The 234,996-nt window shown below is 37.2% G+C and overlaps 1 protein-coding gene across 2 annotated transcripts; it reads left to right on the forward strand.

Annotated features, from left to right (window-relative positions):
• The first annotated feature begins 64,476 nt into the window (after positions 1-64,476).
• DMXL2 (Dmx like 2) lies at positions 64,477-222,396 on the forward strand. Of its 2 annotated transcripts, none has more exons than XM_047075109.1 (44): positions 64,477-64,810; positions 100,396-100,521; positions 103,605-103,676; positions 105,930-106,008; positions 106,793-106,928; positions 107,569-107,635; positions 130,309-130,487; positions 132,370-132,553; positions 135,897-136,071; positions 141,146-141,385; positions 141,894-142,165; positions 142,807-143,503; positions 143,845-143,966; positions 161,646-161,735; positions 163,880-163,997; positions 169,685-169,804; positions 172,865-173,092; positions 175,227-176,903; positions 179,830-179,940; positions 183,753-183,922; positions 187,101-187,198; positions 187,641-187,806; positions 189,139-189,403; positions 193,388-194,466; positions 195,237-195,428; positions 196,991-197,067; positions 198,427-198,557; positions 200,324-200,572; positions 203,984-204,162; positions 206,367-206,497; positions 207,065-207,150; positions 207,553-207,754; positions 208,830-208,947; positions 212,430-212,492; positions 213,294-213,380; positions 213,463-213,584; positions 214,712-214,850; positions 215,509-215,569; positions 215,703-215,830; positions 216,336-216,413; positions 218,070-218,161; positions 218,813-218,865; positions 220,086-220,303; positions 220,980-222,396. In XM_047075109.1, exons 1-44 carry the CDS (start codon positions 64,724-64,726, stop codon positions 221,187-221,189), a joined length of 9,174 nt encoding a protein of 3,057 aa, XP_046931065.1. In that variant the 5' UTR covers positions 64,477-64,723; the 3' UTR covers positions 221,190-222,396. The 2 variants fall into 2 exon arrangements, with proteins under 2 accessions (XP_046931065.1, XP_046931066.1); XM_047075110.1 differs by having other exon boundaries at positions 198,430-198,557.
• The last annotated feature ends 12,600 nt before the right edge of the window (positions 222,397-234,996 follow it).

Raw genomic sequence — 234,996 nt, forward strand, 5'->3', positions numbered from 1 at the left:
ATGAGCTCCTCAAAGGAAAGGATCTTGTTTTACTTATCTTTCATTTCTCAGCCATCCTTACAGCATCTGGAAATCTATTTGTATAAATAAATGAATAAAATGACAAGGATTACCAGCTCATCTTTTGTCTTCAGTGGAGTATTAAAGTCACCTACAATTACTATATTATTATCAATAAAATTACTTAGGTTTGTGATTAACTGATTTATATATTTGGGTGTTCAAGTTGGGGGCATAAACATTTATAATTGTTAGCTCTTCTTGATGGATAGATGCCTTAATTATGATATAATGCCCTTCTTCACCTCTTGTTACAATATTTACTTTAAAATCTAGTTTGTCTGATATACGTCTAGCTACTCCAGCTTTCTTTTGACTTCCAGTAGCATGATAGATAGTTCTCCATCCCCTCACTTTCAATCTGAAAGTGTCCTCAGGTCTAAAATGAGTCTCTTAGGGGCGCCTGGGTGGCTCAGTTGGTTAAGCGTCCGACTTCAGCTCAGGTCAGGATCTCGCGGTCCGTGAGTTCGAGCCCCGCATCTGGCTCTGGGCTGATGGCTCAGAGCCTGGAGCCTGCTTCGGATTCTGTGTCTCCCTCTGTCTCTGACCCTCCCCCGTTCATGCTCTGTCTCTCTCTGTATCAAAAATAAATAAACGTTAAAAAAATTTTTAAATGAGTCTCTTATAGACAGTATATAGATGGATCTTGGTTTTTTTTTTTATATATATGAAATTTATTGACAAATTGGTTTCCATACAACACCCAGTGCTCATCCCAAAAGGTGCCCTCCTCAATACCCATCACCCACCCTCCCCTCCCTCCCACCCCCCATCAACCCTCAGTTTGTTCTCAGTTTTTAACAGTCTCTTATGCTTTGGCTCTCTCCCACTCTAACCTCTTTTTTTTTTTTTTTCCTTCCTCTCCCCCATGGGTTCCTGTTAAGTTTCTCAGGATCCACATAAGAGTGAAACCATATGGTATCTGTCTTTCTCTGTATGGCTTATTTCACTTAGCATTACACTCTCCAGTTCCATCCACGTTGCTACAAAAGGCCATATTTCATTTTTTCTCATTGCCACGTAGTATTCCATTGTGTATATATACCACAATTTCTTTATCCATTCATCAGTTGATGGACATTTAGGCTCTTTCCATAATTTGGCTATTGTTGAGAGTGCTGCTATGAACATTGGGGTACAAGTGCCCCTATGCATCAGTACTCCTGTATCCCTTGGGTAAATTCCTAGCAGTGCTATTGCTGGGTCATAGGGTAGGTCTATTTTTAATTTTCTGAGGAACCTCCACACTGCTTTCCAGAGCGGCTGCACCAATTTACATTCCCACCAACAGTGCAAGAGGGTTCCCGTTTCTCCACATCCTCTCCAGCATCTATAGTCTCCTGATTTGTTCATTTTGGCCACTCTGACTGGCGTGAGGTGATACCTGAGTGTGGTTTTGATTTGTATTTCCCTGATAAGGAGCGATGCTGAACATCTTTTCATGTGCCTGTTGGCCATCTGGATGTCTTCTTTAGAGAAGTGTCTATTCATGTTTTCTGCCCATTTCTTCACTGGGTTATTTGTTTTTCAGGTGTGGAGTTTGATGAGCTCTTTATAGATTTTAGATACTAGCCCTTTGTCCGATATGTCATTTGCAAATATCTTTTCCCATTCCATTGGTTGCCTTTTAGTTTTGTTGGTTGTTTCCTTTGCTGTGCAGAAGCTTTTTATCTTCATAAGGTCCCAGTAATTCACTTTTGCTTTTAATTCCCTTGCCTTTGGGGATGTGTCGAGTAAGAGATTGCTACGGCTGAGGTCAGAGAGGTCTTTTCCTGCTTTCTCCTCTAAGGTTTTGATGGTTTCCTGTCTCACATTTAGGTCCTTTATCCATTTTGAGTTTATTTTTGTGAATGGTGTGAGAAAGTGGTCTAGTTTCAACCTTCTGCATGTTGCTGTCCAGTTCTCCCAGCACCATTTGTTAAAGAGGCTATCTTTTTTCCATTGGATGTTCTTTCCTGCTTTGTCAAAGATGAGTTGGCCATACGTTTGTGGGTCTAGTTCTGGGGTTTCTATTCTATTCCATTGGTCTGTGTGTCTGTTTTTGTGCCAATACCATGCTGTCTTGATGATGACAGCTTTGTAGTAGAGGCTAAAGTCTGGGATTGTGATGCCTCCTGCTTTGGTCTTCTTCTTCAAAATTCCTTTGGCTATTCGGGGCCTTTTGTGGTTCCATATGAATTTTAGGATTGCTTGTTCTAGTTTCGAGAAGAATGCTGGTGCAATTTTGATTGGGATTGCATTGAATGTGTAGATAGCTTTGGGTAGTATTGACATTTTGACAATATTTATTTTTCCAATCCATGAGCAGGGAATGTCTTTCCATTTCTTTAAATCTTCTTCAATTACCTTCATAAGTTTTCTATAGTTTTCAGCATACAGATCCTTTACATCTTTGGTTAGATTTATTCCTAGGTATTTTATGCTTCTTGGTGCAATTGTGAATGGGATCAGTTTCTTTATTTGTCTTTCTGTTGCTTCGTTGTTAGTGTATAAGAATGCAACTGATTTCTGTACATTGATTATGTATCCTGCAACTTTGCTGAATTCATGTATCAGTTCTAGCAGACTTTTGGTGGAGTCTATCGGATTTTCCATGTATAATATCATGTCATCTGCAAAAAGCGAAAGCTTGACTTCATTTTTGCCAATTTTGATGCCTTTGATTTCCTTTTGTTGTCTGATTGCTGATGCTAGAACTTCCAGCACTATGTTAAACAACAGCGGTGAGAGTAGGCATCCCTGTCGTGTTCCTGATCTCAGGGAAAAAGCTCTCAGTTTTTCCCCGTTGAGGATGATGTTAGCTGTGGGCTTTTCATAAATGGCTTTTATGATCTTTAAGTATGTTCCTTCTATCCCGACTTTCTCAAGGGTTTTTATTAAGAAAGGGTGCTGGATTTTGTCAAAGGCCTTTTCTGCATCGATTGACAGGATCATATGGTTCTTCTCTTTTTTTTTGTTAATGTGATGTATCACGTTGATTGATTTGCGAATGTTGAACCAGCCCTGCATCCCAGGAATGCATCCCACTTGATCATGGTGAATAATTCTTTTTATATGCTGTTGAATTCGATTTGCTAGTGTCTTATTGAAAATTTTTGCATCCATATTCATCAGGGATATTGGCCTGTAGTTCTCTTTTTTTACTGGGTCTCTGTCTGGTTTAGGAATCAAAGTAATACTGGCTTCATAGAATGAGTCTGGAAGTTTTCCTTCCCTTTCTATTTCTTGGAATAGCTTGAGAAGGATAGGTATTATCTCTGCTTTAAACGTCTGGTAGAACTCCCCTGGGAAGCCATCTGGTCCTGGACTCTTATTTGTTGGGAGATTTTTGATAACCGATTCAATTTCTTCACTGGTTATGGGTCTGTTCAAGCTTTCTCTTTCCTCCTGATTGAGTTTTGGAAGAGTGTGGGTGTTCAGGAATTTGTCCATTTCTTCCAGGTTGTCCAATTTGTTGGCATATAATTTTTCATAGTATTCCCTGATAATTGTTTGTATCTCTGAGGGATTGGTTGTAATAATTCCATTTTCATTCATGATGTTATCTATTTGGGTCATCTCCCTTTTCTTTTTGAGAAGCCTGACTAGAGGTTTGTCAATTTTGTTTATTTTTTCAAAAAACCAACTCTTGGTTTCGTTGATCTGCTCTACAGTTTTTTTAGATTCTATATTGTTTATTTCTGCTCTGATCTTTATTATTTCTCTTCTTCTGCTGGGTTTAGGCTGTCTTTGCTGTTCTGCTTCTAGTTCCTTTAGGTGTGCTGTTAGATTTTGTATTTGGGATTTTTCTTGTTTCTTGAGATAGGCCTGGATTGCAATGTATTTTCCTCTCAGGACTGCCTTCGCTGCGTCCCAAAGCGTTTGGATTGTTGTATTTTCATTTTCGTTTGTTTCCATATATTTTTAAATTTCTTCTCTAATTGCCTGGTTGACCCACTCATTCGTTAGTAGGGTGTTCTTTAACCTCCATGGTTTTGGAGGTTTTCCAGACTTTTTCCTGTGGTTGATTTCAAGCTTCATAGCATTGTGGTCTGAAAGTATGCATGGTATCATTTCAATTCTTGTAAACTTATGAAGGGCTGTTTTGTGACCCAGTATATGATCTATCTTGGAGAATGTTCCATGTGCACTCGAGAAGAAAGTATATTCTGTTGCTTTGGGATGCAGAGTTCTAAATATATCTGTCAAGTCCATCTGATCCAATGTCTCATTCAGGGCCCTTGTTTCTTTATTGACCGTGTGTCTAGATGATCTCTCCATTTCTGTAAGTGGGGTGTTAAAGTCCCCAGCAATTACCACATTCTTATCAATAGGGTTGCTTATGTTTATGAGTAATTGTTTTATATATTTGGGGGCTCCGGTATTCGGTGCATAGACATTTATAATTGTTAGTTCTTCCTGATGGATAGACCCTGTAACTATTATATAATGTCCTTCTTCATCTCTTGTTACAGCCTTTAATTTAAAGTCTAGTTTGTCTGATATAAGTATGGCTACTCCAGCTTTCTTTTGGCTTCCAGTAGCATGATAAATAGTTCTCCATCCCCTCACTCTGAATCTAAAGGTGTCCTCAGGTCTAAAATGAGTCTCTTGTAGACAGCAAATAGATGGGTCTTGTTTTTTTTATCCATTCTGATACCCTATGTCTTTTGGTTGGCGCATTTAATCCATTTACATTCAGTGTTATTATAGAAAGATATGGGTTTAGAGTCATTGTGATGTCTGTATGTTTTATGCTTGTAGTGATGTCTCTGGTACTTTGTCTCACAGGGTCCCCCTTAGGATCTCTTGTAGGGCCGGTTTAGTGGTGACAAATTCCTTCAGTTTTTGTTTGTTTGGGAAGACCTTTATCTCTCCTTCTATTCTAAATGACAGACTTGCTGGATAAAGGATTCTCGGCTGCATATTTTTTTTGTCTAGCACACTGAAAATCTCGTGCCAATTCTTTCTGGCCTGCCAAGTTTCAAAAGAGAGATCAGTCACGAGTCTTATAGGTCTCCCTTTATATGTGAGGGCACGTTTACCCCTTGCTGCTTTCAGAATTTTCTCTTTATCCTTGTATTTTGCCAGTTTCACTATGATATGTCGTGCAGAAGATCGATTCAAGTTACGTCTGAAGGGAGTTCTCTGTGCCTCTTGGATTTCAATGCCTTTTTCCTTCCCCAGATCAGGGAAGTTCTCAGCTATTATTTCTTCAAGTACCCCTTCAGCACCTTTCCCTCTCTCTTCCTCCTCTGGGATACCAATTATGCGTATATTATTTCTTTTTAGTGTATCACTTAGTTCTCTAATTTTCCCCTCATACTCATGGATTTTTTTATCTCTCTTTTTCTCAGCTTCCTCTTTTTCCATAACTTTATCTTCTAGTTCACCTATTCTCTCCTCTGCCTCTTCCATCCGAGCCGTGGTGGTTTCCATTTTGTTTTGCATTTCCTTTAAAGCGTTTTTCAGCTCCTCGTGACTGTTCCTTAGTCCCTTGATCTCTGTAGCAAGAGATTCTCTGCTGTCCTGTATACTGTTTTCAAGCCCAGCGATTAATTTTATGACTATTATTCTAAATTCACTTTCTGTTATATTATTTAAATCCTTTTTGATCAGCTCATTAGCTGTTGTTATTTCCTGGAGATTCTTCTGAGGGGAATTCTTCCGCTTGGTCATTTTGGATAGTTCCTGGTGTGGTGAGGACCTGCAGGGCACTTCCCCTGTGCTGTGGTGTATAACTGGAGTTGGTGGGCGGGGCCGCAGTCAGTCCTGATGTCTGCCCCCAGCCCACCGCTGGGGCCACAGTCAGGCTGGTGTGTGCCTTCTCTTCCCCTCTCCTAGGGGCGGGATTCACTGTGGGGTGGCGTGGCCCATCTGGGCTACTTGCACACTGCCAGGCTTGTGATGCTGGGGATGGGTAGGCAAGGTGCACGGTGGCAGGGGGGGCAGGCTTAGCTTGCTTCTCCTTAGGTGATCCACTTCAGGAGGGGCCCTGTGGCAGCCGGAGGGAGTCAGATCCGCTGCCAGAGGTTTGGCTCCGCAGAAGCACAGAGTTGGGTGTTTGCGCGGAGCGAGCAATTTCCCTGGCCAGAACCGGTTCCCTTTGGGATTTTGGCTGGGGGATGAGCAGGGGAGATGGCGCTGGCGAGCGCCTTTGTTCCCCACCAAACTGAGCTCTGTCGTCCGGGGGCTCCGCAGCTCTCCCTCCCTTTGTCCTCCAGCCTTCCCGCTTTCCGAGCAGAGCTGTTAACTTATGACCTCCCAGACGCTAAGTCGCGCTTGCTGTCGGAACACAGTCTGTCAGGCCCCTCCACTTTTGCAAGCCAGACTCAGGGACTCTGCTTGGCCAGCGAGCCGCCCCTCCGCCCCGGCTCCCTCCCGCCAGTCCGTGGAGCGCGCACCGCCTCGCCGCCCTTCCTACCCTCTTCCGTGGGCCTCTCGTCTGCGCTTGGGTCTGGCGACTCCGTTCTGCTAATCCTCTGGCGGTTTTCTGGGTTATTTAGGCAGGTGTAGGTGGAATCTAAGTGATCAGCAGGACGCGCGGTGAGCCCAGCGTCCTCCTACGCCGCCATCTTCCCCTCGAGCTCGGATCTTGGTTTTTTTAATCCATTATGATACCCTATGTCTTTTGATTGGGGCATTTAGTCCATTTACATTCAGAGTGATTATTGAGAGATATGGATTTAGTGTCATTGTGTTATCTGTAGGTTTCGTGCTTGTGGTGATGTCTCTGGTCCTTTGTAGTCTTTGCTGCTTTCCATTCACAGAGTCCCCTTTAGGATCTCCTGCAGGCCTGGTTTAGTGGTCATGAACTCCTTCAGTTTTTGTTTGTCTGGGAAAGCCTTTGTCTCTCCTTGTATTTTGAATGACAGCCTTGCTGGATAAAGGATTCTTGGCTGCATATTTTTCCTGTTCAGTCCATTGAATATTTCCTACCACTCCCCTCCCCAAGTTTCAGTGGACAGGTCTGCTATTACCCTTATGTGTCTACCTTTGTAGGTTAAGTCCTGTTTGTATCTAGCTGCTTTCAGAATTCTCTCTTTATCTTTGTATTTTGCCAGTTTCACCGTGATATGCCATGGGATTGACCTGTTCTTGTTGATTCTGAAGGGAGTTCTCTGTGTCTTCTGGACTTGGATATCTGCTTCCTTCCCCAGATTAGGGAAGTTTTCAGCTATAATTTGTTCAAATAAACTTTCTGCCCCTTTCTCTCTCTTTTTCTTCTTCTGGAACTCCTATGATATGGATATCATTACATTTCAGTGAATCACTTAAGTCTCTAAATCTCCCCTCATGGTCTAGTATTGTCTTATCTCTCTTTTTTTCAGCTTCATCATTTTCCAGAATTTTATCTTCCATTTCACTTATTCTCCTCTTGTCTCCTCTATCCTTGCTGTCACTGCATCTAGTTTATTTTGCATCTCATTCACAACATTTCTTAATTTGTCGTGACTATTTCTTAGGTCCTTGATCTCTGCAGCAATAGATTCTCTGCTATCTTCTATGTTGTTTTCAAGCCCAGCTGTTAGTCTTATAACAACTTTTCTAAATTCTTGCTCAGATATATTGTTTATGTCTCTTTTGAGCAATTCTCTGGCTGTCATTTCTTCCTGGAATTTCTTTTGAGGATAATTCTTCCATTTCATCATTTTGGTTAGTTTTCTTTCACATGTTTTATTTTTTTTTTATTTAAAAAAATTTTTTTTTCAACGTTTATTTATTTTTGGGACAGAGAGAGACAGAGCATGAATGGGGGAGGGGCAGAGAGAGAGGGAGACACAGAATCGGAAACAGGCTCCAGGCTCTGAGCCATCAGCCCAGAGCCCGACGCGGGGCTCGAACTCCCGGACCGCGAGATCGTGACCTGGGTGAAGTCGGACGCTTAACCGACTGCGCCACCCAGGCGCCCCTCTTTCACATGTTTTAATAGCAAGTTATGTGTCCTGCACCTGTGAGCACTACTATATTAAAAATGGGTAATACGCTACCCAGGGCCTGGCCCTTCATGAAGTGTTTTTGGAGTATGTTGCATGCTCTCTGTAATTGTGACTCTGGTTGCTGTATCTCCCTACCCATAGTGGTGGTTTGGACCTTCCACCAGATGTGCTTTGATTTGTTCGTTGAAGTAACCCTGGAAAAAATTAAAAAGGGAGGGTCACCTTTCATCTTCAAATGCTGAGACTATAATGGCTGTCTCACACTGGAAGTTTGTAATGGTCTTACAGTGCCAGGAGCTTCAAGTTCCTTAAAGAGCTGTTAGCCCCTCTATCAGTATGATTTTCCACTCAGCATTTTTTTTTTTTTTTTTTACAAAAGAGTAGTCTTGCAGAAGAGGTGTTCATGAAAGGCCTAAGAATAGAGAGGCAGAGCTGGCATAGGCCGTCATAGCTACATAGCTATAGGCATTAATCTGTTGCAGTTAAAGAGACTGACATAGGATACCAGCACTAGAGGTGGCTGCTGGTATAGCTCAATAGAGAAGTAGATGTGAATCTGGAAATTCACTATCAGAGGAAAATTAAAACAACCAAGGGTAAGGGACATGGGCTAATAAAAAGACTAAAACAACCAAGGAAAATTAAGGCATGGAAATGAAAAAAAAAAAAGTATACAAAGAAAATGAGCCCAGATGACAAGATCTTATAGGTCACCTACAGAGTGTAAAGTGCCAGAACTAAACCTGAGAGTGGAAAGGAGAAGATTGCTGAATGGCAAACTATTCATGTTATTTACTCACATTGGTTGTTCCATGACTGAGCCAGATTGGGTCAATCGCTGCACAAGGTGCCATGGAAGAAATGTATGAGATGCTATAATTGAGGGCTCCCTTCAGAACTACAAGGGTAGAGCAGTTTCCTAGAAGGAATGAGGATGAGGGTATAAGACAAACACTACTCACTACATTGTGGAATATAATAATATGAATTAGAGATTATTGAGTGAAAAATATTAGGTTCCCTACTAGCTGTATGATTCCTACTGTAAAAATTGTGTGTGTTATGTGTGTGTGCATAAATAGAGAATTATCTGAAAATTTTATTCTCCATAATATGTATAGTAGTTGCCAGGTAAGAGGTTTTTCTTTGTTAATTAGGCAATTCTGAATTCTTTAAATTTTCAACATGAGTATGTATTGGTTTTATAATTAGAAAAAATAAAACAATACAATCTATACAAGTAATTTTATATACTATAAATATATTTCATGATGTTTCAGATGATTGTAATGAATTATTTTCTTCTAGGATGTAAGAATAAATTATGATGGGGTGCCCGGGTGGCTCAGTCAATTGAGCATCCACCTCCTGATTTTGACTCAGGTCACGATCCCAGTGTCATAGGATCGAGCCCCACATTGTGCTCTGTACTGAACATGAAGTCTGATTAAGATTTTCTCTCTCTCTCCTTCTGCCCCTCGCTCATGCTAGCTCTCTCAAAAGAATAAGTAAGTAAGTAAGTAAATAAATAAATGATAAAATCTTATGATAAGATAGAGAAAATTAAAATCTGTTGGAAGAGGTGGCATTTTTTTTTTGCCTTCTCTGACACTACCACTTGAATGCAATAGTATACAATTTCTACAGTGCAGTGTCATTAGTTATATGTCTTTTTATCGTGACCCTCCCCTTGAGAGAAGAGGCTGGTCAGGATTCATCTTTTTAACTCAGTGCCTGGAAAGAGTATGGTAAAGAGGTCAATAAATGTTGAATGGAATTTTATCATCTTATAAATATATCTATAGTAGCTCTCTTTTTTATTAAAAATTTTTAAATGTTTATTAATTTATTCTGAGAAAGAGAGAAAGAGCTCAAGCAGGGGAGGGGCAGAGAGAGGGCGAGAGGGAGAAAGAATCCCAAGCAGACTGCACTGCCAGTGAGAGCCCGATTCAGGCTCTAAGTCACAAACTGTGAGACCATGACCTGAGCTGAAATCAAGAGTTGGGCATTTAACCAACTGAGCCACCTATAACAGCTCTCTTACATGATACTTAACACCTTTTCCAAGTACCTCAAGTAGCCAAACTGCCCCATTTCTCCCCATCAACCCTGCCCATGTCCTCCCTTTCCAGGGGCAAAGTTACTAGGTGGTCAAGGGCATGAGAGGGCTAAGACTTCCCAAGGACTCCTTATGTTAGTACACACTCTCTACCCTCCTAGACCCTGCAGCTGGCCTTTTGGGCACTGGGAATTAGGAAAAGGGGATTATTCCAGTTCTTCCTGTGCAATGGTGGAGGTATGGGGGTTGGGGGCAAGGGAGATAAAGGGTACAAACTGGGATTCCTTTATGTAGGGTCAAGTCTTGGAGGATTTGTTAAAATACTAATGACATGGGCTCCCATGTGGATCTTCACAAAATACCAGCCATGCAAGGTGTGTTCAGCTTGCGTGAGTCAAGGCCATTCTTGACTTTCTTAGCTTAGTGTGGTAGTCAGGCTGGCCTTGAGTGAGCTACTCCAAATCCTTAGAAAAGTTGGGTATGGTCATCTAGGTTTCCCAGGAAGAGGAGGTATACATCAGAAGCTGGACATCTAACTGCTGGAAGACACTCTTCCCAAGTTTGTGCAGAACAGTAGGTATATCAGAGTCATCCTACCTGGGCCTCTGAAGTCAGGTACAGGACAAGGTTGAGATGGGTACTCCCTAATCCCCTCATGCATGTCCAGGAGGCTGTGCAGGATGTACACTACTAGCATAGGAGTATGGCACTAAAGGAGTCAGTGGCTCTGTCCTAGGTAACTGAGCTTCATAAAATTGTCACCATCTGGGTCTCTTGTGACTGTCCAGTATGACAAAAATTAGGATCCCTCTCTCATTAGGTGTGGTGGGCTTGAATGTGAGTTGTTTCTGACCACAGTTCCCATGAAGGGAGATGATGGGCAAGTACCAAGAATCATGCCTTAAAGGAGGACATGATTAGAGTTGTGGTAAATAGTAGAAACCAAGTCACCAAAGTAAAGGATCCAGAAACAGGAACTAGAGCTCAGAGATGAAAGGAGTAGGGAAACTCAGAGAACTGATGAATCAGAGTACGAAGAAGAGGGCCAGTCCAGAAGAATTTCTGACATGGTCTATAGGAAGCTACAGTAGCTTTTTATGGAGTTCTTCTGGTTTGCTATGTTGTGCCAGGTGAATTATAGGAACTGAAATGGACTGGCCAGGGATATGTGGAAATGGAAACTAATCTTAACTGTCACCGCAGAACTCATGGCAGGCCTTAGCTCTCCATTCTTCTTCTTTATGGACAAGATGAGAGGGATCCACAGGGCAGAAGAATTTCCATTTTAAATTCTCATCTATGGATTCTAAGAAGATCTAAATGTTCTAAATGTTCTAAATGTCAGGCTCTGTGGTGGAGTTTATCTTTTAGGTCTTTATCTGGGGCCTGAATGAAAAGATTCCGAGAGATCTCTCTGTAGATCAGCCTAACCATGGACAGTAGAAGCAGTTTCTACTTAGTTGTGTCATCCTCTGTTTGACTATGAGCTATGCCAAGGGACTAAGGAGTCAACGTCCACATGTAGGTGGTCCACTCTCCAATGAATTAAAGGGACAGTCAGTTCTGTTTGTTCCTTGCCTTGATGCATGTTCGGTTGCCCTAGAGGGGGCTTCTTAAGACTTCCTCTAAGAAAAATGATGGCCTAGAGACTGATGGGACCCAGGCCTACTGGAAATAAGCATCACCTACAGCTGGGTTATTATATATTTGGTAATGACGGGTTAGGGGTCCCTTCTAGGTATGGTCGGGGGCTTCCTTGCTGCATGTGGTTTAATCCATTTATGTGGCTCATGCATCTGGAAGGAGATGAGAAATAACTAGAGAGAGAGACAGGGAATGAGAAAGGTCATTTAGGAAATTCTCAAGCTTTCTATTTTACTCTGAGAAACAGGCAGTTCCTTAAATGGCTTATATATATGTCTCTGCAGTATTTGGCTCCCCACTACACCTTTGATTTCTTCTTTTATTACTCTCCCTTTACTTTTTCTAATTTAGGAGCATTAAATTCCTTGCTTTTCCTTAAACACAGCAGGCCCACTTCTGCTTCAGGGCCTGCTGAAGCATCTGCTCTTCTTTCTTCCTGGAATTTTCTTCCTTCAGATGTTCCCAGGGCTCATTCACTTACATATATCATAGTTTTGCTAAGAAGTTATGTTCTTAGAAAGGTGTACTGTCTCAGATTGGGTTCCCTAAGAAGGAGACTCTGAAATGGACATTAGCAGTAGGAAGTTTATTAGGGTAGAGGTTTCCCCTGCTATCTGAAAGTAGAGCATTCTTATGAAATCTTTCATAAGCTGAAATGGCATAAAGCAAAGAAGCAGTTACTATTAATTTATATGGAAAATTTTTTGGACATTCCCAGACCACCCAAACAACATCTTTTGGGGTTTTCTGATACTTTAGGACGTATCTTGCTAAAGAATATGCAAAATAGAGATAAAGCACAGATGCTCACAGACACAGTTCAAAGCTATGGCGGCTTGATGCTGAGATGTTGACTGTAATTTCTGGGAAAAGAGCTTGATGGTGCCCTGCTCAAATGGTGCTGCCTCTGTACTTGATCTGCAAAATAAATGCTGAATGATAGTTTCACTTTTCAGCTTTTTTTTTTTTTTTTTTTTTTGTAAAAGCAAAAATCCTCCTTGGATTCTTTTCAGGTAGGGAAAACAGATATAAATGTAGGTCTTTAATTTTATTTATTTATTTTTAAATAAATAAAAGTTTATTTATTTATTATGGGAGAGAAAGAGAAAGCATGAGTGGGGTAGGAGCACAGAGACAGGGAGAGAGAATTCCAAATAGGCTCTGCACTGTGTCTGCTCGAACTCACAAACTGTGAGATCATGACCTAAGAAATCAAGAATCAGGTGCTTAACCGACTGAGCCACCTGGGCACCCCTAAATGTAGGTCTTTTATAAAAGTGAACTGGCATAATGTGGACTTTCAAAAGCAGGGCATACCTGTATGCTTTTGAATCAATATCCATGGAAGGGAAGGAATGGGGGGGAATTTGCCAGAGGGAGAAGTTGAGCTGCAATGGTCTCAGTGGAAGCTTTAGTCAATTCTACAAAGAGTTCTAAAGTTCTACAGGAGGTGATCCTTCAGAGCTGTTCTGAGTTGGGGAGAGAAGTGTAGTCCTTTATAATCCTGCATAGATTAGTCATTGGGTGTAGGCATCCGTAGAAGCAGTCATGACCCTGGATGAGATGGTTCTTTCCAGCATCTGTGAGAATAAGTCCTTTGGTCCTAAAATGGGATCTGAGCAGTGCATCCCAATGTTCACCACATGCACCCTGACCCGCTTATTTAAAGTTGTTACCCCTGCTCCTGGACTCTCTCTCCCTCTCCCCTGCCTTATATTTCTCCATTCCACTCATCACTTAACATACCATAGATTTCACTTATTGATTTTAATTATTATCTCTCTCCCCCATCTAAACTGTGAGAGATGTTCGCAGACAGGGATTTTTATCCTATACTTTTTATTCATTGCTATATTGAGAGTATCTAGAATAGTTTCTAAGTGCACATTGATATATGGACTATGCTATAAAATACCCCAGGAAAAATATATAGCTAGATAAATTGAAAAAATAAGATTGGCCATTAGTAGATAATTATTGAATCTGGGTAATGACTATACAGAGATTCAATACATTATCCTCTAATTTTGTATATGCTTAAAATTTTTCATAATGAGAAGCTTTAAAAGAAAAGGTTTATTTTTAATTTACTGACCACTGGTAGAGAGAGTAATAAGAGAAACTGTTTTCCTTTCTTATTTCTTCCAAAGGTATTCCGAAAACACAATTAAACATCTTCCTCTGTGAAGCAGAAAATCAATAGCTTTTCTCTAATGCTCCAAAGTCAGTCCTCCAGTCATCCCTGTAGGCATACTGTGGCCTTGGAGACCCCACTGACTTAGCTACAAATGCCCCTGCGGGGTTAGTGGTACAATTTCCGTTTTCTTCTCCTAGGATGCCAACATTTTACAGATATTGGAGAAGTAGGCCAGCATTTCTTGCTAGACACTGCATGGAAAAATTAGACAGGAATAACGCATTCTGAGAAACTAATTGCAATTACTAGATTTCCCATTCCATCAGTTTTGGAAGAGTGGATAGGAGGAGGCTGTGTGAGAATGCTTCAGCACACACTACTCCCCAGAGTGGAGCATGGGTTGACCCACAGTTCCCTCTTCTCTACCACATTTACTCCAAACAAATCCCCTAAGAGGCCTCACATGGCATGTGTCCTATGGCCTCTCTGACTTCATTTCCCCCACTTGCTCCAGGCCCCTGAGCTCATTACACTGGCCTCTGCTGTTCCTGACACAACCAGACATGCCCTCCTATTGGTTCTTTTACAGTGGCTTCCTTCTCTGCCTGGAATGTACAAATGAACCACCTCCTCCAAACCTTAGCCCAAATGTCACCTTTTCAGTGATGGATTATTTAAAACTGTACCTACTGCTACTCCCATACTTCCAACCCTATTACCTTACTCTGTCATTATTCCTTGCCAATTATCTCTTTTAAACGCACTAGGTAATCTAGTTTGTTATCTATCCTGTCTGGCACATAAATAGTTATCGAAAAAAATTGAATGAATGGAACTCAGAGTCCTGTGTTTCTCAGACAGTGTCCATGCACTCAAAGTTTTCAAGTCTGTCCTAATTTTAACTCTGTTGCTGTCAATATCTCTCTGCTCCCTTCTTCTTGCCCTAGATCTCCATCCCTCCATTTTATACTTTATTTCTTTTTAAGTTTATTTATTTATTTTGAGAGAGAGAGTGCAGGAGAGGGGCAGAGAGAGAGAGAGAGAGAGAGAGAGAGAGAGAGTGAGAGAGAGAATCGCAAGCAGGCTTTACGCTGCCTGTTGTGGGACAGGCCTCAATCCCACCAACTGTGAGATCATGACCTGAGCCAAAATTGAGTCTCCACTGATTGAATCACCCAGGTGCCCCCTTCTAGTTTATGCTTTAAAGCAACCAGATCTTTTAAAAATGTAAACCTGATCAAAGGTAAGGGTGGAGCTTAGACAAAGGTGGGAACCATTACCACCCAGCCTGAGCCTGGTGTGAGCTCCACAAGAGGTGTGGCTGACAGGAGGTGTAGCCTTCAGTAGAGGATGCAACGAAACAAGAGACAAACTAATAAAAGGGAGCCAAGGAAATAAATCTCCTTGCTCCACTCTCCTCTCTTCCTCTCATCTCCTGCCAGTAGCCCCTTGTGCTGAATTCAGCCAGAAACCAGAGGACAAGAGAGCCATTCACACAGTCCTTCAAATTCATCCTTCTTGGGTCGAGTGGACAGGGGATGTGGCAGGATGGAGAAAATGGAAGATATCCACTTTCTCTCTTCCTTCCTGTGGCTCCACTCTCACATCCCTTCCTATCATTCACAGGACATGACAAACTTTCTCCCCACTTAGGGCTTTTGCACTTGCTCTTCCTTCTGTCCTTTCCTTAGACAGGACTTCTCTGATCACTGTCCTTCCTCATTATCTTCTATTACATTACTTCCCTCCCTTTTTCTTTCTTTCTTTTTCTTTCTTTCTTTCTTTCTCTTTCTTTCTTTCTTTCTTTCCATTTATCATAATCTTTAATAAATTCATTTTATTGTCCATCTCCTTCTCCAGATTATGCAAGCACTCTAAGAGCGGCAACTTTCTCTCTCCTTTTTTTTTTTTTTAAATTTCAACACCCGGTACAGGGTCTGGCATCTAGTAGGCATTCAGTAATATTTTTTGAATAAAGGAACAAATACGTGAATAACCAAGACAATTCTAAAATAAAAAGAAAGGGAATTTCTTACTAGATATTATAAATATATGGTAACTAAAATATTTTGATCCTGCACAGGAATAGAATACTATAGTCCAGAAGTAGAACTACTACAATAGCTTCCTAATTGGTTTCCGTGCAGTATGGTGATTTAGTATATGATAAAAGTGGCACTTGAAATCAGTAGGGATTAGATAATTAATACCTAAATGATGTTGGGATATTGGCTAGCAGTTTTGTTTAATAATGGACGTATTCCTCATACCTTCATTGAAATAAACTACATATGGATCAAAGGTTTAAATATGAAACCATGATAAGCTGTATGAACACTTTTATGATTCTGAAAAAATATTGTAAACATTATAGACAAAGCAGAAAACATAAAGGAAAAGAGTTGTATGTTAACTACCCAAAATTTATATTTTAAAAAATGATGCAATGTTATAACAAGTTTGAAAAACTGGGAAAATGCTTGCAAAAACTGATTTCCATAATATATAAAAAGCTGTTATAAATCAATAATAAAATAGAATAGTCTAAAAGAAAAATAGGCAAAGGATAGAAACAGAAACTAAAAATAGGAAGAAAATCCCGGACACCTGGCTGGCTCTGTTGGTAGAGCATGTCATTCCTGATCTCAGGGTGGTGAGTTCAAGTCCCATGCTGGGTGTGCAGCCTACTTAAAAAAAAAGTTAAACCTGGTTTCTGTCCTTAAAGAGTTCACAATTTGGTATATTATGTGCTTCAAAAGTATATGCCTGGCTTATGGTAGAGATTTTATATTTACTGAACAGATTAATATAAATGCCTAAAAAACTATGGAAGAGATGTAAAGCTGCAAAACCACAGGCACACCGTGAAGCCTGTTAAACCTCACTTATCAGCAACAGATCCCATAATGGATAAAACTGAGGACCTGGAAGTATAAATATAATATATATATATATATGTAGCTGGGGTGCCTGGGTGGCTCAGTCGATTAAACATCTGACTTCAGCTCAGGTCATGATCTCAAGGTTTGTGGGTTTGAGTCCTGTGTCAGGCTCTGTGCTGACAGCTAAGAGTCTGGAGCCTGTTTCAGATTCTGTGTCTCCCTCTCCCTCTTTGCCTCTCCCCTGCTAGCACTCTGTCTCTCTCAGAAATAAACAATAAAAAAATAAAAAATATGTACATATATGAAGAAAATCCAATAAATACATGAAAAAATGTTCACAACCACCACTAATCAAGAATGCAAGTAAAATGACTATAAAATATCATTTTTGATCTTTCAAATTAGCAAAGATGAAAAAGATTGACAACACTGAATGTTGACGGCTGTGGTTTCTTATTGCTACTGTAAGAAATTACCACAAACTTACTGGCTTAAAACTTCACAAAATTTATTATCTTATAGTTCTTTAGGTCAGAGTGATGCCATGGGTTCCACTGGGCTAAAATCAAGATATAAGCAGAGTTGTATTCTTTTTGGAGGCTCTAGGGGAGAATTCACTTCCCTGCCTTTTCCCGTTTTAGAGGCCATCACATTCTTTGGCTCATGGCCCCACTTCTTCCATCTTCAAGGCCAGCAAGATTGCTTCTCCCTCTGACCCTTCTTCAGTAGTCAGTATGCAGTTTTACAAGGCGAGAATCAGGACATCACCACATATTGTGTGATTCCATGGATATTCATGCAACATACAGAATAGACATATCCATAGAGACAGAAAGTAGATTAGTGTTTGCCTGGGTCTCATGGGGGTGGTGGTTGGGAACTGGGGGTAACTGGTAACAGGTACGAGATTTCTTTTTGGAAGGGGAAATTTCTAAAAATGATTATGGTGATGGTTTACAACTCTGTGAATATATTAAAACTACTGAATTATATACTTTAAATAAGTAAATTGTATGATATGTGAATTATGTTTCAATGAAGCTATTATAAAGCAAAAAAACTAGGCTGACACTATCCAAACCTAGGAATCAATCTTAATATCATAAGTAGTGGAACAACCAGCCATCTGGACATTCTGTTATGATGCAATTTGAAGTACCTCTGAAGTAGTCTTGCCAAAAAAAAAAAAAATGCTTATTTGAATCTAATCAAGCCTTTAGACCTAAATTCCAGGGCACCTTTAATTCCAAGAATAAATTCTGCTTCCATGAAGAGGCAATGAGACAAATCCAGAAGGTGGCACATCCTACTAGACAACTCCTCTAGCCTCCTCAAGAAATCACTGTAATGGGAGGAAAAATGTGGATGGAAACGGTTCCAGATTTCACAAGACTTAAGAGATGTAACAAATGCAATGTGTGGGCCTTGAGAAGATGTTATTTTGAACAAACCAACCAGAGAGGACATTTTTAATACAACTGGAAAATTTAGATATGGAATCAGTATTTCATGATACAAAGGAATATTGTTGATTTTTTTAGAGATTGTGGTTATATATCCTTAATTTTTAGGGATCTCCCCTGAAGCTTTTTAAGAAATGAAATAGCGTAATGTCTGCAACCTGCTTTTAAAAATTCAGGGGGCACGTGGCTGGCTCAATTGGTGGAATGCGTGACTGTTGTTCTCAGGGTTGTGAGTTCAAGTCCCACGTTGGATGGTAGAGATTTCTTTAAAAAAGTAAAATATTGAAAAAATAAAATAAAAATAGGAAGAATATAGACAAAGCATATATGGCAAAATGTTGACTATTGTCAAATCTGGGTGTGTATATGAGGATCCATTTTACTAGTTCCTCTCTTTTCCATATGAAAATTTTTGTCATATAAACTTTTAGAGCCAGGAAATTGTAATAATAACTGTAATAATAACTGAAAAGAATTATCCAGAGTTTTCCAATAGATGTTGAAATAAATTAAAGGGTATAAATAATTTTTAGCAATTCTGAGTTCTATATTAAACTTCAGGTGCTATCAACATCTACAGTAGAAGTGTATATCACAAAATGACAATCCAAATGCTATTGAATTTTGTATTGCATTTTATAGAACATTATTCTTTTTTAAATAAAGGGAATTGAAAATATATGTATAACTGGGGTGCCTGGGTGGGTCAGTCAGTTAATCATCCGACTTCGGCTCAGGTCGTGATCTCAACGTTTGTGGCTTTGAGCCCCACGTCGGGCTCTGTGCTGACAGCTTGGATTCTGTGTCTCCCTCTCTCTCTCTGCTCCTCCCCTGCTCATGCTCTGTCTCTCTCAAAAATAAATAAAGAAATAAAGAAAAAGAAAACATATATATAACTAAATAATATATATACCTATATAAAACTTTTCAAGCACATAAATTTAAAAACCAGGAAAAATTCTTTATCATATTATGATCCCTACATTGCATTCACAAAATATGGCAATTTTAACCACATATATAAAAGTCAGAAACATTATGTTCTGGAATTCCAGCAGAAGTCAACAGCTAACAGTAGGAAAAAAAGGAACTTGTTCTGAAATTCCTGACATATTGATCGTGTTACACAGTCCAATTGCCTCTCTTGTCCTGTCAACTCAAAGATCTCTATCTCATTTCTGGAATTTCTTATCATTCAGCTGATGTAGGAAACAGAGGTACATAGTCAGAATCTCTCAACAGGATCAGCAGCAAAACATAAAGGAAAAGCTATTTTATCCTACTTCTGGTCAAGCCATTGTTTGCTACTTTCAAAGACAGATTTACTGTGAAACTAATGAAATCTGCTTGTCCAAACCCCTTCCAAGTGCCCAGGAAAAGTCCTAGCTATCATTCACATAGCCATATGCTTTTGTAAAATTTGAAGAAGTTTTATTTTTTACTTTTTAAATGTTTATTTATTTATTTTTGAGAGGAGGGGCAGAGAGAGAGGGTGAGAGAGAGAACCCCAAGCAAGCTCTGCACTGTCAGGGGAGAGCCTGATGTGGTGCTTGAACTCATGAACTGCTTGAACTCATGAATCATGACCTGAGCCGAAATCAAGAGTGGGATGCTTAACTGACTGAGCCCCTCAAGTGCCCCTACTTTTGCAAAATTTGAAGAAGTTTTGACACACAATTGGTGAAGACCTTGTTTTTGTACTCCAACCTCCCACCAAACTTCCCTTCACATTAAATGTTGGATGAAAAGCCACTGGCATTTCTGGAAGTCAAACCAAGGGAAGTTGAGTTGTGGGTACGTTGGGTTTGGTGGTATAATTTAAGTGGTTAATAATCATGTCTGGACAAAGTTATTGCTAGTCTATAGGACATAGGAATGGGTTCCAGGAACACATCTACTGCCAGCTCTGCCAACTCATGTCCTGGCATGAAAGTGCAGAGCTAGAGGTCCCATCACAATATGAACATGGCCTGAATTCATGGCACCAAATATGTCAACAGTGGATGAGAAACAAAGTCAAGGGTGTGATGGAGTAACTGAGAAATGATCAATACGTCTGCAGAACAGAAGAACGTGCAAATGGACTAAATACTTCAATAGAAACACAAAGATTATCAGACGGGATTAAAAAACACCCCAACTATTAGCTACTCACAAGTACATACCTTAAGTAAAGACCTAGAAAGTTTGAAAGTTAAAAAAGATAGATCCAAACTGAGCCAGAGTTGGTATGTGGAAAATTCTTGTAGTCATCAGAAGTGTAAAATTGTAAATGGAAAATTTCCCCCAAGGTGGGAAGGAGCTTGGTGAGTTTGAAAAGGAGAAAGGAGGCCAGTGTGGCTGGAGCAGAGTGAACAATAGGGAAAGTGCTAAGAGATGAGATTGAAGAAGTTGTCAGGGAACAGATTATTCAAGGCCATGTAGGCCATGGCAAGGAGTTTGTATTTTATTCTAAAAAATATGGGAAGGTTTATAGTGTTTTTAAGTTAAAGAGAGACAAAAATCTGTTAACTACCTTGAGCTATTAGTTAGCACCAGCTCTGCACCAAGGTGCCCAACAAAATTCACAGGATATTTTAAATTTTAAATAAAATATAGCAATGCATCTGTCAGATACCACAGTAACCGGTAGTTCCAGATGGCTAACAATTTCGACATTAAATTGAGCTATATTCATTTTGGGGGTGTCATATCCTTGGAAATCTGGGTTTTCAGCACAGCTGTGATAAAAACCAAGTACCACATGAAAATCATCATGAAATAGGAAATAACAGTGGCAGTGTGCAATCTACTTGCAAAGTTTGAGAAATTGTGCAGTGCCCAACAGGTGCACACATCTCAGTAATTATTTGCAAATACTTAAAAATGAAGTAAAAATATTTTTCTTTTGACATATGTTTATTGTGTTCTCAAAGAACTACTAAGTTGTTAGAATTAAAACTTATGAAGTTATTTGAACCTAACTACTTTTTAAAAAGATTTTATTTTTAAATAATCTTTACACCCACTGTGGGGCTCGAACCTACAATCCTGAGATCAAGAGTCACATGCTCTACTGACTGAGCCAAGCAGGCACCTCTGAACCTAATTACTTAATAAATGGAACTATTCACTATTTTCAGAGTCATTGTGAAAAAGTCCCTGAGATACCAGGGCACCATAAACCAAGTAAATTTGGGAACCTTTCTCTTAAGCCCATTTTTAGATTCATGAAGGAGGCCAAGGAAACTCAAGAGTTGGGGCTAGAAGGGATGGAATCATTTTCACAAAGGAATTAGCTGTGGAAAGGAAGAAGTATGTTATTTTCCTCTAAGGCAGGAATAGTTAGATAAATAAACAAGAAGTGAAGATGAAGGTACAAGGGTATAGACAAAAATGTGATAGACAAAAGAAAGAAATTGAAGGAGTTTCCTCTGTAGGGCCATGGTTTTCTTGGGCTTTTCTGCAAAGAACGAGGGAGTTCCTGAGGGCTTTAGAGCATGGGGGGGATTGGAGAGAGAAGATAGAGAAATCTCCGCATTTGAAGTGCCACATGGTTTGAGTTAATTTTCTCTGATTATTTATTAAATATAAAAATTGAACTGGACAATGCTAGTTTTTCTTTCTTTTGTTCTTATTTTTTTTCTAGAAAGGAGATATGCCCATTTTCAACAAGTGTTTTCTATTATGAAAATTTTCATACATACAGAAATTTGAGGAGAATAGTAGTAATGAATCCTGATACACCCATTATCTAGATTTAACTATTGATATTTTGCCATATTTGCTTTTTTTTTTTTGCTAGAGTATATCAAAGTAAACAACAGTTATCATTTTATTTTGTATCTAGGCAGTTCAGTAAGCATCTCTGAAACATGAAGACATTTTCTTATGCACTGTCAAAGGATGAGACCATTACTCAACATTTGAAAGCTTTATCTATTACTTAAGTAAACAAGTGGTATACTGGGTGGGCCAGGACAGTCTATCAGGGTAGAACAGATTGCTGATCTTATGGAGGGTTTAGAGGAGGGTGGAGTTCAGACATTGGTGGATGTTTTGTAGGCAGGGTTGGGTTTTCAGAGCTGTGAAAGTCACCCCAGTGAGCCTGTTGCTTATTGGTTGGCATCTGGAACCCTGTTCTTTGGAGTTACTCAATTAACTGACTTTCCGAAGCAAGAGACTGTGCAGATGAATTAGATTATAAATTGGATTGAGGCACATGGTCATTGATTGACTAAATGGACTTACAGCTAGTTCAGGTGGTTGTTACCATAGTTATACAACTACCATTTATTGATCAAGAAGGTGTAAAAGCAGTTGTGGTGGCTACTTGTTACAATAGTTTTGGTGTAATAGGTCTTTTCTATTCTCGGAGCACAGGAAGTTTTTCTATTCTCAGTATGGTTATCACACCTAATATAAATGACAATGATTTCTTAATATCATCTAATGCAGTGCTACATAAAAATGTGATCCATAGAGTAAATGGTGCTAGTCCAGAAACTGTTACTTGACTGTAAAGAATTGAGTAGAGAAATCGAAAGTAAGCATTTGTAAGTATAATACTGTCACAGGATAAATTTTTCTATTGACCCTAAGAATAATCATAGTCTTTGTTTGTTGTACATTTTCCTTTTTCAGTTGATCCTTGAACAACACAAGGATGAGGTTGGGTTGAACAGCACCAACCCTCAGCGTGCACAGTCAAAAATCCATGTTTAATTTTTGACTCCTCCAAAACTTAATAGCCTGATGTTGACTGGAAGCCTCACGTGTCAATGAACACATGTTTTGTATGTTATAGGTATTATATACTATATTCTTACAATAAAATAAGTTAAACAAAAGAAAATGTTATGAAGAAAATTATTAAAAAATACACTTACAGTACTGTATTTACTAAAAAAAAAATCTGTGTATAAGAGGACCCACACAGTTCAAAGCTGTGTTGTTCAAGGATCAACTGTAGTTCATTTTTCTAGCTATTTTATTTTATTTTATTTTATTTTATTTTATTTTATTTTATTTTTAATGTTTATTTATTTTTGAGACAGAGATAGACAGAGCACAAATGGGGGAGGAGCAGAGAGAGGAAGACAATCTGAAGGAGGCTCCAGGCTCTGAGCTGTCAGCACAGAGCCCCACACAGGCTGGAACCTATGAACCGCAAGATCAAAACCTGAGCTGAAGTCAATGCTTAACCAACTGAGCCACCCAGGTGCCCCTTATTTTATTTTTAAAATGTAGTGGTCTTCAATAAATTAGGTGAAAAAAACTTTCACTACACTTGAAGGAACACTGATTTCATACCCAGCCCATATTTAAATTTTCCCAGTTGCTCTCAGGATGTTTCTTCCTTAATTTTTTTAATGTTTGTTTACTTTTGAGAGAGTTCAGGATGGTTTTTAAGGTTGGTTTGCTCAAACCATCTGCTTAGTATGTCGCTTAAGACTCATAATCTAGGGGTACCTGGCTGGCTCAGTTGGAAGAGCATGTGGCTCTTAATCAAGCCTCATGTTGGGCATAGAGATTAGTCAAATAAATAAAAAAACTAAAAGAAAAAAAAAAGACTCATAATCTAGAGAATTCTTCTTATACTGCTTCTTTTTTCATGCCTTTGACTTGCAAAGAAACTAGGCCAATTGTCTTGTAAAATTACCCACCCCTGCTTTGTGGTTTGATTGCTTCCTCAATGTATTTTTTTTTCCAGTCAGTAGCTTGCTTTTTCATTTTCTTAATAGTGTCTCTTGAAAAGCAAGACCCTTCACCCCTTTAATCCACCCCCCACTCCCCGCCTCTGGCAACCACCAATCTGTTCTCTGTCTGTGAGCTTGCTTGGCGGGGAGGGGTTGTTTTGTTTGTTTCTTTCTTTTATAAGATTCCACATGTAAATGACATTATACAGTATTTCTCTTTCTCCTGACTTATTTCGCTCAACATAATACCTCAAGGTTGTTGGAAGTAGCAAGATTTCATTCTTTTTTATGGCTAATATCCCACTGTGTATTTTCTTTATCCATTCATCCATTGACAGACACATTTATTTCCATATCTTGGTGATTATAAATAATGCTGCAATGAACATGCGGGTGCAGATATCTTTTCAAGTTAGTATTTTCATTTTGTCATATAAATACACAGAAGTAGGGGCGCCTGGGTGGCTCAGTCGGTTGAGCATCCGACTTTGGCTCAGGTCATGATCTCACAGCTCGTGAGTTCAAGCCCCGCGTCAGGCTCTGTGCTGACATCTCGGAGCCTGGAGACTGCTTCGGATTCTGTGTCTCCCTCTCTCTCTGCCCCAACCCACTCGCATTCTGTCTCTGTCTCTCTCAAAAATAAACATTAAAAAAAATAAAAATAAAATAAAAGAATGAATCTTACAGTATGTAAATTACATCTCAATTTATTAAAAAGTTTTTTTTAAATGTCTGGCCCCATTTTAGCCAACTAAAAATAAGCTTTGGGGGTAGGCCCCAGGTATCTGTATTTTTAAAAATCTCCTTCCAGTAGTTCTAACGTGCGATTAAAAATGAGACCAAGCAGTTTAGAACAAAACATTCACCATCAGAGCACTTGAGTTAAAAAACAAAACAAAATAAAACAAAAAACCAAAGCGGTTTGCCAGCAAAGAAATTGGGGGAGTAATGCCTGCCAGAAGGCAACCAACAGTATCTGCCACACTGTCTGGTAACTTGGATTATGTTTCAGATATAATCTCTCTCTCCACAGGATTATCTGAATATTTACTGAGCACCTAGTATGTGTTGGTGCTAAGTATATGGTGGTCAATAAAACATGGTCCCTGTCCAGCTTAGTCATGGGGATTGGCTATTCTGTACAGAAGTGTTGCTAAGGTAAAGAGGCAGGAAAAATTCAAGAAGTGAGGGAGTGGGGGGTGGGTATGTCCAAGGCAGTGAAAAAGGGATGGTTTGGGCATTCCTGAGGCTTTAGGACCTTCAAATCCCAGGCTATCTTCCCTTAGTATGCATATGCAAGGAAGTCCTGAGATGGTACTATAACTCAGATTACAAAATTAAGATCTAACCTTCTATAGTACTCATGGACATTATCTTTAATTCTATAGGGAAATGTTTAATTAAAGGAGTTTTACAGCTTTTTGTTGATAAATAGAGCTCTATGTGTTGTATGTTTTTATTCTTAGAAAGCTTATAATGATAGCTACATATATAGGATTAGGCATCCTGAGCAATTTCCCAGAAAGATCTCATTTCACTCACCAAATATTTATTAAGATTCTGCAATGGAAACATGCTCTGGGTAAATATGTAACATATTGTTTATTGATGTTATATTACATGATATAATTTATTTATATTTCTAGACTTTAAGGTTATCTTCTGTATCTCCATTCCTGACCACTTACCTGAACTCATTTCCAGATGCCTACTTGCACCTGAATGACACACAAGCATCGCAGATCCCAAATGAAACTACTCAAGCTCCTTCCACCCTCATTCCTCCTTTATCTCAGAGCATGTTATCCAAGTGCCCCTTGAGGCACTGAGGGTCATATGTGACTCCATCCTCATACCCCACAGCCTACCAATCATTTTAGTTCTCTTTGTGCAACCCATCTCCTTCCTCTACATTCTGCCACTGCCCGCTTCATGCATTTGTTAATTTAATGAGTATTTCTGGAGCTTATATCATATGCCATCAATGTTCTAGGCTTTGGAACAAAGTCTCAGTGAACAAAACAGTCAGTGAACAAAACCAACAAAGATCCTGTCTGCGTGGAGCCTACATTCAACTGGAGAGAGAAGATAAATAAATTAGCAAAATATACATTATTAGAAAGTAACTGGTACTTAGGAGAAAAAAGAAAGCAGGAAGAGGGATATGATGTTTTGGGGTGGGATTGAAAGACTTCAAAGAGAAGGTGACTTTTGAATAAAGACTTGAGAAAGAAGTAAGGGAGCTAGCCCTGTGGATATCTGGAGGATACCTCCAGAGAAAGAATACATGAAAAGGTCCTGGGGTACTGGGGTAGGATTGTACCTGGTCCTACCCCATGGCTGGAGGAGAATAAAGGAGAGAGGAGTTGAAGGGATGGAAAGAAGTGAGAGAGTTAATAAAGACAAGATCCTGTAGGTCACAGCAAGGAGTTGGGGTTTTGTTCCAAATGGGGAACCATCAGAAAGTTTTGAGTGACAGAATCTGACTTACTATTTTAAAATAAAAATTTTTTATGTTTATTTATTTCTGAGACAGAGAGAGACAGAGCATGAGTGGGGGAGGGGCAGAGAGAGGGAGACACAGAATCAGAAGCAGCCTCCAGGCTCTGAGCTGTCAGCACAGAGCTGGATGCAGGGCTCAAACTCACAAACTGTGAGATCATGACCTGAGCTGAAGTCGGTCACTCAACTGACTGAGCCACCCAGGTGCCCCAATGACTTACTATTTTAAAATAAAGGATCACTTCAGTTGCTGTCTGGAAAACAAACTGAAGTGGGGAAAGAATAGAAAGAGGAAGAGAAGTGAAGCTATTCCAGTAATCTAATAGGGAGCTGATGGTGGCTTGCACCAGGGTGGGAGCAGTGGAAGTTATGAGAAGTGACCAAATTCTAGAGCTAACAAAAAGTGATGATTAACCAGATGTGGGGTGTGAGAGAGAAGTCAAAATGACTTAAGCACCTGGAAGGATGGAATTGTCATTAGTGGAGATAGGAAAAACTGCAAGAGAAACAGATGTGTGTGTGTGTGTGTGTGTGTGTGTGTGTGTGCGCGCGCGCACGCACGTGCATGCATGTGTGTTAGTGGTGGTGAGTGGCTTTCAGAAGCTCATGAGTCTTGAGTTCAGGGGAAAAGCCTCAGCTGGAAACTTAAATTTGGAAGTCCATTAAATACAGATGGCAGTTAAAGCCATGAAACTAAATGAAATCATCATCTCAGTGAGTGTTGGCTGAAAAGAGGAGACCCAACTAAGCCCTGGGGCCCTTGAACGGTTAGAAGTAAAATAAGGGAGAACAACAAAAAGAGATTCTAGTCCAAGGAAGAAAGACAGTGATCATCTACAACAAATGTTCATAGGTCAAATAAGATCATGTCAGAAAAACTAACTTAGGGTTTAGTAGCATCGGGGCTTTGGTGACCTTGAGGACAGCCTCAGTTTGAGTGCTGGGGTCAAACCTGACTGGATAGGTTTAAGAGGGAACAGGAGGAGAGAAATGGGAAACAATGAGTGCAGGCATATATTCCGCTGAGTTTTCTTGTAAAGGGATGGAGGAAAAGGAGTAGAAGCTGGAGAAGGAGTTTGGGTCAAGGGAGATTCTTTTAAGATGGGGCAAATACCACATGTTTATTTGTATATTGATGGGGACAATCCAGTGGAAAGCAAAAAAAAAAAAAAAAAAAAGAAAGAAAGAAAAAAAAGAAAAGATGTAGGACAGAGGGGAAAGAATTGCCAAAGCCCATGCTCTTGAATATGTGTGAGGGTTAAGATCTAGCTAGGGTACAGCAGACAGGCTGGCCATAGCATGATCCCTCCATTCACGGTAACAGGGGGAAGGCCCAGCATGTGTGTGCAGTTGCCGGTGGATGGGAGGTGGTAGATAGCTTGTGGAAGTGCTCTTGCGATTGCATAAGTTTTCTCAATGAATAGGAAGCAAGGTCATCAATTGACAGTGGAAATAATATTGCTATAAACAATTTAGTTCCTGCCTTATGAAACACGTTTCTATGCCTTTCTGTTGGGGATATATCTGGAGGTAGAAATGTTGGGTTAGGGGTGCGTGGGTAGCTCATCTGACTCTTGATTTTGGCTCAGGTCATTATCTCATGGTCCTGAGATGGAGCCCCACATTGGGCTCCTGACTGGGCATAGAGCCTGCTTAAGATTCTCTCTCCCTTTCTCTCTGCCTCTCCCTCTCTTCTTTTCTCCCTCTATCCCTCTCTCCCCCCTCTCTCTTTCTCAGTACATACATATATACATAAATACATACATAAAAGAAATGTTGGGTTATATAGAATGCAAATGGAACCAAATAGAATTTTTAGGACTAATTTCTTTCTGATTTTAAAAGGAGAAAATACAAAATTGTTTAAAGAAGCAAATAACCAATAAAGCCCATAACTTCTCCTGGAAATAAGTACCATTAACATTTTAATATATTTTATTTCAATATATTAATTTTTCAATGTGATTAATATTTGGAGGAAAGTAGAAGTCAATTTTATGTACAGTTTGATTGCAACTATAAAAATATGCTTAGAGGAAAAAGGACCAGAAAGAAACTTAATAACATGCTAATGGGTTATGTTACTAAAAATAAATGTGATTTCTTCTCTCTATTTCAAAACATTTTTGTTATCTGCTATTTTTTAGTGAGAAAAATTAACATACAAATTTTGAAAGAAGCTATTTGTTGAAGCAACCCTCAAAGAAAACTTCTAGAATTACCATACAGCTGTACTGACCTAATAAGTATTTCCTGTAGCAATCCTACCTCTTTCCATTCATGTGACATTGGACATCACTTTGTAGGATTGGGTTTACATGGAAAGTACTCTTCAAATAACAGAAAGTACTTATTTTCTCCCGGACATTCTACCCAATATTTAGGAAATACTGCCACCAAGTGGATGCTTGGAATTTAGTTTTGGTTCCTGTTTTAATTCTATATGGAAAGTCAGAGTAGACCAGATAAAAGGTGTGTGCAGGTGGATTTGAGGTAACTTTGGGTAGTTGGATTGAATCAGGAGGGTTAGACAGTTGCTCATGTATATATGATCCAAGAAATAAAGATGAAATCCCAAATATGAAGGAAACTGAAATGGAAATTTCAGAATCTAATTTAGAATCTAATTTTAGAATCTATCCTAAGGAAATAATCATGGATGTAAAAAAAATATAACAATGTTGTATATATTTAATGCTGGAGTTTAAATGTTTGTTTGTTTGTTTTATAATAAAAAACCAAAAATGTAAATTTCCAACGATTGAGGATTAATTGAATAAATAATGATACATCTTTACAATGAACAGTTCCACGTATTTTCGCCTTAAGCATCCTTTGTTGTAGCCATCTTTGCTGCAAGCATATTTGCTGCGAACATTTTTGTCATGTAACTAATTGGCCGTAAGGCAAGTTTAACATAAATGGTAAAATCACGAAAAATAAAAAAGCCTTGTACTGCATTGTGAAGGCTTCACACACTGTTATTTGTTTTTGGCATATTGTCACATGTCTGTTGATAGACATTCCAAAGTTCTATGGGAAATGTGGAAGAAATGCTAATGCTGTAGTGCCTTTGTAACGGAGGCTTGTAATCATTGTAATTGACATGTTAGCATCTTCTAGTATTGTGTGTGCTCTAGCTTTACATTCTTAATTCACACTTTCAGTACGTTTTTATCGCAGTGTTTTCTGTCAAGCCAATAAACATACTTGTTTCATCCACTATCTTAAGACCCCCATTACTCATCACTTCATTATGTTTTTTAACGTTTATTCATTTTTCAGAGACACAGAGAGAGAGTGCAAGCAGGAGTGGGGCAGAGAAACAGGGAACACAGAATCCGAAGTAGGTTCCAGAGTCTGAGCTGTCAGCACAGAGCCCCAACGGGGCTCGAACTCATGAACTGTGAAATCGTGACCTGAGCTGAAGTCAGACACCCAGACTGAGCCACCCAGATGCCCCATTTTGTTACTTTTAATGTTTATTTATTTTCAAGAGCATGAGAGAGAGTGCGCATGTGCACCAGCTTGGAGAAGAGCAAAGAAAGAGGGGGACAGAGGATCTGAAGTAGGCTCTGCACTGACAGCAGAGAGCCCCATGCTGGGCTCGAACCCACGAACCATGAGATCATGACCTGAACTAGTCAGTTACTTAACTAATTGGGCCATCCAGGCGCCCCTACCCATCACTTTTTATAGACCATTATGAGGGCTGGCTAATATTTACATACTGTTAATTATGAGGGCTAGTTAAGATTTGTATAATACAAAAATGGGAACTTTGTTAATGGAGAAATGAAACTGAACTGACAGCTAGTTTTAATACATTAACTCTGTCAAGGAAGATTTGCCAATGAAGAATTGACACCAAATTGTCAACCAGTTATTTTACCTTTTATGGCAAAATTGCCTTATGGCCAATAGTTATACAGCAAAGATGTCTACTGCAAAGGTGCCTATTGCAGTGACACCAGATACAGTTAACTACACTTTGACCATTAAAGTGATATTAAAAAAACGTAGTGACAAGGGACGTTGTTTGCAATATATTTTTTCAGGAAAAAGTCAAATCACAAAGTAGCATATATCACACACAGCTAAAAGACCATAACAGTATACACTAATATGTTAATAGTAGCAATAATAATTAACATATATTCAGTGCTTGCTCTGTACTGGGCAGGTTAAAACAGCTATCCTAGACCCACCTAGTACTGTCTTCTCTAATTTAGTCCTTCTAATGCTTCCTTCTGCTTCCATTCCTTTCTTGGGCCCTGGACCGCTTTGGCAGTCTGGTAAGCATATGGAATCCAGAAGGGTGTTTTTAAATACATAAAGTAAAACACAATGCATTAACCAGGAAACGAATTACATTGAAGAAACTGAATTTGTGATATAATAATGCTATGTATCTCTATATAATATAGAGATAACATATATCTATTTATTTCTTCATTAATGCATTAAATAAGATACAGAAGAGGTGTAGTAAAGATTTCTCTGTGCTATTAATACATGATATTTCAAGATAATTGCAATAACTGTGGTATGAAAATATTTATGATTCCTATTATTGACAAAGTCACTGTGTTTTGTTGGCTAATTCATAACTGAATTAATTATGTTAGTAGTGTTAAATTACAGCTACAGTGTGGTGACAATAAAGATGCATGTTTTTCCTATCCATGGGCCACAGGTTAAGTAAGAACCACTGCTCTCCGGTCTATTATGCAGACAGCTGTCAAATCATGCCATTCTCTTTTAGAACCCCTTCAGTGGCTTCCCATGTCAGTTACTTCTATACCTCATGAATATCTGGCCTACAGTTCCCTTTCTGATCTCATTTCTACCATTTCCTGCCAGCCCCCTTTTGCTCCCTGCCTGTCAGCCACACTGTCTTCTGTGCAGTTCTTTGAACACAGGCCAATCAGAGTCCTGGCCTTTCCTCTTGCCATTGTCTCTGCCAGAGCATCCCCCTCCCCCCGGATATTGGCAGGGCTTGCTCTCGTATATAAGGGGTCAACATTTTCCATAAAGGATCAAACAGTAAATATTTCAGGCTTTGTGGGCCATATCATCTCTGTTGCAACCAATCAACGCTACTGTGATAGTGCAACAGTGATCACAGATGATATATAAAGGAGTGGGTGTGGATGTGCTCCAACAAATATTTTTGAACACTGGAATTTGAATTGCATATAATTTTTCAAATGTCATGAAATATTACTCTTCCTTCAAAAAATTTTAAGCTATTTATAAATGTAAACGCCATTCTTACCTCTTGATGCTTTGCATCACTTAAGTCTCTGTTCAAATGTCACTGTTTGGAGAGGTCTTCTTTGGACACTCTATCTCAAATTGCCTTTCCCTTTTCTCTCTTTTCTCCTTTACCTTACTTAGTTTTTCTTCATCAAACTTCTCTGGAATATATATATATATATATATATACACACACACACACATATACATACATATATATGTAGATATATATACTTATATTTATAAATAAATATACATGTATAAGCACATACATATACATATATAAATACGTATTTATATACATATAAATACATATTTATACATATACACACATATATATGCATATATAAACATATGTGTGTGTATATATGTATATATATGTATATATGTGTGTGTGTGTGTGTGTATATATATATATTTATTTATTTATTTATTTATTATTTTTTTTAAGTAGGCTTCATGTGGGGCCTGAACTCACAACCCTGAGATCAAGACCTGAGCTGAGAGGTGCCTGGGTAGCTCAGTTGGTTGAGCATCAGATTCTTGATTTTGGCTCAGGTCATGATCTCATGGTTTGTGAGTTTGAGCCCTGTGTCAGGCTCTGTGCTGACAGTGCAGAACCTGCTTGGGATTCTCTCTCTCCCTCTCTTTGCCCCTCCCCCACTTGTGCACATACATTCTCTAGATAAATAAATAAACAAACAAACTTTAAAAAAAGACTGGAGCTGAGATCAAGAGTCAGATGCTTAACCAAATGACCCACCCAGGCACTCCTCCCCCCGCCAACGTATATTTTTATTTGCCTATTTTCTATCTTCTTTCTGGAATGTAAGAACCATAAAACAGAGCCTTAGTCTTTTTCTTCACTGCTGTACTCCCACCAGTTGACAGTGCCTGGAATAAAATAAATACTTGAATATGTGTTGAATGAATAATTTACTGCTGGTGGGTTAGAGTGATTTGTAATAAGAAATATATATTTGGGATTCATTCCTATTTCTGGCACAAAGCTTTTAAAACTCTTGGAATTTATTAAGTGATAAGAGTGACAGAGAAACCCAAAGCAATCTACATATTTAATGCAATCCCTATCAAAATACGAACAGCATTTTTCGCAGAACCGGAACAAACAATCCTAAAATTTGTATGGAAACATGAAAGAGCCCAAATAGCCAAAGAAACCTTGAAAAAGAAAAGCAAAGCTGGAGGCATCACACTTCCAGACTTTATGTTATATTACAAAGCTGCAGTGATCAGAACAGTATGGTATTGGCACAAAAATAGACATACAGATCAATGGAACAGAATAGAAAACCACAACTATATGGTCAATTAATCTTCATCAAAGCAGGAAAGAATATCCAATGGGAAAAAGACAGTCTCTTCAACAAATGGTATTGGGAAAACCGAACAGCAACATGCAGCAGAATGAAACTGGACCACTTTATTACACCTTACACAAAAATAAATTCAAAATGAATTAAAGACCTACATATGAGGCTTGAAACCATAACAGTCCTAGAGAGGAACAAAGATAGTAACCTCTTTGACATTGGCTGTAGCAACTTCTTTCCAGATACATCTCAGAAGGCAAGGGAAACAAAAGTAAAACCAAAGTTTTGAACTTTCATAAAAAGCTTCTGCAGAGTAAAGGAAACCATCAGTAAAACTAAAAAGCAGCCTATGGAATGGGAGAAGATATTTGCAAATGACATATCGAACAAAGGGTTAGTATCCGAAATATATTAAGAACTTATAAAACTCAAAAATTAATAATCCAATTAAAAAATGGGCAGAAGAGGGGCGCCTGGGTGGCTCAGTTGGTTAAACGTCTGACTTTGGCTCAGGTCATTCTCTCATGGCTTGTGAGTTCTAGCCTGCATCAGGCTCTATGCTGACAGCTCAGAGCCTGAAGCCCGCTTTGGATTCTGTGTCTCCTTCTCTCTCTGTCCCTTTCTCGCTCGCACTCTGTCTCTCTCAAAAACAAATAAACATTAAAAGTTTTTTTTAAATGGGCACAAGACATGAATAGACATTTTTCCAAAGAAGACCTATAGATGGCCAACAGACACATGAAAAGATGCTCAACATCACGGATCATCAAGGAAATGTAAATCAAAAGCACCATGAGATATCATCTTACACCTGTCCAAATGCCTAAAACTAACAATAAAATGTGAGGACGTGGAGAAAGGGGAACCCTCCTGCACTGTTGGGAATGCAAACTAGTGCAGCCACTGTGGAAAACAATATGGAGGTTCCTCAAAAAGTTAAAAATAGAACTACCCTACAACCCATCAATTGTACTACCAGGTATTTACCCAAAGAATACAAAGATACTAATTCAAAGGAATACATGTACCATAATGTTTATAGCAGCATTATCTACAATAGCCAAATTATGGAAACAGCCCAAGGGTCCATTGGCTGATGAGTGGATAAAGAAGATGCAGTGTGTGTGTACAGATAGATAGATATAGATATAATGGAATATATATATATATATATATATATATATAATGGGATATTACTCAGTCATAAAAAAGAATAAAATCTTGCCATTTGCAATGATGTAGATGGAGCTAGAGAGTATTATGCTAAGTAAAGTAAGTCAGTCAGAGAAAGACAAATAACATACTATTTCACTCATATGTGGAATTTAAGAAACAAAGCAAATGAGCAAAGGGAGAAAAAAAGAGAGAGGGAGGCAAACCAAGAAACAAATTCTCAACTATAGAGAACAAACTGGTGGTTACCAGAGGAGAGGTGGGTGGGGATGGGTGAAGTAGGTGATGGGTATTAATGAACGTGCTTATTGTGATGAGCACCGGGTGTGGTATGTAAGTGTTGAATCACTATATTGTACACCTGAAACTATTATTATTCTGTATGCTAAATAACTGGAATTTAATTTAAAAAATAAAAAAATAGTAAAGCATTTTGATAAACTAAAAAAAAAAAAGAGTGACAGAGGTGTCTTTTGTGATGTTAATGAAGTAACTTTTGGACATAATCTAAGGATAGGGGCAGATTGCCAGGGGCTCCAGTCATGTGATTAGAGGGTGGGAACTTTTAGTTTCAACCCCCCTGACTTCTGGGCTGGAGTTTGAATCTAATGCTAATTGCCAGTGAAACCTCCATAAAGGCCAGAAGGACAGAGTTCAGAGAGCTTCTGGTTTGATGAAATGTGGAGATTGGGAAGAGTGGTGGTACTGAGAGAGGGCATGGAATCTCGGCACCTTTTCCTTATACCTTGCCCTATGCATCTCTTCCATCTGGCTGTCCCTGAGTTATAATCCCTTTATAAAAAACTGGTAATGTAGTGAGCAAGCTGCTTTTTTAGGCCCTGTGAATGGCTCTAGCAAATTAATAGAACCCAAGGAGGGGGTTGTGGGAACCTCTGATTTATAGCCATTCAGTCAGAAGCACAGGTGACAACCTGAAGTTGCAATTAGCATCTGAAGTGCGCTGGGAGGCATAGTTTTGTAGCACCGAGCCCTTAACCTGTGGGATATGCCACTATCTGGAGTAGATAGTGTCAGAATTGAGCTGAATTGTAGGACAGGCAGCCAGTGTCAGGGAATTGCTTGATGGTGTGGGAAAAAGTCTCCATAAACATCAGAATTGGATGCAGAACACTTAGCTGGTCATTTCTTTATGAATTTACTTATTAGAATTATAATTTCTCTTAAATTACAGTAGCTAGGACTGAAAATTATTCCCTGGATCAATGCAGAGTAAAATAAAATTATGCTCCTATTAATACTGCAGTTTTTATAAACCTTTGTATTCAAGTGGAAATGTTCACAAATCAGGGTTTTCCAAAACTATACTTGTGGTTGATTTCTTTTGAACCTATATCTAATTCTCTATATTTACATTGTTGGTTTGGCTCTGTGCTTTAGTCTGTTTAAATCATTTTGCATTTGATTCCGTTATTTCCTTCATAGGCTATCCTGGACATCTACACATTTGACAACTTTTAATGTCTTCCTCCAAACCTTTCAGAGTAAGGCAGAGAGGACTGACTCCCCATGATTCCTCCAGGTAGCTGGAGCACCATTAACCCACACATGGGCTGTATCCTGTAGGTGATCCTTTTGGCCAAGGTAACAGGCAAGTCTGCCATGCAAGAACTGAGAGTTGCAGGAAAAGGGGACTTCAGAGAATTCATTTGAAAATCAAAAGCTGAGATACTCAAAGCATTTTTTTTTTTTTTAAGAGAGAGTGCAAGCAGGGGAGAGGGGCAGAGGGAGAGAATCTTAAGAAGGCTCGATGCTCAGTGCAGAGCCCAACACAGGGCTCGATCCCGTGACCCTGGGATCATGATCTGAGTCAAAATCAAGAGTTGGACCCTCAACTGGCTGAGCCACCCATGCACCCCTCAGAGCATATTCTTAAAGAGTAAATGCCTAAGATGGAATTGTCTTAAGAGAGGATATATCAATCTTAAGGGTATGGAATCAGCTGTGCAGAAACAAAGGAAAATCACTGAGGTAAAATACTGGTCCTAGTCATCTAGCTTTATGTCAAGCCTCTTGATAGAATGGCTCTGTTGAGGGGCGCCTGGGTGGCTCAGTTGGTTAAGCATCTGACTTCGGCTCAGGTCATGATCTCATGGTTTGTGGGTTTGAGCCCCGCGATGGGCTCTGTGCTGACAGCGTGGAGCCATGAGCCTGCTTCAGATTTTGTGTCTCCCTCTCTCTGCCCCTCCCTTGCCTGAATTGTTTCTCTCTCTCTCTCTCTCAAAAATAAACATTTACAAAATTAAAAAAAAAAGAGAATAGCTCTGTTGAGAGTTAGATATTTGAATCATCTAGCAAACTCCCTTTGTTCTATTTTATTCCAGACTCCTACAGACACTTTCTGAAGATTTAGCTGCCCATCTCATGAACCTACAAGGAGAAAACAGGTTGGTCAGATTGACCCCACTGTCTGGGCCACCAGCCTATTACATTTCTCACTGAAAATTAATAAAATGGTGTCTGTTTCAACAAGATATATGGCCATTGATGTTCCAACAAAGGATATGTTCATCAATAAATTATATAAACTGTTATATTCATATAGTGGAGCACCACTTAGCAGTAAAAAAAAAGACTATTGATATATGCAACATTATGAATTTCAAAACATAATGTACATAAGAAGCCAGATACAAAAGAAAACACATTATATAATCCCTTTTATGTAAAGTTCAAAAATAGGTAAAATTAACCTATCTTGTTCCCATTCAGTAGGTTGTCTTTTTGTTTTGTGCTTTTTCTTTTGTTGTGCATAAGCTTTTTATTTTGATGTTGTCCCAACAGTTTAATTTTGCTTTGGTTTCCCTTGCCTCAGGAGGCCTATCTAGAAAAATGTTGCTATAGCCGATGTCAAAGAAATTATTGCCTGTGCCCTCTTCTAGGGTTTTCATGGCTTCAGACATTTCAGTCTTCAACCTATTTTTAATGTATTTTCATGTATGGTGTAGGAAAGTGGTTCAGTTTCATTCTTCTGCATGTAGCTGTCCCATTTTCTCAACTCCATTTGCTGAAAAGAATGCCTCTTTCCCATTGCATATTCTTGCCTCCTTTGTCATAGATTAACTGATCATATAATCTTGGGTTTATTTCTGGGTTCTATTCTGTTCCATTGATCTATGTGTCTATTTTTGTGCCAGTACCATATGTTTTGATTATTATCGCTTTCTGGTATATCTTGAAATCTGGGATTGTGATACCTCCAGCTTTCTTCTTTTTCAAGGTTGCTTTGGCTATTTGGGTCTTATGTGTTCCATGCATATTTTAGGATTATTTGTTCTAGTTCTGTGAAAAATGTTGTTGCTATTTTGATAGGGATTGTATTGAATCTGTAGATAGCTTTGTGTACTACCAACATTTTACCATTATCTATTCTCCTAATCCATGAGCATGGAGTATCTTTCCATTTGTTTGTGTCTTTTTCAATTTCTTTTCTCAGTGTTTTATAGTTTTCAGTGTACAAGTCTTCACCTCTTTTGTTAAGATTTTTCCTAGGTATTTTATTCTTTTTGATGTGATTGTAAATGGGATTGCTTTCTTAATTTTTCTTTCTGCTGCTTCATCATTTGTGTATAGAAATGCAACAGATTTCTGTATATTGATTTTGTATCTTACAACTTTACTGAATTCATTTATCAGTTCTAGTAATTTTTGGTGGAGTCTTTAGAGTTTTCTACATACAGTATCATGTCATCTGCAAATAGTGAAAGTTTTACTTCCTCCTTACCAATTTGGATGCATGTTATTCCTTTTTTTTGCCTAATTTCTGTGACTAGGACTTTCAGTACTGTGTTGAATAAAAGTGGTGAGGGTAGTAATGAGAGTTGTCTTCTTCCTGATCTTGGGGGAAAAGCTCTGTTTTTCACCATTGAGTATGTGGTTAGCTCTGGGTTTTTCAAAGATGGCCTTTATGGTGAGGCATCTTCCTTCTAAACCTGTTTTGCTGAGGGTTTATATCATAAATGGATCTTTTACTCTGTCAAATGCTTTTCTTGCATCTATTGAAATGACCATATGGTGTTTATCATTTCTCTTATTGATGTGATGTATCACATTGATTGATTTGCAAATATTAAACCACTTTTGCATCCCAGGAATGAATCCTACTTGATCATGGTGAATGATTTTTTAAATGTATTGTTGGATTCAGTTTGCTAATATTTTGTTGAATATTTTTGCATCTATGTTCATCAGAGACAATGTCCTATAGTATCAGAGTAATGCTGTAGTATCAGGGTAATTCTGGCCTCATATAATGGATTTGGAAGATTTCCTTCTACTTTTTGGGATGGTTTGAGAAGAATAGGTATTAACTGTTCTTTAAATGTTTATTAGAATTCACCTGTGAAGCCATCTGGTCCTTGACTTTTGTTTGCGGGAGTTTTTTGATTACTGATTCAATTTCATTGCTGGTAATCAGTCTGTTCAAATTTCCTATTTCTTCCTAATTCAGTTTTGGTAGTTTATATGTTTCTAGAAATTGATCCATTTCTTTTAGGTTGTCGATTTGTTGACATATAATTTTTCATAATATTTTTTTATAACCCTTTGTATGTCTGAGGTGTCAGTTGTTATTTCTACTGTTAAATTTCTAATTTTGTTTGAGTTCTTTTTTTTATAAGTCTGATAAATGTTTATCAATTTTGTTGATATTTTCAAAGAAACAGCTTCTAGTTTCATTGATATATTCTCTCTATTTTTTTAGTTTCTATTTTGTTTATTTCTGCTTTAATTCTTATTATTTCCTTCTACTGGTTTTGGGTTTTGCTTGTTCTTTTTCTAGCTCCTTTAGGTATAAGGTTAGGTTGTTTCTTTGAGATTAGACTTTTTCTTGCTTCTTAATGTAGGCGTGTACTGCTGTGAACTGCTCTCTTCGAAAAACTTTTGCTGCATCCCAAAGATTTTGGACCATTGTGTTTTCATTTTCATCTGTCTCCCTATGTTTAAAAACATTTTTTTTAATGTTTACTTATTTTTGAGAGAGACAGACAGACAGACAGAACATGAGTGGGGGAGGGACTGAGAGAGAGGGAGACACAGAATCCGAAGCAGGCTCCAGGCTCTGAGCTGTCAGCACAAAGCCTGATGTGGGGCTTGAGCCCACAAACTGTAAGATCATGACCTGAGCCAAAGTCAGACGCTTAACCGACTGAGCCACCCAGGCGCCCCTGTCTTCCTTTTTTTTTTTTTTTTTTTTGATTATCTCTTTGATTTCTTTTTTTTTTTAATTTTTTTTTCAACGTTTATTTTTTTTGGGGGGACAGAGAGAGACAGAGCATGAACGGGTGAGGGGCAGAGAGAGAGGGAGACACAGAATCGGAAACAGGCTCCAGGCTCTGAGCCATCAGCCCAGAGCCCGACGCGGGGCTCGAACTCACGGACCGCGAGATCGCGACCTGGCTGAAGTCGGACGCTTAACCGACTGCGCCACCCAGGCGCCCCAATCTCTTTGATTTCTTGGTTGACACATTCACTGTTTAGTAGCCTGTTATTTAATCTCAATATAATTGCGTTCTTTCCAGATTTTTTCTTGTGGTTGATTTTTTTTTGTTTGTTTATTTTTTGAGAGAGAGAGAGAGAAAGAGAGAAAGAGACAGAGTGCGAGCGGGGGAGTGGCAGAGAGAGAGGGGAGACACAGAATCTGAAGCAGGCTCCAGGCTCTGAGCTGTCAGCACAGACCCCGACGGGGTCAAACTCACAAACTGGGAGATCATGACTGACTGAGCCACCCATGCGCCCCTCATGTGGTTGATTTTTAGTTTTGTAGCGTCGTGGTCAGAAAAGATGCATGGCATGATTTCAATCTTTTAGAATTTGTTAAGCCTTGTTTTGTGGTCTAATATGTGATCTGTTCTGGAGAATGTTCCATGTGCACTTGAAAAGAATGTGTGTTCTGGTTTAGGATGGAATGTTCTGAATATATCTGTTAGAACCATCTAGTTCAATATGTTATTCAAAACCACTGTCCCTTGCTGATTTTGTGTAGATGATTTGTCCATCAATGTAAGTGGGGTGTTAATGTCCCCTACTGTTACTGTATTACTATTGATTACTTCCTTTATATTTGTTAACAGGTACTTTATGTATTTAGGTGGTCTCATATTGGGTACATAAATATTTACAATTGTCATATTTTCTTGTTGGATTGTTTGCTTTTTGGTTATGTATTTAGGTGCTCTCATATTGGGTACATAAATATTTACAATTGTCATATTTTCTTGTTGGATTGTTCGCTTTTTGGTTATGTAGTGTCCTTCTTTGTCTTTTGTTACATTCTTTGTTTTAAAGTCGATTTTGTCTGATATAATTATTGCTACTCTGGCTTTCTTTTCACTTCCATTTGCATGATAAATGTTTTTCCATCCCTTCATTTTCAACCTGCATGTGTCTGTAGGTCTGAAATTAGTCTCTTGTAGGCAGCATATAGATGAGTCTTGCTTTTTTGTCTATTCCATTACCCTAGATCTTTTGATTGGAGCATTTAGTCTATTGACATTCAAAAATAATTATTGCCATTTTGTTACTTGTTTTATGGTTGTTTTTGTAATTCTTCTCCATTCCTTTTTTCTCTTGCTCTCTTCTCTCCTGGTTTGCTGGCTTTCTTTATTCATATAGTTGAATACCTTTTCTTTATTATTATTATTATTATTATTATTATTATTATTATTTTGTATACCTATTACTGGTTTTTTGATTTGTGGCCACTATTAGATTTATATATAATATCTTGTGTATATAATAGTCTATATTAAGTTGGTTAAGTTTGAACCTGTACTAAAAGCACTGGATTTTTATTTCTCTTCCCCTGGACTTCTAGGCATATTGTGGCATACTTTACATCGTTTTATTTTGTGAATCCCTTGACTGATTTTTTTAAAGATTTTATTTTTTAAATAATCTCCACACTCAATGTGAGGCTCCAACTCACATCCCCAAGATCAAGAGTCACACACTCTACCAACTGAGCCAGCCAGATGCCCCTCTCTTGACTGATTTTTATAGACAGACTTAATTTTACTGTTTTTGTGTTTTCTGCTTACTTACTTCTGCTTATGGTCTTTCCTTTCCACTCAAAGAATCCTTTAACATTTCAAAGAATCCCTTTCAACATTTCTTGTGAAACTGATTTAGTGGGAAACTTGTGTTTATTTGGAAAACTTTTTATCTCTTTCTTTATTCTGAATGATAGCCTTGATGGATAGAGTATTCTTGGTTGTAGGTTTTTTTTTTCTTTCAGCTCTTTGAACATATGCCACTCTTTTCTGGTCTGCAAAGTTTCTGCTGAAAAATCAGCTGATAGCCTTATGGAATTTCCCTTGCATGTAACTTTTCTCTTTTCTTTTGCTTCTTTTAAAAGTCCCTGTTTATGGGGCACCTGGGTGGGTTAGTCAGTTAAACATCTGAATCCTGGTTTTGGCTCAGGTCATGATCTCATGATTTCATGAGTTCGAGCCCCACATTGGGTTCTGTGCTGACAGTGCAGAACCTGCTTGGGATTCTTTCTCCCTCTCTCTCTGCTCCTCCCCTGCTCATGCTGTCTCTGTCTCTCTCAAAATAAATAAATTTAAAAAATTTTTAAAAACTTCTCTGTTTATTACTACTCTTTGCTATTTTAATTACTATGTGTCTTAGTGTGGACCTTCTTTGGTGATTATTTTGGGAGCTCTCTGTGCCTCCTGGCACTAGACTGTTTCCTTCCCTAGTTGAGGGAAGTTTTCAGCTATTTTTTTCTTCACATACATTTTCTGCTCCCTTTTCTCTTTCTTTCTTTCTGGCATTCTTATAATGAGAATGTTGTATTTGGTGGTGTTGTTGAGTTTCCTTAATCTATTCTCATTCTTTATTAATCTTTTTTCTCTCTCCTGTTCAGCTTGATTGCTTTCTGTTATTCTGTCATCCAGGTTGCTGATCCATTTTTCTGCTTCCTCTGGTATACTGTTTATTCTCTCTAGTGTATTTTTAATTTCAGTTATTGAATTCTTCATATTTGACTGATTTTTTTAAATATTTTCTATCTCTTTACTGAGGATCTCACTGAGATCCTCCACTTTTTTCTCAAGTCCAGTGAGTAACTTTATGACCATTACTTTAAATTCTCTATCAGGCATATTACTTATCTCTGTTTCATTTGACTCTCTTGCTGTGATTTTGTCCTTTTGTTTCATTTGAGACATCGTGCTCTGTCTCCCCTTTTTGTCTAACTCTCTGTGTCTGTTTCTATGTGTTAGGAAAGTCAACTATGTCTCCTGCTTTTGTGAGTAGTGACCTTATGAAGAAGAGGTCCTGTGGTGCCCTGCAGTGCGATGTTCCCTGTTCACCATAATCTGGTCCTTCAGGGGTGTCTCCTATATATGTTGCATCTACCCTTCTATGGCACATTTGCCTTCAGTTCAGTCATCTGCAATGGCTCTCTGCCTATTGTGGGCAGGGCTTGGTCCCTGTGTTTTTAAGGGGAAAGTCTGGGGTCATCTTGGGCTTGAGTTGTGTAAGATCAGGCATTTGCCAGAGCTGTGGTCACACTGAACTGCAGGGCGCTCTCCCTCTGTTATTTCCTGGGAGGCTTTTGTTGGGGGGGGGTGGGGCTGCACTCAGACCAGATGTCTGCCACCAGCGCACTGCTGGGGCCATAGTCAAACTGGTGTGTGTGGTTATCTTCCCTCTTCCCAAGGCAAGAGTCACTTTGGGCCGGTTACACAATGCCATGATTGTGGTTCTGCGTTGGATGTACAGCTGTTGAGGCCTCATTAGAGGGGGCAGGTCTGCAGGAGAATGCAGAGGCAGGGCAGGTGGTGTTAGCAAGGTTTGCACAGGTCTGCTATGGGAGCAGGCCTGACACTGATTTGGAGAGCTACTAATGCCAGGTTGGAGAAGGAAAGTCTGCAGAGAGAGTGGGGGAAGGGCACGCTGTTAGAAAGCTAGGTGGAGACTGTTGGCAATGTTCCTGCAGGTGTCCACGTATCTAGGCTGGGGGATGAGGGAAGGCAATAGTGCCAGCCCGTTCTTTTGTTCCTGGAGAAGTCTCCCAAAAATCTCTGTCTCTTCAGTACATGCTCTGAGATTAGTAAAAAAATCTCCTTCATGTATACCCTGGGTGTTTTTCAAACCGCTGCTTCCATGCTGTATCTCAGAGGGACTGTTTGTAGTGCTGTTTTTATAAGAGTAGGGATTCTATTTCCTATTGCTCTCTGGCTCTCCCAGAGCCTTGCCAGCTGATTTTTAAAGTTCCAGGTGTTAAACTGCACTGATTATAAGAACTTGCAAAGTGAAGCCCCTCTAGTTTTCAAAGCCAAATCTTACAGGGATTCATTTTCCCAGTGTGGGTCTCCCACACTGGGGTGCTGGTGTGGGCTCTGCTCCTCTTCCTCCTCCACACTTGTGGTGGCCCTCCCTCCCATGACAGTCTTGTGGGTCAGCTTGGTTCCCAACCATGTCTCTACCCTTCCTACTGTTTTCAATGTGGCCTCTCCTCTATGTGTAGCTGTGGAGAGTCTGTTCTGCAGGTCTTTGGCTCATTTTCTGGATGAATCACACTGATGTGAGTGTTACTCAGTTGTATCTGTGGGATGAGGTACGTTTAGGATCATCCTACTCTGCCATCTTCCCCAGCAGTCTTTGGAAAACAGTATTAAAAACGAAACACCTACATGTCATTCCAAAAATTAACTAGGAGATTTTATGCCTAACAATAAAGTGGTATGATTTCTGTGGAGAGAAATGTTTGGATTTTTTAAAAAAGAAGTCAAATATATAAGGCTAAAATAGGTCTTTACCTACAACATAATTTATAAGGCATAGAATATCTCAAGATAGAATATATATGTGAAAAGTCCATTTTGAATTTGTCCTGCATTGATCTGACATAACCAGTAGTGAGTTATTTGCTTTCATTATTATAGTTCTCCAACATTCTTTTCTGAATGCATCCAGATGGAAATGTCTCTCTTCTGGTTCTCTGTTATTTGCAAGTCTAGCAACCACTAATCTGTTCTCTGTATATGACCTTGGGTTTTTGTTTTTAGATTTCGTATATAAGAAAGATCACATGGTATTTGTGTTTCTCTGACTTATTTCACTTAGCATAATGCCCCCAAGGTCCATCCATGTTGTTGCAAATAGTAAGATTTCATCCTTTTTATGGTTGAATAATATTTGTGTGTGTGTATGTGTATGTGTGTGTGTATTACAATTTACCTATTCGTCCATCAATAGACACAGGTTGTTTCACTATCTTGGCTATTGTAAATAATGCTGCAATGAACATGGGGGTGCAAAAATCTGTTCAAATTAGTGTTTTCTTCAGATAAATACCCAGAAGTGAACTGCTGAATCATATGGTTATTCTATTTTTGTTCATACTTTACTTGACCAATTTTAATGATTTCTTACCTGAAGACTGGCTTTGAAACACCATGCATTATAAGATCACATTACTTTTATGAAACCAAAACATAGTAGAGCTTTGGCCATTGGCCTGTGGATAATAAGTTCTGTGGCACAAATATTTTTTTATATTTATTTATTTACTTATTTTGAGAGAGAGTCGTTGTGAGCAGGGGAGGGGCAGAAAAAGAGGGAGAGAGAGGGAATCCCAAGTAGGCTCCACACTATCAGAGCCCAACTTGGGGTTCAGTCTCAAAAACCTGAACCGAAATCAAGAGTCAGCTGTTTAACTGACTAAGCCACCCAGACCCCCTTAAGATTTTACTTTTAAGTAATCTCTCCACCCAATGTGGGGCTCAAATTTACAACCCTGAGATTAGGAGTCACATGCTCTACCCACCGAGACAGTCAGGTTCCCCGAGGATACTTTAAAACTGTGAGAATAGAAGTTAAATTTTAGAGAACTGATAGCAATACAGATAATTCATGGTCATAGCAATGCAAATGAGCTTTGTCAGAGAATATAAATCTGTATGTCAAATTCTCATTTGAACTAGTTTTAACATCTTATTGGTTCCTTCATTAATGAGTTGAATAAAATTTGGCATAATTTTTTTATATTTGCATGGAAGTAGTGCTTTTTAACTTTTCTTGTCTTTTTTTTTTTAAGATTTATTTATTTTTGAGAGGGAGCGGGGGACAGAAGTTCTGAAGCAGGCTCTGCACTGACAGCAGCGAGCCCAATGTAGGGCTTGAAATCATGAACTGTGAGATCATGACCTGAGCCAAAGTCAGACATTCAACCGACTAAGCCACCAAGGCTTAACTTTTCAAAAAGTACAGTTTAATAGAAATAATGTGATTAATCCTATAATGGAGGCACAAAGACTTATGGGATCATAAGGTGGGATCAATGTATTTGATTGATATCACCGGGGAGGGAAGATTTTACCCAGGAGGTGATTTTTAAGCTGGATTTTGAAAAGTTGAATTGAGGTGCAGTTGTGGTGGGGGCGGGGAGAGGAGTGAGCAAAGAAAAAACCGACAAGCAAAATCAACTGTAGATATGGTGGATCTGTCTCTGGCCCCTACTGCTAAAGAGGTATGAGCCTTAGAGCTCCCATTGGCTCCTCAACCACTTTTCAAAGATGGTGAGATCTTGGGGTTAGGCCTCCTGATGCTGTTGTAGGGCTATGGAAGTCATCATTAGCTCCAAGATCAAAGGCCCAGTGGGTATCTGATCCCCTTAGGTATCTCAACACATACTCTGTGTAGATTTACTCAGAGTATAGAACCTACTGACATTTTAAAACAAATTTAGATGTGGCATTTGTATTCATATTTGAAATTCTATGTACAAGTGTATGCAAATGATTATATTTTAAAAATAGTAAAATATATTCCATCAACTCCTTATATTCTCATTTAAGATCTAATTCTGCAATAAGAAAACTGACATAGATTACATATTAATCACGAACATGGTTTTCTAGTTTTTAAATTTAACCTCTTTGTAGACTTGAAAGGCCACCCTTTGTTTAAAATTTTAGGGGCGCCTGGGTGGCTCAGTCGGTTGAGCGTCCGACTTCATCTCAGGTCATGATCTCGCGGTTTGTGAGTTTGAGCCCCACGTCGGGCTCTGTGCTGACAGCTCAGAGTCTGGAGCCTGCATCAGATTCTGTGTCCCCCTCTCTCTCCGCCCCACCCCTGCTTGTGTTCTGTCTCTCTCTGTCTTTCAAAAAATGAATAAACATAAAAAACAAAATTAAAAAAAAATTTTAATCATTACATGTTTTCTCAATATAAAAGCAATGTATATATGTTTAATGTGGAAAAATTGGAAACAAATATGCAAAAAGATTAAAATCAAACTTGTTCATAATTCTGCCAACTAGAATATAAGACCTGTTAAAACACCTTCCAGATTTTTTTTGTACTAGTTTGTTTTTAATCCAGAAAATATATGGCTGTCTCTTTTCTTTCTTTCTTTCTTTCTTTCTTTCTTTCTTTCTTTCTTTCTTTCTTTCTTTCCTTATCTTTCTTTCTTTCCTTATCTTTCTTTCTTTCTTTCCTTATCTTTCTTTCTTTCCTTTTTTACTTCTTCTTTCTTTTGAGAGAGCATGTGTGAGCGGGGGAGGGGCTGAGAGAGAGCGAAAGAGAGAATCTGAAGCAGGCTCCACACTGTCAGCACAGAGCCTGATGCAGAACTCAGTCTCATGACCACGAGATCATGACCTGAGCCAATATCAAGAGTCAGATGCTTAATGGAGTGAACCACCCAGGTGCCCCTGTTTCTTTTCTTTTTTTTTTTTAATTGAAGTGAAACTCACATAACATAAAATTAGTCATTTAAAAGTGAATAGTCAAGGGCATATAGCTCAAAAACATTTTCATCATCATGTAAGGAGATCCAGTACCCATTAAACATTTACTACCTATTCCTCCATTCTCGTCTCCTGGAAACCATTAATCTGTTTTCTGTCTCTATGGGTTTATATATTGTTGTTATTTCATACAAATGGAATCATACAATATGCAACCTTTGTGTCTGGCTTCTTTCACTGAGCATACTTTGAGGTTCACTCACATTATAGCATGTATCAGTACTTCATTCCTCATTATGGCTAAGTAATATTTTATATATATGTATATATATTATATCATGTATATTATATATATATATTATATATATAATTATATATATATACAATATATATACCATGGTTTATTTATCCATTTATCCATTGGTAGACAGTGATTTCTTTTTATAATCTGTTTTTTAAGAACACAATAAAACCTTAACATATCCTGACACATTTTTAAATTAATTAATTTATTTTTAATATGAAAATTATTGTAAAATTGGTTTCCATACAACACCCAGTGCTCATCCCAAAAGGTGTCCTCCTCAATACCCATAACCCACCCTCCCCTCCCTCCCACCCCTCATCAACCCTCAGTTTGTTCTCAGTTTTTAAGAGTCTCTTATGCTTTGGCTCTCTCCCTCTCTAACCTCTTTTTTTTTTTTTTCCTTCCCCTCCCCATGGGTTTCTGTTAAGTTTCTCAGGATCCACATAAGAGTGAAAACATATAGTATCTGTCTTTCTCTGTATGACTTATTTCACTTAGCATAACACTCTCCGGTTCCATCCATGTTGCTACAAAAGGCCATATTTCATTCTTTCTCATTGCCACGTAGTAATTCCATTGTGTATATAAACCACAATTTCTTTATCCATTCATCAGTTGATGGACATTTAGGCTCTTTCCATAATTTGGCTATTGTTGAGAGTGCTGCTATAAACATTGGGGTACAAGTGCCCCTATGCATCAGCACTCCTGTATCCCTTGGGTAAATTCCAAGCAGTGCTACTGCTGGGTCATAGGGTAGATCTATTTTTAATTTTTTGAGGAACCTCCACACTGCTTTCCAGAGTGGCTGCACCAGTTTGCATTCCCACCAACAGTGCAAGAGGGTTCCCGTTTCTCCACATCCTCTCCAGCATCTATAGTCTTCTGATTTGTTCATTTTAGCCACTCTGACTGGCGTGAGGTGATATCTCAGTGTGGTTTTGATTTGTATTTCCCTGATGAGGAGGGATGTTGAGGATCTTTTCATGTGCCTGTTGGCCATCTGGACGTCTTCTTTAGAGAAGTATCTATTCAGGTTTTCTGCCCATTTCTTCACTGGATTATTTGTTTTTTGGGTGTGAAGTTTGGTGAGCTCTGTATAGATTCTGGATACGAGCACTTTGTCCGATATGTCATTTGCAAATATCTCTTCCCATTCCGTTGGTTGCCTTTTAGTTTTGTTGATTGTTTCCTTTGCTGTGCAGAAGCTTTTTATCTTCATGAGGTCCCAATAGTTCATTTTTGCTTTTAATTCCCTTGCCTTTGGGGATGTGTCAAGTAAGAAATTGCTGCGGCTGAGGTCAGAGAGGTCTTTTCCTGCTTTTTCCTCTAGGGTTTGGATGGTTTCCTGTCTCACATTCAGGTCCTTTATCCATTTTGAGTTTGTTTTTGTGAATGGTGTAAGAAAGTGGTCTAGTTTCATTCTTCTGCATGTTGCTGTCCAGTTCTCCCAGCACCATTTAAAGAGACTGTCTTTTTTCCATTGGATATTCTTTCCTGCTTTGTCAAAGATTAGTTGGCCATACCTTTGTGGGTCCAATTCTGGAGTCTCTATTCTATTCCATTGGGCTATGTGTCTGTTTTTGTGCCAATACCATGCTGTCTTGATGATACAGCTTTGTAGTAGAGGCTACAGTCTGGGATTGTGATGCCTCCTGCTTTGGTCTTCTTCTTCAATATTACTTTGGCTATTTGGGGTCTTTTGTGGTTCCATACAAATTTTAGGATTGCTTGTTATAGCTTCGAGAAGAATGCTGGTGCAATTTTGATTGGGATTGCATTGAATGTGTAGATAGCTTTGGGTAGTATTGACATTTTAACAATATTTATTCTTCCAATCCATGAGCACGGAATGTTTTTCCATTTCTTTATATCTTCTTCTATTTCCTTCATAAGCTTTCTATAGTTTTCAGCATACAGATCTTTTTACATCTTTGGTTAGGGTTACTCCTAGATATTTTATGATTCTTGGTGCAGTTGTGAATGGGATCAGTTTCTTTATTTGTCTTTCTCTTGCTTCGTTATTAGTGTATAACAATGCAACTGATTTCTGTACATTGATTTTGTATCCTGCAAATTTGCTAAATTCATGTATCATTTCTAGCAGACTTTTGGTGGAGTCTATCAGGTTTTCCATGTATAATATCATGTCATCTGCAAAAAGTGAAAGCTTGACTTCATCTTTGCCAATTTTGATGCCTTTGATTTCCTTTTGTTGTCTGATGGCTGATGCTAGAACTTCCAACAGTATGTTAAACAACAGTGGTGAGAGCGGACACCCCTGTCATGTTCCTGATCTCAGGGGGAAAGCTCTCAGTTTTTCCCCATTGAGGATGCTGTTATCTGTGAGCTTTTCATAAATGGCTTTTATGATATTTAAATATGTTCCTTCTATCCCAACTTTCTCCAGGGTTTTTATTAAGAAAGGATGCTGAATTTCGTCAAATTCTTTTTCTGCATCAATTGACAGGATCATATGGTTCTTATCTTTTCTTTTATTAATGTGATGTATCACGTTGATTGATTTGCGAATGTTGAACCAGCCCTGCAGCCCAGGAATGAATCCCACTTGATCATGGTGAACAATTCTTTTTATACGCTGTTGAATTCGATTTGCTAGTATCTTGTTGAGAATTTTTGCATCCATATTCATCAGGGATATTGGCCTGTAGTTCTCTTTTTTTGCTGGGTCTCTGTCTGGTTTGGGAGTCAAAGCAATGCTAGCTTCATAGAATGAGTGGAAGTTTTCCTTCCCTTTCTATTTTTTGGAATAGCTTGAGAAGGATAGGTATTATCTCTGCTTTCAATGTCTGGTAGAATTCCCCAGAGAAGCCATCTGGTCCTGGACTCTTATTTGTTGGGAGATTTTTGATAACTGATTCAATTTCTTTGCTGGTTATGGGTCTGTTCAAGCTTTCTATTTCTTCCTGTTTGAGTTTCGGAAGTGTGTGGGTGTTTACGAATTTGTCCATTTCTTCCAGGTTGTCCAATTTGTTGGCATATAATTTTTCATAGTATTCCCTGATAATTGTTTGTATCTCTGAGGCATTGGTTGTAATAATTCCATTTTCATTCATGATGTTATCTATTTGGGTCATCTCCCTTTTCTTTTTGAGAAGCCTGGCTAGAGGTTTATCAATTTTGTTTATTTTTTCAAAAAACCAACTCTTGGTTTCATTGATCTGCTCTACAATTTTTTTAGATTCTATATTATTTCTGCTCTGATCTTTATTATTTCTCTTCTTCTGCTGGGTTTGGGGTAACTTTGTTGTTCTGCTTCTATTTCCTTTAGGTGTGCTGTTAGATTTTGTATTTGGGATTTTTCTTGTTTCTTGAGATAGGCCTGGATTGCAATGTATTTTCCTCTCAGAACTGCCTTCTCTGCATCCCAAAGCATTTGGATTGTTGTATTTTCATTTTCATTTGTTTCCATATATTTTTAAATTTCTTCTCTAATTGCCTGGTTGACCCACTCATTCGTTAGTAGGGTGTTCTTTAACCTCCATGCTTTTGGAGGTTTTCCAGGCTTTTTCCTGTGCTTGATTATAAGCTTCACAGCATTGTGGTCTGGAAGTGTGCATGGTATGATCTCAATTCTTTTATACTCATGAAGGACTGTTTTGTGACCCAGTATGTGATCTATCTGGGAGAATGTTCCATGTGCACTCGAGAAGAAAGTATATTCTGTTGCTTTGGGATGCGGAGTTCTAAATATATCTGTCAAGTCCGTCTGATCCAATGTATCATTCAGGGCCCTTGTTTCTTTATGGATCCTGTGTCTAGATGATCTATCCATTGTTGTAAGTGGGGTATTAAAGTCCCCTGCAATTACCACATTCTTGTCAACAAGGTTGCTTATGTTTGTGAGTAATTGTTTTATATATTTGGGGGCTCCCGTATTCAGCTCATAGACATTTATAATTGTTAGTTCTTCCTGATGGATAGACCCTGTAATTATTATATAATGCCCTTCTTCATCTCTTGTTACAGCCTTTAATTTGAAGTCTAGTTTGTCTGATATAAGTATGGCTACTCCAGCTTTCTTTTGACTTCTGGTAGCATGATAGATAGTTCTCCATCCCCTCACTTTCAATCTGAAGGGTCCTCAGGTCTAAAATGAGTCTCTTGTAGACAGCAAATAGATGGGTCTTGTTTTTTTATCCATTCTGATACCCTATGTCTTTTGGTTGGAGCATTTAGTCCATTTACATTCAGTGTTATTATAGAAAGATATGGGTTTAGAGTCATTGTGATGTCTGTAGGTTTCATGCTTGTAGTGACGTCTCTGGTACTTTGTCTCACAGGATCCCCCTTAGGATCACTTGTACGGCTGGTTTAGTGGTGACAAATTCCTTCAGTTTTTGTTTGTTTGGGAAGACCTTTATCTCTCCTTCTATTCTAAATGACAGCCTTGCTGGATAAAGGATTCTCGGCTGTGTATTTTTTCTGTTCCTCACATTGAAGATTTCCTGCCATTCCTTTTTGGCCTGCCAAGTTTCACTAGATAGATCCATCACTAGTCTTATTGGTCTCCCTTTATATGTTAGAGCACATTTATCCCTAGCTGCTTTCAGAATTTTCTCTTAATCCTTGTATTTTGCCAGTTTTACTACGATATGTCATGCAGAAGACCAATTCAAGTTAAGTCTGAAGGGAGTTCTCTGTGCCTCTTGGATTTCAATGCCTTTTTCCTTCCCCAGATCAGGGAAGTTCTCAGCTGTGATTTCTTCAAGTATACCTTCAGCACCTTTCTCTCTCTCTGCCTCCTCTGGAATCCCAATTATGCATATATTATTACATTTTATCGCATCACTTAATTCTCTAATTATCCCCTCATACTCCTGGATTTTTTTATCTCTCTTTTTCTCAGCTTCCTCTTTTTTCATAATTTTATCTTCTAATTCACCTATTCTCTCCTCTGCCTCTTCAATCCGGGCTGTGGTTACCTCCATTTTATTTTACAGCTCATTTACAACATTTTTTAGCTCCTCCTGACTGTTTCTAAGTCCCTTGATCTCTGTAGTAATAGATTCTCTGCTGTCCTCTATACTTTTTTCTTTTTTTTTATATATATATGAAATTTATTGACAAATTGGTTTCCATACAACACCCAGTGCTCATCCCAAAAGGTGCCCTCCTCAATACCCATCACCCACCCTCCCCTCCCTCCCACCCCCCATCAACCCTCAGTTTGTTCTCAGTTTTTAACAGTCTCTTATGCTTTGGCTCTCTCCCACTCTAACCTCTTTTTTTTTTTTTCCTTCCCCTCCCCCATGGGTTCCTGTTAAGTTTCTCAGGATCCACATAAGAGTGAAACCATATGGTATCTGTCTTTCTCTGTATGGCTTATTTCACTTAGCATTACACTCTCCAGTTCCATCCACGTTGCTACAAAAGGCCATATTTCATTTTTTCTCATTGCCACGTAGTATTCCATTGTGTATATATACCACAATTTCTTTATCCATTCATCAGTTGATGGACATTTAGGCTCTTTCCATAATTTGGCTATTGTTGAGAGTGCTGCTATGAACATTGGGGTACAAGTGCCCTTATGCATCAGTATTCCTGTATCCCTTGGGTAAATTCCTAGCAGTGCTATTGCTGGGTCATAGGGTAGGTCTATTTTTAATTTTCTGAGGAACCTCCACACTGCTTTCCAGAGCGGCTGCACCAATTTGCATTCCCACCAACAGTGCAAGAGGGTTCCCGTTTCTCCACATCCTCTCCAGCATCTATAGTCTCCTGATTTGTTCATTTTGGCCACTCTGACTGGCGTGAGGTGATACCTGAGTGTGGTTTTGATTTGTATTTCCCTGATAAGGAGCGACGCTGAACATCTTTTCATGTGCCTGTTGGCCATCTGGATGTCTTCTTTAGAGAAGTGTCTATTCATGTTTTCTGCCCATTTCTTCACTGGGTTATTTGTTTTTCGGGTGTGGAGTTTGGTGAGCTCTTTATAGATTTTAGATACTAGCCCTTTGTCCGATATGTCATTTGCAAATATCTTTTCCCATTCCGTTGGTTGCCTTTTAGTTTTGTTGGTTGTTTCCTTTGCTGTGCTCTATACTTTTTTCAAGCCCAACAATTCATTTTATGACTATTATTTTAAATTCATTTTCTGTTATATAGTTTAAATCGTTTTTGATCAGTTCGTTAGCTGTCGCTACTTCCTGGAGTTTCTTTTGAGGACAATTCTTCTGTTTCATCATTTTGGATAGTCCCTGGAGTGGCGCGGAACTGCAGGGCTCTTCCCCTGTGCTGTCTGGAGTAACTTGCATTGGTAGGCGGGGCTGCAGTCAGACCTGATGTCTGCCCCCAGCCCACCACTGGGGCCACAGTCAGACTGGTGTGTACCTTATCTTCCCCTCTCCCAGAGGCAGGACTCTCTGTGGAGTGGTGTGGCCCCTGTCTGGGCTACTTGCACACTGACAGGCTTGTGGTGCTGCTTCTATGGGATCTGGTGTATTAGCCGGGGTGGATTGGCAAGGTGCACAGGGGCTGGAGGAGCAGACTCAGCTTGCTTTGCCTCCGGTGGTCTGCTTCGGGAGGGGCCCTGTGGCACCGGGAGGGAGGCAGACCCTCGGAGGGATGGATCCACAGAAGCACAGCATCCGTGTTTGCACGGTGCAAGCAAGTTCTGTGATGGGAACTGGTTCCCTTTGGGATTTTGGCTGGGGGATGGGCGAGGGAGATGGCGCTTCCCAGCACCTTTGTTCCCTGCCAAGCTGAGCTCTGTCCTCCAGGGCTCCACAACTCTCCCTCCCATTGTCCTCTAGCCCTCCAGCTCTCCGAGCAGAGCTGTGGACTTATAACATTCCAGATGTTAAGCCCCGCTGGCTGTCAGAACACACCCCGTCTGGCCACTCAGCTTTTGCAAGCCAGACTTTGGGGGCTCTGCCTTGCCGGGCAGGCTACCCCTACACCGCCCTGGCTCCCTCCTGCCAGTCCGTGTATTGCGCACCACCTCTCTGCCCCACCTACCCTCTTCCGTGGGTCTCTTGTCTATGCTTGGCTCTAGAGAATCCATTCTACTAGTCTTCTGGCAGTTTTCTGGATTATTTAGGCCGATGTGGGTGGAATCTAAGTGATCAGCAGGACGCGGTGCACCCAGCGTCCTCCTACGCCGCCATTTTCCCTGCTCTTCTTCCTGAACATTTTGTAATAATTTTGTTTCATACATGGTCACAGAAATATGCCTATACAAACGTGCTTGCAACATTTAGAACTAGATTAAAAGGAGTCAGTTTAGAACTTCAGTTTTTTGGGGGTACCTGGGTGGGTCAGTCAGTTAAACATCCGACTTCAGCTCACAGTGTGTGGGTTCGAGCTCTGCGTCGGGCTCTGCACTGACAGCTCAGAGCCTGGAGAATGCTTCTGTTTCTGTCTCCCTCTCTCTCTGCCCCTCTCCTGTTCATGCTCTCTCTCTCTCTCTGTCTCAAAAATAACAGACATTAAAAAAAGGGAAAAAAAGAACTTTAGTTTTTTTTGTTAACCCATAACACATATCAGCACACCCTCATACATGTACATACACGCCATCACTACCATCACTGTTGGAGCCAGACCCCCTAAGAGCTTTCTTGTTTCTGCCCCCAGATACGAATTCTTTATTACAGGAGGGGATACCATGAGGAAGTGTTGATTTCTGTCTCCTGTCACCTCTCTATGGGCATGTGATGTTGGGGGGGCCAGTCCTCTGACCATCTCAGCCATCCGTAAGAGTACTATACAGTACTTGGTGATCTGAATACCATAGTGCCTGCTCTCTTGGCAGTAAGAACACTATGTTCATTTTATTCTGTAAGTCTAGGGCCAGGTTAACTTATTGCTCCCTATTTAAAATTTTATTTTTTCAAGAACTATGCCAGCAAAACTAATTCATTTCTCCAGAGGCATAGAATGGTCTGTTTACCACTCAGCAGGCCATACCTAGCTTTGATAACTAATTCCAACTATTGTTTAGTTCTTATCCCTTATCTCAATGCCACTAGCCTTCTATCCCCATAACCACCATCTGCCACTCCCCCAGAGGATGTGGTTTTTTGTTTTCCGAGGCTTTGGGAAGATATGTAAGTTCTAAAATATTGGTGATTTTTACTAACTCAATTTACATAATGTACCCCCAATACAGTTAATAACTATTTGGCTTAATAAACATTTCTTGAGTTCTTACTATGTTCTAGGCACTTTGCCAGGCTTTAAAATAAAAAAAAAAAAACTAAAAATGAATTAGAATTAGGTACAGCTCTAACAGAGGCACAAAAAACAGTGGCTTAAACAAGACAGGGGTTTATTTCTCTTTCATGTAAAAATCTAGATGTAGAAGTCCATGGCTGGCGAGGGGGCTCCATGATTGTCTGGGACTCAGTGGAAAGCTTCCAACTTTCTACTCTGCCATCCCTAGGGATGAAGCTCATCCTCATGTTCCAAAATGTTGTTCCAGCCATCACATCTATATTTTAGGGAAATAGGATAAAGGAAGGATGAGGCATAGAGGGTATGATAGCTACCCTTTAAAAAAAAAGTTCCAGAAACTGCTGTGTATTTCACCTTCAGCTAACATCTCATTAGCAACACTATTTCCCAGCTGAAAACTCAAGATTCTAATGAGGAGAGAGCAGATAAGGGAGAAGGCAATCAACAATTGGCATCAAGACACAGTCCCTGCCCTCTGGACAGGAAAGGTAAGGAAATACCTATCAGAATGCATAACAGGGGATCTAATTAACAGTGGGCAAAGCTTCCCAGAGATGGGGGCTTCTGAAGTGAACTTTCAATGAAGAGTAGGAATTAGTCAGGCAAAGGGTGTGGTGGAAGTGGTGCTGATAGTGGTTAGGGAAGTCCTACATAGGATAAGTAGCAAGTTTCCAGAGGCTGAAAGATCAAAGGAACTACTAGCACTGTAGGGTGGTTGCAATATATATTTAGAGGTCAGGAATCCTGAAAGATGAAGTTGGAAAGATAAGCAGGGGTCAGTTCATATCTAGTCTACTCTGCATAACAATTATTTATAGTGACAAAATATTTTGGATAAAATTAGTTTCCGTTTAAGCTCTCACTTAAATGTTTATCAACCATTAAACATTGATATTTAAGAAAATCAATAATATTTGTAGAGCATCTTACTTTTCACAGTACAATCATAAATAGCGCCTGCAAAGATAGGAGCCATTTGCTACAATTCTTCTAAGATGATCAGTCTTCTCAGATCCTGGCAACAAAGAATCTAACTAGATCAAAACTTACCTGGGGCACCTGCGTGGCTCCGTCAGTTGAGCGACCAACTTCGGCTCAGGTCATGATCTCATAGCTTGTGAGTTCGAGCCCCGCCTCCGGCTCTGTGCTGACAGCTCAGAGCCTGGAGCCTGATTCAGATTCTGTGTCTCCCTCTCTCTCTGCCCCTAACCCACTCACATTCTGTCTCTGTCTCTCTCAAAAATAAATAAAAATTAAAAAAAATTAAAAAAAAAACCAATTTACCTTATTCACTTGCTTATAAGATTCATCTCTGCCTCCTCAAAAAGGTGTTTGAAAATTGCCCTGTGTTCAGTGTATCCATATTAGAGACAAAAAGCTAAAAAGTTTAAGGTGTGAGTTAAGTAGTGAAAATTCTGAGGTGTAGTCACCAAGAAGATAGTAATTTGATGCTGTCTCTAGCAGAGAAGGACATTCTTTTAGGGTTCTGGACTCAATTTCAATGCCCCACCTCCCCGCCAACATCAAGCAATTCTCAGAGACCAGCAGGGTCTCCAAGAATTCAACTCAATTCTGATACTATCTATGCAGAGATAGTATCAGATTCTCAGATTAAGGGTTGTCCTGAAAGACAGCCTTTCACTCCCCACTTCAGATGCTAGTTGCAAGCCCCAGGCTGTTACCTGTGCCTCTGAACCAACCAGCTACTGATTAAAGGTTCCAGTGACCTCCTCCTTAGGTTAGATTCATTTGTTAGAGGAGCTCACAGAATTCAGGGAAACATTTACTTACATTTACCAGTTTATTAAAGGATATGACAAAAGATACAAACCAATAGTTAGATGAAGAGATACATAGGGCATGGTCACAAATGAAAGAGCCTCTGTCTTCATGGAGCCTGGGGCCCAGTTTGGTGGCATGTAGAAGTGTTCTGGTTTCTCAAACATGGGAGCTCTTCAAAAAAGGACCAGTACTTTGCCTTCTTGAGTTTTTAATGGAGGCTTCATTAATTGTCATGACTGATTAAGTCATTGGCCTTAGGCTAGTTCAAACTTGAGCCCCTCTCTCCTCCCTGGAAGTGAGGTGGGAGCAGGGTGGGACTGAAAGTACCAATCCTCTAGTCACTGGCTTGTTTCTCTGGCAACCAGCCTCCATTCTTAGGTGAGGTCCAAAAGTCACCTCCTCAAGAGACACTTTTTATCACTCTCGACACTTAGGAAATTCCAAGGGTTTGGGGGGCTGTGAGGGTGGAACTGCAGATGAAGACAAAATATATATAAGAAATATATTTTGGTCATCTGAATGACCAAATATATATGTCTTATAAATCGCAAAACTGCAAGGATCATTGCAAATACATAAAAATTTTCATCCTATAAGGGCATTCTTAATTCAAACAAAGCAAAAATGATAAATCAGTGGTCATAGAAATGATCAGAGGTAGAATTTGGGTCTGTAATAAAGACTGTTTGCAAAAATGGCTATAATAATTCCTCCTATATCCCATTGTAACATGACTTTTCTGTTCCTCCCATCAAAAGATGGGATTTATTGCCCTCTCTCTTGAATCGGGTTGACCCTGTGACTTGTTTTGACCAAGGAACATGGTGGAAGGAACTCTGTGTATGATCTTCAAGCCTGGGCCTGAGACTGGTATGGAAGTCTGTCTAGCCTAGGGCGGGACCGTGGTGAGGGAAAACAAGGCACCCCAGCTAACAACTAGCATCAACTCTCAGCCATGAAGCCATCTTGGACCTTCTATCCCAGGTGATGCCTCCAGCTGAATGCAAATCCACGAGTGAGCCCAAGTGAAACCAGCAGAACTCTTTGCCCAATCCATAGAGTGTAAGAAATGATAAATCATTGTTGTTTTAAACCACTAAGTTTCAGAGTAGTTTGTTACACAGTAATAGATAACTGAAATAGGATCATTCCCTCTATATTTTAGATTAAAATACGTTACCACTACATCTTGTGACTCAAAAACAATGAAGGCATTGCTATTACATCAATTTCAGGCTGCATAATAGACTTCGCAAAATGAATTGGTAATAGGGAGTCAGGGCGTTCATTACCATCAACTGAAGAAAATAGCAGCTTAAACTGTTAGACATCTCTAAGAAAACTATAAGGTCTCTACAACTAGAAGAAACATTTAGAAACATGGGTATTAGAAATAGAAAGTAGATGGGGCACCTGGGTGACTCAGTTGGTTAAGCATCCGACTTCAGCTCAGGTCATGATCTTACTGTTCGTGGGTTTGAGCCCCACGTTGGGCTCTGTGCTGACAGCTCAGAGCCTGGAACCTGCTTCAGATTCTGGGTCTTCCTCTCTCTCTGCCCCTCCCCAGCTCATGCTCTGTCTCTGTCTCTCTCAAAAAAAAAAAAAAGTTAAAAAAAATTTAAAAAAAGAAATGGAAAGCAGAATCAGACTTATACAATATGATCTCATATGTAGAATGTAAAAATTAAAACAAATGAATAAATAAACAAAAATATGGGTATTAGATCCCTGAAACAAATTACTCACTTGGGAAACTCAATATTAAACTCAATATTAAAACTCAATATTTAAAACATATAGATAGTTCACCAGTAAAGAACAGATAATCACAGATATATCAAAGATCAACATTATAGCACCTATATTTGTGAGTAGAAATTCATTCACCTCTGTAGATAGGAATAAGATATACAAAAATGATGCCTCTTGATACTTGAAGATAAAATCCCTGAGTTGTGTGGTGTGGCAGTTACCCTGCAAGAAGGCCCCCAGTGATTCCCATTTCCTAGTATTCACTCTCTTGGGAAATATTCTCCATAAATCATGGCTAGCCTGTGTATCCAGCAGAATGTGGTGGAAGAGGTGGTAAGTGACTTCTGAGGCTAGGTTATAAAAGATATTGCAGTTTCTACCTTGATCTCTCCCTTGGATCACTTGCTCTTGGGAAGCCAACTGCTAGGTCTTGAATACACTCATGCAGCCCTGAGGAGAGGACACAGTGAGGAACTGAGGCCACTAGTATCATCTTGCCAGCCACGACAGTGTGTCATCTTGAAAAGTCTTTTAGTCTCAGTCAAGCCTCTAGATGACTGTAGTTCTGGCTGACACTCCTTTTAAAGATAGGTTTATTGAGGTTATAGATTATTTACCATAACATTCAGTAATCTTAAGTGTAAAATTCAATGATTTCTAGTAAATGTATAGACTTGAGCAATTATGACCACAATCTAAATTTAGAATATTTCCATCATGCCAAAATAAACCCCATGCCCATTAGCAGTTACTTCCCTCTCCTCTACCAGCCCCAGGCATCCACTAATGTATTTTCTGTGTCTATATATTTGTCTTTTCAGAAAACTCAATCTAAATGGAATCATGAAATATGTGGTCTTTATGTCTAGCTTTTTTTTATTAAGAAATTTTTTTAAGTTTGTTTATTTATTTTGAGAGAGACAGAGACTCTCTGTGAGCAGAGGAGGGGCAGAGAGAGAGGGCGACCAAGAATCCCAAGTAGGCTCTGCACTGTTAGCACAGAGCCCCATTCAGGGCTTGAACTCACAAAACCATGAGATCGTGACCTGAACCAAGAGCCAGATGTTTAACCAACTGAGACACAGGCATCCCTGTGTCTAGCTTCTTTTTAAGTGTCTAGCTGACATTTTGAGAGACTCTGTACTAGAACCTCCCAACTAAGCCACTACTGAATTCTTGATGTGCAGAAACTGTAGGTCTATTGTTGAAGTTAGCCACTAACTTTGGGGATAATTCATTACATAGGATAGATATCTAGTACACATGAGTATGTGATTACTGCTGGGAAACTGAGTCCCTCTGACATCCGGTGTTCCATTAAACCCAGTCCCAGAGGTACAACATTTCTTACCATTAAAACTTGCGGACATGAGAAATTATACCTTACAGTTGTTTTGGCAGGTTCTGTTAATGACACAAAATTGATACTTTTAAACTGATACTTGTTCTAATTTTTAGAAGAAAGCCATTTCCAGATCAGAAGAAAGTATCCCCACTTTATTTTTAGGTCTATGCAAAAGGTTAGATGAATGAAGAAGAAATGAATTGTGGGCAATTAAAATGTGGTGGGTGGGCTGCTAAGGAAACTTGCCTGGAAGGAGTTTTGGTTGGTCGGATTGGACAACAAAAGGTTTGGCTGTAATTCCAGGAGACTTAGCCAGTTGCATCCCTGAAATGTTGCTATCAAGAAGTCATTTAAAGGATTCAAGAGGGTAGAGAGGAACAAGTAGACGCAAGCTTCAGATTTTGAGTTGATACCAAAAGGAAGAAGGAAGAGGTTTACAGTTTTACAACTGTGCAATGGGTCAAAACTTCACGGAATGCTGTAAAACAAGAGCCAATTGTGAAATGGTTTAAATAATATGGAGTTAGTAACGTTCTTGACAATATCAGCATAGTTTATTGTTTGATGATGGTTTTGACTCAGTTTCTATGTAGCGAAAGTTGAAGATTAAGAGATTCTTCTAGAATCTAGTAGTAGCAATGGCTTTAAAGCTTTGAAAATATTTCTCTGATTCTCTGAGGGTGAAGATCAAAATCTTCACAATGTTCATTTCTTGTTATGCAGGTATTATTCACTAAAATACTAGCCTCTGTAACACATATTCAATTTTTCCCTGCTATTCAAAGTGCATTATTATTTAATAAAATACTTGCCTTAACCCTAAGTATGAGCATGATGTTGAAATTTCTTCAAATTTATTATTTTACTGTATGTTTTGTTCTGGTTTTTACTGAAATGTTTGTCTATATGTATTAAACCTTCTTATAAAAATTTATTTAAATTTGTTTTATTTAACCCTGCTTGCTTTATACCAATATATACTGATATACTGATATGTGCTACATATATATATATATATATACATATACACACACACATATAAGACATATATACACATATATGCACACACATATATATATAAGAATTCTCTCAAATTTATTTGATACTGTGGCATACTTTTCAGTTGCTAGTACTAAGACATAGCACCAGTTTTTGCCTTTATGATACTTCAAGTATAACGTTGGTCTTCATTAAATGAATATTTTTGTGTGTGTTTTGTTGTCTACTATATTTTCACCATTTTTTTTTAGCTATGTGACTTAGTTCCTTTATTCATGTTTGTGGTATATAATTAAATATACAAAATCTGTGATTCCCTAGAACTTAGTATACTACACTACACTATATATGTAGTACTTTCCTCCACGAAACTACTGTAAAATATTTTAAACACTTTCATAAACACAAATAAATATGTGTACAATGAAAGGTACTTATCTACCCCATAAATTTTTCTTGCAAGACTGGGTGCTCTTATTCAAATCTTGACTTTCAGCAAATAAAGTAGAGTTGATCCTTAAACAATGGGTTTGAAATGTGCAGGTCCACTTATACACAGAATTTTTTTGATACAGTTCAGTACAGTAGATGTATTTCTCCTTACGATTTTCTTAAAAACACCTTTTTTTCTCTAGCTTACTTTATTGTAATGCATATAACATACAAAATATGTGTTAATAAACTTTTTTTGTTATCTGTAAGGCTTCCTGTCAATAGTAGTCTATTAGTAAAGTTTGGGGAGAGTCAAAAGTAATATGTGGATTTTTTACTGCACTGGGGGTTGACTCCCCTAACCCCGGCATTGCTCAAGGATCAGCTGTGCTATGATTCAGGTGCTGGGAAACAGAGAAAATAAGATATTGATCCTGACATAAAATATCTAAGACTCTAGTTGAAGAAACGGACACAAAACAATAAGTGATATATATGTGTGCTTCAAGAGGAGGAAGCCTAAAGTATTGGGGGGGGGATAAGGAAGGCTTTACTGAATAGGTGACTTTTTAAAAACTTTTAAAAATGTTTTATTTATTTTTGAGAGACAGGGTATGAGCGGGGGAGGGGCAGAGAAAGAGAGGGAGACACAGAATCTGAAGCAGGCTCCAGGCTCTGAGTGTTCAGCCCAGAACCCAACGACTCGGGGCTTGAACTGGTGAACCACAAGATCATGACCTGAGCTAAAGTCGGGTGCTTAACAGACTCAGTGAGCCACCCAGGTGCTCCTAATAGGTGACTTTTAAACTAAACTGGGTTTATAGGGTCAATAAGAGGAGGAAGGGCATTCCAGACAAAGCAAAGAGCATGAACCAAGACAAGCATAAAAGAACATAGTATGCTCTGAAAACAGCAAATAGCTCAGTGGGGCTGGAGAATAGTGGATGTGAAGGAATATCCTGAGATAAAACAGGAAGATTCCACAGAAGCCAGAATGAATGGGTTTGTCAGCCAAACTAAGGAGGTTAGACTTTAACCAGCAAGGGGTGGAGATTTTAAGTGGAGGAATTTTTTCCTTTAAAAAGGTTTCTCTGGCTGCATTGTGTTGGATAGCAAAGAAATGGAAGGCAGTCAAACTAGTTAGGAAGCCATTATGGCAACTGAATGAGAAAAGATGAGGTCAGAAATGAAAGTAAATAGTAGTGGGGAATGCTCAGGGTCATGAATTAGGAACCTCGGCATGGGACCCTTAGATATGGGCTGGAGCAGAAGGAGCCCAAAGTGGCTCTGTGGTTTCTAGTCTGGGTGACTGGAGGAAGTTATGCCACTAAATGAAAAATAAAAGGGAAATGCCCTAGGTTGCTGGGAACTATCTTTGACTCCTCCTTCTCTTTTCCAGGAAACACACTGCCAATCTCTGCCAGGCCTTTGCTTCTTATCTTCACACCCCTCTCCTCTCCCCCACCCCACTTCTAATTATTTTTCACAGTGCTACAAAGTCATCTTCCTAAAGCAGCTCTGATTGTAGAAATTTCTGCGCAGAAACATTTGATGGAGTCCCCACTGCATTCAGAATGAAATCTAAACTTCTTAACGGAGCATTCAAGACATCCTTGTTCAGGCAGGCCACAAGCTACCTCTTGGATACCCTTATCTTGCTAAGTATCATTTCCTTTTCCCGCTCTATATATCATCTGCCCCAAACATTAATCTTTGTTCTCTAATACATCCTGTCATTTTATACCTCTAGATCACGCTATTTTCTCTATTTGAATGCAGTTTCTTGTCCATTCCAACCTGCCAAAATTCTACCCAGAGTTTACGTCACTGTCTCTGTAACACTTTACTCATTCATCCCCTTAGTCAGAAGTGTTCTTCCTTTTCAGTGGTGCATAGACTATTGTGTCTCAATCCCAACACTTTGGGCATTCTGCCTTTTTAGATAGTTGTGTCTTGGAATCCCTTCTATTCCCTTGCCCATACCTTTACACAGTATAGGTTCAAAAATTGGTGATGAATTTACCTGGAGCAGGGATCTGATTCCTGTATCAACCACCCAAAGTTTGGCATACAGTGGAAAAATCAGGTGATTCTGTGAATCCATGACATCACGCACGAAAAAGAGTCTAGAGGAGTCACCTGTCTCTAGGGGGCCTTTTCGCTATCTAGAACATCCGTGACAAACGGTGGGAGCAAAATAATTTGCTGTCAGGAGAGTACGGCTTCTCCAATAAGTTGCAAGATGCCTTTATTGTTTATGTAAAATTAAATACCTTACGTACTTAAGTGTAAAAAAGCCCTACAGGATCTAAGATTTTCCGAGGTGGAATTTCCCGGTGACAGGCGTCCTCCTGAGGTCAATTGCCCAGACCATCACACAGTGTACCAGGGAGTGGATTAAACACAGAGGCGTGTCCCCAGAGAATTGCTGCGTGGCCCTGAGCGGCCTCTGCTCCGCCCCGCCCCCATTGGCCGCAGCCGGGAGGCTCCGAGGGAACTCCCGCAGGTCTGCGCGCGCAATCCCGGGACAAGGGTCCACGCGGTGCGCGCAATTGCCCTGGAAACCACTGCGCGCGCACGCGCAAATGCGCGGCGGGGAGCGGGACTGAGCTAAAAGCCTAGCAGCGGGAGGAGGGGTTTGCCCTCCTACTCTACTGTCGCTCCCTTGGGGGTGGGCGCGCGCACCGCCCTTCTCTTTCGGGCGGAGCGTCCTTTCCGGCACGCTCCCGGCTCACGCGCTACCTCGGCACCACCCCCCCCCCCACTCCCGCCCCCGCCCCCGCCCCCGCCCCCGCCGTACACGCACCCTTGCGCTCCTCCCGCATTTGTGCGCCGGTGCAGCAGGCAGTGGGAGCATCCGGGCATTTCCGCAGCCGAGCGGCGATCCGGGCGGCGGCACCGGTCGAGGAGCTCCCATGGCAGGGACGAAAAAGGGGGAAGGCAAGAGGGGGGCGAGGCGTTAAGCCGGAGCCGCCGCCTGGTGGGTCCCCAGGGAGGCGGAGGGGGAAGCGCTCTCGCAGCCGGGCGCGTGGCTCGTTGCTCCTCTCGCGCAGTCCCTTGTCAGCCCGGGCTTCGGAGATGCATCTGCATCAGGTCCTCACCGGGGCTGTCAACCCTGGAGACAACTGCTACTCTGTGGGCAGCGTCGGGGATGTCCCCTTCACGGTGAGCGGCGTCCGGGTACTCGAGAGGGAGAGACCGGGGGTTGAGAGCCCCTGTCCCGGCCCACGCCTCCCAGGGGAGGCTGTGAGGTGCTGGTGGGCCCCAGTTGCGCCCCCTTTGCAGCCCAATTTCGGGGGGCGGGCGTGGGACTGTGAATCCCTGGGCTGGTGTAGGAAATTACCCGTCAGGGGAAAGGATTAGGAATCCACCGCGCCGTCTGCCCTCAGCAAACGGGCCCCCAGGGGTGACTGGACTAGAAGGTTCCTCTCCTAGGGCGGCCCTGGGTCTGCGGTGGAGGAAGATGGTTGCAGTAGCTGAAACCCCAGAGTGTCCTTTTCGCACCTGCTCTCGGCGTGGAGGCGAAGACTTGGGCTTGTCTCGGAGCATGAAGGCGATGCTGCACCTGGCTCCCCTTGCCCGCCTGTGGCTTAAAACCTGATACGACCCGATCTTCTGTATCTCCTGATATGCAGAATCTTAATTCGAACAAGGAAATAGGGCATTTCATTCTTTGCCCCCGAAAAAAATCTAAATGGAAGGGTTAGAGTGACAGTGGCTTGGAGAGCTTTTTATCACGAGATCAGTTTGGTAACCTTCCTAGGTAATATTTAATCCGTTTGCAAGGTAGGCTGGTTTATTTGTTTTTAAACTAAGGCAATGCGAAAATTTTATAACCGTTTTTTTGTTTGTGCGGGTAAAGTGTGTGTAAACAATAATGTATTCGAACATCTTTAATATCTCGATGGAAAAGACATGTTTTCTCAATGAGCTTGGACCATCAGTCCTTTTGGAGAATGGATGTTGTTATTACAGCTAATTCCAACTAAGCCCTAGAACCTCTTTTTACCCATAGACGGACTCCCAGGGATCAAAACGAGTTCCTTTTCTTTATTAAATTTATTCAAGATCCTTCTTTGAAGACACTGTAGTCATAAGATCTTGATCAAATACACATCGTTATTGATAGCTTGTGCTTGATAAAATTGGAAATAGCTTAATGGTATGTTTTTTACACAAGGAAAACACTTTGATGTCTGCTTTCCAATAGCATGTGTTTAAAGCTGCAGAAATAAGAAAAGCTCCAGCAAAACTGCAGAATCATTATGTAGCACAGTGCATTCTGGAACAGAATTTATCTATCGTTACGATACATTAAAAATAACCCCATAAGATTGCCTTTTGGCCATTTTAATTTTTAAATGTAATCAACTTCGCTTTGTTTCAGTTTAGAATGAACCTTTATGGATATAATTTGGCTGACTTATTTTGTTACACATGACCTATCAGTGGTGTCATCTGTGTTTTGTATCTAAAAATCTGTGTAGAATTGAGCTGGACTTCAAGTGTATAGAGACAGTTTGGGGCATCGAGAGAGGAAATTCCCCTCTCCCCAGTTCTGTACGTGGGGAGAAAGTTCCCTAGCCTTAGAAGAGTAGACTTCCTTCATCAAGAAATCTGGAGCCTTGGATTATAGGGTATTTCCACACTATCATGGTGGTGGTAGTTTTCTGTTTCCATCTAAAGTGGAGCAGTGTCTCATTGTGGGAACAGTGCAAAGAGCTAAAGAGGTTCAGATGCAGTCTGGAAAAGCCAGTGCAAGAACTGTTAGCATTGCACAGGTGTGGTTATGATGTAGGCCACCCATGACCAGGACCTTGAGATCATTTTCAAGTCTTTTACCACCTCCCTAATTCAACCTGTCACCAAGGGTGGCTGACTCCTTACAGTGTCTATCAGATTTATCCCTTTTCATCTTCTTAGTTACCATCTTATTGTAGTACTTAAATTGTATTACTTAAACACTTGTAAACTAGTTTTCCTGACACTCCTCTCTGATAAGTTCATCCTCCACACAGCTGCTGGGATAATTTTCTTCAAATACCATTTCACCATATCATTTTTGGCTCAAGAATATTAAGAGTTCCTGTTAGATGTGTTATGAGATTTCAACTTGTCAGATATTCTTTTGTCATCTTTGACTTTATTTTTGATTATATGTACTCCTCACCTTGGCCCCTCTGCTGTAGACCTACTAATCTTTCTTACTCTGTCCTACGTTTTTATGTTGCAATATAAGAACCCTTTTTATTTTCCTAAATATAACTAAAAATTTACTTCGTTTTGGATGCCTGCTTAGGAGTCTGATTATTTTGGCACTTTGGCATTTACAGATACATGCTGCGCACCATATCATTTTAATATCTTAGTTTTGAATGAACTGATCCGGTTATAATTTCATCATGAAGTAGAAATGACCTTTTGGACTCTAAGAAGAACAGATTTGCTTAAAAAAAATTGAGAACAAGCTGTTTTCGCGTATTCTAGAATCAACTAACAATCAACTGAATGCCTACATTAGTATAGTAAAAATAAATAATAAAAAAACAAAAGTAAAGCTCTTTTACATAGAGTGTGCCATTTGCTTTGTATAGCAGTCAGATGAAAAACTTTAGTTCTGGGTCAGATGACTAAAAAGGGGACTGGCCAGGACTGGAATGGAGGTCCTGTGACTTCTCATCTGGAAGGATTTTTTCTGTAGTATGTTTCTTTCCTATCAGAGTACTTGCTTTGAAGGGTATGTGTATGTTTGAAAGGCACAAACGTGGCCAATGTGGAAAGAAAGACTGTCTTGCAAGTAGACAGTGGGTTTTAGCTAATGATATCTTTCATGATAACCTGAGGATCTTTTCAAAATAGAGTAGATCATTTATTTCAGAGTTTATAAACTGCAAGTTTGTAAGAAAGAATTGTTCTAAAAGAATTTTGAAGTGTTCGTAACATTGTAGTTGAAAAACAGTGTGTTATATATATTGCACTGTGCGTGGTGGGTAGTGGGTGGTGTGATCAACTGGATTGTGAATGACTGCTCATGTCACCATGGCCCAATCTGTGCTATGTTGTCATGGTGGTGCAGTTTGTAGTGGACAGTCCCAGTGATGTGTGTATCTGTAGTGCTAACATGTGCTAGGATGGTTTTTCACTTGTGTTTGGGCAGTTAGTGGTTTTTAAAAGCAATTATGATTTCATAAGTGTGGTTGTATATATATTATCTTTTGATCATTCAAGATCTAAGTTCTGGAAATACTGTTAATCCTGTAGTAAATCAGGTACCGGCTAGTCCAAGGAGATGATTTTGCCATGTATGAGCTTTGTTGTCTGTATTTGGTCAGTGAGACATTCCCAGCTACCTTCTTATAAGTGAATGTTTTAGAGCTTAATGTAACAGATAGTGTTAATTTTCCTTAATTATGTTTTTATTGCTTTCCTGAAAAATAGTCTTTAGGTTTTTAAAATTTTTTCTGTAAGCATTAAGATATCAATTAAAATAATGATGGTGCATGATTATTAATACAGTTTAACTTTTTTTCACATTTTGGCCTTAAGGGGTACAGACTGTATTTTCAGTTATATAGGACAGTTGATGTTACTCCAGTCTGATATGAATTCAACACACTAATCAAAGTTTAAAAAAATTAGTCATTTTCACTCCCTACCAGGGTCATATACTGGTAGAGATTAAAAATGATATACATAATTATAATGTAAGGCAGATGAAAGAGATCACATATAGTTGGGAAGATAAAAGATTTCATGTTAAGATTGACAGTTGTAAAGACAGAAAGGTATTAGGCCTTTTTGAATGGCAAGAACAACAAAAGCCAAGGAATGGTGTGATATAACAGGTAAATTATTGGGTGACTATTCCTTCACAAAACAATTAAAAAAGCCCCCACAAGACTACCTTAGTAAATAAGAAAACACCCTCAGAATGTTGAAAAATATAATTAGCAAATGTTACCTATAGATTTTTAGCTTTTGTTTTGTTTTTTTTTTCTTCAAGTACCACCAGAAAGTTAGTAATGAATGCAAAAACATTCATTTAAACGTTAGAAGTTACTGTTATATGACCTTTTCCCCCCTGGCATTTAGATATATTTTAATTCTACTGTGGTATAATAACATTCCAGTCCTAGAATTATGTCAACACCAAATTTGGAAAATGATCAGCCTGTTTATATCCATTTAGCAAATATTTGTTGAGCACATAGGTCTATGAGGCTCTCTGGAGATTAACAGCAACAGCAATATCAAGAGAACAAAAACACATAGTACTGATTTCGGGGAGTTTATTGAAGAAGTATGGGAACGTGCTATCTACTTAGAGTTAAGACATGTACTTAACCACAGCTGGCTGGCTGTGTGGTGTTGTGAGGCACTTACATTCTTGTGGGAATTCAAGAATAAGAGATCACATTTGGCCGGGAGAGTGGGGAAGTTGGACAGAAGAATGCTTCTTTAGCTGGTGGGTTATCAGTGTCTATAACAACTTTTACAGCTATTGACAGCCTGTGCTGATAGTAAAGGGAAAGACAGCAGTCAAGAATTTAGAGTGGAGTTGTTTTCCAAGACAGCTGGTTTATTCCTGGAGAGTAGCTTCTTGTTTATGTACATTGATACCTTTCAGAGTTTTTTGTGGGCATGTGTTTGGTGTGAACCTGTAGGTAGATAGGAGGTTATATAAGTTCTTACTTATGTCCCTGTGTAGATTGTTAGTTAGCCTTCCTGCTTATAGCAGCTACTGAGAAACCATGGTACAAGTCCCAAATAATGCCCCCTTAGAAATGAGTGGTCAGAGACCAACAACTTAAGTGACCTTGGATAAAGTATTGAAACTTTTTCTAGGGTTTTCATCTGTAAAATGAGGTTCTTAAATTAGGTTCTTTTTAAGTATTCAGACCTTGAATGAGCATTGTATGGATTTCTTTAGAAATTTGTAAGAGGCGAAAGGGAAAATGGACCAGAACTATAATGCGGTTGTGGTGAAGTTATAGTCTCTTGTATATTGCCTCTCCACTTATAAGACAGTTGGTCTGACTTTACAGTTAGGGACGTCCTTTCTGGCTCAAGGAATAAGCTACGCAGAGTGTTTATGAAATCGTGTGTCTTCTTTGGGCTCACAGTGGAGAAGATGGCTCTTGTTTATGATTGTACCCTCAGTGGATGGTAGATAATAGTTGCCCCGGACTGTCACAGTGCAAAATGAAGTGGGAGATGGGGCCAATGTGATTGTATTCAGGTTTTTGACCCTGTAGATATACTTACTTCTCTACTTTATGTTCTTAGGATTTGAGGTATTTATAAGATGACTTTTGAAATTACAATCAGTACCTTACCTTGGGTCTTGGGAAGTTTTTAGAACGAATCAAAGTCTCAGTATTTAATTATCAAAAAGAGCACAGGGTGTTGGGTTACAACCGCAGTGGCACAGTGGAAAAACAAGTCATGCCTGACCAACTTAATTTCCTTGTATGACAGAAAGCAAAGCAGTATTTAAAAGGGGATAATGATAGAAAATATCTGTAATTCACATTTAATAAGGCTTTTCAAGCTTGTGGGTTATTTTTTAAAGAAAGTTTGGAAGTCAAATATTTTAATAGAAATGTTAGTGTTTTCAGTCTTTTTGACTTTGTAGAATCCTTTTGTATTATATTTTTGCTCTGAAACCCTAATTCATTATGTAACAGGATATAGAACCTGTTATTGAGGAAGCAGGTGCAACTTACACAGGTGGTATGACTGTATTTTCTTTCTCTTAGATATAGCTCATTGTTACCCTGGGACTTGATGCATATATGTGAACCCAGTTGCCTGTGCTTTTTCTTCTCAAAACTTCTCATTTCATGATTGCTAATGGCTTGTTTAATGCTCTCCTCTCCTCCCATTCTAAGTGCCTGCAAAATAAGATGTTTATCTCCTATCCCTCTGATAGAGAAGTCAGTAGGTATAAAAGGGCCAGTGCATAGAGGGAGACTCCTTTAAACACTAAGTACATGATAAGTTGGTGGAATGATTTGAAAACTATAAATAATACCTTCTTAGATTATCAGTGAAGACATTCCTTTAGGGCCACTTTCTCTAGAAAGTCAGGCTTCTCAGGATTTAATTTAATTTGTACTAAGTCATGATGTCTTCATCCTGTGGCTTTAAGAAAAACCGGGAAAGGGCACCTGGGTGGCTCAGTTGGTTAAGCGTCCAGCTTCGTCTCAGGTCATGATCTCATGGTTCGAGCCCTGTGTTGGGCTCTGTGCTGACAACTCAGAGCCTGGAGTCTGCTTTAGATTTTGTGTCTCCCCCTCTCTGCTCCTCCCCTGCTTGCACTCTGTCTCTCTCTCAAAAATAAATAAACCTTAAAAAATTAAAAACCCAGGAAACTTGAGACCATATGGGCATTTTGCAAGGTGGCATGGATGGACCCAAAAAATATATAGAAGTTTTGGCTTAGACTCAGTTCAAAGATACACGTAGCTTATATGGTAGTTGTAGTTCAGGAACAAAATAGTAACATTTTCCTAGGAGTAATGACCTTGGTTTTATGATATGCTAGCTGTGTGTATATTTTGGAGGATCTAATCAGAAGGAGATATTCAAATTATACTGTACTCTACCCATAGCATCTTCTGTCATGCCTTTAATGTACATAAATTGTCAGTATTTCCAGCAAAGGCCATTTCTTCCATTTATACTTGTGATTTTAAACTGGGAGCAGTTTTGCCCCCTAGGGGGCATTGGCAATATCTGGAGACATTTTTGATTGTTGTGACAGGGTTGTGGGGGGAGGACAGACATTTCCTGGGGAGAGGCCAGAGAGCCTGATAAATGTCATACAGTGCAAAGGACAGCCCCCCACAGTGTCAATATTATAGAAGTTTTGAGAAATCCTCATTAATAACCTAGTTCTTATCCCCTTTAATCTACTCAAGGGCATTGTGTCAGTTTCTCCTTTTCTCTCCCGTAAAATTGCTTTTTCTTCTTTATTGAAATACTTTCTTCAATAGCTCTCTTGGTTTTCCTCTACTTCCCTTACCTGCTCCTTCTCAGCCTGATTCCAAACTTCTGTATCCAGCTGTTTCTTTGATATATCCCTCTTGAATGTGGTTGGTATATATTAAAAAATAAATTTTCTTTTTGAAATGGTAGTATTAATGTTGATCTTGTATTTTAAATTTATTTTATTTTTTAAGTTTATTTATTTATTTTTAGTGAGAGAGGGGCAGAGAGGAGAGGAGAGAGAATCCCAAGCCTGCTCTGCACTGACAGGACAGAGCCTGAAGTGGGGCTTGAACTCAGGAACTGTGAGATCATGACTTAAGCCGAGATCAAGAGTGGGATGCTTAACCAACTGAGCCATCCAGGTGCCCCTATTTTTTATTTTACAGAGAGAGAGAATGAGAGAGAGGGGGGACAGGGGAGAGAACATGGGTCGGGGAGAGGGGCAGAGGGAGAGAGAAAGAATGTTAAGCAGGGTCCACACTTAGCATGGAGCCTGATGCAGGGCTTGATACCACGACCCTAGGATCATGACCTGAGCTGAAATCAAGAGTTGGTCGCTCATGTGACTGAGCCACCCAGGCGCCCCAGTGTCGATCTCCTATGTTAAATTGGCACATAAAATGAAATGTTTTTAGTTTAGACCTAGTACAGGAATTTTAGATCTGAGAATTAAAGGATTTAATCAAAGACACAGCTAGACCTGTGGCATAATTAACACTGAAATCCAAGTTTATTCATATGGCCTTGTAGGTAATATGAAAAATGCAGGAGAAAGATAAAATCATTTGTATTAGTATAACCAGAGATAACCCCTCTTAACATTTTGGTAAATTGGACATAGGCCTCATGGAGGAAGCTTATATTATTGATTTGAGAATGTTTATCTGTACTTTTTTCTTGAATAAGTTTTAGATAGTTATTTTTCTAAGAATTTATTCTTCTGTGTAGATTTTCAAATTTCTTCCTATAAAATTGTTCACAGCAACTTATTATCTTTTTAAGGTCTGCAGCATCTGTTGTATTGCTTCTTTATTCTCCTTACTGCCATTTATTGTGACTTCTCTTTTTCTTCAGAAGTTTATCAGCTTTATTAATGTTTTATAATAACTTGCTTCTGAGTTTACTGTTTTTTTTTTATTTTATTTTATTTATTTTGAGAGGGAGAGCATGCATGAGCAGGGAAGAGACAGAGAGAGGGGGAGAGAGAGAATTCCAAGCAGGTTCCTTGCTGTGAGCACAGAGCCGGATGTGGGGCTGGATCACACAAACCAAGAGATCATGACCTGAGCTTAAATCAAGAGGTGGACATTTAACCAATTGAGCCATCCAGCAAGTCGGATGCTTAACCAGCTGAGCCACTAGGCGCCTCCTAAGTTTACTAGTTTTATTACATGTTTATTTTCTATTTCATTAATTCTTATTTTTAATTATTTCCTTCTATTCGGATTAATTTTGCTCTTTTCTCCCTAACTTGTTGAGATAAATGCTTAGCTCATTTCAGTCTTTCTTTCTAATAAATACATTTAAGAATGTAAGTTTTGGGCCACCTGGGTGGCTCAGTTGGTTAAGCATCTGACTTCGCCGCTCAGGTCATGATCTCGCTGTCAGTGAGTTTGGGCCCCTCGTTGGGCTCTGTGCAGAGAGCTTAGAGCCTGGAGCCTGTTTCAGATTCTGTGTCTCCCTCTCTCTCTGCCCCTCCCCCACTCGTGCTCTGTCTCCCTCTGTCTTTGAAAAATGAATGAACCTTAAAAAAAAAAAACATAAGTTTTAGGGGTGCCTGGGTGGCTTGGTTGGTTAAGCATTCAATTTTGGCCCAGGTTGAGTTTGAGCCCTGCGTTGGGCTCTGTGCTGACAGCTTAGAGCCTGGAGCCTGCTTCAGATTCTGTGTCTCCTTCTCACTCTCTGCCCTGCTTGTTTTTTTTTTTTTCTCACTCTCTGCCCTGCTTGTTTTTTTTTTTTCTCTCTCTCTCTCTCCTCTCTTTCTCTCTCCCTCTCTCAGAAATAATAAATGAATAAACTTAAAAAAAAAGTTCAGCGGTGCCTGGGTGGCTCATTCAGTTAAGTGTCTGGCTCTTGGTTTTGGCTCAGGTCATGATCTCATGGTTCGTGAGTTCGAGTCCTGAGTTGGGCTCTGTGCTGGCAGTGCGGGATTTTCTCTTACTCTCTCTCTGCCCCTTCCCCAGTTGTGCATGCTCTCTCTCTCTCTCAAAATAAATAAACATTTTTTTAAGTTTAAAAAATGTAAGTTTTATATTCTTAAGACCTACTGTATCTTCATACCACAAAGCTGTGTTTTAATTGGTAACTCAAATAACTTGGAAGTATGTTTCTAAATTTCCAGGTACATATATGGAACTTTTCTAGTTGTGATTCTGCTTACTAATTTCTAGCACAGCTGTATTGTTTAAACAGCATATGACATATACTTACAATCTTTTTAAGTTTGTCGAAATTTAAATTGGTCAATTTTTATGAATGTTCCATGTATGCTTAGATGTGTGCTCTGCAGTTGTTAGGTAGAGTGTTCTACACGTGTCCTTTAGGTCATTTGTTAATCATATTATTGAAATCTCCTGAAACTTTACTGGTCTGCTTATTCATTTTCTTACTGAGAGATGTATTAAAATCTATGAGTTATAGATTTAAATCCCTGTTTTCTTGTAGATTTGTCAAATTTTGCTTTATTTATTTGTGCTTACAAATTTAAAGTAATTATATCTTCCTGGTGAGTTGACCTGTTTATCATTATGAAATAAACCCTCCCCCCCCTTTTTTTTTATTTGTGGTAACTTTCTGTAGTCTACTTTATCTGATATTAAAATAGCTGTCTTGAGTTTCTTTTGGTTAGCATTTTCCAAGCTTATCTTTTTCCATCCTTTTACTTTGAATTTTTCTGTGTAGTTGCATTTCAGAATTGTGTCTTCTAAATATCCTATGCTTGGATTTAAAAATTTTTTGTGTTAACTAGAACTTAAAATTTTTCTAATGCTTATTTATTTTTGAAAGAGAGAAAGAGCACGCTCAGGGGAGGGACGGAGAGAGAGAGGGAGACACAGAATCTGAAGCAGGCTCCAGCTTCTGAGCTGTTAGCACAGAGCCTGACACGGGACTCGAGCCCATGAACCATGAGATCATGACCTGAGCCAAAGTCAGACGTTTAACCGACTGAGCCACCCAGGCACCCCCGAACTTTTAATTCACTTATATTTAACGTTATTACTGACATATTCATGTTTAACTTTCCCATCTCATATTTGTCCCCTTTGCTCTTAGCACCCCTTTTTCTCCTTCCTTCCCTCTTTTGAAATGATTTTGTTTTCATTCCCTTTTTTCCCTGTAGTAGTCCTAAAGTTGTATACTCTGCTTCTATCCTAGAAATTACAACATGTATTCTTAAATTGCCATTAACTTGCCAAAGTCTGCTCAGGCATGACAGTCCTTCAGGCAATACAGGGACCCTTTATAACGTTTTTACTCTTTTCCTGCTTATGATCTCTCCTTCAGTGATAAGTCTTCATGTTTATAAATCCTGTAAGATCTTATTATTATTTGACATAGTAGGTGCTTATTTACATTTACCTATGTATTTATTATCACTTTATTCTTTATTCCCTCCTGTGTCTTTCACATTCCATTTGGGATCATTTTCTTTCTTCCTGGAGAGGCTTCTATAGAATTTCCTTTGGTGTGGATCTGTTGGTGTTGTAATGTCATCTTTTGTTTGCATGAACATGTCTTCATTTTGTTTCATTCTTGGGAAGGTATTTTTGCTAAGTAGAGAATGACAGTATTTTCTTTTCTGCACCGTAAAGATGTCAGTCCTTTGTCTTCTGGCCTCTGATGTTTCTGATGAGAAGTCGGGTATCAGCCTACTGCTTCTTTAAAAGTTGTATTTTTCCTCTAGCTTCTTTTAGATTTTTTTGTCTTTCTGAAGTTTTACTATGTTGTGTCATAGTAAAATCTTGTGAATTTGTCAATCCTGTTTGCGACTTTTGAGATTTTTGAATCGTGAATTGATGTTTTTTTTATCAAATCTGGAAAAATTTCAGGTAATATCTGTTTAAAAATTGCCTCTTCCCCATTGACCTTATGAGAGTAATATATCAAACATATATTGGACCTAATCACTTTATTTCTATATCTAATATCCTTTCTCTTCTGTTTTCTTTTTTATCCTTCTTTGTGGCATTCTGGATGGTTTCTTCTAATCCATTTGCTAATCCTATTTCAGTCATGTCTAATTTGCTTTATTGCAGTTACTGCACTGACTAGTACTAGGTTTTATTTGTTTTTGTAATGTCCTATAAGATGGAGCAAATTTCCTTCTATTCCATTTTTGCTGGAAATTTTTATCATGAAGGGATCTTGAATATTGTCATATGTTTTTCCTTCACTGATTAATATGATCATGTGATTTTTCTTCTTTAGACTGTTCATATGGTGGATTACATTGATTTTTGTGAGTTGAATTAGCTTTGTATTACTTGTATATTATCCTTTTTCTTTATGGCTAGATTCAGTTTGCTAGTATTTTATTGAGTCGTTTTGCATCTCTGTTCATTAAAGATATTGATCTATAGTTCCCCCCCCCCACCCCTTTGTATTGTTTTTGTTTGGTTTGGTATTGTACTGCTGATTTCATAAGATGAGTTTGGAGGTATTCATTTTCTATTTTCTGTCAGGGGTCATGTAGAGTTGTTGTCATTTATTCTTTAAATCTACTAAAATTTCTTTAACAGTTAAAGGACTATTCAGGTAATATATTTCATCTTGGGTGAGTTTTTGTAGTTTCTTGTTTTAGAGGAATTAGCATTTTTGATCCATTTCTTTGTCATATTTATGTGTATAGAATTGTTTATAGTGTTTTAGTATTACCTCTTTAATGTGTGCAAGATTAGTGCTGGTATTCCTTCCTTTATTTCTCATATTCATAATTTGTTTCTTCTCGCTTTTTCTTTGTCTTCCTGGAAGTTTATGCATTTTATTGTTCTTTTTCAAAAAACCAGATTTTTTAAAAGTTTATTTATTTAGTAATCTCTACACCCATGTGGGGCTTGAGCTCACAACCCTAAGATCAAGAGTCACATGCTCTTCTGACTGAGCCAGTCAGGCACTCCTCAAAGAACCAGATTTTTATTTCATTCATATTTTCTATTATTTTTCTCTTGTCATTTTCATTGATTTCTGGTCTTTATTATTTCCTTTCTTCAGCATGCTTTGAATTTGTTTTGCTTTCCTTTTCTGATTGATTAAGATGGAAGCTTAGATTACTGATTTGAGAGTGTTCACCTGTACCTCTTCAAGCATTTTATTGTAGCCACTTTAATGTTTTTTTTCTGATAATTTTAACATCTAGGTGTGTTGATTGTTTTTTTCCTTTACCTTGTGAGTTGAGATTCTCTTAGTTCTTTGTATTGCTGAATAATTTTGGATTGTAACCTGGACTTTTACTTATTTTTAAAGTTTATTTATTTATTTTGACAGAGACAGCGAGCTGGAGGGGGCAGAGGGAGAGGAGAACTCCCAAGTAGGCTCTGCACACGTGGTCAGAGCAGAACTCAATGCAGGGCTCAAACCCATGAAACTGTGAGATCATGACCTGAGCTGAAATCAAGAGTGGGGCATTCAACTGACTGAGCCACCCAGGCATCTCTGTAAACTGGACTTTTAAAAACATTATATTATGAAACTCTGGATCTTGTGTAAATCCTACAGAGAATGCTGATATTTTTGTTTTAGCAGACAGTCTACTTGTTTGGATTTAGGCTGGAAGTTCTCACACCAGCCTTCTATGGGTCGTTGTTTCAATGTCAGTTCCATTTTTAAAGCCTTTGAGTCCCAGTAAGATATATCCTGTGTATGTTCCTCCTAGTGGCCAGTAAAGGACCTGGTCAGTGGCCTTTCCTGTAGTTCAGTTCTCAGAGGTTTTTGCTCTTCTTTTTAAGGCGTGATCTATGCATGTGTAGCCTGGGATGGAGCCCAGGAGTTTATAAACAGTTTATTGGATTGTTGTTCTGAGCTCTTCCTTTTCTGTGGTTTCCCTAGCACTTTCTGGTTTCTAGGGCTCCCCTTTGTGGTTCCCTAGCTGCAGAGTTGAGACTTCAGTTACTCTGCACTATACTCCCTGGGTGTGTACCTGTGTTCAGTGCCAAGTAGCAGTACGATAGGGAAAGAAAAAAAGCAGTGGGGGTTCACCTCACTTTCTTGGAATCATAGCTCCTTTTATGGGAGCTGTGGGATTGCTTGGGGGCTGGAATGTGAGAAAATGGAGAAAGGAAAGGATAAATGGAGAATTCTCCATTCCTTTCTTTGAAAACTAAGACTATTTTTCCCACTTCTTCAGCCAAAAATAAATGGTTTCTCTTGGAGCTCTCTGTTTTTGCTTCTTGGTTTTGTACTAACTTTAGTTAAACTCAGTGCTGGTATGGTAGACTTCAAATTTTGATCTTTTTTCGTAGTTCACCTGCTACCATTTACTTTTCAGAGTCCTCAAATAGCAGCTTCATGCATTCTGTTCATGTTTTATGGCTGCATTCAGTGGGAGAGACATAATTTATTGTGGTTCTATTTAGAACTGGAACTATGATACTATTTTTCATGCCATTAAAAAATATCAGGGACCTAGCAGTAAGTCTAATGATGCATGTAGAACACTTCTATGGTCAAAATTTGTAAAACTTTAGAGAGATAAATTCCATATTTATGGACTGGAAGATTCATTACTGTAAATTTATCAATTCTTTCCAAATGTATTCATAGCTTTGATATATTGCCAGTCAAAATCTTACGAGGATTCTGTGGAATTTGACAGAATGATGCTAAATTTTATAGGAATAGTTGGGGCCAGGAATAGATAAGGCAGTCTTAAAGAACAGTCAAATGAGAGGACTGCTTTGTCCAGCTCAAGACTTGAAAGTCGTGAACATCAAGATAGTGTGGTAGCCTCCTCAGAACAAATACATCAGAGTAATAAAACAGAGCACCAGAAACAGACTCACACATTTATTCATGTTTGATTTATGTCAAGGATGACATGGTAGAGCAGTACAGAATGATTGATCTTTTTGTGGGACATCTTATCTATATAGGAAAGAAATAAAACTTGGCCCTGTGTCATCCCATTTACCAAAAAAAAAAAAAAAAAAAAAAAAAACACAAAACAAAACAAAACAAAAAAAAAACAACAAAACAAAAAAAAACTCCAGGCAGATTACAGATGTAGATATGAAATACGGAATGATAAAGATTTTAGAAGGAATATAGAAAATTTATTGCTGTTGAGTTGTATAAGTTCTTTATATATTTTGGATATTAATACCTTGTCAGATATATCATTTGCAAATCTTTTACTTAGCAGGTTGTCTTTTTGTTTTGTTGACGGTTTCCTTTGCTGTGCAGAAGCCTTTTATTTTGATGTAGTTCAATAGTTTATTTTTGTTTTTGTTTCCCTTACCTTAGGAGACAAATTTTTTAAAATGTTGCTAAGGCAGGGGCGCCTGGGTGGCTCAGTTGGTTATGTGTCCAACTCTTGATTTTTGCTCAGGACATGATCTCACAATTTTGTGAGCTCAAGCCTCACATTGGGCTCTGTGCTGACAGTGTGGAGCCTGCTTGGGATTCTCTCCATTTTTCCCGCTCTCTCTACCCCTCTGCCACTCACACTGTCTCTGTCTCTCTCAAAATAAATAAATAAACTTAAAAAAAAGTTGCTAAGGCTGATGTCAAAGAAATTACTGCTTAATGTTCTTTTCTAGGCTTTGATGGTATCAGGTATCACATTTAGGTCTTTAACCCTTTTGAGTTTATTTTTGTGTATTGTGTGAAAAAGTGGTCTTGGTTTCCTTCTTTTGCATCTAGTTGTCCCATTTTCTTTTTTTTTTTTTAAAAATTTTTTTTCAACGTTTTTATTTATTTTTGGGACAGAGAGAGACAGAGCATGAACGGGGGAGGGGCAGAGAGAGAGGGAGACACAGAATCGGAAACAGGCTCCAGGCTCCGAGCCATCAGCCCAGAGCCTGACGCGGGGCTCGAACTCCCGGACCGCGAGATCGTGACCTGGCTGAAGTCGGACGCTTAACCAACTGCGCCACCCAGGCGCCCCTAGTTGTCCCATTTTCTAAATACCATTTGTTGAAGAGACTGTCTTCCCCATTGTATATTCTTGCCTTCTTTGTCGTAGATTAATTGAGCATGTAAGTGTGGGTTTATTTTTGGGCTTCCTATTCTGTTTCATTGATCTATGTGCCTGTTTTTGTGCCAGTACCATACTGTTTTGATTACTATACCTTTGTAGTATATCTTGAAATCTGGGATTGTGATACTTCCAGATTTTTTCTTCTTCAAGATTGCTTTGGCTATTTGGGGTCTTTCCATATGCATTTTAGAATTATTCTAATTCTGTGAAATACGTTGTTGATATTTTGATGGGGATTACATTGAATCTGTAGATTGCTTTGGGTGGTATAGACATTTTAACAATATTAATTCTTCTAATCCATGAGCATGGAGTATATTTCTATTTATTTGTGTCATCTCCAATTTTTTTCAACAGTGTTTTATAGTTTTCAGAGTACAGGTCTTTTAACTTGGTTAGACTATTCCTAGATATTTTATTGTCTTTGGTACACTTGTAAATGGGGTTGTTTCCTTAATTTCCCTTTCTACTACCTAGTGTATAGAAACAGAGCTATGATAATTCTGGGTATTAATTTTATGTTCTGTAATTTTACTGAATTTGTTTACCATTTCTAATAACTTAAAGAGTTCCTATTCGCCCAATCAGGGACAATTAGAGCATATAGATAAGTGATAATAATAGATTATAACCCTTTGTATGAGGTAAGAATCCATGACCCTTACTAATATAAATAAGTACAGAAATAAAGAAAACTCTTCCTTACAGAAGAAAGCCAGCTAATAACTAACTAACTTTCTTTCTTTCTTTCTTTCTGTCTTTCTGTCTTTCTGTCTTTCTGTCTTTCTTTCTTTCTTAGAGACAGAGCATGAGCAGGGAAGGGGCAGGGAGAGAGGGATACACAGAATCTAAAGCAGGCTCCAGGCTCTGAGCTGTCAGTACAGAGCCTGATGCAGGGCTTGAACCCACAAAGGCGAGGTTATGACCTGAGCCGAAGTCGGGCATTCAACTGACTGAGTCATCCAGGTGCCCCATAAAGCCAACTAACAAATAATGAAATAACAGAATTAGATAATTGCCATTTGGCAACCATCTTAGTAGTAACTTTAGGCAAGAAATGTCCAGTAGATACTAAAACTAGTGGGTAAAAGTTTGATAAGTCACAAGTTATTTACATAGCCTCAAAATATCTTTCTACAAGGTACTTATTAATTATAAAGGAAAAAATAATTTTATAGAGGAGAAACCTGGCATACACCACCTTTATCAACTGATCAAAGTTAACTGCCAGGAATGGGGTAAATTGACAATTGTGCCTCTTGAAAAAATGCAATGAGAAGAACACTGTGATGTTTCTGTGATAATCCTTCTCAGAATCTAATCATGAGGAAACATCAGACAAACTAACTTTTGAGACATTTTACAAAATCTTTTCTAGAAAGCTTTAAATTTACTTGACCCAGATCTGTCATGGTAGTTGTAGCCTTATGAAATGCATTTTTCTTTTTTTTAAAATCAAAATATATTTATTACAGGAATAGAATTTAGTGATTCATCACTTATATATAACACCCAGTGGTCATCCGAACTGAACTGTATTTCTTAAATAATGGGACTTGGAAGTTGAAATTACTCCTTGACCCATGGGCTGCAGAATAGATGTTGTGGGAGAAGGCATGAAAATAACACCAATCTCATTGTACTTCTTTGTCACAGCTCCAGGATGACCAGGTGTGTTGACAGTGAGCAGTAATATTTTGAAAGGAATCTTTTTTTCTGAGCAGCAAGACTCAACAGTGAGCTTAAAATGTACAGTGAACCATGTTGTAAGCAGATGTGCTGTCATCCAAACTGTGTTGTTCCATTGGTAAAGCAGAGGCAAAATATATTGAACATCGTTTTTTGAGAAATATAATTTATTGTCAAATTGGCTTACCCATAGATTGAGCATCATTTTTAAGGGCCCTAGGATTTTCAGAATAGTTGAGTATTGGCTTCAGTCACCAACTACATCAGCCCCTAACAAGAGAGTCAGCCTATCCTTTGAACCCTTGAAGCCGGGCATTGACTTCTCCTCTGTAGCTATGAAAGTCCTAGATGGCATCTTCTTCCAACATAAGGCTCTTTTATCTACTTGAAAATTTGTTGCTTGGTGTAGCCATTTTCATTAATTATTTTAGCTAGATCTTATGGATGATTTGTTGCAACTTCTACATCATTACTTGCATACTTTGCCTTTTATGTCATGGAGGTGGCTTCTTTCCTTAAACCTCATGACTCAACCTCTGCTAGCTTCAAACTTTTCTTCTGAAGCTTCTCAACCTTCATAGAATTAAAGTAGGGACCTTCCTTTTGATTAGGCTTTGGCTCAAGGGAAGGTTATTGCTGGTTTGATCTTCTGTCTAGACCACTAAAACTTTCTCTATGTCAGCAGTGAGGCTGTTTCACTTCCTTATCATTTCGTGTGTTCACTGGAGTAGCGCTTGTAGTTTCCTTCAAGAACTCTTCCTTTGCATTCACAACTTGGCCAGCTGTTTGACACAAGAGGCCTAGATTTTGGACTGTCTTAACTCTAGACATGCCTTTTTTTTTTTTTTTTTTTTTTTTTTTTTTTAACTAAGCTTAATCTTTTCTAGTTTTTGATTTTAAGTGAGAGACATGCAGGGCTGCCTGGGTGGCTCAGTCAGTTAAGCATCTGACTCTTGATTTTGGCTCAGGTTGTGATCTTACCATTCCTGAGATTGAGCCCTGCCTCAAGCTTTTGTGCTGACAGCATGGAGCCTGCTTGGATTCTCTCTCCCCACCTCTCTCTCTGCCTCTCCCCTGCTTGTGTGCATGTGCACCTGGCTGCATACTCACTCGCTCTGTCTGAATAAATAAATACGTTAAAAAAAAAAGAAGTGAGACACATGCAACTCTTTCATTTGAACACTTAGAGGTCATCATAGGGTTATTCATTGGCCTATTTTTAAATATTGTGTCTCAGGGAATAGGGAGGCTCAAGGAGTGGGGTGGGGGGAATGGCTGGTCAGTGGAGCAGTCAGAACACATACAACGTTTATTAAGTGTGCCGTCTTCTATGGGTATGGTTTGTGGTACTCCCAAACAATTACAATAATAACATTAAAGATCACTGATAAAAGGTCACCATACCAAATATAATCATGAAAAAGTTTGAAATATTGTGAGAACTGCCAAATGTGACACAGCTACAAGTGAGCAAATGCTCTTGGAAAAATGGCACTGATAGACTGCTTGATGGGGGTTGCCACAAGCCTTCAATTTGTAAAAACACAGTATCTATGAAGTACAGTAAGCAAAGCATAAAAAGGGAGGTATGCCTGACATATTCTAGGTCCCAAAGAATCACATATGACTATTTTGGTAACTGTATCTCTTTTATACATCCTGTTTTGCTAGCTTTCCAGTCTGTCTTCCTCATTGCATTCTCTACTCTAATTCTATAATCTAATCATAGCCAATTCCACATTTTCTTTGAAGCCCTGTTCTATGCAGTCCCAATCTTTGTATCAGTATTGGTTTTAGCACAAGGGACAGATGAACTGAAGTAAAAGCTAGGTTTATTTCAGGATGCACAAAGAACTTAGGAGGTGCAGTTGGGCTTCAGGGTGATTGGAACTAAAAAGCTGGTAGAATCAAGACTGCCTTCTCTTAGGGATTTTATGTACTTGTTTTTTTCATGAGTTTTTTGTTTTTAGATATCCAATCCATTTACTTTTTAAACTGGTGGTTTCAGTTTCAAATTGCTGACTTATCCCTGAACATGTATGACTTGTCTGCTTAGCCCTTCCTTCTAACTCTGGGTCTTATGGTTTGAATTCCTGAGTGGACTTTGCCTGGCTTAGCCCATCTCTTTCATCTGGCTGATAGCTACTGGTCATTAGTCTGGACCATCCTCACATCCTGTCAGCTGTGAGTAGGGGAAAGAGTTACAACACAAAGACCATTTAGCTGGGTTTCTATGTAAAATAGTGCACACTGGATTATTTAATCTTTTTATCAGGACTTTTTGAAGCAAATTTGTGCACTCATAGGATTACAGCTTAAAAATTGAAAGGAGTCTCAGAAGTGATCTAGTCACAATCTTTCATTTGACTGATAAAGGAAATATTACAGAGAGATTGTTATAGTTAGTATTAATACCTCTGGATTCTCAGGAATATGTTCTTTCCATCATATTGATGGTATTATATTGGGAGTTTAATTATAATTTAATATTTTAATCAATTATTTGGGAAATGATTTTTGGAACACTGTCAGGACCATCTCCCTCAAAATATCAGTATTTAGGTTAACTGAATATCTGGAAATTTCCAGTAGTTGCAAAATTGGAAGTTGTCAAACATTATGTATTAATATTGGTACATATTAGATAATGTACTGTTAAGGTTCTTTGAAATGTAAAATTTATTAACAAATTAAGGAACAAAATATCGAGTCACTTATTGTCTGTATTTGTAATAATTAAATATAAAAAAATATTGTGTTTCTTTAGAAGTAACCATTTAAAAAAGTAGTATTTTACTACATTATTCTTTGTGAGGCCAAATTGTTATATATCTCAAGCTTTAGAGAACAGATCTGAAGCTGAAAGGTGGGTAGGTTTTTATGCATGTTGGCCAGTCCATGAGACTTACTTTTACCAATACTGCTGTGATTTCCCTTAGAAATTTTTGTTAAGTAATACTTTGAGTGATTTATTCTCAGCACTGACATAAAATAGTTATTTAGAAGAGATGATTTTTGATTTCTACTTCCACACTTACTTTTTAGTGAGAATGCATGCAAGCTGGAGATAGAGCAGTATTTGTAATATTTAATTAGGACAAATTAATTAATTATTGCATATTTCTCTTTTCAAGGTCTCCTTTGCTTATCAGATATGATTTAGCATCAGTAAATTTTAAAAAAACCCATGTTTTGTTCTGTGTTCAGGGTTATAGAAATAAGTTTAGTTTGTACTGTGGGTATCTGTGTTTCTCTTTAGCTTAGTATTTAGAAGTTTGTTGTAGCTCCATCTATTTTGTCAGTAAATTATCAAAATTGGTTGCTTTTTGACTAATACTAAAGATTGTTCTTTTTTTAATTTAAAGTTTTAATTTTAATTGAAGGAAGTTCTTTCAGATCTGTTGCTTGTTTGGGGTTGTTACGAAGAAATTAAAACAAAAATCATTTTGTCTCTTACTATTTAATCACAAACACTGTAATATTTCTTTTTTTTCCCACTTGTAGTATTTCTTGCGTTTTTATTTTTTTCAGCCATAGATTTTTGTTTTTATATATTATTAAAAATTTGTTTTAATATTTATTTATTTTTGAGAGAGAGCGAGCGTGTGAGCAAGGGAGGGAGGGCAGAGAGAGGGAGGCACAGAATCCGAAGCAGGCTCCAGGCTCTGAGCTGTCCGCATAGAGCCTGATGCAGGCTGGAACTCACAAGCCATGAGAGAATGACCTGAGCCAAAGTCGGACGCTTAACCAACTGAGCCACTCAGGCACCCCTGTTTTTATATATTATTAAGTTTTGTCTTATGTTTCACTCAGTATACCACTTGCAGCTTAGCTTTTTCCTACTTTTATAAGTAGTCTGTTAATTTTGCATATCCTGATGTGAGCTGTGTTGTTTCTAAAAGTAACAAACCTTTGGTTACCACACATACAGTCATTATTATATTATTTCTGATATTGCTTCACTTGTCGTTGACTTGGGGTAATTTTTGTGCTCTTAGCTTTTTGCATGCTATTTAGTTTCTTTCTCATTTATTTATTCTGTTCATTCAGCATTCTTGAGTGGACTTTAGGCTGTTAGAATGATTGAATCATATTAGTAAAGTCCGTTCTTAGTCATGTGGAGAGAAGAGCTGTTTGTTCAAATACTACCCTTTCCCCCTTTTCTAACTGTATGATGGACTTAACATCTGACTGGCAAGAAGCTTATCTATTTTGGGGGTGCTGATGGTAGGCAGTAGTTGATAAAGGTTAAGGGTTTGATTTTAGGTGTAGAAACCTGTAGAAAGACGTATGAGGCTGATTGAATGTATTGCTGGTAAGTACTCTTATTTGTAGACTTAAATTTCATTTTGAGAACTCTATATTTTTATACATAAATTTATAAACTTTCCTGGTACTTCATAAATTGGGCCTTTAAACTAGTCCATGGCCTACTGTGATCTATATATATATATATAACTTTTCAAATTGAAATTGTGTATTATATAAATACACTATTTCAATTAAAAAATAATGATTTGCCCTTTGCTTAGTCTATCTTTAGTTCAGGCATTTAAAAAAATCTTATTAGCTATATAGACAAAGGATGGATTTCCTTAATCTGTAAAGAGCTCTTATAAGTCATTCAGAACAGACCCAGTTAAAAAATTGACCAATAACAGGAATAGTCAGTTTTCAGAGAAAGAAATATAAATGATTGATAAATATATGAAAAGATGCTCAACTTTCCTCCTAATAAAAATAGAAATTAAGACAACAGGGAGAAGCTAGGTTTTGTTGGATTAGATTATCAGGGTTAGTGAGGAAGTGGAGAAACAGGCACTTTTATACATATGGGAAATACAGTGTTTTTGGAGGGCATTTTGCAGTACTTACTGATTTTAATCACTCGCCCAGTAAATTATGTCTTAGAATTTATCCTTTGGGTATACTTGCACACATATGTGTAATACCATAAATACATAGGTGTTATACTGAAGCACGTTTTATGGTAGTGAAAGACTGGAAACAACCTAAAGTAATTATGGCAAAGCCACAAAATGGAAGATTATGCAACTATTAAGAAGAATAAAATAATTCCTTCTGTGCTAAGGAAAGTTCTTCAAGACAAATTGTTAATTAAGTGGAAAAGAAGTTGCAGAATTGTGTATAGCATAATCTCTTTATATAAAAAATGTTTATACATATATATACACTAAACATTTCAGGAAGGGTTCATGGGTAACTGTCAGGTAATCACTCCTTAAGTGGTCAAGGGTAAGGTGAACTAATTTTTGTATCCAGTTTTTAATTTTTAGTTTATTTATTTTGTGTTTTTTTTTTTTTTTTTTTTAATATGAAGTTTATTGACAAATTGGTTTCCATACAACACCCAGTGCTCATCCCAAAAGGTGCCCTCCTCAATACCCATCACCCACCCGCCCCTCCCTCCCACCCCCCATTAACCCTCAGTTTGTTCTCAGTTTTTAAGAGTCTCTTATGCTTTGGCTCTCTCCCACTCTAACCTCTTTTTTTTTTTTTCCTTCCCCTCCCCCATGAGTTCCTGTTAAGTTTCTCAGGATCCACATAAGAGTGAAACCATATGGTATCTGTCTTTCTCTGTATGGCTTATTTCACTTAGCATCACACTCTCCAGTTCCATCCACGTTGCTACAAAAGGCCATATTTCATTTTTTCTCATTGCCACGTAGTATTCCATTGTGTATATAAACCACAATTTCTTTATCCATTCATCAGTTGATGGACATTTAGGCTCTTTCCATAATTTGGCTATTGTTGAGAGTGCTGCTATGAACATTGGGGTACAAGTGCCCCTATGCATCAGTACTCCTGTATCCCTTGGGTAGATTCCTAGCAGTGCTATTGCTGGGTCATAGGGTAGGTCTATTTTTAATTTTCTGAGGAACCTCCACACTGCTTTCCAGAGCGGCTGCACCAATTTGCATTCCCACCAACAGTGCAAGAGGGTTCCCGTTTCTCCACATCCTCTCCAGCATCTATAGTCTCCTGATTTGTTCATTTTGGCCACTCTGACTGGCGTGAGGTGATACCTGAGTGTGGTTTTGATTTGTATTTCCCTGATGAGGAGCGACGCTGAACATCTTTTCATGTGCCTGTTGGCCATCTGGATGTCTTCTTTAGAGAAGTGTCTATTCATGTTTTCTGCCCATTTCTTCACTGGGTTATTTGTTTTTCGGGTGTGGAGTTTGGTGAGCTCTTTATAGATTTTAGATACTAGCCCTTTGTCCGATATGTCATTTGCAAATATCTTTTCCCATTCCGTTGGTTGCCTTTTAGTTTTGTTGGTTGTTTCCTTGGCTGTGCAGAAGCTTTTTATCTTCATAAGGTCCCAGTAATTCACTTTTGCTTTTAATTCCCTTGCCTTTGGGGATGTGTCGAGTAAGAGATTGCTACGGCTGAGGTCAGAGAGGTCTTTTCCTGCTTTCTCCTCTAAGGTTCTGATGGTTTCCTGTCTCACATTTAGGTCCTTTATCCATTTTGAGTTTATTTTTGTAAATGGTGTGAGAAAGTGGTCTAGTTTCAACCTTCTGCATGTTGCTGTCCAGTTCTCCCAGCACCATTTGTTAAAGAGGCTGTCTTTTTTCCATTGGATGTTCTTTCCTGCTTTGTCAAAGATGAGTTGGCCATACGTTTGTGGGTCTAGTTCTGGGGTTTCTATTCTATTCCATTGGTCTGTGTGTCTGTTTTTGTGCCAATACCATGCTGTCTTGATGATGACAGCTTTGTAGTAGAGGCTGAAGTCTGGGATTGTGATGCCTCCTGCTTTGGTCTTCTTCTTCAAAATTCCTTTGGCTATTCGGGGCCTTTTGTGGTTCCATATGAATTTTAGGATTGCTTGTTCTAGTTTCGAGAAGAATGCTGGTGCAATTTTGATTGGGATTGCATTGAATGTGTAGATAGCTTTGGGTAGTATTGACATTTTGACAATATTTATTTTTCCAATCCATGAGCAGGGAATGTCTTTCCATTTCTTTAAATCTTCTTCAATTACCTTCATAAGCTTTCTATAGTTTTCAGCATACAGATCCTTTACATCTTTGGTTAGATTTATTCCTAGGTATTTTATGCTTCTTGGTGCAATTGTGAATGGGATCAGTTTCTTTATTTGTCTTTCTGTTGCTTCATTGTTAGTGTATAAGAATGCAACTGATTTCTGTACATTGATTTTGTATCCTGCAACTTTGCTGAATTCATGTATCAGTTCTAGCAGACTTTTGGTGGAGTCTATCGGATTTTCCATGTATAATATCATGTCATCTGCAAAAAGCGAAAGCTTGACTTCATCTTTGCCAATTTTGATGCCTTTGATTTCCTTTTGTTGTCTGATTGCTGATGCTAGAACTTCCAGCACTATGTTAAACAACAACGGTGAGAGTGGGCATCCCTGTCGTGTTCCTGATCTCAGGGAAAAAGCTCTCAGTTTTTCCCCGTTGAGGATGATGTTAGCTGTGGGCTTTTCATAAATGGCTTTTATGATCTTTAAGTATGTTCCTTCTATCCCGACTTTCTCAAGGGTTTTTATTAAGAAAGGGTGCTGGATTTTGTCAAAGGCCTTTTCTGCATCGATTGACAGTATCATATGGTTCTTCTCTTTTTTTTTGTTAATGTGATGTATCACGTTGATTGATTTGCGAATGTTGAACCAGCCCTGCATCCCAGGAATGAATCCCACTTGATCATGGTGAATAATTCTTTTTATATGCTGTTGAATTCGATTTGCTAGTATCTTATTGAGAATTTTGGCATCCATATTCATCAGGGATATTGGCCTGTAGTTCTCTTTTTTTACTGGGTCTCTGTCTGGTTTAGGAATCAAAGTAATACTGGCTTCATAGAATGAGTCTGGAAGTTTTCCTTCCCTTTCTATTTCTTGGAATAGCTTGAGAAGGATAGGTATTATCTCTGCTTTAAACGTCTGGTAGAACTCCCCTGGGAAGCCATCTGGTCCTGGACTCTTATTTGTTGGGAGATTTTTGATAACCGATTCAATTTCTTCGCTGGTTATGGGTCTGTTCAAGCTTTCTATTTCCTCCTGATTGAGTTTTGGAAGAGTGTGGGTGTTCAGGAATTTGTCCATTTCTTCCAGGTTGTCCAATTTGTTGGCATATAATTTTTCATAGTATTCCCTGATAATTGTTTGTATCTCTGAGGGATTGGTTGTAATAATTCCATTTTCATTCATGATTTTATCTATTTGGGTCATCTCCCTTTTCTTTTTGAGAAGCCTGGCTAGAGGTTTGTCAATTTTGTTTATTTTTTCAAAAAACCAACTCTTGGTTTCGTTGATCTGCTCTACAGTTTTTTTAGATTCTATATTGTTTATTTCTGCTCTGATCTTTATTATTTCTCTTCTTCTGCTGGGTTTAGGCTGCCTTTGCTGTTCTGCTTCTAGTTCCTTTAGGTGTGCTGTTAGATTTTGTATTTGGGATTTTTCTTGTTTCTTGAGATAGGCCTGGATTGCAATGTATTTTCCTCTCAGGACTACCTTCGCTGCGTCCCAAAGCGTTTGGATTGTTGTATTTTCATTTTCGTTTGTTTCCATATATTTTTTGATTTCTTCTCTAATTGCCTGGTTGACCCACTCATTCGTTAGTAGGGTGTTCTTTAACCTCCATGCTTTTGGAGGCTTTCCAGACTTTTTCCTGTGGTTGATTTCAAGCTTCATAGCATTGTGGTCTGAAAGTATGCATGGTATAATTTCAATTCTTGTAAACTTATGAAGGGCTGTTTTGTGACCCAGTATATGATCTATCTTGGAGAATGTTCCATGTGCACTCGAGAAGAAAGTATATTCTGTTGCTTTGGGATGCAGAGTTCTAAATATATCTGTCAAGTCCATCTGATCCAGTGTCTCATTCAGGGCCCTTGTTTCTTTATTGACCGTGTGTCTAGATGATCTATCCATTTCTGTAAGTGGGGTGTTAAAGTCCCCAGCAATTACCACATTCTTATCAATAAGGTTGCTTCTGTTTATGAGTAATTGTTTTATATATTTGGGGGCTCCAGTATTCGGCGCATAGACATTTATAATTGTTAGCTCTTCCTGATGGATAGACCCTGTAACTATTATATAATGTCCTTCTTCATCTCTTGTTACAGCCTTTAATTTAAAGTCTAGTTTGTCTGATATAAGTATGGCTACTCCAGCTTTCTTCTGGCTTCCAGTAGCATGATAAATAGTTCTCCATCCCCTCACTCTGAATCTAAAGGTGTCCTCAGGTCTAAAATGAGTCTCTTGTAGACAGCAAATAGATGGGTCTTGTTTTTTTATCCATTCTGATACCCTATGTCTTTTGGTTGGCGCATTTAATCCATTTACATTCAGTGTTATTATAGAAAGATACGGGTTTAGAGTCATTGTGATGTCTGTATGTTTTATGCTTGTAGTGATGTCACTGGTACTTTGTCTCACAGGGTCCCCCTTAGGATCTCTTGTAGGGCTGGTTTAGTGGTGACAAATTCCTTCAGTTTTTGTTTGTTTGGGAAGACCTTTATCTCTCCTTCTATTCTAAATGACAGACTTGCTGGATAAAGGATTCTTGGCTGCATATTTTTGCTGTCTAGCACCCTAAAAATCTCGTGCCAATTCTTTCTGGCCTGCCAAGTTTCAAAAGAGAGATCAGTCACGAGTCTTATAGGTCTCCCTTTATATGTGAGGGCACGTTTACCCCTTGCTGCTTTCAGAATTTTCTCTTTATCCTTGTATTTTGCCAGTTTCACTATGATATGTCGTGCAGAAGATCGATTCAAGTTACGTCTGAAGGGAGTTCTCTGTGCCTCTTGGATTTCAATGCCTTTTTCCTTCCCCAGTTCAGGGAAGTTCTCAGCTATTATTTCTTCAAGTACCCCTTCAGCACCTTTCCCTCTCTCTTCCTCCTCTGGGATACCAATTATGCGTATATTATTTCTTTTTAGTGTATCACTTAGTTCTCTAATTTTCCCCTCATACTCCTGGATTTTTTTATCTCTCTTTTTCTCAGCTTCCTCTTTTTCCATAACTTTATCTTCTAGTTCACCTATTCTCTCCTCTGCCTCTTCCATCCGAGCCGTGATGGTTTGCATTTTGTTTTCCATTTCCTTTAAAGCGTTTTTCAGCTCCTCGTGACTGTTCATTAGTCCCCTGATGTCTGTAGCAAGAGATTCTCTGCTGTCCTGTATGCTGTTTTCCAGCCCAGCGATTAATTTTATGACTATTATTCTAAATTCACTTTCTGTTATATTATTTAAATCCTTTTTGATCAGCTCATTAGCTGTTGTTATTTCCTGGAGATTCTTCTGAGGGGAATTCTTCCGCTTGGTCATTTTGGATAGTTCCTGGTGTGGTGAGGGCCTGCAGGGCACTTCCCCTGTGCTGTGGTGTATAACTGGAGTTGGTGGGCGGGGCCGCAGTCCGACCTGATGTCTGCCCCCAGCCCACCGCTGGGGCCACAGTCAGACTGGTGTGTGCCTTCTCTTCCCCTCTCCTAGGGGCGGGATTCACTGTGGGGTGGCGTGGCCCGTCTGGGCTACTTGCACACTGCCAGGCTTGTGATGCTGGGGATCTGGCGTATTAGCTGGGGTGGGAAGGCAAGGTGCACGGCGGCAGGGGGGGCAGGCTTAGCTCGCTTCTCCTTAGGTGATCCACTTCAGGAGGGGCCCTGTGGCAGCCGGAGGGAGTCAGATCGCTGCCGGAGGTTTGGCTCCGCAGAAGCACAGAGTTGGGTGTTCGCGCGGAGCGAGCAATTTCCCTGGCCGGAGCCGGTTCCCTTTGGGATTTTGGCTGGGGGATGGGCGGGGGAGATGGCGCTGGCGAGCGCCTTTGTTCCCCGCCAAACTGAGCTCTGTCGTCCGGGGGCTCCGCAGCTCACCCTCCCTTTGTCCTCCAGCCTTCCCGCTTTCCGAGCAGAGCTGTTAACTTATGACCTCCCAGACGCTAAGTCGCGCTTGCTGCCGGAACACAGTCTGTCAGGCCCCTCCGCTTTTGCAAGCCGGACTCGGGGGCTCTGCTTGGCCGGCGAGCCGCCCCTCCGCCCCGGCTCCCTCCCGCCAGTCCGTGGAGCGCGCACCGCCTCGCCGCCCTTCCTACCCTCTTCCGTGGGCCTCTCGTCTGCACTTGGGTCCGGTGACTCTGTTCTGCTAATCCTCTGGCGGTTTTCTGGGTTATTTAGGCAGGTGTAGGTGGAATCTAAGTGATCAGCAGGACGCGCGGTGAGCCCAGCGTCCTCCTACGCCGCCATCTTCCTTCAGCCCCTAGTTTATTTATTTTGAAAGAAAGAGGTAGAGAGTGTGTCCAATGCGGGAGAGGGAGAGAGAGAATCCCAAACAGACTCTGTGCTGTCAGCATGGGTGGAGCCTGATGTGGGGCTCTATCCTACAAACTCTAAGATCATGACCTGAACCAAAACCGAAAGTCAGACACTTAACCATCTGAGCCACCCAGGCTCCCCACCGATTTAGTTTTTAAATTAGCATGTGTTGCATTTTCTATAAAAAAGAAAATCTTGTTGCTGAAAACATTAAAATCAGACATTTAAAATGGTTTATTTAACTTACAGGTGGCTTTTATGGGTAAGTGATACATGAAAACTCTAGTTTAATAATGATCCTATTCAAAAAGGAAATCTATTTGTTTTAGAGGTTAATTTTTTTAAAGTAATCTCTGAGCCCAACATGGGGCTCAAATTCATGACCCCAAGATCAAGAGTTGCATGCTCCACTGACTGAACCAGCCAGGTGCCCCTAGAAGTTAATTTTTAATTCTGAGAAGCATAAGCAGTTAGCTATTTAATTATGTGACTAAAAGGAAGAGGGAAAGGATATTTTCTCGGGAAATTTTGGTTAATATGTGCTTTGTTTTCTTGATAAGATTTTTTCATAGGTCAAGGCTGGCCTTTTAAGACTTTGTCTATAGATAACTTGACCCAACCAAGTAATGATCAAAGTCAGACAACCCTGTCTTCTCGTTAGCTTTTTGTTTTAGAACAGCTGAAATGAAGAATTTAAATGAATTTATGTAATTAACAAACCAGTAAGAAGAACAAAAATTTGAGCAATAGAAAACAAAATGATGGTCATAAGTGAAGTGGATATAACAATGTAAAGAGACCTGAATTTGCCTCTCAGCCTTATATTTACCTTGCTACTTAAGAATTTGATTAAATCCTATGAACTTCCATTTCCTTATATTAAAGTGGGGTCAATAATAGCTAACTTCTAGGATTACTGCAGTCTTGAAAAAGAGACTAGGAATGTAGATTACATAACATGTTACCCAGTAGGCTTTCAGTAAATGGTACCTCTTATAATTCTTGTAATTATTTTTTTTAGCTCTTAATAACAAGTACTCTCATTTGTAGAAGAATGAACATGCTTAACATGAGTCAAAATTCACTCTCAGGGAGAGGTGGGAATTTAACAGTAATACTCTTGGTAAGACCACAATACCTTGTTAAATTAGATAAACCTTTCAGCATGCTTAATACCTCTTAATTCACTAGTGCTTTTCTTCTTTTAAATTTAGATACATGTCAACAGTTTTCAGCGGCCTTAAACTTTGACCCTGTAACTACCAGGATGATAGAGCATCCAGGTATTCCATAGAAAATACCTGTGTAATTCATTTATTTGTATTTTATGTTCTCATAGGAAAAGACATGTTTGTGTAGGATTTAAAAAAAAATTTTTTTTAATGTTTGTTTATTTTTGAGAAAGACAGAGACAGAATGTGAGTGGGTTAGGGGCAGAGAGAGAGGGAGACAAAGAAGCAGAAGCAGGCTCCAGGCTCTGAGCTGTCAGCACAGAGCCTGACATGGGGCCCAAACCCACGAACTGTGAGATCATGACCTGAAGTCAGATGCTCAGCTGAGTCACTCAGGTGCCCCTGTGTAGGATTTAAAAAAAAACAAACAACTTTTTATTTCTTTATACTTTATCTAAGACTTAAAGGAAATCTGAAAAATTAGAACAGTATGGGATACAAGTATTTGTTTGCTTTTCTGAAAATAATGTGGTTAAGGCAATTATATATAAAACTGAAGTTAGGACAATGATTGTGTTGTGTATATTCAGATACACTTAATTGTTCACAGTGACATTAACCCTCTAGAGAAGGCAGCAGTATCTTTATTATGATAATAATACATTAATTCAGAGTACCTAATGACTTCAGAAGATGATATTTAAATTTTTTTCATCAAGTGAAAATTTGATAAGGTAAAAGAAGAAGGTGACTTTGTTTTTCAGCCTCAACTAATTGGCAGTGCCTGTCTAATGAAATTTTGGATATCATGACTAAAAACAGAAAAGAATGTTGGTAATAACAAATATTCAAGTTTTAGCTTCCATAGAATTATTATGGGGTTATATGACACACCCTGCACTTTGTTAAGGAAGAGATTCTTTTTAAAAAAAATTTTAAAGTTTTATTTGGAGAGAGGGAGTAAGCTACCAGGAGTGGGGGAGGGACAGAGAGAGAGGGAGAGTGAGAATCCCAAGCAGGGTCCACGCTGATAGCAGGGAGCCCACGAATTGTGAGATCGTGACCTGAGCTGAAATCAAGAGTCAGATTCCCAACTGACCAAGCCACCTGGGCTCTCCAGGAAGAGATTCTTTTAGACAAACTAATGGGATCTGTGGGTACAAGAAAACAAGCACATTCACATGACTTTAAATATAATTTCCAGGAGTTCAGAGACCTCCTGAGACCATCTATGACTTACATCCAGGTTGAAAACTCTTGGTTTTAGCACTCAAAGCACAGACTAGTTTTCTTTTTCCTAAAAGGATGGATTTGTTTTCCAATGATAAGGTTAAAACAAGTGAAGATTAATATATTTGAAGCATATCTTTGATGTTAGGGCTTGTGCTACAGAATTCTCTCTTAATATGACATGATTGTCAGCTGGTTATTCTTTATCCTCATCAGGGCAGTTCAGTTCTTCCATAAAAGAAATCCTCCCACATGAATGGAGGGAAAGTGTGTTTTTCTAAGATGTTTTCTCTTTTCTTGGGATTTGTCTCTGTGTTGGGGCCAAATCATATCCTTGACTTTGAGACAAACATTTTATAGGTTGGTACTGTTATAACTGGTGTATAGTGCTATGGCACAGCAGTGGCTCTGCCAAGAACCTGAGGGAAGAAGAACCTGGCTAAGGGATTCCGTTTGCTGCAGAAAAGGCTTACTGCCCCCTTTCCTGCTTTCCAGCATGATCCTGTGGCTTACCTCCCAATATGGAATAGTGTATGCTCCGCCAAGTCCATGATATTTCTTTTACCTAGTGAAAGAGCCCACTCCTTACTCCATGGGTTCATTTTAGTAATTGTGTGTAGTTCCAGTGAGCACCCTCTTTTCCTCCTGCACTGTAAATTCTTCCTCTTAAAGACCGAATTCTGAAAAAGAAGAATGGAAACAAAATTGCTTTTGCCCTAAAATTGAGAGAATGGGAATCTCTTAAGTAATTATAGGTTTTGTATAAACCTTATTAGCTGTTGGTTTTTACCAAGTACTTTGTGCTAGGGGCTGTGGTAAATTACTTGGGATTACAAGGATGAACATAGGCCTTCTATCACTAGGAAGACATCTTAATAGAGTAGAGATGGGGTGAGGTAGTGGGAAAGAGCAGGAGCTTTATTATAAAGCAAATGAATCCTCACTCTGTGACCTTGGGCAAACTACTTACCTTTCTGGGCTTGGATTTCTCCATCTTTAAAAGGTGGCCTGTGAAGATACATTGTTCCTAAAGACTTAGCAGATGGCCTTATATCATAGTAAAGTATTCAGTAAATGATAGATTACTGAGGAGGGCTTTGGTAGATTCCCTTCTGGTAGGTCTTCTAAATCCATATACTGTTAGGCTGGAAAATCAAAATCTTTCTTTCCTTGTGTAGGTACTGTTGTAAAGTTGGTCAGTTCTGTCTGAACTTCATGTTCTTTGACTAGGTTTTAAGGTGCTGAGACTTCTAGAGCCAGAAATTGGGAAGATTTGGATCATTTATTCACTATATGTATATGTATTGAGGGCTGCTAATGCGAAGTGCTGGGAGTACATGGTAAAACAGGACATGGTTGTTTGCTCTGATGGACATTCCATTGTAGTGGGAACCTGACAGATACTAAACACATGCTTATGTAAATCATTAAAATCTTGTGAGATTTCAGTTATAGAACGTATGTGATTCAGTATTGACTGATTTGGGGGCCCTTGTTTTTCCCTGCTTTAGACTCTCTAGCTAAAGAGTAAGAATATGCTTCCTCTGTACTTTGGCAAACTGTTAGTGTGCAGTAGTTTGGGGGGTTCTGCTCCCGCCATGATCATAGGTATTATATAAAATCGTAGGTAATGCCTACTTGTGGGTTCCAGGAAGCCAGTACTAGACACAAGTTGCTCCCTTTTGATGTGAATTATTAGTTTGATGAGAATTTGAGATCATTTTAGACTTGTGGTGTCTAAACTTTTAGTAGCTACATAGTGTTCCAGTATATGGATAGTCAGTAATTTATTTAACCTCCTTTACTGATGGACAGTATGATTATCTTCAGTTTTTGCTGTTACAAATAGTAAGGCAGTGACTATCCTTCTACATATATTTTGGCAAACTTTTTAAAGTATGGTTGTAGGGTAAATTAAAGAGTTGTTTGATCAAAAAGTATATTTAAAATTTTGGTAGATATTGTCAAATTCTTTTATCCATGAAGATTTTGATTTAGTAAGTCTGGGGTGGGACCAAACAATCTGTGTGTTTAATAGGTTCCTTAGGTAATTTTGATTTTGATGCAGCCAAGTTTGAGAACATATATTGCAGGATCAGAAAGATGTCAAGGTTCCCTACAGCTAAGGAGTATAGTCCATGTACTCTGGAAAAGATCTGGCATTTTGAATATCTAGGGAAGAGTAAACATCCTTTTTGGTGATTGATCAGTAAAAGCCTATCTGTCTCTAGTAGCAGTTGCTAGAAATGGCCCACTTTAGAGAAGCAGGGATACTAATATTTATCTGGAATACTTTAAGTATCGTTGACATGTAATGTAGGAGAAAATAGCCTAAAAATTGTAAGGACTTGAGTTGGAACATCTTCCCCTTATTAACCATATAATCTTGGGCAAATTGATGAATTTTAATCTTTATACAATGATAACGATATCTTCCTTTCAGGTTTGTTGCAAAGATTAAAGGGGGAGTAACATAACATTTATTGAGTACCTTTTGTCTTCTGATATTTTGTGGGTATCTCTGTCATGGCAGTTTGTCATTTAGTTGTGACTGGTGATTCACTTGGTTATCTTCCCGTTAGACTTCCCACGTCCTGTGGTTGTATATTCCCAGTCCCTAGCACAGGCTTGGGACTTCATGCATTGTTTTTTGTTGTTGTTGTTTGTTTGTTTGTTTGTTTGTTTGTTTGTTTTTTCTTAAATGAATGATGTGTGCTAAGCATTCTGCAAATAGATTTTCTACTTTAATTTTCACAGTTGTCTCAAGAGGTAACTGTTACTTCTAACTTAAGATCACTTAGAATGGCCGAGCCCAAATTGAAAACCCTGCATATATGATTTCAAACTAAAGTTTATGCTCTTTTCTTTTTTTTCAGCTTCTAGTAACCACTTTACTTTATTTTTAAATACAAATAATTTTTTAAAAATATTTATTTTCAAATTGGTTTCCATACAACACCCGGTGCTCATCCCAACAAGTGCCCTCACCATGCCCATCACCCACTTTCCCCTCTCCCCCTATCAACCCTTAGTTTGTTTTCAGTCCTTAAGAGTCTCTTATGGTTTGCCTCTCTCCCTCTGTAACTTTTTCCCCCCTTTCCCTTTCCCCATGGTCTTCTGTTAAGTTTCTCAAGATCCACATATGAGTGAAAACATATGGTGTCTTTCTCTGCCTGACTTATTTCACTTAGCATAATACCCTCCATTTCCATCCACATTGTTGCAGATGGCTAGATTTCATTCTTTCTCATTGCCAAGTAGTATTCCATTGTATACATAAACCACATCTTTATCCATTCATCAGTTGATGCTCTTTTCATCAATTCACTTTGTTGAGATAATACTATAAAGCACTTTGGAAAATTTGAAATATTGTTCAAAGGTAGGATTATTTTTGTAATTTTAATAAAATTTTTTCTTTTGAGGTATAATTGACATATAACATTATATTAGTTTCAGGTGTACAGCATGATTCACTATCTGTATGCATTGTGAAATGATCACCACAGTAAGTCTAGTCAACATCCATCACCATTCATAGTTATAAAATTTTTTCTTTTTTTGTAAGGATTAATAACGTAATTTTAAAGATTATTAGAGTGATACAAACATTGCTTTCTCCTATGCTCAATATTCCCTTTCAGTTTTGCTTTCTTGAGTGCTTGGTGTAGTAAATCTGCCTTGTCTATAAGAATATAAGTAGTTACTTCCTCCTAGAAGTGATTTTTTTCCATATTTCCCCTGCCAATAATTCTTTTTTTTTTTTTTTTGGTGAACTTTTTGGTATTTATTAATACATGAGTTGAAGATGGTTTATAGTAGTTGCAGCAGGATTTTGGCAGTGTTGGGAGTTTTAGTAACCAGTAGAAGTAGTATTTGTCTTCCTATCTGGTCTTTATCTTCATTTTCTCTTTCATTAGCAGCCATGTGTGGATCTCATCAGGACACAGGTCATGGAGTTCGATGTCATCACATTCAGCCCTGGCTGTTGGATATCTATGTTTTGTGTATTTATTTATTTATTTATTTATTTATTTATTTTTTGGATATCTATGTTTTGTAGGACAGGACTATATTGCTTAAAGGTGTAGAAATCGTGGGATAAAATACCACCTCATAAATCATTTTTTTTGGTGTATATACACACATGTGTATATAAGGGGCTTTTTCACTTCAGAATTAGATTGTTAGGTTGTTTTGAATATTTACTCACAAGTTGAGTTTGGGAGAAAAAGGAAAAGTGTCCTCACGCTCTGCCTCTGCCCTTTATGTCTTCATAAAATTCACAAAGTTGCAAAACAGGAATAGCATACATCAAGAAGTGTGGCAATAGGAAGAAACATTTGGTTTTACTCGTTATAGTTTTGTTGAACAAGGAATTTTCCAGGAACTTAATTTTGTGTTCTATTTTATTTTGCAGACTATATAGTTATACTTGTCAACATTTTATATAAATCAGTTTATTTTTAAATTAAGTTAATTAATTTGTGTGTGTGTGTGTGTGTGTGTGTGTGTGTGTGTGTGTGTGTGAAGCCACTTTGGGCTGGTTTCCTCTCTCCCTCACACCTTGTAAGGTTGAAGGGGAGGAGAGAGGCAGACAGCATCATGGATTCACTCTTAGGCGTTTGATGAGTTTAAGTTTAGTCTTTGCCTTAGTGCATGTAATTCTGCCTTGGGGGCTCATGTCTATTTAACTAGCTCTTTAAGCCATGTGGATTTGTGTTGGAAAATTCATCTGATTTCTTTCTTGATCTTTGTCAAGCCTGGTTTGAACCCTGGGAACACAGTTGCAGCCTTTGATGCCTTATTATTTTCAGATGGAGGTTTTATTCTTTAGGGTTCACTAAGATGAGCTTTGGAGAGAAGCTCTGAACAGGAAGATTTATGACCTGCAGGGACTTAGGCTGTAGGGTTGAAGAACTAGAAAAATCCTTTCTTTGTTAGTACTAGTTGTTGAAAGATAATTCATGGGGTGTCATCATCCTGTTTTATTATGTGGCATTTATTTATGATGTGACTTTTAATGTCTTATTTGGAAATTGATAACTAAATATTCTCACATGAACTATCTTTGTAAAAATGTGTCAGAGTCTATGGTGGCAACAAAATCTAAGGTATAATTCATAAGTTACATATCTTATATACTGTAAAACTTTTCTCTTTTAGGCGTATGGATCAGGCTGTGATATTGTTATTTTGGCAAGTGACTTTGAATGTGTGCAGATCATTCCTGGTGCTAAGCATGGAAACATCCAAGTCAGCTGTGTGGAGTGTTCTAACCAACATGGAAGAGTAAGGGATTTAATTACCTTATTAAATGCCATCTTTTAATGCATTCTTATCCTTTTATACAAGGCTTGTTTACAATTTCTTATTAATACACCTTGGTTAGATGGTGGTTGACAGGAGTGGATAAAGTGATAGAATGTATACAAATGGTAAGGGGCCATTAAGCTGATAATGAGATGATTATTCTGCAGGTGTACACTGTCTTGAAAGTTCTGTAGGCCTTATGGTCCTGTGCATACTGATGTTCTGCTAGTTGATAATTCTAGCAACTGTTAAGCCAGTAGTAGGGAAGTAAGTAAGCTTTTCTCTTGTCTGCATAGCATCCCTTATCTTGCCCAAATCACAGCAACATTAAATTTTTATAAAGAAATCTGGCTAGTTGTTAGTGTCTAATATAATATTTGTCATGTAACAGCAGCTTTGTAGAACTTCTGTTAATTTAATGAAAGTTTATTCATTAATTGAAGAATCTTAAGGTTCATTCATTCAGACTCTAAAACAGAGGGTTTATTTTAAAGTAGTTTGCATCTCACATATACCTCTCCCCCAAAATACACATCAAACATGATATACATCAAATTTTGGTTGTATGTGAAGTAAATGTAGCATATTCAGTCTATATTCTAACAGCTCAGTAAGGCCAGTGTTGCGTCAGTATCTCCACAGTATAAAAATGAGACTTTTCCTGTAATAATTATAATGATTTAAATAGTCTTAGTGTTCTAGCAATTGTTTTTTACTGAGAAATAACACATTTTAACAAGGATATGTTAAATCAGAATTTTCATGGTGATAAATAGTAATGATGCAAATTTATGCCAAGTAACAAATTATTATTACACTATTTCTAGCGTCCCACCTTGCTGCTTGTATCAAGCTTTAGTATTTGTGTAAATGTGGCACAATATGGCAATCCAGTGATGTAATTGACCTAGTATTGAAACACTGAATTTCCTGGTGTTTTTTGACACTTGTTTCCTGCTTTTCTGATTTTTATCCTGTTTTTTTCCCCCACTAGGCGTTGCTTACTCTTAGAAAACACTGAGAGTGCCAGATTTCTTTCATTAATTTTTCATTGTTCATTTCCTTAAACCAAGTAGGGTATCTTTAAACCTGCTTGGAGTTGTATGATAGTTCTCCCAGATGAATTTTAGTAAATTATTTATGGGCTGGTAATGATCACAATAAATTATCTGGGAGCAAAGTTTCCTTTCATATATAGGACCTTAGTGTTCATAACCCTGTTTCCACTTTTCCTTACCTGGTTGAAGATAAAGAAGGCAAAAATGACACCTTCGATTTATTGTTTTTTTATTGCCATCTTCTTTTATTTCCTTTATTGCCAGACCTTTTGGTGATAGCTTTGTCATTTATGACTATGTTAGCCAATTATAATCATTCATTCATCAGCTGACAAGTTGAATGTGATCATTCCTAACAGTTTTTGCCTTGGTGTTTACCTCGGGTGGGCATTTGAAGTAGCTTCCTCCCTACCATTGTACATTAAGAGCTTTTTCGTGGAAAGAGTGTTAGATATTAAGTGACAGTTAAAATCACTTTTTGGTGTGAGAGAGCCCTGAGGTGACAGTAGACATTTTTTGACTGGCCTTTAAAAAATATATATACCTAATTTAGTGTTCTAGGTGTCAGCAAGAATGGTTTTTGGTCTGTTCCCTGTAGTTGATTCCCTCTTGCCAAGAGGAGGGTGAACTGGGAATTGGCTCTCAAGGAATTATTCGAAAAATGAACAAATCAGGAGACTATAGATGCTAGAGAGGATGTGGAGAAATGGGAACCCTCTTGCACTGTTGGTGGGAATGCAAACTGGTGCAGCTGCTCTGGAAAACAGTGTGGAGGTTCCTCAAAAAATTAAAACTAGATTTACCCTATGACCCAGCAATAGCACTGCTAGGAATTTACCCAAGGGATACAAGAGTGCTGATGCATAGGGGCACTTGTACCCCCAATGTTTATAGCAGCACTCTCAACAATAGCCAAATTATGGAAAGAGCATAAATGTCCATCAACTGATGAATGGATAAAGAAATTGTGGTTTATATACACAATGGAATACTATGTGGCAATGAGAAAAATGAAATATGGCCTTTTGTAGCAACATGGATGGAACTGGAGAGTGTGATGCTAAGTGAAGTAAGTCTTAGAGAGAAAGACAGATACCATATGTTTTCACTCTTAGGTGGATCCTGAGAAACTTAACAGAAGACCATGGGGAAGGGGAAGAAAAAAAAAAAAGAGGTTAGAGAGGGAGAGAGCCAAAGCATAAGAGACTCTTAAAAACTGAGAACAAACTGAGGGTTGATGGGGGGAGAGGGAGGGGAGGGTGGGTGATGGGTATTGAGGAGAGCACCTTTTGGGATGAGCACTGGGGGTTGTATGGAAACCAATTTGACAATAAATTTCATATTAAAAAAAATCATCTCTACCAGGCTCTGGTAGCTTCCAGGAACAGAGGATTTATGTCCCTTTTTATCAGGTATGTGACCTGGAACCCAGATCTCTATCTTAAGTCCGATGGAGATGTCTACATCAGCTCTTTCTCTTCCACTTGCAGTGGAGTCTCTGATCTCTCCTTAGTCCATTTTCTCTATTCCTTTTTCTAGATGATTTTCCCCATTGAATTTTTTTTTGTTTCACAGTATAATTAATGTCATTTTATTTGATGTCTTTTGAATACCTGTTTAATACTCTTTGATATCTTTTTCTGCTTCTCATGGTTTTTATATTATTTTTCACTGGATTATAAAATTTCTGGCAAATGTGCCATTGAAATGCTATCTTTGTTAATAAAGTTATTCCTATGTTAAAAAAATTCTTACAGAAAAGGATGATTTCTTTGAATAGTTCAACCTTGTATTTGATGTGTAAAGTAAAGCCTGATGAATTTTTGACAACAGAGAAGGGATTCTTAAATCCGATTCTTTTCCAGTTATATTTATGGGATGGAATAAATCATGAATACTGTATTGGGATTGTATTATATGTAATTAGCTTATACATTATTGTGAAAAGGATGTCGTCTTTATTTTCTTTTCCTAAATGTTAATGCTTTGTTCATTTCTTTTTAGATTGCAGCTTCGTATGGTAATGCTGTTTGTATTTTTGAGCCCTTGGGCATAAATTCTCATAAGAGAAATTGTGTAAGTATTCAGTGGTAGTAGAAGTTTTTTAGAGTTAAGTTTAGAATCCAGTTGATAGCAGTAAAGAGTGCCTTACAAGAGCTAGTGCTGAATGTGGTCTGGAATACCCATCTGAAGTTGGTCTGGTGCTTTTGATGGTAAGATCTTCTACATTCACTAGAGATATACCCCTAGACCTTTTAGAAACCCAGTTTTCTATAATATTGCTAATTGATATTTACCTTGTTAATTGTAATCTACCTTAGTTGAACTACTATTTTTTCTTGTCTAGATTACTGGAGTAGTCTCTGATATGTTTTATATCCTTCTCTTCTCTTTTCTCAACACAGCAGGTCATGACACACTTCTCCACCTAAAACTCCCTATTTCTCTCAGACACAAAGCCAAAAAGCCTTACAATAGACTCTATAGTCTTTTTTCCCTCTAGTACTCACTTAACACCTCTCAGAGCTTGACTCCTACTATTTTTGTCCTCTAATGTTACTCCAGCCACACTGGCATTTTTATTCTTTGAACAGTTACTTTCCCATCTTAGGTCTTTGCATTGTTTTTTCTCTTGTCTGGAATGTTTTTCTTTCTCTGGGTAACTCCAAGGTCAGCTCCTTCAGATCCTGTAAGTATTTTCTCAATAATACCTTCCCAATGGGGATCCGCCCATTTTTAAAATTGCCCATTTTAAAACAAAACCACTTTTATTTTAACCCCTCATCCTTCTATTTTAAACTTTTTTCCCACAGCATTTATCTTGTTTGTTATTTACTGTTTAGAATGTAAGCTCCATGAGGGTATGGAGCTTTGTTTCTTTTGTTCACTGGTGCATCTGAAGTACTTAGAACAAGACCTGGAACACAATAGGTGCTTCTAAATACTTGTTGAGTGAAGGAGTTAGGAGCTTAGGTAAACTCACTAATCAGCTAAATGGTCTAGCGTATCACATTGAGAACCAACCATTCAAATTCATTCTAGGTGCTATATTTTATTTTACTTAAAATTCACAGGGGCGCCTGGGTGTCTCGGTCAGTTAAGCATCTGACTCTTGATTTCGGCTCAGGTCATGATCTCATGGGTTTGTGAGTTTGAGCCTTGCATCCAAATCTGCATTGATGGTGTGGAGTCTGCTTGAGATTCTCTCTCTCCCTCTCTTCCCCTCTCCCCCCACCAATAAATAAATACACTTAAATATAAATATAAATAAATATATATGTATATATTTATAAATATATATAATTATTTTTAGATAATGAAATTCAGGTTTTGCAGTTATTTTAAAATTCTGGCTCTGGATGGTCATGATACCTTGAATGAAGTATTTGTTAAGTATTTAAAAAGTATCATACAGAGAGAGGGAATTTCTGTTTATTAAATTATTACTACTTGCCAAGCAGTTGATGTATAACTTGCCTAAGGTGACGTGGCTTTACATGCACTATACTTTACAAAAGGACATTTTGTATTTATGTACTACAAAGAAATATCTCAACTTTTTTTCACTTACTGTATTTCATGGCAAAGGCCTTTGACTTTTACACTTTAAATCTTTCTATCTTTTAGAATGAAAATAGAAAAAAGACTGGAAATTAGTCAAATAAATATAATACACGTAATATAGATTTGTGGATTGTATATATTGTGTGGTTCAAATTTGTTGACTTTGGGAGATACATCTAGGTTTATTTTAGATGTTGAGTCCATAAGATTATGATAATTTTCACTTCTTTCTAATGTGCATTTGTTTTCACAAACATGTATTGAGTGTCTGCATATGTTCCAGCCATTACAGCACTCAAGACACAAAGCTTATTATGGCATAATTCCTGCCTTGAAGAGCTGGAGTTTACTAGGAGATTCAGACACATGCATGTGGCCACTGTTAAAATGGGATGTAAAGGGTACCATGGCTGCTGCCGGGATGTCAGCAGAGGTGGTGATTTAGCTGGATATAGATGCAAGCATGGGAGCTTGCAGGTGGAGAAGAGAGAAAAAGCATGTCCTACATCTGAGAATGTGTTTATAGACATGGAAGGAAGCCTGAGAGAACATGCTTTGGGCATGGCAAGCAGCTTGATGTGGTAGAGTAAATAATAAGTAACTATTGGAAGTTATTTTAGGAGCAATATTTTCAAAATAATAGTGAAATATTTACATCTTTGTTTTAGATCATAAAGTCTTAAGGTGAATAAAATGATAAAATGGTAATATTTGTGGATATTACTTTAAAAACATATGTTTCTTTTTTCTTTCTATATATTTCAGCAACTCAAGTGTCAGTGGCTTAAAACGGGGCAGTTTTTTTTGAGTTCTGTGACATACAATTTAGCATGGGACCCTCAAGGTATTTAGTGATTATATTTAGAAATTATAAAGAGTAAATGTTCATTTAGAAATGTCTGATTACAATGTAATATAGTTTCTCATAATAAAATGGTCAGTGTAGAATATTTTCTTTTTGTTAATGAGTGTATTTTTTTTTCTTCTTGGTATACACTGCTTTGTACACTGCTTAATTTACTTTGAGTTCTGTGCTTTTATTCCCTGCCTTTGAATGTTTTATTCTAGAAACAGTGATGATTTGTTTCCTTAGTTAACACTTACACTGTGTTTAATAAGAAATAAACTCAGAAATAAAACACGGCCAAAAAAAACCCCTATCTCATTTTTTTTTGTGTTTTAGGAAATTTTGTCTTTAAATTTGAAAAATTAGAAACCCCTAATGATAATGGCCATTGCCCCTCTTTACATTCATGATTAATAAGGTTAATTTTGTAGAAAAACAAATTTCATTAATCTTTAGTTCTGTTTTATATCCTGAGAACATTCTATGTTTACATATCAGAGTGTTTTGCGTTTGTTTTGTTATTGTACTTTTGCTTTTTTTGTTTTGTTTTGTTTTTAAGATTTACCTGATACACAGTAGCTCTTTGCCAGTAAGCTTTTCTTTTTTGTTGTCAAGTTTCACCCGAGACTTACCCTTTCTTGTGTAGTGGATTCTTAGAACTTTGAAATGGATATGTCTTGGTTTTCACAGAATAGTTTATAAACCTAAATATAAGCCCACATGTGCAATTCTTTCTCCAGATAAGCCATGCGTATTCATTAGAACTTTCTTTAATTTTCAGATAACAGATTGTTGACAGCAACCGATTCTATTCAGTTGTGGGCTCCTCCAGGAGGTGACATTCTGGAAGAGGAGGAAGAAATTGATAATAAAATTCCTCCAGTTTTAAATGATTGGAAGTGCATCTGGCAGTGCAAGTTAGTGTCTAACTCTGTTGTTCTCATTAAGTAAAAAAACCAGTCATCCTAAAATATGTTCCCTTGCACAGTGATCTCTGTTTTTTGATAGTACCATTACATTTAGAAGCCTAGAAAGTGGACTTCTAACCCAAACCCATATTAACCTTTAGTTTGTGTTACAGTTGATTGGTTAAAAAAAGGACAAAAATATTTTTCGAGTTACAACCTCAGAACTTGGGAATTACTCCTTAATGGATGAGATGTAGATAGGGATGGGGAAGAGGAAGATGTGATACAAGTTGCCAGCTACTCTTAAGTGGAAGAATGGCTATACCACTGACAGTATGGATTATGTGCAGGGACCCACTTAGCCAGGGGAGATGAGTGAGCTCAGTTTTTAACTTGTTATATTTTGGACATTCATGGGGCAGGTAGGTGGAGATGTCTTTTATGCATGTTGATTGCATTCTTCTTTGGGTCTCCAAAGTCAACTTTGGATTGGTTTTCATAATTAATTTGTATTTTAAGGGAGGTGAAAACACTCTTGTTCTGATATGTTATGAAAATCTTGTTTTGACCATTTATATATACAGTGTTCCAGATTTTAAAAATGCGGACTGGTTAACTTTTTTTTTTTTTTTTTTTTTTTTTTTTTTAGAACCTCAGTGTCTGTACATTTGATGGAATGGTCCCCTGATGGTGAATATTTTGCTACTGCTGGAAAGGTAAAGGACCAAATAAAACATAAACAAAAGAAATAAAAAAACAAAAAATGTTCCTTTTTCATTGTCATTTTCAGTTTTCTCATCTGAGAAAAATCGGGGTAATCATACTCTGCAAAGCTGGCCTCAGAAATAGTGATAGTATTAATGGGAGATCTGGTATGCTCCCTGTAGGTAGTAGGCAGGTGGAAAATAAATGTTATTTGACTTTGTTTAAAATTTACATTTTACAAAATTAATTTTTATGTTTAAAGAATAGCATATGTATGTAATTTAAGAAGTGAAATAGTACTACTAGATTCACAATGGAAAGAATTACTCCTTTCATCCCATTCTTATTCCTGTGTCCTGAGGGAGTTACTTGTCAAATTGCGTGTTTTGGTATTTCCTTTCATGTTTCTAAGTAACTTGCTAATGTTCCCATTTCTTGATATTTTTTTTTTCCTTTTAGTTTTATGTATCCTCTCTTGTCTTCTTCCTGTGGAATCTGAGACTTCAGTCCACTGGCTGATGTCCCCCATCCCCATCTCTACTTTTGCCACATATACACATTGACTTCCCTTCCTCCTGTCTTGCTGATGTAGATATCTCATAACATTTGGGTAAATATTCACATTGCTAAGATTATATGCTCTTCACAGAATAATTACTTTGGAGTTACTAGTAACTTTGTTTTACTGTTTGCTTCATTTTGTATATACCTAATTCACCCCCAAACCTCTGGCAGTCTTTGGATCTCCTCTTGCTATAATCCCACATAGGAGTTACCCTGGAAACTTTTTTGCAGCCCCACTCTGGCTTAGTTGCTCTCCAAGCCTAAAATAGCAGAGCTGTCATTTTTGAATTTTATGAACCTTAGGAGATTCTGTTTGCCCTGTTTCTTAGCATCATTTATCTTCTTCCCTTGCCGGATAGGGATACTCTTTTAGTAGATTCCTGAAAAGGGTGAATGGGAAAAAAAAATTTGAAGGTATTGCAAGCCTAAAGAGTTCTTCTTTTATGCTTGATTTGGCTAGGACTAGAATTGTGTTGAAAATTTTCTCTCAGGGTTATGTTCTGGTTCTGTTGCTTTCTAGCTACCAGTGTTGCTATTTGAGAAGTACAGTGCCATTAGGACTGCCCTCCCTGCCCATCTCCACCTTATAGAGGTTTTAAGAATCTTCTGGTGTTTTGGGGTGCCTGAGTGGCTCAGTCAGTTAAGCATCTGACTTCGGCTCAGGGCATGATCTCATGGTTTGTGAGTTCGAGCCCCACACTAGACTCTGAACTGACAGCATGTATCCTGCTTGGGATTCTCTCTCCTCCTCTCTCTGCCCCTCCTCTCCTTGCTCTCCATCTCTCTTTCTCAAAAATAAGTAAATACACATTGAAAAAAACCCACAGGATAAAGTTTAATTGTATTTAATTGTATTATATGCAACTTTTATATATATAACTTTTTATATGTATATAACTTTTTTATATATATACATATATACACGTATATGTGTATATATACATACATATATACATATACTTATACATACATATATATGTATATATATATATATTTTATATATGTATAACTTTTTTTATATGTATAACTTTTATATTACACTAAAACACAAGAATAGGTTTTCCAAGAACACCAGAGTTTATCCTTTTTAGTTCATCTCTAGTTGTAGAACACTCTCAACTGTTTTGTGGCTGAATAATTAGTTGATCCAGAGATAGTTGCTCAACAGGTGACCTTACAGACAGGAAGACTGCACAATATTATTGACAGAGAGACTGCAATCATGTGCAGTTCAGTAGTTACCTAATAACAATTTCAAAGTAGTAAGGAGTGTAAAAACTATTTTGAGATATTTACAGCAAATGTCATGTAATCTTAAAACATCTGTGATTTCTGTTAGAGACAGAGTCATAGGTACCACTAATACCACTTTGGTCTGTCATTTTTATTTGTAACTGAACTTTAGCATTTCCTTCAGTTAGCAGTTATGAAAATAGAGAAGTAATTGTTTTTCACCACTCTAGTTCATGGTAACTCTGAGTCTTAGTTGTCTTGGTTTCTCAAGAAGCAGATTCTGAGACAAGGATTCAAATATAAGTAATTCATGTGGGGAATGATCACCAAGAAATATACTGGATTTAAGGCAGGGAAGTGAAGGGGCTGAATAAAGGGTATGCTATCATGCAAGTGACTAACAAGTTGGGATCTCTGGGTAACTCTGGGAGCTGGTGTTCCTCACAACATCGTGTTCCTCACACATGTTCTTCATATGTATCAGTTGTTGGTTGGGTGCTGGTTATGGTATGGCAGTAGTTCTCAGCACTCAAAAACAAGTCCTAGGAAACTTCAGGCAGAGATACGTAGATGCCATAAGTTAGAAGTTGCACACTAAAATGGTAAGGCATGAGAGCATACAGGGTGTATCAAAAATATCTTTATATCTTAGAATTCTATCAACAGGCTCCTGGGGTTAGAGGACCTCAAAGAACCTGTGCCCTAAAATCTGGACATTTTGTTTTTTTGTTTTCCACATTTATGTCTAAAATCTATGTGGAATCATTTTTAGATACGATTTAAGGAAGAGGTTGATTTTTTTCTATATTGTTACCCAGTTGTCCAGCACACTATTGAAAAGCCTCTTCTTTCTCCATTTCTCTGTAATACCACTTTTGTCATAGATTTCAGTGTCCATATTTGTGTGGGTCTGTGTCTGGGTTATTTTCTCTAGTCCATTGGTCTTTTGTTGCACCAGCGTCACTTGTCTTAATTGCTATAGCTTTTGAATTGTTTTGATATCTGGTAGAACAAGTCCTCCTATCTTGTTCTTCTTCTTAAAGATGGTCTTATGTTTTCTTGGTCCTTTGTATGTTCAAATTAGTGTTTGGGTAAATACCCAATAGTGAAATTACTGGATCATATGATACTTCTGTTTTTAAGTTTTTGAGGCACCTCCATACTGTTTTCCACAGTGGCTCCATCAGTTTACATTCCCACCACCAGTGCACGAGGCTTCCTTTTTTCCCACATCCTTGCCAAGGCCCTTGGTATTTTCATGTAAATTTTAGGATGAGCCTGAAAAATTTTAAAAAACAAACAAAAAAACTTCTTTTGATTTCGATTGGTATTGCATTGACTCTATAGGTCAGTTTGGGGAGAATTGATATCTTTACAATTGAGTGTCCATCATGAATGCAACATATACCTTCATTTATTTTAGAATTTTTAATTTTTCTTAGTATTCTTTTATATTTTATGTAGAGGCCCTAAACATTTATTAGATTCATTCCTAAATATTTGATATTTTTTGATATTGCCATAAATGGCATCATAATATAAATTTAATTTTATAATTGTGAATGGTAGATAGAAATGAAGTTAATTTTTTATATTGGTTTTAAACCTAGCAAATGTTACTGATAAAGTCACTGATTCTATTAAATCCTCTGTAGATCTTTCGTTTTTCTCTGTACATAATTATCTGTGAATATTGAGAGTTTTATTTCATCCTTTCTAAATCTCAAATGTTTTGTATCTTTTCCTTTTTTTTTACTACAGTATGTAGGACCTCTAGTATAATGTTGAATAAAATTAGTGAGAGTAGATATCTTTTTCTTACTCCCAATTTCAAGAGGATACGTTTCACTTGTTACCTTTGATTATGATGTTTACTGTAGGTGTTCTTTCTCGGCTAAAGGACATTTCCTTATTTATAGTTTGTTAGAATTTTTTTTTTTTTAAATCACAAATGATGTTGAATCTTAGGAAATACTTTCCCTGAATCTATTGAGATTATAATTTTTTTCTTTTTACTATTTTTTTTAAAAAATGTTTTTAATGTTTATTTTTGAGAGAGAGAGAGAGACAGAGAGAATGAGTGGGGGAGGGGCAGAGAAAGAGGAAGACACAGAATCTGAAGCAGGCTCTGGGCTGTCAGCACAGAGCCTGATGCGGGGCTCAAACCCACAAACTGTGAGATCATGACCTGATGCTCAACTTACTGAGCCACCAGGCGCCCCATCTTTTTTTACTCTTTTAATAAGATAAATAGGTGGGCTTATTTTCAAGTATTAAATAAGCCTTGTGTTTCTAGAATAACCCTAAATTGATTATAATGTATTATTCTTGCTGGATTTGGATTGCTAATATTTTCTTCAAGATTTATGAGATCTATCTGTGTGTTTAGAGTAAGATAACGTTGGTATATGTTATGGACTGAACATGGCCCCCCAACCCCCATTCATATGTTAAACCCTACCCCCCAATGTGATGGGATTTGGCTATGAGGCTTTTGAAAGGTACTTACTGTTAGATGAGGTGTGAAGAGCATATCACCCTCATATAGGAATAGTGAGTACTTTTATAAGAAGAGACACCAGAGAGCTTGTTCTCCTTCTGTGACATGAATACATAGCAACAAAGTAGTTGTCTGCAAGCCAGAAAGAGAGGTCCACCAATTTGATCATTCTGGCAGCCACATCTCAGCCTCCAGCCCTCAGAATTGTGAGAAAATACATTTGTTTAAGCCACTCAGTCTATGGTATTTTGTTATGTCAGTGCAAGCTCACCAATACAGCATAGCATGCCAGACATGCTATAATCTTGCCCATTCTGAAACAAGTAAACAACAGTACCAAAACTTTTCTCTTGACCTTCTCTCAGCTTTTGCCACATTTCTTTGTCCCCCTTATAACACCTTCAGAGAGTTGCTTATAGTTGCTGGCTCCAAGTTTTTCTCTTCATTCTCTCTTCTGAAAGAGTCATTAGTGAATTCCTGTTACCAAATCCTGTGGTTAGTGCTTACTTACCCTAATGGCATGAATTAACACAGTTGGTTACTTCCTCACCCTTGAACACTTTCTTCAGTTTACTTTCAGGACACCATACACTCTCTTGATTTGCTTTTTAACTCTCTGACTGCCCCTCATTAGTTTGTTGGGATCACCTTTTCTTCCCTACTTTAAAATTTTGAAGTACCCTATGGCTTATTTCTTAGACCTCTCCTCTGACCATACTCACTCCCTTGGTGATCTCATCTTATCTCATGGCTTTAAGTGCATTTAGATTTGTATCTTTTGCCTGTAACTCTCCCCTGAGCTCCAGGCTAATTGTATGTGCATGTATGTGTGTATGTATGTGCACACACACTACACACATGTATACACACACTATACACACATGTACACATACACACACACTACACACATACATAAAACTAAATTTTTAAAGTTTTAATTAAAAAAAATACATCAGATGATATACATGCCAAAATACATGTTTTAAGGAAAACCTAAGTGGATACAATAGTGCCATTAATTGTATTTGAAAGAGGGTAATAGGAAAACATGCTTCAAATGCAGCATAGCATGCACAACACTACCCAAGCTGATGTCAGGGCAGTGACTATCTGGGAATATTATAAAGCTGCTTTTCAGTGTAAATCTAGAGTAGCTCTCTGATCACACTGAATTTGTCCTCCATTAAATCATCATGATGGCTTCATCTACAACAGACTTGTTAAATCAAAGGAATGACTAGCCTTACTAATCATTTGTGAGTATATTGTAACCCTAAGAAATACGAGTAACAAAACAAATCTGTGGGTATGGTCATTTTTTCATGGTCATGTTTTAGGAGTAGTGGAATGCTAGTTTTTAAAGATGAAAGCTTTAAAGGTGACTGCCTAGTTTTAGAGATCAAAGGCAAAAATTATATTCTTTTTTTTTAAAGTAGGCTTCATGCCCAGTGCAGAGCCCAATATGGGGCCTGAACTCATGACCCTGAGATCAAGACCTGAGCTGAGATTAAGAGTTAGACACAACCAATGGAGCCACCTAGGCGCCCCTATTCTTTTTCAAATTATTTTTCCAGTGATTCTGATGTTTTCCTTTTATTAACCTTGTTTTTCAGACATTATGGAAAACTCTTCTTGCATCTCTACATTCTACACAGAAATATTAAATATTAGTTTTTTTTTAATTTGTAGGTGATTGAATTGGCTTGTCAAGTTTTTCAGTGTTTGTTGTTGTTTTTTATTTTAGTGTGTGTGTGTGTGTGTGTGTGTGTGTGTGTGTGTGTGTGAATGGGGGAGAGGGGCAGAGGGAGAGAAAAAGAGAATCCCAAGCAGGCTCCACACTCAGCCCAGAGCCCGATGAGGGACTCAATCCCATGACCCTGAGATCATGGCCTGAGCCAAAATCAAGAATCAGATGCCCCATGATGTACTTTTTTTTTTTTTTTTTAGAGTTTATTTATTTATTTTGAGAGAGAACAGGGGACTGGCAGAGAGAGGGAGACAGAGAGAGAGAGAGAGAGAGAGAGAGGGAGAGAGAGAGGGAATCTCAAGCAGGCTCTGCACTGCAGGGCTCAAACTCACCGCGATATCGCTACCTGAGCCAAAGTTGGATGGTTAACCAACTGAGCCACCCAGGCACTCCAGTGCTCTGTTTAAATATCACTTTTTTTAAAGAAACCTCCCAGACCAGGTCAAGTCTCTCAAGTATATACTCTCACAGTATGCTTTTAATTTGTAGCACTTATAATTTTATTAAAACAATAATTTGTATCTGTTGTTTTTTTTAAAGAAGTCTCCATGCCTAGTGTGAGGCTTGAACTCATGACCCTGAGATCAAGACCTGAGCTGAGCTGAGATCAAGAGTCTGACCCTTAATTGACTGAGCCATCCAAGCGCCCCAACAATAATTTGTATCTTTATTTACTGTTGTCTTCCCTTCTGGAGTATGAGCTCTGTACAACTAGCAATTATATTTTGTTGTCTCCTATCTCTTCCTTCCCTTCTCCTAACTATATCCCCATCAGTTTATTTATTTTTTTATTATTTTTTTTTATTCCCATCAGTTTATACAGTGCCCGCATTGAGTAAAGATTTATTGTTTGAGTGAATCAAGTGACCATTTTGTAGTATATAAGCAGTTAATAGCATATCATTATCCATTTATATGTTACAGACTAATTTTGTTTTTAAGGCTGAAACAGTCTGAAAGCTATTGAATTTTCTCAGAGTAAAATTTAGCTCTTTAGCAGATCTGTATCTGGACATGATCACATGAAATATAAGTCTTATAAAATATATTAAAATGCATGTAATTGGATTCAATTAATATAGTATATTAATGTAAATTACAAGATGTCTATCTTCTCTAAGTCTACCTTCTACCCTCTAGGTCCATCTGTGTTGTTGCAGATATCAAGATTTCATTCTTTTTTATGGCTGAGTAGTATTTCTGTCTGTGTGTGTGTACACACCGTATCTTCTTTATCCATTCATCTTTTGATGGACATTTGCTTCTATATCTTGGTGATTGTAAATAATGCTGCAGTAAATACAGCATTGCATATATCTTTCAAATTAGTGCTTTTGTTTTCTTTGGTTAAATGCCCATCAGTGAAATTACTGGATTGTATGGTAATTCTATATTTAATATTTTGAGGAACATCCGTAATGTTTTCCAAAGTGGCTGCACCAATTTGCATTTCCACCAAAAGTGCACGAGGGTTCCTTTTTCTGCACATCCTCACCAACACTTGCTATTTCTTGTGTTTTTGATTTTAGCCATTCTGACAAGTGTGAAGTGATATTGTGGTTTTGACATGCATTTCGTGATGACTAGTGTTAAGCATTTTTTTCATGTGTCTGTTGGCCATCTGTATGTCTTCTTTGCAAAAATGTCTATACATGTCCTCTGCCCATTTTTTAAATTGGATTATTTGTGTGGTTTGTGTGTGTGTGTGTGTGTGTGTGTGTGTGTTGTATAAGTTCTTTATATGTTTTGGATATTAAACCCTTACCAGATAAATCATTTGCATATATCATTCAGTAGGTTGCCTTTTTGTTTTGTTGATGGTTTTCTTCACTGTATAAAATCTTTTTATTTTGGTATAGCCCCAATAGTTTCATTTAGCTTTTGTTTCCCTTGCTTCAGGAGACAAATCAAGAAAATGTTTCAATGGCTTATGTCAAAGAAATTACTGCCTGTTTTCTTCTAGGAGTTTTACAGTTTCAGGTCTCACATTTAGGTCTTTAATCCATTTTGAGTTTATTTTTGTATATGGTGCAAGAAAGTGGTGCAGTTTCATTCTTTTGCATGTAGTTGTCCAGCTTTTCTAGCCCTGTTTGTTGAAGAGATGGTCTTCTTTCCATTGTATATTTTTGCCACTTTTGTCATAGATTAATTGACCATATAATCATGGATTTATTTCTGGGCTCTCTATTCTGTTCCATTGAGCTATGTGTCTCTTTTTGTGACAGTACCATACTGTTTTGATTACTACAGCTTTGTAATATATCTTGAAATCTGGGATTGTGATACTTCCACCTTTCTCATTTGTTTTCAAGATTGCTCTGGCTATTTGGAGTCTTTGTGGTTCCATACAAATTTGAGAATTATTTGTTCTTGTTCTATGAAAATGTTGGTAATATTTTGATAGGGATTGTATTGAATCCGTAGATTGCTTTGGATACTATGGACATTTTAACAACATTAATTCTTCCAGCCCATGAGCATGGAATATCTTTCCATTTGTTTGTGTCACCTTCAAATTTTTATAATTTTTAGAGTACAGGTATTTCACCTCCCTGGTTAAGTTTAATTTTATTCTTTTTGGTACAGTTGTAAATGGGATTGTTTTCTTAATTTCTCTTTCTGCTACCTCATTATTAGTGTATGGAAATGGAACAGGATTCTGTGTATTCATTTTGCATACTGTGATTTTACTGAATCCATTCATCAGTTCTAGTAGTTTTTGGTAGAATCTTTAGGGTTTTCTGTAGACAGTATCATATCATCTGCAAATGGTGAAAATTTCATTTATTTCTTACCAATTTGGATACCTTTTATTTCTTTTTCTTTTATTGCTTTGGCTAGGACTTACAGTATTATGTTGAATAAAAGAGAGTGGATATTCTTGTCTTGTTCTCTTAGAGGAAGGTCTCTCAGTTTTTCAACATTGAGTATGATGTTAGCTGTGAGTTTTTTCATAGGTAGTCTTTATTTTGTTGAGGTATGTTCCCTCTAAGCCTACTTTGTTGAGGGGTTTCATCATGATTGCATGTTGTACTCTGTCAAATGCTTTTTGTACATCTATTGAGATTATATGGTTTTTATCCTTTTTCTTGTTAATGTGATGTATCATGTTGATTGATTTGTGAATACTGAACCACCCTTGCATCCCTGGAATACATCTCACTTGGTTGGGGTGGATGAGTTTTTAAAAGGATTCTTGGATTCGGTTTGGTAATATTTTGTTCAGGATTTTTGCATCTATATTCATCAGAGATATTGGCCTGTAGTTTTCTTTGTAGTGTCTTTATCTGGTTTTGGTTTCAGGGTAATGTTGGCTTCATAGAATGAATTTTCCTTCCTCTTTTATTTTTTGGAATAGTCCTTCATGTAATCTTAATGTTTCTGATTGTCTCTCTTTGCTTACTCATTGTGTTATGTTTGCCTCAGCTGTGTGTCACAACTTTGAGACTATTTTAGGATATATGATCTTTTGACGAGAGGGTCATGTGGTACATTAAAAACTATTAATGACCCGTGTAAGATGATCAGTATTCATTGTTTGAACATCTACTGAATTTGAACTCTCATCTCTAATGAATCCAAAAGATTCCTTTGTACTTCAGACACAACTAATAAGACTAAAAAAGCACATCCTCTCAAATGGGACATCTAGATTTTATGCTCCTCAAAGGTGGTTCTGTTTGCATGTTCCATAATACTTAGTATCTTTTTCTTTGAATTTTTATTACAATAGCCTTAGCAGTTGATTATCATTTTTCTCCAAGTATTAGTCATGTTTTCTTTGCATTAAATTCTCCTAATTCTCCTAAGAGATAAGCATTCTGTAATTCTAATGGAAAGATAAGAATGCCTTACTGGTAAGGATCCTTTAGAGGTTAATAAAATGTGTCGTGGGTTTAAAAAGCTTATTTCCTCACATTTTTGAGAAGATACTACATCTATTTAAGATCTTCATGAAAAAAGAACAGAAACTAACTTTGTAATGTTGGCATTTCCCTCCCCCCCCCCACCCCCCATCTGTTCTGCTTCTGTTAATAAAGCCAAGTTTGTCTGACTTGATGAAACAGATGGTAACTGTGTGATCTACCACTAGAAGGCATTTTCCACCGCCTCTGCTACATATGACAGGGTTTCAGTTCAGGTGTTGTGGGACTCAAAATCAGGTACCTTGAGGATTTTTAATGTTTTTAGTATTTCAGTTCATTGAGTACTTTCTATTTTGGGGGGGCTTAATAGTAATTTAACTTTTTATCTGAACTTTAAAGTCTTACTTGTTAAAGAGCTGTTTTTTCCCCCCACAATGTGTACCTGGTCAAATCTTCAGTTAAAGAATTGTTTGCTTTGCTTGATATGTATTTATTTAAATTTTTTAGGTTTATAAAGTTTATATTTGAACACTTTCTATAAGAGTAGGTTATTTTGTAAAATTTGAAAGTGGTTTAAAATACTATTTTCTTTGGAAACATTTTTTTTTTTAAATAGAGGATTAATGCTTTTGAGTAAAATACTGGGCTTTTTAAGGGCTTGGATTAGAATTTTTGATGAGGGTGATTTTGGCAGGAAGGAAAGCAGTAGGCTACAGAATGTTTCCAGAAGGTTTTCTTCCTCTTGAAATCACTTCCCTGTTCTTAGATTCAATGTTTTGGTTATTTAAGGATTGGCTTCTTGACCTTTTTTCCTTCTTTAAAATGGAATTATCTTTACTTTTTAAATGTGATAATGTATTGTAAAAAACATGCAGAGAAAATGAAAATCCTCTGCCAAATAGTCCTACCTTAAATAAAAAAGTTCACTGTTTTCTATTCAGTATATATTCTTTCAGACTTTTTGTTTCTTTGTAAGCCACATGGAAGTATGTGTGCATATACACACATACTCAAATTAGGTCATATTCTTTAAATTGTCTTTTTCACTTAATGTATAAGATTGCTGTGTCAATGCACAGCAATTCTTTTTAAAGGTGACATAATTTCCCATTATATTAATGAATATGTGTTTTAACTTAACCAGATAACTATTAATGAACATTAAATAGTTCTGTTTTTTCTATTGCTATTAAATATGAGCATCCTTGTACATAAATCTTGTCCTGTTGTTTCCTTTTTACAATTAACTTTACTGAAATATAGTTAAGATAAAATGTATATTTTATGTGTACAGTTCAGTGCGTCTTGACAGATTTATGTACTTTGTCAAGATTGCTTTTGCTATTCAAGGTCTTTCGTAGTTCCATATATATTTTAGGATTTATTGTTCTAGTTCTGTGAAAAATACTGTTGGTATTTTGATAAGGATTGCATTGAATCTATAGATTGCTTTGAGTAGTGTAGACATTTTTACAATATTAATTCTTCCAGTCTATGAATACAGTGTTATCTTTCCATTTGTTTATATCTTCTTTGATTTCTTTCATCAGGGTCTTCTAGTTTTCAGTGTATAGTTCTTTCACCTCTTTGGTTAAATATATTCCTAGGTATTTTATTATTTTTGATTCAATAGTAAGTGGGATTGTTTTCTTAATTTCTTTTTTACTATTTTGTTATTAGTGTATAGAAATGCATCAGATTTCTCTATATTGATTTTGTATCCTCCAACTTTATGGAATTCATTTAGTTGGTATGATAGTTTTTTGGTGGAATTTTTAGGGTTTTTTATATGTAGTATGTCATTTGCAAATACTAACAGTTATACTTCAAAATGCCTTTTCTTTCCTTTCTCTTGTCTGATTACTATGGTTAGGACTTCCAGTACTGTGGTGAATGATAATGGTGAGAGTGGACATTTTTGTTTTGTTTCTGATCTTAGGAGAAAGGTTTTAGCTTTTTACCATTGAGTTTGATGTTAGCTGTGGGTTTTTTATATATGGCTTTTATAATGTTGAGGTATGTTCACTCTATACTACTTTGTTTAGTTTTTATCAAGAATGGATGTTTGTCAGATGTTTTCTCTGCATCAGTTAAGATGATCTTAGGAACTTTATCCTTCATTTTGTTAATGTAATATGTCATGCTGATTGATCTGCATAAATTTAACCATCCTTGCATCCTGGAATAAATCCTACTTAATTGTGGTGAATTTTAATTTTTTATAAATTTTAATTTATTTTTGAATTGGTTTGCTAAGATTTTGTTGAGGATTTTTGCATCTACATTCATAAGGATTATGATGTAACCTATAATTTTTTTTGCCAGAATTGTATAACTATTTTATTTTTGTTTTGATTTTTATTTTTATGTTTATTTTCCTTCCCTTCCCTTCCCTTCCCTTCCCTTCCCTTCCCTTCCCTTCCCTTCCCTTCCCTTCCCTTCCCTTCCCTTTCCTTTCGTGTGTGTGTGTGTGTGTGTGTGTGTGTGTGTGTGTGTGTGTGTGTGTCTTTGTGTCTGGTTGTGGTATCAGGGTAATGCTGGCCTCATAGAATGAATTTAGAAGGATTTCTCCCTCTTCTATTTTTTGGAATACTTTAGAAGGATAGGTATTAACTCTTCTTTACATATTTGGTAGAATTCACTTGTGAAGCCATCAGGTACTGGACTTTTGTTTATTGGCGGTTTTTGATTACCAGTTCAACTTGATTGCTAGTAATTGGTCTGTTCAGATTTTCTATTTCTTTATGATTCAGTTTTGGGAGATTGATGTTTGTAGGAATTTATCCATTTTTTTCTAAGTTCAGTTTGTTGGCATATAGTTTTCTTTGTCGTAATCTGTAATTTTTATGTATTTCTGTGGTATTGGTTGTAATTTCTCTTTCATTTCTGATTTTATGTCCTCTGTGTTTTTTCTTTATTAGTCTGGCTAAAGGCTTAATAAATTTATCTTTTCAAAGCATTAGCTCTTAGTCACATTGATCTTTTCTATTCATTTTTAGTCTCTATTTCATTTATTTATACTCTAATTTTTATTATTTCCTTTCTTCTACTCATTTTGGGCTTTGTCCTTCTTTTTCTAGTTTCTTTAGCTGTGAAGGTTAGATTGTTTGAGATTTGTTTGTTTGTTTCTTGAGGTACACTTGTATCTCTCTAAACTTCCCTCTTAGAACTACTTTTGTTGCATTCCACAGATTTTGGACCATTGTTTTTCATTTTCATTTGTCTCCATGTTTTTGTTATTTCTTCTTTGATTTTTTCATTGACTCATTGGTTGTTTAGTAGCATCTTGTTTTGCAAACTTCATGTATTTGTTTTTTTTTTTCAGTTTTTTTTCATTATAATTGATTTCTAGTTCATACTGTTGTAGTTAAAAAAGATGTTGATATGATTTCAGTCTTCTCAAATTTATTTAAAGACTTATTTTGGCCTAATGTGACCTATCCTGGAGAATGTTCTGTGTGTACTTGAAAAGAATGTATTCTGCTGTTTTGGGGTGGAATGTTCTGTTAAGTCCATTTGGTCTAATGTGTTGTTCAAAGACACTGTTTCCTTATTGATTTTCTTTCTGGATGACCTATCCATTAATGCAAGTGGGGTATTGGGATATTTAAGTTCTGTACTATTTTTGTGTTACTATAAATTCCTCCATTTATGTCTGTTAATATTTGCGTTATATCTTTAGGTGCTCCTGTATTGGGTGCATAGATATTTACAACTGTTATAGCATCTTGTTAGAGTGATCTCTTTATTATTATGTAAAGCCCTTTTTTGTCTTTTTACAGTTTTTGTTTTTAAGTCTGTGTTATCTGATATGAGTGCTACCTCAGCTTTTTTTTTTTCTCCTCCATTTGCATCGAATATCTTTCATAATCCCTTCACTTTGTCTGTATTGTCTTTAGGTCTGAAATGAGTCTTGTAGGCAGCATATAGATGAGTATTGTTTTTTTGTTTTTAAAATTTTAATTTATTTTTAAAATTCAAGTATAACATACAGTATAATATTAGTTTTCATGTGTACAATATAATGATTTAATAATCCTGTACATTACTCTGTGCTCATCACAGTAACTGTACTCTTAATTCCCATCACCTACTTTACCCATCCACCCCTCCCACCTCCCCTATGGAAACCACCAGTTCTCTATATTTAAGAGTCTGGTTTTTCGTTTTTTTTCCTTTGTACATTTATTTTGTTTCTTAAATTCCACATATGACATCAGCTGTACTGAATAAAAAGCTTTTGCACAGTGAAGGAAATCATCAATCATCAACAAAACAAAACACAATCTACTAAATGGGAGAAGATATTTGCAAATTATATATTTGATAAAAGGTTAGTATATGAAATATATAAAAAACTAGTACAACTCCACACCAACCCCTCCCCCCCAAATAATACAATTAAAAATGGGCAGAGGACCTGAAGAGACATTTTTCTTTTTTTTTTTTTTAACGTTTGTTCATTTTTGAGACAGACAGAGACAGAGCATGAATGGGAGAGGGTCAGAGAGACAGGGAGAAACAGAATCCAAAACAGGCTCCAGGATCTGAGCTGTCAGCACAGAGCCCGGCCCGGGGTTCAAACTCACAGACCGAGAGATCATGACCTGAGCCGTAGTTGGACGCTCAACCGACTGAGCCACCCAGGTGCCCCTGAATAGACATTTTTCTAAAGAAGACATACAGATGGCCAACAGACAAATGAAAAGTGCTCAACATCACTAGTCATCAGGATGTGCAAATCAAAACCACAATGAGATCACCTCACAATTGTCAGAATGGCTTAAATAAAAAACACAAGAAATAACAAATGTTGGCGAGGATGTGGAGAGAAAGGAACCTTGTGCACTGTTAATGGGAATGCAAGCTAGTACAGCCACTGTGGAAAAGAGTATGGACGTTTCTCAGAAATTAAAAGTAGAATTACTGTAGGATCCAGTAATTCCATTGATGGGTACTTACCCAAAGAAAACAAAACACTAATTTAAAAAGATATATGTATTCCTGTGTTTATTATAGCATTATTTACAGTTAAAGTAATTATTGATAGGTATGTACTTCTTGCCATTTTGTTCATTGTATTCTAGTTTCTTTATAGTTCATCTCTGTTTCTTTTTTGCTCTCTCCCCTGTGATTTTATGGTTTTCTTTAGTGTTAAATTTGGGATTCTTTCTTTATTTTTAGTGTATCTATTGTGCATCTTTGGTTTGTTGTTGCCATGGAGTTTATATATAATACTCTATATAAGTCTGTATTGAGTTAATGTTTGTTTAAGTTCAAACACATTATAAAAGCACTACAGGGGCACCTGGGTGGCTCAGTCGGTTAAGCGTCCGACCTCGTCTCAGGTCATGATCTCGTGGTTTGTGCATTCGAGCCGTGCGTCAGGCTCTGTGCTGACAGCTCAGAGCCTGGAGCCTGCTTCAGATTTTGTGTCTCCGTCTCTCTCTGCCCCTTCCCCACTTGTGCTCTCGCTATCAAAAATAAATAAAAAATGTAAAAAAAAAAATAAAAAGCACTACATTTTTACTCAAGTTTTATGCATATTATATCATATTTTACATCTCTTAATTTTGTATATACCTTGACCAACTTTTGTATGTATAATTGATTTCACTACTTTTGTGTTTTAATCTTCCACCAGCTTTGAAAGTGATTGATTTACTATCTTGACTATATGTTTATTTTTGCTAGTAAAAGTTTTTTCTTTTATAGTTTTCTTCTAGTTATGGCCTTTTCTTTCTACTTAAAAGAGTTCCCTTAATATTTCTTACAAGGCTGGTTCAGAGGTGATGAACTCTTTTTTAATTATCTTTTATTTGTCTGGGAAACTCTTTATCTTTCCTTTAGTTCTGAATGATCACCTTGCCTGGTAGAGTATTCTTGGTTGTAGTATTCTTCATTGTAGAGTGTTCTTAGTTTTTCTTCTTTTCAGCGCTTTGAATATATCCTGCCATTCTCTATTGGCCTGCAAAAGTTTCTGCTGAAATAAGCAGCTGATAACCTTACGGAGTTTCTCTTGTATGTAACCATTTTCTTTGGCTGCTTTTATGATTCTCTCTTTATCTTTAATTTTTACCATTTTCATTGTTGTGCGTCTTGGTGTGGACCTCCTTGGGTTCATCTTGTTTGGGGCTTTCTTTGCTTCCTGGGCCTGGATATCTGTTTTCCTTCCCCACGTTAGGGAGGTTTTTAGGTAATATTTCTTCAAATAAGTTTTCTATTCTCTTCTCTCTCTTCTTCTTCTAGGATCCTTATCATGTGAGTGTTACTATGCTTGATGATATCACAGAGATCCCTTAACCTAGCTTCATTTTTTATGACTTTTTTCCTTTATGCTGTTCAGCTTGGATGCTTTCCATTATTGTATCTTCCAACTAGCTGATACGTTCTTTATCCTCTAATCTGCTGTTGAGTCTCTCTAATGTATTTTTCTTTTCAGTTATTGTGTTTTTCACCTCTGATTGGTTATTTTTTATACTTTCTATCTCTTTGTTGAAGTTCTCAATGACTTCATTCACTCTTCTCTCAGTTTCTGGTGAGCATCTTTGTGAGCATTACTTTGAACTCTTAATTGGGCGTATTGCTTGTCTCTATTTTGTTTAGCTCTTTTGCTGTGTAATTTTGTCTTATTCTTTCATTTGGGACGTATTCTTCTGTCTTCTTATTTTCTCTAATTCTCTTGTGTTTGTTTCTTTGTATTAGGTAGGTCAGCTGTATCTCTTGGTCTTGATAGTGGTGGCCTTGTATATAGAACGGGTCCTATGGTACTTTGCAGTGCAGTCCCCTCTGATCACTAGAACCAGGTGCCCTGGGGTTTCCAGGGGCTTCCCGGTGTGGGCTGTGTGTACCCTCCTTTGTGGTTGAGCTATGACCTGTGTGGCTGTGCTAGGGGGTGTACTCATCCTGGGTGTATGCATTGAGCTAGGTGTGGTGGGCTGGGTGCTGCTTTGGAAGTGTGCCTGCTAGGGCTGGCTGGTTGGTTGGGGCAGGTTGTAGGAGTACTCTAGGCAGAGCATGCTGGCAGATGGAGTGTCAGGACTGGCTCTGGAAAGCTTCTGGCTATCTAGGATAGGGGAAAGCAAGAAAAAATGGTGCTGGCCAGCACTTTTGTTGACAGAGAATGCTCCTGCAAATCCCTGCCTCTCTGGCACACATTCTAAAATTAGTGTATCTTCTTCACATATATCTTAGGCTGTTTTCAATCTGCTTCTTTTATGCTGTGTCTTGAGCTGAGTTATTTGGCACACTGGCTCTGTAAGGGCAGAAACTCACTTTTCTATAGCCTCTGGCTATCTTGGAGTTAAGCCCAGCTGATTTTTAAAGCCATATATTATGGGGACTCACTTTCTCAGTGCAGGTCTCCAGGGCTGGAGGTGTCTAGTGTGGGGTCTGATCTCCTTGCTCCTCCTGTTTGTGGGTAGCCAGGCCAAGGGTTTGGTTCCCCGTCAAGTCTCTGCCCTTCCTACCCTTTTCAGTTTGATCATCTCTATGGTTAGCTGTGGAAGATGTGTTCTGCCAGTCTTCACGTTGTTTTCAGAGTGAATTGCAGTGCATATTGTTGACCTTGTTGTTTCTGTTAAAGGAGGTAAGGGTCAGGATCCTTGTACTCTACTATCTTTCCTACTTTACATAGCTTTATAGTAAGTTTTGAAATTGGGTAGTGTAAGTCCTCTAACTTTATTTTTCTTTAAAAATATTTTTGGTGAGCCTCTTCCGATTCTGTGTCTTTCTCTCTCTTTCTCTCTCTCTCTCTCTTTCTCTCTCTCTCTCTCTTTCTCTGCCCCTCCCCTGCTCACACTCTCAAATATAAATAAACATATTTTTGGTGGTATTATTTCTTTGATGTCATACAAATTTTAGAAGGCAGTCAGTTTCTACCAATAAGCCTGCTGTGATTTTGGTTATGTTCACATTGTATCTTTATGGATCGGTTTGGGAAGAATTGAATCAGTAACATTTGTTTTCCAGATCCATGAAGATGGTATGTTTCACTTTTTATTTAGGTCTTCTTTGTCTTAGCAGTATTTTGTAGTTTTTAGCATACATGTCTTACACATAATTTAAGTTTATCTTCCTAATGTAAAAGGCATTTAAACAAATTATATTTCCATTGATTGCTAACATGCAGAAAGAAAATTGCTGTTTGACTTTTGATCTTTAGTCTTAAGACCTTGATATCAGGCCTAAGTCTTTTCTTTTTCTTTCTTTCTTTTTTTTTTTTTTTGTAGATTCCTTAGGGTTTTGTGAAAAAAGACCATTTCACTTCTTCCTTTCTAATCTGTATGTTTTTTTCTATTTTTCTGTGAATATTTTCTATTTTTATGCTATTTCTATTTATTTTTTCCCTTGCTCAACTTATTGAGAGTACTAGGACCAACTTCTAGGAAAAGCATTCAGTCTTTCCCCATTATATATGTCATCAATTGTAGGTTTACTGTAGATGTACTTAATTAGGTTGAGGATATTCCCTTCTGTTCCTTCTATTCCTAGTTTGCAGAACAGCTTTTATTTCCCTCATGAATTAATGTTTACTTTTGTCAGTTTCTTTTTCTGTATATATTAAGATAATTATAGGAGTTGTGTTTTCTTTTTTTAAGATGGTAAATTACAGTGATTGATTTTTTAAAATATTTTTTTAATGTTTATTTATTTTTGACAGAGAGAGTGAGATCAAGTGCAAGCCGGGGAGGGACAGAGAGAGAGGGAGGCACAGAATCCCAAGCAGATTCCAGGCTCTGAGCTGTCAGCACAGAGCCTGATGTGGGGCTTGAACCCACAAACTGTGAGATCATGACCTGAGCTGAAGTCAGATGCTCATCTGACTGAGCCACCCAGGCACCCCAGAGATTGATTTTTAAATGTTAAATTCACTTTGCTCAGATAAATTCCACTTGATAATGATTTTTTTTTTAATATATTGCTGGATTGGGCTTGCTATATTCATGAAAGATAGTTCCTTAAAGTTGTCTTATGTCTTTGGTTTTGGTATCTGGGTAATAATACTGGTTTTATACAGTGAGACCTTTTTCTCAATTTTTTGCAACAATTTATATAGAACTGGTGCTATTTCTTCTCTAAATTTGGTAAAATTCATCAATGGGCCTAGAGTTTTGGTTGTAGTTTTAGGGTTTTTCTTTTGTTTCTGTTTTTGTTTTGGTGAAAGGTTCCAAATTTTTTTTTTCCAATATATGAAATTTATTGTCAAATTGGTTTCCATACAACACCCAGTGCTCATCCCAAAAGGTGCCCTCCTCAATACCCATCACCCACCCCCCCCCCCCCCCCCCACCTCTCATCAACCCTCAGTTTGTTCTCAGTTTTTAAGAGTCTCTTATGCTTTGGCTCTCTCCCACTCTAACCTCTTTTTTTTTTTTTTTTTTCCTTCCCCTCCTCCATGGGTTTCTGTTAAGTTTCTCAGGATCCACATAAGAGTGAAACCATATGGTATCTGTCTTTCTCTGTATGGCTTATTTCACTTAGCATCACACTCTCCAGTTCCATCCACGTTGCTACAAAAGGCCATATTTCGTTCTTTCTCATTGCCATGTAGTACTCCATTGTGTATATAAACCACAATTTCTTTATCCATTCATCAGTTGATGGACATTTAGGCTCTTTCCATAATTTGGCTATTGTTGAGAGTGCTGCCATAAACATTGGGGTACAAGTGCCCCTATGCATCAGTACTCCTGTATCCCTTGGGTAAATTCCTAGCAGTGCTATTGCTGGGTCATAGGGTAGGTCTATTTTTAATTTTCTGATGAACCTCCACACTGCTTTCCAGAGTAACAATGGAACAACAGAAAGACAAATAAAGAAACTGATCCCATTCACAATTGCACCAAGAAGCATAAAATACCTAGGAATAAATCTAACCAAAGATGTAAAAGATCTGTATGCTGAAAACTATAGAAAGCTTATGAAGGAAATTGAAGAAGATATAAAGAAATGGAAAGACATTCCCTGCTCATGGATTGGAAGAATAAATATTGTCAAAATGTCAATACTACCCAAAGCTATCTACACATTCAATGCAATCCCAATCAAAATTGCACCAGCATTCTTCTCGAAACTGGAACAACCAAATTTTGAATTAAACAATTTTAATTGATCCAGAGCTGTAGAGCTATTCAGGTTTTCTGTTTCTTTGTCCATTTTTGAAATTGTCATTCAAAAAATTTGTCCATTTAGACTAAATTATTGGATTTATTTGGAAAAATTGTTCATAGTATTCGCTCATTATTCTTTTAGTTTTTATAAGATCTGTAATCATGTCCCTCCTTTCATGATTGATAATGGTAATTTGTGTTTTTTTCTAAACATTTTTGATCACTCTAAATAGATTATTATCAGTTTTATTGATATTTTCAAAAAGTAGCTTTGGGTTCATTGATTTCACTAGCTTTTCTTTGTATTTAATTTCATTGATTTCCATTCTTTCTTACAATTACATTTATTTACTCGGGGTCCACTTTGTTCTTCTTTACATGATGCTTCAAGTAGAAGCTTAGACCATTGATTTGGGACCTTTCTCCTTTTCTGATACAAGCATTTAAAACAGTACATTTCCTTTTAAGCACTAATGTAGCGGCATCCCCCAAAATTTGATATTTTGCTATCCTTTTCATTCAGTTCAACATATTTAAAACATTTCTTTGTAATTTAAAAGTGTTTTGTTTAGTTTTCAAATATTTGGAAATTTTCTGGCTATCTTTCTGTTAATGATTTCTGATTCACTTTTGTGTGGTTTTAGTTTTAGGCAGTAATAGATGACAGTGGGGCTGCTCAATTTGAGTGAGGGCATGCTGGTGGGATGGGAGAAAGGGGCTAGAAGGCCACCTACTCATGGAGGCGCTCTGCCTTTCCTTTATGAATCCTGAGGGGGCTCTGAGGTGTCTCTGTGTTTGTTATGGTATGTGGCCTAAAACCACTGCTATAGATTATGTAGTACATTTGATCAGGTGAAAATGATGCTAAGTTGACAAAAGTACTTGGAGGAAAGCAATGAACGAGTACATTGTTCAGTGCTTGTCTCAGACTAAGCACTTAATGAGATTTGCTGTATCATTCAAATACTCAAATAAATGATACCTTAGTAGAAATATACAGGGGTGCCTGGGTGGCTCAGTCAGTTAAGTGTCCGAGCTGAAGTCAGTTAAGTGACCTTCAGCTCAGGTCATGATCTCGCGGTTTGCGACTTTGAGCCCCATGTTGGGCTCTGTGCTGACAGCTCAGAGCCTGGAGCCTGTTTCAGATTCTGTGTCTCCCTCTTTCTCTGCCCCTCCCCTCCTCACACTCTGTCTCTCTCTCTCTCTCTCAAAAATAAATAAAAATAAAAAATAAAATAAAAGAAATCTACATTATGCAGTATAAATTGAAATTGAGTGCCAAGATGGTAAAAAACCAGAAATGTTTGTCTAGTCCAGGTGATAGTATTTAGACCTATACACACTTTCCAGGAATACATAATTTCATTGTTTCTTAGGGTGAGATTTTTGCATGAACTGTATCATTTTATTATTTCCCTTACGGCTCTATTCACTATTGAGGATAAAACAGTATAAAGCAAACAGTTTCTGTTAAATAAGAAAATTATTTGGGCCTTTAACAAAATTCTTAGAGCTAAGTAAAATGGTAAAGTTAGTGCCTATTGTTACGCTTGTAAATATATTATTAAGTGGGCATAGAGGTGATTCCTAAATGCCTTCACTTCGTTTAGAGTGGGGATCAGAAAATTGTGGTATTTACATTTTTAAAGAGTTGTAAGAAAAAAAAAAAAGAAGAATCTGTACCAGAGGTTGTGTGGTCTGCAAAGCTTACTGTCTGGCCCAAGGGAAAGCTTGCTGATTCCTAACTTAGAGTCTAAGAAGCAGTTCTTATTTATTTATTTATTTATTTATTTATTTAAAATGTTTTTTATTTATTTTTGAGACAGAGAGAGACAGCATGAGCAGGGGAGGGGCAGAGAGAGAGGGAGACACAGAATCTGAAGCAGGCTCCAAGCTGTCAGCACAGAGCCAGATGTGGGGCTCGAACCCACAGACTGTGAGATCATGACCTGAGCTGAAGCCAGACGCTCAACCGGCTGAGCCACCCAGGCACCCCAAAGCAGTTCATATTTAAAAAGGATTGGTTTTGGGGCGCCTGGGTGGCGCAGTCGGTTAAGCGTCCGACTTCAGCCAGGTCACGATCTCGCGGTCCGTGAGTTCGAGCCCCACGTCGGGCTCTGGGCTGATGGCTCAGAGCCTGGAGCCTGTTTCGGATTCTGTGTCTCCCTCTCTCTCTGCCCCTCCCCCGTTCATGCTCTGTCTCTCTCTGTCCCAAAAATAAATAAATGTTGAAAAAAAAAAAAATTAAAAAAAAAAAAAAAAAAGGATTGGTTTTGCCCTTACAGATCTCTTCAAAAAGGAAAGGATGATAACAGTGACTGATGACATGGCATCGTTCTTATCCTTTCTTATCTTATCCAAGGGCATCTGGTTTCAGAATCTTCTCTACTGTGACTCCTGAATATTTAAATGAGGGAATTTGGCTTCAGTCTCTATTTGAAAACCACCCTTATGCAGAGGAGATTGATAATGAGCAAACTGCCCATTTATTTTTCAAGAGAAGTATTCTTTAGAGTAATCATTTTACATTTGAGTTTGTACTATATAAAGGTTACATGTTAATTTTTATAGGTAGGTTCATTTTTAAAGTTTCTTCAGATCACTTATGTTTTGAGTTTTATATATTCAGATTAATTTTATATTGACCTATATATTTTTGCAGGATGATTGTCTTTTGAAAGTGTGGTATCCTATGACTGGCTGGAAATCCTCAATTATACCTCAGGATCATCATGAGGTGAAAAGGAGACAGGCGTCTACCCAGTTTTCCTTTGTTTATTTGGCACATCCTCGAGCTGTGTCAGGTTTTTCATGGCGTAAAACTAGCAAGTATATGCCCAGGTTAGACAAATGCGTCCTATAACTTTGGTTTGTTTGCTTATGTATTTGTAAAAATAATGAAAACAAAGGTCTTTTTACTGCGCTGACTGGTGAAATTGAAGAGCATAGGCTCTGGGTGTTAACTGCCTGAATTCAAATCCTGTTGTTGTTATTTGCTTTGTGAGCTTTTGCCTAAATTTCTTAAGCTCTCTATACCTCAGTTTTCTTCTCTGTAGGTAATAGTACCTAACTCAGAGAGTGGTAGTGAGACTCAATGTGTTAGTGTATGTAAATATTGATTGAAAGTGTTTACACGTAGTATGTGCTTAGGCAGTGTTAGCTGATATTGTTAGTGGTAGCAGCAGTAGTAAAAGATTCCAGGAAGGAAATGTTTGCAGGTAACAGAAAAGCACACTTTGAAGAAAAATAAAACATGGTAGTAAACAGTCAGTAATACACATGGTAAGAAAGCATATCATACACAGTGAATAAAGTATCTAGGTTTTTCTTAGGGCCATGTACAGAGCCTTCTCAAAGAATTTAATATTATAAATTTTTGTCACTATTCAGCATCTCTGAAAAGTATTTAGAAAATTAAACAAACTGTAGAACAGCTCATACAAATGATTCCTGTATCATATATATAATTATAAAACAACTTGCTTAGAAATCTGTATTTATATTTGAAGGAAGGTTATTTCATCTGTGAACTGTTTACACCTGATGGGAAATATAGCACACATTATAGAGGTGTTCAGTGAATGGAGAATTCATACATTTTTTAAAAAATGTTTATTTTTGAGAGAGAGAGAGAGAGCGAGCATGAACAGGGGCAAGTCAGAGAGAGCAGGAGACACAGAATCTGAAGCAGGCTCCAGGCTCTGAGCAGTCAGCACAGAGCCCAATGCAGGGCTCGAACTGAAACTGTGAGATCATGACCTGATTTGAAGTTGGATGCTTAACTGACTGAGTCACCCAGGTGCCCCAAGAGAATTCGTACATTTTTGAAATCTAAATAAAAAGTTTATTCTGCTTATTTGCATCTATTGAAAACATTTGCAAAATACTTCCTTTGAGTCAGATTCTGTGTAAGCATGTTTTTTTAAAGGGAGAGTGATTTTTTTGTTATTTTATAATGAACAGTTAAGTCACTTTAGCTGCTTGATGCTGTAACATTTTTGGTTATTTTAACTTAATGGAAGTTGATTTATAGTTTGAAATTGTATTACCCTTGAAGTTTTATTTTGAAGATGCTCATTTGTTACCTGTTTATAATCTTTTAGATGGTAAGGATGATACAAGATGATATAAGTACTCCCATAAGCCATACAGTTCAATTACATTTAATGATGTTTTAATATGGTCATTCTGTAATTTTCAATGATTAGGTTTTCTCTTGCGTTTGTTTAGAAGATATTAATATTTCTGCAGAGCTCAGTTGTCAAGCAGCATGTGTATAATTGGGCATCAATATCTGTTTCCTTTGTCAAGACTGTTTCCTAGTTTTTATGGTGTTCCCATTCACAGTGTACTGTGTATGATTTCAAGCTCTTTGACCACTCTTGCTCCATACACTGTAATTTCTAAACAATTGGAAGCATACTATACTGTTATTTAGCTTAGCTGTTCAAGACATGATTTTATTGAGTTACGGTGTCAGGGATAGCTAGGTTCTTTGTATTTTATGGTAACTGCAGCCCTATATTCAGCCTTCCCCCTTGCAGGTATGAACAGGTAATAAATGGGATTGGGTAAGACTGTGAAATAGCCTGTGTAAATCCATTACCATTACTGGAAAAATAACTACTCTTGGTGCACTGATGCTATTTTTATTTGTGAAGAACCAAATATTAATAGCATTTAATCAGTGGCACTGATTTTGTTTCTTTCTCTTTGTCATTAGAGGTTCTGTCTGTAATGTGTTATTAACTTCATGCCATGATGGTGTCTGCCGACTCTGGGCAGAAACCTTATTACCAGAAGATTGTCTTTTGGGTGAGCAGATTTGTGAGACTACCACTTCTAGTGTTGCCAGCAACCTCACTCATGCTGGAAGACACAAAGATAGAATTCAGCATGCTCTTGAGGTACTGTATTATTTAAAATGGTAAATAAATTTTGAAGTTATGTGAGTTTAATGGGAATTTATAAGCTAAAATGAAGATAGTGCACATGGTACATGTAATGATGAAATTAATAATAAGTAATTCTCACTAATTTGTTTTATGCTTGTAAGACTGCTCATTTTATGCCACTTAAAAGCCCAATACAATAGTAATGATCTTAAACATGTAGTCCAGGTGAATAGTATAATTTTAATTTTTTAATTTTGCATGTCACATATGAAAATCTATTGGGATAAGCAGTTTTGATTAGTAAAACACATAAAGATCTGTGAAATTAGTTGTAATTAAAAAATGTTTTGCTTTTGTTTATGAGGATTAAAATTTACTTTTGTGTTATAATTAAAAATGCCTATTTGATTCTTAAGAATAAAGACGGTGAGATATTAAACACAAGTCAACTTTTGTATAATTGCTTTATAATTTTTATGGCTTAATATTAGGAAAGTGAAATAATTTTTCTAATTTTTAAATGCAACATATATGAAATAAAAGTGCTTCCTATAAAATTAGATTATTTATAATATAAACTTTGTGTCCATTATGACTAGGGAAAAAAGTGAGATAAACACATTTTTGAAAATTACCAGAAATTTATTAAAACAAACCTCGATTATTAACATTTTCTTACTTTTTGCATGTGTCTTTTTACTATACAAAGAATATGTGTTATTTTAAAATTAGAGAAAATGTGGAATTTCTAATCCAGTTACTCCAGTTATGTGTGTATGTGTATTTTTTTTGTATTTATAAGATTGAGATAATATTATACACTAAGGTTTTATAACTTGCTTTTTTATACTTAATGTGTTATAAGCATCTCTCTACATTACTAATTATGTTTTTACATTTTGTATTTACATGAACAGTTTCATGGTTGTGTAGCCAAAATGCTTTGCTGTTTTAGCAAGCAGAAATATTTTCTGGGGTTTGATAGACTGAGGATGTGCTTCTTAAAAGTTTTATATAAAGTAGGCTTCTTCTGATACTATCTGTGATTGGGCAGTATTTATACATTTTTTTCTTCCAAAATTCAAAACATAAATGAAATTAAAAGGTCAGAACAGTTAAAGTTGTATTTTGTTTTAATATTTATTGAAATTTAATTTAGTACTTAATTTACTGCATGTTTGTGGTCATTTATATATACCTATGTAACATTTTATCTTTAAATTACAGATGAACTTTTGGAGCCTAAGTGCTTTGAGACATCTTTGTATCTACCTCCATGTTACCTTATATATTGCTTTTCAGGTGTTAAATTGAATTACTAATTGCTACATAAAATAAAAGCAAAAATATAAACATATGTAATGAGTAATTTGACAAATTTTTGCAACCTTTTAGTAATGTTATTAATAGTTAAAAATTGTTTTTAACAGAAAAAGCTTAATTGTCTGATCCATAAGCTTACCTTGCTTTCTGACATCCTTTCATATGAAACTCCTAATTGCGAGGTCTATATAATTCTTTATATACTTAAATGATACATTTTGTTCCTAGGAGAAAATAATCAACCAGCCTTGCCAATATAATTTAAAATAATAAGATAGAGGACACACCATAGACCTGATACTGTTTTTCATGTGAAAAGGGGTAAGGGTTGTGGAAATTGAAAGGAAGGACCAGATATATTACTTTAATTCAGAAAGAATTGAGAGGACACCACATTTTGTTTAACTGTGTGGAACAAAGGAATAGAATTGGAAATTATTGTAAATCATGGTATTGGGGTTTGGGTAAGTGATAGGATAAGGAAGTACTGTGAATTGGGGTTATGGTGTAGAGATCTTTTCTTTTTAAAATAGTTCAGGGGCACCTGGGAGGCTTATTCAGTTAAGCGTCTGACTCTTGATTTCCGTTCAGGTCATGATACTGTGGTTCATGGGTTTGAGCCCCATATGGGGCTCTGCACAGGGAGGAGCCTGCTTGGGATTCTGTCTGTCTGTCTCTCTCTCTGCCCCTCCCCGGTTTGCACTCTCTCTCTCAAAATAAATAAAAATAAATTTTATTTTTTTTAAATGTTTTATTTATTTTTAAAAGAGAGCGTGCGATTGGGGGAGGGGCAGAGAGAGGGAGACAGAATCTGAAGCAGACTTCAGGCTCTGAGCTGTCAGCACAGAGCCTGACGTGGGGTTCGAACTCAAGAACTGCGAGATAATCACCTGAGCCAAAGTCTGATGCTTAACCTACTGAGCCACTTAGGTGCCCCTAAAAATAAACTTTGAAAAATAAAGTAAAATAAAATAGTTCAGATGATTGAGGATGCTAGTGGAGAATTTTTATCATATAGATACACCTCAATTTAAACAAATCCCATAGGTCAACACTTTTTGTGAGATATTTCCTGGCTACACCTACCTAAGTAAATTCTCCTTATTCTGTATTTTTGTACTCTATTTTTTTTCTTTATAATAGGGATTGTATATGATTTGCCTGTAACCGTGTAGTTAGTTGTAAGTGAGAATTTTAAGGAGAAATACTTTTCTTCCTGATAGGAAGATTCAGAATTTTTTTTTTTGTTTTGTTTTGACTAGTAAATTTTATCTCAGTAGTGGGATATCCTGAAAAACCTAGACTTGGGACTTCTAATCTTTTCTCTTTAAAAAATGTTTACTTATTTATTTTGAGAAAAGAGAGCGTGTGTGCTAGCAGAGGGAGGGGAAGAGGGAGAGGGAAACAGAGAATCCCAAGTAGGCTGTGTGCTGTCATTGTAGAGCCCGGTGCAGGGCTTGATCCCATGAACCATGAGATCATGACATTAGCCGAAATCACTAGTCGGCTGCTTAACTGAGCCACCCATGCACCCTGGGACTCCTGATCTTAATAGAAATTTCTATAGATAGGGGCGCCTGGGTGGCTCAGTCGGTTGAGCGACCAACTTTGGCTCAGGTCATGATCTCATGGTTTGTGAGTTTGAGCCCCACATCGGGCTCTGTGCTGACAGCTCAGAGCCTGGAGCCTGCTTCTGATTCTGTGTCTCCCTCTCTCTCTGCCCCTAACCCACTTTCATTCTGTCTCTGTCTTTCTCAAAAATAAATAAACACAAAAAAAAAATTAAAAAAAAAGAAATTTCTATAGATAATGAGTATTTTTGCCTTGTACTCTTGTATTCTGCCTTGTACTATAAAATTTACAAAAACTGGGGTGAATATATTAGAATTTTTTAGTTGAAGTTAAGAAAGTTTCCTTTAAAGTGTTCAGATTTTACAGAGAGGAAAATTATAAAATCCTTAATCAAAGATACTTTGATCAGCATTTATTAGACTTTTCAGAGTTGGATTTAGCAATTATTTTTCTATTTTAGACAATACACCATTTGAAAAATTTAAGAAAAGGACAGAGGAGGTCTTCTGTTCTTGTAACTCACACAGAATTAATGCCTGACCAGATGGCAACACATGAAGTTCAGAGACACATTTCCCACCATGCAAATGCACTGTGTCATTTCCACATTGCAGCAAGCATCAATCCTGCCACAGGTAAGTAATAGTAAAGCTTTATTTCCTATAAATATGCTGAAATGAGATAAATAAATAGAAAAGTGAGACTACTTTTAGAACTCCCATATTTTATGTTAATACTCCGTGTTTCCTTTAAAAATACTTCTTAATTCATTAGGAAGATAATATAAAGTGCCATTTCTTAAATTGAGACTAAGTGATTCTTAGGAAACAACTTCAAATAAGTATTTTTGGGACACCTCTGTTTGTCTAGTATATAGCAAGGGTTCTACATAAATTAGAGCTTTAGTTGAACCTGGGAGCACAAGTGGTAGCAGTGTAGTTGGAGTGATTTCCCTGCTTTTTATATTTTCACTATTAATCTTCTCAACTCTTCTTTGTAACTTAATCTAAATATATTTTTTACATAGTTTTCTTTATATTTCAGCATATCTTGTTTTCTGCTCCCATAGACTTTTTTCTCCTACACTAAGGAAAGATATTTTTTCTTCTAACCTCGGTATTTTCTTTTTGCCCATTTCCTGCTATGAGGTTGAGAAGTGTTTTTGAGGCAAGTTGTGTTGGCCAAAGCATGTTTGAAAACTTCTATTTAAGGGCATTATTTTCTTTGTGCATGAAAATCATATGAGAGGGCCCATAGATAATTTCATATTACATTGCTGGTAGAACTAACTACATTTGTATAAAGTTACAGACATATTTTATTGGAATGGAAATGGATATATTGCTTCCGAGTGCAGAATTTATTTTTTAAAAGTTTTTTTTTATGTTTATTTTTGAGAGAGAGAGACAGAGCGTGAACAGGGGAGGGGCAGAGAGAGAGAGGAATACACAGAATCTGAGGCTCCAGGCTCTGAGCTGTCAGCACAGAGCAAGACACGGGCCTCGAACCCATGGACAGTAAGATCATGGAAGTCAGACACTTAACGTTTAACTGCCTGAACCACCCAGGCGCCCTAGAGGAGTTTAAATGTCTGGTTATATAGACATGATATTTAGTAAACACAGTTCCAAAAAAGGTGATCTTTAGGACCCTCCCCCCTACATTGTAACAGTGGCTCTGCATATGTGGTGTCCAGTACAGTAGCCACTAGCCATGTGTAGCTCTTTAAGCACTTGAATTATGGTTAGCCCATATTTAGAGTTATGCTGTAAAATACATACTGGATTTCTAAGACTTAGTACAATAAAAGAATGTAAAATCTTTATTTCATATTGATTACCTGTTGAGATGATAATATTTTATGTATATTGGGTGAAATAAAATATTAAAATTGTTTATTTCTTTTACCTTTTATAATGCAGTTACTAAAATAAAAATTACCTATGTGCCTTGCATTTGTGGTTTGCATTATTTCTCTTGGATAGTGTTTTGCTAGCTGGTTAAACATTATTTTGCTTACTGATCTCACATCTTAATTGTATTCTAAGATCATCTTTATAATATTAACTTATTTTCAGAATGTTACTGGTTTTAGATATTTGTAAATTTTTAACCTTTTTAAAGGAAACTTATCTTGAATTATTGACTGTAGGGGCACCTGGGTGGCTCAGTTGGTTAAGCGGCCGACTTCAGCTCAGGTCTGATCTCACTGTTTGTGAGTTCAAGCCCTGCGTCGGGCTCTGTGCTGACAGCTTGGAGCCTGGAGCCCACTTTGGATTCTGCGTCTCCCTCTCTGTCTGACTGTCCCCCACTCGCACTCTGTGTCTCTCTCTCTCTCTCTCAAAAATAAACATTAAAACAATTTTTTTTGAATCATTGACTGTGATGAAGATCTGACTTCAAATAGAATGCAATTAGTGATGGTATGCAGTAAATTCAACACACATTAGAAAGGATGACTTTTTAACTGTATATACTACCCTAATCAAATGGAATAGGATCACAGAATTGTTCCTTGTGAGTAGGTATTCTCTCACATTGTTTGAGTGTAGGTACTGGATATGTTCTTGTAGCCCTTGGACCTTGTCTTTCAGCATCTTTATTAAATACTTTTCACCTTTTATCTAGTTTTATCCATTTTTACTTAGTACATACTCTTTTAAAAATCATTTTGTTAAAGTATTTAACACCATGCATTTACAGGTACTGTATGTAAATATAACACTTAGTTTCACCAAATTGATTACTAAATGCAAATAATTTTGTATTGGAGGACTCTTCCCCTTCTTCACCTTTCTTCATGATACTTTTTTTTTTTTTATTTTAAGTGTATTTATTTTGAGAGAGAGAGAGCGCTAGTGGGAGCAAGTGAGGGACAGAGAGAGATGGGGAGAGAGAGAATCCCAAGCCAGCTCCATGCTTTCAGTGCAAAGCCCAACCTAGGGCTCGATCCCACAAACCTTCAGATCATGACCTAAGCTGAAATCAAGGTCAGATGCTCAACTAACTGACTGAGCCACCCAGGCACCCTTCGGGAAACTTTTTGAATTTATTTTAAGGCTGGAAGCATAGTTCAGTGAATACCCATATACCCCATTAATATCTTGTATGCTTTTACTCTCCCCTTCTGCTATGGATGTGTATCTTTGCTTCCTCTTCCCTAATTTTTGGCTGAGCCATTTGAAAGTAAAGTTGTCACTGTCGTTATTCTTTATCCCGTAAATATTTTATGACATTACCTAAATGTTTCAAATGTGTCTTCTAATAGAGCACAATAGCTTGCAATAGGTGGCAGTGTTTTTTGGTTTTTGTTTTTTTTTCCTAATTGTTTATTTTAAATATATAGACATTTTTATTTGCAAAAAAAATGTGGCTTCTAATAGAAAGATTTTTCTCCATTACTACAATACTGTTATTACATGTAAGGAACATGGATAAGATTATATTTAATATATAGTTCATATTAAGGTACAGATTATTTTATGCATTTGATTGTCATTTCTTTTAAACTCTATTCTATAGTTCCTCTCAGTTGTCAAAAAACATCTCTTCTGTCACAAAGAAGTTATCTCTGTTATCTTTCATAGCATCTTGCAGTCTGAATATTTATGTTAAGGTTTAGGTGAAACATTTTTAGCAAGAAAACTACATAGGTACATAGGGGATGTGTTGTTTTATAGTATTCTAAATGTACAAGTCCTGTTTTATATGATTTATTTCATTTTTATCAGAAGACCAGGACTGTCATCCAGGAATTAGAAAAATAGAACAACCTGGAACTTTATTTAACATTGGTATTTATTAACAGGACTCTACCAGAATATCCTGTGCATTTTTACTTTTATTTTTATTTTTAAATTTAAATTTAATTTAATTTTCTTAGAGCATGGTGGGGGAGAAGGGCAGAGGAAGAGAGTGAATCTTAAAAAAATTTTTTTTTAACGTTTATTTATTTTTGAGAGAGAGTGTGAGCAGGAGAGGGGCACAGAGAGACACAGACACAGCATCTGAAGCAGGATCCAGGCTCTGAGCTGTCAGCACAGAGCCTGATGGAAGGCTCAAACTCAGGAACTGAGAGATCATGGTCTGAACTCAAGTCGGATGCTTAACTGACTGAGCCACCCAGGCGTCCTGAGAGAGAGTAAATCTTAAGTGGGCTCCATGTTCAGCATGGAGCCTGACATGGGGCTGGATCCCACCACCCTGGGGATCATGACCCTGGGATAATGACCTTAGCTGAAATCAAGAGTTTGACGCTCAACCCACTGAGCCACCCAGGTGCCTCACCCTGTGGATTTTTAGACTTTCATGTCTTTACAGGGGACAGTGTTTTGTGGGGTTTTTTTGTCGTTGTTTTGCTTTTTATAGAATCAATTATTTGCAATATGAATTGGGATTAAGGAGATTAATTTTTTAAGTTATACTATTTTACATGAACTAATCTATATTGTGAACTTCAGTTACTCCAAATAGAGGAAGCCTGCTGTACTTAGAAATTTGCTTGTCTTCCTTTTTTCTTCAGCATTATATTCTTCCAACTTTTTAGTTTCAAACATTTAGAAAAGTTGGAAGAATAGTACAGTGAATACTCATGTATTCTACATAGAACAATAACAGCTAACATTTTGCCCCAGTTGCTTTATTCTCTCAGTATATATATGTCGGAGGAGGGTGACATGTTGAGTGAAATTTTTCCTTAATCTTTTCGAAGTAAATTATGGCACATCACTCTTACATACTTCAGAAGGTATCTCCTAATAATAAGGAAATTCTCTCACATGATTACAATGTCATTACTATGCCTAAGAAAATTAGAAGTAATTCCATAATCTTTAATACCCAGTTCATATTTAAATTTAAATTTCTTTAGGGTTTTCTGGGTGGCTCAGTTGGTTAAGCGTCCCACCCTTGATTTTGGCTCATGTCATGATCTCATGGTTTGTTAGTTTGAGTCCCACATCGGGCTCTATGCTGACAGTGTGGAGCCTGCTTGGGATTCTCTCTCTCTGACTCTCTCTCTCTCTCTCTCTCTCTCTGCTGTTATCCCACTCGCATGTGAGCTCTATTTTTCTCTCAAAATAAATAAATAAACATTAAATAAATAAATTTAAATTCTCAGTTATTTCAGAAATGTCTTTTATGGCTGCTTTTCTGTTTTATTTTTTTGTTCCTCCATCCTGAAAGCAGGATTTAATAAAGGTTCATGCATTTGGTATATTTGATTTTTAAGTTAGTAATTTATTTTTTTTTTATTTTTTTTATTTTTAAAAAAATTTTTTTTTTCAACGTTTATTTATTTTTGGGACAGAGAGAGACAGAGCATGAACGGGGGAGGGGCAGAGAGAGAGGGAGACACAGAATCAGAAACAGGCTCCAGGCTCTGAGCCATCAGCCCAGAGCCTGACGCGGGGCTCGAACTCACGGACCGCGAGATCGTGACCTGGCTGAAGTCGGACGCTTAACCAACTGCACCACCCAGGCGCCCCAATTAAGTTAGTAATTTAATTCCGTTAGTAATTTAAGTCTATCCCATTAATTCTTAGCATTTACATTTACCATTAAATTCAATTAAAGTTTTTACAAATCCTACTAGAGTTGACTTGTTTAGCACCTTTTCTGTATAAGTATAGAATAGTCTTTATTAGTACTTGGTAATCTTTTTACAGACATTAAAAATTCATGTTGAAATCCTACCTTTTTTCCCCACAGATATTCCAAATGTCTTGGTTGGCACTGTATTTAACATTGATGATGGAAATGGGGGCTTTGTGGTTCATTGGTTAAACAACAAGGAGTTTCATTTTACATCATCTACTGAAATATTTATGCAGCAATTACGAAAACTTTCTGAGAAGCAGGTAGATCATGAAAGTGACGAAGGAGATAGAGAAGATGAGGAACGTTCACAGGAGGAAAGAGAGAGGGGTTTGCATATGAAACTAGACCATGGTTAGTATTCCATCTTCAGATTTTTCTTTTTGGCAAGTTAACAGCTTTGTGTGATACCACTTTTAGCTTATAATCCTTCCTTCCTGCTCTTCTTTTTTTACTTTTCTGTTCATTCCATTAATATTTACTGACTATCTGCTATCTAGCTCTGTATGCTTTGTTATACATATATTGCTTTGAGTAATGTAAACCGTTGGAAGCCATTTTCTTTTTTGGGGAACATGTTTTGCTAATGGTAATAATGATAGTATGAATGAAAATTTGATTTCTTTAAAAGTAAGAAATAATAGTAAATTTCAGTTAAGACTAGAAAATGTTTTCCTTCTTTGTTTTTTCTACCCCTGCCTCCCCCAGCCATAAATTGGAAAAAGAATTCGTAGTTTCTAAAGATAGTATGCTATGTTATACACAGCATACATAGTCGAGTATGTAGATGAATTTTTATAGTATTATTAGTATATGCTGATGATAAATTAGTGTGTTCTGATAAATTTATTTTCTGATTCAGAATTATCCCTGGATAGAGAATCTGAGGCAGGTACAGGATCATCAGAACATGAAGATGGAGAAAGAGAGGGAAGTCCTAGAACCTTTTCACGACCCAGTTTACCAATGCCACTGCCCACGGTCCTGCTTGATCGGAAGATTGAAATGCTGCTAACTGAATGGAATAAGAATCCTGACATGCTTTTTACTATACACCCTGTAGATGGTACCTTCCTAGTGTGGCATGTAAAGTATTTGGATGAATATAATCCTGGAATATTTAGACAAGTCCAGGTATATTTTACTGATGAAGCAATTATTACATTTCTTAAAAATAAAGATACTATTCAGATGAACCATCTTTTCAGAAATACTCAAAAGATTTGTTTTGAGAAGCAACTGAGAAGAGAATACTTGTTCTTGTCACCCAGGGGGTGATCAATGACCACAAATTTAATAAACCTGGTTAATTCAAAGTAAAGCGAATTGGGCTTTGAAATGTCATATGGACTATTTGAATATATATGTGTTGGGGTTTTTTTCCCCCTAGGAATTCACAATGTTTTGAATAAACTTAAGAAACTACCCTAAAAACGTGACTCAGGATGAGCACCCCTCCCCCCAGTTTTATTAACTAAATCTAGCTACCTTTTTCTGTTATCTTCCTGAACTTCATTTCTATTTAGAGTTGTGGTTGTGGTCATTCAGCTGTACAAGCAAGGCACTTGAACTTTTTTCTTCAGGCTTCTCTTAGGCTGTGAATAGAGATATGATATTACATAAATAGAGGCAAAGCATTAGACCATAAAGAGGTTGAAAATGATAGTTTTTGCTAGGAAACTGAGATTTGACATTTTGAAAATAGAAGTATTTTTGGAAGACTTTTTGAGAGGCGTAAAACTACTTACATTGAATCATATTATTGTGTTTTTCAGGTTTCTTTCTCTTCTCGGATTCCTGTAGCATTTCCGTCTGGTGATGCAAGCTCTCTTAGTAAAAATATCATGATGTATGCCTGTATAAATGCTACAAAAGATCCTCCCCACACCCTGTTACACCACGAGATGATGGCTGTAGGCAGTCCTCATGGATCACAACCATACTCTAGATCACACAGTACAAATATGAACATTTTAGCTCCCACAGTAATGATGGTCTCTAAACACATAGATGGTTCTTTAAATCAGTGGGCAGTCACTTTTGCAGATAAGTCTGCCTTTACCACTGTTCTGACTGTATCTCACAAATTTAGATACTGTGGCCATCGATTTCACCTCAATGACTTGGCATGTCATTCAGTTTTGCCGTTGTTACTGACGTCTTCACATCATAATGCTCTGCTGACTCCTGAGTTGGACTGTCAGTGGGACTCAGACAATAAGTTAAGTAGACTAATGGATCCCATAAGACATATAAAAGGTTCCTCAAAACAACCTCTTAGAAATGCAGCGACGCGTACATTTCATGACCCAAATGCAATATATAGTGAACTTATTCTGTGGCGTGTAGACCCAATAGGACCTTTGTCCTACACTGGAGGAGTATCAGAATTGGCTCGAATTAACTCTTTACATACATCAGCCTTCTCTAATGTTGCTTGGCTTCCGACTCTTATTCCCAGCTATTGTCTTGGTAAGTGTTCATTTTAATTGTGAAATTAATAAGAGCTTTTAAACTTTTTTTTAATATATAAAATGATTTACATTTGTCATTAGTAGAAGGATTTTTAGACTTATGTTTAGAATTTCCAGAAGTTTGTTCAAAAATTTGTTTTTAATTTTTTCCCCTCTCATCACCTATTTTCTATTGAATTCTTTTATTAATAATTTTATATCCATTAATTTTATCTGTTTAATTATGATTCTGGACTATGGTTCTGCCTAAAAAGAAAAGTGTGAATATAAGTTTCTCCTACTTCAGCCAAAGATAAAAATAAACCACACAATATAATGCAGAGCATTTACTTTCTTTAGGCACGTATTGCAATTCTGCAAGTGCTTGCTTTGTTGCTTCTGATGGCAAAAATTTGAGACTCTATCAAGCAGTGGTGGATGCAAGGAAATTATTGGATGAATTATCAGATCCTGAATCTTCAGTGAGTATTTCCTAATCTTCGTTAAAATACCTAGGCTGATAAGGAATTCTCTTTTTACTTTGTCTAGGACTTTTATTTGTTAGTTTGGGGGGTGAGCACATGTTCTAGGCTCTATGTGACAGATTTATGTGGTTTTTTTTCTTTTAATTTTTAAAACTTTATTTGGGAGGGAGAGAGCATGAGCAGGGGAGGGACAGAGAGAGAGGGAGAGAAAGAGGATCCCAGCAGGCTCTGCACCATCAGCATGGATCCTCACGCAGAGCTTGAACTCATGAACCTCGAGATCGTGACCTGAGCCAAAAACCGAGTCTGACACTTAACCGACTGAGCCACAAATTTACATGTTCTTAATTTGTATTCCAGGGTATATGCCTCAGTATCACACATCAATACATTTTTACATTTAAATAAATAAATGACTTTTTTTCCTGAGTTACCATGATTTCTGCTTGACATTTTTCACTCTCTAGTTTGGTTCTATTAATCTTTTCTTGCTCTAAGGCAGCTTTAGCAAGCTCTTTGTTTAGGCTGGAAAATTTGAACTTTTCTGAGCATTATTGACCATTTTGAAAAATTCTGTGGTTAGAATATGTTATCAGTGAGTGGCAGTATCTTATTCTGGTAATTCTGAACCAGAAGTCATGTATATTAGTTACTGTTCAGATTTGAATAGTGAATTTTCCATCTACCTATGAAAACATGCCTTTTATAAAACACTTTTCTAATAAAAATGTTTCCAGTATTGAAAACCAAAGTATTTTTGAGTATCTGCTATGTGTCCTTCAAAGTGTGGAGAATATAAAGTATAACTTTCTGTGTGTGGCTTTAAGAAGCTTTTAATTTAGCTGAGGAGGGAAATTATTAATAAAAGATTAAATAACAGTTTAAGACAGAAGTGGTGTCTGAGGGTGGTATGTAATTTATTCCCAAACAGATGGCACTAGAAATATTTCATAATCCGGAAGAGAGAGAGATCAGATTAGGGTAGGCATAGAAGTCTTTATTACAGTATTTAGGTTTGTTTTTAGTAGGTGGATAAAGTTTAGAAAGACAAATCCTTTGCCTTTTCCTGAGTGAGAGACTGGCCTGAAAGTATGCATACAGGAAAGTACATGTATAAGTAAGACTTCTTCCAGGAGCGATGAAAAAACCACTTAGACTGGAGCCAGAAGTTTGGCATTGAGGAAGTAGCATCTTCAAATCATGGATTTGGGAGATACTTTATAGGTCACTAGTCTAACCTGATGCTTCATTCTTATCCTTGACCACATTCCTGCCAATTTGTCGTCTGGCATCCTAGGTAGGGGGGAGTCTCAACTCTAAATGCAGCTCATGACACCCTTACTACTATACTGAAATTAAATTTGTATTCCTTAAATTCTGCTTGTTAGCCCTGGTTCCATTTAGAATAAGTCTAGTATTCTTTACATATGAGATCACTTCAGATATTTGAAGACAACTGTCTTATAACCTATGAAACTTTTTTCTTCAGGCCAAACCTGCTCCCCCTCCACCAATAAACTAACTCTGTTTTATATTTGACCCTGGTTACTCTTCTTAGCAGTTTTCAGTTTGTCTATATGCTGGGCATTGTGCAGCAGTATTATGACCCGTCTCATTAGATTCTATTTTGTTTTGGGCAGGCATGCCAGGTTCTTTGTATGTAATGGACTCATACTGAGCTGACTCTGAATTAAATATCCAAAAGTCTCTTCTTGCCAGTAAGCCGTCCTATATTTGTGCATTTGAGTTACGGCCCAAATGTAGGCCTATTTTCACTTTACATTTTCACCTTCTAGAGTCAGTCTTTCAGTATCGCTTTGAATCCAGATCTGTTTTTTGTTTTACTGCTTTATGACTTACGTCACCAATCTGTTTGATGAATGTTGTTTCCACATCTTTATCTGAGGCAGTTATAAAAAAAAATGTTGAACAAAATAGGACTGAAAAAGAGGCTAGTAGTGTACATGTGAAATCTTTTTCCATTTTTATTGTCTTAAATGTTTCTTTAGCTTCTCCCTGGGATTTCCATGAGGCAGCTTGTCATGTACTTGGCTGAAATAAATTACACCCTGTCTGCCAAATATTCTGCAGTCAAAAAGGAAGTCAAATTTGTGTGAGATGATTGTTTTAATGTATAAATAGGTTAATGTATGTACCCTGATGTCTGTTGGTGACTAAACCATTGTACTAAATAGACATCCAGCTCTTTAGTCTGCCTTTTTTTCCTTTTGGAAAATTGGAATATTTACCTCTTTCTAGTATTTTGGCTGTGTCATTTCCTCTGATTTTTCAGAGAATATCTTGAGTAGTTCATTGGTCTCATTTGAAAAATTTCCCACTAACCTGGACATTACTTTTCCAGAAAATATAATTTTATTTAGAGCATTTAGATACATTCTTGAAATTTCTTAACTTATCCTGGTCTTCTACTCTCCCTGCACCAATGTACATTTTTTTTCTTAAGCCTTCTATTTTTATTAATTTTTTAATGTTAAAAAGTAACACTTATTCATTGTAGAAAATTTTTGCTTTATTTTCAATTTTGTGCAAGCTAAATTCTTGAAATAGAAGACCAGAGACAAAGAAGGAATTAGGAGTTCTTTATTCTCTGAATTTTTGTTAACATTAAAGTATCAGCCTCTGGGGCGCCTGGGTGGCGCAGTCGGTTGAGCGTCCGACTTCAGCCAGGTCACGATCTCGCGGTCCGTGAGTTCGAGCCCCGCGTCAGGCTCTGGGCTGATGGCTCAGAGCCTGGAGTCTGTTTCCGATTCTGTGTCTCCTTCTCTCTCTGCCCCTCCCCCGTTCATGCTCTGTCTCTCTCTGTCCCAAAAATAAATAAATGTTGAAAAAAAAAATTAAAAAAAAAAAAAAAGTATCAGCCTCTGTTAATGAGCTCATCTTTTCCTGTTTTTTTTGTACTCTGAAAACAGTAATTTATTCAATTACTTACTTTTTTGAATACATTTTTAATTTTGGAATAGTCCTAGATTTACAAAAAAGTTGTACATGTAGTACAAAGTTCTCATATACATCACAACCAGTTTCCCCTATTGTTAACATCTTGTATTACCAGAATATATTTGTCACAACTAAGAAACCATCATTGGTATGATATGATCAGTTAAACTCTAGATTTTTTAAGATTTAACTGATTTTTCTGCTTATGTCCCATTTATGTTCTAAGATCTCACCCAGAGGGGCACTTGGGTGGCTCAGCTAATTGAGCTTCTAACTTCAGCTCAGGTCATGATCTCGCTGTTAGTGGGTTCAAGCCCTGCACTGGGCTCTGTGCTGACAGCTCAGAGCCTGGAGCCTGCTTCAGATTCTGTGTCTTCCTCTCTCTCTGCCCCTCCCCTGCTTGCATTCTGTTTCTCTCTCACTCTCTGAAAAAAAATAAATAAAACATTCCAAAAAAAAATTTTTTTTTTTTTTAATTTGAGATCTCACCCAGAAAACCACGTTATATTTAGTCATCATGAATCCTTAGACTTTTCTGGTCTGGAATAGTTTCTCAGTTTTCTTCATCTTCCTCAGTATTTCTCATGACTTTGACAGCTTTGAGTACTACTGGTCAGACAATTTGTAGAATTTTCCCTCGATTGGGATTTATTTGTCTGCTACTTTTCTCATGGTTAGACCAGAGTTATGGGTTTTTGGGAAGAGTACCCCAGATATAAAGTATCCTTCTCAACACATTTTAAGAGGGTACATGCTATCAACATGGTAATTAGTGCCTTTCTTCTTTTTTTCTTTTCATTCTTGCTAGAAGTTTGTTAATTTCATTGATATTGTCAAAGAATGAGCTCTTTGTTTCATTGATCTCTTTGTTTTGTTTTCATTTTCATTAATTTCTGCCCTTATTTTTATCATTTTCCTTCCTTATTGCATTTTTGGGGGGTGTTCTTTTTCTGGGTTTCATTAAATAGGAGCTTAGAGTTTTGTAACTTTTCTTATTTTCTAACATATGCATTTAGTGCTTTAAATTTTCCTCTCAGCACTGCTTTGGCATTCTGATAAGTAGTATTTTTGTTTTTGTTCATTTCACTATATTTTTAAATTTTCCTTGAGAATTCTTTTTTTAAAGTTTATTTATTTGAGAGAGAGAGAGAGACCAAGTTGGGGCGGGGCAGAGAGAGAAAGAGAGAGAGAGAGAGAGAGAGAGAGAGAGAGAGAGAGAGAATCCCAAGCATGTTCCACTCTGTCAGTATGAAGCCTGATGTGGGGCTTGAATCCATGAACCATGAGATCATGAGCTGAGGCAAAATCAGGTCACTTAACCAACTGAGCCACTGAGGTGCCCCTCCTTGAGAATTCTTATTTGACCCATGGGTTATTTAAAAGAGTGTTGTTTAGCTGCCCAATAAATACTGGGAAGAGGTTTTCCTTTTATCATCCTGTTACTGCCTTCTAGTTTGACTCCATGATGGTAGGAGAACACACTATAATTTCAGTCCTTATACATTTATTGTAAAGTTTGTTTTATGGCCAGGACATTGTCTGTCTTAGTATGTATTCTGTGGCACTTGAACATATTCCACTATTGTTAGATGGGGTTTTCTACATATGTCAGTTAGATTTTATTCTCATTAATGTTGGTGTTGAGTTCTTGTAGATCTTTGCTAATTTTCTGTCTAGTTCTATCAATTCTTATGAGAAGGGTGTTGAAATTTCCAACCGTAATGGTGAATTTGTCCATTTCTCCTTTTAGTTCTGTTAGTTTTGTGTTTCACATGTTTTGCAACTCTGCTTTGCATATACATTTAGTCTGAAATCAGGGTGTTGGCAGGGCCATGCTCCTTATGAAGGCTCTAGGGGAAGATCCTTTCTTGTTTCTTCCTAACTTCTGGTTGCTTCTACTGATCTTTGGTGTTCTTAGACTTGAAGCTACAATACTCTAGTCTCTGTCTCTGTCTTCACATGCCCTTCTTCTCTCTGGGTGTTTTGTGTGTACTCTCCTTAGTCTAGTATGACCTTATCTTAAACAGATTAGATCTGCAAACATCCTTTCTCTAAATAAGATGGCATTCTGAGATTCTGTGTAAACATGGATTTTGATGGGATACTATCCAGCCCATTATACTAACCAACATTTTTTCCCTCATAAGTTATATTTACAGTTGCATAGCCAGGAACCTCCAAAGTCTCTTGAGTCATTCTGATTTTCAGAGCCATATATTATGAGGAATTGTGAGATTTTTGCCTTTCTGAATGATAGACTACAGGGCATGCCTTTATTGTTGATCTTAAATTCTTAACATCGTTGCTTCCTGTCGAGTTTCCATTATTTCTGCTGATCTTTTTTGTTTTTTTTTTGTAAGTTAGAGCAGCAGTTTTCTCAGTTACTTCCTCTACTAATTGTGAGTTGAAATACAGAAAGAAGTTGTCACATGCTGTCCTCTTCCTCAAATGAGATTTTTAGTAGATGGTGAGTAGAGGCTAGTTTTTGTTTGTTTGTTTGTTTGTTTTTTCCTTTAAGAGTCATCTGAAAAGATTTGAATTTTATTCTGGGATTGAGAGATGGATTTAGGGGACACCAAAATTTTTTGGACAGGGAATTAAAGGGGTTAGTTTGCAGGATCGAGTGTAGTTGATAAGGTATTGGAAGTCTATTGAGGTCATCAAAGCCTTTGGTAAAATAAACTTGAGCTAGAGTGGTATTTGGCAGATATTGAGAAAAGGTAAAGTAGGGCTTAGTAGTTGCTTGACTATGGATACTAAAGGAAATGACTCTAAGGTTTCAAGTTTGTGATAGTGGATCCACTAGCTTTGGTAAGATACTTGTGAGGTGTTGATGATGACTTAAGTTTGAGATACATTGAGTGTGAAGTGATTGAGGTTTTAGGTAGCAAAATGTAGTTAAGATAATCGTTTTGCAGGTATTTGGAAATAAATTCCTAGTGTTACATGTCAGATACCAGTGTATATTTGGTATTTATTATTACGAAAACAATACTTGAAATCTTGAGAGCTCTAAAGGCATTAGTAACAGTTAATGTCCATAAAAGTGACCCTGAGTCATCAAGAAGGCATTTAAATTGAGAAAACTATTTATGAAGGCAGGGATTTAAAGATTTTATTTTTGAGTAATCTCCACACCCAATGTGGAGCTCGAACTTCCAACCCTGAGATCAAGAGTCCCACCCTCCACTGACTGAGCTAGCCAGGTGCCCAGAAGGCAGTGATTTAATTAAAGCTAAAAAGAATTTTCCAACCAAAATACTGAAGATAAAGTTGTTCTGGTGCCTGAAAGCATAAACTTTTGAACTTTCTTGCCAAGTGATGCTTGGTCAAGGGAGGTTCGTTCATTCATTCATTCCACAGGTATTTCATGAGTACTTATTAAAGTATTCTATATATTATTCTGTGATTCAGTAATGGGAAGAGAGAAGTGTGGTGTTGAAAGGTAGCTGTTGCTGTTACTAAAAACAAGCCTTTTGTTTACTTACTTAGAGAGTGTGCACATGCATGCGTGCACATGTGCAGGGAGGGGCAAAGAGTGGGAGAGAGAAAATTGTAAGCAGGTTCTGCGCTGTCATGGGGCTTCAACCAGAAACCTTGAGATCATGACCTGAGCCAAAATCAAGACTCAAGATGCTTAACCGATTGAGCCACGCAGGCACCCTGTCATCTCTACTTTAGAGATGAGGACACTGGTGTACAGAGAAATGTAATGACTTGTGCCAGTTCAATTAGCTAGTAGTTGTAGAGCCAGGATTTGAGCCCAGGCAGCTGGGCTCTAGAGACCAACCTCTTTTTTTTATTATTTATTATTATTTTTAAAGTTTATTTATTTTTGAGAGAGAGAGAGAGAAAGAAAACGGGCAGGGAGAGGCAGAGAGACAGAAGGAGACACAGAATCCGAAGCCGGTCCAGGCTCTGAGCTGTCAGCACAGAGCCTGACATGGGGCTCGAACTTTGAATGGCGAGATCATGATCTGAGCTGAAGTTGGATGCTTAACTGACTGAGCCACTCAGGCACCCCTAGAGACCAAGCTCTTAACCACTATGCTGTGCTGCCTCTAAAAAGCCATTTGCTTCTACATGTTTGTCAAGTTGTACCCATTGTTTTAATTCTGTAATTTAAATATATAAATTGATGATACGTGAGTATAAAAATTTTGATTTTTTTAATAAATGTTTTGGAAGTATATTGAAAAATAATTGCTGTTAATTAGGTATGGTGAGACAACTATAAAAGAATCTAGGGGGAATTGTAAAACCAAAAAACTGCACTCATTTCTTTGTAGGTATCTTTCAGTTGTTACTTCAGTTCATAAAGAACTGAAAAAGACATAGCCACGGCCTTACAGGAGGGGTTATGCAAGAAAGACGAAAGACATTTAATTCCTATTAGCAGACGCATGTACTTAAAGGCCCTCACTCTACACCAAAATACCAGTTAGTTCATGTGCATTTATGTTTTGAATAAAACAAAATATTGAAGGTATATATGTATCATTAAAATGATTCTCTGGGTTAAGCAACCTTGTTGAGTAATTAGTCATCTCTCTCTCAATTGTATGGGATAAGAAGGCTTATCCTGTGCATGGAAGGAACACTTAATTCAGATGGTGGTGGTTAGGGAAGAGTTTCTAGTGGAGAGGACACCTGACATGAGACTTACTGAAGGTATGAATTGAAAGTGAAGGAGGAATGACCCAGCAATAGCACTGCTAGGAATTTACCCAAGGGATACAGGAGTGCTGTTGCATAGGGGCACATGTACCCCAATGTTTATAGCAGCACTCTCAACAATAACCAAATTATGAAAAGAGCCTAAATGTCCATCACCTGATGAATGGATAAAGAAATTGTGGTTTATATATACAATGGAATACTACTTGGCAGTGAGAAAGAATGAAATATGGTCTTTTTAGCAACGTGGATGGAACTGGAGAGTGTTATACTAAGTGAAATAAGTCATACAGAGAAAGACAGATACCATATGTTTTCACTCTTATGTGGATCCTGAGAAACTTAACAGAAGACCATGGGGGAGGGGAAGGGGAAAAAAAAGGGAGGAAGGCAAACCATAAGAGACTCTTAAAAACTGAGAACAGTCTGAGGGTTGATGGGGGGTGGGAGGGAGGGGAAAGTGGGTGATGGGCATTGAGGAGGGCACCTGTTGGGATGAGCACTGGGTGTTGTATGGAAACCAGTTTGACAATAAATTTCATATTAAAAAAAAAAGTCAAGGAGGAAAAGAATATTCTAGGTGGAAGGAACAGCCATTAAGAAGAAACAGGTATAATAAGTATAAGAAAATAGAAGAAGTATAAGAAAGTGCATGATAAACTATAAGTATTTTATTATGCCATGCCTATTACAGCCATAGCATTGAATGTAAATGGCTTTTTTTTTTTTTTAAATTTTTTTTTTTTCAACGTTTATTTATTTTTGGGACAGAGAGAGACAGAGCATGAACAGGGGAGGGGCAGAGAGAGAGAGGGAGACACAGAATCGGAAACAGGCTCCAGGCTCTGAGCCATCAGCCCAGAGCCCGACGTGGGGCTCGAACTCACAGACCGTGAGATCGTGACCTGGCTGAAGTCGGACACTTAACCGACTGCGCCACCCAGGCGCCCCTCCCTCCCATTTAATTTACCATATTTACCATTTTTAAGTGTATAGTTCCATAGTGTTAAGTATATTCATTGTTGTTCAACAGATACTAGAACTGTTCTACAACTCTAGAACTTTGAAGTGTTTTTTCTTCAGCTTTATTGAGGTATAATTGACAAATAAAATTGTACATTGTGATGATTTGATAGAAGTTTGTCTTACAATACTGATACTCAGTATTCATTAAACTTTAATTCTTTTTCCCTCTTCTCCCACCAGCCTTTGGTAACCACCTTTCTACTTTCTGTTTCTGTGATGTTCACTACTTTAGGCACTTCATATGAATGGTATAATACAGTATTTGTCCTTTTGTGATTGGCTTATTTTGCTTGGTATAATGTCCCCTAGGTTTATCCACATTGTAGCAAGTGACAAGATCTTTTTAAAGGCTGCATAATATTCCATTGTATGTATATACCACAGTTTCTTTATTCTTTCACCCGTCATGGACATCTGGATTGCTTCTGTCTCTTTGACTCTTGTGAATAACACTGTGATGAACATAGATATGCAAATATCTCTTCGTGATTCTGCTTTGAATTTTGGGGGGTATATGCCCAGAAGTAGGATTGCTGGATCAGTCAGTAATTCTGTTTTTAATTTTATGAGAACCTCCCTACTGTATTACATAGTGGTACACCATTTTACATTCCCATAAGCAGTGCACAAGGGTTCCAACTTCTCTGCATCCACTCCCACACTTATTTTCTATTCTTTTGATAGTGGCTGTTCTGATGGGTATGAGGTGATATCTCATTGTGGTTTTGATTTGCATTTCCCTGATGATTAATGATGTTGAGTACCTTTTCTTGTGCTTATTGGCCACTTGTATATCTTTGGATAAGGTCTGTTCAGGTCTTTTGCCTATTTTGGCTTTTTTGTTGTTGTTGAGTTGTAGAAGTTCTTATGTGTCCTGGATGTTAACCCTTTATCAGATGTAAGATTTCTACTTAATTCTTTGATTCTGTAGGTTGCCTTTTTACTCTGTTGATTGTTTCCCTTGACAGGCAGAAGTTTTTAAGTGTGTTTTTTATTTTGTTCCCTGTGCTTTTGATGTCATATCCAAGAAATCATTGACAGAACCAATATCCTTTCCCCATGTTATCATGAATTTTAGGATTTTTTTTTCAATTTCTACAAAATATGTCAGGAATTCCATTGAATATGTTGACTGGTAGTATGGACATTTCAACAATATTAAGTCTTATAATCCACAGCATGAGATATCTTTCCATTTATTTATATCTTTTATTATTTTTCTTAGGAATGGTCTGTAGTTTTCAGTGTATAAGTTTTTCTTAAGTTTATTTATTTTGAGAGAGCATGAGTGGGGGCGGGGCAGAGAGAGAGAGGGAGAGAGAATCCCAAGCAGGCTCTGTGCTATCAGTGCAGAGCTCAATGTGGGGCTTGAACTCCTGAACCATGAGATCATGACCTGAGCTGAAATTGAGAGTCAGACATTCAACTGACTGAACCACCCAGGTGCTCCTTCAGTGTATAAGTCTTTCATCTCTTTTTTTCAGTTTCTTCTTAATTTTTTTTTTTATCCTTTTTATCCTTTTTGATGCTCTACTAAATGAGATTGTTAATTCCCTTTTTGGATTTGTCATTGTTAATGTATAGAAACAGACTTGATTTTTGAATAAAAAAACTTTGCTGAATTCAGTTCTAACAGTTCTTTTGTAGAATTTTTAAGGTTTTCTACAGATCATGTCATCTGCAAACAGATAATTTTATGTCTTTTCTAATTTTTCTGCTTTTTATTTTTTATTTTTTGTCTAATTGTTCTGGCTAGAACTTCCAGTCTGTGTTGAGTAGTAGTGGTGAAAGTGGGCATTCTTGCTTTGTTCCTGATTTTAGAGAAAAAACTCTCAGTCTCTTCCCATTGAGTATGACCTTATCTTTGGGCTTTTCATATATGTCTTTTATTATATGTAGGTAGTTTCTTTCTGTTCATAGTTTGTTGAATGTTTTTTTCATGAAAGCATGTTGAATTTTTTCACTGTTAAGTCTGTGTCTCTGTGGGGGGGAAGGTGGTCTAAGACTTCCTATTCCACTATTTGCTGATGTTACCTTCCCATTATGCCCTGCTTTCTTACAGTCTGTTCTCAACAGAGAAGTCAGAATGGTATTTTTAAATTTTTTTTTTCCAACGTTTATTTATTTTTGGGACAGAGAGAGACAGAGCATGAACGGGGGAGGGGCAGAGAGAGAGGGAGACACAGAATCGGAAACAGGCTCCAGGCTCTGAGCCATCAGCCCAGAGCCTGACGCGGGGCTCGAACTCACGGACCGCGAGATCGTGACCTGGCTGAAGTCGGACGCTTAACCGACTGCGCCACCCAGGCGCCCCCAGAATGGTATTTTTAAAGTGTAATTTGGATCATGTCACTATTTTAAGCCAGTGTCTACAGTGATCTGTAATACTGTACAGTGTCTGCCTCTTACCTCTTATCCTACCTTCCTTCATTTCTCTGATACTGTGTTTTTCTACTTTTCCTCTACTTCATGTTGGCTTCAGCCACACCAGTCTCTTTACTGGTCCTGGAACATGGCCAACACTCTCTCATCTAAGTGTCTTTTACTTACTGTTCTCCTTGCCTGGAATATTCTTCACTCAGATAACACGTGGTTGTGTTCTTGCCTCCTTTAGGTCTTTAGTCAAGGGAGGCCTTCCTGACCACCCCTGTCCACTACTTCCTGTCCACTTTACCACTTTATTTTCCCCTTGGCACTTAGTACTATTTCACAGTTTGTGTACTTTCGTATTTGTGTGCTCTTTGTCTTCTTTTGAATGTAAGATAAGGCAGTGCTGTATTCCCAGTGCCTGGTATCTGATAAGCACTCTTTAGATACTTGTTGAGTTGATGAATGAGTTAATGAATATCACACTGAAGAGTTTTATTACCTTGTGAAGACAATGGGAAGCTGTTCTACCAATGTGTACTTCATCAGTGCAGTATATGATACAGGTTTTCTCCATCCTCTTTTTCTTTCTTCTATCAAAATCTTCACTATTTTGAACTGGTATCTAGTTATTTTGATTTGTGCACTTTTTATTATTGCAGAAATTGAATGGTTTTCATATTTTTATTGGCTGTTGTGTTTTGTTTTGAATTGCTTGTTCATGTTCTTTGTGGGATCATAGTATTTAAATTGAGAAGGAAGACCATACTAAGTCGGAGAAGCTACACAAAGATCTTTTACATTTTATGGAGAAGAACACATTGGTAAGGGTTGCACTTTTTCAGGGAGAGACAATCAGTACCACTTTGTTTTAGTCTCTATGTCATTCACTCAGAGCCTAGGTGGGAAACAGATGACACACAAAGGTTTAACTGAGGAGAGTTTAATGAAAGAACTCCTTACAGAGCTGAGCACATGGTGATAATAAAGCACTCAGAGTCTGGTAACAGGATGAAGCCATTATTACCCTGTGGTAGTAAAGATGTTCCCAAAGATGTTCACATGCTAATCCCCAGAACCTGCAAATATGTTACCTCACATGGCCAAAGAGACTTTGCAGATGTAAATAAATTAAGGACCTTGAAATGTGGAAATTATCCTGGATTATTTTGGTAGGCCCAGTCTCATGAGTCCTTGAAAGCACGAGAACCTTTCTTGGCTGTGGTCAAAGAGAGATGTGACAAAAGAAGAATGGTCGGAGAGATGATATTACTGGTTTTGGGGAAGGAGAGAGGGGGCCATGAGCCAAAGAATAGGGATAACCTCTAGAAGTTGGAAAAGGCAAGGAAATCGAACTCTCCCCTAGAGCTTCCAGAAAGGAATGCAGCCCTGCTGGCAAGTTGATGTTCAACGAGACCCCTGTCAGACTTCTGGCCTACAGAACTGTAAGATATTACAGTTGTGTTGCTTTAAGCTATGAAGTGTGTGGTAATTTTTTGCAGTGGCAATAGAAAAATGTATCTCTATGCCTGAAGGGATAAGAAGAGCAATAACAGTGTACCAAAGCCTGGTGAGAGCTAACGCCGTGGAAAAGGAGCTGCCTGTTGGGAGAGGTGGCCACACAGGAACACAGCTACTGCCAGAACTGTGGGGGAGCAAGGGGGATAAATGCCCCAACTTCTCCTTCTCTTTTCTCTGCAGTCTCTGACCTGTCCCTCCCATTGACCGAATTCAGCCTGAAGCTGAAGCGGGGTTGGGAACTAGGTGATACGGTCCTGAAGTCAACCTCTTGGAGCACAGAATAAGGCAGACAAGGGTGGAGAATACACCAAGGTTTAGATGCAGATAAAGAATAGCCAGCAAAGATGCCCTTTAGCATCTATTGCTATTCTTTATTTAGATGAAGAAACTTTTATCTCCAGCACCGGGAAACACAAATTCTGGTTTGGCATTGTATCATTGTGTAATCATGCAATGTGTAATGATGTAATGTACTTGCAGTCCTACTTGGGACCTGAATTGATGTTGTCCTACTATCAGTCCTCATCACAGCAGAGAAATCAGGGAAAAAGAAACAACACGAAGGAAAGCTGTCATAACCCCTGCTTCCATAGATAGTCACAGAGCCTAAATTTGAGAATTGCAGTCTCCTCACACCACCAAATTCCACGTTCCCTTACCCTTTTGTCAGCACCTTGGGTGTTTGCCTTTTTTTTTTTTCTTTTTAAACCTGGTGGAGTGGCCCAAATGTTAGCGTTCTCATTTTCATTGAGTAGATACCCATAGTGGAATTACTAGATCATGTGGTTTTAGTGCTGTGTTTTAATGCAAAAAAAATCAATGATGAACAGAATGACAAAATTTTTAAATAAAGACAAATCCTACGTTACCATGATGAGCCTCGTTGGAGCCTGGGGCAAAAGGAAGAATGTGTACTCTATAAACGTTTCTGTAATTTTTCAATGGTTAATTTTTTCCCAGAACATTAAAGTAGTTGAAAAGTATTGAAAGTTGGAAGTAAGTATAGGGAAATTCACAATATTATTTTAAGTTTAAATATTTTATTTATGCCCCAAACAATTTATTATACTCTTACCTTTCTGGCTTTAACAAAGCAAACACTTCAATAATCTGATCAAAATTTACTTCTTTGCTAATCCAGTTTTCAACTGAGATTTGTCAGATATAGTAAGAGAAAGTAACTTTGAAAGTATGCTTGATGAGTGTAAATGAGAGGTATGAATATAGTTCCTGAACCTGAAAGTGAATTTTAAAAAAGGGACAAATTAGAAATGTATGAGGGGCACCTAGATGGCTCAGTCAGTTAAGTGACTCTTGATTTCAACTCAGGTCATGATCTTGTGGTTTGTGAATTTGATCCCCACATACAGCTCCATTCTGAGTGGGGAACCTACTTAGGATTCTCTCTTTCCCTCCCACGCTCGTTCTGTCTGTCTCTCTCTTTCAAAATAAACTTTAAAAAAAATGTATGAGTTAACAGATGTGTTATTATTATTGGAAAAAGAGCCTATCAAGTAAAAATTAAGGAGATTGTGGGATTCTTTCTTAGTTTCTGACTGCTGATACAACAAATAACTACCATCAAATCGGTGGCTTTAAAACAATACTTTTATTATCTTACAGTTTTGGAGGTCAGACATCCTAAAACCCAGGTGTTGGCAGGGCCATATTCCCTCTGGAGGTTCTAGAGGAGAATCCTTTTTCTTGCTCTTTCCAGCTTCTAGAGGCCCCTGTATCTCCTGGCTCATGGCTCCTTCCTCCTTTTTAAAGTTAGGAGCGTAGCATCTTCAAATCTCTCTTTCTCTGGCCTTTGCTGCTTCTGTCACATCTTTCTCTGAATCTGACCACACTTCCTCCCTCTCATAAGGACCATTATGGTTATAGTGGGCCCTTCTACCTCTAATTCAAGATCATGTCCTCATCTCCAGATCCTCAATTTAATGACACCTACAAAATCTCTTTTGTCATGTAAAGTAACATATTCATGCGTTCTGGGAATTAGGATGTGGACATTTTGGGGGGCCATTATTTTGACTACCACAGTACAAATTAGTGCAAATACTAATTTCACGTTCAAAATGGAGGTATGAAAATTAACTGAAGTGCTTTAGATCTTGAAGTTTTAACTGGAGAAAAGTTACATTATATAGATAATCTTGTTTACAAAATGCTTGGCTCATATATGTTTTGATAGTTTAAGACTTAGGGAAATTTTGTCTGAAATAGTTTTAAGTGTCATGCAGTGTCCATAATTTATAATATAAAATCAACATTGTTGATTGGATCTTCTAAAACTGACTCACAAATTTTGCTTAGTGCAGTCTTACTCACATTTGGAAATGTACTTGAGAACTTAAAGAAAATAATACTGGTCACAAAGTTGTCCTGCAAAAGAAGTTTCAGTAAGTTGAAGTTAATTAAAAATCATTGAAGATTGTCTCTTGGTCAAGAGACTATCAAATAAGTTGTCTGTTTTGAAAACAAGATAAGCAAAAAGTAGATTTTAAAAAAATTGATAAGTTTGCTGCCATTAAAGCCAGGAAAATAAAATAATATTCTTTTGGGATAAATAAATTTAAATTTAAAATAATGTGAATTTTAATGTACCTACTTTTCAGTAGTTTTCAACCACCTTAATGTTCTAGAAAAAAATTAACCATTTAAAAAATACATAAAAACATGTGTGTGAAGTTTTGCTTTTATCTCAGGCTCTAATATGGCTCATCAAGACACTTTTTTTTTTTTTTTTTAAGTAATCTCTACACCTAATGTGGGGCATGAACTCATGACCCCAAGATCAAGAGATGGTTGCACGCTTTTCTGACTGAGCCAGTCAGACACCTCATGACACTATTGAATGCTGTATTTAAAATTTTGATACTTGAGGGGCGCCTGGGTGGCGCAGTCGGTTGAGCGTCCGACTTCAGCCAGGTCACGATCTCGCGGTCCGTGAGTTCGAGCGCCGCGTCAGGCTCTGGGCTGATGGCTCAGAGCCTGGAGCCTGTTTCCGATTCTGTGTCTCCCTCTCTCTCTGCCCCTCCCCCGTTCATGCTCTGTCTCTCTCTGTCCCAAAAATAAATAAAAAATGTTGAAAAAAATTTTTGATATTTGATTCATTTTGAATTTTTTTGCATTGATTTTGATTTAAAAATCATTTAAGATATTATTTATCTTGATTATTGAGTTTTTGGCACCCCATCTTAAATTTTGTATCCAGGGTGAGTATTTTCACTCACTTTATCCTAATTCTGGTTCTATCTTCTGCGTAAAATGGGTTCCTTTGTTGGAGGTGGGGTAGGATCCTGTAGTGTTAAATAAGGCATTTGTTAAGGCCATTAGTTATAGTGCCAGGAGAAGAGTTGTTTGCAGGCAAGGCAAATCCTTTGCTGGAATGGGTATCCCTACCAGGGGATTACAGCCTTGGCTGCATGTCAGAAGCACCTGAGGAGCTTATAAAATGCCTGATGCTCAGATTGTACCCTAGACCAATACATCAATCTGTGTGCGTGGGACCTAAGTATCAATGGTTGTTAAAGTTCTTCAGGTGATTCATTGTGCAGCCAAGGCTGAGAACTGTTAGTTTACATCAGTATTTATTAAACTTCAGCATGTACACAAATCATCTAGAGATTGTACATGAGATTAAAATGCAGATATATTCACTTCAGAGCCTGAGAGTTGCATTTATAAAAAGCTTCTGGATGCTGCTATCGTTGCTGGTCCATTGACCACACTTGAGTAGCAAAGATTCATGGTGTATTAGAGATATTCCCATGTTTTAACCTCACCACCTGTAGGCATCCAGATTTCAGTGAACAAACCCAGCCGACTGTTAACACCACTTGCAGGTGTCTGAGCTAACACTTTAAATACTGAATCTTGGGTGAAGGTACTTGTAACAATAAATTCAGCCCTACCCAACCACCACGTATCTTGTCCTCCTTGGTCTAATAACCCTAGAATCTGTTCCCATACATGGTTTCTGGAATCCTGCTGACAAGAAAGATCCTACAGCTCCAGAGTATGTGCTGTTTTCCCAGAGCCAATCTTGTATAAATGTCCCTAGGCTAAGCTGGGATCTAACCCCTCTTCGTGGCCTGGAGGTGGTAAGAAGTAATAGAGGTGATTGATACTAAGGAGATTGGGCAGTTCCTTGTGAGGCAACTGCTTCAGGTGAAGTTACTGAAAGGTTTTTATGCAAGAGAAGCTTGATTGGAAGAAGGGAAAAGGGACTGTTTTTTTCAGCACAAGGGTTTTGGAGTTTGGGGGTCCAAAGTTAGGCTTCCTGTGTTAGTTCGAACATCCTCATCTCAAGGCAGAGTCTCACTTCTCAGCCATTGCCCTTACCTTCTAACTGGCAGAATTGTACTTTTATTTTTTTAAGTTTTTAAAAATTTATTTATTTTGAGAGAACAAGCAGGGGAGGGGCAGAAGGGGGGGATGGAGGATCAGAAGCAGGTTCCGTGCTGATAGCAGAGAGCCTGTTGTGGGGCTCGAACTCACAAACTGAGATCATGATCTGAGCCAAAGTCGGACACTGAACCGACTGAGCCATTCAGGTGCTCCTAATTTTTAAAAATATTTATTTATTTCGAGAGAGAGACTGAGAGAGAGCAGGGGAGGAGCAGAGAGAGAGGGAGAGGGAGAGTATCCCATGCAGTCTCCATGCCTAGTGTGGGGCCAGACATGGGGCTTGATTCAGTGACCCTGGGATCATGACCTGAGTCAAAATTGAGAGTCAGATGCTCAACCTACTGAGCCACCCAGGCGCCCCCAGACTTTAAATGGTATTGCAGATCTGCAAACCATACACATGGGCATTGGGCCAGACCCTCAGCCATGTCCGTCTTGAAGCTTTAAGACAGCAAAATGAGACATGTTGAAAGAACTAGATGCCTTGAAGTTAAGCACTATTTAGGTAAACACTATAGATTTTTCTAATTGGTTTGTTAATGTTAAACATGAGAATAAGATTGAATATAGAAGTTTGAAATATTTCTTTGAATGTATGAATTGCCATTGCCAGTAAGTGAATATATAGAGGATCCCTCAATGTCTGAGATGCTATATCATATTGACAGATTCATGCATTGTTGATCATTAACATTTTGTGTTTTTTGTTTACAGAAACTTATTGGAGAAGTGTTTAATATTGTGAGCCAACAGTCTACTGCTCGACCTGGCTGCATTATTGAACTTGATGCAATAACCAACCAAGTAAAAACATGCTTGTGAATTGGGGATATTAATATACTTCATCCCAGAATGCTTTATTTGCATCTATTTCATTCTCAGAATAATTTTCTTGTTTAGTACTAAATGTAGCCAGCTTCTCTTGATTTCCATAATGAAAATCTAATGATTTAGGAATTACTCTCCAGTTGAATTGTACCTGTAGCCCTATTTCCTATTTAAAGGTCATTTGATTGAGTGAGGGAAACCATGAAGGAAAATACAGTACAGCTGCATAGGAGCTTGGTTAGTGGTTTCTCTTTGTATTATTACTCATTTCAGCTCAGTTGATAGTTTCAGCTTTAGAGTGTTGGCCTTGTTAGGCTGAATGTTAGATATTTTATATCCAGTAGAATGCAGATGAAAGTATACATGTACTTTCTAATCACAGTCTTTTGTGTAGTCACTGTTCTTCCCAGCTACTATCTAGGAAAGAGGGAGAACCCTTCTCCCTACAGCCACTTTGTAAATTCCTTTCTAGCCCTTAGGATATTTGTTTCTTCAGGATCATGTTGATGGACTAAGGGATAGAACTAATATATTCATTCTAAATAGGAAAAAAAAAAGATTTTTTTGGTGAGGAAGTTAGCAATATTTTCAAACAAGGAAATGAGGAATGAGCTAATCATATTTAAAAATAAATATAGTTATGTTGTTATTTTTTCCATGATGCCTTGCGTATTCTGTTGGGGAAAATGTAGTAATTTCCAGCAATGAAGAGAAACTATCATGCCAGCTCTTGGCAACAGAAATGTGGCTGCCAGACTCAAATTACTAATGCCTTCAAGGAGGTCCTTAACCTGTGATTTCCTTTTTCTCTCCTCCATAGAGGTATAGGAGAAGAGTGGATTGTCTTCATTCCCATAAAGGTCTTAATTTTTAAAGGACTGGGTGTTAAAGTCATCTCCCACTTTAGCTCCTTCTCTTCGGGGGCCACTCTCACTTAGCATTATGCTTTTTACTTCATACCTGTTCAAGATTTTTTCCCCTCTAGTTGTGGTTATCTTTAACACAATGGCTGGTAAACAGCAAGCACTGATAAATGGCTTAGGCTTATAAATTACAAAGTTTCAAACTCATTCTAGGTGTGGGCCCAATGTGCTGTATGATTTTTATATCCATGAAGACGTCACCCTTCCCTTTTCATTTATTTTTTTTTTCCTTTGGGGCGGTTACCTTTTGTTTTTATTATAAATGTGAAGGGATTTTTGGTTTCTATCTGGAGAGACATAAAAATACTATATAACTTTCATAAAAATTCTGTGGGTCAGCCTAATCTTACAGTTCTTTTATTTCTGTGTACTTTGCAAGGAGGTTGATTTCCTTTATTCTGTAAGATTTAGCCCACAAGGAAGATTCCTTCCTTCCTTGAAATCTGTGGCGTAGTCATCCAATTATCTTGACACACTTCCATAATAAGATTTTGTTTGGATTTAGTCTTTCCTTGAATTTCAGCTCACTTTTGTGATTATAAGGAGCCATTTGTGATTATTTTTATCTTTTTTTCTGTATTGTTCAAAACCACGTTTAGCATAGCAGTAGCAGCTCACAGTGATGTGTCATCCCTCCTTTTAGAAATCCTAGTTACCTACATGTAGCTACATTAATCCAGAGATGTGTCACTCAGCTGCCTGTTATAGGGCCCCTCATAATTCCCTCTAGACAGACTGGGAATGCTTTGAGGATTTATTTGGGTTCTCAAGTGGAATTAGGAAAACCAAGTGAATCCTGTACCAGTTACCTTATTACATAGTCAGCATAGCCTTCTCCAGCCAGTCACAAGACCTGATATTTTTGAGTTCCCAATTGTATAGATCACTTATGGTTGTGTGTGTGTGTGTGTGTGTGTGTGTGTGTGTGTGTGTGTGTGTATGTGTATTCAGAAGCAGATCTGTTCATTTCTTTTTATTATTCAATTCTGCTATGGGCTGTAGCATCTTTTAAAGCAATTTTCTCTGCCCAGGTGATTTAATGATTTTTTTCCTGTTGCTTTTTCCTTTCTAATTCATTAGTTAATAAAGAATAGAAATTGTTAGATTTATTTCTTATACATTAGTGTTCTTAGGAGATGAGGGGTGGAAGATAGGGAATTTCAATGATAAAACTTCATTTTTTTTTTATATTTGTAGTGTGGCTCAAATACACAGTTGCTTCATGTGTTTCAAGAAGACTTCATTATAGGATACAAACCGCATAAGGAAGATATGGAGAAAAAGGAAACAGAAATATTTTTTCAGCCATCACAAGGTACTTTTAAAAAATAGTCTTGACTTTGATACCTTAATATTAAAAAAAATCTCCAAATTTATATTGAGTGTGGATCTTTATATCAAAAGTCATCATTCATAATTTTTAGTAAATAATACCATGTGATTCTGTAAAAATTGCTTGTTTGTGAAGAAGGCATGTGAGTGAAAATTACATTTTTAAAGATAGTTTCATTAATGACCTAGATTTTGCCAAGAAAATGTTAGTTATGAAACCTAGTTTAACTGTTTTAAAAAGTAATTTTAATTGTTCAATTCTACAAGTAAATTGTTTTGATTGGTAGTAAGTTCCCTGTGGTGTCTTAAGCAAACCATTTAATTTTAGTGTAAGTATTTTTTTTTAATTTTTTAATGTTTATTTATTTTTGAGAGAGAGAAAGACACAGAGTATGAGCAGGGGAGGGGCAGAGAGAGAGGGAGACACAGAATCTGAAGCAGACTCCAGGCTCTCATCTGTCAGCATACAGGCCGATGCAGGGCTCAAACTCACGAATGGTGAGATCACGACCTGAGCCAAATTTGGACCCTTAACTGACTGAGCCACCCAGGAGCCCCTTAGTGTAAGTTTTTAAAAGTCCCCAATAAATTGCTAGAGACCATTGATGAATATAGAATATAAGACATTGTTTTGTATGCTATATCAGGAACCTCAGATACACTGGGAATTAAAGGTACCACCTCATAATTTCCCCCTCTGATGTGTTGTATTTGTTTTTGTGTTTCGGAAGAAAGTAGTTTTCCATAAGAGCTTTCAGGAATAGACCCCATATGATGTTTAGTTGAAACTTTATTATTTAGTTTAAAATGTTTCTTTTAAAAGTCAGAACTTTGTAATTATAAAACAGTCATGTTCTCTTTGAATGTAGAACGTATTTGAACATAGAACAAATAGAATGCTTTCTTTTTGAAAGAAGGAAAGACATATTCTACTTTAAGAATGCATTTTATATGATGAACATTCTTTTAGTTTACAAAAGGTTTCCAGATGTTTTATCTCATTTGGTTATAGATTGTAAGTATCTAAATGGACATATTTAATTTTCTTGGTATAGCTTGTATCACAGAAGTGTATATAGATATTTCAGTACAGTATTTCTACCAAATTTATACAGTTAAGTGCCTTTTCTTTAGTGAAAAATAAGAGAATGAATTTTTATCTTCTATGAGGCTTACCTTAAACATATCTTCACTGCTTACTAGTAATTTTTTTCCTTTTATGTATTTTGCTTTTTATTTGAATACTTTTCTTCTTGATAAAGTTATTAGTTGTCACATTGTTTTATTTCACTGTCACTAGGGCATAAAATTACTGCTTTATAGATTTAAAACGTGCTTTTCCATAGTATTTCACCTTTACAAAGATTTAAACTCTTTTATATGCTTTCCAACAGACCTAGGTACTGTTTATTGTTCTACTTCTAACAAGAAATTCATGCCAGTCTACTAGAAAATGCTTATAGAAAGTATTTTATTATAATATTTTTAATTGAAAGAGTTAAATTTAAAAATATTTTATTTCCCTCTTTTGACATTTCTTTATGTCATTGCAAAATTATGCCAAAGGATTTCCCAATGCCTTTCTTGGTTTTCCTTTAGATGTTGTACAAAATTTCTTTGACATTCTTCTTGATTTTGAAGCTATTTTCTTAAAAGACTTAATAGGTAGACTTTCTTTTTTTCCTGCCCCTACCTTATTTTGTACTTTCTAAGTTTTAATTAAAATTTAATTTCTTTTAATTAAGAAAAATGCCTATTACAGACAAAAGTAGAGTGCATAGTCTAAAGATTTTAAGATTTTGTTGCACTTGCTTTACCTATCTTATTTTCTTTTCCTTTGTTCCTGAATATTTTATTTTATTGTATTTTTATAAGTTTTATTTATTTGTTTTGAGAGAGAGAGAGAGAGAGAGAGAGCGCACAAGCAGAGGAGGGGTAGGGAGAGATGGAGAGAGAGGATCCCTAGCAGGCTCCCTGCTGTCAGTGCAGAGCCCAATGGGGCTTGAACTCAGAAACCGTGAGATCATGACCTGAGCCGAAATCAAGAGTTGGATACTTGGACTGAGCCACCCAGGTGCCCCTTGAAACATTTTAAAACAAACCTAGTCATCATATTGTTTCACTCCTGTGTACTTCCATATGCATTTCTAAAAATGACCTTCTTACATGAGTGCTTTTATCACATTGATAAATAACAAAATTCCTCAGAATTGTGTAATACCTAGCCCATGTTAACTTGATTCAGTTGTCTCAAAAATGTCAAAATTTATTTTTTAATTTGTTTGGATCTGTATCCAAACAAAGTTCACACATTGTATTTCATTTTTGAGAGTCTTTTAAACTAACGTGACCCCCCCCCATTTATACTCTCATTATGCTACTTGATGTAGAGAAAGTTATTTTATAGCAATTTCTCTAAGTAGTTACTTGCGGTGTCATTCAAACTTTCTCCTGTAAAGTACAAATTACCTCTGTAGATTTGATTAGATTCAGGTTCAACTTCCTAGGTGAAGCTGTGTCCTTTATAGAAGGACATAAGAAAGAACATCACTTAGGATGTCTCATTTTTAGTGATGCTAAGATGCAGAAGATTCACATGATAGGTGATTCCAGTGTAATATTTGCCAGCAATCTGCTATATCATGGTTTCTTTTTCTTTTTTTTTTAATTTCTTTTTACATTTATTTATTTATTTTTTTTTTTTAATTTTTTTTTTTTTCAACGTTTATTTATTTTTTGGGACACAGAGAGACAGAGCATGAACGGGGGAGGGGCAGAGAGAGAGGGAGACACAGAATCGGAAACAGGCTCCAGGCTCTGAGCCATCAGCCCAGAGCCCGACGCGGGGCTCGAACTCACGGACCGCGAGATCGTGACCTGGCTGAAGTCGGACGCTCAACCGACTGCGCCACCCAGGCGCCCCTACATTTATTTATTTTTGAGAGACAAAGTGAGACAGAGCACAAGTGGGGGAGGGGTAGAGACAGAAGGAGACACTGAATCCTAAGCAGGCTCCAGGCTCTGAGCAAGCATTCAGCACAGAGCCTGACATGGGGCTCGAACCCACAAACTGCGAGATCATGACCTGAGTCGAAGTCGGTCACCCAACCGACTGAGCCACCCAGGTGTCCCTCTTTTTCTTTTTAAAAAATGTATATTTATTTATTTTGAGAGAGAGTGCCTGAACGAGCAGGGGAGGGGCAGGCAGCGAGAGAAGGAGAAGTCTCCCAAGCATGCACTGTACTCTCAATGCAGAGCCCAGTGCAGGGCTCAATCCCATGAACTGTGAGATCATGTCCTGAGCCAAAAGCAAAAGTTGGACATTCAGCCAACTGAGCCACCCAGACACCCTGTCTACTATATCATGGTTTCTTCCATTAGTGTTTTTTACTCCATTATTTCATTAAGGATTGCAAAGTTATGTTTTCCTAATCTTACCAGTTTTCATTTATTATCTGGAAAGTATTTGTAAAGAAAAGCTTTCCCTTATCAACTGAAGCTATTTGGTTACTTTGAAATACAGAGTTATTTTTAGGAAATGTAGGGTAAGTATTTAGCTCCTTCCCTTTAATTGGCAACTTCAGAGGAAGGAGTTTGTGCCTAAGTTATCAGCAGGTATTACTGATGAATATGATGTTGTTTGGTTCAAGTTGGTCCAAGTTTGTCCTGAGTCCTTTTGACACAATCTCATTGTTCTTGCTAGTTTACTTTCTTTCAGGCACCATAAGTCATCCTAAGCTCAGGTTACAGATATCCTTTGCAAAAATGGAGTCATCCCTCCAAACTGTTCTTTTTAATGAGGTGTGGTATTTAGAGACCACAATTAGAGCTCTAGCAGTGCTCGTTGAGTTGTCATTGAATGTCAGTGAGTTGTCATTATGGATTTTCTTTCTTTCTTTTTTATTTTATTTTAGAGAGAGAGAGAGAGAGAAAGAAAGGGAGAGAATCTTAGCCAGGCTCTACGCTTAGTGTGAAGCCTGACACAGGGCTCTGTCCCACAACCCTGGGATCATGACCTGAGCTAAAATCAAGAGTCAGATGCTCAACTGACTGAGCCACCCAGGCGCCCTGGGTTTTCATTTTTAAAGACAGTTTTTGCTCAGTATCACTCATAAGCAAGGAAATGCAAATCAAAACCATAATATCACCTCACACCTGTCAAAATGGCTAAAATCTAAAATACAAGAAATAACAAGTGTTGGCAAGGTTGTGGAGAAAAAGGAACCCTCATGCATTGTTAGTGGGAATGTAAACTGGCAGAGCCACTGTGGAAAAAGTATGAAAGTTCCTCAAAAAATTAAAAACAGAGCTAGCCTATGATGCAATAATCATACTACTGAGTATTTACAGAAAGAATATGAAAACACTGATTCAAAAGGATATATGCACCCCTATGTTTATCGCAGCATTATGTACAATAGCCAAAATATGGAAGCAACACAGATGTCCATTGATGAGTGGATAAAGAGGATGTGGTATGTGTATGTATGTATATACACACATACATACACACATACATACACACACACAATAGAATATTTTTCAATCATGAAAAAGAATGAAATCTTGCTATTTCCAGCAATATGGTTGGCACTAGGAAGTATGGTGCTAAGTGAAATAAGCCAGTGAGAGAAAGACAAATAACATGTGATTTCACTCATAACTGGAATTTAAGAAACAAACTAACAAAGGGAAAAAAAGAGACAAACCAAAAAACAAACTCTTATCTATAGAAAATAGATGGTTACTAGAGAGGAGGTAGGTGGGAGGATTGGTGAAATAGGTAAAAGGATTAATAGTATGCTTATTTTGATGAGCACGGAGTATATATAGCGTTGTTGAATCAGTATATTGTACGCCTGAAACTAATGTAATATTATATGTTAACTACATTAGAAGAAAAAATATAAAAAGTTTTTGTTCTGTGTAGATCTCATTTTCGTATATGAAAAATAAAATTGTCAACAGGGAAAATTACTTCCACAATGCCTTATCGTAAAAAAATGCATGAAATTTCTAAACAGTCTTTTCTATATCACCACTACTGCCCCTCCCCATGACTTTTAATTTTTTAAATGCTATTTTCATATAGGAAAATCAAGATAAATGTTACTTCAATTTTCCAAATAAGGAGTTAATGCCCCAGTTACTGTGAGGGGCATCGAGTGAAGCTGACTATGCTCTTGCACACTCTCTTCCCCTTTTGCTCTATGTCTTTCTTCTTTTCTCTCTCTCCTTCCCTCCCTCTCTCTGCCTCCCCCTCTCCCCCCGTTTCTCTTCCTTCCGTTCCTTTTGTTTTTTCTTGCCCTTCCTTTCCTTTTTCTCTTATGTGCCCTTTCTTTCTCTTTTGGTATTTTTATAAACTCATGGTTTTCTCTATAGTCAATATGTTCTAATAAATTACATTCACTTATTCTTTGATGTTCAAGTTGTCCATCTTTGACCAATAGGTATACCTTCATATTGGCTTTTGTGTACTTTTGACATAGCCTCATTAGTCTTTGACAGCTACCTAACTTTTGACATAAAAATGAAATATAATTGCTCCTAAATATCCGTTCTGCCATCTTCTTCCTAACTTGTATATATATCAAGAGATATTTTTAGAAAGTATCTTTCTTTTAACCCAATAGAAAAATAACTTAAATAAACTTTTCCTTTGAACAATAGGGTATCGTCCACCACCGTTTTCAGAAAAGTTCTTTCTAGTAGTAATTGAAAAGGACAGCAATAATTACTCTATTCTCCATATGTGGCACCTTCATCTTAAATCTGTACAGGCATGTTTAGGTAAGTAATTGTATTATAATTGTATGCAGAGATGATATGAAGTGAATTCATTTTACTGAATGTTTTAGGTTGATTAATTCTTTAAAATGAAGATCCAGTGAGCTATAAATTGAGTTGCTGGATTGAAGTATGGATATGCCAAGATTTTAATTACAAGATCATACATAATTGATGAAACAGGTTAATATAAAAACAAACCAGTCATGGGTGTGTTAGACATCTATTTAAAAAGTTTGATCAATTTATTTTTTTCAGTTAATATTTATTGAATTGTTCTAGGTACTGTTCTAGATACTGTTTCTATAAATCTGTTTTTACCAAAGAATTAATATTGTGCTTTTCTGTGGATTAGTACACACTACACACACAGTATACATTAGCTTTAGCATCACTCTGAGAAGCAGATTTTCTATTTATAAAAACATGATGGAACATCTGAAGCTCATAAGTAGAACTGTGTAGAATGTTAAGAAATCCAACAATACATTATTTTAGCCATGGTTTTGCTGTACACATTCATGTTAATTTCATAGCATATTAGAAAATCTGTAGTATGAAGCAAAGAAATTGATCATGGATCTTTCTTTTACAACAAACTTTTACTTTTTGAGAGATCATTGTTAAAATGAACTGCACAGATAGCCATACCAAACTGTAGCTGCTTTAAACTGGTTAACTCAGAATACTTAAGAGTTTTTTTTTTTTTTTAATTTTTTTAACGTTTATTTATTTTTGAGACAGAGAGAGACAGAGCATGAACGGGGGAGGGGCAGAGAGAGAGGGAGACACAGAATTGGAAGCAGGCTCCAGGCTCTGAGCCGTCAGCCCAGAGCCCGACGCGGGGCTCGAACTCACAGACTGCGAGATCGTGACCTGAGCCGAAGTCGGACACTTAACCGACTGAGCCACCCAGGCGCCCCTGGAATACTTAAGAGTTTTTAAAAGATTTTATTTTTTCTGGTCGTTATATTATTCAGCTGATTTTATACACATTAAACGTTTAAAATACAAGTCAACTAATATATATTTTTTCATTCCCTTTGTAATTCACATTATCATGTAACTGTAAATAGCTGTTCTAACTGGGCCATAAACTAGTGTTAGAAAAGCCAAATGATTTGATAGAAACTTTACTTGTGCCCAGTTGAGCCTAATCATTTTGAGGCAGCAGGAATCCAAAAGTTCTTTCAAAAGAAAGTTCTGAAGTTAATTCTTGGTGTTACATATTGTTTCACAAAAATGGAAGAATAGAGTGATCTTAAACCAACTTGTCAGGAAGAGAATTTTTAACACACTGGAGTTGGACACAGAACCAGGAATGGTTCTGAAGAGATTAATAGAGGTAGTAACAGATCCTTGTGGTAGGACAGGAAGAATGTGATACCTTCTGTCCCCACTGCTTATGAGGGAAGTGTTCCCACTGCTATTCCCCTAAAGCCAGGGCTAGTATAGAGTTGCTTGGTTACTCTGTTTCTAATAGTAGTAGAAGGTCACAAATAAGAAGATTACAGTAGAGGCAAACAAATAATATGCTCCCTTCACCTACGACAAGAAGCATCTTCTATCTTTTGGTTCTAATGTTCACAAGAGATTTAATATAGTGTATATTGTCATTCACAGCTTATACTTGACTATATCAGTATGTTGAAAATCCTGGCAGAGAATGAAATTATGGGCTTTAAATTTAGATGGGGAAGGAACAGGTTTACTACCTTTCAAGTGCCAGGCACTGAGATAGATAAATACTTTATGTGTGTGAGATAGATATTATCCCCAGTGTAGTAATGGAATAATATTAAGTAACTTGACCAAGTCCCACGTCTAGCTTATCATAGGACCAAGTTTCAAAATCAGGTTTTCTGGCTCTACAGCCTTTGTTTTTTTTTCTTGCTCTTATTTTCTTTCTTAGCATGAGATACACATTAGAAAATTGCCTGGTTTACAGGAAGAGGAATAATATAGTTCAACCTTATTTTGCAGATGAGAAAATAACCAGAGATGGTCAGGTGCCTTGTGTGAGGAAACATATCTAGTTAGTGGTAGAGCTAGGAGTAGTGCTTTTTTTTCTGCTGAATACTGATGCAAGTTTGTAGTCTCATTCTCTTTTATGGACAATGTTTTTATATTTCTCATCTAGTGGTCTGCCATTCTAAAGTAGATGGATACATTTGCCATCCACCAGAAGCAAAAGGGGATTACTTACCATCTCTTATTAATCTACAATTAATATACAAAGCAAGCATCATCCTTGCCCTTGATAAAGTCATAGTCTAATTGGAGTAGACAGGCACACAAGTAAATAAATGCAATTCAGAGTGTCCCTCCCATGTATCAGAAGCACAGATAACTGAATCTGCTTAGAGATTTATATTCCATTCTAATGTAAAAGCTGGAAACTCTTGGGAAGAAGATCAAGGTCAATATCCCTTACAAAGCTAGTCAACTAATAATGTCTCAAAATTGCTTAGAACTTTATTTTTTGTGTTTGTTTCTGAAATCATCTTGTTGCAACACTTGGTAGTCAAGAGGCTGGTGTTTTAGTGTCTTCTTTGCTCCTAGCTAATTATATGGCTTTAGGAAAGTCATTATGCTCTCCAAACCTAAGTTCTTTCATCTACTATGTGAGGTAATACCTTGTTATTTCTCAAAGTTTGATTCATGATGCTATGTTTCAGAAACACCTGGGATGCTTATTAATACAGATTTTTGTGGTCTACCCCAAAACAACTGAATCATTCTTTGTGTGGTGAGGCCCAGGAATCTGCAGGTTAATAAGTTCCACCTCAAGCTTTTGATATTTTTTAAAGGTTGAAAACATTGGACTAGATAACTTGAGGTTTTTTTCTAGCTTTTACATGTGATTAAGTCTGTCTGTGTGATGGAGTTGGTGATAGTAAAATAGTTAAAAATCTGTCAGGGTAACTGAGCAAAAGTCTAAAAATTGGCCTTGTCTCCAAAGCACTTTAAAAAAAAAACATGTTTCTTAAATGATAACAACGTATTATTCTCGCTAATGTATATAGTGATGATAGTAACATATTTCATAATTTATTTTCAAAGCTAAAGCTTCAGAAGGTATTTCATCAGAGAGTCTACTTTCAGTCCCTGGACAGAAGAATGTAGACTCTTCTCCAGAAACATCTCCTAGTGTGAGCCCCATGCCACATTCTGCATCAATTGCCAATCTTCAAACTGCTAGTAAACTTATTCTGAGTTCTAGACTGGTGTATAGCCAACCTCTTGATCTCCCAGAAGGGGTTGAAGTAATAAGAGCAACACCTTCAGCAGGTAAGGTAACTTTAAGACTGGGCATTCGCAGCTCAGAGTGGTCTTCAATCGTGAAATGCACAAACCCTTCTGAAATATGTGCTATGGTGACAATTGTAATTTTCTGGTAATGACGTATATGTTTAGAAATATGTCTTTATTAGAAAGTTTTCTGTGATGAAGATAATCGGCCTGACAGAAAATGATGTAAATATTTTAATGTGAAGTTTCTTGCCTGCACTATGATTTCCTATAAATAGGAATGGTATGATAGTACAATTGTAAAGAACATATGTATTCATTTGCAGATAATCAAAACTTTTTTTTTAATTAAGCCTTTTCATTCATGTTGTGCTAATCATGTGTCACTTTTATTAAATAAGTTTGAAGAGGAATTGGCAGATACTTTGGGGAAAAAATGTAGGATATGAGATTATAGTTTGGCTAGCCTAGAATAATACTGAATTTAACAAGGTGGATAAGACAATTTGGAGGGCAGGTTATTTAAAATGATCTGTCACTTGTAGAACCATAATTGAAGAGTTCCTAGAATAGTATTTTTTGGGAACTAAAATTGGAGGGTCAAGCCTATTCCAGTTACTGGTGAATGATTTTGAATATGAGGGTTCTTTTATTCATCCATAAGATAGGTTTGAATTCAGAGTTAGAAAGATGACATTAATGGTTTACTCTGGGCTTTTGTGGCTGGTGCAGATATGGGCCAGTTTTTGAATCTTTCACAGTATTTGGAAAGTTTGGGATGTACTCAAAATAAATTTATTGGAATTGATAAAAATAAATTCTGTTTTGTAGGGGCTTTATAAAATGTTTTTAAATGTGTTAATTGGCAGTAACACTCCAAGGGAAGTAGTAACATGACCCCTACTATTTAGATGGAACAGGCTCAGATGTTTAAGTGGCTTTCTCACTGTGCAAAGGTATTGATAGACCAGAACTTGAATCCAGGTCTTCTGAACCCAGTGCTTATCACTGTTACTCCTTAGGTTATAGTTGACAGTGGATGTGTGGTGTTAGCCTTCAGCAGTCAGGAATAAATATGAGGATTCTGGTTCACTGTTAAGAGAATATGAATTAACCCTGGTAAAAATGGTGAGATCTAGCAGTCTGTTTATCTGTCTGAAAACATTTTGATGGTAGGGGTAGATCGAGGGTCTGGATTATTCGAGGGCAGGTTAGGGACATTTGAATGGGAAATTGTAATGACTACTTAAGAATCCACGTGGAGAAAGACAGATACCATATGTTTTCACTCTTATGTGGATCCTGAGAAACTTAACAGAAGACCATGGGGGAGGGAAAGGAAAAAAAAGCTAGAGAGGGAGGGAGCCAAACCATAAGAGACTCTTAAAAACTGAGAACAAACTGAGGGTTGATGGTGGGGGGGAGGGAAGAGAGGGTGAGTGATGGGTATTGAGGAGGGCACCTGTTGGGATGAGCACTGGGTGTTGTATGGAAACCAATTTGACAATAAATTTCATATTTAAAAAAAATCTATGATGAAAGGGGAAGCTGGGTGGCTCAGTTGTTTAAGCTTCTGACTTCAGCTCAGATCATGATCTCATGGTTCGTGAGTTCAAGCCCTGCGTCGGGCTCTGTGATTACAGCTTAGAGCCTGGAGCCTGCTTTGGATTCTGTCTGTCTGTCTGTCTCTCTCTCTCGCTCTCTGCCTCTCCCCTGCTCTCTCTCTCTCTCTCTCTCTCTCTCTCTCTCTCGAATAAAATAAACATTAAAAAAACTGAAAAAAAAGAATCTATGATGAAAATGATTAAAAATGGAGACTGAATTCCAGTGAAGGCATATATAAATTATAGCAGATAACAGATTTAGTGATTAAGGATTGACTTGTTTTATTGTGTTTGAATTTTATTTTAATGGAATATTCACCTCATTTAAACGTAATTACCTAAAAACTAATTGATGATTATTGCATATTTTTATTTCACCACTGGACTGTTTAAGCTTCATATAGATACTTTAGCCAGTGGACATTTAGTATAAAGCCCTAGTTAAGGGGAGTTTGCAGAATTATGAAGAAGCTTATAGTGGCTTTGGATTTATCACATTCTAGAACTTGATTATTAGCATTTTATTTTATGGTTCTATTGTCATGACTATCTGATTTTTCTTTTTTAAGGCCATCTGAGTTCTTCTTCAATTTATCCAGTATGCCTCGCACCTTATTTAGTGGTTACAACTTGTTCTGACAATAAAGTACGCTTCTGGAAGTGTAGTATGGAAACCAGCCTGCAATGTAAAACTGATGAGAAGGAAGCTTACCATTGGAGGAGATGGCCCTTGATGAATGATGAAGGAGAAGATAATAGCAGTACAGTGAGCATTGTGGGAAGACCAGTTGCTGTTAGCTGTTCATACACAGGTCGCCTTGCCGTGGCTTACAAACAGCCTATCCACCACAATGGTTTTGTTTCTAAAGAATTTTCCATGCATGTTTGCATCTTTGAATGTGAATCTACAGGAGGATCAGAATGGGTTTTAGAACAAACAATTCATCTTGATGATTTGGTCAAGGTTGGGAGTGTACTTGATTCAAGGGTCAGTGTTGACAGTAACCTATTTGTGTACAGCAAATCAGATGCACTTTTGAGCAAGGATAGATACCTTATTCCGAATATCAAACATTTAGTACATTTGGATTGGGTATCAAAAGAAGATGGCTCCCACATTCTCACAGTGGGTGTTGGCGCTAATATCTTCATGTATGGGCGGCTTTCAGGAATTGTGACTGAGCAGACCAATAGTAAGGATGGAGTAGCTGTCATTACTTTACCACTAGGTGGTAGTATCAAGCAAGGAGTTAGGTCAAGGTGGGTTCTTCTTAGATCTATAGACTTAGTGTCTTCTGTGGATGGTACACCTTCACTGCCTGTTTCTCTCTCCTGGGTGAGAGATGGGATATTGGTGGTAGGAATGGATTGTGAAATGCATGTATATGCACAGTGGAAGCATGCTGTCAAATTTGGAGACATTGAAGCTGATAGTCCCTATGCAGAAGAGACAGTAATACAAGATCATTCTGCCTTTAAATCTAATATGTTGTCAAGAAAAAGCATCGTTGAAGGAACAGCTATTGCTGATGATGTTTTTTGTTCACCAACTGTAGTTCAAGATGGTGGCTTATTTGAGGCTGCACATGTACTTTCACCTACTCTCCCACAGTATCATCCAACTCAGCTGTTAGAATTGATGGATTTAGGGAAAGTTAGAAGGGCTAAAGCTATTCTCTCTCATTTAGTAAAATGTATTGCAGGTGAAGTTGCAATAGTTAGAGATGCTGATGCTGGAGAAGGAACTAAGCGACATCTTTCCCGAACCATTAGTGTTAGTGGCAGTACAGCAAAGGATACAGTCACCATAGGAAAGGATGGTACTCGAGATTATACTGAGATAGATTCTATTCCTCCACTACCATTATATGCACTGCTTGCTGCAGATCAAGATACAACCTACAGAATTTCAGAAGAAAGTACAAAAATACCACAGGGCTATGAAGATCCTACCAAAAGTGAACCAGAAGATCAGTATTCAGAGCTGTTCCAAATCCAGGATATAACAACAGATGATATAGATTTAGAGCCAGAAAAGAGAGAAAACAAATCAAAAGTAATAAATCTTTCTCAATATGGACCTGCTTACTTTGGCCAAGAACATGCTAGGGTACTTTCAAGTCACCTTATGCACTCAAGTCTACCAGGCCTTACCCGTTTGGAGCAGATGTTCCTTGTAGCTTTGGCTGATACAGTGGCTACCACCAGTACTGAGCTTGATGAAAACAGAGATAAGAGTTATTCAGGTAAAAATTCCCACTAAAATTTATTAAGTTATGAATAGAACCATTTGTATAATTTATATAGTGACTCACGTATTAAATTGCAGTCTTTTTATAACCTTGCAGTGAAAAGACTTCTCTAGATAACAGTTACTGTTAAATAATATGATTAGTTGTAAAAGAAAAGACAGTTGGGGTAGGCTGTGACTTGCACATGATTTCATGAATTTTGATGTCTTTGTGTGTGTTCTTGTATGAGTTTTTACTCTGAAAGTTTTGTGTGATTTTAGATATATGTAGTCTTTTGTTTTTTCAAACATATTGACTCCTGTGACTTATTTTAATTTTTATTTACTTTTAATAATAATAATGGACCATTTGTTAGTTTTACTATTGAACCATGAGACTTATAGGGACCATGAACTCAACCGTTTCTAGGTATAAATATTTTTTTACAATTACCTAATTTCTCCAAAAAGTCTCTTGAGAAGGAGGTTTTATACATTTTACTATAATGTGTGTCTTGATTAATTTGCTCTAAACCAGAACATTTTTGGCTGTCTCCTGAAACTAGATTCCATTCTCTTTTATGCAGATAGTTGAATTATAAATGATGGCATTTGTGTTGATTATAAATGATGGCATTAGCAAAGGAAACCGAAAATTATTGATCATTCATTCATTCAGTAAATATTGTGGAGGAGTGAACAATGGCTATGTGCCAGGCACTTTATGTACTTTATCATACTTAATTATCACAACAATCTTCTGGTAGGTAGCTATTATTATACTAAATTTTGTAGATGAAAACACTGATCCTTAGGGAGATGAAGTGACATATGAGATCACACAGGTAGTAAGTGGCAGAACTGGGGTTCATATGTGGATAAGTCATTGCCTCCCAGCCTGTACCTTTACTATTTCGCAAGATTTCTAAATTTGACGGTAAAAGACTGTTCCTCAGAGCTACCTGGAATATCTCTCTTCATATAGGTTTATATACTTAAATCTCCAAAGTTTTCTCTTCGTAGATTAAAATAACTAGAGACCTTAGGTTTTTCTATGACCTATTTTCTAAACGTGTTAATTTTAAAAATTCTGATTGTTATGATAAATTGTGTGCAATAGAGCAAGCTTCTCCCCAGAATAGCCTTAAGCCTTTGTTGAAAATTTAATATACATTAGAATTTTTACTCTGGCATATTAAGAAGATAAATATGCCACAATCCATGAAAAACAGTTTAAACTTTCGGATACAAAACAATATGATTGGCTAGGCAGTGTAAAAATGGCTCTTCCTGGTTACAGTGGACTTTCATGAGGTAGATAAGGCAGGAATTAATGTCTCCATTTCACAGGTGGGAAAGTGAAGGTCAGAGTTTAAATATGTTGCATATCTCAGTGAATAGATTCTAAGTAAATGGATTCTTTTAAATGGAATTAGAGGCATTCCTGACTCTGTTTTCTTTCACACCCCATATCCAGTCTCCTGACAAATGCTACTGGTTCTTTCATATCCAGAATTCAGTCATTTCTCACCACCTCTCCTATTAACACTCTGGTCCAGGTCACTGTCACCTCTTGCCTGGTTATTGACGGTCTCCTAAACTGCCTCAGTCTTGTCACCTCAGTCTTTTCTCACATAGGATCCAGTGATTAATCACATTTAATCTCTCTGGTGCTCAACATACACGAGTGGCTTGCTAACTCACTTTAGACTAAAAGCCAGAGATCCCTGTGTGACCTGTGTTCATTTTCATTCTACTACATTGACCTCCTTGCCAGTGTACAAAGTACACTACACACATTCCTGTCTCAAGGTCTTTGCACATATTGTTTCCTCTGTGTAGAATGCTCTTTTTCCAGATTTATGCCTGGCTCATTCCCTTACCTCATCAGATTTCTGCTGAAACATCATCTTCTTGGAAAGTTCTTCCCTGGCTATACTTGATAAAATAGAACCTTCTTACTCCAGTACTCTCTGTCAAACCTTTTTATTTCTCTCTATAGCATTAACTTTCCACCAGACACTTTTTGTTTGTTGTTTCTGTGTCCTAAAATATAAGCACTATAAGAGGAAGGATTTCCTCTTACTCACTGCCAAATCCCCAGCACCTAAACTATGACTCACTTGTAGTAGATGCTTGATTTGTTGAATGAATGAATGAATGAGTGAATGAATATAACTAATGGGAAGTAGAGCTGGAACTTGAACTTTGAGAATTTAAAACATTTTGTTTTCTCCTAGAAAATATTATTTGATTCAACATTCTTAGCACTTTCTAAGTGGCAGTTACTGGGCTGGGTGCTGTTAATAGTTTTGCATTGCTTTTTTCCAACAGTGGCTGTAGTTTGATTAAGCTCACCATACTTTCATACCTTCATGCAACTTGTAAATAAGAGTAAGTTTGTGGAATTAGGTTAAGATTCAGCCTTAACTCTGGAAAACTAGCCTAGGGAATCAAATTTCAAATCTTTCATGGTACTATATTTCAGTTGAGCTAACCAAACTAGAAGACACTGCCTAATTAATGATAATAATGATAATAATGATATCATTTTAGATATGTAATTCCTATATTTTAAATCTCACCTAGGAAATGCTTTTTAAAATTATACTTAGCTTACTATAGTTAATATATTCTTTATTGGATTTCAAGATTTCATTTATTATGAATAGCTATAATGACTATTATTACCTGTACTAATAGACAATTATGTTTTCTCCAGTCATTTTTCATTTGGGAATTTTAGCCTTTACACATTTTTTTTTTGTAAAGATACATGTTCTATATATACTATATATATATATATACTTAAGTGTTCACAAAGGAATACACTCAAACATACATTTTGTATATATTATTATTACTGAATTTAATGTTTATTTCCTAATTTTTTATTGGTTTGTTATCTATTTCCCTAAATATATTTTCTGCTTACTTTACAGGAAGAGACACATTAGATGAGTGTGGTTTGAGATACTTATTAGCTATGCGTTTGCACACATGCCTTTTGACATCACTGCCTCCTTTATACCGAGTACAGCTACTTCATCAAGGTATTTAACTCATTGTCTGAACCTTTGTGCAACTTTTATTCCATATTGAAATGAAATACTTGGATTTATATTTGTGTATAATATGCATATTTATCATTAGCCTTAAGATCTTCTTGTCACATAGTACCCACTTAACCACTTTACTGTGCATCTTTTAGCTCTGTTCTGTGACTTTTACTATTTAGTTTCTATTTCAGTTTCTCAGCTTTTACTCGCTGAAGTTGTAGTAGCCTAGGAGTAAACCTGATAAGCTTGAGGCCATAACCCAAAGTCGCCCTGGATTTCTGTGACGTCTGATGTCTTTTCTTTAAAAATTATGTAAATTTTTCCCTGTGTTTTTTATGTTTATCTTAGTATAAGCATTTTAAGTCCTGTACTCACAAGTAAAGCTGATATTCCAAGAATATCTGCCATCTAGAGATGCAGTAGCTTTGCATACTTGTAGCACATTGCCACACCCCCTGATTTGAGATGTAAGGATTTCTACCAGCTGCCTAATTTACAGATTGAAAAACTGAAACTTTTTATAAAGTGACCCGCCTAGGATAGAAGGCTATTTGTGAATAGAGTTGGAATTAGAATCCCAGCCCAGTGCATTTTTCATTAGACTATGTTTCTTTTTAAACCAGCATCCTGGACACAGTCTCATAATTAATGCTTTAGTATTGAACGAATTAGAATATCAGACTTTATATAACACTTACCCTTTACCCTCATAAATGTTCTTTGAAAATTTGATTTTAAATAGCTGTCTAATATTCTGTCATGTCTCTAAACTGTGTTTCATCTATCCAGTCCTTTATTTTTGAAACAAATATTGCTGATTTTCTTTTCTATTTGAATTACCGCTGTAATGAATGATCTTAAAACCTTGCATATAAATATTTTTGTGTATATCTGATTATTTCCTCATGTTACTTTTCCATCATGGAGTTACAGTATTAGAGGGCTTGAAAATTCTTAACTCTTTTTTTTTTTTTAAAGGTCGTTGTTTTTATTTTTAATGTTTGGGTTGACAGTTTACAGTATTGCCAGGCTAGTTTTCTAAACTCTGAACATAACTATATCTTGGTATCTTTTATTCAAATATAATTAATATACCATCTTAATTTCAGGTGTACAATATAATGATTCATCAATTCTGTACAGTTTTCAGTGCTCATCAAGATAAGTGTTTCACCTGTTCCCCCACCCACCTCCCCTCTGGCAGCCACCAGTTTGTTCTCTGTACTGAAGAGTAAAATTTCATAACTCTTGATAAGTATTGCCACAGACAGAAACTGTACTCATTTACATTCCAAGAGGCAATGTTTGATGATTTCAATAACACATTGTTAACACTTGATATTATCATTTTAAACAATCTGTGCCATTTGGATAGGTTTAAAAAATGTTAACTCAAAGGTCTTTTAAATTTTCATTTTAAATGATAGTCAAATAGTACTGAATCACTTAATAACAATTATGTACTTTCCTAGGGAGATCTAACACACCTCTAATTTCTAAAGCTTTGTTAAATTCCATTTTCTCTTTGACACAGTTAAAATATTGGAGATAAGTGACTGGTGTTACAGGTGATGATCTTTGGGAATAGGTCTCAGGGGAAAAATTAAGTAGCCAGTCTATAGATAGAAAGGCTAAGAAGAACAAGGAAAAACTGCAAAGAATAGCCTGCTATTTAAACCAAAACCAAAAAAACTGCCTGTTTGTTCCTCTGTTTTTTTTCTTCTTAATATCTTTTTTTTTTTTTTTTTTTTGGTATTAAGATATGTGGCAGGTCACTTTAATCTCTGTAGTTACGATTTTTTAATCTATAAATTAGGGGGCTGATATAAATCCTTGTATCTCAAATCAGGGGGTATGGCAGTGTGTTACAAGTATGCAAATCTTCTGGATTACTGTATGGCACATATTCCTGAAACATCAGCTTTACTTGTGAGTATATGACTTATAACACAGTGCTTATATTAAAACAAACATAAATAGTTAGGCTTCCAAATATATTCACTGATCTTTTAATCTTGCTTTCCAAACCTAATTTCCCCTGACATACATATGTTTTTTTGTTGTTGTTTTCTCTTAATCATACCAAAAATTGAACTAATCAAATTTCATTTAAGGGTATAGAATGTAGCATATTTTATATTATTCTTTATATTATAAATTTGCTGTTATCAAAAGTATACTGTATGCATTGCTATGTAATAATAACTTTTAAAGCAAAGTTTGAGTTATTTGATGTAGTGATTATTTCTTAAATCAGGCAAAGATTTAAATGAGAAAATTAATCTTCCTTTTAGGTTCTGAAAAACTACAAATTGGTGTTTCTTAAATTTTGACAATTTTCCCCTAAATTTATGGTGACAAAGTTTGTTGCATTGATTTTGTTGATTGATGTGATTTCAAACACAGTTGTATATAAATGTTAGTAATGGGAAATTTAAGAGTTAAGATTATTATTCAAAATGGTCATAATAGTTTTTTCTTTTTTTTGAGAGACAGCGAGCGAGTGTGTGTATGTGTGTGTGTGTGTGTGTGCGCGCGCGCGCGTGCGTGTGCGTTGGGGGGAGAGAGGCAGAGGGAGAGGGAGAGGAGAATCTTAAGCAGGCTTCATGCTTAGCGTGGAGCCTGACATGAGGCTCCATCCCATGACCCTGGGACCATGACCTGAGCTGAAGTCAAGAGTTAGATGCTTAACCGACTGAACTACCCAGGTACCCCAGTTTTTCCCTTTATACTTTCTAAAGGAACTGTTGCGAAACCGTAAGGATTAGAAAAACTATATTGTAAGTCTATATAGTAGTTGTTAATGAAAAATTATATGTAGTAATGTCTATGGTCTTATAGCATGGAGAAGCCTGTGTTGTGACTGTCATTGACCTCAGACATGTCTTTGTTTCAAAAACTGGTCCATATAGATGGCTACTTGGACCAGTTTAGGCTTGCTCCTAGGCTCCTGTGGGTTCTTCTGGGCTTTCTCACTTACCTGTCACCACTCTGTATGTGTCATTTCCCTCATGCTTCCTCTTCACCTGCTCTGAGTGGAATAAAGTGTTATCAATAGTTAAACTATTGATAAACTTCCTTGTACTTCCAAGTCTGACGGTGTCACTAAACCCATTTTGTTGCCTCTAAGTACAGGCTAGAGCCCTGTCATTCTTCTACCAGGGCGGAACAAATTTGCCATATACCATCAGTATTTGGCAGCTTTAACTACTTTTAACTGAGGTGCTGAAGGCAGAGGAATGTGTCTCCTGACTGTTGTTCCCTTGAACTCTCTTGAAGGTTAGAGTTTACTATAAAATGATACTTAGTTCCTTGGCCAGAGGGATGAATGGGGCAGTTTTCAGTATTCAATACTAAAGTTCATATTATGGTCTACAAGCAAGTGGCATTGTGAAAAAACACCCAGAGACATAGGGCCAAGATATTTTATTTTGACCAAAGCTTTCACTGTTGATAAATTTGGTGTGTGTGTGTGTGTGTGTGTGTGTGTGTGTGTGTGTGTGTGTAAATGACTCAATGTTCAAATATCTTTCCAGTGATCACGTTTTGGTGTCTCTAGTTTTGCAGAGAAAAAAAGCAAATACTTTGGAAAAAAGATGGATATTTTAGTTTTGTGTATCCTGCCATTGATCTTGTATTTAGAAGCTAAGAGTGTAAAGTCCTGAATGATAAAAGACTTCCTTTCACCCATTTTTTTTGCTTGAAAATTCTTCTCCAGGATGAGTGAATACAGGACTATGTGAAAAATTGTTTTTGTTATTTTTGGATATAGTTCTGAAGGTTATTATTTTGCATTTCTAATTTAGGTGTGTCTACCTGCCATTTTGCCTGGGCTTTTCATTCTGAGGCTGAGGAAGAACTAATTAATATGATTCCGGCAATTCAGAGAGGGGACCCTCAGTGGTCTGAGCTAAGAGCTATGGGAATAGGTTGGTGGGTCAGGAATATTAACACTCTTCGAAGATGCATTGAAAAGGTAACTTTACTTCATTGGATGTTGAAGTTTAAAAAAAAATCTTAAAGGATAAAAGATATCATGTTCCAGAAAATCTGTAGTGGGGAATTAGTTTGTACATCTTGAGATCTTAAAAATTTCTTAAATAAAAAGTTTTGGAGATTCCAAAAACTTGAACTTTATAAAATATGTAGTGTATCAGTTGCCTTTTACCATATATGCTGAGTTTATAATATTTGTAGAATTACTTATGTTCTGCTATCAGTTGAGGTGGTTCCTAGTTTGGGAAAATGCAAAAATCTTTTCTTTTTGGTAACTGAAAGTTTGTCACAGTTATGAAAAGTACAGCATAGAGAATATAGCCAATAAAATTATAATAATACTGTACTGTGACAGATGGTGACTGTACTTACTGTGGTGAACATTACATAATGTGTAGTATTGTCAAATCACTGTTGTACACCTGAAATTAATATAGCATTGTGTGTCAGCTGTACTTTAATAACGATATTAAAAAAAGAAAACAAATCTAAATTTAGAAAGCAAACTTTGGTTCTTATCAGATCATGTTAATTTTATATGAGAATTCTTTTTATGTAAAGGATTCTCTGTATGACTAGGTTAGTAAATAGCAAACTTCCTTTGCACACTTAAAATACCATTCCATAAAAGATTTTGATTTATGTGCACTTGAAGAACATATCTGTGGCAGCAAATTAAACATGCTATTAAAAAATTTTTTTTTGAGAGAGAGCATGAATGTGCACATGAGTGGGGGAGGGGTAGAGAGGGAGAGCGAGAGAGAATCCCAGGCAGGCTCCATGCCCAGCACGAAGTCCGACAAGGGGCTCAGTCTCATGACTCTCAGGTCACAACCTGAGCCGAAATCAATAGTTGGATGCTTGACCGACTGAGCCACCCAGGCGCCCCACTACAAAATTTTTTAAAGCAGGTTTTTGGAATCTGTTTTCTGGTAGATTCCCTTTAGAAAAAAAATTTATTAAGTAAGTTGTTAGTGGAAGCTGCAGGTTCTTTCAGTGTTGCAGAAACTAACCATTATTGGGCACCCTCTGCGTACCAGCTTTGTGCTAGTTGCTTTCCATAAATTATTTCATTAATCATTTCATCAGTCCTGTGTTACCATCTCCATTTCCACCTGATGGAACTAGGACTAGAGAGGTTAGATAACCAGCCCAAACTGCCAACATTTATAAGTGTTAGATTTAGTCCGTGCCCTTTCTACTCTATAGGGGTTAGGAAAGTGGAATTCTCATTTATTGTTTACTTTTAGGAGTTCATTGACATTCTCGGAAATACAGTTAATGGTACTACATTTGTGAAGTATAAATTTATTTCTCCCAAGAGGAATTCATTCCTCTACAATGGGTGTCTTCAAATTTTAGTGTCAGAAGAATCACCTGTCAAACTTACTTAAAATGCATATCCCCCAGTCCCATTTTCATTTGGTAGGTTGAAGGTGGTTAGGGATGTGCCATATTCATCTCCCTTAAAATCCTGTGTTGCTGGTGTTTATCATGCCCCTCAGATCCCTTTGAAATGTGAGCACAGAGGTGTCATTTTTCCTGTTACATGTAAGGTAGCTGATATCAGTGTTTCTCCCTCAAAATAGGCACAAATGTAAGAAGGAATTTATTCTTACACCAACCAAATAATGTAGTTTCTGGTATATAGGGAAAGTTAATTGTTACAGCATGTAAATAACACAGTACCTACGTTAAATTTTTTATATTCCAAAGCAGTGGGAAAAAGAGGGCCTATTTTATCTGAAATGTTTCAGATGTTGTCTACAAAGATCTCTTTAATTTCTTGTCAGCAGTGTGTTTTGTCATTATAATTAACTACCTCTGATATGTACATATGATTTATTTCCATAAGAAATATTAAAATTGAATCAAAGGGATATGTGAATTTGTTGCCTTGAGATGTATTATAAATAATTAGCAAAAAATGAATAAAAATTTCTCTAAAAATTACAACACATCAAAATACTAAGTTAAATGATTGAAGGCAAGAACATACTAAAAAAGGAGAAGAGGAATAAGCAAGTATTGAGAGTAAATCAGTTTCCATGATGCGGTTTCCCACTCTTCCATGCCTTGGTAGTTTCCTGTTTCACCATCAGTCAATGTGAGCTAATAAAACATCTGTTGTTTTTTTACTGTTATATTTCTCAACTTAGTGATTTGTAGAAGTTATCTAAGTATCTTTGAGAAATAAGATACGGTCAGTATGGTACCATGTTCAGAACAATATAATTATATTACAATAATGTTACTGGCTTAATTTTTAAACTTTTTAACATTGACTTGATCAGTTCTGTATGAATTCAGCAACTTTGGTTATATGGCTCCATGGAGATTATCAGTTATGTGCTCAAGACTCCCATGGAATTTCTAAGAACTGAAATTTGTCTGCACTTTAAAATAATGGAGCTTCAACCTTCTGTATTTTAATTACATTCCAGAAAGAAGATGTCATTCCTTTAGAATTGTCAAAATTTGATTGGAAAAATACTAGAAAAGAATGTTTTTTACAAAGTATGTTTAAAAAAACTGGAACACTTAATTTTGTTTGTAGTTTTTAAATGTGTGTGTCTAGTTCCCAAGTCACAATATATAATAAATATTTATTCAATGAGTTGAGAGAACTTTAAATTGTGAAATCACATGTACTGTAGCATTTAGCATTTTCGCTTTTACCAAATGTTATGAAAGGTAGCGTTTAATTTTCAAGAAAAGGTCATATCTATTGAATATTCTGCCTTCTTTCTCTAGTTTTCTATGATAGACAGTTATTACTGCCTGTCTTCTAATCCCTTTTCTGCCCCTTACACTGTGACCTTAGAAAATTCACTTAACCTGTCTGTGTCTCATTTGCTTCTAGGAAGTAAAATGGGGGTAATAATAGTACCTCATGGATTGTGGTGATTGAGATAAGTGAAAGGCACTTAGATGGTGCCTGGTGCATGGGAAGTAATCAGTACATGCTAGTTGCTGTTATTATTTTTATTATAATTACTGGCATACAAATGGTTGTCTCTAGGAGTATATAAGCTGCTGGAGATTGTGGAATAGAGCCAACTTTTCTCATTTCCATGGTTACTGTCAATTGTTGGTTAATCGGTTGTAATTCTTTTATCAAATAGTTAATTTAATAGAATATTTTATTTATCATTTAGGTTGCCAAAGCTTCTTTTCAAAGGAACAATGATGCCTTGGATGCTGCATTATTCTACCTTTCAATGAAGAAGAAAGCAGTAGTGTGGGGTCTTTTTAGGTAAATTTCCTCAGTTGTTAACATGATTTAATGGAGTTTTTCTGTGCTGTGAGTCTTCTGATGCTAATGCTTTTGAAAGTACTTAGATGTATGAGCTTTGAACTTGATCAAATCAACTTACTTTTTTGTATCTTGGTTTCTTTATCTGCAAAAAAATGGGCATAATACTTAGGTTAAGTTCAACTTAACCTAAAGGGTGGGATGTTGTTAAAAAAAATTGACAAAAGCATTTTGAAAAGTAAAAAAATGCTCTTGCTTTTTATTTACATGTATACAAGATATTTTGAACTTTCCTTATTAGAAGTGAAGTTTGATAACAGATATCTATCACTGAAGGTACTATTTTTTAGATGGATGTTTGAGGTTATTTTCGCTTATTCTACAAAGGATTCAAAATATTTTAAATTTCCTTATCTGCTGATATTTGTGTTCTGGTTCCCAGGTCACAGCATGATGAAAAAATGACAACATTTTTCAGCCACAACTTTAATGAAGATAGATGGCGTAAAGCCGCTTTGAAAAATGCTTTCTCTTTACTTGGAAAACAACGCTTTGAACAATCTGCTGCTTTTTTCTTGTTAGCTGGTTCATTGAAAGATGCCATAGAGGTATAAATAAGAAAACATGACATGAAATACTTCTAAGAGATTGCAAATCTGGAAAGGTCATAGACGAGAATGTAATTTTTTATCTTATGTTTGTAAGGACAACAAATAACTACAGAGGTTACTGAACGTAAATAGTGGAATGGCGATAAAAAAAAATATAAATAAATTCAAGTGTGAAACCTAAATGAAAAATTTTATATAGGGAATATTGCATTTCAAGATAAGTATATGCATTTCAAACATATATGTATGAAAAAATGGCAAAAATGGTTTATGAATATTTTCTTCCTAGCCATCTTATGATTCTGAACTATTTGAAGTGTGTATAGGTCACAATCTCCTTCTCTGGTGTAGACAGGCAGGTACTTTAAGTTCTTTTTCTTCTAACTGAAATTCATAGATAAGGAACTGAAATTCCAATTTATACTGTTTTGTAATGCAGTCATCTTAGATGGTAGAAAATGAATGAAGAGGTGAAACACTGCATTTTTTGATATATAATCCTGGCAGCTGATTAAGAGAGAAATTATGAATGTTTCTGTTTATTTATGAGCTCTTTCTCTTAGGATACTTAATATCATTCTGAACAATCCTAAAAGGTGAAGGAAAAATACTAGATATAACTGGAATGTACTACATGATAGAATAAATAGGAAATATCCAATAAAGAGAAATTCTTTACATTTAGAATTGGTCATATTTTCAAAATTATCTCTGATGTATGATTTTTTTAAATAAAAAATACTTATAATTTTGAATGGGAAGTTTAACTTAGAAGACATTTAGGTGAAGAAGAGAAATGTTGATTGACTGAGAGATGCTTTTATTGCCCAAATGACCTCAGATTCTCAATATGAGTAATTACATTAGAATATAAATTTAACAGTAAAAATAGAATATGTGGCTTTATTTCATTTTTTTTGTTATGTAATTAAAAGGTTCTTTTAAAATAGTAATAATTATGCTTATATGGAAATGTATTTGGAAATTAAGAGGAACTGATACATATAAATTCAAATGTAAGTATATTTAATTTAAAACGAATGTTATTAATTTAAATTGGCCTAAGTCTGATGAGATGTTGATATTTGTCTTAGGCTTATTTTGTTTTATGTCTCATCTTTCTAGCTACTAAGTTCTAGTTTCTTACTCTTCTTGCTATTCCTTAATCTCCTATCAAACAGTCATTTAATTGCCTTTTGCTATCCCAACCTCTGGACCCCCCCCTCCACTATGACAATATAAATGGTAGTTTTCAGGGTATCAGTGGAATATTTCATATCTCTAAATAATTTTCATCAAATAGGTATTTCTTAATATCTTAATTTGTAGGTATGTCTTGAAAAAATGGAAGATATTCAGCTAGCCATGGTTATCGCCCGTTTGTATGAATCTGAATTTGAGACTTCATCCACTTATATATCCATCCTAAATCAGAAGATTTTGGGTTGCCAAAAGGATGGCTCAGGATTTGATTGCAAAAGGTTACATCCTGATCCTTTCCTGCGTAGCCTTGCCTATTGGGTAATGAAAGATTATACCCGAGCTTTAGACACATTATTGGAACAAACACCAAAGGAAGATGATGAATATCAAGGTAGGACATTTGAGGGTTTCTCTTTTTCTTTTTTTCTTTTTTGTTTTTAAGATTTTATTTTTAAGTAATCTCCACACCCAGTGTGGGGCTTGAACTTAAACCCCGAGATCAAGAGTCACATGCTCCACTGACTGAGCCAGCCAGGTGCCCCTCTTTTTCTTTTTTAAAAGAAGACTATTTCTGAACTTACGTTCATTTAGAAAAAAATACAAAACAAAAAACAATTTTATTAAACTGAAACATGCATAACCTTTACCCATTACATAGTTTTTCCATATTATCATACAGCCATTTTTTTTTTTTTTTAAGTAGAAATTTAGTTGTTACACATACTGGTTTAGTGCATGGGCCTTCATTCTTATGTGGTAAGCATTCTTTACTTCTAATTATCCCAAATAGTTTAGATTTTTCAAAGTATCTGGAGGGTATTTATTAGCACTGTTTGCAATAATTTTTTAAAAATAGAACATTTTAAGTGTTTGTTAGTAGAATAATTAAATGATTTATAGTATATCCATACTACAGAAATAGTGTGCCATTAGAAAATGAAGTAGATCAACGTATTAATATTTGCTGTATTATTAAGTGAAAAAAGCTAGATGCAGAACAGTGTGATTCTTGTTGCATTTTATTTACATATGCATGTTGCAAACATATGCATGTGTGTGCATATACGTACTGCATCTAGTCTCCCTCTTCCTCTCCTTTGTTGTTTTCTGGAACAAATCAAAAGTAACTGAATACTGGTTACTGCTTAACTTTGGGGAATAGGTGTGGGGAGATAAAAAACTTTTACTTTTCATTCTGTGTTTTCTAGTTACAATTGGATGATGGGTATTAAGGAGGGCACTTGGTTGTGATGAGCACTGGGTGTTATATGTAAGTGATAAATCACTAAACTCTGCTCCTGAAATGAGTATTACCCTGTATGTTAACTAACTAGAATTTAAATAACAACTTGAAAAATTTTTTATTACATATTATTTTTTTTTTAATTTTTTTTTCAACGTTTATTTATTTTTGGGACAGAGAGAGACAGAGCATGAACGGGGGAGGGACAGAGAGAGAGGGAGACACAGAATCGGAAACAGGCTCCAGGCTCTGAGCCATCAGCCCAGAGCCCGACGCGGGGCTCGAACTCACGGACCGCGAGATCGTGACCTGGCTGAAGTCGGACGCTTAACCGACTGCGCCACCCAGGCGCCCCTACATATTATTTTTAAATGCTAAAAAAGCTTGCATGGGTAAAGGGACTAGGGTACCCATTTTTACATTCTTCTTCATAAAGAAGAAATATTTTAATAAATAATATTAACAATTTTAAAGGAAAGGTAATAAAGCCGTTAGGAGAAAAAATAAGTATCTGAGTTTCCCAGGTAATTTTATTAAAATGTATACATTTTTATAGAAGGAAGATTATTTTTATTTCTTAATGTTTTATAGGTTATTTTTTAAACGCTTGTTATTGTGGAAAACTGCAAATATATATAAAAAAAGTGAATAATAGATCCAAAGTCTATGAATCTATCACCCAGCTTCAGTAGTTATCAACTTAAACCAACTTTATGTCATATATACACCCACCATTTTTACCCCCTCCCATTCTAAACATAGATTTATTTTGAAGCAGTTTCCAGCATATCATTTCTTTTGTAAATATTTCAACATGAATCTCCAAAAAATGACTCTTAAACATAACACGTTACCATAACAAAATTTGATTAGTAATCAAAGTAGGCAATGTTCAGGTTTTCCTGGTTGTCTCATAAAATCTTATACAATTGATTTGTATAAGATCCTCAAGATTGCTGAGATGTCTCTTTTGTCTACTTTATTATTATTTTTCAATGTTTATTTTGAGAGAGAGTATGTGTGCACATGGGGTGGGAAGAAGGGCAGAGAGAAAGGGAGAGAGAATCCCAAGCAGGCTTCAAGCAGTCCGTGCCAAATCCTACATGGGGCTCAAACTCACAAACTGTGAAATCATGACCTGAGCTGAAATCCAGAGTCAGACACTTAACTGACTGAGCCACCAAGGTGCCCCTGTCTACTTTAATTCGTAGTTTTTCCTCCTTCCTTTTTCTTGTCCCTTGTAATATATTTGTTAAAGAAGTCAGATTGTTTATTTTGTAGTTTCTTACTTTTTAGATTTTGTGTCATTTCGTGTTTTCCCCCCATGTTGTCTGTATTTCATATATATTGGTAATTTATGAGATTTTTGGCAGAAATATTTCCTGGTGGTGTGGAGTACTTCTATTAGGGAACTCATAATGTCTGCTTGTTGAGCTTTTTGTTGTGCTAACAGAAATCAGTGATCACTGCATAGATCTGTTATTTCACCAGTGTTCGTCAAGTGATGATACTCTAATTGTGTCATTCTATTCTTCTCTTATGAATTGGAATACTTGCCGAGAGTGTAGTCTCCCTAAGCAGCTGTTTGATTACTCTAAATCCAATGGTATGCATAATGAAGGGAACATAAGTGTTTGATTCTTTCTCTTTACCAGTTTTCAAAATAAGTTTGGTTCACTAGCATACTACAAAGACAACTAATGAGTTTTTATTTTTATTTATCTGAACTCACAGATTTAGATAGATTTGTTTCTTAATCCATTGTACTTTATTATGGTTGCTCAGATTATCTCATTTTTAACCAGTTGGAGCCTCTACAAGTTCTTGAATCCTTTTGACATTATTTGTTGATAGTGTCTTTGCTTTTTGTTCTGGCAAGATGTTTCAGGCTCATCTTATACATTTCATGCCCCAGACCTGGAAATGGACATCCTTTAGAAGAAGGATCCTTTTAGGTGGGGAATAATAGAGACTACAGCCTGGACATAGGGATCCTCATTTGCTGTTGGTTTGGTCATTGTTTCTAGGCTGTTTTAATGAATGGAGCCAGGATATATATATATATGTGTGTATATATGTATATATATACACACATATATATGCATATATATATCCATTTTTTTAAACATGAGCATTCATGAGTTCACACTGAAATTTTTAATTCAATATAAATTATAGATTTTTTCTTTTTAGATTTCAAATCTGTATATAATTAAAAGCTTGAATTCTCATAGCATTAACATATTTGTTATTTTGTATGTATGTGATTGCTTCAGAATAATGATACAAAAATTCTTCATAGCAACATGTTTTCATAGCAACAGTTTAAGCTTTTTTACTTGTTTGTTTGTTTTTAGTAGTTATTTTTGTTTTTGTGGTATATCCCAGTCAGGATGTACAGTCAAATTGCCTATTTTAAAGTCACTTTATAGTTCTTCTCTGTGTGGTTGTGCTACCAGCTTGATATACAGAATCACTTGTTTAATTTTGCTTTTGCTTTTCTTGTGATTTTTTAAATTTAATTTTTCTTTTAAAATTACATACAATGTTGACATGGTTTTTAAATAAAGTATATAAAACCAAGGTATTTTCAGAGAAATCTATCTTCTTTCCTGACTTCTCTATCCTGTTCTTCCCTCCCTTTTTTGCAAAGGAACCAATTAATTTTTATGTATGTGTTTTCTTTCCATTTAAAATATATAAGCAATATTGGGGCTCCTGGGTGGCTCAGTTGATTGGGCATCCGACTTCAGCTCAGTTCATGATCTCACGGTTCATGGGTTCAAGCCCTGCTTTGGGCTCTGTGCTGACAGCTCAGAGCCTGGATCCTGCTTCAGATTCTGTGTCTCCCTATCTCTCTGCTCCTTCCCCACTTGTTTCTCTTTCTGTCTCTCCCTCCCTCCCTCTCTCTCTCTCTCCCTCCCTCCCTCCCTCCCTCCCTCTCTCCCTCTCCCTCTCTCTCTCTCTCAAATATAAACATTAAAAAATTCTAAAAATATATATGTAAGCAATATTAAAATATATAATTTTTAAATATCCTTTATTTTGAGAAAGTGCTGACATTTTATTCTTTTGTAATGTAAGTGCAAATTGACATAGTAACTTGTAATTGTATCTGTTTCATTTCTATAGTTATCATCAAATCTTGTAACCCAGTGGTGTTTAGTTTCTACAACTACCTTCGAACTCATCCTTTGCTTATTCGAAGAAACCTTGCCTCCCCTGAAGGAACTTTGGCAACCTTAGGTCTCAAAACTGAAAAAAACTTTGTTGATAAAATTAACCTTATAGAAAGAAAATTGTTCTTTACCACTGCAAATGCTCATTTTAAAGTTGGATGTCCTGTTCTAGCCTTGGAGGTACTCTCCAAAATTCCAAAAGTTACCAAAATATCTGCCTTACCTTCAGAAAAAGGTCAGCCTGACTATATTTCTAAAAAGACAGATGATGTACCTTCAGAATCAAAGACTCTGAGTGATGTCAGTAGAAGTTCTGGCATTGATTGGTCAAATGTAACTTCATCACAGTTTGACTGGAGTCAGCCAATAGTAAAAGTTGATGAGGAACCTCTTAATCTTGATTGGGGTGAAGAGCATGATAGTGCTTTAGAAGAAGAAGAAGAAGATGCTGTTGGCTTAATAATGAAAAGTACAGATGCCAGGGAAACAGATAGACAAGATCAGAAGGCCTCAGACCCTAGTATGTTACTGACTCCTCAGGAAGAGGATTGTCTTGAAGGTGATACTGAAGTTGATGTGATTGCTGAACAACTAAAATTCAGAGCTTGTTTAAAGATCCTCATGACTGAACTAAGAACATTGGCTACAGGTTATGAAGTAGATGGTGGAAAACTCAGATTTCAACTCTATAACTGGCTTGAAAAGGAAATTGCTGCCTTGCATGAGATATGTAACCATGAATCAGTTATTAAAGAATATGCCAGTAAAACATATTCTAAGGTAGAGAGTGATCTTTTGGACCAGGAAGAAATGATGGACAAACCAGATATAGGTTCCTATGAGCGCCACCAAATAGAAAGACGGAGATTGCAGGCTAAACGAGAACATGCAGAAAGACGAAAGTTGTGGTTACAGAAAAACCAAGATCTCCTCAGAGTGTTTCTTAGTTACTGTAGCCTTCACGGGGCCCAGGGTGGTGGTCTGGCCTCAGTAAGGATGGAACTCAAATTTTTGTTACAAGAATCACAGCAGGTATGAACTTCACTTTTGTTTTCATTCTTGGTTATTTTAATAATTTTAGTCATTCTTTTTTACTAGTTAATGTAAATATGCCCATTTCCTCTATTCATAGGAGGCAGATATTTATGCTCTGCATGTGTCTTTTTAGATCAAAGTTATAGTGATTATGAGTAGGCTTAACAGCTTGAGAGCACAGCTGTTGTCATACTCGCCTTCATATCTTCTGCATCTTACATAGCAACTGGTACAGATTGGGTGCTCAATAAAGTTTTGTAGAATGAGTGAATAAATACTGCTTTTATTCAGATGTTCATCACCAGTGTTTTTTTAAAAAAATATTTATTTATTTTGAGAGAGAGCGAGAGCATGAGTTGGGGAGGGGCAGAGAGAGGGAGAAAGAGAATCCTAAGCTGACAGTGCAGAGCCCAATTCGGGGCTTGATCTCAGTCTCGTGAGATCATGACCTGAGCTGAAATCACGAATTGAATGCTTAACCAATTGAGCCACCCAGGCGCCCCTTATCACTATTATTTTTATCATATAACTATTTTTTTAAGTTTATTTATTTTGAGAGAGACAGAACGTGAGCAGAGGAGGGGCAGAGAGAGAGAGAGAGCGAGCGGAGAATCCCAAGCAGGCTTCTGGCAGCCAGTGCAGAGCCTGACATGGGGCTCGAACTTAAACAAAATCATGAGTTGGATGCTTAACTGAGCCACTATTAATTGATATTTTTTTGTCCTTCATTTTAACTGTCTTGAAAAAAAATCCACTGTAACCCACAGGAAACTACAGTGAAGCAGCTCCAGTCTCCACTACCATTGCCTACCACCCTACCTCTGCTTTCAGCAAGTATTGCTTCAACAAAAACAGTCATAGCTAATCCTGTATTATACTTAAATAATCACATCCATGATATACTTTACACTATTGTTCAGATGAAAACACCACCTCATCCCAGTGTTGGAGATGTGAAGGTAATGTAAAGTTTATATCAGTTGATATTGTACACATTGAGAAGGTAAATATGTTATACTTGTCTTCCTGTTGAACTTAGAGGAAATATTGTAAAGTGCTCTTAATGTGCTACTTCCCCAATCCTAATCAGTTGAAGACTCTTTGTCCAATGAACGTAATTTAAAAGGAAGCATTCCTCTTAATTATGGAAAAGTAGTTTAAGACAGACAAATACTTTTTTGATTATAAAATTATTTTTCTAGACACTTCTTATCTCTTAATATGCCTTTCAAACTTCCATTTCCATTAAATGAATCATTAATTTAGAAATGTTTATGACTATGTGCCAGGATATTGTGAAAGTATAAGCTCAGGGAGTATCTTTGAGAAAACTACGACTGATCGGAAATATCCCAGAGAAAGTATCCTCGCTACTATTTCCCTGATGATTGTGTTTGCTGGAGGCTGTGCAGTAGTGAGGGGCCATCAGGTTTCAAAGAGTTACTACCTCCAGATGAAACCCATACCCTGTGCTGAAAACTTAAGAACAGATAGATTCCAAAAAACAGTAGGAAGCTTGGCAGGATTTGGAATTGATCAGATAACCTCTGTGCTAGCCTGTGTATATTTGTGCTATGCTTTTTCCAGTTCCAGTGGTTGATGTCCCCAACATCTTTGTTTTTTATTTATTTTACTTCAAAGGCATGTTTGACCTCTAGGAGTACATTCTTCTGAAGGACCCATGAGTTACATCAACCTATTAGAGACTTCCAACCCATAGCATGAATTAATCTGTATTAGTATTTAAGCAGAGATTACTTAAATTATTTGTTAGGTGAATATGGACACTTAGAAAAGGCACTAAATTCTAAGTAAACGTTTCCATTCCTAGAAATTTGTATAAGACATTCAAAGAGTATGAAACTATTTCTAAGTCCCCTTCAAATTTTAAGATTTTATGGGTCTGAAAATGTTGATTCAGTGTGGCATTTTAGGATGTACTTTTGATAATGATAATTTTTAAACTTTCTAAATTTAAAATTCTAAGAGTATGCACTACTCATAAGTACTAAATAAGTTACTTGCTTTCTGAAAACTCAGCCATTTCATACAGTGATTGATATATCTAAACATTTAATTCATTTTTATTGCTAAGATCAAGTATTTATTTTCATCAAGGGAAATTTTGTAAGGCAGTTTAAAATAAAAGCTCTGAAAATTGTATACTTATTTTTATTCTTCTTTTTTTTTTGGAATACTAATCTTTAAGCTAATCATTAGCAGGTAGAACAGTCCCAATAATAGATGAACATTGGCACTTTGCTCAGGGTCTGGTAAATGGCAGGCTCACAGTTAGTAAATATTTGATAAATGTGTTCTGAATCAGTTAGCTTTGTTAAAGTGGGCATTCATATTAAGTTGGGTGAGTGTTATTTTATAAGTTTTAAAGTAGAGTTAGTAGTCTTAGGATTTAGTGTTATTTATGATATTGCCACTCTGCTCGGTATTTTTTAATATTTAAGATATTACTGTTGTATAGAAATGTTAGTATAAAATGTAATTGTGGCTGTTTTGGTTTTAGGTGCACACACTTCATTCACTAGCAGCATCACTTTCTGCATCAATTTACCAAGCATTATGTGACAGTCATAGCTACAGGTAAAAAAAAAAAAAAAAAAAAAAAAAGAAATCATGCTAAATTATTAATACAGCAAAAACATTAAAATGTGCTGGAGTTTATATCAAAGTTCTATTTCCTAGGGATGGACATATCCTCAAATATGACTGCCATGTATACTCTAATAGATGAGAGAGAATGAGAAATAAAATAACTTTAATTTAGCTGTCACCTAGTAACAACAGAGGCATACAGAAAATGATAAATAGTAAATGGAAATTATCATCATCACTGTCTTTTTTGATTTTAAGAAAAGAATTTTTCACTATTTACTATTTTTCTTTAGGAACCATTTCTTTTAGCATTGGATTAGCTCCTATATTGCTTAACTGTTTTCAGTTGGAAAAGGAAATACTTTTTAAAAAATCAAAAAGGACATTTCTTAACAAAGAATTATTAAAATCATTTTTTCTTACCCATTTACATATAACATAGAAGTCTTTGAAAATGATACCGATGAGAAGTAATGGTTTAAATTTTTCTAAATGTCCTATTACCTTTATTAGTGTATACTGTACATTTTAATGATGAGGGCAGTGTAAGTAGTAAGAAATTGAATCACTAGGAAAGATGACCCAGATTTAAATGAATTAATAAATGAAAAGCCTTGTAATATAAATAGAATCATATTAAATTTATATTAAACATATGTCTAGATTTTTTTTCTTGTAAATTCAGGAGCCTCTTGTGAGAAGATTTGATACAGGCCTCAAAATGGCCTGTACTCTGCTTTCAGTTCAGTAAGGATGCGTTGGAAATGTAAATAAGGGAAAAAGAGTTTATTTAATTTACTATGATCATCATAATGATCAAAGCCAACTTGGTTGATATCAGTCACTGGTTAAAATGGCATTTAATGAGAATTCAAATAAATATTTTTTAAATGTGTATTTTCTCATCCTTAGGCTATGATTGACCCTCAAGGGAGTTAGCTTTACTTTCTGCTTTTGTATTTTCCCCAGCTCCACAAAGAGGAGAGAAATAAATATTTAGTCACATTTGGCTTTAGGATTTGATATTTCTAAAATATGATTCTCCAGATTGTAGTTCATATTTTAGTTCAAAGTTAAGGTTGCACAACTTTGCAGAGCTAAGAAATGCAAGAAAATAGCACCCTGAAACTTTCTAATATAGTCTAGTGCTAATAGTTCTCTTCTTACTTTCAGACTCTTTTTTTTTTTTTAATAAGAATGGGTGAATATAGAAAAGATTTTCACCCATCTTGAAAAGTTTTTAAAAGGAGTAAATGTCATTCTAATCATCTAAAATAAATATGTATAAAGCACAATTGCCAGTTACCTCTGTTAGGGTGATAAATAACCAAACCTTATTTGTTTTAGCAGTCAGACAGAAGGAAACCAGTTTACAGGAATGGCTTATCAAGGACTTCTTCTAAGTGATCGTCGAAGACTCAGGACCGAAAGTATTGAAGAACATGCAACACCGAATTCTTCTCCTGCTCAGTGGCCAGGTGAGCATTTAAGTGTTTCGGTTTTTAAACCTTATTTGGCAATTCCATTTTAAAAAGTTACTAACTGGTTTCCTGATTGTTGTTCTTTGTGTAATTGGTGAATGGTTTTTTTATTTGTTTTTCATGATGTTTTCTGCCATGGGTTAGGAATTATTAAGTACTGTAATGTTGTCTGAAGACTCAGGAAGTTAAGGCTTCAAAACCCAGCTGTGTTGACCAGCATAAAAAAGCAAGGTTTAACATCTTTCACAAGGGTGAGCACATCCTCTTCCTTATCCTTAGAAATTCCAAATTAGAGAGCAGTATCACAGAGACATTTTCACAGATGTATCAGAGAGAATACGATTACTCTCAAGTGTAAATTTGTATGTTGGGATAAGAGTGACCATTCTGTGCTGTCTGCCAGTCCTTCTCTTTTTCTGGTTAGCTCTTTTTCTCATCATCCACGTCAGTTATTTCAGACTTCTCCACTCTCTTCATACCTTTTCCTGGTTTGCTGTGTCATTCAGGTTTTACTCTACTTGCTTTATAACTCTGAGTTCACACATTAGTGATTGTTGTGAAGAGTGGCAGTAGAAAGAGGTGACAAACTCAAACTGGATATTTAAAATTGATTTGTGTGTAAGTTTCTAGAAACATTGTTTCCATTTTCATTTTTATTGGAATAAATGAGACTTACAAGAAATTGAAAAAACAGTACAAAGAATTTTTGTATAGCCCCCACCCAGATTCTCCACATGTTAACATTTTGCCATACCTGCTTTAGCATTCATCCTTCTCTTTCTCTCACTGTGTGTGTGTGTATTTACGTATTTTTTTGAAGTATTTGGGAGCAAGTTGTATACATGATACCCTTTTACATCTAAATATATCATGAGTCTTTCCTAAAAACATTCTCTTACATAACTTTAGCACAGTATTCAAATTCAGCATCTTAACATTGTACAATATTGTTCTTCTCATCTGTAGATCTTTCAGAAATCTCTCCAGCTACCTCCCTCACTCGTGTCTTCCATGTGACATTTAGTTGTAATGTCTCATGAATCTCCTGTCTTAGAGTAGTTCTTAATTCTTTTTTTTTTTTTTTGTCTTTCATGATTGATACTTTTGCAGAGTAGTAGACAATTATTTTTTAGAATGTCCCTCAATTTGGGTTTTCCTAACCTTAGTATTAGATTCAGGTTGTATATGTTTGGCATGGATACCACAAAAAAGATACTGTGTGCCCTTAGTTCAGACTGTCAAGAGGCATATGACGTCAGTTAGTTCCATAATTGGTGCTATTAACTCTGATCACCTGTCAAGGTAGTTGCTGCCAAATTTCACATTTGTTAAGCTAATATTTTTTCTTTGTAATCAATAAGTTTCTTTTGAAGAGGTAGTTTGAGACTGTGTAAAATATTATGCTTTCACCCACTAATTTTAGCATCCATTCTTGTCTGAATCAGATATTACTGTGGGGATTACTAGATGGTGATTTTTCTGATTTTATCATTCCTTTTACTTTTAGTTGAAATTGTACTATGAGGAAGAGCTTTCATTTCTCCCCTTTTTATTTATTTATTCACTCATTTATTATATCAGTATAAACTGTGGGCTTATTTTATTCCATAGATTATAATCCATTTCTGTCATTTATCTTGTTGCTCAGATTATGGATATATTACATAATATGGATACATAATTTTGGTTAAGTTACAGATTTGGATTTTTTCTTCTGGAGCTTTTTGCTGATACACTTCTTATGATATTATATACCCATACAGGTGTGAGCTCACTCATTAATCTCTTGAGTTCAGCTCAAGATGAAGACCAGCCAAAATTGAACATTTTGTTGTGTGAAGCTGTTGTTGCTGTTTACTTAAGTTTATTGATACATGCTCTTGCTACAAATTCCTCCAATGAATTGTTTCGACTTGCAGCCCACCCATTAAATAATCGGATGTGGGCTGCTGTTTTTGGAGGGGGTGTGAAGCTTGTTGTGAAACCTCAAAGACAAGCAGAAAATATTGCAGGTAAGATAAATTTGATACCAATTAATATATGTAAATGTAAATAATTTCCAGTGCAAAAGTAAAAGATTTTCTAATGTTACAAGAATTTTTATTTTGAAAATCAGTGATGTTTAAAATCTCATCACTTACGTTAGAATAGTAAATAACTAAACTCATGTTCAAATAAAAATAAAGTTTCAGTTGAACATTTTTTGATAAACCAGGACAAATTTGAGGAGGATAAAAAAGAAATAGAGGACAGGTGAAGGTAAGTGAGGAGAGTGTTAAAGAATGGAAAGGGAAAAGGATAGTTTTTAGAGAAAAAAGATTTAAATAAATCATCATAATCTTTACAGAGCATGAGAACAGTTGGCTTCATATTAGGTTCATGGTCATGTGCAAGATAGCTTTTCCAGTCATGCGTATGGTTTTTAAAATTCCATTTTCTGCCTTTTTTTTTTTTTTTTTTGGTATTTTTTATCCCACTTTTAAAGATGGAAGGATATGTAAGGTGTAGACTGATGATATAGGAAGAGTTTCCATCTTGGTGCTGAAACAGAAATCATGTTAATTCATCCTTGGAAATTATCCTACTACAGATGGGGAATCAATGGCACAAAGAGTTTAAATGGCACTGGCTCTCATCTGTGTCCTTACTGCCCAAGGTTGAATTAAATGAATAAGTTTCTGTATACGTCAAAGTAGGGGAGGATGTCTTAGCCACTTTCATTGCTTTCACTCCCCCGTATGTGGGTGGGTGACTCTTCATCTTTATCTTGTTCCTACCTTGTTGTAGCCAACCTTAAATTTGAAAGTTTTCCCCTCAAATCACTTCTTTCTCTTTCTGAATTTTCTATTATTTTTTTTTCATGGTAATCCATTCATCAAGTCATCCATGCTTAAAACTTCTGAGTGCAGATTCATATTTGCATTCATTTAACACCTACTACGTGACAAAGCAGCGTTGTTGGCTTTGGAATGAATAACACAGACAACCCCTTACCTTCATGAAGCTTACATGTAGTGGAGGTTAGCACACAGTAAACAAATTAACAAATAATAGTATTTCAGTTACGATAAGAACTATGATAAAAATAAAGCAGAGTTAAATGGAGAGTCATGAAGGAAAGGGTTTGGGAACAGTTTAGTTAGAATGGTCAGAAAACACATTTCTGATGAGAGCATGTGAGCAGAGTCCTAGAGAAGTCAGGGATCATACCATGCAGATATCTGGGGTCAGAGTCTTTCAGGCTCTGTAATTTCAGGCAATTACAGATGGTGAAGGGAGTACCAAGGTCATGAGGCATGAGGTAGGACTGAGTTTGGCCTTTTCCAGGAACTACAGAGGAGGCCAGAATGGCTGTTTTAGCTGGGGAAGTTTGGTTGGAGATAGGGTAAGACAACCAGCTGGGAGCAAGGTCATTTAGGATGGTGAAAATTTCAGTAGTTATTATAAAGAAAGATAGGAAACTATTGGCAGGAGTGGCCTAATCTGATTTAGGTTTTTCAGCTCTAGCTGCTATGTGGAGAATAGACTATAGAACAAGAATAAAAGAAAGGGGCTATTGTAATGGTCCACTTAAAAGATAATTGTGGGTTACCATCAAGAATGAATGGATAAACAAAATGTGGTGTATATATATATATATATATATATATATATATATACACACACACACATATATATTCACATACATACACACACATATACATACATACATACATACAGTGGAGTGTTACTCAGTCATTAAAAAGGAACAAAGTACTTATACATGCCATACCAGCATAAAGCTCAAAACTATGCTAAGTGAAAGAAGCCAGACACAGAAGGTCATGTATTTTATTATTCCATTATATGAAATATCCAGAATAGGTAAACCCATAGAGACAGAAAGCAGATTGGTTGTCCAAGGGCTAGAGGGAGGGAAGAGTATGGAGTAACTGTGTAATGACTCTAGAGTTTACATTTGGGAATGAAATGGGATGAGAATGCTCTGGAACTAGATAGAGTTGGTGGTAGCATAACATTGTGAATGTACTAAATGACACTGAATTGTACACTTAAAAATCTTTATTTTTATGTAAATTTTACTAAAAAAAGATAAATGTGGTTTAGCTGAGAGTGGTAGTTGTAGGGCGAAAAGTGGTTATATTCTGGCTATAATTTGATATTGCTGATGGATTTGTTGATGAATTGTGTGTGGGATATGATGGAAGAGGGAACAAGATAGAATTATCATTTCCTGTGACTAGTTTTAAGAGAGGAGCTGTTGACTTCTACTTTCTGGCCTTCCTCTAGTTAGTTCCTGAATCCTTTTGGTGTTACTTTTATGTGTTCCTCATATCTAACTCTTCTCAGTCTTTACTACCCACTGTACTCGTTCGCTCTTACATCATCATCTTCCATCTTCTCTGTCATTGACCGAGCAATAGTACCTCACCCTGTGACTAACTTAAGAAGTGTTTGTGAGGATCACCATAGGATAAGCTCCCAGCTTCACATCCACAGCCTAGTCCCAGCCCAGCTCTGCACTCTTCTTGTTATTGCCCTCCTCAGTCAACTGAAGTTGACTCCTTGTCATCCGGGGGAAAAAAGAAAGCAAGATTGCAAGCTGCCAAATAAAATGTATGTGTTTATTTAGGATCTTAGGGATTGCAGTCTGGGAGACACCGAGTCAACCAAAATCAAAAGCATGCTCTGGAGAGACAAAGGAGGCTAGAGTTTTTAAGGAGGAAAGAGGGAATTTACAGAAGTTGTTTTGAAGGAAATGTGATTGGTGCTGGTATAGCTACCGTTACATTCATCTATATGTGATTGGTTGCTAGGGCTGGTGTTAGGTGGAAAGTCCATTCATGTCCATTCTAAATGCAGCAGATGCCTCGGCTTTTAGTGGGGTTCAGCAACAATTACAGAGAATGTGAGACAGGAGATGTGCATAAGCCCCACTTCCTCAATGTCCTCTTGGGTTCATTTTAAATAACCCTCTTAGCAGTGTTTACTCCATTATATTCCTCTGTTATCATCGTCATTCACCTAAACCTCTAGTTACTGGTTTCTCTTGTCCCTTCTTTATTTTCACGTGGAGCTTCTCCCTTCTTTTTTAAAGGCATGCTTTACATCCTACAGCTTCAGTGAATCTTTCTTAAACAGCATGGCCAGAAATAATTACTCAAGCACTAATGAATATGTCATGTATTTAATGCATTGTAAATAGAATTACTTTAATCTTTGTTCTGAATAGCACACAGTCTGCTTCATGGCAAGATATTCTTTTATGCTCTATCCTCATGTGTGTCTCTGCCATGGTTCCTGGAAAACTAATGCAGATACAAGTAATTTAGTCTAAACTAAAACGTGGCAGGAGTATGTTGAAAGGAAAGTTAACTTTAACTCTAAGATAAATGCTGTTTTCTCCCTCTGTCTTTATTCAGCACCTCCTGTTCCTTCCGAAGACATAGATAAACATCGTAGAAGATTTAACATGCGAATGCTCGTCCCTGGACGACCTGTAAAAGATGCTACCCCCCCACCAGTGCCTGCAGAGAGACCATCTTACAAAGAAAAATTTATTCCTCCTGAACTTAGTATGTGGGATTATTTTGTTGCAAAGGTAAGGGGTTTAAGGAATATAAGCTTTTATGTGGGTTTTTTTTTTTTTTATTCTTATGTGTACATCACATAGGAATGGTGAGGCAGCCTCTGGGTGGAACAAGTATAGTTTAGATATGTAATTTCTCAAGTCCAGAAACTGAATATTCATTCAGGGATGATAAGATGATGATGGTCAGATACTTGATATGGATGGGACAAATGAAAATTGTATAGGATTTGGGTCTAAACCAGAAGTCAGTTTTATTAACATATAATCAGCATCCTTGTTTTCTAGTGACTGGAATACTTGTGTCTGCCATCTAGTTCCCTTTGTCTAATTATCAGTATTTCCCTTGGTCACCATGGAATTAGAGCAAGAGGAGATAGATGGATATTTGGGGGTTTCATCAGGCCAGAGTTCAGCCCCATGACATGTCTCTCTTTCTCCAAAGCAGATAGAACTCTGGGTATCAGAATACTCCCAGAGACTAGATCCATTGTAGTTGCATTTCATATCATGTTCAGTACATGCTACTAGTACTTTCTTTCAGCGCTTTGCTTTTTCAGACTAATCACCTTCCTTCTATTAATGTTGCCCTCTTTACACATGCTAATGTTGTGGTCACCTTGCTGTATGTCCACATAGGAAATATATCTTTCATCATGCCACCTTCCATTTAAAAATTTTATTAGATCTCAGAGTTCTTGAGGTATTGATCCCACTTTTAAAAAGTCTTTCAAGGTGAGTTCTGAAGATTTGCTTTTGTTATCGTAACCAGTTATTTTTCCTTTCCTCCCACTTTTGTTATCTTTGTCATAGATTAATTTCTTATACATATACTACTTTTGGACTGTATTTCCATTGATCAATATCTAGGCTGCACTTCTTTTAATTACTTGTTTTAATATCCACTACAAATGATATCTTTCACCTTAAAAAGATTTCTCAGCTAATCTTGTCTATTTTTTCTTCCCTATGAACTTTGGAATCATCATAAAGCCTCAAAAAAGTAAAAGAAATACCCAGGGGGATTTTTATGGCAATTAACTTAAAACTTATAAATTAATTTTAAAGAATTATAGTTTTTACATGTCTGAGTCTCCTTATATAGCTTTTAGAAGGATTTGTGCTTTCCTTCACTATAGCTGTCTTTTTTCATAAGGGTTTTCCTTTGATATTTTATGTTCTTCAGTGTGTCTTTTTTCTTTCAACTTGTCTAACTAGTTCTCTTGATATATAAGAAAAGGCTTGTTTTCTAATATTTCTGTGATATACTTTTTCTTAAGTATTTATATGAGAGAGAGAGAGAGAGAGCCAGAGGGGGAGGGGGAGAGAGAGGGAGAATCCCAAGAAGGCTCCACGCTGTCAGCAGAGCCCCACACTGGGCTCAGTGTCACAAACATGAGATGACCTGAGCCAAAGTCAGGAGTCAGATGCTCAACCAGCTGAGCCACCCAGGCACCCCTCTGTGACATATGTTTTACTATTTCTTTTAATTTACTTTTTGTTGAAGTATAGTTGACATACAGTGTTTCAGGTGTACAAACAGTGATTCAGCAGTTCTATACATTACTCTGTACTAACCACAATAAGTGTATCTCTCAGCTGTCACCATGCAACATTATTGCAGTATTATTGACCCTATTCCCTGTGCTGTATTTATCATCCCTGTGAACTATTTAGTTTATAACTGGAACTTTGTACCTCTTAATCCTTTTTGCCTCTTTTGCCCATCTCCCTCTGCTCTGGAAACCACTAGTTCTCTGTATGATTTTGTTCCTGTTTTTTTGTTTATTTGTTTTGTTTTTTAGATTCTACATATAAGTGAATCATATGGTATTTGTTTTCTCTGACTCACTTCACTCAGCATAATACCCTCTAGGTCATCCATGTTGTCACAGATGGCGAGATCTCATTCTTTTTAATGGCTGAGTAATACTTCTCTGTGCATGTGCCACATCTTTATAGATTATCAGTGGACACTTAGTTTGCTTCCATAACTTGGCTATTACAATTAATGCTCTAGAAGTATTTATATTGTATCTAGGTATTGAGTTTTTTTATTGAATCTGAGAGTTTTGACTAGTTTTCTTGGCTTTCGTAGGCCTAGTATCATTTGTGAAAGGAAGTTTTTATTTAGACACCACTTAAAAATGTTCATTAAGTTAAGACAAAAACAACCTGATTATATATTTAAAAAATAACTTTATCTTTTATTGCAGCCATTTCTCCCTTTGTCTGATAGTGGTGTTATATATGATTCTGATGAAAGCATTCATAGTGATGAAGAAGAAGATGATGCTTTTTTTTCAGATACACAAATACAGGAGCACCAAGATCCAAATTCCTATAGGTAACTTTCCTCTCTCTCTCTCTCTCTCTCTCTCTCTCTCTCTCTCTCTCTCTCTCTCTTTTGTAAAAAAAAAAAAAATCCTGACGTTAGGAATTTTAAGTAATACTATCATGAATTTATTATACAAGAGCTGACTTACATTTTCAGGTTAGTAATTCTGTATCTTTGAGGTTAAATTTCTAGAGAGTAGAGTATGTCTTTCACATCTAGTGTCTAAGAATAGCTTACATGTAGAGTGGAAACACAAACATTTTCAGTTAGAAAAAATATGTAATTTATTGATGTGACATTAGAACTTAGTATATGTTCATTGATACGCTATTAGATTGCATGTGACTATAAATCTTTTTCCATTAGGTGGTTTTCAGATATTATAAGTGTATTCCAATTGTACATTGTTAACATATTTTCTATTATATGACAAAGGTTTAAGTTGTTAGAAAAGAACAACTTTTTTTCTGGATTGGAGATTGGGCTAAACAATTGACAGGAATCATTACTATGCTTCTCTCATGATGTTATTTTCAGTGAAGGAGAACTTTTTGTTTGTTTGTTTCCCTTGAACAGCTGGGCTCTTCTGCATTTGACAATGGTTAAGCTAGTACTTCACAATGTCAAGAATTTCTTTCCCATTGCTGGATTGGAATTCTCTGGTAGGTAATTAATGTTCTTAAATATATTAGCATCAAGTTTCTCTTCATAGAAATCTACATAAAAGAGCGTTTGGTACTAAAAATTGGAGATTTGATGAGATCTTGTGTACTTTAGGCTCCAGTCTATGGTTTTAATTCATAGCAAGAACCACTGTTTACCCAGAGGGTTGAAAGAAAAAGCAGGAAATCAGACTGGAGAAGCTAGACATTTTCTTGCTCAATTTAGAGAGCTGGCCTTCTGTTTTGTTAAAAGCACTAAGAATCCAAATAGTATTAGATCAACATTTTCAGGTTTATTTGTATTTTCAGAGGTTTTGGCTCCAAAAATTTCAGAGTTTTTAAATATGTGGATGATGATCAACATTTTTATGAAAACAAGTTGGCATTTCTGTCCTCTTTTAGAATTGCCTGTAACATCACCATTAGGTATTGCTGTCATTAAAAACTTGGAGAACTGGGAACAGATATTGCAAGACAAAATGGATCAGTTTGAAGGTCCACCACCTAACTATATCAACACTTACCCAACTGACCTTTCAGTAGGAGCCGGACCAGCTATTCTTCGAAATAAAGCAATGCTAGAACCTGAAAATACTCCATTCAAGTAAGGATGCTTATTTTTTTTTAATTTTTTTTAACGTTTATTTATTTTTGAGACAGAGAGAGACAGAGCATGAACAGGGGAGGGGCAGAGATAGAGGGAGACACAGAATCCAAAACAGGCTCCAGTCTCTGAGCTGTCAGCACAGAGCCTGATACGGGGCTCGAACTCACAGACCGTGAGATCATGACCTGAGCCAAAGTCGGACACTTAACCGACTGAGCCACCCAGGCGCCCTCAAGTAAGGATGCTTATAATGCCCATGAAAATGTAGCCTGGTTTAACTTTTCTGGAAGGTAGTTTGGCAAAATATGCTTATATTATGTTTTTGTAAAAACATTCATAACTTTGAACCTACAGTTCTATTTCTAGCAATATATGTGAAGGAAAACATTAGAATAATCTGGATAGAAAACATTTTTCCCAGGATGACCAATAATTGAATAGATGTATTACTTTTGTAATCAGGAAAAAGCATTTATTATATTTTTGCCATTTTAAGAATTCATACAGAAATATTTTGGGATAATAATCTACATATACAAACAAGGTGCTACTTACATTTTGGCAATAATTTAATAGTAGATATATTAAGGTTTTTTATTGATGTTTTGGTCTTCTACCTGCCCTCCTGTCTGTCCTTTGGATAAGCAGCATACTTTTGTGAGGCACCTGTCCTGTGATTAAGAGTATCACTGATAAACTTGAAAAAACAGGCTTTTTAGCTTTGGGGGGGGTTGTTAAAAATGAACTCTGTGACTTTATATTCATTGGTGATGTTATATAACCAACAGAACCAACCTACAATATAATTTAAAAAGAGAATAATAGCTTCTTTGACTCTCAGCTCAACCTGTTCATTCAGAGAACCGTGTAATTAGAGAATTAATTGCCAGATAAAGGAGTATTTTTAGAAGAACTAAAAATTAAAAGAAAAAAATTATAAAACTTTGCTGAACTTAATGATGTATCTTCTTTGCAATAGATAATGGAGGGTTTTTTTTTTTTAAAGTTTCTGCAGATATGAAGCACATTTTCTACAGAATTAAATAAGATGTATTCCTTTTTTTTTTAATAGGTCCCGGGATTCTTCTGCACTTCCAGTCAAAAGACTCTGGCATTTTCTTGTGAAACAAGAAGTCCTTCAAGAGACATTTATTAGATATATCTTCACTAAGAAAAGAAAGCAGAGTGAGGTATTTTGGAAAAAAAAATTGTTTTGTAATTTTTGTTTAGTTTTAACTTTTTTAATGATTTACTTTTTGGTTGCAGCCTAATTATCTTTCATACATTATGGGTAATAGTTTACCTGACTACAGTGAATTTCTTCTATAAGATAAAATCTTAGACTTTTCATTTTATAACAATGAGATAACATAGGTCCCTTGGTAAATCACGTATAACCAAGTGAAAGTTGGTACTTCTTTGCAAGGCTTTCCGTTGGGCTTTTACAAATAATAAATATTGTGATGGATTATTTGGGTGATTTAATATATAAATGAGTGTACTCTCTGTTATGATTCTTTGAATATCATTTAACAGGAAATCTAACATAGCCCTTTAAAAGTATTTTGTTTATTTAGCATTTAGAAATGAACAGGATAGGGGCGCCTGGGTGGCGCAGTCGGTTAAGCATCCGACTTCAGCCAGGTCACGATCTCACGGTCCGTGAGTTCGAGCACCGCGTCAGGCTCTGGGCTGATGGCTCAGAGCCTGGAGCCTGTTTCCGATTCTGTGTCTCCCTCTCTCTCTGCCCCTCCCCCGTTCATGCTCTGTCTCTCTCTGTCCCAAAAATAAATAAACGTTGAAAAAAAAAATTAAAAAAAAAAAAAGAAATGAACAGGATAAACTTTGGAAACAAATTCAGGATAATTTTTGTGAAAGAGTATAAACTACAGAAATATGAATATGTGATGAAGGAAGTTTGCTTTTACAAAGTGATGCAGAAGTTCGACACTGCACAGTGATTTTTAAGCTGATTGTGAATTAGTAATTTAATGTCATACAGGGTTCAAGAAGAATCAGGAATTTGGGAGACTGGTACGTTAGAACTTAAAAATATCTCTTATAATAGAGGAGGGCACAGATCTGTTACACGAGCATATCAGTCCTTGTGGCTACTTCATGAGATAATGGGCAGCGTAGAGAGTGTACAGAGTAGAGTGTCAGATTAGATTAAAGATTTGGCAAACAAAATCTATGAGAAAAGAACAATGAATTATATTTCACTTAGAAAATTGAAAACTGAGAGGGACAGTTAATATGGCTCTGTTTTCCAAGGTAAAATAGAGAACCACATCTCCATTTGTTAGGGTTTGTTAGGGAAATCACAGATTTCATTCTCTTTCATTTAGTTGACTGTTGACAGTATTTCCTGTAGTGATGCTTCATCCAAATTTCATAAACTAAGAAATAGATTTAACATAAAAGATACCTGCTCAATTAGGACTCTGTTATTCACAGAAAGCCAGTATATTAAAGGATCAGTTTTTTGAGTATTTAGTTCTTCTAATTATTAAATGTAATGATTCCTTGAAAATGGAATATGTTTAATTATTCAGAAGGTTTGTAGCATGGTTTGGTTGGATTGTCAGAGCCTCAAGAGTTGTGGGAAATGAGGTGTCTAGGTTGCTTGAACCCTTAGTCTTGTCTTCAGGATCGGTTCTCTTAGGTTTCCTTCTTCTGTAACTAAGCCTCTCCCTCCTTCTGCCCCTTAGTCTCTCCTTTATATCCCTCAGTCTCTGTGTGGTTGGTATCAGCAGCCCCATATACTGTGTGTTCTCTTCAGATTTTCTACAAGCAGAGGGTCTCCATGAACAGCAAGGTGAAATTTCTTAAAATGCTCTGTAAGCATTGGTTGGCCCAAGGATGGGAAGTACATGGTAGGAGTTTGGTTGGGAGGAAGAATTTTTATCATGTACCCTTTTGTACCTTTTGGATTTCAAATTATTGTGTGGAATTACTATCTTGTTCAGTGCTGTCCAATAGAACTTTCTGTGATAATGGAAATCTATATCTTTTGTATACAATACAATAGTTATTAGGCACATACAGTTACTGAACACTTGCAATGTACCTAGTATGGGCGCCTGGGTGGCTCAGTTGGTTAGGCATCCAGCTCTTGATTTTGGCTCAGGTCATGATCTCACAGTTTGTGCGTTCGAGCCCTGTGTTGGGGTCTACACTGACAGCATAGAGCCTTCTTGGGATTCTCTCTCTCTCTCCCTCTCTGTCTTGCTCTCCTCTCCGTGTGTGCTCTCTCTCTCTTTCTCTCTCAAAATAGGTAAATACGCTTAAAAAAAAAGTAGCTAGTGTGACTTAATTTTGTTTAAATGGTCACATATGGTTAATGGCTACTGTTTTGAATAGCACAGATCTACTGAAAATTTGTTTTCAGTAAGGAAAAAATAGAAAAAAAGTGTTAAAGCTGTTAAGACAAAATAAAAACTGGTCACTAAGCTCAGAAATATGGAACATTTGTCAAAATTATCCATTCAGTAAGAGTGGATTATCTTTTTAAATTATTAAGTAGGATTGTAGTACTCATAAATTTGGTAAATTCAGTGAATTGATTAATTAGTCAAATTGAAAAACATCCTAAAAATTCTAAAATGTTGGCTCATTTTAAAAAATTACTTAGAAAATTCTCCTGAGAAATGCTGAAAGTTTAGGTATATTCATAAGAAGATATTTTTACTCATTGAATATGTTAAAGAAGAATAATATTCCACAAGACAGTTTTTGTGAAATCAGTAAATGTTGCAAAGTCCGCTATTTATGATTAAAGGCAAACAGGTTGTTCAGCAGTTTGGCTTATGTTGAGTGGGCCTTGCACATAGTTACCTTTCCGTCATTGTTCCTCTGTAGCATCCCTAGGCAGTCGCTGAAGGCGTGCACAGAATTTGGCCCTTTTGGTTGAAAGTGAAGCAATCACTTCAAGAAATATTAGGAGGGGTGTATTGCTATGATCAAACCTTCAGAGGTTTCCACAGAAGAGCAGAACTATTATTCTGACTGTAGCCATCCTTGATGACCCTGTCATCAACCAGGAGTAAGCTCTTTGTGTGATTTCTTTCCTGTGCGCCATTTTATCAAACATCTATTTACTTGTAAGGAGAAAATATCGTTTATAGTGAACAGTTGATGTGAATTTCAGTCCCTGACTACCCTTTAATGGATATATTTCTTATGAGTAAGAGTGAAATAATTATCAGTACTTTGAATCTGTGTTCAGAAATAGTGTTAATTTGTATTTGAAATAAACCTCTGTAGGCTAGGAATCTGTGCAGTGCATTTTCTCATACAAGAGAAAATGCATTTTCTCATACAAGAGGTTCCACAACCTCATACAAGCAGGTTTTATTTTTTAGACACTGCAGTTTAAATTAGAGCTTTAAGTTACATAACTGGCATACAAATAACTAATTTTTATTTTGAGACAGCTTTTGTGTATGTAATAGGCACATTAATTTTGCCTGTTTTGCTTTGTATTGTTTTCATCTGATGACATCACATTTTACTTAGTTTTTCTTTCTTGATTTTGTGCTTTTAAAAGGGAAGTTTACAAATTACCATCTTTAAGTTATGGAGTGACCATTTCAGTTTGAAATTTTTCATTCTCTTTATAATTTCATTTCATGCATGTGTTTTGTGTTTATGACGGTGTGGTGTTACTTAGTCTGTAGAAGAACGTGTGGAACAGGTCAGACAAAACTTCGTAGCAGAGGATTGCCACAGCAAGGTAGTGTTCCACGCTCTTGTATTTTTAGCTCATTCTTAAATTTCGAGGAGCTAACCTTCATCTCTAATACTAACCCGTTGGCTAGCCAGCTAATCGAAATACTCGTTGCTCCCATACATCTCAGTGGTGTAGGTTAGGAAACACTCCACCATGTCTGACTTGCTCTTCCTAAGCATTGGTTCTTCTCTTTCCTTCTTCCTGTTCCATCTTCACTTCTGTCCCCTTTTCCAGCCTGTTCTTAAACACGTGGTTATCTTATCTTTCCTCCTTGATCCTGCATCTTCTTTCCTTCTGTCACCTTTGACCCTAAGCCAGTGCACCTTCCTCTCATCAGTCTCCTTCATCCCTTTCTAACTGTTCTTCCCAACTTGTCCTTCTTCCTGTCTTATTACTCTCTTTTAAAATGTTTAATTTCTTACGTGACTTGTTTGTCTTACTGTCTTTTTCTTCCACCCTGTGCCTCTTACTGCATACAAATTTTTACTGCAGTGTCCGCACACTTTTGGAAGAGATGCACCCGGCACGTTGTTGTTACAAATACTAATAAAAACTTACTAGTTATCTTTCATGACAGTTAGTATCCTGTCATCATAATGGAAATCTTTATAGTCAGGATGATTACAGGACATCAGAATTTAAGCTAATTCCAAAGTTAATTCTCAACATACTAAAATTACTGGTACCTTTTTTCTTGCTTCTGCTGCTGCTACACTTTCTTCTTATCCTTCTTTTAATTCTGTGGAATGTGTGTGTGTCTTGCATGGAGCTACACAACAACTAACTGCCGGTAACGTTTTGCAGGTTGAAGCTGATCTGGGCTATCCGGGTGGAAAGGCGAAAATCATTCATAAGGAATCAGATATGATCATGGCATTTTCCATTAATAAGGTAAAAGCTTTAGTCATTGTAAAGATTGTGCCATTATTTTAGTGAAGTCACTTAAATTATTGACTCTGCCTTTGCTTTATAGGCAAACTGTAACGAAATTGTCTTGGCTTCAACACATGATGTACAAGAACTTGATGTTACTTCTCTGCTGGCCTGTCAGTCGTATATATGGATTGGAGAAGAATATGACAGAGAATCCAAAAGGTTAGTCTGCCTTGTGTAGTCCATTTTAAACGTAGTATTCTTAAAAAAGAACCCATTAAATGGTTATGCAGATTTGAATTATCTTGAAAAGTATATATATCTCTTTATTTGGGTAGGAAACCAATATAATTGGTTTAGGTGCCAATGAAAGGCTCTTCTTAAATCAGTGAACAAATTACTCATACTTCTGCCATTCCACACGGAACTATTCATAGTGTTTGACTCAGAATAATCCCCAACACCAAAGCCTAATGCCAATAATACAACATTGACATTTAACCCTAACAAAGAAATGTCAGGAATTACACAGTATTCAGCGAATTCAGTTGGTTTGGATAATTAAAACAAAAAGCAGAATATACCAATATGTTAATAAGACTGATTGATAGGTCACATTTAGTGGTAAATTTCATCATTCCTTCTTGATTATCACCTTACAGGCGTACCTTTTTTACAGATGAAGATGTAGACAAGTTCATTTTTCAGTAACGCTGTGGATACTGCACCAAGAGTGTTTTGCAACACTTTCCTATTTTGGGGTTTCTCCTCCACATTCGCCCTCCCTCTTGCTTTTCTCCACACTCTTGGACATTTTATGTGCTTGGGAATGGTGCCATCATCACCTCTCTCCTTGTTCTGCAGGGTTCTGTTTTCGTAGGATATAATATTACTAGGTCTCAGTATCATACTGTCAGAGTTGATGTAACCATGTAATATGATATAGTCCATCATAAAAATTACTGTAACATTTTTATGTGATGATTACCAGTACTTGAAGAAGCCTTTAAACTCAGATTTCTTTAAAATGTATGAGTTTGATACATGGGATATCTATATTTGAAGAGACCTTATAATCTTTTTCTATACATGATAAAAATAATATTTGTGTTAAATTCTTCAGAGAAAACATTTGTTCCATCTTGTGTGCAGTAAAATATTTTGTCTCAAGGGGAAAAGTTAACATATACTAAAATTGCCTCTGATTAGAAACTATATCTAAGTTTTCCTTATGGATATTTATTCATTTTTTAAAAAGTAAAGACTGTCCTGTGGATACATAAGAAGCTGTGTAATTGGAATGTGTGTTAAGAGAACACTTCGTAGTAACACACGCATGTTGTTCACAGTTCAGATGATATTGATTACCGTGGTTCCACTACAACTCTTTACCAGCCCAGTGCCACATCCTATTCAGCAAGTCAGGTGCACCCACCTTCCTCTCTGCCGTGGCTGGGCAGTGGGCAGACGAGCACGGGAGCTAGTGTGGTATGTTACTTACGATTCAGTGTGGTTTCTGGGTGTGGACTCACTCCAGAATAAGTGGAAGTCACTCTGACTCAGGGACGATCCTCAAGATGAGGGCAATGACTAGTTAGCACCCCATAACTAATAATGTTAGTTAGCTAACATACTGTGACTTTCTGTCAGGAGCATGCTTTTCCTCACAACAACCCTAGGTGGTAGGTGACAGTATTATCTCCCATTGTATAGATGGGCAAACTGAGAGGTGCAAAGTGGTAAAGCAGAGACAAAGAGGAGTTGTGTCTACTCTATTTGAAAAATGCATCTATAACGTTGTTAGTCACTGTGGTTGAAGGGATCCCATTCTCATGTTCTATTCTGACGAGTCTGGAGAGACTCCTGATTGTCCTCAGGGAGAGCACTTGGAGGAGAGTTCCCTTTATTCTAGATGAAGCCGCTTGGTATCCACATGGTCCATACGGGCCAGGGCTGTGCCAGTACGTGACTGCTGCTGCAGCCTTCAGACAGGTATCATGTGTTCAGTGGTTCAGAACACCCACAACAGGGTATATGTTAGTAATATTCCAGTTGTAAGAGAATAAAGGCTATGAGAATTAGAGTTGGCCTTCCCCTCTCTTCTGCAATGCACTAAATGAATTTGGTTTTTTATCTTCTTTTAAAGCTTATGAAAAGGAATCTCCATAACGTTAAGAGAATGACGTCCCACCCAGTCCATCAGTACTGTAAGTATTTTATTTATGATCCAAAGGATTACAAATGGCCTCTGTCATTTTGAAGTTCATTTATAGAATGGAAAATATTGGAACTCTTTAGCTTTTTCATTTTTTATTTTCTGCTTTTCCTTTCGTGTTTTAGATCTTACAGGTGCTCAGGATGGCAGTGTACGAATGTTTGAATGGACACGACCTCAGCAACTTGTCTGTTTCCGCCAAGCTGGCAATGCAAGAGTTACCAGATTATATTTTAATTCACAAGGCAACAAGGTTGGTTTGGGGGTGGGGTGGGGGTTACTGCACACTTCATCTGAAAAAGGTATTTATGAGGAGATGTTTAGTAAAACTACATCTAAAAACCAATTCAGTGACCCTGGGTTTAAGCTAGGCAGATGGTTTATTGGTGTCTGTTTATATGCCCCCTTGGCTCCCAGTAAAGCACAGATCTTCAGGTTGTTTTATGGATCAATCATCTACCTAAAGATATTAAATACTCTGGAAGGTAAAGAACCCTATTTCTGTTGAGTGTGTTGGTGGTACCTAATAAAAGCACCTGAAATCTTCCAGTTTCTTACTAAAGGAAAACAAAAAAATAGGTATGGAAGAGCACTTAAAAGGTTTCAGGGTATTTTTAGTGCTTAGCTTTCCTGGGACCTACACTATAGAAATAGGTGCAGGCAGAATGTTAAGTGAGATTTCAGTGACTCTCAATCAATAATTTTGCCTTCGATATGTTTATAAGAAGCTGTGTTTAATATTTGTGCCATTCTTACAGTGTGGTGTTGCAGATGGAGAGGGTTTTCTGAGTATCTGGCAAGTAAACCAAACTGCATCAAATCCTAAACCTTACATGGTAAGTATCACTCAGCATTCCCAGAGCATGTCCAGAAGCTGCTTATTTATCAAGTGTCTGTTTAAGACACTAAATCTCATTGGAGATTCACTCATTGGATCTATTGAAAAAGGGACACCTCTGCCCAGCAGCACAGCACCCATTATTTGCCCTAGTTTTAGACCGAAATGACTAAAAAGCAAAAAAGCTTCCTTTTCAGAACTTGAAGGATGACCACTGTATTTGAAAATGTTGAGAGGCTTCCCTATAAGTGTTTCTACTTTTTTGAAAACTCTTAACTTCTTGATAGATTTAAAAAAAAAAAATTTAAGTGTTTATTTTTGAGAGAGAGAGAGAGAGCGAGCACAAGTGGAAAAGGGGTAGAGAGAGGGAGACGCAGAATCCGAAGCAGGATCCAGGCTCTGGGCTGTCAGCACAGAGCCCAACGCAGGGCTCGAACCCACGAACTGTGAGATCATGACCTGAGCCAAAGTTGGATACCCCACCGACTGAGCCACCCAGGCACACCCTTTCTTGATATATTTTTAATATAGTACCTAAAGTGAATCACTACCCAATTCTGACAGGTTTCATGTATTCTAGTTTGCTCCAGAATTTTTCTTACTACATTATAAATTAACCAATCCCAGTGGGCCACTTCACTCATTAATCCAAATCATATTAAAACATTTGATGATGTAGATAAGCCTATCTTCACTTGGTGGGGGCTCAGTTGGGGTAGGAAGGCTGGAGGGTAATGCTATCCTGCACAGAACTTCTTCTGCACAACTTCATGTATGTTAATTTTCTTTTCTAGACTATATATGTGTGTTCTTAATTATGTATATGAGACAAGATATTTCTCTTAAATTAGTGCCCTGTAGACTGTCATAAAGTTTTTACAGAAACGAAAGTGTTCTTGAATCTGTCCTCTTACCTTCACTCACATCTATATCATGATCATTCCAAACAGAAGAATGTTTTTTAAAATACCTGGACACCCTCCTGAGTCTTCACCTCCAGGTTTCTATTCATTCACCTGATCCAACAAGAAAAGTCATGCCTTGGCTCAGTAAATGGTTTCCCACATACTGGAACATCCTTAAGAGCGGTTTTGGGCAGCCTTAAGGCTATAGATTATTTGCAGGACATTTGACCTTGTTTTTATTACTGCTAAAATCTTCACAGGGAAGGGAAGATGAGGGCAGGGAGCACAGAGATGGTAAGGAAGATGGATGCTTGCATTTAAGTTATGAAGTTAATTTGACTTGAGTTCCTCACAGTGTAGTGTAAGACTAGATGGGCAGGTGGGAGTGTCCCTCTTTGGGCTATTGTTGTTTATTATGATTTATATTATTATGTAAAGTTTATTAAATGTATTTGAGATCATTAGCAAAAATTGTTAAATGGCTTGGTTAAGTTCATCCTATTACTTTGTTAGATAATCTATCAAAACAACCTTTACTTGCATATTATTACCCACTCTTCCAGTTTTAAAGTATCACTGGATATTAGTGAAGAATACGCCAATAATAGCTAATCTGCTTATCACTTTATTCTAGATTTTTAAAACCTGTTTTTTGTGCATGCATATACTGCTAGCAGAACTCTGTGTTTGTGCTGTACCAGATTTTACTGGATTTTTAGGTAACATCATTTGCACTTTATTTTTCATAGAATTGGCAGTGCCACAGTAAAGCCACAAGCGACTTTGCATTTATTACCTCTTCAAGTCTAGTTGCCACATCTGGACAGTCCAATGATAACAGGTAGGTTGACAGAAGCATAAATAATCACATTTTTAAGCAGAAAGGTATTCTTGCTACCAAGTATGGATTTTTTTACTTAGGAGTTTTTGCACCTCTGGATAAAAAACTTGGTTACATAATTCTTAGTAGTTTTCCTTACCCAAAAGAGAAAAACAATGTAGGTTATCAACAAGTATATGTAATTATGTTAAAGTTTTTGTGTTTTTTTTTTTGCGCTATTAATTGTCAGCTTCTTGAGACACTGTAGCCACCATACTCTGTACTTTTTTTGACCTGACATCATGTTCGTTGGTGATACTTCCATGAGTAAACACCTCATTTCCCTGTGGTGGTTACCCCTGGGGGTACAGAAGCATCCCCTCTCCTCAGGAAATCATGTCTCCATTTCCCTGGAGTGGTAATGGAAAAGAGATGGGCTTGAGGGATGAGATGGCAGAGACAGGTGGGGCCTTGTGAGACACAACTGTGTGGTTTGAACAGGATAAACTCGTACAAGAGCTACATCCCCAGCTTTTATCCTGATCCTACTTGAGAATCATTGCTTTATAAATCTGAGTGAACAAAAAAGATAGTAAGATGCAATACGTAAAAATATTTGACTTGAAGACAATAACAAAAGCACCTCAAAAATTATTGTTTTCTCTCTATAAGAAATGTATGCCTCTGGGACACATTGGTATCACCTGGAAACAGCCTCATTCATGGTAAGTGAGTTAAGATCTATGATTTTTAATACCCTATGAAGGAATGCTTTCCTGGTTTTATTCTAGCCAGTGAGTGTTTATTCAAGGATGTAAATGAGTGGCTATCTTGCTGAGGTAAAGATCCAACTAGCATAGAATAGCGTTCGTTTTTTTTACATTTCAAAATATGAAGATTGGTTCTGCTAACGAGGCTTTTTAAGAATTAGTTGCAAAGTATTTGAGCTCAATAGAAAGGAGATATGCTAAAGAATTACCTAACAATAAAGTAAGAACAAGAAATATAAACAGTGCTATTTAAATATTCCTTTGGGGTGCCTGGGTGGTTCAGTCAATTAAGCATCCAACTCTTGATTTCAGCTCAGGTCCTGACCTCAGGGTCATAAGATGGAGCCCTGCATTGGGCTTCATGCTGAGTGTGGAGCCTGCTTGGGACTCTGTCTCTCCCTCTTTCTCTCTGCCCTTTCCTCACTCTCTTTCAAGATAAATAAGCATTTAAAAAGTTTTTTTAATACTATTTCTTTTAAGGCAGTTTTTCCGATTGGAAAAGATACCCTTTTCTTTCTGTTGAAAGAAGGCTCCATGCTCCAATACATTTGGGTTAAACAAAGCTAGATGGATTCTTTTACAGAAAGATTTCTCAGTCTTGTATTATACATACTGATACACGTTCTGAAAATATAGTTATTTCTCAGTTTTGATGGCAATTTTTTTCTGTGAATAATTAATAGCTTTTAAAGATTTGCCCCATATTGGTAGAAGGCTTTAGTTATATTAAAATGCAGAATGCTGGGAAAGGTAACTCTTTCCCTATAGCTGGTCATTTTCACACTGCTGTAGTTGAGTTTGTTACTTACCATACAAGCTGTATGGGCAGGAACTAGGATAGTGTAAATACTCATTGTGGTGGGGATTAATGTGGTGGCTGAGTGTGTCATTGGGAAGCTTGGTCTCCTCTGCACTTTGGCTGCTATAGGCTTCTTACAAGGCAGCATAACTTAGTGTGGGCTTAAGGTTTAAGCTTCCTGCAGGTGTTTTCATATTGAGATTATGGGTAAGGATGTTTTTTCTGTCAGTGCTTGGAATCTTTTTTTTAATACTTGGATCATGATTACACAAATTGAAATTAAAAACTGGTAATTTCTGTATTATTTAAATGTGCATTCAAACATTACCAGAATTGCAAGATTATTTGGGAAAGACTCAGTATTTTTCTTCTTCAGGTTTCACATGCCATGATCACGGTGCCACCGTACTCCAGTACGCGCCAAAACAGCAGCTCCTCATCTCCGGTGGTCGGAAAGGCTATGTCTGCATTTTTGACATCAGGCAAAGACAGCTACTTCACACGTTCCAGGCGCATGACTCCGCTATTAAGGCTCTGGCCCTGGCTCCCTGTGAGGAGTATTTCACTACAGGCTCAGCAGAAGGGAACATAAAGGTGAGTCATTATAAAAAGTTGGAACATGCTAAGTGTTATCTGTATCTGCTGCAAAGACTGGGGAAAAAATGACCCCACTGCACTCTTTGAAATGTGGCCGTAAAGTAAGGCTTTGTGAGATAGTGAAGGCCTCTTGACACCCTTCCTCCCTTAGTACTATGTGGTTCTTTCTAGCTTAAGAAGCTTTAAAGAACTCTGTTTTGAATTAAGAGTTGTTAGTACATAGAATTTTTTGTAACATTATTTTGGCTCCTCAGGACCTCCTGTCTCCCCTCTTCTGCCTCCTAGTACCTTACTCTGTTGTGTATAGTTGAGTTGAGGTGAGGTTTCTGAAAAGGGAGATGGTAAGGTTCTACTTATAATGCCCCAGGGCTTCCCTTGACATTAGCAATGTATCTAATTCGCTTAAATATTTAATTGAATTAGAGATGGAGGTATATGTGGTTAATATGAAACTATAAGAGGGTGTGAAGAAGAGACAGTGAAATGTAACAATAGTAAATGAATCATGTGAATGGCATCAATCAGGTAAGCCTTTAGGAAGGTGGGGTGGGGGGTGGGTACTGGGAAGTTGGGCCAGTTCAGGGCAACAGAAATGAAGGGCATGTTTCTGCTTTTGGTCTCTTTCTGTTTTTTAAAGACTTACACTTTGTGTTTTCACTTTCTTCTCAATTAGGTTTGGAGATTGACAGGCCATGGCCTGATTCATTCATTCAAAAATGAGCATGCGAAGCAGTCCATATTCAGAAACCTTGGGGCTGGGGTCATGCAGATTGACATCATCCCTGGCAACCGGATCTTCTCCTGTGGGGCAGATGGCACGCTCAAAACAAGGGTTTTGCCCAATGCTTTTAACATCCCTAACAGAATTCTTGACATTCTATAGACTTAAAGATTGGGGCTTTATTTTTATAAACACTTCAGTTAAAAAATACTCTATTAATAGGCATTTCTGCTTTCCAAGCAGCTGTTAACACCTTGAAAACAATACAGAGAATCTCTGTAGAATTGGGAACTGATCAAGCTGAGTGTTGCCCATACAGGTTGGTAGAATGACTGTGCATGTACCTTGTCATCATGCTGACATACTTAAAAACAAAAACAAAACCTAGTGTTGTACGAAGGGTAGCTATTCTTTACAGCATTTAGCAAACCTGATTCAGAAAACATCTGAGGTTAGAAGTTAGCATATTAGTAATTTACAACAACAGGAAGGACCTTCATACCAAATTGAGGAAAGAAATGTTGCTGATTCAGGTTTTCCTTTCTTGTCTTCCCACTGATGGAAGCATGCCTGCAGCTCCTGCGTTGAATGAAGGATAGTCACAAGGTGTTAGAAAGTCTAGATCACCAGAAACACTTTCTGAGCTGTGGAGCAGTGTGCAGTGACTAGTTCTCTGCTGGGAGAGGTCATTTCCATTCTTTACTGCTGATTATTTTTCCTGTTAGTGTTTATACTGAGCTAGTACTGTAACTTGCAAATGAGTGCAAATTTAAATGCAATGTTTTCCTCACAATTTGCACACTCACATTTTTTGGACTGCTCGTTTTTCTATTTAAATATTTGCCTTCATGTTAGGAATGTAATACTTGTGACCATGACATATTTGTAGTTGACCTAACATACCAGTTTAGTACTTTTTCTTTCAGGGTTAAACCCCCACAACATTTAAGGCTATGTTGAAACTACACCAATAGAGCATTTCATATCATAATTTGAATGAATGTTAGGCTTTTTGTGGCCAGTTAATAGTTGATGAGATTGGTGATATTATTTATTACCACAGCCTATTGTATAAACTATGCAGAGTTAAATATTATTTGCTTATAAATTATTAGCCAGTGTCCTATTTTGATGTACCTCCTTGGTTATGACCAAAAAATGTTCTTGAGATACTGAAACCAATGTCTGTGTGTTTAAATGTTTACCAGCAAATTGTCTCATCATGTTAATGAGAATGTTAAATGCCTGTGTGGTAAATAGTAAAATTTAATGGCATAAAAGCACCTTTCTCTGAAGGCGATGTGATGTTCAGGCTGTGAAATACATATGTAAAAGAAAAATAAATGTTATTTGTTAGAGTTTTACCTTAGTTTGGTCTGGAATTCTTTAATATTTTTAACTACTTGAGATCATTTTAAATTTGATCAAATATTTCAGTAGAGTTTGTAAGCTACTAGGCAGTTCATTTATGCACAGATATTTACTGAGTACTTTCTAGATCAGAAGCCATTCTAGGAAATGGGACACACCCATGAGCCAGACGGCACTCAGCAATGGCATTTAGTGGGGTAAGAACTAACGTCACTGTACCTTCTCTTCATTTATTGAATTACATGTGGAGTTTGGTGAGGACACTGGTGAAGGAGCTAAGTCAGGAGCAGTGCTGTGTGGAGAAGGTGGACGTCTGAGTACACAGAAATGCAAATTGGGCAGAAACCGCACATCTATGCATACGCTTCCCACAATTTAGTACCCAGTAACCTGAGCATGTTGCATCCCCTCCATTTTTGTCTGTTCTAACATAGGACCAGCTGATTCAGTCAGTCTGAACTGAGATTCAGACTTCTCAGTGGCTGCCACTATTTGCTGGAAAGACTAACCTTTCTCTACTGAATTGTCAAAGGTTAGCTGACTGCATTTTGTAGACCCACTTCTGGACTCTGTCCTACTGATCTATTTGTCTCTTCTTTTGCCAGTACCATACTGTCTTGATTAACTTTATAGTAAATCTTGAAGCATTTTCTGCACCTATTGATTGATTTTTCTTCTTTAGCCTATTGATAGGGTAGATTACATTAATTGATTTTTGAATATTGAACCGGTTTTACAAAACTAGAGTTAATCTCAGTCATGGTTTCTAATTCTTTATATGCGTTTCTGTATCCAGAAACGCATATAGAGTGAAGATAAACAAATGGAAAGCTAGTCTGTGCTCATGGATTGGAAGGACAAATATTAAAATGCTCATACTGCTCAAAGCAATCTATAGATTCAGTGCAATTCTTATCAAAATACCAATAGTATTTTTCAAAGAACTAGAAGAAATAATTATAAAATTTGTTTGGAACCACACACACACATACACACACGCACACCCAAATAGCTAAAGAAGTCTTGAAAAAGAAGAGCAAAGCTGGAGGTATCATAATTCCAGATTTCAAGATATACCAGAGAGCTGTAGCAAACCAGTGTGGTACTGACACAAAAAAAGATGCATACACTGTTGGAACAGAATAGAGAGCACAGAAATAAATCCATGAGTATTTGGTTAAGTAACCTATGACAAAGGCGATAACAATATGCAATGCAAAGATAGTCTCTTCAACAAATGTGTTGGGAAAACTTGACAGCCACTGCAAAATAATGAAACTGGATCACTTTCTTACACTATACATAAAAATAAGCTTGACAGGGATTAAAGATGTAAATGTGAGACCTGAATACTCTAGAAGACAGCATAGGAAGTAGTTTCTCTGACATTGGACATAGTAACATTTTTCTAGATCGGTCTCCAGAGGTGGGGGAAACAAAAGCAAAAATAAACTACTGGGACCTCATCAAAATAAAAAGCTGCTGTACAGCAAAGGAAATGATCAACAAAAAAAGGGAACCTACTGAATGAGAAGATATTTGCAAATGACATATCTAATAAAGGGTTTGTATCCAGATATACGAAGACCTCCTACAACTCAACACCCAAAAAACAAATAATTAAAAAATGGGCAGAGATAAGAACAGACATTTCTCCAGATATCTAGATGGCCAACAGACACATGAAAAGATGCTCAACATCACTAATCGTCAAGGAAATACAAATCAAAAGTGCAATGAGATATCACCTCACACCTATCAGAATGGATAAAATTGAAAACACAAGAAACAACAAATGTTGACAAGGATTTGGAAAAAAAGGAACCCTTATACACCATTGATAGGAATGCAAACTGGTACAGCTTCTGTGGAAAACACAATGGATGTTCCTCGAAAATTAAAAACAGAATGACCATAAGACCCAGTAATTCCACTCCTGGGTATTTACCCAAAGAATACAAAAATGCTAATTCAAAAGGGTATATGCACCCCTATGTTATTGTAGCATTATTTATAATAACCAAATTACAGAAAGCAACACAGGTGTCCATCAAGAGCTGAATGGGCAAAGAAGATTGGTACACACACACACACACACACAGGAATATTAGTCACAAGAAAAATGAAATCTTTCCATTTCCAATAACATGGATGAATCTAGAGGGTATTATGCTAAGTGAAATAAGTCACAGAAAGACAGTAAATACCCTAAGATTTTATTCGTATGTGGAATTTAACAAAACAAATGATCCAAAAAAAGGAGGACAAGATCCTCCCCCACCTAGGTTCTTAAATGTATAGAGTTGGTGGTTACCAGAGGGGAGGTGGGGGAGAGGATAGGTGAAATAGATGAAGGGGATTAAAAGTACACTTATCTTGATGAGCACTGAGTAATGTATACAATTTTGAATCACTATATTATATACCTGAAATATAACACTATGTTCATTATACTGGAATTACAATTGTTAAAGAACAAATTCAGCCAAATCAACTGCACAGAGGGAAGCTTTTCCAAAACCTTTTTCAGGAATAAAGTACTCGGTCACTTGGTGTTAATCTAGAGGCATTATGACTTTAGATGGTTGATAATAAAAAATTACAGTATGTTGTTAAAAAAAAATTTACTGAGAGTACATTAAAGACTTGAAAGTGAGACCAGAAACCGTAAAACTCATAGATGAAAACACAGGGGTTAAGGTTCTAGTCACTGGTTATGGCAATGGGTTTTGGTTGTGACACCAAAAGCAAGGGCAGAAAAGGCAAAACTAAACAAGTGGGACTCCATCAAATTGAAAAGCTTCTGTAAAGCTAAGGACATTATCAACAAAATGAAAAGGCCAGATATACAAGGGGAGAAACTATTTGTAAAGCATGTATCTGATGAGGTGAATATCCACAATATATAAAGATAGCAACAAAAGTGTGATTAAATATGGGCAGAGGATCTCAACAGACATTTGCCAAAGAAGTCATATGGAGGGCCAAGAGTTAAATGCTCAATATCACTCCTCATCAGCAAAATGCAAATCAAAACCACAATGACATGTCTCACAACTGCTCCCTGGCTATCATCAAGAAGCCAAGACATTAGTGTTGGTGAGGATGTAGAGAAGGGTGAGCCCTTGAATGCCCTTGGTGGCAATGTAAATTGACACAGCCACTATGGAAGACAGAATGGAGATTCCTCAAAACATTAAAAATAGAACTACCATGTGATCCTGCAACTCTGCTTCTGAGTATCCAAAGAAAATAAAAACACTAACTTGAGAAGACACATGCACCCCCATGCTTACTGCAGCATACTTACAATAGGCAAGGTATGGAAACAACAGAAGTGTCCACAGGTGGATGAATGGATAGAGAAAATGGGGTATATATGTACACAATGGGATCATGTGTACATAAACAAGAAGGCTTATTTGCAACAACACAGATGGACCTTGGGAATATTGTGCCCAGTGGAATGAATCAGACTGATCTCACTTACTGAGAAAAAAAAAAAAAACAACCAAGAAACAAACTCAAAAACCAAACTGAGTTCATAGATCTAGAGAAAAATTTGGTGGTTTCCAGAGGCAGGGAAAAGTGGGAGGTAGATGAGTGGGTGACTAAGGTTAAAAAGCACCAACTCCCAGCTTTAGGAAAAACAAAAAGTCCAGGGATGTAATGTACATACAGCACAGTAATTACCAATACTGTACTGTGTATTTGAAAGTTAAGAGAATACATCTTAAAAGTTCTCATCACAAGAAAACACGTTAGTAACAATTTGTGGCAATATATGTTAACTAGACTTAGTGTGGTGGTCATTTCACAATATATACAAATACTGAACCATTATGTTGGGCACCTGAAGCTAGTTTAATGTTAGCTCTTCATTATACCTCAATTAAGGGGCACCTGGGTGGCTCAGTCGGTTAAGTGTCTGACTTCTTCTCAGGTCATGGTCTCACGGTTCATGGGTTTGAGCGCCGCATTGGGTTCTGTGCTGACAGCTCAGAGCCTGGAGCCTGCTTCACATTCTGTGTCTCTTTCTCTCTCTGCCCCTCCCCTGCCCATGCTCTCTCTCTTTCTCAAAAATAAATAAACATTAAAAAAATCAAAATAGTACGGTATTGGCATAAAAATTGACACAAAGGAACAGAATAGGGAACCTAGAAATAAACCCACTCATCTGTGACCACCTTATGACCAGGAGTCAAGAGTAAACAATGGAAAGAAGATAGTCTCTGCAATAAATTGCTGGGAAAAGTAGACAGCCACAGGCAAAAGGATGAGAGTGGACTCCTCCTCTCTTACACCATATATGAAAGAATCAACTCGAATTGGGTTAAAGACATGAACATGAGACCTGAAATCCTAAAACTCCTAGGTGAAAACACAGTAGGTAAGTTCTTTGATGTAAATCTTGGCAATGATTTTTTTTGATTTGTCCCCCAAAGCAAAGGCAACCAAAGCAAAAACAAACAAGTGAGATTACACCAAACTAAAAAGCTCCCACCCAGCCAAGGAATCCATTAGGAAATGAAAAGGCAAGCTGCAGAATGGGAGAACAAACATTAACACATCATATCTGATAGGGGTTGATATCCATAACATCTAACAAATGCATATGACTCAGTAGAAAGAAATGAAACCATCCAATTAGAAAATGCCCAAGGGCACCAAGTAGATAGACATTTCCCCCAAATAAGAGTGGACAGGAGGAAGGTGAAAAGGGGCTCAACATCATGAATTAGATGCAAATCTAAACCACAATGACAGCACTTCACACCTGTTAAAACAACAAAGAGATAACATCAAATAGAAATGTAACAAAGGGATAACAAGTATCGGTAAGGATGAGAAAAAGGGATTTCCTTTTCACTGTTGTTGGCAATATAAATTGCTACGGTGATATGGAGAATATTATGGAGGTTCAAATTATTAAAAATTGAACTTTCATATGATTCCATATTCCAGTCTGGGTATATACCCAAAGGGAATGAAATCTCTATCTGAAAAAGCTGTTTGCATCCAAATGTTCATTGTAGCCATAGCTATAATTACAATGACAGCCTAATTCGGAAACAACCTATTTGATCATTCACCCTGAGGTTCATGCTTGAGGGCATTATGCTCAGTGAAATTAAGTCTGGCAGAGAAAGATATTCTTATGATCTCACTTACATGTGGAATCTAAGAAAATCCAATTTAAGGAGATAGAGAATAGATTATTTGTTGGTGGGGGGGGCTTGTCAGTGGGAAATACATGAATGTGAGGTAAAGATAACAGCTTCCAGTTATAGAATATGTAAGTTCTGAGGATAGAATGTATAACGTCTATATTTAACAATACCATGTTGCATAATTGATGATTGCTAGAAGAGTAGACTTTTTAAAGTTCTCATCACACACACACACACACACACAGTTCCCATCACAAGAAAAGAATTTATGTAAGGTGATAGATGTTAGCTAAACTTACTGTGATAATTTTTTCACTTTACATATATCCTATAATTATGTTGTACACCTAAAACTAAGGAACGTTATACGTCAATTATTGCTCAAACTGGGGATAAAAGCAAGGGAGACCTAATTGCCTTGCCAAAAAAGAAGCACAAAAAGAATGTGAAATAAAGACTTCAACAAAGAAAAGGTAAATGAATTTATCACCAGCAGATCTGCACTAAGAAATGTGAAAGTCATGTATAGGAAGTCAGTCCCTCAATCCAAAGAGGAATGATACTAGATGGAGATCTATCTGCACAAAGAAACACAAATCACCAACACTGGTAACTACATAGGCAAAGAATAGACTTCTTTCTTCATTATTAAAATATATTTAAAAGATGACTGTCTACTTGAATCAAAAATACTAATGCTTGCTGGTTGCATACCATATGTACAAGTAAAATGCATAAGAACAATAGCACAAAGGCCAGGAGAAGAGAATGGAAATATATTGTTCTAAGTTTCTTGTGCTAAAAAAGTACAGGTACACTGATAAAAATACACACGATAAACTCTAAAGGAAAATAAAACAACAGTAAGTTGTTTGTAACAACTTATATTTATTATAACCAAAAGCCCAGAAAGAAAATAAGGTGGAGTTATTAAAAAATTCAATCAGTTCAAAAAACAGCAGAAAAAGAAAAACAACAGATGAGACAATATCAAGATTATAGATTTAAGTCAACCATAACAATAATTACATTAAATGTAAATGGTCTAGCCAAGGGTCAGCAAACCTTTTCTTAAAGGGTTAAATAGTAATTATTTTATGTTTGCAGCAGGTTTCTGTAGCAATTACATAACTCTGTTGTAGCACAAAAAAAACAAAACAAAACAAAAAAAAACAGTGTCAGTCAATACATAAAGAAATGAGTGTGGCTGCACTGGGGCGCCTGGGTGGCGCCTGGGTGGCAGGGCGCCTGGGTGGCGCAGTCGGTTAAGCGTCCGACTTCAGCCAGGTCACGATCTCGCGGTCCGTGCGTTCGAGCCCCGCGTCGGGCTCTGGGCTGATGGCTCAGAGCCTGGAGCCTGCTTCCGATTCTGTGTCTCCCTCTCTCTCTACCCCTCCCCCGTTCATGCTCTGTCTCTCTCTGTCTCAAAAATAAATAAACGTTAAAAAAAACAAAACAAAACAAAAAAACATTATTTACAAAAATAGGTAACCTAGCAGACTGTAGTTCACTAACTCCTTGTTTAAATACCTCCATTAAAAGGCAGAATGATTGTTGCAAGGGAATATCTCATTGTGGTTTTGATTTGTATTTCTCTGATAATTAGTGATGTTGACCATCTTTTCATGTGTTGGCCATTTGTATGTCTTCTTTGGAAAAATGTCTATACAGGTCTTTTGTCCATTTTTTAAATCATCATCATCATCAGGTGTTGAATATAGTGGCTAGTATCAAAGAGACCAGAAACAACACGTGTTGGCAAGGATGTAGAGACAAGGGAACCCTCGTGTACTGTTGGTGGGAAGGTAAATTGGTGCAGCCACTGTGGAAAACAGTATGAAGTTTCCTAAAAAAATTAAAAACAGAAGTACCATATGATGCAGTAACTCAACTTCTTGGTATCTACCTGAAGGAAACAAACACTAATTTGTAAAGATATACACATCCCTATGCTTACTGCGGTGTTATTTACAATAGCCAAGATATGGAAGCAACCTAAGTGTCCAATGATAGATGAATGGGTAAAGAAAGATGTGGTGTATATACACAATGGACTATTACTCAGCCATAAGAAAGAATGAGTTCTTGCTATGTGAGACAACATAGATGGACCTAGAGGATATTATGATAAGTAAAATAAGCTAGACAAAGACAAATACAATATGATTTCACTTATATGTAGAATTGAAAAAACAAAATGCACACAAAAAAAGCATAAATAGAATGTAAGTACAGAGAAGAAACTGGTGGTTGCCAGAGGGGAGGAGGCGAAGGGAGTGGGAGACACAAGCTTCTAGTTATGGAATGAGTAAGTCACAGGGATAAAAAATACAATATAGGGAATATAGTCAATGATATTCTAATAGCGTTCTATGATGACAGATGGTAGTTATACTTGTGGTGAGTTTAATAGAGTTGTCGAACCACTATGTTGTACATCTGAAAATAATGTAACATTATGTGCCAACTAAACTTCAATAAAACAAAAAGAGGAACAGACTCATAAATACAGAAAATACATTAAGTCCTTTGGGTTTTTAATGGAGGCTTCATTACACAGCCATGATTGATTAAATCACTGGCCGCTGGCAACTGATTTAACCTCCAACCCATCTCCTCTCCCTGGAGGTCAGGGTGGGACTCAAAGTCCCAACCTTCTAATGACATATTTGGGTGCCCTGGCAACCAGCCTCCATCCTTAGGTTGTTTAGGGGCTTTTCAAAAGTCACCTCATTAACAATAAAAGACATTTTTTATGGCTCTAATCACAGGAAATTCCAATAGTTTTAGGAGCTCTGTGTAAGAAAAGGGGACAAAGAACAAATATGTATGTCTAATTCTAAATCACAGTATCACACCAAGGGTCAGCAAACTGCACTGTAGGTCAAATAAAGCCTACCACCTGTTTTTGTACAATCTGTAAGCTAAGAATGGTTTTCTACATTTTTAAATAGTTGAGAGTCAAAAGAAAAACATTTTATGACACTTGAAAATTATAAAATTCAAATTTCAATGCCCAGAAAGTTTTTTTGAAATATAGCCATGCTTCCTCACTTATGTGTGGTCTAGGATTGTTTTTAGCTACAACAGCAGAGTTAAACAGTTAAGCAGAGACAGTGTGGCCTACAAAGCCTAAATTATTATCAGACCTTTTGCAGAAAAAAAATTGCCAACAAGCTTACTTAGTGTAACCCAGCCCTGAATTTCCTCTGTTTCCAAATGACCACAAATACTACACACAATGAAATTTGGAAGCAGCCAACCTAGATATCCCCATCCCATACGGCAGGTTCCGAATCTTTCCCTGTCTGGGTCCTCACCTTGGTACAGCGAACTTCTCTGACTGTGAGTTTCACCTTCTTCTGAGCTTGGCAACTCTGATCAAGTCCAAGGTCGGGTCCTCATTTTTTCCTGCTCTCTACTGCAAGAGATCAGAGCCTCTTTGTATGCTGCGAAGGAGGCTCTACCTGGGCTTTCTCACGTAGCTTTCACTTGGCAATTAATTGGTTTCAGCGTTTTATCTTTTTCCAGAGGGCCAATCAAGCTTAGCAACAGCCTCCCTCCTGATTTTGTTTCCTTTTTAGTCCCTATTTCTCCCTAATTCTCAAACATCTGATACATAACATTAGCTAAGGTATTCCTTTCCACTGGTATACCATTCATCACCAAAGTCTTAACAAATGGACCATCGCATTGTCCCAAAGGCTAATTGTGCTCAATCTACTACCAGCAATGGGGTCCTCATTGTAAACAGGTGGTGAATGATCCAGCTCCAAAACCTGATCTCAGTGGCTTCTTTTTAGGACCACATCTGTTTAGGGTTGCAGGACTCCCAGTCAAATTAGAATTTCAGACAAACACGTTTTAATTGTAAATATATTCTGTACCATACCTGGGACGTACTTACACTAAAAATGTTGTGATTGTTCTTTATCTCAATTTAAGTCTTAACTGGGCATTCCGGAGTTTATCTGGCAACTCTACAATAGGTTGGGTTTCCCAGGAAGCAAGCTCTGGGATGGAGTTCAGCCAGGAGGATGTCATTGAGAAGTGCCCTTGATTCAGCACCTGTGGAAGGGAGGATGGAAGGGCAGAGGGAAAAGTCCATTTTTTTCATTATTAGAGTCAGTTTTATTGTAAATTCGTTACATTGCTAAGAACCATTTTTGGGGATGTGAAGTGTTAACCGCCTAATCAAACAGGCCAGCAGACAGAAACTGTGGTGTGGTGTCCCTGATGCAGTCCCTCAACCCTCGAATAAGGCTGCAAGAATCTGATTCTCCATAAGGATGAACTGTAAAAGTAACAATAATTTATCAAGAATTATATCATTTTCATAGCATTTGTCATTTGACACAGAAAAATCAAAGGAGGTAAGTAATACTATTATACATTTTACAGATGAAACAGAGACTGAGGGATTAAGATACCTGCCCAAATTCACACCAATTCAGTTTTTTGAAATCTGTCTTATTTTTAGATCAAAATGTTATGTTCTTTCCAATTGCTTTGCCTATGTCAATAAATTAGCAGATCTTCACTGAGTTTATGTCTGTCTCTAGTTCTAGTTACTGGTTTCTACATTTTTCGGGTTTTCCTATAGAGAACACATAGTCCGTATCAACAACTTTTCAGTATTCAGGAGTCAGCAAATTCCAAGAGTTTCAACAGAGGAGCAACCAATGTAATTCTTCCACAATATTGCTTTGGGTTGTTATTTTTTCTTGTAAATGTTACATGTAAATCAACAGGAGGTAAAAATAAGAATACACTTGTTTCAACATATGACTTATTTTATTGACTAACGTTAAATAAACGGCAACCAAAAGAGAGACATTCACCATGATTCATTTGTTGTTCAGAATTGTTCAGATCTGTGGTTACAGATTGGACATCCCATCTTTTATTTATTTATTTTTTTTAATTTTTTTTTCAACGTTTATTTATTTTTGGGACAGAAAGAGACAGAGCATGAACGGGGGAGGGGCAGAGAGAGAGGGAGACACAGAATCGGAAACAGGCTCCAGGCTCTGAGCCATCAGCCCAGAGCCCGACGCGGGCTCGAACTCACGGACCGCGAGATCGTGACCTGGCTGAAGTCGGACGCTTAACCGACTGTGCCACCCAGGCGCCCAAACATCCCATCTTTTAATAGTGCGCTTGCTACACCTGGTCCCAGCAGCAGCGGACAAACTGAAAAGCCCTATCACATACCTCTTCATGTGGTTTGACATTAGTCACAGACAAAATGTACCTTGAAGTTGGAAAGTGACTCCTGGCTCTTCAAGGATCATAGCGTCTCATTGGCCCCTCACTTAGCAACCTTGAAGGGAATGACTGCGAAGGGACCTAAGCCCGGAACTCCTCATTTTAATTTTTTATTATCATTTATTTATTTTTGAGACAGAGAAAGACACAGAGCATGCGCAGGGGAAGGGCAGAGAGAGAGAGGGAGACACAGAATCCGAAGCAGGCTCCAGGCTCTCAGCTGTCAATACAGAGTCCAAGGCGGGGCTCAAACTCCTGAAAACGAGATCATGACTTGGGCTGAGGTCAGACGCTTAACTGACTGAGCCGCCCAGGTGCCCCTGAACTCCTCATTTTAAAGCTTTCACCCCAGAACTCTTTCTCTGTCATAACATCTGTGCTTAGTGATCCACTTGAGACCATGACCACCTGCACGGCTTTGATACGACACATTATCACTTTGAGAGAAAATGCTTTGAAATAGTGTCTGGCCTACATTTGAGGTTGGGAGGACAGTTTTATTTACTTTCCAGGGGAAAGCTATCTATTTTAGATTAAAGAAGAATTAGGAAATTATCTGCTTTGATTCTGACATCAGAAGGGCAGATATTTGAAAAGTGCTTTAAAGCAACTTTGATTATAAGTGACAATGTAAACTTCTAAAATGGTATCTTGACTTAAAAACATTAGGTTGTACATTCTACTTTAGCAGTGAGCCCAAGCCTTTTTTTTTTTTTAATAAAGTAGTATTTGCAGGCAAGAAGGAGTAAAATCTGGATTCTTTGCCTTGTGTAAAGACAAACCTTCAACCCTATTATATTGTTACTTACACCTTGCTCAGACTCAGTTATCCCGATATTAGTCCTCCATGGGGAAAAAAAAATCCCAGTATGAACTTCCCTAGCAGTGAGTATATAATCCCATACCCACAATTAAGGGAGTCAGGATAGTTCAGATATCAAGACTGAGGTTTCTAAAAATTTTTTTCTGAAAGGAATATGTGCTAATTCAACAAGATTCTTTGGTTGCTACCATATATATAATTAGTATTGGATGTATATATTACTAATACCACTATTACTATGAAACTGTATTCATATCCAGGTCCCCTATGTCCAGAAACAGAAACACATATATTCAAATACTTTAAAAGACTAGTATTCTCTAGATGCATTGATCTTAAGTATGAAACTATTTTACTTTGTTACAAAACATGAATCTGAAGAGTATTTTTTTTTAAGCTATGCTGACAGGACACAACCAATCTAACAGAGAAGTGAAGAAAAGCTTTCAAATATCCATTATTTTGAGAATACAACAACAAAGAAGTCCCCAGTAGCTGCCTAAGTGTTTTCAGGGGGTGGGGAGATTTAAATACCCAAATATGTATAGCCCATAAGTTTCAAAATGCTTCCATTAAATAAGTGATCAGGCCACACTCGGGGCCCCCAAGTATGAAAAACCCTGAGTGTGTGGCTCTCCTCCAACACACACACGAATTCAGTGAAGGCAAACAGATAAAAAAATCTTTACATAAGATTTCTCTGGGTCCCCTTCCTTCCTGGCTGTGGGACCCCAGTAACTTTCCAGATTCCTCTCTCCTCTCAGCAGCCCTGCCCATACACCAGGCTGCAGGATGTCTGAAGAACTGAATCGGCAGAAAATACATACTTAAGGGCATTCAGGTGCAAGTTAAACTGGATTTTTCTCCTAGCTTCCAATGGGATCAGATGACATCCTTTGAAACTACATTAGGGAAAGAGCGGTTTACTAACCGCTTTGGGGGAGGGCCACTTCATTTTATGCTGTTCTCACCCTTCCCCTCGACCAAACACTCAAACCGTATTATTACTCTTTCTTTGTCTGGAATAAAACAAAACATAACAAACAGCCTCTGGCGAATAAGCCCTGCCAACAATCAGCCTCACTTTATAGCCCAGAAGTTGGCAAACTTTTGGTGTAAAGGGCCAAAGGGTAAATGTTCTAGGCTTTGCAGGGCCCCTACTCAACTTTTTCGCAACAACTCAATTCTGCCACTGTAGAGCAAAAGTAGTCACAAACTCTGATACACAAGCAAAGGCGAGTGACCCTGTTCCAATACAACTTCACAAAAACTTGCAATGGTCTAGCTTTGGCCTAAGGGCCATGGTTTGCCCGTCCCTGTTCTAGATAATAATCAC

This window comes from Lynx rufus, unplaced genomic scaffold (assembly GCF_022079265.1).
Source record: "Lynx rufus isolate CCGP_SWC_20201006 ecotype Redwood Valley unplaced genomic scaffold, mLynRuf1.p SCAF_13, whole genome shotgun sequence".
Taxonomy (NCBI): domain Eukaryota; kingdom Metazoa; phylum Chordata; class Mammalia; order Carnivora; family Felidae; genus Lynx; species Lynx rufus.

Excerpts from the sequence above, each read along its gene's own strand:
- DMXL2 (XM_047075109.1), top strand. The coding sequence starts at position 64,724 with ATGCATCTGCATCAGGTCCTCACCGGGGCTGTCAACCCTGGAGACAAC. Across the intron at positions 132,554-135,896 it reads GAATTCAGCATGCTCTTGAG|ACAATACACCATTTGAAAAA; the intron begins GTACTGTATTAT and ends TTTCTATTTTAG. Across the intron at positions 213,381-213,462 it reads TGGCATTTTCCATTAATAAG|GCAAACTGTAACGAAATTGT; the intron begins GTAAAAGCTTTA and ends TTTGCTTTATAG.